This window comes from Salvelinus alpinus, chromosome 17, assembly GCF_045679555.1.
Source record: "Salvelinus alpinus chromosome 17, SLU_Salpinus.1, whole genome shotgun sequence".
In the NCBI taxonomy this organism is placed as follows: domain Eukaryota; kingdom Metazoa; phylum Chordata; class Actinopteri; order Salmoniformes; family Salmonidae; genus Salvelinus; species Salvelinus alpinus.
The window spans coordinates 24,413,501-24,701,858 of NC_092102.1; the positions used below are offsets into that span (position 1 = coordinate 24,413,501).

At 42.6% G+C, this 288,358-nt stretch overlaps 2 protein-coding genes across 14 annotated transcripts; both read left to right on the forward strand.

Annotated features, from left to right (window-relative positions):
• Positions 1-64,309: 64,309 nt before the first annotated feature.
• LOC139542576 (vitamin D3 receptor A-like) lies at positions 64,310-189,471 on the forward strand. Of its 7 annotated transcripts, none has more exons than XM_071348173.1 (11): positions 64,310-64,605; positions 64,920-65,046; positions 112,330-112,358; positions 157,665-157,812; positions 162,672-162,802; positions 168,172-168,356; positions 168,582-168,681; positions 170,701-170,884; positions 176,921-177,075; positions 181,629-181,745; positions 182,653-189,471. In XM_071348173.1, exons 3-11 carry the CDS (start codon positions 112,352-112,354, stop codon positions 182,904-182,906), a joined length of 1,281 nt encoding a protein of 426 aa, XP_071204274.1. In that variant the 5' UTR covers positions 64,310-64,605; positions 64,920-65,046; positions 112,330-112,351; the 3' UTR covers positions 182,907-189,471. The 7 variants fall into 7 exon arrangements, with proteins under 7 accessions (XP_071204274.1, XP_071204273.1, XP_071204277.1 ...); XM_071348172.1 differs by having other exon boundaries at positions 64,310-64,507; XM_071348174.1 differs by lacking the exon at positions 64,310-64,605 and adding an exon at positions 64,640-64,807.
• A 23,739-nt stretch (positions 189,472-213,210) lies between these two features.
• Positions 213,211-284,735, forward strand: LOC139542578 (histone deacetylase 7-like). 7 transcript variants are annotated; one of them, XM_071348179.1, is made up of 26 exons: positions 213,211-213,366; positions 228,945-229,013; positions 259,631-259,812; positions 260,094-260,187; positions 263,355-263,475; positions 266,609-266,709; positions 267,369-267,491; positions 267,721-267,845; positions 269,538-269,639; positions 269,799-269,970; positions 270,314-270,513; positions 270,722-270,922; positions 272,399-272,609; positions 272,873-273,006; positions 273,275-273,395; positions 274,114-274,163; positions 275,265-275,372; positions 275,490-275,545; positions 275,883-275,970; positions 276,271-276,390; positions 276,634-276,731; positions 278,047-278,165; positions 280,146-280,279; positions 281,512-281,593; positions 284,126-284,264; positions 284,399-284,735. In XM_071348179.1, the coding sequence occupies exons 1-26, from the start codon at positions 213,348-213,350 to the stop codon at positions 284,439-284,441; spliced, it is 3,012 nt and encodes a 1,003-aa protein (XP_071204280.1). In that variant the 5' UTR covers positions 213,211-213,347; the 3' UTR covers positions 284,442-284,735. The 7 variants fall into 7 exon arrangements, with proteins under 7 accessions (XP_071204280.1, XP_071204282.1, XP_071204281.1 ...); XM_071348181.1 differs by having other exon boundaries at positions 269,826-269,970; XM_071348180.1 differs by having other exon boundaries at positions 267,721-267,830.
• Positions 284,736-288,358: the final 3,623 nt, after the last annotated feature.

Consider the following 288,358-nt stretch of genomic DNA (forward strand, 5'->3'; position numbering starts at 1 on the left):
CACATACAGTACATTCTCACATCATACACATTTAAACCAGTCAGTCCATCATGTTGCATACACTAACAACATAGAGGACATTAATACATTCACTCACAACTGATCACTGTCTCAACTGCACTAGATAGTACATATAACGCTACAATTTACTTTGCATTTAGTAGGCCAACAGCACAAGGAACGAATGAATGTTTTAACACGTTATTCTTGGCCATGAGCATTCTGAAGCGCCGGCCAGAGGGAAGCCTCTCGAACTGAGGGTGTAGACTCTGTAGAGGGTGGGAGGGGTCGCCAATGAAAGCCAGTGCCTTCTTTATGGTTGACTTGTGGAACAGAATGCTCAAATGTGCCTGTGGTCGACCAATTACTTTGCTGGCTGTGTTAACCTCACGCTCAGATTACCATACCAGACTGTCATATTGAACGTGAGGATGCTCTCCACCAAGCTGCTGTACACCCTCTCCAGAACATCCTGGCTGACCCCAAACCCCTTTAATTTCCTGATTAAGAACAGGCTTTGGCTTGCTTTAAAAAAAATACTGTCTGCATTCTCTGTAAAACTCAGCTTGTTATCAATTTGTGGCCCTAGGTATTTAAAACACTCAACCACCTCCACTGGTTGGTCATTCAGAGACAGTGGTTGGGACATTGGTAAGTTGTTGCTGTTGATGATCAGCTCATTTGTCTTTTCCACATTGATGTGGAAGGCACTTGACCGACACCATTCTTGAAGGTTGTTGGTCTGTTTAAAATAGCTGTCCCCATCTGACGTAGCATCTTTAAAAAAGTGTCCTACCAGAGCCATGTCATCCACGAACTTGAAAAGGCTCACATTGTTTCCTCGGATCTTCATCTTTTTAGTGTAGATAGAGAACAACAACAGTGAAAGGACACACCCCTGGGGCGCCCCTGTGTTCAGGGTCAGTTCATCAGAGAGGGCCCCATTCATGAGGACCCTCTGTGGGCGTTCAGTTAAAAAGTCCTTGATCCAACCTGTGAGACCTCTGTTGACATTCAGGTCCAGTAGTCGTTTCAGCAGTATGTGTATTTGCATTGTTTGAAAGCTGAACTAAAGTAAATAAATAAAATGTGTGCATATGATTTTGCATGTTGAAGGTGACTAGCAACCATGTTCACCAAGGTCAGGGTAGCATCCTCAGTCCCCCTCTGTGCCTTATAGGCAAACTGTAACGGGTCCAGTTGATCTGCTATGGAAAGGGTAAGGTGCTTACTAACAACCCTTTCCATGCATTTGGCCAAAAGGGGCGTGAGGGCCACAGGTTGAAAGTCATTTGGGGATTTCTTAGGCACCGGTACAATGGCCGACACCTTCCAAGATTTTGGCACTGTACAGGTGCTCAGCAGGAGTTGAGACAGTCGTGTGAGAACTCCCTTGAGCTGGTCGGCGCAAACCTTCAGTACTTTGCCCCGTAGTCCGTCTGGGCCCGGTGCTTTGTGTGGCTTAATATTTGACAAGCACGAGTCCACCTCGTTCTCTGTTATCTGGACAGGAGAGGATTTGGGGATACTCTCACATATTGGTTTACATTCGTCTTTAAATCAACAGTATCAAATCTTCCATAAAACAGTTTAGGTCGTTTACAAAGGATGAACAGTCTGCCATATTATTGTTCTCTCTTTTCCTTTCTCTTCCCATCATTGCAATAAGCCTTTCCCATGCTTGTCTTGGATTTTCTGTACAGAACCTCTGCTCCACTTTATCCTTGAAGTCCTTTTTTGAATTCCATATTTTTGACCTGAATTCATTTTCATTCATTAATTCATTCATTCATTCATTCATTCCTTTACAGCATCATCATCTCCTTTCAGGAACGCAAACTTCCTTTCATTGAGGCACATTTTCAAGTCTTGAGACACCCAGGGCTTGTTGTTGGGAAATACTCTGACAGTTTTTGTATTAATGACAGTATCCTCACAGAACTGGATGTATGATGCAATGCTGTCTGTCAACTCGTGGGGATCTCTGCATGAGTCAAAGAACACCTCGCAGTCTGTGACATCAAAGCAATCCTTGAGCTCCTCCCTACTCTCCTCTGTCCAAACCTGAATGGATTTCTCTACAGGTTTTTTTGCGTTTCACCTGCTGCCTGTATCTCGGGAGGAGATGGATAACATTATGGTCTGATTTCCCAATGGGTGCTCTGCACTGCCTTATATGCGTCCTCTACGTTCCCATAACACTGATCCAGGATGCGAGTTGGACAGGTGACGTACTGTTGCAGAGTGGGGAGGTGTGCGGAGAGGGAGAGCGTATTAAAATCCCCAAGCACAAATACTGGCTGGTCAGTTGATCGTGAAAGCGCAGCATTGAAACAGTCTGTGATCCTGTCAGCAGCTTCCTTATTGCACATAGACCAGAATAATGGTAATTTGTCCAAACTCGAGTGGTAGATAGTGCTGGTTCCGTTTTTCTGTGCTCCGTTTTATTTACTTAACAAATAAGGAACACTCAAAATGTGCACTTATAAATCATCATTTTTTAAAATCAAAAGACAGCTGTAGACAGAAGTCAAATATCAAACATCACACATACAACTGATGTTTATCCTGAGTTCTGCAAAATAGGAAAAGTCCCAAGATATTTTATTTAGCCCGTAGTCCAGCTCTAGTGATGTCACTGCATACGTCATTACCTTCTACTCATCAGACCAAGCCCATGCATACACAGCTATACAAACTTGCAAGAGAGATACAATAGTTCCAGTGTTTTATAAGGGCTCAGCAGTAAATATCCACTCCCCAAGTTGATTTACAGAGGTATGTCTGAATAGTCTCTTATCTCTTTCCCCTGCAGGGTTCTGTGTTTATCTTTGAGGTGCTTTTCTCACAGACTGTTTCTTTATAAGAGGCAGAGACTAGAAAAAAACTGTGAAACAATTTTAAACCTTAAAAGATTATTCCTTAGTTGTTGATTTTCTCAAAATCTAAAGGCACAACCTAGATTCGATTCAACCTGGAACTGAGTGAGGCATGTTTAGTCTGAATCTACTTTTAAAGCAAAGAAGAAAAATACATTACAATGATATATTTTATAAGGACTGAATGCTAAGTTAAGGCTACCAAGCTTGCTTGGACAGAACATATCTGACTGCAGCTTCAATTAGCACTGAGGTGTGAATTGAAAGGTGTCAAAGCCCTTGAGCCCAACAATGGCAGAAGAGATTCACAGCCTACCCCACCCAAATGCAGAGGCCTTTGAAAAAAGCTATATTAACACACTACCCCTCTGTTAAGAGGGTGTTAGCGATGGGTGGAAACTCAGGATATTATTAGACAATGAGGACTCTGAGTCAGCCCATGTCAACCTGTACAAGTCTGGAAGAGTAATGGTACAGGGCAACCCCAAACAGTTTCAGCTGGACTTTCACATAATCAAAGAGATAGCTCAGCAGGATAAGCTCTCCTTTGAAAAACATACTCCCACCCCGAGCGTGTCAGACCAGACCTCTTCAATATCCAACGCCACAGACGAGCAACCCCAAGCAGAAGGTCAACCTCCCAGCACAGGGTACTACTCCCTCCTTGAAATGAAGGATAAATTAACCCAGCTGGAGGTACGGCAGGTGGAGCTGGATCAGCATGTGAACACACTCCAGTCAGCACAAAAAATAGTCCAGCTCAACAACACCCTCTCAACCAGACCCGGAGAGCTGGAGGTGGAGAGAGACATATCTTCACTGGACTGTGGTGAGACAACATGAAGAGCAGGAGCAGTAGAAGAACAAAGCACTAGAGGAGAAGGTGAAAGTGCTTGAGTAGAAGGTGAGAACGATGATGTGTGACAGAGGACAACCAATTAGAGAGCTGGCCACCCTCGCAGAGAAGCCAGTAGAACAGCTCACCTCAGACCCTGACCAAAGTCTCGACACCACAGCAGAACAGTCTACCCCAGACCATGACCATAGCCTCGACATCACAGCAGGACAGACAAATGAAGAACCCCAAGCCTTGGGGATCCCACCCCCTCTGAGCAGCCCCCCTGTCAGCCATCCTGATAGCGCTCCTGATAACCCCCCCCCCCCACACCCACTGAGGACATACACAAGCCACAGATTGTAATACTTATGGACTCAAATGGGAAATATATACAAGAAAATACACTTTTTCCCCAAACACACAGTGTCTAAACTCTGGTGTCCAAAAACCTAGCGCACCCTAGATCTTCTGTCTCAGGACAGAAGGTCGAGGGTCACCCAGAACCAACTAGGGTCACCCAGCCACATAATAATACACACAGGCACAATGACCTGAGAACACAGGAAAGGCTGGCCACAGCACTCAAGGGAGTGATTGAAAAAGCTTCTTCTACTTTCCCCAATGCACAAGTGGTTATCTCAAAATCACAGTCTACTTGAACAGAGCAATACTCAATCATGACGCATCAAAGCCAAAGGAACTAAATAATAATAAGAAATGCTATAGATGGAAGGAAAGTAGTTTGGAAACCTACAAAAAAACAATTAGGCAACAACAAATTGAATCCCTTTGAGACAAGTTCCTGGACAAAACGTTGCACTGTAATAGTGAAGGTGTAAACTTAGCAGTAGAAAAGCTAAACAGTATATTTGACCTCTCAGCTTCCCTATCAAATCTAAAAATGTCAAACAGAAAACCAAAGAAAATTAACACCAATGACAAATGGTTTGATGAAGAATGCAAAAACCTTAGAAAGAAATTGAGAAACTTATCCAACCAAAAACAAAGGGACCCAGAAAACCAGAGCCTACGCCTTCACTATTATTATTTGACCTTACTGGTCATCTATGAACATTTGAACATCTTGGCCATGTTCTGTTATAATCTCCACCCCGCACAGCCAGAAGAGGACTGGCCACCCCTCATAGCTTGGTTCCTCTCCAGGTTTCTTCCTAGGTTCTGGCCTTTCTAGGGAGTTTTTCCTAGCCACCGTGCTTCTACACCTACATTGCTTGCTGTTTGGGGTATTAGGCTGGGTTTCTGTACAGCACTTTGTGACATCAGCTGATGTAAGAAGGGCTTTATAAATACATTTGATTGATTGATTGACTATGGTGAAACAAAGAATACAGAAATACACTACGGAAAAAGAAGGAACAGCACATCAGAAATCAGCTCAATGTCATTGAGAATCCATAGACTCTAACGACTTCTGGGAAAATTGGAAAACACCAAACAAACAACAATACGAATAGTTATCAATCCATAATGGAGATGCATGGGTAAACCACTTATCCAATCTTTTTGGCCCTATAACAAAGAACAAACAGCAAAGACATATACATGATCAAATACAAATCTTAGAATCAACTATTAAAGACTACCAGAACCCACTGGATTCTACAATGACATTGAATGAACTACAGGACAAAATACAAACCCTCCAACCCAAAAAGACCTGTGGTGTTGATAGTATCCTCAATGAAATTATCAAATTTTCAAAGAAAATAGATTAAAAGCGAAATGAGTAGCTCTCGTCGTTGATAAACTATATATTGATAACCAGTTGTTCAGAGACACAAAGACTACTCCATGGTTATTTTAAAAATTACAAAGTTCTCATAGATGAGGAAAATAAACAATTCTAGCCTGGTTATGGATTGTAACAATACAATAGAAAAATAGAGCTTTTCTATATATCTTCACATATAACTAATTGAACACACAAGCACTAATTCACAGTGAAGATACAAACTAAGTAAACAGGAGGCACAGTATGTGTGGATGGTGTGGTGTGTGTTTATTTTTATTTGTTATGTTTGGAAAGTTGAGTGAGTGAGTAATGAAATGGTTGCATAGCCCAGAGCCAATGTATTGTTGTGAGCCAGGGTATGAGAGGGCTTTCAATGTTGTTCAGATGATGGATATACTTTTATAATGAATTATACGTCTTATTTATTTATTGTCCTATCATGGTGGAACAGTTTTAAAATAAATGATACATTTGATTTGTTATTGTCCTATCATGGGGAACTACATTTTTTAAATAAATTATATCTAATTATTTATTTATGATCCTATTTTAATGGTACGGTCCATGACCCTATACCCTAGACACCCACCTGAATGACTCAGATACTAAGGAGAAGTCCCGAACTGTTTTATGTGCATGCTGTAAGCGGTCTGTATGCAGCCAAAATGAGGTCAGAGACCAAGAGCAGCACTGCCCCCTCAAGATTCTGAGCCTGCTTGGCAGGATTGGTCCTGCAAAGCCAAAGCTCCCTAAAGGGAGAGCATACTACACAAGGAAATTCTCAAAGCTGCTAATGAGAACCTTGACGACCTTGTACCTAGCCGGTGGGGATCCCGGTGGGGTGCCCCCACACAGGCAGTGGCAGTGCTGGCAACACTAGCTGCAGTAACCCATGGGGAGGGGGTAACACTCTGACATTCAGAGAGGTGGTATATTATTGTGACCCTGGTGGCACAAAATCAAAGTCGGACTGCATGGAATATTGGGAATATGGTCAATACGGGTGACCGCATTGTGGGTGTTTCAGGAAGAAGGTGTACATTTGACCTCCATCATCTAGGATGTGACAATGGTAAATAAAATCTCTCAATTTTTGCCTATTTTTTGCGCGGTCTTGCAGGCCTTCTCATGCAGTTGCAACTGCAAGTGCATTTGTAAATCAAGACCTATCTTGAGTTGGGCTCTGGGTTGGTGCAATTGTTGAGTAAGTGAGCTTATGGTTGTGTGGGGGTATGGGTTGAGTGTGTGTGGGTGTATGTGTGTACACCCACACAAGAGCAAAAGATGTTAGGGACAATAGAGGATGATCCACAGCTATATATAATACAAATCGAGGGGAGGGCGATGGAAATGCATTTGGCAGTTAATCTACTTCAATTCGGTAAATGGCACTGTGTGCTCTTTTCAAAGGATGGATCCCAGTCGGTTCAGGGCAATGGGATGCAGGGGGTCGAGGGTGGTCTGCCGGGCATTGGGATGACAACCCAACTCGGGATGAGGAGGGCTTTTAGCGGGTGGAATAGTAGGGACCAATTGGAGGTTTACTTAGTAGAAATGCAAATATCATGGTACAGCTATATAGACACTCAATCATCATGTTACTTTTTAATGGTACGTTTACAAACATATATTTTGATAAAAATAATTGAAAGTTGTGTCTCATTATGGTAAGTGGTGAAATAAGTATAGCCAGTTACAATTGTAATGGCCTAGCAGATAATAAGAAAAGACAATCAGTATTTACCTGGCTAAAAGAGAAGGAATATAATATCTATTGTTTACAGGAAACCCATTCAACAGTTTTAGATGAAGTTTTGTTGAAAAAGAACTGGGGGGGCGAAATATACTTCTCCCATGGGCAAAGAAATTCAAAAGGGGTGATGGATCAAAATTATTGTTAATTAAAACCAAATGCGCAAATTGTCCAAACAGATCCTCAAGGTAGATGGATTATTTTAAATATGTTATTGGACAATAAACAGATATGGCTTATTAACCTATACGGTCCAAATAATGATGATCCAAGCTTCTTTGAAAATATATATAAGAATTTATCAACTCTACAAGCAACACTAGACTCTTATTATGGTGGGAGATTTTAATACGGTCTTAAATACCTCTATGGACCGGAAAGGAAATCACACTACAAACTATCACCCTCAGGCACTTAAGGAAATCATGAATATTATGGATATATTGGAATTAGTGGATATATGGAGACTTAAATACCCTGACCTAGTGAGATATACATGGCGGAGGGTTAATCAAGCTAGTCGTCTTGACTACTTTCTTATACCATTCTCTCTGGCACCAAAAGTTTAAAAAGTGTTGATAGGGGACAGAATGCGGTCGGATCATCACATAATTGGCATATATATTACTCTTACAGAATTTCCACGTGGGCGAGGATATTGGAAATTTAATCAAAGTCTACTAGATGATAAATTGTTTAGAACTAGGACAGAAGAATTTATAACTGACTTTTTCAGACATAACATAGGTACAGCAGATCCCCTTATTGTATGGGCCACTTTTAAATGTGCCTTTAGAGGCAATGCAATTCAGTACTCATCTATAAAACAAAAGCAATTTAGATCAAAAGAGTCCATATTAACAAAGGAAATTGAAGGACTAACAGTACAGTTAGATAGCAATAAAAACGGTACTATAGAGGCACAGAATAAGTTAGAGGAAAAACAAAAAGAAATGGAGGAACTTATTCAAGAAAGATCCAGTGTAATATATTATAAAAATAAAGCGAACTGGATGGAATATGGGGAAAAATGCACCAAATTATTTTTCAATCTTCAATATAGAAATGCTACCAATTTTTTTTAATTAAAACTTGTTACAAATGATGGAGTCACGCATGATTCACCAAATTATATTTTGAAAGAGGAAGTAAAGTACTTGTATATGTTTTCGTTTCAGGCTCCTCCATCTCCACTAACTGAAACTAATTGTATGGATTTTTTCCCTAATAATAATGTAAAATTAACATCTGTACAGAAAGACTCATGCGAAGGCCAAATTACAGAGGAGGAACTGCTTGATGCAATTGGGGCCTTTAAGGATGGGAAAACTCCAGGGCTGGATGGCATACATTTACATTTAAGTCATTTAGCAGACGCTCTTATCCAGAGCGACTTACAAATTGGAAAGTTCATACATATTCATCCTGGTCCCCCCGTGGGGAATGAACCCACAACCCTGGCGTTGCAAGCGCCATGCTCTACCAACTGAGCCACACGGGACCACATACCAGTGGAAGTATACAAAACCTTTTTTGATATACTCAAAGGACCATTATTAGCTTGTTTTAACCACTCCTATATAAATGGTAGATTATCAGACACCCGACAAGAAGGTCTGATATCATTATTACTGAAACAGGACCCAAGTGGTATATATAAAGATCCAGTCCATTTAAAAAATTGGAGACCTCTTCCACTTCAGTGTTGTGATGCAAAAATCCTAGCAAAATGCTTGGCGCATAGAATTAAAAAAGTATTGTCAGATATTATTCATCCTAATCAGACAGGTTTTTTACATGGACGATACATAAGACAAGTACTGGAAACAATAGAACACTATGAAATATCGGGGACACCAGGCCTGGTTTTCATACAGTAGTTGATTTTGAAAAGGCTTTTGTTAAAGTACGACTGGAGTTTATATATAAATGCCTAGAACATTTCAATTTTGGGGAATCTCTTATATGTATAGTATGTATAGGTTATGTATAGTAACCCTAGGTGTAAAATAGTAAATAATGGCTACATCTCAGAAAGTTTAAAACTATCTAGAGGAGTAAAACAAGGTTGTCCACTATCGGCATATCTATTTATTATTGCCATCGAAATGTTAGCTGCTAAGATTAGATCAAACAATAATATTAAGGGATTAGAAATACGTGGCTTAAAAACTAAGGTGTCATTGTACGCTGACGATTCACGTTTTCTTTTAAAACCACAATTAGAGTCTCTCCACGGCCTCTTAGAGGATCTAGATACGTTTGCTATCCTCTCTGGATTAAACCAAATTATGACAAATGTACCATATTACGTATTGGATCATTAAAAAATGCATATTTTACATTACCATGTAGTTTACCAATTAAATGGTCTGACGGAGATGTGGACATACTCGGTATACAAATCCCAAAAGAAAGAAATGATCTCACTCCAATACATTTTTATAGAAAGTTAGCAAAAATAGATAAGATCTTGCTACCATGGAAAGGAAAATACCTGTCTATTTGTGGAAAAATCACCCTGATTAACGCTTTAGTTATATCACAGTTTACCTATTTGCTTATGGTTTTGCCTACACCTAGTGACCTGTTTTTTAAATTATATGAACTAAAAATATTCAATTTTATTTGGAACGGCAAGCCAGATAAAATTAAAAGGGCCTATTTATATAACGAATATGAATTCGGTGGGCAGAAATTATTAAATATTAAAGCATTAGACCTCTCACTAAAGGCATCAGTCATAGAAAAGTTATACTTAAATCCAAACTGGTTCTCTAGTCAATTGGTACAAATGTCTCATCCTATATTCAGGAAGGGCCTTTTCCCCTTTATTCAGATTACACCTGCTCACTTTCGGTTGTTTGAAAGGGAAATAATCTCCAAAATATCTAAATTTTTTAAACAAGCTTTAGAAAGTTGGTTGCAATTTCAGTTTAATCCACCTGAAAGGACGGAACAAATAGTACAACAAATATTGTGGTTAAATTCAAATATACTAATTGATAAAAAAAAACTGTATTTATCGAAGACATTTTTAAAAAAGGTATAATTTTAGTGAATGATATCATAAATAGGACTGGTGGAGTTATGTCACACATGCAGCTAACACAGACATATGGAAATGTCTGCTCTACCCAAAATTACAACCAATTAATTGCAGCATTACCATAAAAATGGAAGAGGCAAGTAGAAGGGGAAAAAAGTAAGGAACTTGTATGTCGGCCCTGTATTAAAGAACATAAATGGTTAAAGAAAAGTGTGATAAATAAAAACATATACCAATTTCATTTAAGGACCAAAAAACTGACAGCTCTGCCATATAAATTGCAAAATAGTTGGGAAGAGATTTTCGATGTACCCATTCCATGGCACATGGTTTATGAATTGATACGCAAAACAACGTCGTATTCAAAACTTCGAATTTTTCAATTTAAATTACTAAACAAAATTCTTCCAACTAATAGAATGTTATATATATGGGGGATACAATCTTCCCAGCTCTGCAGATTCTGCTGTGAGGAGGCAGAGTCATTAGATCATTTATTTTGGTATTGTCCATATGTAGCTCGTTTTTGGTCACAGGTCCAGGAATGGCTGAAGAATTGCAACATTTGCCTAGAACTAACGCTACAGATAACAATACTGGGGAATTTGAAAAGCCATAGTCAATCAATCAATAATATAATAATTATTTTAGCAAAAATGTTTATTTTTAATTTACAATCTGTAGAAGCTATGAGAATAGGAAGGTTCAATTATTTTGTGAAGCATCACAGCACAGTTGAAAAATATATGGCAAATAGAAATCCGAAATGGATGATGTTGAGAGATAGATGGGAGGGGTTGAATGGGCTTGAAGGGTGGGACTAATAACAAGATAAACAATGTAAAGCATACGGGATCTGTAAAATGTATATAGGTTCGGAACTTTTGTCAAATAGCATAGTTACAAATAGAAATCAAACTGGATGGACATCAGAAATAGAGGCAGGACTAAGAACAAACAAGAGAGAACTATTGTAAAGTAGACTGTGTCTGTAAAATGTGTATAAGATGTATAAATTGAAGGTAAAAGCAGAAGTGTTTATTAGTTTACTCCAATTGGGGGATTGGCGGTAGGGTTTGCGGGGAATAATAATAAAGGTATATTCTTTTTAAAAAGTATGTATGTCTATATAGGTATGTGTATGTATATATGTGTATATGTATGCATGCGTGTATGGATATATATATTTACCCCAAAAATATGGGGGATTGGAAATGATGCAGACAATTACATTGGAAGCAACATTCTTTCCGCAATATTAAGCTGATCCACCCCTTAAAAACAATTTTTTTTTGAAAACAAACCCAATTTTGATAAACTCCCATATCTATTGGGTGAAATACCACAGTGTGCCATCACAGTAGCAATATTTGTGACTTGTGGCCACAAGAAAAGGGCAAGCAGAGAAGAACAAATACCATTGTAAATACAACCCATACTTAGGTTTATTTATCTTCCTTTTTGTACTTTAACTATTTGCACATAGTATGACATTTGAAATGTCTTTATTCTTTTGGAACTTTTGTTGAGTGCAATGTTTACTGTTCATTTGTATAGTTTATTTAACTTTTGTTAATTATCTACTTCACTTGCTTTGGCAATGTTAACATATGTTTCTCATGCCAATACAAGCCCTTAAATTGAATTGAAATTGATATTAGAGGAGGAAATAAGAATCCCAGCGGGAACTGAATACTCATAGTCGATATAGACCCCTTTCTCTGTTTACAAACATTGCCGCACGAGGGTGATGAGCGCAAGTTGGTGGTAGAACAAAGGGGGGTTAGAGAGGCAAAAAAGGCAAAAAAGCCTCTATTGTACAACTGAATGCCTTCAACTGAAATGTGTCTTCTGCATTGAACCCAACCCCTCTAAATCAGAGAGGTGTGGGGGGCTGGCTTAATCGACGTCTTCGGCGCCCAGTGAACAGTGGGTTAACTGGCTTGCTCAGGGGCAGAACAACAGATTTTTACCTTGTCAGCTCGGGGATTCGATCCAGCAACCTTTCGGTTACAGGCCCAACGCTCTAACCACTATTACATGTTGCTTATGAGTACATTTCACACTACTTTTGGATTATAAATAGATTTTAAGGCTCGTATGAATGGCCTGCTTGTCCTGCTTAATATAATGTTTGTGTCATCATCACAAATAAACTGTATTATACTTAAAAACACTTCAACTGCAAACAGTTAAATGTCTCTTTAGCAAGATTTTGCTATAGCCTATATCAATGTGTTAGCATTCTAGCTAACAACTGCTGCATCCAAAATAGTTCATTTGCAAAGATCACAACCAAATATAATCTTAGAGACTGATCAAGCAAGAATAAAAACATAATTGTAAGTGTATGACAACCTAAAAAAGTTATTTTGTTTAGAAGTAATACAAAATTCAAAAGGCACTCGCACATCTGCGTAGACACCGGTCCTGGACAAGACAGATGTTTTTATTTTGTTTTTATTTCCTGCAGTGTCTATTAATTGCCCAAACGCTGTTTTCCCACTCTACAGTATATTGCTATAGAATTTTCCCAAATACCTTTGTATACGTCATTCCCAAACATTCTATGAATCTATAAAATGTCTAAAATGTTTTTTTTTTAAACAGTCATTTTCTTGTTACTAAAATGCTGTCAGTGCCACTTCAATGTTCCTTCACATGACTGCTAGCACCATCATAAACAGGGGCATAAAGAAAGCCCTACAATATTATGTTTTTCTAAGTAGTGAGAACGTTCAGGAGCAGGCAATGTTGAAAAGTCATCTTTAGACATGTACTTTTCTGAAATCTAGTTTTGTAATTGACAAAAAAACTAAATTGCAAATGTGTGGGGCGGTAAGACACAAATGAACAAACTTAAGTCTATTGTGTGCACTTGCAATGCGAGCAGTACATCATGCACAGCGGAGGTGGATGATAAAGGACACTGGACAGTTCTGCAGGCTGCCCCTCAGGTAATTCAACTGGGGCTTTTAAATGCAAGATCCATGAACAACAAAGGCTTACTACTGAATGACATCATCAGTGATACAAGTCTAGACTTTCTCTGCCTCACTAAGCCTTGGCATCAGCCCAATGAGTATATATCAAATAAAATGTTATTGGTCACGGACACATATTTTGCAAATTTTATCGTGGGTAAGTCGAAATAGTTATGTTCCTAGCTCCAACAGTGTAGTAATATCTAACAAAACAACACACGCAAATACAAAAAAGAAATATAGAAGTATTAGAACAAGTAATGTCAGTCTGGAATTTACATTTATATGTATATGATGGTGTGTATAGAAATGATTGACAGTATATGAGTAGAAAATATGTGTACAGCAGTAGTTATATAGGATGAGCATTGAATAGAATACAGTATACATATTTGAAGTTGGTAAAACAGTATGTAAACATTAAAGTGACCAGTGTTCAATGAGTATGTACAGTACCGTCTTGACAGAGATGGCCAGTTTACAGAGGAGTATAGAGTGCAGTGATGTGTCCAATAAGGAGCTTTGGTGTCGAATCTGATGGCTGAATGGTAAAGAACATTTAGCCACCCGAGAGCACCCTTACCTGCCAATCGATAAATTACGTCTCCGTAATCTAGCATGGGTAGGATGGTCATCTGAATCAAGGTTAATTTGGCAGCTTGGGTGAGAGAGGAATGATTACGATAGAGGAAATCAAGTCTCTGGGGAGGAGCCAGCTGAGTATAAGACTATCATCCGCATATAAATGGATGAGAGAGCTTCCTACTGCCTGAGCTATGTTGTTGACGTAATTTGAGAAGAACGTAGGACCTAGGATCGATCCTTAGAGTACTCCCTTGGTGACAGGCATTGGCTTTACAAAGTGCTCTCTTTGAGAGACGTAGTCAGCAAACCAGGCCAAAGACCCCTCAGAGACACCAATGCTCCTCAGCCGACCCACAAAAGCTTTGGCCAAGTCAATAGAAATAGCAGCACAACATTGCTCAGAATCAAGGGCAGTGGTGACATCATTTAGAACCTTTAAGGTTGTAGTGACACATCCATAACCTGAGCGGAAACCAGATTGCATACCAGAGAAAATACTATAGACATCAAGAAATCCTGTCAGTTGATTATTGACAAGATTTTCCAACACTTTTAATAAACAGGGCAAGATAGAAATTGGCCTGTAACAGTTAGGATTAGCTTGATCTCCCCCTTTAAATAAAATATGCACTGTGGCTGCCTTCCAAGCACTGGGAACCTTCCCAGAGAGGATAGACAGGCTCGGCGATGATAGGTGCTGGGAAGGATCTAAACCATCTGACCCAGATGTTTTTTTTGGGTTAAGTTTAAGGAGCTCTTTTAGCACCTCAGACTCAGTGACTGCCTGCAGGGAGAAGCTGTGTAGCGGGGCAGGGGGAAAAGAGGCAGGCGCATCAGGGCTAGTTGCATTAGAAGGGCTGGGATAGGGGAAGTATTGGACAGGCAAGGAGGCATGGCTGAGTAAAATAGGAATTCTGACTTAGTGAAGTGGTAATTAAAGAGCTCAGCTATACACTCCTTGTCAGTAACAACCACATCATCAACATTAAGGGACATGGGTAGCTGTGAGGAGGATTGTTTATTCTTGTCACGTTCCTGACCTTATTTCCTTTGTTTAGTCTTGTTTAGTTGGTCAGGACGTGAGCTGGGTGGGCATTCTATGTTAAGTGTTTCTATGTTTGGTTTAGGGTTGTCAACTAGCCTGATATGGTTCTCAATCAGGGGCAGGTGTTTTACGTTTCCTCTGATTGGGAACCATATTTAGGTAGGCTGTTCTCACTGTTTGTTTGTGGGTGATTGTTCCTGTTCATTGCGTTCTTCGTTGTCTGTATGTTCACATGTTCAGGTCTGTAGCGTCGTTAGTTTCATTTTCTGTTTATTGTTTTGTTCGTGTTGTTAAGTGTTTCCAATAAATATGGAAACATACCACGCTGCGCTTTGGTCCTCCTCTCTTCCACCTAACGACGAGCGTTACAATTCTCCAGGTCTTTCACTGTTTTCCAGAACTTCTTGGGGTTAGATCCAAAGAGAGAGAACTGCTCCTTAAAGTAAAAAAATGTGGCCTTCCGTAGAGCCTGAGTGTGCTTATTTCTAATTTACCTGAACGACAGCCAGTCAGCCTAAGTATTTATGTGCCAAGTCTTTCGGAAAAACAAAGTAATATATGTGCCAAGCCTTTCGGAAAAACTAAGTAATATACACAAATGAAATATTTTATTATTTCATAGTCATTTCCTATTCTTCTATTGAGGTCTACTCAATGTGGACCTGACAGAGACAATAGAATGTTTTTCTATGTTCACTATTTTTGGCTTAGGAATTCCCATTAAAAAGCTCTAAAATCATTGTAACGTCATCCATACACTGGACATGGTCTGTACCACAGGTGTGGATCTCGCCAAATTGAAAATAAATGTGTCAGGGCTGTCCGACCATAAACTCATCACCCTTACCTACCCACTCAGCCCAAGAAACGCTCCATTCAGTTTAGGAGTCTGAAAACAATAAACACTGCCCAGCTTACTGAATACACCTCCTACCTGCCAGCAACTGGGTGTCGTCTAGAACGACATTATAGGGAAACTGGGATAACTGTACATGCACAGATGTATGAGCAACGTCAGCAAGAATACAAACAGGCCATAAAACCAGCTCGTACATTCTACTACTCCCAACTGATCAGCAAGGGCAGTGGTAACTACCTGTGAGCAAGCTCCTCCAACCTGTGAACAATTCTGCTATCTCAGCCTCTCCAGAACGGTTCAAACCCGGTGGTGGAGCTACCCAGTCCTACGCTCCCTGAGTCAAGGTTCTCCACCTTCACCACAGTCACTGCAGCTGAAGTAACCAAGCTGGTTAGGACAATGAGCCTCACGACTTGCTCACTTGATCCCATCACCAACTCCCTTGTCAAGACTTGCTTACCTGCTCTGGAGCCTTTCTTCACAGAAATGATCAAGAAGTCCCTCATCACTGGATCTGTCTCTTCTCAGCTCAAACTGGCTGCAGTCACACCAGTACTTACAAAGCCTGGATCTGACTCTGACAACCTCCAGAACTATAGGCCTATCTCCAACCTGCTCTTCCTGAGTAAGCTCCTCGTACGTGCGGTTTCTAGCCAACACCAAAACCATCTGGCCACTTACAACCTACTTGAGCCTTTCCAGTCGGGTTTCAGAACTAGACACAGCACTGAGACTGCCCTGGTGAGGGTCACCAATGACCTCCACATAAATGCTGACTCTGGGGCTGCCAGCATCCTCATACTGCTGGACCACAGTGCTGCATTCGACACGGTCAGCCATGCCATACTGAAATTTGGGTCACTCCAATAGAAATCCCTGATCACACTTGTAACTCCACAAACTGCTGTGAAGAACTAGGATACCTCCTGCGCTCGACTTGTTGTTTCGGCCTGTTGTTTCCAAAGTTGTATTTTGTTTTATTTTTTATTTTGTTCATAAATGTTTGTGTCAACACCTGCTACCAACTAGCCAGCTAGCTAGGTTGCAATGGAGCCTGCTTAGCCTGGAATAGCTAATGAAAGTTTCCAACACTGTAGAAGCTGTGTTTATTACGCTCTTGTCCGGGTCAATATTGACAATCCAGAGTTCCAATGGGGCAATTGTTTGCTTGTGGAGGATTACAGGAATGTGCGAACTTATGGGGAAAACGCAAATGGGAACTTTGTCGTTCTCAACTCCTGTACCTGGACGCCGCTCGTGCCTGATACATGTATCCCCCGCCTTGTCATTTGTTCCCATCCGAATGCCCTGTGCTACCTGGAACTTGCATTCCAAGAAAGTAATCTCTATCTGCTTCTCCTCCATCTTGTAGTGGAGTAGACTGAGAACAGCAAGAGGATTGTTCCAATCAGCTCTGGTCCCATGTCACAAGTTGTGGAAACCGAAGGCAGCAGCATGCTGCTAAGTAGACTGGAGTGTCTGCGAGAGGTTTGGAGCAGATTGACATAAGGAATAGCTTTGTTGCACTGGTACCTGATCTACCTGAGTCTTCATCGCTGGGACTGCTTTTGTCTAAAGAGACAGAAATGTCAAAGGTGGGGGTGTTGCCGTTTATATTCAAAACCACATTCCTGTAAAGCTTAGAGATGATCTAATGTTAAATACTGTTGAAGTAATATGGCAACAGGCTCATCTGCCTCACCAAAAGCCCATGCTGGTGGGAAACTGCTATAGACCACCAACTGCTAACAGTCAGTATCTGGAGATTGTGTGAAATGCTTGATAATGTATGTGATATCAACAGAGATATATTTTCTGGGTTATTTAAATATTAACTGGCTTTCATCAAGAAAACGCTTCAAACTGTAACTAGTGCCTGCAACCTGGTTCAGGTTATCAGTCAACCTACCTGGGTAGTTACAAACAGCACAGGAATTAAATCATCAACATGTATTGATCACATCTTTACTAATTCTGCAGATATTTGATTTAAAGCAGTATCCAAATCCATCGGATGTAGTGATCACAATATAGCCATATCTAGGAAAACCAAAGTTCCAAAGGCTGGGCCTAATATAGTGTATACATTTTGTAGTGATGTCACGTTCTGACCTTTTATTTTCCTTTGTTTTGTCTTTATTTAGTATGGTCAGGGCGTGAGTTGGGGTGGGCAGTCTATGTTATTTGTTTCTATGTTTAGGTTTGTTCATTTAGCCTGATATGGTTCTCAATCAGAGGCAGGTGTTTTGCATTGTCTCTGATTGGGAGCCATATTTAGGTTGCCTGTTTTCACTGTTGGTTTGTGGGTGTTTGTCTTCCGTGTCAGTGTTTGTCGCCACACGGGACTGTTTCGGTTAGTTCTTTTGTTATTTTGTATTGTGTCTTGTTTTCGTGGATTATATTATTATATTATATTAAAACATGGAAACTTACCACTCTGCGTATTGGTCCTCCAATCCTTCTCGCCTCTCCTCGTCAGACGAGGAGGAGGAGATAGACAGTCGTTACAAGTGATTCCTATGTTGTTGATGTAAAGAGTATTTGTCTGTTGTGTGTAATGAGGCGCAACCAGACGCTGCACTTGACACATTTACTGAAATTGCTTATTCCAGTTACTAATAAGCATGCACCCATTAGGAAATGACTGTAAAAACTTAAATCCCTGTGGATTTATGAGGAATTAAACAATTGTATGGTTGAGAGGGATGAGGCAAAAGGAATGGCAAATAAGTCTGGCTGCACAACTGATTGGCAAACGTACTGCAAATTGAGAAATCATGTGACTAAATTTAATAAAAAGAAGAACAAACTATACTATGAAACAAAGATATATGAGAATGAAAAAGTCTTTGGAGCTCCTTAGATGAAATTTGCGGCAAAAAGGCAAACTCAGCTCCATCATTCATTGAATCAGATGGCTCATTCATCACAAAACCCATGGATATTGCCAATTACTTTAAAAACCTGTTATGGCTGCAAGGGAAATTATTGAGTAGCCAGAAAAAAGGTGCCCATTTCAAACGGCCTCGTACTCAATTCTTGCTCGTACAATATGCATATTATTTATTACCTTTGGATATAAAACACCTTCTAGTTTCTAAAACAGGTTTAATTATTTCTCTAAGTGAAACATAACTCTTTTTACAGCCCATTTTCTGGAAAAAGTGAATTTTCCAAGAAGCTATGTCTCTCTTCAAGATACTCTCTATAAAAGGCCTTGGCACTTGGGACTGTACAAACACGTCACACATCTTCCCCTGGTTGTCATGCGGAAGTGAGAGAAAAAAGGACTTGATTATCTCTGTCAGGGACTGAAAGGAACCTCTTTGAGTGATAAGTGCGCACTTTATAATTTTTTCTGGGCGCGAAGTAGGAACTGGACCGCGCTCCTGGAAAACACTCGTTATAGGTGAATATGACCTCCAGCTTCGATTTTCTTTGATACATGTCACAAAATCATCCTAAAGTATGTTTTTTCAATATACTTTAATTATATTATTGAAATTTATTCTGGACTTTAGACGTGATGCGACGCAAGAATTTTGTCAAGACGGAGAGGTTAGCATGGCATGGCCAGTGTGTCATGCTAATTCAACAGGGACATCGTTCGTTCTAGGTCCAAATGAACACGGTTCTGAACAAAGGACCCTTTGGAGAACATTCTGATGGAAAATCAACAAAGATAAGGACCCAATTTGGGATGCTTTTTCATATATCTGTCGAACTGTGCTATCGCTAGCGTTTGACTAGAATCAATGCTGCTGTGTGCTAGCTATTGTAGTAAGCTAATATAACGATATATTGTGTTTTCGCTGTAAAACACTTCAGAAATCGGAAATATTGTCTGTATTCACAAGATCTTTCTCTTTCATTAGCTATCCACCATATATTTCTCTGAAATGTTTTCTGAAGTGTAATAAGGTAGTTGACGTTGGTGTCTGTATTTTCTCTGGCTACTCCCGTGCGATTTCTTACTGTAGCTATGATGGTAGCAGTAATGTAAAACTGATTTATAGCTAAAATATGCATTTTTTTTGAACAAAACATAGATTTATTGTGTAACATGTTATAGGACTGTCATCTGAGGTAGTTTTTTCTAGGTTATTTAGGTTGGTTCTAGGTTAGTTAGGTTGGCTTGTGCATGCTAAATGCAGCCTACTTGTGCTGTGAAAAATGTCTTTCTGTCTTTTTTTATTTGGTGGTGACCTAACATAAATATATGTGGTGTTTTCTCTGTAAAACATTTAAAAAATCGGACATGTTGGCTGGATTGACAAGATGTTTATCTTTCAAATGCTGTATTGGACTTGTTAATGTGTGAAAGTTAAATATTTTACAAAAATAGATTTTGAATTTCGCGCTCTGCACTTGGACAGGCTGTTGTCATATTGATCCCGATGTCGGGCTTGCAGCCTGAAGAAGTTTAATGATTTTTTCATTGGCAAGATTAGATCATTTAGGCATGACATGCCAGCAACAAACTCTGACACAACACATTCAAGTATAACTGATCAAATTCTGAAAGACAAGCATTGTAATTTTGAATTCTGTAAAGTGAATGTGGAAGAAGTGAAAATATTATTGTTGTTTTTCAACAATGACAGGCTACGAGGGTCTGACATCCTGGGTGGAAAATTACTGAGGATAATAGTGGACGATACAATGCTATTTTACTGTAAACAAATTGACAGACTTTCAGCAGGTTTACAGGGAAGGACATTCAACAAGCTCAGCACTGAAATGACTAATGATTGGCTGAGAGAAATTGATGATAAAAAGATTGTGGGAGCTGTCTTGTTAGACTTCAGTGTGGCTTTTGACATTATCGATCATAGTCTGCTGATGGAAAAACATATGTGTAATGGCTTTACACCCCCTGCTATATTGGGGATAAAAAGGTACCTGTCTAACAGAACACAGAGGATGTTCTTTAATGGAAGTTTCTCCAATATAATCCAGGTAGAATCAGGAATTCCCCAGGGTAGCTGTCTAGGCCCCTTACTTTTTTCAATTTTTACTAATGACATGCCACTGGCCTTGAGTAAAGTCAGTGTGTCTATGTACAGTGGGGCAAAAAAGTATTTAGTCAGCCACCAATTGTGCAAGTTCTCCCACTTAAAAAGACGAGAGAGGCCTGTAATTTTCATCATAGGTACACTTCAACTATGACAGACAAAATGAGAAAAGAAAATCCAGAAAATCACATTGTAGGATTTTTAATGAATTTATTTGCAAATTATGGTGGAAAATAAGTATTTGGTCAATAACAAAAGTTTATCTCAATACTTTGTTATATACCCTTTGTTGGCAATGACAGAGGTCAAACGTTTTCTGTAAGTCTTCACAAGGTTTTCACACACTGTTGCTGGTATTTTGGCCCATTCCTCCATGCAGATCTCCTCTAGAGCAGTGATGTTTTGGGGCTGTTGCTGGGCAACGCGGACTTTCAACTCCCTCCAAAGATTTTCTATGGGGTTGAGATCTGGAGACTGGCTAGGCCACTCCAGGACCTTGAAATGCTTCTTACGAAGCCACTCCTTCGTTGCCCGGGCGGTGTGTTTGGGATCATTGTCATGCTGAAAGACCCAGCCACGTTTCATCTTCAATGCCCTTGCTGATGGAAGGAGGTTTTCACTCAAAATCTCATGATACATGGCCCCATTCATTCTTTCCTTTACACGGATCAGTCGTCCTGGTCCCTTTGCAGAAAAACAGCCCCAAAGCATGATGTTTCCACCCCCATGCTTCACAGTAGGTATGGTGTTCTTTGGATGCAACTCAGCATTCTTTGTCCTCCAAACACGACGAGTTGAGTTTTTACCAAAAAGTTCTATTTTGGTTTCATCTGACCATATGACATTCTCCCAATCTTCTTCTGGATCATCCAAATGCTCTCTAGCAAACTTCAGACGGGCCTGGACATGTACTGGCTTAAGCAGGGGGACACGTCTGTCACTGCAGGATTTGCGTCCCTGGCGGCGTAGTGTGTTACTGATGGTAGGCTTTGTTACTTTGGTCCCAGCTCTCTGCAGGTCATTCACTAGGTCCCCCCGTGTGGTTCTGGGATTTTTGCTCACCGTTCTTGTGATCATTTTGACCCCACGGGGTGAGATCTTGCGTGGAGCCCCAGATCGAGGGAGATTATCAGTGGTCTTGTATGTCTTCCATTTCCTAATAATTGCTCCCACAGTTGATTTCTTCAAACCAAGCTGCTTACCTATTGCAGATTCAGTCTTCCCAGCCTGGTGCAGGTCTACAATTTTGTTTCTGGTGTCCTTTGACAGCTCTTTGGTCTTGGCCATAGTGGAGTTTGGAGTGTGACTGTTTGAGGTTGTGGACAGGTGTCTTTTATACTGATAACAAGTTCAAACAGGTGCCATTAATACAGGTAACGAGTGGAGGACAGAGGAGCCTCTTAAAGAAGAAGTTACAGGTCTGTGAGAGCCAGAAATCTTGCTTGTTTGTTATTGACCAAATACTTATTTTCCACCATAATTTGCAAATAAATTCATTAAAAATCCTACAATGTGATTTTCTGGAGTTTTTTCTCTCATTTTGTCTGTCATAGTTAAAGTGTACCTATGATGAAAATTACAGGCCTCTCTCATCTTTTTAAGTGGGAGAACTTGCACAATTGGTGGCTGACTAAATACTTTTTTGCCCCACTGTATGCTGATGACCCAACACTATACACGTCAGCACTACAGCGAGTGAAATCACTGCAACACTCATCAAAGAGCTGGAGTTAGTTTCAGAATGGGTGACAAGGAATAAGTTAGTCCTAAATATTTGATTTTTTTTTAAGACAAATCATTAACTAAGCCCTAAACCTCAACTAAATCTTGTAATAAATAATGTGGAAATTGAGGAAGTTGAGATGACTAAACTGTTTGGAGTAACCCTGGATTGTAACCTTAAAACATGTTGATACAATAGTAGCTAAGATAGGGAGAAGTCTGTCTATAACAAAGTGTTGCTCTGCCTTTTTTACAACACTATCAACAAGGCAGGTCCTACAGGCCCTAGTTTTGTCGCACCTGGACTACTGTTCAGTCGTGTGGTCAGGTGCCACAAAGAGGGACCTCAGAAAATTGCATTTGGCTCAGAACAGGGCAGCACGGCTGGCCATTACATGTACACAGAGAGCTAACATTAATAACATGCATGTAAATCTCTCATGGCTCAAAGTAAAGGAGAGATTGACTTCATCAGTACTTGCTTTTGTAAGAAGTGTTGACATGCTGAATGCACCAAGGTGTCTGTTTAAACTACTAGCATACAGCTCGGACACCCACGCATACCCCACAAGACATGCCACCAGAGGTCTCTTCACAGTCCCCAAGTCCAGAACAGACTATGGGAGGCACACAGTACTACATAGAGCCATGACTACATATAACTATTCCACATCAGGTAACTGATGCAAGCAGTAGAATCAGATTTAAAAAACAGATAAAAATACACCTTATGGAACAGCGGGGTCCGTGAAGAGACACACAGGTACAGACACAAATACACATGATAAGACACGCACTCTACACACACGTACACATGGATGTTGTATTATTAATATGTGATAGTGGAGTAGTGGCCTGAGGGAACACACTAAAATGTATTGGATAAAGTGTTATGAAATGTAATGTCATGTAATATTTTAAATTGTATATAACTGCCTTAATATTGCTGGACCCCAGGAAGAGTAGCTGCTGCCTTGGGGATCCTTAATCAATCCAAATCCAAATCCTGCTGCATCACATGGAGAAGCTCCTGGGCCTGTCAGACCCTGTCCAGGACAGTTTCAGGTCCTATTTCACTGATCGCTACTAGTTTGGAGCCATCGGTCCTAGTAGGTCAGACACACTTGTGGACCAACAGGAGATCACTCAAGGCTCGGTCCTGGGGCCACTACTCTTTTGTATCTACATGCTGCCACTGGGTAACATCTTGAGGAAATACAGACTGGGCTTTCACTTTTATGCTGATGACACTCAGGTGTATGTCTCCACAAACACTGACACAGCCAATGTCACTGCACTCCTGGTCACCTGCCTGCAGGACATCAAAGCGTGGATGCAGTTGTGTTTCCTGCAGTTAGACTGCAAAAAGACAGAGGTCGTCCTGATTGGCACTAGCACCATCATAAACAACGTCAGCAGCTACAACCTCAATATTAATGGTGTCAAGGTCCTCCCCTCCAGTGAGGTTCGCAACCTGGGTGTGATATTTGACAGTCAGCTCTCATTTGATGTCCACGTCAAGAGTGTGACCAAAGTCACGTTTTCTACGGAACATTGTCAGGTTTCGACCTATGCTATCACAACCTGCAGCTGTCCGACTGATCCACACCTTTATTTCATCCCGTCCAGACTATTCTAACTCCCTTTTTGTTGGCGCATCTGCCAAGTGGCTAAACAGGCTACAATATGTCCGTAACTTTGCTGCACGTGTTCTCATCCAGACCTCCCCCCGTGAGCACATCACTCCAGTGCTGTTCAACCTCCACTGGCTCCCCATATGCTCACGCATTGACTACAACTCTGGACCCAACAAAAAGGCAGAAACTGCTAATTTGGTCGAAAATGAGTTAATGTCATTTTTGCAACATTAGATAGATGCTTAATCATGTGGACAAGTATCCTGCCTCCATTGTATTGTGTTTTTGAGAAAATAGGGGTCATGTTAGCAGTAACTGCATAAAGTTACTGTGAAACCAAGGTAAATAAAAGCAAATTTTCTCAGTTCCACACTATGAGCAATTACTGCCTTTTTGCTTGGTAGGGCAGTGTACCTGTCTGACCTCTGTCTACCCCCCCTGCCCCACACACACCCTTTGCTCCTCTAGGTCTGTCTCCCTTCAGCAGCCCCGCAGCAGACTAAAAACTATGGGTGACAGGGCTTTCAGTTGCGCTGCTTCGCCGCTGTGGAACACACTTCCAGACACTATTAGGGCTGCAGAGTCTCTGTCCTCGTTGAAGGCACAGCTCAAGACCGTGCTATTCAGAAAAGCTTTCAAGGACCTCTGCCAATTCTGTTCTCCTGTCCTGGCGATACCTGTATATAGCTTTAATTGTTGTCTGTGTTCTGTGTTTTGGATTGTTTTTATTATTTTATATATTTTTGGGGCGCCTTGGGTGTGAGAAAAGCTCTTTATAAATTAAATGAATTATTATTTATTTAAATAGGCCTACCTGTTTCTATAATAAATAAAAATAATCCTGCCATGAGGCCAGTGCAATGGATGCATGCCATTCATCATGGATAATTAACATTGGTTTCTGCATGCGTATTTTAACCAGTACAATGGCATAAATACTGTAAACCCAAAGCTTCATGTTTGAAGTGAGGTGTGAAAGTGATTGAATCCATTATTCATCATCCCTATTCCCTCTCAAGGAAATGTGTGCACACATAAGTGCCATTGCTCCTTTATTTGGCAAGCATTGCCGTAGACAATGTAAATATTATATCAGCTTTGAAGCAAACGTTAGCAATGGGAGAGAACAGAACTCAAACAGAAAACATCTTGTGTTTCCCTTATGGATTCATCTTAAGAAATAATGTCCCCTTACATAAGGGAATTGTTTAAGGGTGTTGCATAGAGCCCCACAAATGTTTTAAGTAAGGGTATACTTTAGGGTTTTTATGGTAGTTTGAAGGCATGTGTGCAGGCAGAAAGAGTCTCTGGTTACCATGGAGACCTGATTCACTGACTGAACAGCTCATCAAAGAGATTGCATTTATTTTGTGAGATTGCAAAATATTTATTCTACATTCAAGACAGGAGAAACACTTTTATTTTAGTTACTTGTTTTTTATTATAGCATGTCAAGTTAACTTACAGAGAAGGTAGCTAGCTAGCTTTGTAGCCATGGATTGTGCACAATTATGTATATATTGATTTTGCACCTTCTATTGTTTAGACAGTTAGCTAGCTGGTTGATGTTTTCCTTTTGCAAAAAGGACAGAAGAAAGCATCATTCACCTCCACAAATGCTGTTTACATTGATATCCATACTGAATGAAGCACATAAGGGACCTCATGGACACCCTTAACTTTTTCACTTCATTTAAGTGGGAAATTCGCCTTAAAATATTTAGTGTAACTGACTTTAAGTTAAGGAAACTTGAAGGAAAATGATAAGGGGAAAATGTACTTAAGTTGTTTTATGGAACCAGGCCCTGGGCATTATGAATGTATGTATACTTCTCTCCATAATGAGGCTTGCGTTATATGTAGTAAGTAGCTTGTTTGAAAATAATATCCATCAGTTTTCATGTTTTGCTTTACTCAATCGTACAGCCTAAACTGTAGAACAGTTACTGCCACCAGAGAGTGCTAGAGCATTACAGATCTGCTCTCAGCTTCCATACATAGCATGCTCTTGTCATCATGACAGGAATGATTGTCCACCTCCCCATACGGTACTACTTTGGGGCTTCTGCTGCATCAGTATGAAGATGTACCAGCTGATGGTACCTATGACATGTGTGATAGTAGAAACCAGACAGTTTTGTCCATTTAGAGGTATATAATAGCATCATTTTGTCACTATATCCACATAAATTAGAAGAGGAACATGTTTTTCTAAAATTGTGACACAGACTGCCGGATGAGCACGGCTCTAAAGTGGACTAAGGATACAAATGACCTTGATGGATGAGGGCTTACCACCAGAGCCTTACTAGGTACCCCGTCATGAAAATCCTCTTATAGGAACAGCACCCGATGGTATGCAACTACGCGTGTCCATACCACCCAAACACATATGACATCTTCCATCATCCAGGTCAACCACATGGATGTAGCAACATGTGACAATTACTACAGTCTTCATAACTTTTTGGTCTTCACTATCTCCTGTGCATCAGGAATATAACTTTTTAGATGGAACATATTAACATGTAAAATGCATCAAAACTGAGGAGGTCAATTTAAGGAATGACGCCGTTTACCTGGGACAATCCTTAATCCAGACTACCCCGTTTCAACTAAAACACTGATGTGTTAATCTCTTATTTTTTTAATATTTTTTGGGAGGGGGGTGGGGGCACCTACTAATAGACCCTTTGTAGTCTAGATTTCCAACCACAGTCACCAGGATGCTGGACATGTAGCTTGCTAAGTGTGTATTGGTACTGATTAACCGGAACAGAGCTGTCCTGATCTGCCCCACAGCCGACCTCTCGGAATCCCAGGGCTGTCCCTTACAAATCCCTCAGCCTCACAATAAGACAATCATACAAGGGCAAACCAATTCCACAATGGACCATAAGCAGACGACATAGAAAGACAGTTTTAGCATGTGCAGGATGAATGGCTTTCTGTCAGAAAACTTCAGGTCTAAGGTATACATTTATTTGTAGTGAAGAGTTGTATATCTGTTGAATGTACTTAGACAAACACTTACTGTACATTAATCACATCAGTAAACTTCCAGTGATTAACAATGTCCTTAGACATGGCAATGAGGCCTCACGAGTGGCACAGTGTTCTAAGGCACTGCATCTGCCACTAGAGTTTCTGGGTTCGAGTCCAGGCTCTGTCGCAGCCGGCCGCGACCGGGAGACCCATGGGGCGGCGCACAATTGGCCCAGATGTCCTTGTCCCATTGCGCACTAGTGCCTCCTGTGGCAGGCCGGGCACAGTGCACACTCACACAGTTGCCAGGTGTACGATGTTTCCTCCAAAACATTAGAGCGGTTGGCTTCCGGGTTAAGTGGGCATAGTGTCAAGAAGCAGTGTGGCTTGGTTGGGTTGTTTCGGAGACGCACGGCTCTCGACCTTTGCCTCTCCCGAGTCCGTACGGGAGATGCAGTGATGAGACAAGACTGTAACTACCAATTGGATACCACGAAATTAGGGACAAAAAGGGTATAAAAAAAATGCAATAATAAAAAATACAATAAAAAGACATGGCAATGGAATTGTAGTTGCTGTCAGGAGAGCTACATAAAGATTTAATATTAAAAATGTGGAAATTAATCTCGCTCTCTCTAAATTAAGTAATTTCTTCAATTTAAGTAATTTCTCCCAAAAAGGGAGACAAAAAGACTTGGCTACCCAAAGAGGAACATGCAAACATGCATGTGGTCAGTGCATGACAGAAATGCACTTCCTCCACCATTTCAAAAAATATTCTTCAGAAAGTCATTCTTTGAAGAAATTACTTAATTTAGAGAGAGCGAGATTAATTTCCACATTTTTAATATTAAATCTTTATGTAGCTCTCCTGACAGCAACTACAATTCCATTGCCATGTCTTTTTATTGTATTTTTTATTATTGCATTTTTTTTATACAGAAACTCTAGTGGCAGATGCAGTGCCTTAGAACACTGTGCCACTCGTGAGGCCTCATTGCCATGTCTAAGGACATTGTTAATCACTGGAAGTTTACTGATGTGATTAATGTACAGTAAGTGTTTGTCTAAGTACGTTCAATAGATATACAACTCTTCAGGTTCTGTCAGGTTCTGTCTCTGTTTTGTATCTTTGACAGAGTAGAGATATTCTGCCAATTGGTAATCTCTATTTAAGGCCAAATGGCAATTTAGTTTATCTTTGATTTTGTTTTCCCAATATGTCAATTAGGTTTTAATTTCTGTAACAATCTGATTGATTTCCCTGTGTTCTGTAGCCAATTGGTGTTAACTGAGCCTGCATTTGGTCAGGTTCTGTCTCTGTTTTGTATCTTTGACAGAGTAGAGATATTCTGCCAATTGGTAATCTCTATTTAAGGCCAAATGGCAATTTAGTTTATCTTTGATTTTGTTTTCCCAATATGTCAATTAGGTTTTAATTTCTGTAACAATCTGATTGATTTCCCTGTGTGTTTGATTTCCCTCAGTTCACAAGTCTACAAACTATATCAAGTCAGGTCAAGAGCAAACCCAACAGCTTTACAGATTTAGTGCAAGCCCGGGCTTCATGAATGATTATTGGTCTCAATAGTGCTCTTGTCTAATGTATCAAGCCTATGTGGCCAGCAGGGACTACATACAGTATGAACCATTTCTAGCTTCTGTGGATAAGGGTGGTATGGTATCAGATTCAGCTGGATTGTTTGTTTGTTGTTGACACTGTTATCTGATCCTTTGCGTAAGTGGCCATTGTGCATTTGGCTCTTGTTTCATCTAGTCTGTTGTAAATAGTGATCTGCAACAAGAGAGAGACTAGAGAATCAAAGGCATAGAACAAGAAAGAAAGAGAACCATTTCACACGCAAGTTAAAAAAAAGTTGTTTTATGTACAGGATACACATGGTATACACAGTCCAAATAAATGCTTACTTGCAGGTTTCTCCTCAACAATGCAACAACAATACAAAATAATACAAGATATGGCTCAGTAGAATAGATTAAACATTTTAGCATAAGTATAATACAGGAAGGTACAATTTATAGTACAATATTTACACATGTATCAGGGAAGGGGGAATTGGGGGACAAGTGCTTAAATTGTGCAGTATTTGCAATAGTAAATAAGGGCACTGTAAATTATGCCAGAACTCTGGTAGATAGCAGTCATAAGGCGGCCACATCCAAAGGTCCCCCTGTGACACAATTAGCAATGAGCAACACACAATTAGTCAAACATTTACTCATCTCGGGCAAGAAGATAATAGCGTTGCCTGGAGAGTTTCACACAATGATTTATATTTACGCACTAGATGACAGCACGTGGCTGTTGAAGCCACCGTCCCTCCATCTTGGCGCTCCCCCACCATTGTAATTTTTGGGGGGAAGCTATAGAAATGCATTTCTTAATGTCTATATTCATTTTCCCCACATTTTATTCTATTAGACACTTTATTGCATACTTTTAAATTATATTATGTGAGCCAAACATGAAAATAAATAAATATATAAAAACATTTTCCTTGAAGTATCATTTTTAGAGATGACTAATGTTACTGTCCCCACTCCAACAACAAAAATACATGTAATTTTGTCCTTGAAACATTTCATTGAAATACTGTAGAATTCCATTCATTCCCATGGAGGACTGGAGTGCCAATATGGCCGACTGGCAGCTTCAAAGCCTCTCAATGGCCAAAACATAGCATAACCACCCCAGGGTTTATATACATCATTGGTTTCACAAGGCCTGTTCGCTCATTTTACAAACCGCAATTTAAAGACTGAATGAGCCGACATTGCATCACTGGTTTGGCAAAGAGGCCATCTCTCTCTACTGCACTGTAAACAACAGGGTAAAGTAAATAAGACAGCAGAGTGCCTATCATGTCGGTCTTGTGTTTGATCAAAGTGTGATGGGAGCCCTCTCGTTTTGCCTCGCCGTCACATCTTTCCCTGGTACTTTTAAAAGGGCAGTGTCAGAGGGGTTTGGCAGGGAAGTGTGCAATTTTCTAAGTATAACCCTGGCTAAGGTGGTAGATGGACATGGGTTGCCGGTTAATGTTTGCTTTTTTAAATTGGATCCAAACACTCAAATGGATAACCCAAAGTCCTCCTGTAGCAGCTCAACTCTTCCTTCCCACCTCTGTCTATTCTCTCTCTTTCTCTGTAGGAATGAAGTCTCAGGAGAAAACAAGACATTTGAAGCTGACCTCAGTGTTGGGAGGTGTAGGTGATCTCTGAGGGTCCAGCAGGGTGACATGCTGTGATGCCTCATCATTAGTCAACCCTGAGGAGAACATGGCTCACTATATCATATAATCTCATGTGCATAAATCAGGCAGTTCAAAGAGCCGGCCATCTACAATAACAAACATAATGTCCTGCATCTAACTGTGATACCATCTATGTGTTATTTCACCTGAAGTCTGGCTAACTACTGTTTAAACAAATGTTCTGTTCAACTGAGCCATATCAAACCATCCATTCAGGACATATTCAGATGTTCCATGATCACAGTTATGAGAGGGTATGTTGCTATGGTAACCAGAAACCATTTTTCTCAGTAGTTGGAGTATTTCTGAAAGTGCAACTGACAGGATGAGGATAACCCACTCTGTTTCTGTTTCACAAATAAAGTTAGAGGTGTTTGATTTACTAAACATTTGAACATGTACAGAGTTTGCACCTGTTGTTTTGAGAAATAAATAAAATTCATAAATGCGGATTGAGTTACTGGGGTTCCGGGCGGGCAGGGCAATCCCATAACAAAATCAGGACACCCCCATGAGATATGCCCATTTCTTTCCACACTCCCATTACTCTCGGTGGCATAGGCCAAACGAAATACTGGCAGCTTCATTAACTAGTACCCACAAAACACCAGTCTCAACGTCAACAGTGAAGAGGCCACTCCGCGATAATGGCCTTCTTGGCAGAGGTCCCCTGTCCAGAGTCTGTGTTTTTTTGCCCACCTAAGTATTTTATTTTTATTGGCCAGTCTGAGATATGGATTTTTCTTCGCAACTCTGCCTAGAAGGCCAACATCGCCTCTTCACTGTTGACATTGAGACTGGTGTTTTGTGTGTACTATTTAATGAAGCTGCGAGTTGAGGACTTATGAGGCGTCTGTTTCTTAAACTAGACACTCTAATGTACTTGTCCTCTTGATCAGTTGTGCACCGGGGCCTCCCACTCCTCTTTTTATTCTGGTTAGAGACAGTTTGCTCTGTTCTGTGAAGAGAGTAGTACACAGCGTTGTTCGAGATCTTCAGTTTCTTGGCAATTTCTCGCATGGAATAGCCTTCATTTCTCAGAACAAGAATAGACTGATGAGTTTCAGAAGAAAGGCTTTTGTTTCTAGCCATTTTGAGCCTGTAATCAAACCCACAAATGCTGATGCTCCAGATACTCAACTAGTCTAAAGAAGGCCAGTTTAATTGATGATTTAATCAGGACAACAGTTTCCAGCTGTGTTAACATAATTGCAAAAGGTTTTTCTAATGCTCAATTAGCCTTTTAATATAATAAACTTGGATTAGCTAACACAACGTGCCATTGGAACACATGATTGATGGTTGCTGATAATGGGCCTCTGTACACCTATGTAGATATTCCATAAACAATCTGCTGTTTCCAGCTACAATAGTCATTTACAACATTTACAATGTCTACACTGTATTTCTGATCAATTTGATGTTATTTTAATGGACAAAAAAATTGCTTTTCTTTCAAAAACAAGGACATTTTGAAGTGACCCCAAACTTTTGAACTAGTGTATGTTTTTCCTTATAGAAAACAGCTAGTGCAAATGTACTTTCAACGTGCTTCCAACGTAAGAACATATGCAAACATACAGTAAATCAACATTTTCAAACATATATCAATATAAACATGTGCAAACATACAGTACATCAACCTCTACACCCAAGTGACAAGTAATCATGACGATCACATAAAGTAACATTTTTCATCAATTCAAAACAGCAGAGTACATTGTAAACAGTAGAGTCCAGTGGTGTAAAGTACTCAAGTAGTACTTTAAAGTAGTTTTACTTAAGTCGTTTTTTGGGGTATCTGTACATTACCATTGATATTTTTGACAACTTTTACTCCACTACATTCCTATAGAAAATAATGTACTTTTTACTGCATACACTTGCCCTGACAAGAAGATACTCTACAGGAATGACGGAGTCCATCCAAATCATCTTGGCTCCTGGACTCTGTCCACGCATTTCAAGGCTGCGTTGAAACAATGACTGGAAAATGTTCCAAGACCAGCTCAGTTAATCCCTACCATTGTGACAATGAGTCATCATAATGCTGCATCAAATGTACATGATTTTAGGGGCATTGGCAAACACAATGTAAGTAATTTAAGTACCTCTAATTGCACCGAACACATCTGTTTATCCTCCAGCTATTGTAAGCAGTAATCATGAGCCTATAAACCAGAGTTGCACTGTTAGCACTGAGGCAGTGTGCAATAGTAGGAAGACCACTTTATGCTGCTCACCCTGCACTATCAGCTCCAATATAAATAACTTGAGTAAGTCTACCTCTGATAAGCTTCCCAGTAAAGCATTAAAAACAATCAAGCAACCCAGAAAAGTGCTAAAAATAGCCCATATTAACATATGTAGCCTAAGAAACAAGGTCCATGAAGTCAATAACTTGCTTGTAACAGATGACATTCATATTCTGACTATCTCTGAAACTCACTTAGATAATACCTTTGATGATACAGTGGTAGCAATACATGGTTATAACATGTACCGAAAAGACAGACATGCCAACGGAGGCGGTGTTGCGGTCTATATTCAGAACCACATTCCTGTAAAGCTTAGAGACGATCTAATGTTAAATACTGTTGAAGTAATATGGCTACAGGTTCATCTGCCTCACCTAAAGCCCATTCTTGTGGGAAGCTGCTATAGACCACCAAGTGCTAACAGTCGGTATCTGGATAATATGTGTGAAATGCTTGATAATGTATGTGATATCAACAGAAAAGTATATTTTCTGGGTAATTTAAATATTGACTGGCTATCATCAAGCTGCCCACTCAGGAAAAAACGTAAAACTGTAACCAGTGCCTGCAACCTGGATCAGGTTTTCAGTCAACCTAACAGGGTAGTTACAAACAGCACAGGAATTAAATCAACAACATGTATTGATCACATCTTTACTAATGATGCAGATATTTGATTCATATCAGTTTCCAAATCCATAGGATGTAGTGATCACAATATAATAGCCATATCTAGGAAAACCAAAGTTCCAAAGGCTGGGCCTAATATAGTATATATGAGGTCATACAATAAGTTTTGTAGTGATTCATATGTTGATGATGTAAAGAATAGTTGCGGGTCTGTGGTGTGTAATGAGGAGCAACCAGACGCTGCACTTGACGCATTTATGAATATACTTATTGCAGTTACTAATGAGCATGCACCCGTTAAGAAAATGACTGTAAAAACTGTTAAATCCCCTTGGATTGATGAGGAATTGAAAAATGGTATGGTTGAGAGGGATGAGGCAAAAAGTATGGCAATTAAGTCTGGCAGCCTAACTGATTAGCAAACGTACTGCACATTAAGAATCATGTGACTAAACTAAAGAAAAAGAAACTACACAATGAAACAAAGATACATTATATAAAGAATGATAGTAAAAAGCTTTGGGGAACCTTAAATTACATTTTGGGGAAAAAAGCCAACTCGGCTCCTTCATTTATTGAATCAGATGGCTCATTCATCACAAAGCCCACTGATATCGCAAACTACTTTAATGACTTTTTCATTGGCAAGATAAGCTAACTTAGGGATGACATGCCAGCAACAAACACTGACAATACACATCCAAGTATATCGGACCAAATTATGAAAGACAATAATTGTACTTTTGAATTCCGTAAAGTCAGGTGAAAAAATTATTGTTGTCTATCAAGCCACTGGGGTCTGACAATGGAAAATTACTGAGGATAATAGCAGATGATATTGCCACTCCTATTTGCCACATCTTCAATTTAAACCTACTAGAGAGCGTGTGCCCTCAGGCCTGGAGGGAAGCTAAAGTCATTCCGCTACCCAAGAATAGTAAAGCCCCCTTTACTGGCTCAAATAGCCGACCAATCAGCCTGTTACCAACCCTTAGTAAACTTCTGGAAAAAATGGTGTTTGACCAGATACAATGCTATTTCACAGAAAACAAATTCACAACAGAATTTCAGCATGCTTACAGGGAAGGACACTCAACAAGCATAGCACTTAGACAAATGACTGATGATTGGCTGAGAGAAATTGATGATAAAATGATTGTAGGGGCTGTCTTGTTAGACTTCAGTGCAGATTTTGAAATTATCGATCATAGTCTGCTGCTGGAAAAACGTATGTGTTATGGCTGTACTGTTATAATGTGGATAAAGAGTTACTTGTCTAACAGAACACAGAGGGTGTTCTTCAATGGAAGCCTCTCAAATATAATCCAGTTAGAATCAGGAATTCCCCAGGGTAGCTGTTTAAGCCCTTGCATTTTTCAATTTGTACTAATGACATGCCACTGACGTTGAGTAAAGGCAGAGTTTCTATTTATGCGGATGAGTCAAAGCTATACACGTCAGCTACTACAGCGACTGAAATGACTGCAATACTCAACAAAGATCTGCAGTTAGTTTCAGAGTGGGTGGCAAGCAATAAGTCAGCCCTAAATATTTCTAAAACTAAAAGCATTGTATTTGGAACAACACACTCATTAAACCCTAAACCGCAACTACATTTTGTGATAAATAATGTGGAAATTGAGGAAGTTGAGATGACTAAACTGCTTGGAGTAACCCTAGATTGTAAACTGTCATGGTCAAAACATATTGATGCAGTAGTAGCTAAGATGGGGAGAAGTCTGTCTATAATAAAGCAATGTTCTTCCTTCTTAACAACACTATCAACAAGGCAGGTCCTACAGGCCCTAGTTTTGTCGCAGCTTGACTACTGTTCAGTCGTGTGGTCAAGTGCCACAAAAAAAGATCAGGGCAGCACGGCTGGCCCTTGGGTGTATACAGAGAGCTAATATTAATAATATGCATGTCAATCTCTCCTGGCTGAAAGTGGAGGAGAGATTGACTTCATCCCAACTTTTATTTATGAGAGGTATTGACATGTTGAATGCACCAAGCTGTCTGTCTAAACTACTGGCACACAGCTTGGACACCCATGCATACCCCACAAGACATGCCACAAGAGGTCTTTTCACAGTCTCCAAGTCCAGTGCAGACTATGGGAGGCACACAGTACTACATATAGCCATGACTACACGGAACTCTATTCCACATCAAGTAACTGACGCAAGCAGTAAAATTAGATTTAAAACAGATTAAAAAACATCTTATGGAATATTCGGGGACTGTGAAGCAACACAAACGTTGGCACAGACACACACACACACACACACACACACACACACACACGGATTTAGTACTGTAGATATGTGGTAGTGGTGGAGTAGGGGTCTGAGGGCACACAGTGTGTTGTGAAATCTGTGAATATATTGTAATGTTTATAAAATTGTATAAAATGCCTTAATTTTGCTGGACCCCAGGAAGAGTAGCAGCTGCTTTGGCAGCAGCTAATGGGGATCCATAATAACTACAAATACTAAAGTATAAACCCTTTTCCAATCCGCGACACACTGACGTCACGCACGGATGCGCGCGACTCTTGGTGGCAGAAAGCCATCGCCATCTGTGCCCATTCAACATCGCCTAGATTTACGTTATTACTTCGAAACAAAATTACTTTAAGGGATTCTCATATACTTACAATGATGTTTTGATTCTTACTTGAACAGTTGCTGATATTATATTTGGTTGTGATCTTTGCAAAATAACTATTTTGGTTGCAGCAGTTGTTAGCTAGAATGCTAACGTTCATTGATTGGCCAGCTTTTGCTACAGCCTAAGAGCCATTTACTGGTTGAAGTTGAAGTGTTTAAGTAGAATGCAGTTGATTATGATGACACAAACATTATATTAAATCCGGGCCTTAAAATCCATTTATAATCCAAAAGTGGTATGAAATGCACTCATAAGCAACATGTAAATCGAGGCATTTTTTGCTGGCGTTCTGCAAGAACTCCCCCATGTCCTGCCACCAACTTGCGCAGATCGCCCTTGAAAAGCAATGTTTGCAAACACAGAAAGGGGTCTATTGGATTCTTCACACACCATAGTAAGACATTATCCTGTCACACTAACTTTTCATGCTTTTTTTTATCCAATGAAAGAAAGCTTTGCTTTTACACTTACAAGACCATCATGCTTGATTGAGCTGTTTTGTCTTTTAGTAATGTGGTGCATGCCTGTATTTCCTTAAACCTTTATTTTAGCAATACGTCATAAAATAATAATAATAACATTTTTGTCAGTAGGTACCTAACATAACAACAGGTGGTGGTTTGTTGGAGACAGTAGCTCAGATAGAGCCTGTATGTAACTGTTAGCTTACCTGTTTAATGTTTTCAAACATGGTCCTGTTTTATCATTTTCTGTGCTGATCAACGGACAGTTCATTAACTCTGTCAAAATATTGTGTAGCTTAGCCTCCCGAGTGGCGCAGCAGTCTAAAGCACTGCATCGCAGTGCTAGGGGCGTCACTACAGATCTGGGTTCGAACCCAGGCTGTGTTGCAGCCGGCCGTGACCGGGTGACCCGTGAGGCAGCACACAATTGGCCCAGCGTCGTCAGGGTCAGTGGAGGGTTTGGCTGGCTGGGATGTCCTTGTCCCATTGTGCGCTTGTGACTCCTTGTGGCGGCCGGGCGCCTCAATGCTGACTTCGGTCGCCAGCTCTACAGTGTTTCCTCTGACACATTGGTGTGTCTGGCTTCCGGGTTAAGCAAGCAGTGTCAAGAAGCAGTGCGGCTTGGCGGGGTCGTGTTTCGGAGGACGCATGTCTTTCGACCCAAGTCCGTACGGGAGTTGAAGCGATGAGACAAGACTAACTAACAATTGAAAAAGTGTCAGGACCCGGTGCGAGAAACAGTCACTAATAATCGTCAGAACCCAGAAGATGAGGCAGACACAGCAGTACTAGAGATGGTGGTTTAATTAAAGAACAAAATCTTCAGGCAAAGAAACTAAATCCACAATGTCCAAAAATAAAGCCAAAAGGCACAAAATGGAAATCCTCCAAAATACAAAAGAAACGCCACAAAGTGGTAAAAAACAGCAGGGAAAAACAAACCTCAAAAGACTACTCAAATAATACACAAGAACTAAACCAGAGAACCTCTGGAAAATCCAACAAGAGAAATATCAGAATAAAACAAGGCTTGGGCTGGGGCTGGGTGCTAACTTACAAACACTGAGCAAGGAACTGAGGAACACACAGGGTTTAAATACTAACAAGGGAATGACCTACAGGTGCAAACAATAATTAGAGCAAGAAAAACAAAAGGTACAATGGGGACATCTAGTGACCAAAACCCGAACAGTCTTGGCCAAAACCTGACAAAAAGGGGTAAAAAGTATGATGAATAATATACACTCCTGTTCAGAAGTTTGGGTTCACTTAGAAATGTCCTTGTTTTTGAAAAAAAAGCACATTTTTGTTGATTAAAATAACATTAAATTGATCAGAAATACAGTGTCGACATTGTTAATGTTGTTAATGACTATTGTAGCTGGAAATGGCAGATTCTTTATGGAATATCTACATCGGCGTACAGAGGCCCATTATCAGCAACCATCACGCCTGTGTTCCAATGGCACGTTGTGTTAGCTAATCCAAGTTTATCATTTTAAAAGGCTAATTGATCATTAGAAAACCCTTTTGCAATTATGTTAGCACAGCTGGAAACTGTTGTTCTGATTAAAGAAGCAAAAAAACTGTCCTTCTTAAGACTAGTTGAGTATCTGGAGCATCGATTACAGATTCTAAATAGACAGAAACAAAGGCCTTTCTTCTGAAACTCATCAGTCTATTCTTGTTCTGAGAAATGAAGGCTATTCCATGCGAGAAATTGCCAAGAAACTGAAGATCTCGAACAACGCTGTGTACTACTCTCTTCACAGAACAGCGCAAATTGGCTCTAACCAGAATAGAAAGAGGAGTGGGAGGCCCCGGTGCACAACTGACACAAGAGTACAAGTACATTAGAGTGTCTAGTTTTAGAAACAGACGCCTCACAAGTCCTCAACTGGCAGCTTCATTAAATAGTACCCTGCAAAACACCAGTCGCAACGTCAACAGTGAAGAGGCGACTCCGGGAAGCTGGCCTTCTTGGTAGAGTTGCAAAGAAAAAGCCATATCTCAGACTGGCCAATAAAAAGAAAAGATTAAGATGGGCAAAAGAACACAGACACTGGACAGAGGAACTCTGCCTAGAAGGCCAGCATCCCAGAGTCACCTCTTTACTGTTGATGTTGAGACTGGTTGAGACTATTTTCCCTCATCAAGATGCACACAATACCAATACCCGATAATGAAAAAGAACATTTTAGAAATGTTTGAAAATGTATATATAAAAAAACTATCGCATTTACAAGTATTCAGATCCTTTACTCAGTACTTTGTTGAAGCACCTTTGGCAGCGATTACAGCCTTGAGTCTATGACGCTACAAGCTTGGCACACCTGTATTTGGGGAGTTTCCCCCGTTCTCTGCAGATCCTGTCAAGTTCTGTCAGGTTGGATGGGGAGCATCACTGCTCAGCTATTTTCAGGTCTCTCCAGAGATGTTCGATCGGGTTCAAGTCCGGACTCTGGCTGGGCCACTCAAGCACATTGAGAGACTTGTCGCTGTGTGCTTAGGGTTGTTGTCTCCCGGGTGGCGCAGTGGTCTAGGGCACTGCAGTGCAGTGCTAGCTGCGCCACCAGAGTCTCTGGGTTCGCGCCCAGGCTGGGCTGGGTTCGCGCCCAGGCTCTGTCGCAGCCGGCCGCAACCGGGAGATCCGTGGGGCGACGCACAATTGGCATAGCGTCGTCCGGGTTAGGGAGGGTTTGGCCGGTAGGGAGGGTTTGGCCGGTAGGGATATCCTTGTCTCAGTATGTAAAAAAAATGTAATAAAATGTATGCACTCTACTGTAAGTCGCTCTGGATAAGAGCGTCTGCTCTTGGCCGGTAGGGATATCCTTGTCTCAGTATGTAAAAAAAAATGTAATAAAATGTATGCACTCTACTGTAAGTCGCTCTGGATAAGAGCGTCTGCTAAATGACTAAAATGTAAATGTAAAATGTTGTCCTATTGGAAGGTGAACCTTCACCCCTGTCTGAGATCCTGAGTGCTCTGGAGTGGGTTTTTATGAAGGACCTCTCTGTACTTTGCTCGGTTCAGCTTTCCCTCGGTCCTGACTAGTCTCCCAATCCCTGCTGCTGAAAAACATCCCCACAGCAAGATGCTGCCACCACCATGCTTCACCATAGGGATGGTGCCAGATATTCTCCAGACGTGACGTTTGGCATTTGCGCCAAAGAGCTCAATCTTGGTTTCATCAGACCAGAGAATCTCATGGTCTGAGAGTCCTTTAGGTGCCTTTTGGCAAATTCCAAGCAGGCTGTCATGTGCCTTTTACTGAGGAGTGGCTTCCATCTGGCCACTCTACCATAAAGGCCTGATTGGTGGAGTGCTGCAGCGATTGTTGTCCTTCTGGAAGGTTCTCCCATCTCAACAGAGTTGAGTCACTTGGTCACCTCTTGACCAAGGCCCTTCTCCCCCGATTGCTCAGGTTTGGCCGGGCGGCCAGCTCTAGGAAGAGTCTTGGTGGTTCCAAACTTCTTCTATTTAAGAATGATGGGGGCCACTGTATTCTTGGGGACCCTATGTGAAAATGTACCTGACAGTAGTTTACTGAAGAAAGGCCTAGTACTACCTTACCTGTAAGCAAAAGTGAGTTATCACTAAATATACAATTTACAACCAAATGTACATTCAGATCTAGTCAACTTTGTAAATGCAGTTCAAGGATGGTCACAATTGCTCTTGATAAGCTACAGGTTTATGTAGGCTTTTTTGTTTAAGCCCAGTTCACCAACACCTGATTCTGCTATTCATGGTCTCGATGAATGAACAGAAAAGAATGCATAACACTGTGGATCATCAATGGCAATTTTGGTAACTCCTGATACAAGCACTGCAACAAATAACAAACTGTTGAGAAACACCTGTAATATAGTCATTAGACAAGTACAGAACTTTTTTACACATCTGAAGTTGGATAGGTGCTCTAAATCCTTGAATATTAAACTTCAGCTACAAATGTCCTAAGTAATGGTGTACACAGCTGTCCTACTCCAGTAAAAGAGCACAAGTCCTCATTTAGAAATACCAGTATAAATATGAAAACAGATGGGAGTACTCAGATTTGGAACAGAACATACATTTTAAGTATTGATAGTGTGCAAAGTACCATGTGTACTGCGTGCATTTGAATTGGTGTAAGTCGTTTGTCAGTTCCACATGGGCCAGCTTGCATTTCTCAGTGACATGCGCATGCCCACGATCTGCCACTCTGCCATAAAGCACTGTGTCCCTGGGCAGTACTGTTCGGATGGTGTGCATCTCACGGATGAGGGCAACGACCTCTTTCTTCCTTGAGAGTCTGAGAGCTGGTCTCTCCTCTGTTCTAGCAAGACTCAGGCAGTTGTACACACCACCATTGTCGCTTGCCTGCCATTCCACAAACCCAAAGGCTATTTTAAGAGCCACCTAAGCAATGCAAATAAGCACTGTATGTCAAAACTATACACTAAAGTGAGTGGTGAAAATGTATCCTCAGACAGGGAAACCCAGGACCTTCAGTTCCAAAGGCAGTGACACTAACTGTTACGCTACAAACCTTATATAAACACAGCAACTTCACACTATTTTAATGGGCAGTATGGTGATGACAGGAAGCTTTAGTTGCAAAATTATTTTGTTCCTTCACTCAATAGTGACTACACATTTTATCTTGTTATCTTAAAAAAATGTCTAAAACAGTTAATTTGTTGAAAACAGACTAATTTCATTATTTTTTCATTGATTTTTTTTTTACTGCATGCTGCTGCAACCTGATCTCATAGCATTTCGTATTGTTCTGTAAGTAAATTCAAGACACCCCTGTTAGTATAATATGTTATATTTCGTATGGTATGTATTAATTTGTGGATGTCCAGCATCCATTTCACATAATATGTTACAAATTACAATTCGTATGATATGTTGCAAATTTCAATTCGTAAAATATGTTATGAATTTTCATTACGTATGATATCTTATGAATTCCAATTCGTTGTGGCTAATGCTAACTCTAATGATAGCTAGGTGGCTAAGGTTAGTTAGTCTAGGCCCGGGGTTAGGGTTAAGTAATTGACCATGATGAGATTGGAACACTCAACCTTTAGGTTGCTAGACATTCACATTATACACCCATCCTTCCACCCTGACCAAGCACCCTTGTTTTTGCCGTAAGTAACCTTCTGTCTTATGTAACCTTACCAAACGTACATACTGTATCATACTAATTTCAGTGTCCTGGATTTACATTTACTATGTTACATCTAGTGTATGAGACCAGGCTGGAACATGTGATCATCCTGGAAAAAAATCTAAGGGAAGAGAACAAAAGAGAGCAAGGAAAGGAAAGAGATGATACAAATGAAAACATGTCAATCAAAGACAGTGGTGGAAAAAGTACCTAATTGTCAAACTTGACTAAAAGTAAAGATACCTTAATGGAAAATGACTAAAATAAAAGTGAGTCACCCAGTAAAATACTACTTGATTAAAAGTCTAAAAGTATTTGGTTTAAAATATACTTAAGTATCAAATTAAAAGTATAAGCAAACAAGACGGAACGATTTTCTTGTTTTTATTTTATTTAAGGCTAGCCAGGGGCACACTCAGACATCATTTACAAACAAAGCATTTGTGTTTAGTGAGTCTGCCAGATCAGAGGTAGTAGGGATGACCAGGGATGTTCTCTTGATAAGTGTGTGAATTGGAACATTTGCCTGTCGTGCTAAGAATTGAAAATGTACTTTTGTATTTGTATTTATTATGGATCCCCATTAGCTGCTACCCAAGCAGCAGCTACTCTTCCTGGGGTCCAGCAAAATTAAGGCAGTTTATACCATTTTAAAGGCTTTACAATACATTCACAGATTTCACAGCATACTGTGTGCCCTCAGGCCCCTACTCCACCACCAACACATACCTACAGTACTAAATTCATGTGTGTGTGTGTGTGTGTGTGTGTGTGTGTGTGTGTGTGTGTGTGTGTGTGTGTGTGTGTGTGTGTGTGTGTGTGTGTGTGTGTGTGTGTGTGTGTGTGTGTGTGTGTGTGTGTGTGTGTGTGTGTGTGTGTGTGTGTGTGTGTGTGTGTGTGTGCGTGCGCGCGCGCGTGTGTCTGTGCCAATGTTTGTGTTGCTTCACAGTCCCCGCTGTTCCAAGGTGTTTTTTTAATCTGTTTTTTTAAATCTAATTTTACTGCTTTCATCAGTTACTTGATGTGGAATAGAGTTCCATGTAGTCATGGCTCTATGTAGTACTGTGCGCCTCCCATAGTCTTTTCTGGACTTGGGGACTGTGAAGAGACCTCTTGCGGCATGTCTTGTAGGGTATGCATGGGTGTTTCCGACATGGTCTACGACAGTGTCAGCTATACTTTACTTTGTATGCGGTACAAATCACATTATTGTGGAAGCACCTTCTTTGAGTATGATTTAGGCTGTTTGAGAAGGTTGGAGTCCTAAGCAACCTGCCTACACATACTTTGAAGTATAATACCAACATAGCTAATGTAGTAGGTCCAAGCTGTGTGCTGGAAAACCTTGGTAGAGCATGGTTGGAATAGGCACTGTTGTGCTCATGTGAATTTCCTTTCTTTTTCACCTTCAGACCAATGCCTATTCTCTCTTAAAATGTATGCAGTGGCTGGCTGGATATATAGCCTTAAATGTCAACTATGTCCGACTCCCAACCTATGTATTTACATTGCTGTGAATGTGTTTATTACCAGGATGATTTGGGTTGTATTATTTTTCTGTATACTTAATCTCAAAGGAAGTGTCTTATGTAGGTGTGCATCCTTTTCAGACAAAGCTGCTGCTTGTTAATGTTTCCTCAGGAGCTCAAGTAAGTGGAAATTGTCCATCAAACATATTCCCTTGTATTATGTCGGCTGGGAACCCTCCCAACTCGCCTACGGGCCTGTATAAAGTGAATTCAGAGGTTGGAAATAAGGCATAATGCAGCATGAGGTTAGAATAAGTGTTATGATTTATGAATAGGTCATTTATAATGAGTATACAAAACCTTAAGGACACCTTCTCTTTCCATGACATAGATTGACCAGGTGAATCCAGGTGAAAGCTATGATCCGTTAAAGATCTCACTTGTTAAATCCACTTCAAATCAGTGTAGATGAAGGGGAGGAAACAGGTTAAAGAAGGATTTTTAGCCTTGAAACATGGATTGTGTATGTGTGCCATTCGGAGGGAGAATAGGCAAGACAAAATATTTAAGTGCCTTTGAATGAAGTATGGTAGTAGGTGCCAGGCACACCTGTTTGTGTCAAGAACTGCAACGCTGCGGGGGTTTTCACGCTGAACAGTTTTACGTGTGTATTAAGAATAGTCCACCACCCAAAGACCATCCAGCCAACTTGACATAACAGTGGGAAGCATTGGAGTCAACATGGGCCATCATCCCTGTGGAATGCTTTTGACACCTTGTAGAGTCCATGTCCCGGTAAATTGAGGATGTTCTGAGGGCAAAGAGGGGTGCAATTCAATATTAAGAAGGTGTTGCTAATGTTTGGTATACTCAGTGTAGTTGATGATGATTGTGGTAAATTATCACTTCTATAACGAATAGAGCCTTGATTCTACTTCATTTAAAGCTTACTACATTCACTCAAGTTCAAGACTGCATTCACAGGCCTGGTCAGTGGCCTTTTATTTGCTTTTCCAGCTAGACTCACGGTGACTTTGGGGCTTTAAATAGGACAGTCTGGGATATGTGCCCCTGTGGTGATCACAGTAAAAGTAGAACAGTAATCATGGTGGACTGAAAATTGCCAAATTCCATTGTGGATCATCCTTTAAAGCTTTAATATGTAACTTTTTGGGCTACCTGACCAAATTCACATAGAAATGTTACACATGAGTTATAGATCTGTCATTCTCATTGAAAGCAAGTCTCAGAAGCGGTACATCTGTCCTACTGTATGCGTGCTATTTCTATGCTTCCCGTTGTTAAGGTTAGTTTTTGCATCTTTTACTTTCAGTTTTGTACACCATCTTCCAACATCTGAAAAAACAATATTGGGTTATTAAAAATATATTTCACAGCGGTTTAGATGGTACAATGACTTGCAACACTGCTTGTTTTGTCACAAACTGAAATTAGACAAACTATTAGAATTTTAGCAACCAGGAAATGGCGGAGCAATTTATGCATATTGCACCTTTAATACAAATTTCACTTGCCGTCAAGAGCACTGGGCAAATGGGAATTTCCACCGATGGAGATGAATCCAGAGGAAATGTGACTCCAGTGGAGTCTGCATTCGGGAGAGAGGGATGCCTTGTGTATGGAGGGGGTGTGAGCATGGGGTGTCTCCTGTTCCTCAGTTGCACTGTGTTTACACAGCGGACACACCTCTGACCCAGGCACCAAGGCACACTCCCACATACATTGATACACCCATCAAACACAAACCCACAGTGATGGCCTAGATTCAGGCACGTGCAGGAGCATGCACATAAAGGCACAGGGAAAATATTACACATGCCACATATCCAGACAGATGTTCACATAGACATTCACACATAGCAAAATGGCGTTCATGCCAGATTCTCACACACGCACACACACGTCATCGGCAAAAGTGCTTTGTGAGAATGAGAGTTCTGGTAGGTTATTTGAGAGACACACCCAGGTCACAGAAAACTGCCCGAGTAGGTCCCATGTGGCCATACAACAACACTCCTTTCCAATGAGTGAGCTACTGTTCACAATATGACTTTGAGGAAACACTTCCATTCTGACAAAAATAAATAATTGGTCTACTACTGGTCAAAAATGTGGGTCTGGTTTCAAGGTCTGACATGTCCCAGCTCAGCTCACAGCCTCACACATGATCACTGACAGACAAAGAGGCCAGACTGTCCAGACTGTCTCCCAAGTTAAGCTCTAACTCAACAACACCGGGCTGCGTACAGAATCAGTTCCCCTATAACCCGAGAGAGAGACAGAGAGATGCTTTGATTATATATAATTCATAACTAGACACATTTTTGTATCCCAATTGTGAATGTCTCAATAGAATCATAGCTCGCTGTAGAAATTCAACAACATTCTCTACGTCCCTTTTCAGTCATCATAGACACATAATTCCAAAACTTCACAAATGCCGAATTGTTTACCTCATCTTAGCTGGTTGACTCTGACGTCAGGACACACCCCTATGGCGCAGAGGCAGTTTTAACATGTGAATCTTGGTGGGGCAAACTTAACCTTTTTGCTTTTTAGATGCATGTCAGCAAAACCACTACACAACATTTAACAATACATTAGTTGCACTATAACGGTGACAAACTGTTCCCACAAACTATTAGGGCCTACCTAAAGATGGCCCAACAGCAGAGCTTTCTTTTCAGCACCAGTGAATCCTTACCACTGCTACAACTGGCTATCGGCAGAGCCTTGTCTGGCAGTGAAACAGTTCATTCAGCCTCATTTACTGCCTTTTTAAAAACTATAGCTGATATGACTCACTTGCTTAAACAAATGTGGTTACTGCTGACTCCTTGTGGATTTGTTTAAGTCGATAAGAACCGCATTCTCCTTCAATAATAACGTATGCCAAAATGAGTTTTGAACCTTACACAAACATTACATTTATGTTCAGTAAATTCATAATGTTTATTCTTATATCATTAACACTTAGCTGTAAGTATAAGCAAGTGCAAGCAAACAAGCTGCAACAAGGTAGGCCTTTTTGTTCAGCACTTTCAAAATGGACACCCACAGAAATTCAGATAGATGTTAGTTCAGATAAATTTAGAGAGAGAGAGAGAGAGAGAGACAGACACTCGGTTAGCCTACCATTTGAATAATTTTATTAGGCCTATTTGGTCTAAAAAAATAAGGAAAATGCAAACATGAGGATCCACTTTTATATACAATATACCGATGTACAGACAGCACATAACGCAAACAAAACAACCCTCGCAATATCAACTGGAAATAAATGGATCTATTACTGAACTTTTTGAGATTGTCACTGGCAAACATGGTTACAGACCCAACAACATTATATAGTATCTCCTCCTCATCAAGAAAAGCACGAGCTAATTATAATACACAAAGTAAGCAAAACAATGAAATCATTCCAACATTGCCTAAAATGATTAATAAGATATTAATTAGATAGACCTCTATAAGCAATAGGCCTCTAACAATTGAGAGGTACTATCTGTTGCATAAGGGAATAAGAGGCAATCCGAAACTTTGATTAAGACATTAATGAGTGAGCTAAGATAGATGTAGTCAATATAACTATTTGTTCAGTACTTTTGAAAATGTACAGCGACAGAATTCAGAACATGGGTCGTTCTTACAGTATTCTCCCTGTACACCAAGTCAGAATTGTAGGATAAATAAAGGGGGAATATAAGCAGACAAAGAAAGCTCTTACAATATTAGATTATTACATTTCTCTAAAACAAGCTATAGTCTACATGTGCGCCACCAAGTCAGAACAGTAGGTTAAGTTATGAGGGGGAAAGGGACCAAATTATTAGGGTGAGGCACATGGGCTACTAACAGCTTGTTACACAACATACACGTAGTATTACTTTCTTAGCTACCGTATACATATCTCCCTGGCATATTACGTCATTTATGCAGCAGGATACAATACATTTTTGGACTTACCGTTGTTGTGCTGTGTTAATTTGAACAGGAAGGTGGCGCGGCGGTACTTGTCATCAAACTTTGTCATCAGTCTGGCATTATCTGGATTTATGGTGCTTTCAAGACAACTGGGAACTCTGAAAAAACAAGGTTGGTGATCTTCAGGTTGGAGCTCTAGAAAGAGGCCAGAGTTCCCAACTTGGAATTCCAAGTTGGATGAACGTTCAAAACATATTTTCCCAGTCAGAGCTTGTTTTTTTCCCAAGTTCCCAGTTGTCTTGAATTCACTGAAGTCTGAGATTTCCCAGTCCCTAGTTGTTTTGAACACAGCAGAAGTCATGATGGATTGATGGATTTTCTGGAGCCCTGGTGTTGCGTGTGAAGGCTTATCTTTTTAAGCTTGGAAAAGAGATCCTTTCAGGCAGATGTTTTAAATCCTTAAACCCAGACTTGGACCACACATCCTCTCCACCGAATAGCAGGCATGGGAAGAAAAATAGTGATTGCTTTGCAATGCTTGCAGTTAGCCACTGATTCCTTCCAAACCTCTCACTGTTGAATTTGCGATTTCCGACTTGTTGTGTAATGTTTATGTCCAATGGCCAATGAGCACCAATATGTTTTATCTATAATTTCTCTTCATATGACAAGGATTTGCCAGTAGATTGTCGACGTGATTCATGATGATTGCTTGTCTAGCTTGCTAGCTAAGATTTTGAAAGTATGACATTAACATGATCAGTCCAATCAAAGCTACCGGTGAAAAGTGTAAGAACACCTACTTATTCAATGGTTTTTCTTTATTTTTTACTATTTTCTACATTGTAGAATAATAGTGAAGACATCAAACTATGAAATAACACATATGGAATCATGTAGTTACCAAAAACGTGTTAAACAAATCAAAATATATTTTATATTTGAGATTCTTCAAAGTAGCCACCCTTTGCCTTCATGACAGCTTTGCACACTATTGGCATTCTCTCAACCAGCTTCACCTGGAATGCTTTTCCAACAATCTTAAAGGAGTTCCCACATATGCTGAGCACTTGTTGGCTGTTTTTCCTTCACTCTGCGGTCCGACTCATTCCAATCCATCTCAATTTGGTTGAGATTGGGGGATTGTGGAGGCCAGGTCATCTGAGGCAGCAATCCATCACTCTCATTCTTGGTAAAATAGCCCTTACACAGCCTGGTGGTGTGTTGGGTCATTGTCATGTTGAACACAAATGATAGTCCCACTAAGCCCAAACAAGACGGGATGGCGTATCGCTGCAGAATGCTGTGGTAGCCATGCTCGTTAAGTGTGCCTTGAATTCTAAATAAATAATAGACAGTGTCACCAACAAAGCACACCCACACGATTTATATTATTTTATTTAGCCTTTATTTAAACTAGGCAACTCAGTTAAGAAGAAATTCTTCTTTACATGGATGGCCTACCCAAAACCTAACCCGGACGTTCCTGGGCCAGTTTTGCGCTGCCCTATGGGAATCCCAATGACGGCCGGTTGTGTTACAGCCTGGAATCGAACCAGGGTCTGCAGTGACCCCTCTAGCACTGAGATGCAGTGCCTTAGACCGCTGCGCCACTTGGGAGTCTGAGTGGCGCATAACACCTCCACCTCCTCCATGCTTTATGGTGGGAAATACACTTCATCCATTCACCCACACCGCATCTCACAAAGACATGGCGTTTGGAACCAAAAATGTCCAATTTGGACTCCAGACCAAAGGACACATTTCCACCGGTTTAATGTCCATTGCTAGAATTTCTTGGCCCAAGCAAGTCTCTTCTTCTTATTGGTGTCCTTTTAGTAGTGGTTTCTTTGCAGCAATTCGACTATGAAGTACTGATTCACACAGTCTCCTCAGAACAGTTGATGTTGAGATGTGTCTGTTATTTGAACTCTGTGAAACATTTATTTGGGCTGCAATTTCTGAGGCTGGTAACTAGGGTTGCAAAGGGTCGGAAACTTTCTGGGAAATTTCTGGAATTAATTAGGAGATTTTCCATGGGAAGTTAAGCCCGGCAATTTTGGGAATTTTGAATGAAGGAGAGGACCAATACGCAGCGCGGCTAGTGTTCAACATGATTTAATAAAGATAATAACGTGAACACTACAAGCAACAAAACAATAAATGTGAAAACCGAAAACAGTCCTATCTGGTGCAGAACACAAAGACAGGAAACAATCACCCACAAACCAACAGTGCAAACAGGCTACCTTAATATGGTTCCCAATCAGAGACAATGACAAACACCTGCCTCTGATTGAGAACCATATTAGGCCAAACAACAAACCCAACATAGAAACACAAAACATAGAATGCCCACCCAGCTCACGTCCTGACCAACTAAACAAAGACTAAACAAAGGAAATAAGGTCAGGAACGTGACATAGCTTATAAAAGTGAACCTTTTTTTGTGGGATACACATAAGGCAATTCTAGGTCTTGTGGCATATTTTGGTTAAACTATCCCCAATTCAATGGAATTGCAACCCTCTATATCCATCACATGTGCAGTGCACTCTTCCATCACATGTACAGCTGATTCTCAAGATCTTGCACACTAATGAGATGCTATTGAGCCCACACTACTACACTGTCTGAGCTAAGGACTACATGCTTTCTGGTAAGTTTTGATTACGATACTGGGTGGGGTGAATATATGTTTCATGACATACATGATTTTTTGTTAACTAGTAAATAGTTGCCTACATCAAAGTGTGTTTAAATCATTTATTACTTGTTAACAATTTCTGCTACTTAGTTTTTGCTACCATGTGGGTTTTTGCTTGCTTGAGCCTGCTAACTGAGTGTTAATTCACCTGTTCCCATACATGTTTCATTTTAAAACATTTATCTTAGTTGTTTAATCTAACTTTTCTTATCTTTACAGGAAAACGCCACAGGCACTATCTGATGTGTGGAGACATTTCACTGCAGCTAATGTGGAAGGAAAAGCTGTGTACATTTGCAAATACTGTGCCAAATCTATTGTGAAGAATGCAACAAAGATGCAGAATCATCTGGCCACGTGCAAAAGTTCCCTCCACGCTCACAAGAAGCAACCTCTGACAAAAGTCCCTCTACTTCTATTCGCGGTGAAAATGATGAATCAGACACCTTATAGATAGCAACAGCTCATGGTCCTCCTGGAATCAGAAGTGTTTTTGACTCAATGGAGGAACATAGTCAGAGAAATGCTGATGAATGTCTTCCTCGAGCTGTGTATGCAACTGGTTCACCTCTGATGTTCACAGGCATTGGAAGACATTTCTGAATGTTCTTCGCCCAGCATACACCCCTCCAACCAGACATGCTTTATCTACTCATTTGCTGGATGCAGAGTTCAACAGAGTTCAAGTGAAGGTCAAGCAAATCATAGAGAAAGCAGACTGTATTGCAATCATCTCTGATGGGTGGTTGAAGGTTCGTGGGCAAGGAATAATTAACTACATCATCTCCACCCCTCAACCAGTATTCTACAAGAGCACAGACACAAGGGACAGACACACCGGTCTCTACATTACAGATGAGTTTGAAGGCAGTCCTCAATGACCTTGGACCACAGAAGGTACTTGCACTGGTGACAGACAATGCTGCAAACATGAAGGCTGCTTGGTCTAAAGTGGAGGAGTCCTACCCTCACATCACACCCATTAGCTGTGCTGCTCATGCATTGAATCTGCTCCTCAAGGACATCATGGCACTGAAAACAATGGATACACTCTACAAGAGAGCCAAGGAAATGGTTAGGTATGTGAAGGGTCATCAAGTTATAGCAGCAATCTACTTCACCAAGCAAAGTATGCCAGCAGCATACCACCCTGCATACCACTGCTGGCTTGCTTCTGAAGCTAAGCAGGGTTGGTCCTGGTCAGGCCCTGGATGGGAGACCAGATGCTGCTGGAAGTGGTGTTGGAGGGCCAGTAGGAGGCACTCTTTCCTCTGGTCTAAACAAAGATCCCAATGCCCCAGGGCAGTGATTGGGGACACTGCTCTGTGTAGGGTGCTGTCTTTCGGATGGGACGTTAAACGGGTGTTCTGACTCTCTGAGGTCATTAAAAATCCCATGGCACTTATCGTAAGAGTAGGGGTGTTAACCCCGGTGTCCTGGCTAAATTCCCAATCTGGCCCTCAACCATCACGGTCACCTAATAATCCCCAGTTTACAATTGGCTCATTCATCCCCCTCCTCTCCCCTGTAACTATTCCCCAGGTCGTTGCTGCAAATGAGAACGTGTTCTCAGTCAACTTACCTGGTAAAATAACGGATAAATAAAAAAATAAAAAAAGTGAGACGAATAAGAGCACCACATTGAAACTACCATGCAACAACGTTTGGGGTGGTGTTGTCATCCTGTTTGACAGTCTCCTGGAGGGGAAGGAGTCACTCCAAGACTCCAATATGGACAGCCCCATCAAGACGATCCTCCTGGATGATGTATTTTGGGAGAGAGTGGTAAGCAGTCTGAAACCTATAGCAGTAGCCATTGCACGGATTGAGGGAGACAATGCAATCCTGTCTGATGTTCAGACTCTGCTTGCAGATGTAAGAGATGAAATCTGTACTGCCCTGCCCACTTAACTGTTGCGCCAAGCGGAGAAAACTGCAGTTCTGAAATACATCAAAAAGCGTGAAGACTTCTGCCTGAAGCCCATACACACCACAGCATACATGTTGTACCCCAAGTATGCTGGCAAGAGCATCCTGTCTGGTGTAGAGATCAACAAAGCCTATGGTGTCATCACTACCGTGTCTCGCCTCCTTGGCCCGGATGAGGGCAAGGTTCTTGCCAGTCTGACAAAGTACACTTCCAAGCAAGGGCTTTGGGATGGAGATGCAGTATGGCAGTCGTGCCAATATGCTGTATCTCATCAGCCACCTGGTGGAAGGGACTTTGTGGATCTGAGGCTCTTTCCCCTGTTGCCTCCATCATCCTCCAAATCCCACCAACATCAGCCGCCTCAGAGCACAACTGGTCCTTGTTTGGGAACACACACACCAAAGCATGCAACAGGCTGACCAATACAAGTGTTTGTTGAAAAGTTGGTGGCCATTCGGGCAAATTTGAGGCTTTTTGAGCCTGACAACGAGCCATCCTCAACAAGGTTGGAAAGTGACAGTGAAGATGAGGCTTCAGAGTCTGATGTTCAAGAGGTGAACATTGAGGAGGTCCAGGGAGAAGACATGGAAGCCTGAGAGGAAGACAACCAAAGCTTTAGTTTCTAGTCTTTCATTTTACAGATATGTTGAAAATGTTTTTAGGAGATGCGATGGATCATTGGGGATCATTCAATATTCCTTTTTATTTGTTGTTGTCACGGCTGTTGGAAGGAGAGGACCAAGGTGCAGCGTGGTACGTGTCCATATTTATTAAATGAACACTGAAATAACAAAAATAACAACGATAACGACCGAAACAGTTCTGGCTAGTGCAGACACACAAAACAGAAAACAACTACCCACAAACACAGGTGGGAACAGGATACCTAAGTATGGTTCTCAATCAGAGACAACGATAGACAGCTGCCTCTGATTGAGAACCACACACGGCCAAACACAAAGAAATAGACAACATAGAACACCAGACATAGAATGCCCACCCCAACTCACGCCCTGACCAAACCAAAATAGAGACATAAAAAAGGAACTAAGGTCAGGGCGTGACAGTTGTTCAGTGAAATTATCCCATGTGAAGAGTCAACTCGTTTAATTAAAATTAAATTCGTAAAAAAAAAAAAATCTATTGGAAGGATTTTATCATTTGCAATTATGTCTACTTATGATAAGGTAAAAGGTGGATGTTTAATATTCATATTAATATTCATTTGCATATATTCCCATTAATTCCTATATATTCCTAAATATTATTAAATAATTCCCACAGAAAGTTTCCACCTCTGAATTTTCCCCAAAATGTGCAACCCTGCTGGTAACTCTAATAAACTTATCCTCTGCAGCAGAGGTAACTCTGGGTCTTCCTTTCCTGTGGTGGTCCTCACTAGAGCCAGTTTCATCATAGCGCTTGATGGTTTTAGCGACTGCACTTCAAGAAACGTTCAAAGTTCTTGAAATGTTCCGTATTGACTGACCTTCATGTCTTAAAGTAATGATGGAATGTCGTCTCTCTTTGCTTATTTGAGCTGTTCGTTGCCATAATATGGACTTGGTCTATTACCAAATATGTCTATGTTCTGTATACCACCCCTACCTTGTCACAACAGAACTGATTGTCTCAAACACATTAAGAAGAAAATAAATTCCACAAATGAACTTTTAACAAGGCACACCTGTTAATTGAAATGCATTCCAGGTAACTACCTCATGAAGCTGGTTGAGAGAAAGCCAAGAGTGTGCAAAGCTGTCATCAAGGCAAAGGGTGGCTATTTGAAGAATCTCAAATATAAAATACATTTTGATTTGTTTAACACTTTTTTGGTTACTACATGATTCCATGTGTTATTTCATAGTTTTGATGTCTTCACTATTATTCTACAATGTAGAAAATAGTAAAAATAAAGAAAAACCCTTGAATGAGTAGGTGTTCTAAAACTTTTGACCAGTGTAAGAAATTGTAATAGATACTGGAAACTTGTTATAACAACTTCTCAACATAAGCTATCCTTTGTACAAAATGCACCCACCCTCTCTTTCTCTTTAGACACATGCTGGTCTCATTAGATACTAACCACAGACACACACACACCCCACTCAGAACAGGCCCCTGAAACAACATTAGGCATACACATTCTTTCTAAGGTTGTGACTCAAGACAAAGAACTATGTTAAGAGCCAATGGAACGTCGACATCAGGCCCGAACAGGACTACCCACGACCCAGATCGACCAATCAGAAGGCCAGACTACCAGATTCAACCTACGTCATTTACTGCATATATAATCTGCACAATATGTTTAGGCCCTCTTTTCCGACGATTCCATACGAGTCAGACAGAACGGGGCCGTGCAGCACGCTTTGCTCAGATATCTTTACATTGAATAAACTGTCTTACTAAATACCGATCCACCCTGTGGTCTTGACTTGGTCTCATTTCTCTAGTAACGAATCATCAACACCAGTAGTGTATAACGTGATTTGACATCATTTTACTTGTGGCCAATGACCTTGAGCCTTCTTGGATGGGCACTTCTAATGTTAATCTATGGCAGCACCCAAGGGGGCTTGAACTGCCTAGCTCTCCCTGTAGATTCTGCAGTGACCATGATTGACAGAACACTGAGCCAATCACAGCGCAACTAGTGAAGACTGTCAATGCCTATGCTCTGTATTTTCCGCTGGCTGCCCCTCCACCACAGAAAGCACTGAGCTAGGCTGAAACACCTGCATTTTGAAGCTGCCTTACTCAAGGAAGCAAGAAAGAGACCATGTTTGTATGCGACTTTATTCCATCAATAAATTAGTTGTTTGAAAACTGATATGTGACACGAATTAATGCCAAAATAACATGCAAAAAAGCCCCACCTGCCCTGAATGACGAGTCACCACTGCTATGGCGTCATCTTCAATGAATTCAGATGAGTTCTATCAGAGATACTTTTGAGGAGAAACTCCATTGGAATAGTATTAATGCTCATTGTGTACGTTGCCCATAGTGCTGAGTGATTAGTACTTTTGATGTCTGTTCGGATTCAGTTCGATTATAAAAAAATGATCACGTTTTTCAATGTATTATTTTTAGAACATTAAATACATTATGAAATATAGCTTTTTAATGGAAATTCCAAAGCCAAAAATAGTGAGTGTCCAATTGCCAAAACATTGAAAATATTCCATTGTCTCTGTCAGGTCCACATTAGGTAGACATCAATACAAAAATAAGAAATTACTATGAAATAATCAAATATTTCAGTTGTGTATATTACTTTGTTTTTATGTAATGACTTAACGGATTTTCATTTTTCACTTTTCTTTTTATTGGCCAGTCTGAGATATGGCTTTTTCTTTGCAACTCTGCTAAGAAGGCCAGCATCCTGGAGTCGCCTCTTCACTGTTGACATTGAGACGAGTTTTACGAGTACTATTTAATAAAGCTGCCAGTTGAGGACTTGTGAGGCATCTGTTTCTCAAACTAGACACTCTAATGTACTTGTCCTCTTGCTCACCTGTGCACAAGGGCCTCTCACTCCTCTTTCTATTCTGGTTAGAGACAGTTTGCTCTGTTCTGTGAAGGGAGTAGTACACAGCATTGTACGAGATCTTCAGCTTCTTGGCTATTTCTCAGATGGAATAGTCTTCATTTCTCAGAACAAGAATAGACTGACAAGTTTCAGAAGAAAGTTCTTTGTTTCTGGACATTTTGAGCCTGTAATCGAACCCACAAATGCTGATACTCAACTAGTCTAAAGAAGGCCAGTTTTATTGCTTCTGTAATCAGAACAACAGTTTTCAGCTGTGCTAACATAATTGCAAAAGGGTTTTCTAATGATCAATTAGCCTTTTAAAATGATAAACTTGGATTAGCTAACACAACGTGCCATTGGAACACAGGAGTGATGGTTGCTGATAATTGGCATCTGTACGCCGATGTAGATATTCCATAAAAATCTGCTGTTTCTAGCTACAATAGTAATTTACAACATTAACAATGTCTGCACTGTATTTCTGATCAATTTTATGTTATTTTACTGGACATTGCTTTTCTTTCAAAAACAAGGACATTTCTAAGTGACCCCAAACTTTTGAAACGGTAGTGTATGTCTCAAGTTTTGAGGGAACGTGCAATTGGCATGCTGACTACAGAAATGTCCACCAGAACTGTTGCCAGAGAATTTAATGTTAATTTCTCTACCATAAGCCGCCTCCAACTTTGTTTTAGAGAGTTTGGCAGTATGTCCAACCGGCCTCACAACCACAGACCACGTGTAATCACGCCAGCCCAGGGGCTCCACATCCGGCTTCTTTACCTGTGGGATCATCTGAGACCAGCCACCTGGATAGCTGATGAAATTGATAAGTATTTCTTTCTGTAATAAAAAATATTCTGATTGGCTTGGCCTGGCTCCTCAGTAGGTGGGCCTATGCCCTCCGATGGCTGCTCCCCTGCCCAGTCATGTGAAATCCTTAGATTAGGGCCTAATGAATGTATTTCAATTGATTTTTTTCCTTTTATGAACTGTAACTCAGTAAAATCGTTGAACTTGTTGGATGATGCGTTTATATTTTTGTTCAGTATCGGTTCATAATTGCTTAATGAAAATTGATCAGACTTCGGTCAATCAGCTGTCCATGCGCTGTCAACAGGGTTGCCAGGTCTAGCAAAAATTTGGAGCTCAATTACCTGGAAAACCCGCCCACAAGGTCTGAAAACTAGAGAGGAGTTGCCACATTTATCAATTAAACCCTTTTTCCATAAGTTATTGAGCGAATTAAGAGGAACATCAACATCATTTTTAGCATAGGCAAAGAAGCAAACTTCAGGTTTCCATCAAAATAACAATTATTGCAATTTTAAGAATATGGTGCAAGAGAAAAGATAAATCACCATTATTTTCCATTAATGGATGTCGATTTAACTTGTTTTGACTCCTATGATTAAGCAATTTTGCCTGAGGAGGTGAGGTATATGGCCAATATACCAGGGCTAAGGGCTGTTCTTAGGACATAGCCCTTAGCCGTGGCTAATAACAGCCCTAAGCCGTGGTAAATTGGCCATATACAGTTGAAGTCGGAAGTTTACATACACCTTAGCCAAATACATTTAAACTCAGTGTTTCACAATTCTTGACATTTAATCCTAGTAAAAATTCCCTGTCTTAGGTCAGTTAGGATCACCACTTTATTTTAAGAATGTGAAATGTCAGAATAATAGTAGAGAGAATGATTTATTTCAGCTTTTATTTCTTTCATCACATTTCCAGTGGGTCAGAAGTTTACATACACTAAATTCTTATTTGGTAGCATTGCCTTTAAATTGTTTAACTTGGGTCAAACGTTTTAGGTAGCCTTCCACAAGCTTCCCACAATAAGTTGGGTGAATTTTGGCCCATTCCTCCTGACAGAGCTGGTGTAACTAAATCAGGTTTCTAGGCCTCCTTGCTCGCACACACTTTTTCAGTTCTGCCCACACATTTTCGATAGGATGGAGGTCAGGGCTTTGTGTCGGCCACTCCAATACCTTGACTTTGTTGTCCATAAGCCATTTTACCACAACTTTGGAAGTATGCTTGGGGTCATTGTCCATTTGGAAGACCCATTTGCGACCAAGCTTTAACTTCCTGACTAATGTCTTGAGATGTTGCTTCAATATATCCACATAATTTTACTCCTCATGATGCCATCTATTTTGTGAAGTGGACCAGTCCCTCCTGCAGCAAAGCACCCCCACAACATGACGCTGCCACCCCCATGCTTCACGGTTGGGATGGTGTTCTTCGGCTTGCAAGCATCCCCCTTTATCGCTCCAAACATAACGATGGTCATTATGGCCAAACAGTTCTATTTTTGTTTCATCAGACCAGAGGACATTTCTCCAAAAAGTATGATCTTTGTCCCCATGTGCAGTTGCAATCCGTAGTCTGGCTTTTTATGGCAGTTTTGGAGCAGTGGCGTCTTCCTTGCTGAGCGGCCTTTCAGGTTATGTCGATATTGGACTCGTTTTACTGTGGATATAGATTTTTTTGTACTCATTTCCTCCAGCATCTTCACATGGTCCTTTGCTGTTGTTCTGGGATTGATTTGCACTTTTTGCAACAAAGTACGTTCATCTCTAGGAGACAGAACGCGTCTCCTTCCTGAGCGGTGTGACGGCTGCGTGGTCCCATGGTGTTTATACTTGGTACTATTGTTTGTACAGATGAACGTGGTACCTTCAGGCGTTTGGAAATTGCTCCCAAGGATGAACCAGACCTGTGGGGGTCTACAATTTTTTTTCTGAGGTCTTGGCTGATTTCTTTTGATTTTCCCATGATGTCAAGCAAAGACTCACCGAGTTTGAAGGTAGGTCTTGAAATACATCCACAGGTACACCTCCAATTGACTCAAATTATGTCAATTAGCCTATCAGAAGCTTCTAAAGACATTACATAATTATCTGGAATTTTCCAAGCTGTTTAAAGGCTAAAGGCACAGTCAACTTAGTGTATGCAAACTTCTGACCCACTGGAATTGTGATACAGTGAATTATAAGTGAAATAATCTAAACAATTGTTGGAAAAATGACTTGTGTCTTGCACAAAGTAGATGTCCTAACTGACTTGCCAAAACTATAGTTTGTTAACCAGAAATGTGTGGAGTGGTTGAAAAACAAGTTTTAATGACTCCAACCTAAGTGTATGTAAACTTCTGACTTCAACTGTACCACAAACCCCTGAGGTGCCTTAATTCTATTATAAACTGGTTTACAACTTAATTAGAATAGTAAAAAGTAATGTGTCATTCCCGTGGTACACAGTCTGATATACCATGGCTTTCAACCAATTTAGGGCACAAACAACAGTTTATAATTGTAAATAAATCCTGTTTGCGCATGTGCACAACTATATTTAAATCTGACAGGAGAGTTTGAGTGATGAAAGTTGGACAGAGAATCTCAATCTCTGTGCAAGAAACACTTGGATGAACTTCAAAAACTGAATGTTAGTCTATTTTCTGGCAATCGTGCCATTAATATGTGCCAGATGTTAAGACTACGAACAGTTATAATGGCCAATTTGCAAGATTTACTTGTTATTTGAATAGGCATATGCTACTGACTAAAATCTGGGTTTATAATTGCAATTTAACTTTGCCATGGTTTTCTGAGCTAGATGCAGGCTGCCTATAACCCCTGATAAAGCCAACATCTCATTTCAAGGAAAGGTCCACAATGAAATTGACATTAAATGTGGAGAATTATATATTTGCGATAGAGCTGTAACCATGATCACAATTGATTACTTCCAATTTAATTAACTAAACATGGCCATTAATAATTGCATAATTACACAAGGCTACAACAACAAACAGTTATATGCTGTTTATTAAATCATTGGCCAGCTCCAGGTAGGCAACACAAGTGGCACAAATTGATTTGCAATGACTCCAGTGATATCTTCATTTCAACATATTTATTGCATCAAATGGTAGGCTACAGTAGCCTACAATAGCATAGAAATTAATAACCTACTTGATGGCCAACTGATACAAATGTAGCCTATCATTTTCCACATTTAATGTAATTTTCATTGTGAACTTTTTCCCATAACAGAAGCACACGAGGGTGTTCCATAACTTCCATTCCAAATTCTCCATGCGCATCGCTCCAGACACTAGAACTGACCATGAGTAAAACACTAAGCTTGATACGATTATCCATTAGAATTTATGTTATTTTTATTTCACCTTTATTTAACCAGGTAGGCTAGTTGAGAACAAGTTCTCATTTGCAACTGCGACCTGGCCAAGATAAAGCAAAGCAGTTCGACACATACAACAACACAGAGTTACACATGGAATAAACAAACATACAATCAATAACACAGTAGAAAAATCTATATACAACATGTGCAAATGAGGTAGAATAAGAGAGGTAAGGCAATACATAGGCCATGGTGGCAAAGTAATTACAATATAGCAATTAAACATTGGAATGGTAGGATGTGCAGAAGATGAATGTGCAAGTTGAGATACTGGGGTGCAAAGGAGCAAGATAAATAAATACAGTATGGGGATGAGGAAGATTGGATGGGCTATTTACAGATGAGATATGTACAGGTGCAGTGATCTGTGAGCTGCTCTAACAGCTGGTGCTTAAAGCTAGTGAGGGAGGTAAGCGTCTCCAGCTTCAGAGATTTTGCAGTTTGTTCCAGTCATTGGCAACAGAGAACTGGAAGGAGGGGCGGCCAAAGGAAGAATTGGCTTTGGGGGTGACCAGTGAGATATACCTGCTGGAGCGCGTGCTACGGGTGGGTGCTGCTATGGTGACCAGTGAGCTGAGATAAGGTGAGGCTTTACCTAGCAGAGACTTGTAGATGACCTGGAGCCAGTGGGTTTGGCGATGAGTATGAAGCGAGAGCCAGCCAACGAGATCATACAGGTCGCAGTGGTGGGTAGTATATGGGGCTTTGGTGACTAAACGGATGGCACTGTGATAGACTGCATCCAATTTGTTGAGTAGAGTGTTGGAGGCTATTTTGTAAATGACATCGCCGAAGTCGAGGATCGGTAGGATGGTCAGTTTTACGAGTGTATGTTTGGCAGCATGAGTGAAGGATGCTTTGTTGCGAAATAGGAAGCCGATTCTAGATTTAATTTTGGATTGGAGATGTTTAATGTGAGTCTGGAAGGAGAGTTTATAGTCTAACCAGACACCTAGGTATTGTAGTTGTCCACATATTCTAAGTCAGAACCGTCCAGAGTAGTGATGCTGGACGGGCGGGCAGGTGCGGGCAGCGATCGGTTGAAAAGCATGCATTTAGTTCTACTTGCATTTAAGAGCATTTGGAGGCCACGGAAGGAGAGTTGTATGGCATTGAAGCTCATCTGGAGGTTAGTTAACACAGTGTCCAACGAAGGGCCAGAGGTATACAGAATGGTGTCGTCTGCGTAGAGGTGGATCAAAAAATCACCAGCAGCCTGTGGCACCCCCATAGAGACTGCCAGAGGCCCGGACAACAGGCCCTCCGATTTGACATACTGAACCCTATCGGAGAAGTAGTTGGTGAACCAAGCGAGGCAATCATTTGAGAAACCAAGGCTGTTGAGTCTGCCAATAAGAATGTTGTGATTGACAGAGTCGAAAGCCTTAGGCAGGTCAATGAATAGTAATGTCTCTTATCGATGACGGTTATGATATCGTTTAGTACCTTGAGCCTGGCTGAGGTGCACCCATGACCAGCTCTGAAACCAGATTGCATAGCGGAGAAGGTACGGTGAGATTCGAAATGGTCGGTAATCTGTTTGTTAACTTGGCTTTCAAAGACCTTATAAAAGGTAGGGTAGAATAGATATAGGTCTGTAGCAGTTTGGGTCTAGAGTGTCTCCCCCTCCGCGGAAGCTTTCCAATCTATGGGAATCTCAGACAATACGAAAGAGAGGTTGAACAGGCTAGTAATAGGGGTTGCAATAATTTCGGCAGATAATTTTAGAAAGAGAGGGTCCAGATTGTCTAGCCCGGCTGATTTGTAGGGGACCAGATTTTGCAGCTCTTTCAGAACATCAGCTATCTGGATTTGGGTGAAGGAGAAGTGGGGGAGGTTTGGGCGAGTTGCTGTGGGGAGCGCAGGGCTGTTGAACGGGGTAGGGGTACCAGGTGGAAAGCATGGCCAGCCGTAGAAAAGTGCTTATTGAAATTCTAAATTATTGTGGATTTATCGGTGGTGACAGTGTTTCCTAGCCGTAGTGCAGTGGGCAGCTGGGAGGAGGTGCTCTTATTGACCATGGACTTAACAGTATCCCAGAACTTTTTTGAGTTTGTACTACAGGATGCAAATTTCTGTTTGAAAAAGCTAGCCTTAGCTTTCCTAACTGCTTTTGTATATTGGTTCCTAACTTCCCTAAAAAGTTGCATATCACGGGGCTATTCGATGCTAATGCAGAATGCCACAGGATGTTTTTGTGCTGGTCAAGGGCAGACAGGTCTGGAGTGAACCAAGGGCTATATCTATTCCTAGTTCTAAATGTTTTGAATGGAGCATGCTTATTTAAGATGGTGAGGAAGGCACTTTTAAAGAATAACCAGGCATCCTCTATTGACGGGATGAGGTCAATGTCATTCCAGGATACCCCGGCCAGGTCAATTAGAAAGGCCTGTTCGCAGAAGTGTTTTAGGGAGCGTTTGACAGTGATGAGGGGTGGTCGTTTGACCGCAGACCCATTACGGATGCAGGCAATGAGGCAGTGATCGCTGAGATCTTGGTTGAAAACAGCAGAGGTGTATTTGGAGTGCGAGTTAGTTAGGATGATATCTATGAGGGTGCCCGTGTTTACGGATTTGGGGTTGTACCTGGTAGGTTCATTGATAACTTGTGTGAGATTGAGGGCATCAAGTTTAGATTGTAGGATGGCCGGGGTGTTAAGCATGTCCCAGTTTAGGTCACCTAGCAGCACAAGCTCAGAAGATAGATGGGGGGCAATCAAATCACACATGGTGTCCAGGGCACAGCTGGGGGCAGAGGGTGGTCTATAGCAAGCGGCAACGGTGAGAGACTTGTTTTTGGAAAGGTGAATTTTTAGAAGTAGAAGCTTGAATTGTTTTGGTACAGACCTGGATAGTAAGATAGAACTCTGCAGGCTATCTCTGCAGTAGATTGCAACACCGCCCCCTTTGGCAGTTCTATCTTGGCGGAAAATGTTTATAGTTAGGGATGGAAATTTCAGGGTTTTTGGTGGTTTTCCTAAGCCAGGATTCAGACACGGCTAAGACATCCGGGTTGGCAGAATGTGCTAAAGCAGTGAATAAAGCAAACTTAGGGAGTAGGCTTCTAATGTTAAAATGCATGAAACCAAGGCTTTTACGGTTACAGAAGTCAACAAATGAGAGCACCTGGGGAGTAGGAGTGGAGCTGGGCACTGCAGGTCCTGGATTAACCTCTACATCACCAGAGAAACAGAGGAGAAGTAGGATAAGGGTATGGCTAAAGGCTATAAGAACTAGCCGTCTAGCACGTTCGGAACAGAGGGTAAAGGGAGCAGGTTTCTGGGCACGATAGCATAGATTCAAGGCATAATGTACAGACAAAGGTATGGTAGGAAGAGAGTACATTGGAGGTAAACCTAGGCATTGAGTGATGAAGAGAGAGATATAGTCTCTAGAGACGTTTAAACCAGGTGATGTCATCGCATATGTGGGAGGTGGAACAACATGGTTGGTTAAGGCATATTGAGCAGGGCTAGAGGCTCTACAGTGAAATAAGACAGTACTCACTACTAGGACAGTAATGGACAAGGCATATTGATATTAGGGAGAGGCATGCGTAGCCAAGTGATCGTATGGATCCAGTGAGTGGTTGGGCTGGCTGGGGACACGGCGATTCAGACAGTTAGCAGGCCAGTGCTAGCAAGCTAGCAGTTAGCAGGCCGGGGCTAGCAAGCTAGCATAAGGGCCTTAGAGGGACGTCGCGATGGGGGAAAAGTCTGTTTTTGCCTCCTTGTGCGGTGACGTCGATAGACCAGTTGTGGAATTAGTAGGGTTCCAAGTAGCAGAGGGGTCCAAGTCCAATTGGCAAAATGGGTATAGTGGTCCAAGAAACTGGCCGGTGGATCAGCTAACAGTCCAATATGCTATAGATAGCTAGCAGGCCGCGGTTAGCAGAAGTCGACATTAGAATGCAGTTTACTTTAAACCACATCTGAGCGAATTTACATATAGCTCTAGTGCACCTAAAGTCCTTTTCCAATGCTTTGCCGACTTAATATCAGTTCTAGCGCGTTAATATATATTTTATGGAAAAGGGGTGTCTCCTTAACTTAACGATCAAACTAAATAGCCTACCTACAAATGGTAAAAGTTTGTCACTAACAAATGTATTTATAAAGCCTTTTTACATCAGTAGATGTCACAAAGTGCTATACTGAAAACCAGCCTAAAATCCCAAACAGCAAAGCAATGTACTGCGTGTGCTGCTGTCTCAGTAACTCAGCTGCCTCTCAACCAGTGCTCTCAACGTGCGCACACACCCCTCCCACTCCCTCCCCGTCCCAAGCATTCAGTCACCTACTCACTGCCTGATAGTAAGCATCAGCAGGTCACAGTGAATATGTTTTTATTTATTTTTTAAAGAGAAATGACAAGGCGGCCGTAGTGCAATTTAGTAGCCCAAAAACCCGCTACCAAAACATTTTCACCCGCGACACCGTTTTCAAAGTACCCCAAGTCATAAAACCGTCAACATGGCAACCCTGGTCGTCAATGGGACGCGCGGTGCATTCTGGACAACATTAGCATGAATTTCGTGAACAAGAAGTACAACATCACACATATTTTTACTGTAATATCCTATCGTTTTGGAATCGTGACATTACGTACTTAAGAGGAAAATAAGCAGATGTCTCGACTCATAACTCGTTCAGATGGTAGTCGAAACCAATTAGCAAGTCAGAAATTTCCGAGTTTCTTTGGTCCGACTAGCACGTTAACGCAGCATCATACACTGACTTTGGGAAGGTGTTGCGTGACGATGGTTTAGCAACCTTGTGACGCACCATGACAACCGGAACGCGATTGGTCGACAGTCTGCAGGGTGGAGCGTTATACGCATTGAATTAGGATGGGAATTAAAATACTAGAATAAGTTATACGTTCCTCCATTCATTGCCCAATGGGATTCCCTTCTCCTCCTTCTCTAATATCGCTGGTTCTATTCGACCAGAAAAGTGAGCTTGTCATGCTCCTGTCCAATTAAAATAAGACACTATTCTTACACGTTAGTTATGATTGGTTGCTCGCGGTGATATATGTATAGATGTGCATTTTCTGCAAATCTATGGGGCGGGACAAAGCAGAATGGTGTTTATTCAGGGTTAGACTAAAGACGTGCCTCTTCGTACTGATTGATTACCGTGAGTTGTTTTGCGAATGAGTTTACCATTTGGTCTTCATAACATGCACGTTTCAAATACATTCGAGAACGAGGCGCTGGCTGAGCAATGTGTATTTGGTGCGTTTGAGACTGAAGTTATTGGCTCGCGTAACGCTGTACGCTTGAACAGCGCGGCTAGCTCTCGCTAATTTTGACAGAACAATGTAGCTAACTATGTCATTTTAGTGCGATCAATTTGGTAATGTTAAATGGTGTATTCTAGCATTGTAATATAGCTACTTAGCAAATATGGTTCTTGATGGAATATCAGTAACGTTAGGTAACTTTTGTTATTATGCATATAAATATATGTTGCTTTGATTTATCGTATCCTAATCATAGCTAGCCGATTGACGTTAGCTTTGTGTAACGCATTGTCATTTCTTTCACAGTTAAACACCCGAAAAGTTTCAATTGAACGAAGAATACGGTTACCAAACCTTTAGAGAATTCTTGAACTGGCTTCAAGTTTCAGTCCCGATACCCAGCAAAGTAAAGAAGGGTGATATGCCACATCAGGTAAGAAAATTGCTTATAAGTTAGCTAGCCAGCTTACATAAGGCTAGCTAACGTTAGTTACTCAACTCGATTATTTCACAGCAGAGACTGCAAGCCAGCCACAGCTAGCTTTGAAGCTAGGACCCTTGGTAGCGCTTGAAAACCCTTGTGTATGTAGGATTTTCAGTTGTTAGCTTCGCCCACGGTTGGCTGCGTGTGAACAACTTCTTCGTGTGGCTTTCTGACAGACTAGACGCTAATTCTTCTTCTGTGGGTTTTTTGGCAGACTACACCCCCCAAAAGTGTATTACCTCCACCAACTGGACGGGGTTAACAAACCAAGGTAAAAAGAAAAACCATATGTGATAAGGAACCTAATTTAATCCACCCAAAATAAAGCAATAAAAATATACTCCCTTCCTTCAAATCTCTATCTCCCTTCTCAGGCTCTATGACTTAATTGAGGGTGGTACTGCTTGTGACAATACTCCATGCAACTCCTCTGCCGAGAAGTCTTTCAGTCCTAGGAACCGTTCTGCTGCATCCACAATTATATATATTTTCCTGGATTTTCTCTCCACCTTGGCAGTGCCATTAATCACCATAGCTATAAAGGCCACAAAGTCCACCTTCTTAACCTTGAACATATCTGGGTCCTGCTGTTGGAAGGGCAACCAGTGAACGTTTTTCTTTGGACTCTTCAGGCGCACCAACCATTTTAGATGCATATGAAATGCTCTGGACAGACTTTGGCCACCTCTTCTCTTTCACCCTTGTTTCACCCTTGTTGGGCATTCCAAAGCCATGGCTTCATGGTTCCCACCAGAATTGCAACATGTCACATATATCACTTTTAAAATGCATGACATGATCTTTTCCACAACTTGGACATCTCGGCTTCTCCCTTCTGCAAACACTTGAAACATGTCCAAAAGCGTTACAATGATCACACTACGTTGGTATTGGAACAAGTGCTCCGACTCTGTAGTTCATATAACCCAACTGCACTTGAGTAGGGAGAGACTCCATATCAAAAAACAAAAGAACAGATACTCTTAACTTTTTCTTCATTCACCACACAATTCATCTGACTAACATAAATCACTCCAGGAATATTTTTCTTGTCTGCAACATCAAATTCCCACGAAACGCCAGATATTACCCCCCTGAGGGGTGCCCTGTTCCGAAGAGACACACAGAACACATCAAACTTCTCAAATCGGGTGAGACGTAACACACTTATGATACTCAGAAGATTATTCATACCTCTTGACTTATTCCACATTTTGTTATAGCCTGATTTCAACTTGGGTGAGAAATATTTTCATGCAATACCATATCATGACAAAGTGAAAACATTTTTTTTGACATTTTTGCACATTTATTGAAAACGAAATACAGAAATGTCTCATTTACATACTGTAAGTATTCACACCCTGAGTAAATGCATGGTAGAATTTCCTTTGGGAGAGATTACAGCTATGTGTCTTTCTGGGTAAGTCTAAGAGCTTTGCAGACCTGGATTGTACAATATTTGCCCATTTATTATTTTCAAAACTCTGGCACTCAGGAATGTGCATTGTCTTCTTGGTAAGCAACTCCAGTGTAGATTTGGCCTTGTGTTTTTAGGTTCTTGTCCTGCTGAAAGGTGAAATCATCTCCCAGTCTCTGGTGGAACACCGACTAAACCGGGTTTTCCTCAAGGATTTAGCCTGTGCTTAGCTCCATTCCGTTAATTGTATGGCCTGTAAAACTCCCTAGTCCTTAACAATTACAAGCATACCCATGGCATGACGCAGACACCCACAACTATGCTTGAAAATATGGAGAGTGGTAGTCAGTAATGTGTTGGATTTGCCACAAACATAACACTGTTCAGAACAAAAAGTGAATTACTTTGCCATATTTCTTGCAGTATTACTTTAGTGCCTTGTTGCAAACATTATGCATGTTTTGGAATATGTTTTATTCTGTACAGGCTTGCTTTTTTTTCACTCTGTCTATTACATTAGTATTGTGGAGTTACTACAATGTTGTTTTCTCCTATCACAGTTATTAAACTCTTAACTGTTTCAAAGTCACTATTTGCCTCATAGTGAAATCCCTAAGTGTTTTCTTTCCTCTCCGGTAACTGAGTTAGGAAGGATGCCTGTATCTTTGTAGTGATAGGGTGTATTGATACACCATCCAAACTGTAATTAATAACTTCACCACGCTCAAAGGGATATTCAATCTTTGTCTTTTTTCTTTTCTTTTTTTACTCATCTACCAATAGGTGCCCTTTACAAGGCATTGAAAATCATCCCTGGGCTTTGTTTGAATCTGTTTGAAATTCACTGTTTGACTGAGGAACCTTACACATAATTGCATGTGTAGGTTACAGAGATGAGGCAGTCATAAAAAAAAAGTTAAATACTTATTGCAAACAGTGAGCCCATGCAACTTCTTACTCCTGAACTTATTTAGGCTTGCCATAACAAAGGTTTTGAATACTTATTGACTCAACACATTTCAGCTTTACATCTTTATTTAATTTGTCAATTTCAAAAAACATAATTTCACTTTGATAGAATGGGGTATGGTATTGTGTGATCACCCTTGAGATGTTTCTACAACTTGATTGGAGTCCACCTGTGGTAAATTCAATTGATTGTACATAATTTGGAAAGGCACACACCTGTCTATATATAAGGTTCCACAGTGTACAGTGCATGTCAGAGCAAAAACCGAGCAATGAGGTCGTAGGAATTGTCCATAGAGCTCTGAGACAGGATTGTGTCGAGGCACATATCTGGGGAAGGGTACCAAAACATTTCTGCAGCATTGAAGGTCCCCAAGAACGCAGTGGCCTCCATCATTCTTAAATTGAATAAGTTTGGAACCTCCAAGACACTTCCTAGAGCTGACCGATGAGCCAAACTGAGTAATCAGGGAGAAGGGCCTTGGTCAGGGAGGTGACCTAGAACAAGATGTTCACTCTGACCGAGCTCTAGAGTTCTTCTGTGGAGATGGTTGTCCTTCTGAAAGGTTCTCCCATCACTACAGCATGCCACCAATCAGGCCTTTATGGTAGTGGCCAGGAAGCCACTCCTCAGAAAAACGCACATGACAGCCCACTTGGAGTTTGCTAAAAGCGGAGCAAAGTACAGAGATCCTTGATGATAAACCTGCTCCAGAGCGCCCAGAGACCTCAGACGGGTGAAGGTTCACCTTCCAACAGAACAACAACCCTAAGCACACAGCCAAGACAACTCAGGAGTGGCTTTGGCACAAGTCTCAATGTCCTTGAGTGGCCCAGCCAGAGCCTGGACTTGAACCCAAACGAAGATCTCTGGAGAGACCTGAAAAAAACAAACTCCCCAAATACAGGTGTGCAAAGCTTGTAGCGTCATACTCAAGGCTGTAATCGCTACCAAAGGCGCTTCAACAAAGTACTGAGTAAAGGTTCTGAATACCTTTTGTAATATTTATGTTCAAATGTTTTTGTTATAAGTTTGCAAAAATATCTAAACCTGTTTTTTGCATTGTCATTAAGGGGTGTTGTGTGTGTTGCTGAGGAATTTGTTTTAATTAATCAATTTTAGGATAAGGCCTGTAATGTAACAAAATGTGGAGAAAGTCGAGGGGTCTGAATACTTTCCGAAAGCACTGTACCTCTGCCAGGTAATCCTTCTTTGTAGTTAACATTTAATTGAGAAAGTTGAGGGAAGTATTTCCAGCAGCCCACGAAGCTTATCAAATCAACTGGCTACTAGTGACGGGCATTCCGTGTCTTTCTGTGAGCTGGATCATTTGGCTCCCAAACTTCTCTTTGCTAAGTTAATGCTTTGAAATTGACCTAAAGTCATGAAAAAATACTCACTCTAAATTTTAAAGCCTAAAACGTTGCCTGCTATTATGTCAGATCGTGAAATGTGAGTTCAAATACATTTTTACATTACTAAATTATTAGATGGCATGCCAAAGAAAAAAATGAAGATAGCCTTATTATCTTCTCACTATATTGTTCCTGCGCTGAGGAATTACCATCTTCAGAGACTGTTTTTATAATTTATCTGCAGATGTCTGGAGCTCAAACAGCAGTAGTAAAAGTATGCATATCAGGGAGCCAAATGAAGGGGTATTTTTACTATGTGATTTGGTTCCCGGCTTTCACCAAAAAGTTGTTCGTTCGAACGACCCATCATTACTGGCTAAATACAGTCATAGACAAACGTCTGCAACACACAGACCAAAAGGGGCAATATTGCTGGAAATGATTTGCCAGATATTGTGTTAGGTTTGGCTGTGTAAGGCAATAGTGGCTAACCAGGGGTGGGACAATGTACATTTTTGCATTGGTTAGATAGTAGCTGGGAGCTTACGGTGTCTGATCCTTGAGAGATTTGTTTATGACTATTTGTTGGAACACATGAAAATTGCATGTACTTTCAGACTAGTTTGGTGGGCTACTCTTAGGTGGTCTGTGAGCTACTGGTAGCTCGTGATTGACCTGTTTGAGACCCCTGTTCTAGTGTGTTGGGGGTCAAAATTAAACTTTGGTTCTGGTGTTATACTTTGTATTCCATGTTTTTTTCGAGAAGCTTCTCAGGAACACATAACACTATTCCATGAGGATGGGACTTTATTTTGTGGGGTAAAATGACTACGGTACCTGTAGTTAAAATAATTATGCATATTCCTAATTTACTCTTTTTTTTCCTTTTTTTTTTCTCAAGTGCTGGATTTTCACGCACACTGGCCAATCCACCATTCATTCTGATCTATACTCCAACCCTCCAATGTCCACAGAGTAACCTGTCTTTCCCAGTATAAGGCCATTTTGCCATTTCTACAGTTCATCCCTCCATTTTAGTATGATATCTTACGAGGGTCCTGAACCTCCCTAATTTGTAGCACTTCTACCAATATTGCTCTACAAATTAATACTTTACTCAAGTGTATAAAGATATTATGCCCTAACAACCATTCCTTGACCTGACTCCAAATGTGAGCCACTGATGGACAATACCAGTAAAGATGTTCTATTGGGACTCCCGAGTGGGGTGTACTCCCTTGGTGACAGGCAGTGGCTGAGACAGCAGATGTTCTGATTTTATACATTGCACTCCTTGAGAGTAGTTAGCAAACCAGGCCAGAGACCTGGTTTGAGACACCAATACTCCTTAGCCGGCCCACAAGAAGGGAATGGTTTACCGTATCAAAAGCTTTAGCCAAGTCAATAAAAATAGCAGCACAACATTGCAATGGTGACATCGTTTAGGACCTTTTTAAGGTTGCAGTGACACATCCATAACCTGAGCGGAAACCAGATTGCATACCAGAGAGAATACTATAGACATCAAGGAAGTCATAACGTGGCTAATAGGCTAGCGTATCTATGTAGCAAGCTGAGAACACAGAGCCTAACGTTAGCTAGTAAGGTGTTAGGAGGATGTCATGCCATTGGAGGAGTGGGTGAGTGACTTTTTCCACTCATTGTTTTTTCGGTGGCTACAGCTAGAGATGCCAGTTTAATTTGGTTAGCAAGAACTTGAATGACTCTTACAGTTAGCATATCTTTTGCGTTTGCAAATTCACTCTGGCTATGTACTCCGATTTCAGAGAACTCTGGTCTGAATGTGCCAAACCGCAGAACTGATGCATTTTACGACCTGCTGAATATGACCGGTGTCAGTAAACGTAGGCAAAAAAAAGTTGTAGTTAGTCAAGAATGCTCTAGATAACATGTAACCAGCTCTGCTACAGCAAGTAAAATTGCCAGAGTGAGGTGTTCTCTCATTTGTGACTGGAAGTAGCTTGCTAGCTAGCCAGTTTGCTTGGTTGGGACAAGCATGCAGAAGGACGAGGAGGCTACAATTCCCCATCGTTTATCAGTGCAATTTTAACGGCCAATTAGCTGAAAAAGTTTGGTTTGTCTAATGTTCCTATTTTTATTTTTTTTACCCCCTTTTTCTCTCCAATTTCATGGTATCCAATTGGTAGTGGTTAGTCTTGTCTCCTCGCTGCAACTCCCGTACGGACTCGGTAGAGGCGAAGGTCGAGAGCCATGCGTCTACCAAAACACAACCCAACCAAGCCGCACTGCTTTTTGACAGCGCGCATCCAACCCGGAAGCCAGCCGCACCAATGTGTCGGAGGAAATACTGTACACCTAGCGACCTGGTCAGCGTGCACTGTGCCCGGCCCGCCACAGGAGTCGCTAGTGCGCGATGAGACAAGGATTTCCCTGCCGGCCAAACCCTCCTTAACCCGGACAACGCTGGGCCAATTGTGCGCCGCCCCATGGGCCTCCCGGTCACGGCCGGCTGCAACAGAACCCAGAATCTCTGGTGGCACAGCTAGCACTGCGATGCAGTGCCTTAGACCACTGCACCACCCGGGAGGCCTTGTCTAATGTTCCTTAATGAGAATTTAGCTCATCTTGCTCTAACATTAGTTGTTAATCTTGTTGATATGCATAATCAATCAATCAATCAAATGTATTTTATATAGCCCTTCGTACATCAGCTAATATCTTGAAGTGCTGTACAGAAACCCAGCCTAAAACCCCAAACAGCAAGCAATGCAGGTGTAGAAGCACGGTGGCTAGGAAAAACTCCCTGGAAAGGCCAAAACCTAGGAAAAAACCTAGAGAGGAACCAGGCTATGAGGGGTGGCCAGTCCTCTTCTGGCGAATGCGTTCTAATGATCTAAAGTCGCGCTGTTACAACTGCCTGTAAACACACAGTCCAGTTCAAAGTGAATGATGGCTGGCCCGTGTGGCAAATGGCTTGTTGGTGTAAAGGTTTACTGTAGCTCTGATTGGCCATGTGGACTCCTGTCCTGGACAAGACGGATGTTTTATTTACTGCAGTGCCTAATTGTCCAAACGCACGGCCGCTTTCCCACTATTGCATTCACAAATGCCTTAGTATACGTAATTCCCAAACATTCTAAGAATTTGTGAAAATTACAATGTCTGGTCTCTTGTCTGATTTGTTTGTTTCATCCTGGGGCTGTATATGAATATTTGATTAAGATTTAATGTTGCTAAAATGCTGTCAGTTGCACTTTAAATGCAATTTTTTTTCACACGTTATTTTAAGAGATGGCTAACCGCAAGCGTACTGCAATAAACACATTTCTACTAACCAGCTGATGATCATTTGAAACTGAACTTATTATTGAAAGTTATTCTTGAAAAGGGAGAAGCTAACAAATTAGGAACAGCATCCTCTTTGATAACACCTGCTGCAGCCGCTGCAAACTAGCCGACAACAAAAGCTAGCTAGCAAGACCGTGGGAAAACTACTGCTCGCTATTGCGCAATGACCTGTTGGCCTTCAAGAAGGCAGAAGTTTCCATACGTTTTTGTAAAAATGGTCCTATTCATTAAGTCAACCTGATTGGTTGATTCCACTGTCCCTCCAAAATGTTGCCCTAATAAAGTTGAATGGCAGATGCCTTTTTATCTAGCTTCTGATGTTCTATCCAATGGCTGACTTAGCTAGCTTGTATCGCCCCAGAGACGGCAAAGAAAAATCCTGATTGAAGGGAAAAAAATATCTAATCTTCAGTTTCTGTTGGAAAGTAAAGGGTTAAGTCAGATCATCGTTGAAAATAATATAAAAAAATATATATAAATCCTTAGCCCTTCTCTGACGGCGTAGAAGGCCCTTTGTTCCCCACTGTTAGGGTTAGTGGCTCTTTGTTTTCACTAGTCTGAATGTCTAAAGAATCGATATGTTCTGAATTATGAACACAGAAATACTGGACATTTTGTACTGTTATTATGGTGGTGGTTTGACAATTACAATCATGGTCTTGAATTTGATTTTTCTGGTCTTGACTCTGTCTAGGACCCCTTGTCCCCCTCCGGTATTGGTCTTGACTCGGCTTCTCTTTTCTCCGATCTTGAATTGGTTTAACTTTAGGTGGTCTCGAACACAACACTGCAATGTAATGTTATTTTTGGTGTTGATGATATACTCTAGTGATGGGAGGATAAACTATACTGCTTCCTGCAAATAATTAGCCTAGGCTTAGAAGCGTGACTGACCTGCTAGCCAGCTGCACGGCAAGATGGTTAAGACACATTTTCAATTCAATAGTATTTAGCTATGCTTTTATCTATTGTAGTGCTGTAGCCACTGAATTCTGGTTTTATTCTTCCAAGTGAAAACTTCCAATTACCAAATTTGACGCTGGCACAATACAGCCAATGCAGGGCAGCCTCTCACCGCAGTACCACACAGCTAGCAAGCTAGCACTTGTCATTGAATGGGGCTGGCGGCACATGAATTTGGACCAATCACCGATACATCAGAACGTAGCTAGGAAAGCTTTACTTTATAACCTGCTGGGTTCTGTTTGTGTCTCAAACCACATTTATATCCAGAGTTTGTGAATGAAGTCATAATGTATATTAAAAACAAAATCTCAACAGCTGTGATGAAAACAAAGTTTCGGTACAATTTTACAAATGCCGACAATTTGTTTGACATGGTGGGATCTTTGTCTGTAAAATTTATAATGTGAGAAATGGTGGAAACTTTTTATTTTTTTATTTTAAATGCGCAAATATTTTATATAATTACCATCATATCGAAGTAAACTTGGAGTCATGTGATATGGTGTGTGGTCCTCCCACTACGACTTGGGAAACCAGGCAGTTTTTTAGGCTACAGGGTGGCGAAATGCATAGTGATCTTGATGCTCCTTTCCAATATGTATCGAGGGTCCTATTCTGGTGACATGATGATCAATGCTTGACTGCAGTGGAGAAAAATAAAGTTTTACCCCCTTTTTTTTCTCTCTCCAATTTCGTGAAATCCAATTGGCAGTTAGTCTTGTCCCATCTCTGCAACTCCTGTATGGATTCTACATTTGAGGAAATTCAGTTTTCAGCAGTTTTGAAACATTTGTAAAATATAAGTGCTAAGAAAATGTTTTTAATGAAGTGCACTGAGCCCATCAGTAGTAAAAAAAAAAAAAAATTGTGCAGGACATGGATTTTATTTTTCAGACTATTCTGACACTGACCAGACCATCCTTGAATGTACTATTTCTTTGTTTACAGCTTGTCTACAGACTGAAGTCTAGGGGTTACCAGTATAGGGTTTAATAGTCCCAGTCCAGGAGCATCAGAAGCGCTGTCCCCTGTGAGCCTGCTTCTTTTCTTCTCGTAAATGGCGCCAACCTCTCTAAAGACCCGTTAATTTGGAACGGAGGATGTTGGGGGACAGAGGAATTTTCTTGCAGGAGTGCGTAGGCTGAAGCTTGCCACATTGTATTTCCACCACTAAAGTGGATTATCCTTCCTTAGGTCTATCACTGGCTCTTTGAGATAATTTTCACCTCAAGGCTGGCCACAACTCCTCATTGCTGACAAGGTGTGGTGTCCAAGTAGAGTCTGTTACATTCTGTCAATGAGACCCCGACTAGACTGACCCTGTAATACTGTAAGATCTTATGTTTTACCGAGATGTGGCTAAACGACGTCACGGATAATGTAGAGTTGGCTGTCTTCTCCGTGCATCGGCAGGACAGAGCAGCTACATCTGGTAAGATGAGGGCGGGGGTGTGTCTATTTGTCAACTGCTGGTGTGCGACGTCTAATATTAAAGGTAGAATACCTCATGATAAGCTGTACCTCATGATAAAAGTTCTCATTTATTTTATTCATAGCCGTCTATTTACCACCACAAACCGATGCCACCACAAAGACTGCAATCAACGAGCTGTATAAGGCCGTAAGCAAACAAGAAAATGCTCATCCAGAAGTGGCGCTCCTAGTGGCCGGGGACTTTGCCTACATTAAACTTATCTGTTTTACCTCATTTCTACCAGCATGTCACATGTGCAACCAGAGGGGAAAAAAACTGTAGACCACCTTTACTCCACACACAGAGATGCATACAAAGCTCTCCCTCTATTTGGCAAATCTGTCCATAATTCTATCCTCCTGATTCCTGCCAACAAGCAGAAATTACAGAAGGAAGTACCAATGACTTGCTCAGTACGGAAGTGGTCAGATGACGCGGATGCTACAGGACTGTTTTGCTAGCACAGACTGGAATATGTTCCGGGATTCATCCAATGGCATTGAGGAGTTTACCACCTCAGTCACAGGCTACATCAATAAGTGCATCGATGACGTCGTCCCCACAGTGAACGTATGTACATTTCCCAACTAGAAGCCATGGATTACAGGCAACATCCGCACCAAGCTAAAGGCTAGAGCTGCTGCTTTCAAGGAGTGGGACACTAATCCGGATGCTTATAAGAAATCCCGCTATGCTCTCAGACTAACCATCAAACAGGCCAAGCGTCAATACAGGACAAAGATTGAATCCTACTACACCGGCTCTGACACTTCTCTGATGTTGTCAAGGCTTGCAAACCTATTACGGACTACAAAGGAAAACCCAGCCGCGTGCTGCCCAGTGACGCGAGCCTACCAGACGAGCTAAAAGCCTTTTTTTATGCTCTCTGAGGCAAGCAACATTGACGCATGCATGAGAGCACCAGATATTCTGGACGACTGTGATCACGCTCTCCGTAGCCGATGTGAGCAAGACCTTTACAGGTCAGCATTCACAGTGCTGCGGCTCTAGACAGATTACCAGGACGTGTACTCGGAGCATGCTCGGACCAACTGGCAAGTGTCTTCTGACATTTTCAACCTCTCCCTGACCGACTCTGTGTAATACCTACATGTTTCAAACAGACCACCATGGTCCCTGTGCCCAAGAAAGCGAAGGTAACCTGCCTAAATGATTACCACCATGTAGCACTCACATCGGTTGCCATGAAGTGCTTTGAAAGGCTGTTCATGGCTCACATCAACAGCGTCATGCCGGAAACCCTAGACCCACTTCAATTTGCATACCGCCCCAACAGATCCATAGACGCCATCTCAATCGCACTTCACGCAGCCCTTTCCCACCTGGACAAAAGAAACCCCTATGACTACAGCTCAGCGTTCAACAACAGTGTACACACACACACACAACTCATCACTAAGCTAAGGACCCTGGGACAAAACACCTCCCTCTGCAACTGGATCCTGGACTTCCTGACGGGCCATCCCCAAACTTCCCCTTCCCCAGGTGGTAAGGGTAGGCAACAACATCTGCCACACTGGGGCCCCTCAGGGGTGTGTGCTTAGTCCCCTTCTGTACTCCCTGTTCACCCACGACTACGTGGCCAGGTACGACTACAACTCCAACACCATTTAAGTTTTATGACATCAGTGATCATGCCCATCACTGTTGTCAACTATGAGACAGCCTATTGGGAGCAACAACCTCTCTCTCAATGTGAGCAAGACAAAGGAGTTGATTGTGGACTATAGGAAAAGGAGGGCCAAACAAGCCCCCAATAACATCCACAGGGCTGAAGTAGAGCAGGTCGAGAGTTTCAAGTTCCTTTGTGTCCTCATCACCAACCAACTATCATGGTTCAAACACACTAAGACAATTGTGAAGAGGGCACGACAAAACCTATTCCCCTTCAGGAGACTGAAAAGATTTGCAATGGGTCCTCAGATCCTCAAAAGGTTCTACAGCTGCACTATCGAGAGCATCCTGACCGGTTGCTTTACCGTCTGGTATGGCAACTGCTCGGCATCTGACTGTAAGGCATTACAGAGGGTTGTGCATACAGCCCAGTACATCACTGGGGCCAAGCTTCCTGCCATCCAGGACCTCTACCAGGGGGTCAGAGAAGGCCCAAAAAGTTGTCAGACTCCAGTCACCTAAGTCATAGACTATTCTCTCTGCTTCTGCATGGCAAGCGGTACTGGAGCGCCAAGTCTAGGACCAAAAGCCTCCTTAACGGCTTCTACCCCCAAGCCATAAGACTGCTGAACAATTAATCAAATGGCCACCCGGACTATTTAAATTACACTGCTACTCGCTGTTTATTATCTATGCATATTCACTTTACAAATGATCTCGACTAACCTGTACCCCCGCACATTGACTTGGTACCGGTACCCCCTGTATATAGTGTCATTATTGTTTTGTAATTTCCGTGTTTAAAAAAAAAAGTGTTTATTTAGTCAATATTTTCATAACCTGCAATGCAGTTCACGAAATCGAGTTAAGGGCTTGTAAGTAAGCTTTTCACAGGAAGGTCTACACCTGTTGTATTCAACCCATGTGACAAATGAAATGAGATTTTCTTCTCTGTGGATTTTTTGGGTTCCTCCTGTGTCTCCGTGCCCTCTAGTGTCTCCTCCGAGACGTTTTACCCTTCTTCCCATGTGGCAGCCGGCTCTTCTTGGTCAACTTCTTCTTTTAGCCAATCCTTGGTTAGAGTATTTGCAGAGGAGGAAGAGTGGCTCTTTTAGAGCAAGGAGCTAAGAGACAAGCAGGCTCTCCATCTCCTGCCTTATTGTCCTTCATCTTGGAAGAGAGCGTCTTTAACACTTGGAGGCTTGGAATGATACAGAAGACGGAGGACTTGTAGTGGCTCATCTCCTGTCTAACCTTCTATTGGTGTCAGTGTTTCAACTCATTTTGTGTTGATCAGCTTTCAGAACCCTCCATTCTCCCCCGTGTAGAGGTTAAGAGCCCTCTTCTTTTCCAGTGATCTCTCCAGCATATGGAGGGTAGAGTTCCACTGAGTGGAGCAGTCTTGAATGATCCTATGTTCAAGGAGGCCAAGGTCCTTTTGGATATCAGAGGCACTTTTTGGCCAAAATGGGTTGCACAGGATTTCAGCATTTCAATGATTTTCATCACTGCCCTCTGGCTGAGTGTATGGTCACTGCAGCTAAAGTCTGGTATCTCAGTGATTCTCATCCCTTTGACCATGTTGTCCCCCCTGTTTCTGAGGACAAGAATCATGCCGTCCTTGGCTATGCCCCATTTCATCCAGCATGCCCAGGAACATCTGACTGATGTATTGCTTTGGTATTTAGGACCGCTTGCTGGCGTATTCAATTTCAAACTCATCAGTGACTCAGTCGTTCCTGACCAGCAGTCAGTGGTGAAGTACAGGCATTTCTGTGCTGTAGAATTTCACTTTTCAGGGTGTATCTAGGTTCGGCAGTGGCCATTACATGCTTGAAGCGTACACCTGAAACAACGCTAAAGGGCAAGCGATCATCTCTGTTAACACTTTTTCAATGTTTTTGGACCTGTTGTCCGTGTTCTGCTACTTGGCCTGTCTCTCAAACATCTATGGAAGAGTGGATTGAGCTGGAGTTTTGTTTTTATTGTTCTCTTTTCTTGTCTGCTGCATTAGATAGTTCCAGGTATGGTATTTGTGATGTTTTTACCTTTCGCTGTGTCCGATCCCATGCTGACTCATTACATGAATTACACAGTGCCACTCCTTGTGTTGGTTGTGTGAAATGGTCCCACACCACACTTATAATTTTCAGCCATCTGCAATGGGAAAAAAACATGCTTTTCATGCATACTGGTGTTGACTCCAATCAGAATCTCCAGTTAGAACTAGTGCAGGCTTAGTCTTCCCATAGACAGACGTGCGCATTCATTTGTTATGTTGTCAATATTCCTACAACGTTAACTGCAATAACAGCAATGATTTGTAATAGTATAGCCAAAAGTCAACTCATGACACTAGAACCAAATTCTGCTCATCAGTTCAGCTTATTTATTTAATGCTCATTTGTTAAATTGGGTAAATAAAAAGGGCAACGATTCCATTTTTCCTCTGGAAAAATGTGGGTGGGGGGGATAGGTCACAGGAGGTTGAAGGGGGGGGGTCTCCCATAATTTTTATGTAGGACTGAGAAGCTCAGCTCTAGTGACTTTTTAAAAGGACATTCTACTCCAAAATGAACACAAATAAAAGTATGGTGACACCATGAGCCCAATAACACATTAGAAAAATTATTTGTTGAAATAATGGGGTTCCCTATCTGCATTTACCTCATAGGGCTAATCATTAGCCAGATTCCAAATGTGATCTTTTAACTAGTTATTATGCTATTGATTATTTTGGTCCCAAAAAACTTGCATAAACACAGTGAATATAATGTAGGCCTATCTGTTAAAGTAACTTTGACTAAATCGCCACCCGGGGTAAGACGCCACTTGCTTGTACTAATTCATGTCACTATCCCCCCCGACACTTCCCCTGGTTGCCGTTACTCTTTCTCAACTAAAAAATGTATCACAATTTTAAGTCACTCCAAAAAAAATGTTTTTGAGGTAGATGGCGTTTTAACCTACAATTGACCGGTGTTACATTTAGCCCCACTCTCCCTTATGCACTCATTGCGGAGCGGTAATATGCTTAACCATGCAGATGCTAAGACTATGTTTTTAAAATGGTGCAGTTAACACGTATTTAGCAGACTTTTGTTTTAAGAGTAAGTATTTCTAATTTTATAAGTATTTCACTGTTGTTCAATCACTACACCCCAGTAGCCTTGCAGCCTTAGTGGATACCATTTCTTTAAAGGCGCTAATGGTTTCCACGAGTGTAATTGCAATGGAACAACGTAAGTGTAGGTATAATTCAGGCATTTAGGAAAAAGCGCTGACATTATGGTTTTGTGATTAGGCCTAAGGGGTTTTGTAAGGAGTTGCCGTGTTTGTAACAGGCAGGCCACGTGGCTTGCTGTGGCAGATCTGGACACCTTGACACTGTCTGTCTCCAAGCACATTGACAGAAGCCACATGGCTGGTTAATCATGTGCTAGCATTCAATGCTGACAAAAAAAGTTGAAGTACTCCACTGAGAACAATTGAGCCTTCACTTTGTCCAGCTTGGCTTAGTGCTAGTTGACTTGACATCTTTAGTCTTTTTTTCTTCTTCTCTCACTATATATCTAAATTCAGCAAAAAAATAAATATCCTCTCACTGTCAACTGCGTTTATTTTCAGCAAACTTAACATGTGTAAATATTTGTATGAACATAACAAGATTCAACAACTGAAACATCATAAACTGAACAAGTTCCACAGACATGTGACTAACAGAAATGGAATAATTTGTCCCTGAACAAAGGGGGGCTCAAAAGTAACAGTCAGTATCTGGTGTGGCCACCAGCTGCATTAAGTACTGCAGTGCATCTCCTCCTCATGGACTGCACCAGATTTGCCAGTTCTTGCTGTAAGATGTTACCCCACTCTTCCACCAAGGCACCTGCAAGTTCCCGGACATTTCTTGGGGGAATGGCCCTAGCCCTCACCCTCCGATCCAACAGGTCCCAGACGTGCTCAATGGGTTTGAGATCCGGGCTCTTCACTGGCCATGGCAGAACACTGACATTCCTGTCTTGTAGGAAATCACGCACAGAACGAGCAGTATGGCTGGTGGCATTGTCATGCTGGAGGGTCATGTCAGGATGAGCCTGCAGGAAGGGTACCACATGAGGGAGGAGGATGTCTTCCCTGTAACGCACAGCGTTGAGATTGCCTGCAATGACAACAAGCTCAGTCCGGTGATGCTGTGACACACCGCCCCAGACCATGACGAACCCTCCACCTCCAAATCGATCCCGCTCCAGAGTACAGGCCTCGGTGTAACGCTCATTCCTTCGACGATAAACGTGAATCCGACCATTACCCTTGGTGAGACAAAAACCACGACTCATCAGTGAAGAGCACTTTTTGCCAGTCCTGTCTGGTCCAGCGATGGTGGGTTTGTGCCAATAGGCGATGTTGTTGCCGGTGAGGACCTGCCTTCCAACAGGCCTACAAGCCCTCAGTCCAGCCTCTCTCAGCCTATTGAAGACAGTCTGAGCACTGATGGAGGGATTGTGCGTTCCTGGTGTAACTCGGGCAGTTGTTGCCATCCTGTACCTGTCCCGCAGGTGTGATGTTCGGATGTACCGATCCTGTGCAGGTGTTACACGTGGTCTTCCACTGCGAGGACGATCGGCTGTCCGTCCTGTCTCCCTGTAGCGCTGTCTTAAGCATCTCACAGTACGGACATTGCAATTTATTTCCCTGGCCACATCTGCAGTCCTCATGCCTCCTTGAAGCATGTCTAAGGCACGTTCACGCAGATGACCAGGGACCCTGGGCATCTTTCTTTTGGTGTTTTTCCAGAGTCAGTAGAAAGGCCTCTTTGTTGTCCTAAGTTTTCATAACTGTGGCCTTAAATGCCTACCGTCTGTAAGCTGTTAGTGTTTTTACGACTGTTCCACAGGTGCATGTTCATTAATTGTTTATGGTTCATTGAGCAAGCATGGGAAACAATGTTTACACCCTTTACAATGATCTGTGATGTATTTTTTTTTTTTTTTTTACGAATTAACTTTGAAAGACAGGGTCCTGGAAAAAGGGATGTTTTCTTTTTTTGCTGAGTTTATTAGATTTCACTCACTCACTCGCCCTCGGCCTGGTGACACTCCTGTCTTCCCCTCATTTTTGTAGCTAAATCAGCCTGCTCTCTTGTACCATCGGATGTGCCCCAGCCTTCAATCTGTAAGTCTCTGCTCTTTGCCTTTTGATCTGCGGTTATGTTGTTGGATGACCAGGCTAAAAGCTAGTTTGCACAATAGCTAACGTTAGCTGCCTGGCTCGCTGGCTTGGTAAGATAACTGCATATAGCGAACATTCTTTGGTAATTAGTTAGATGGCGTTATGTATTTCCAAAACATTGATTTACTTTAATGCAGCTCTAGCTAGGTATTGATGGCAACTGGCTGACTCCTGCAGTGCTAACGTAACGTTAGCAGGCTGGTAGTGCTGACGTTAGAAGGCTAGATGGCCACCTTGCATGTTGATTTGTTATAATAAATTTGAAGTAAGTTGGAAATGGAAGGGATTTGGTTTAATTAGAAGTTATACATTTGAAGTTATTTCAGTTTATAGTATAGGGAATAGGCTGGCTTGTCGGGCCCTCCATGTTACATCGCACCCGTAAAAACCTTTTCTAACATGATTTCGGCTTTCTTTTTAATTCTGAGGTTTTATGTAGTGGCTCAAATATTTGGTGTAATTTTGCAAGGGGGACTTGATGCGTGTAATGGAAATCCATATGTTGCATGCGGGTACGTTTATGCTACCTACCCTTTTTAATATTTTTACTGCAGCAAAAACAATTTCTGGCCGTAATGGGCAGTGCTGATGTGTAAAGTGTGTCCTTGGGGTCTGCAGTGCAGGTGTTCACATGCGTTTCCCCTGCGCAATGCTTTTGAAAAGGACTCTGTGTTTAGCTCTCTCTGACCGGTTGTCATCTCACTCAGAGGCCCAGCGCTTGGGGGCTATCCACTCCTCCTCCCTCCGCTTCCTCTCTCTCCCTTCTCTCTCCTCAGCTACTACTGCAGCTCATGGATCGAGTGGATCAGGGAGGGACTGGGTGTAAACCGAGCCCAATGGATGGGATTGGTTGAGAGACCACAAGCCCCCCATTGTAGCCCCCTCCCCTTCCTGTTAGTGTCCTATTCATCTGCTGTCATGCGCACCCCAGCCCCCTCCCCACTGCTGCACAGAAGAGCTGCAGACTCCTGTGGATCCTATAGAACACAGGGGTAAGCCCATGGGACAGGACCGAGCACGTTTGGCGTTTCCTTCCTCCCCGGTCTCCTCCCTCCTTTTTTGAATGGTTCTGTTTTTCATTTTGTCGTCTGTCTCAAATGGAGGTGTGCAATATATGAGGTAGCTTGTGAAAACATTCTTGCTCTGTGTCTTTCTCTCCTCTAATTCACTTTGACATGGCAAGTTCCTTACTTACATTGTCAAAGTGTGTGTATGATATATATACATACATACATACATACATACATACATACATGCATGCATGCATGGTGGGACCAACGGCAATAGTAGTAGTGGAAATGGGATTACCATTAACCGCAACTATCAAAGCAATAGTAGTAGACCGGTCTCAACATGACTGAGAAGATGCACGACATGGTATGAACATGTTCAATTTGGTTGAAATAATGCAAACAAACTGTTGGAGAAGAAAGTAAAAGTGCAATATGTGCCATGTAATAAAAGCTAATGTTTAAGTTCCTTGCTCAGAACATGAGAACATATGAAAGCTGGTGGTTCCTTTTAACATGAGTCTTCAATATTCCCAGGTATGAAGTTTTAGGTTGTAGTTATTATAGTACTATTTCTCTCTACCATTTGTATTTCATATACCTTTGATTATTGGATGTTCTAATAAGTACTTTAGTATTGCCAGTCAAATCTCGAGAGTTGATAGGCTTCAAGTCATAAACAACGCAATGCTTGAAGCACAGTGAAGAGCTGCTGGCAAATGCAGTAAAGTGCTGTTAAATCTCTATTAAATCATAGACTTAATTATAACAATAACACACTGAAATACGAGCCTTAGGTCATTAATATGGTCAAATCCGGAAACTATAATTTCGAAAACAAAATGTTTATTCTTTCAGTGAAATACAGAACCGTTTCGTATTTTATCTAATGGGTGGCATCCATCAGTCTAAATATTCCTGTTACATTGCACAACCTTCAATGTTACGTCATGAAATCTGGGAAATTAGTTCAACGAGGTTGGCGGCCCAAACTGCTCCATATACCCTGACTCTGTTGCAAGAGAAGTGACACAATTTTCCTAGTGAAAAGAAATTCATGTTAGCAGGCAATATTAACTAAATATGCAGGTTTAAAAAAATATAATTGTGTATTGATTTTAAGAAAGGCTTTGATGTTGATGGTTAGGTACAAATAGGTGCAACGATAGTGCTTTTTTTCGTGAATGCGCTTGTTAAATCACCTGTTTGGCGAAGTAGGCTGTGATTCAATGATAAATTAACAGGCACTGCATTGATTATATGCAACGCAGGACAAGCTAGATAAACTAGTAATATCATCAACCATGTGTAGTTAACTATTGATTGTTAAGATTGATTGTTTTTTATAAGAGACGTTTAATGCTAGCTAGCACCTTACCTTGGCTCCTTGCTGCACTCGCATAACAGGTAGTCAGCCTGCCATGCAGTCTCCTCGTGGAGTGCAATGTAATCGGCCATGATCGGTGTCCAAAAATGCCAATTACCGATTGTTATGAAAACTTTAAATCGGCCATTCCGATTTTAATCGGTCGACCTCTAATTTAGTCCTAGATACGTGTAGTTTTTGGTGTGTTCTAATAAAACTGTGTCCAAATAGAATTTTATGTTTGTCATCCTGATTTCCCGACCCTTTTTGGAATATCATTTTATTTATATATATTTTTTTTAGATTAACGGTCAGAGCCCAGGTCTGACATAACCTGTGCAGATGATCTAGGTGCTGCTGTAACTCCTCCTTAGTGGGAGACAGTAGCACCAGGTCATCTGAATACAGCAGACACTTGATTTCAGTGTTGAGTAGGGTGAGACCAGGTGCTGCCCATTCATTAATGTAGCTGTTGGGCTTATTGGGCAGCCATGTTTCACTACATGTCCCTGAAGATCGCTTGTTACCAATTTTAACCGCACATTTTGTTTTTAATGTACACTGATTTAATAACATATGTTTTCCCTCCAATACCACGTTCTATTAGTTTATAAAAAATACCTTTGTGCCAAATTGAATCAAATGCTTTCTTGAAATCTACAAAACACGAGTAGATTTTGCCTTTGTTTTGGCTTACCTTTTTGTCAATTAGTGTGGAGGGTGTAAAAGTGGTCTGTTGTACGATAATGTTTTTGAATTCCAAATTATGTAGTCTGCTATTTATAATACTGCAGGGATTTTTCCCCAAGTTGCTGTTAATGCAAATTCCTCTCCATTTTTATAGATTGGTGTGATCAAACCTTGGTTCCAAATATCGGGGAGTGTGCATTGTTTTTCCAATAATTCTTCTGTAATTGTGGTATTCACAGATTCTGATAGTCTTTGACTGCTGATTCAGGGATTTGTCATTTTTCTTGAATATCTTTTTGTTCTGGGCTCTTTGTTATATTGCTGTAGAGGTTTGCAAAGTGATTTCTCCACATATAGCCAATTCCTCCTGATTAGGTTTGTTTAATTTATTCCAATTCTCCCAGAAGTGGTTTGATTCTATGGATTCCTCAATTCCATCCATCTGATTTCTAATGTGGTGTTCCTTTTTTGTTCTTAGGGTGTGTTTGTATTGTTTGTGTTTCCCCATATTGAAGGTGTAGATTTTTGTTGTCTGATTCTGTGTTTTTGATTAGATATATTTCTCAATGACTTAGATTTTTGCAATCATTATCGAACCATTTTTCATTATCTATCCTTTTGGGTTTGCTCTTATGCTTCTTTAGATTAGCCAATGAGGCTAATTTGTCAAATATAAAGTTTGTTCCAAATGGCTACACCTTCATTGCTGTAGGAGAATGTTAAGGCTAAAAAGTTGTCCAGGAGAGAATGTGTTTTTTGGCTAATTGCTTTTTGGTAGATTTCTGTGCTGTTTGCACTCCATCTATAGGCCTGTTTTTAGTACCATGTAATTTATTGGGCCGTGATGCTTCATGGTTGGGTTCCGCTCTTCTCAGATTTACTGTGGTCTGAGAGAGGTGTTAGTGGGCTGACTGAAGGCTCTGAGAGACTCTGGGTTTAGGTCGTTGAGGAAGTAGTCTACAGTGCTGCTGCCAATGGATGAGCTGTAGGTGTACCTACCAAAAAGAGTCCCCTCTCAGCCTACCATTGACTACGTACAGACCCAGTGTTTGACAGAGCTTCACGAGCTGTACTCCATTTTTGTTTTTCATTTTGTCATAGTTGTTTCTGGGGTGGTATGTGGGGAGGGAAAGGTTGTTGCTTTCCTGTAGGTTTATCCCCGTGACTGTTAGTGTCCGGTTCTTCTGCTGTTCTAGCATTCAGGTCTCCACAGACTAGTACGTTGTCTTGGGCCTGAAAGTGGCTAATCTCCCCCTCTAGAATGGAGAAACTCTCTTCATTGAAGTAGGTTGACTCTGAGGGGGAAATGTATGTGGCACAGAGGAAGATGGCCTCCTTGTTGATTTTTAACCAGATAAAGAATTCCCCTGTTTTGATCAATTGAATGAATTAGTTCAGATTTATACCATATTAGCATTCCCCCTGAGTCTCTGCCCTGTGATTCCTTTTAATTTGGTGGATGGTACCATTATCTCCCTATAACCTAGTGGACAGCCAGTGTAAACCACCTCTGCACCATGTTTCCTATAGTACTACAATATCAACATCATCAATTTATTTCAGGAACTCTGGGTTTATGCTCTAGCCCAAAAGCAGAGGACTTCAAGCCTTGTAAATTCCAACATGCAAGGTAAAAATATTTCTTTTTTTTCTTCTTTACCTCCAAAATGAGACAAACACTCACAATCAAACAATTAACATGAACTCTTGTTATGCAAATGTGATTTGTTTATCATTTAAGATAGCATTTGTGTCATGCCACTTGGGTGGATGTAGTGAGGATGGTGGAGCTCATCTTACCATGACCCTCGGCCTATCACGTGAGCATAGTAGACTCGGCATTTGTTTGTCACTCATTTCGTTGTTGGGGGCTGGGCCAGTTGCTCCTCTCACAGCCTGTGTAGCTCTGCCTGCTGGGCTGTGGCTCCTCCAGGTGTGTGTCTGGGGTGGGGAGGAGGGGGGTGGTAGGCCTCGTCTGGGTGGGTCTGAAGCTGGGCTGGGGTGGTCTGTGCTGTGGTGGGCATTGAGGTTGGTGGTGCTGTGGTCGTGGGTGGGGGGTCCAGGGTGCTGGTCCAGGGTGTTGTCTCTGTGATCTCGGAGGGGTGGAGAATGCTCTGCTGTTCCTGGGTGAAGAGGTCGGGCTGCAGTTTAAAGCAACTTCCTTGAGTCTTGGCAAGGATGGGGACGGTCTCCCTGTACAGGTGAACATGGTCATAGAGACTGTTCAGATCAAGGGTGGGATGGTGGGACAGGTGTACATTGGGTCACAGGGCACAGTCCCGGGAGAGGCTGGCATTTTCTCTTTGGATTGTGGAAGTCCTTCCTCTGTAGAAGGGTTGACACCACGATCCTTGAGTTGGGGAAGATTGCGGAGGCCTTCTCAATCACTCCCCGTAGTGAAGTCACCACCCTCTCCTGCTGAGCACGCAGGTCGTTGCTTCCGATGCGAATGATTGTGGCTTGGCAACCCGAGCTGGGCCTTATCAAGCAGCTCCATGGCACTCTGCATTGTTGTGCACCACACCTTTCTTGTTTTGTGTCGAGGGAAAAATGTATTCTCCTGAACAAACTTCCCATTTGTGTCCATCAACAGGACGATGTCAGCCAGTGTTTCTTCTGGACTGGAGGGGGTAGAGGGGGGGGGCTGGTTGGTGTTGGAGCTGGGCGGTGGCTGGTCTGTACTGGTGCCGCTGTCAGTGGAAGGCTGTTCTGTGGGCTGTGGGGGAGGCATGCGGCAGGCAGGGTTGGGGAGGTCTGGCTGGTTGAGGTGGGCTCCTCTGCTGTGTGAGGGCTGGTCATGGAGTGGTGATCCAGCTGCTCCTGCAGCCTGTTCTCTTTCTCTCCTGCAGCCTGTCTTTTTGGAGCTCTCGCGAGTCGGTCTCTCTCTTGCTGAATCTCTTTCAGCTGTGTTGCAAGGCTGCTGTCCTGCTCTGTTCGCAGCTTGGTTAGGAGCTCCTCTAAGGTGTGGTTGTCTGGTTGCTGTTTGCTCACGCTCTCCCTGAGCAGGACCATCTCCCCCTCCAGTTTGGTTAACTCATGGCAGCCATGGTGGTGAGGATGGCCTGAGCCTGCTCTGCACTGAGGGGGTTACGCTCCTCCTGGGGCGTGGCCTCCACTATGGTGGGAAGAGAGGTGCTGGATGTGCCTTTTTGGGTGGGGTGAGGGTGGTGCTGGTGGAGTTTGTCTTGTGGGAGGGCATGTCACTGGTGTCCTTCCCTCTCTCTCCTTAATGGTCTGAAAGTCTGTTTCAAACAGCCTAATATTACCTTACGCACCATGACAGTCCCAGTCTTGTAGAGGTTGATTGTTATCATGGTGCTGTCAGGGTTGTCTCTCTTTGACTTTCAGCTTCCACCCATTACAGATTCCCTTTTTCTTTATGGATGGGTAGTGAGAGCACATTGCTGAGCGCCATGCATTTGGCTGGTAAGTGAGAAGGATGAAATTACTCGAATCACTGTTGTAGAGGTCTGCGAAAATAGTTTTTGGCCTCCCCTTTAGTAGTTTCTGTTTTAAAGCTTTCCTCGTTGTCATTTTTGGCCTCTGGAGGGTAGAGAATGGACTCTGAGGGGGAGTGGGGACGTGGTGTCTGTGGGCTCTTCTGCTGCCGCTGCTGCTCTGTTCTGCTGCCCCGTTGCAATGGCAACCAGTTTGTCTGCTGCTGTTGCTAGCTAGCTCTGATTTATTTCAAAAAACAACAAAAAGTGACAAATCGTTACACAAAAAAACAGAAGATATGTTTAAAGTTAGTCCGTGCTGCTTTTTGGTTTACTCGATCAGTTTGGTTGTTTGTTGTTGTATTAACTCCCCTTGCTAGGTTTGTTCTAGCTATTTTTTTCTGGCTAGCTTGTTAGTCTGCTTGCTAGGTTTTTTTGTGTAGCTAGCTAGAGTCAAAACTATTTAACTTGATGCGCAAAGTTACTTTTTTCTATTCTGATTGAAAAGAGTTGTTCATCACTTGTCTGGAATTCTTTTTCGAATCGAGTGTTTATCTCATTCTAAAAACAAAAAAATGAAATGTATCAGGAGCTCATGTTGAGCTTCTCTCTCTCTCTCTGTCTGTTTTCCTGGTGTTCTTGTCCTTGGAAACCACTGTTTGGTTCGGGAGTGTGATTTAGGCAACCCTGAGGTCTTCTCTGGTCAGATTTGTTTTGAGTGTGCTTGTAGCGCGCCAGCCAAAGTATGCAGTAAAACACACTGCGTCCCCCCTCCCTCTCTCTCTTAGTCAGAGTGGGAAGTGACGCAGACTGTATTACAGTGAATGAATGTGCTAGTTAGATCTAATTTTTGTGTTTGGTTTCCCCTTGACATGATGCATTTGTCTGATGGCTGTATGTGAGGTTCCCTGTATTACAGGTTACATTTACACGCTCCCTGCTGTGTTCCTGTGTTCACCTTTCATCCCAGCACATCCATAGGGGAAACTTAAGAACAAATACAATGTGTGTTTGCTCATATTGTGAGAACTAAGAACATCTCAGAAATGTATGCTTCTACTTTGGTGCCGCACGTTAGGCACAATAGAAACAAGGACACATCAGCTCTGTGGGTGGATATTGTCTATCACATTTGTCTACTGTCTCATTAATCATAAATGAAGGCATGTTATTTAATGCTCAGTTGTAGTCAAGTCATACTGATGAGTGGTAGGCATGCACGCTATAGAAGACACCATGTGAGCAGGGAGGCAGTAAGGCCCCAGGATGGCCCTGACTGATGCCACAGGGAAGTGAGGTATTTTTAATTCCCCTTAGCCACAAAATGAAAGCATGCAATGGACCCGCGCTCATAAGTCTGTCCTGCGTGCCAGCTGGGCCTGCTCAGCTTCAGGAGATACAGGCTGCAGCAGCAGTAGTCCAGTAGTAGTGGGGGACGTGATAGCAGCACACTCCCGAATAACATGACCTGTGTCCCATAATGTGTATTTCATACAGAACCAGGCTAATAATGACTAATCATCTATCAAATTAGCATGCCCTTTTATTCTTTCATTGTTTTGGATAGATTTACTGTTAAAATAAAGTGCAACACTTATTTATTGCAGATTTCATGTGTGTTATTTCCTACAAAATCCTCTGGAGGGCAGAATTTGAAAATATGATAAAACTATACCACAACAAAAAGAACGTACTTTTTTTCAATTTTTTTTCTCCAAAAATGTTCACGTTTTCGCTCTCAAATCACCTTTTTTATTTTTAGAGAATAACTAAATTGGATGTTCTGTCGCCTTTCACCGCAGATGTGGAAGTGCGACATCGGCGGATTTGGCATCCAATGAAAAAAAAACATCCTATTAGATGTTACTTAAATTGACCAGTGCATCTGAATCTAGGGGGTTAAACCACACCAGGGGACCATTTTTATTTTATTTATTTATTTTTATTTTTTTGTGGGGTGGTTGCCCTTTAATTCAGGTGCACAACTGCCAGACTGTTGTGTTTAGCTAGCTGTGTTGTAGCACACTTGTGATGGAGTTTTCAAAATAAATGGTCACTGGATTGACAAATCATGATTCCGCCAGGTATAGGTTGCTTTGTAGATACCTTTTTTAATTGACTGAGCCTAACTATTTTCGGGTAGATGCAATCATTAGCAACGCTAACGGTTTCCCAAAGTGTTATGTCTCGACATTCAGATACATTTGCCAGTGGCACACTGGGCCACGAAAGCTACTGGCCTGAATGGGGGTGGGGGGAGGGGGTATAAATGCTGTCTTGCTCATAATAACCACACGCAGTTTTACCGCAACACTCTTCAATTGAAATGGTGGGAAAACAAATGAAAGTGCCTACATCTCTCCATAAAACTGATCAGAAATGATTTAACCAAGATGGCGTAGCAGTCGGACGTGTCTGTCTTATCCCGTGTGAATTGTCGTTTCCCCCCCCCCGCTGTATATATTTTAATTCCACTTTCTATCTACGAACTAAATATAATTTCCTGAAACCCGCCTCACCCAATGTGGGACGGACCTGCACATTTTTATTCCTTATAACTGGAACCTCCATCAGGAGCTAGCCAGCTAACTAGCTACTAGCTATCAGTCTTTGTTAACCACGGCTAGCGGTCTTCACATTAAGCTCGGACACCAGCCAGCTTTAGCTCGGCAATACCTGCCAGTCTGCACAGCGCGATATCAACCCAGAGCAAATTGGACTGCTTCTCTTTACCACATCACCGGATTCCTGCTTCAAGCTCTGAACCATTACACCGGATCATCTCAGCTAGCTAGCTGTAATCGAGTGGCTACTGTTAGCTAATGCCTCTGTCCTGAAGAAAGCACCAATTAGCCTTGAGCTAGCCTCGACCTAGGCCCATTTACCAGCTAGCTTCTTGGCCTACAATGCCTCTTTTGCCAATTGTCCTGGACCCTTTATTGTTTCAACAGGCTTTTCTGTTGCGATGTCCCCGAAGAACCGGCCCACTAGCTTTCTGAACACCGTGTCTCCCGCTCGCCTAGCATAGTAGTGACTACCGAATTTCTCCCTGACTCACCCATTGCTACTCATTGGACCCTATGATCAGTCGGCTACACAGCTGATGCCTGCTGGTCTGTTCATTAACACTGTACCTCATTTGGTCTATCTGTTGGCCCCATCCTCAAACTCAGGTCCTGTATGTACCTAACTGACCCTCTCAGCCCATTCATCGCCATTTACCTGTTGTTTTAGCTCTCCTGACCAACACCTGTGATTGCTTTCTGCCTATTTCTAATGTCAATATGCCTTGTCTACTGCTGTTTCGGTTAGTTATTGTTTTATTTCAGCCCCCAGTCCTGCTCAACATGCCTTAGAAAGCTCTTTTGTCCCACCCCCCACGCGGAGACCTCACCTGGCTTAACTGGTGCCCCCAGAGACGCAACCTCTCATCGTCAATCAATGCCTAGGTTTACTTCCACTGTACTCACATCCTACCATACCCTTGTCTGTACATTATGCCATGAATCTATTCTACCACACCCAGAAATCTGCTCCTTTTATTCTCTGTCCCAACGCACTAGATGACCAGTTCTTATAGCCTTTAGCCATACCCTAATCCTCTTTTCCTCTGGTGATGTAGAGGTTAACCCAGGCCCTGTAGCCCCCAGTCCTACACCTATTCCCCAGGTGCTCTCATTTGACTTCTGTAACCGTAAAAGCCTTGGTTTCATGCATGTTAACATCAGAAGCCTCCTACCTAAGTTAGTTTTATTCTCTGCTTTAGCACATTCCGCCAACCCTGATGTCCTAGCCTTGTCTGAATCCTGGCTTAGAAAGGCCACCAAAAATTCTGAATTCTCCATCCCCAACTACAACATTGTCTGTTAAGATAGAACTGCCAAAGGGGGTGGAGTTAGTAAGACAGAGCTCTGCAGGCTATCCAGGTCTGTGCCCAAACAGTTCGAGCTTCTACTTTTAAAAATCCACCTTTCCATAATAAATAAGTCTCTCACTGTTGCCGTTTGTTATAGACCCCCTTCAGCCCCTAGCTGTGCCCTGGACACCATCTAGCTTCAGAGTTCGTACTGTTAGGTGACCTAAACTGGGATATGCTTAACACCCCGGCCGTCCTAGCTAGATGCCCTCAATCTCACACAAATTATCAAGGAACCTACCAGGTACAACCCCAACTCCGTAAACATGGGCACCCTCATAGATATCATCCTGACCAACTTGCCCTCCAAATACACCTCTTCTGTCTTCAGCCAGGATCTCAGCGATCACTGCCTCATTTCCTGCGTCCGTAATGGGTCTGTGGTCAAACGACCACCCTTCATCACTGTCACACGCTCCCAAAACACTTCTGCGAGCAGGACTTTCTAATCGACCTGGCCCGGGTATCCTGGAAGGATATTGACCTCATCCCGTCAGTCGAGGATGCCTGGTTGTTCTTTAAAAGTCCTCACCATCTTAAATAAGCATGCCCCTTTCAAAAAATGTAGAACTAAGAACAGATATAGCCCCTGGTTCACTCCAGACCTGACTGCCCTCGACTAGCACAAACACATCCTGTGGCGTACTGCATTAGCATCGAATAGCCCCCGCGATATGCAACTTTTCAGGGAAGTCAGGAACCAGTATACACAGTCAGTTAGGAAAGCAAAGGCTAGCTTTATCAAACAGAAATTTGCATCCTGTAGCACAAATTCCCTAAAGTTTTGGGACACTGTAAAGTCCATGGAGAATAAGATCACCTCCTCCCAGCTGCCCACTGCACTGAGGCTAGGAAACACTGTCACCACCAATAAATCCACGATAATCAAGAATTTCAAAAAGCACATTTCTACCCCCGGCCATGCTTTCCTCCTGGCTACCTCTACCCCGGCCAACAGCTCTGCAGCAACCTGCCCAAGCCCCCCCCCCCCCCCCCCCGCTTCTCCTTCACCCAAATCCAAATAGCTGATGTTCTCAAAGAGCTGCAAAATCTGGACCCCTACAAATCAGCTGGGTTAGAAAATCTGGACCCTCTCTTTCAAAAATTATCCGCTGCAATTGTTGCAACCCCTATTACTAACCTGTTTAACCTCTTTCGTATTGTCTGAGATCCCTAAAGACTAGAAAGCTGCTGCGGTCATCCCCTTCTTCAAAGGGGGAGACACGATAGACCCAAACTGTTAACCTATCTATCCTGCCCTGCCTTTTCTAAAGCCTTCGAAAGCCAAGTTAACAGATCACTGACCATTTTGAATCCCACCGTACCTTATCTGTTATGCAATCTGGTTTCCGAGCTGGTCATGGGTGCACCTCAGCCACGCTCAAGGTCCTAAACGAAATCATAACCGCCATCGATAAAAGACATTACTGTGCAGCTGTCTTCATCGACCTGGCCAAGGCTTTTGACTCTGTCAATCACCGTATTCTTATCGACAGACTCAATAGCCTTTGTTTCTCAAATGATTGCCTCGCCTGGTTCACCAACTACTTCTCAGAGAGTTCAGTGTGTCAAATCGTAGGGCCTGTTTTCCGGACCTCTGGCAGTCTCTATTGGGGTGCCAAAGGGTTCAATTCTCGGGCAGACTCCATTCTCTGTATATATTAATGATGTCGCTCTTGCTGCTGGTGATTCTTGATCCACCTCTACACAGACGACACCATTCTGTATACATCTGGCCCTTCTTTGGACACTGCGTTAACAAACCTCCAGATGAGCTTCAATGCCATACAACACTCCTTCCATGGCCTCCAACTGCTTTTAAATGCTAGTAAAATTAAATGCATGCTCTTCAAATCAAAATTATTTATATAGACCTTCGTACATCAGCTGATATCTCAAAGTGCTGTACAGAAACCCAGCCTAAAACCCCAAACAGCAAGCAATGCAGGTATAGAAGCACGGTGGCTAGGAAAAACTCCCTAGAAAGGCCAAAACCTTTGAAGAAACCTAGAGAGGAACCAGGCTATGAGGGGTGGCCAGTCCTCTTCTGGCAGTGCCGGATGGAGATTATAACAGAACATGGCCAAGATGTTCAAATGTTCATAAATGACCAGCATGGTCAAATAATAATAATAATCACAGTAGTTGTCGAGGGTGCATCAAGTCAGCACCTCAGGAGTAAATGTCAGTTGGCTTTTCATAGCCGATCATTAAGAGTATCTCTACCGCTCCTGCGGTCTCTAGAGAGTTGAAAACAGCAGGTCTGGGACAGGTAGCACGTCCGGTGAACAGGTCAGGGTTCCATAGCCGCAGGCAAAACAGTTGAAACTGGAGCAGCAACACGGCCAGGTGGACTGGGGACAGCAAGGAGTCATCATGCCAGGTCGTCCTGAGGCATGGTCCTAGGGCTCAGGTCCTCCGAGAGAGAGAAGGAAAGAATTAGAGAGAGCATACTTAAATTCACACAGGACACCGGATAAGACAGGAGAAGTACTCCAGATATAACAAACTGACCCTAGCCCCCCGACACATGAACTACTGCAGCATAAATACTGGAGGCTGAGACGGGAGGGGTCAGGAGACACTGTGGCCCCATCCGATGATACCCCCGGACAGGGCCAAACAGAAAGGATATAACCCCACCCACTTTGCCAAAGCACAGCCCCCACACCACTAGAGGGATATCTTCAACCACCAACTTACCATCCTGAGACAAGGCCGAGTATAGCCCACAAAGATTTCCGCCACGGCACAACCCAAGCGGGGGCGCCAACCCAGACAGGAAGATCACGTCAGTGACGCACCCCTCCTAGGGACGGCATGAAAGAGCACCAGTAAGCCAGTGACTCAGCCCCTGTAATAGGGTTAGAGGCAGATAATCCCAGTGGAGAGAGGGGAACCGGCCAGGTAGAGACAGCAAGGGCGGTTCGTTGCTCCAGAGCCTTTCCGTTCACCTTCACACTCCTGGGCCAGACTACACTCAATCATAGGACCTACTAAAGAGATGAGTCTTCAGTAAAGACTTAAAGGTTGAGACCGAGTCTGCGTCTCACATGGGTAGGCAGACCATTTACCACCTCCACAAGTGCAGTCTCAGTGCTATGATGGGGTCTAAAACCAGACTGAAGCATTTCGTATACATTGTCTTCAGGAAGGCAGTGAGTTGCCGCGCAACAGCTTTTTCTAAAAATTGAGAGGAATGGAAGATTCGATATAGGCCGATAGTTTTTTATATTTTCTGGGTCAAGGTTTGGCTTTTTCAAGAGAGGCTTTATTACTGCCACTTTTAGTGAGTTTGGTACACATCCTGTGGATAGAGAGCCGTTTATTATGTTCAACATAGGAGGGCCGAGCACAGGAAGCAGGTCTTTCAGTAGTTTAGTTGGAATGGGGTCCAGTATGCAGCTTGAAGGTTTAGAGGCCATAATTATTTTCATCATTGTGTCAAGAGATATAGTACTAAAACAATTAAGTGTCTCTCTTGATCCTAGGTCCTGGCAGAGTTGTGCAGACTCAGGACAGCTGAGCTTTGGAGGAATACGCAGATTTAAAGAGGAGTCTAATTTGCTTTCTAATGATCATGATCTTTTTCTCAAAGAAGTTCATGAATTTATTACTGCTGAAGTGAAAGCCATCCTCACTTGGGGAATGCTGCTTTTTAGTTAGCTTTGCGGCAGTATCAAAAATAAATGTAGGATTGTTCTTATTCTCCTCAATTAAGTTGGAAAAATAGGATCGAGCAGCAGTGAGGGCTCTTCGATACTGCACGGTACTGTCTTTCCAAGCTAGTCGGAAGACTTCCAGTTTGGTGTGGCGCCATTTTCGTTCCAATTTTCTGGAAGCTTGCTTCAGAGCTCGGGTATTTTCTGTATACCAGGGAGCTAGTTTCTTATGACAAATGTTTTTAGGGGTGCAACTGCATCTAGGGTATTGCGCAAGGTTAAATTGAGTTCCTCAGTTAGGTGGTTAACTGATTTTTGTCCTCTGACGTCCTTGGGTAGGTGGAGGGAGTCTGGAAAGGCATCTAGGAATCTTTGTGTTGTCTGAGAATTTATAGCACGACTTTTGATGCTCCTTGGTTGGGGTCTGAGCAGATTATTTGTTGCGATTGCAAACGTAATAAAATGGTGGTCCGATAGTCCAGCATTATGAGAAAAAAAACATTAAGATCCACAACATTTATTCCATGGGACAAAACTAGGTCCAGAGTATGACTGTGGCAGTGAGTAGGTCCAGAGACATGTTAGACAAAACCCACTGAGTCGATGATGGCTCCGAAAGCCTTTTGGAGTGGGTCTGTGGACTTTTCCATGTGAATATTAAAATCACCAAAAATTTGAATATTTTCTGCTATGACTACAAGGTCCGATAGGAATTCAGGGAACTCAGTGAGGAATGCTGTATATGGCCCAGGAGGCCTGTAAACAGTAGCTATAAAAAGTGATTGAGTAGGCTGCATAGATTTCATGACTAGAAGCTCAAAAGATGAAAACGTCTTTTTTTTGTTTTTGTAAATTGACATTTGCTATTGTAAATGTTAGCAACACCTCCGCCTTTGCGGGATGCACGGGGGATATGGTCACTAGTGTAACCAGAAGGAGAGGCCTCATTTAACACGGTAAATTCATCAGGCTTAAGCCATGTTTCAGTCAGGCCAATCACATCAAGATTATGATCAGTGATTAGTTCATTGACTATAACTGCCTTGGAAGTGAGGGATCTAACATTAAGTAGCCCTATTTTGAGATGTGAGATATCACAATCTCTTTCAATAATGACAGGAATGGGCGAGGTCTTTATTCCAGTGAGATTGCTAAGGCGAACACCTCCATGTTTAGTTTTGCCCAATCTAGTTCGAGGCACAGACACAGTCTCAATGGGGATAGCTGAGCTGACTACACTGACTGTGCTAGTGGCAGACTCCACTAGGCTGGCTAACAGCCTGCTGCCTGGCCTGCACCCTATTTCATTGTGGAGCTAGAGGAGTTAGAGCCCTGTCTATGTTAGTAGATAAGATGAGAGCACCCCTCCAGCTAGGATGGAGTCCGTCACTCCTCAGCAGGCCAGGCTTGGGTCCTAGAAAGAGGGACAATTATCTACAAATTCTATCTTTTGGGAGGGGCAGAAAACAGTTTTCAACCAGCGATTGAGTTGTGAGACTCTGCTGTAGAGCTCATCACTCCCCCTAAATGGGAGGGGGCCAGAGATAATTACTCGATGCCGACATCTTTCTAGCTGATTTACACGCTGAAGCTATGTTGCGCTTGGTGACCTCTGACTGTTTCATCCTAACATCGTTGGTGCCGACGTGGATAACAATATCTCTATACTCTCTACACTCGCCAGTTTTAGCTTTAGCCAGCACCATCTTCAGATTAGCCTTAACGTCGGTAGCCCTGTCCCCTGGTAAACAGTGTATGATCGCTGGGTGATTCGTTTTAAGTCTAATACTGCTGGTAATGGAGTCGCCAATGACTAGGGTTTTCAATTTGTCAGAGCTAATGGTGGGAAGCTTCGGCGTCTCAGACCCCGAAACGGGAGGAGTAGAGACAAGAGAAGGCTCGGCCTCAGACTCCGACTCGCTGCTTAATGGGGAAAACCGGTTGAAAGTTTCTGTCGGCTGAATGAGGTTGAGCATTCCGACAGCGTTTCCCTCCAGAAGCCATGAGAAAGTTGTCCGGCTGTGGGGACTGTGCGAGGGGATTTATACTTCTATCTGTACTTACTGGTGGCACAGACGCTGTTTCATCCTTTCCTACACTGAAATTACCCTTAACTAACGATTGCGTCTGAAGCTGGGCTTGCAGCACAGCTATCCTCGCCGTAAGGCGATCGTTCTCCTGTATATTATGAGTACAGCACTGCAATTAGAAGGCATCATGTTAATGTTACTACTTAGCTTCGGCTGTTGAAGGTGCTGACGAACCATGTCCAGATAAAGCGTCCGGAGTGAAAAAGTTGAATGGGGGAAAAAAAATATAGAAACGGTAATTAAAAAGTGAAAAAACGTAAAGTTGTCAGGTAGCAACGTAAGGTTGGCAACAAAATGCACGGCAACATGTCTGCAAGTTGCAAGTTCAAGAGGGAGGGAGAGGTGAATGCTCTTCAACTGATCGCTGCCCGCACCCGCCCGCCCTACTAGCATCACTACTCTGGACGGTTCTGACTTAGATTATGTGGACAACTACAAGTACCTAGGTGTCTGGTTAGACTAAACTCTTCTTTCGGACTCACATTAAGCATCTCAATCCAAAATTAAATCTAGAATCGGCTTCCTATTTCGCAACAAAGCCTCCTTCACTCATGCTGCCTAACATACCCTCGTAAAACTGACCATCCTACCGATCCTTGACTTCGGCGATGTCATTTACAAAATAGCCTCCAACAATCTACTCAGCAAATTGGATGCTGTCTATCACAGTGCCATCCGTTTTGTCACAAAGCCCCATATACTACTCACCACTGCGACCTGTATGCTCTAGTTGGCTGGCCCTCGCAACATATCAGTCGCCGAACCCACTGGCTTCAGGTCATCTGTAAGTCTGTGCTAGGTAAGCCTCACCTTATCTTAGCCAATTATATTGGAGCAGTAGAACTTCTAAATTGGCTACCATAACTTCAATGACTAAGGGCCGAATGGTCTATAGGAAGTATCTGATTTTCCAAGACTTAAATACCTGGTTTGCATACCCATTCTTGCCTTAGCATTTACTGGTAGATATCATAAATTAGTACTTCTCTCCTACCCCTTCTGCTGTCGGTCTTCGCTCCACGCAAGAACCAGCTGCTTGAGAGCTGAGCGTGCTCTCTGCCCGACAGATTATCTATAGGTTAAATGTGTGCAGCGCACGTGTGATAAATAATTAACATAACGAATAGCTTCAGTAATCCGTCTTTTCTTTTTTATGCATTATTACAAACGGGCCATTGGTGTGGATGAGCCCTGACACACACAGACCGGGCATTCCCATGCCGTTGTTGCCTATTCAGAAAGTTGGCTGATTTTGTAAGTTGCTGTTTTGAATAAATCATGATAAAAAAATGATTAAAAAATGATGATAAACCAAAATATAACGTGACCAGAAAAATCGCTGGCACCCTTGCGACCAATTACAAATGTGTGCCGCACTGCCAAGTCAAGCGGTTGCAAATGCGACTATTTTGGTTGCAGTATCGAACCCTGTGTGGCTTTTGTGTTAACAGACCATCAGGTAGTAGTAAAGAGACGCTTTGTTTCTGAGGGTGTCCTTTTACTGAAGGAGGGAGCAACACTAGGCCAATACCAAATAAAAGTGAGGTAATGATTTTCGGAACTGCCCCTCCCTCTCGTTCTTTTCCCCATATGGACTTGGTTGTTGTATTTCCTCCCTCAGTCAGTAACATGTGGGAGCGACTTCCTGGCTGAGGAATACAGAGTGAGAAACATCCAGCTCCACCCTGGACTGGAGGGACAATGTAGCTGTGTGTGCTTTGCCAATATCTCCATAAGGCCTTGTTTACACTTCCGTTCAATAGAGGTGGTGAATGAGGATGAATATGTATGAACTTTCCAATTTGTAAGTCGCTCTGGATAAGAGCGTCTGCTAAATGACTTAAATGTAAATGTGTACCAGATTTTGAGATTCGATAATTCAGCTTGACTGTTTAAATATATTTTGTACTGTGACGTTAAGATTTTAAATATGATGGATACATCTGATTGAATGCTTCTGTTATAATTCTCAGTGATGGAGAACTCTTTGGCTCAGTGGCAGGCAGCAGTGTTAGCCCACAGGCCCTGTGGTCAGATCCAACTGTGTGTAGTTTGGGGCCTGGATTTGTAGAGCAGATGGCAGCCTTCCCTGCAGGTACCACCCACACTGTACACTACTGTTGGCTCTGGCTGTGTGGGAGGTATTTTTCTGCTATACTAATCAAGTGTGGTAAGTGCAGTGAGTGGGTCTTGAATTAGTGGCGTTAATGTGCTCCCTCCACTTTTCCTCTTCCCAGTTCTACTATAAATCTGCATGTGAGCGTCTCGACTCGCACTTGCTGTTAGTTCCTAGAACAGGCTCTAGATTTCTGTGGATTTTTTATTTAACAGATGTAAGGAGCGATGGATGAGTCATTTCCTCCGTTACACGTGAGCCTGTTTTCTGCTTCTTTTTTGTCATTAATTGACACCAGGGTTGTGTGGAAGGGGGATTATTTTGTATTGGTGAAGCTGAGTGGAGGGAGTTTTAGGGCATGTTGAATCCCTGAGTGGAGGGAGTTTTAGGGCATGTTGAATCCCTGAGTGGAGGGAGTTTTAGGGCATGTTGAATCCCTGAGTGGAGGGCGTGGCGGTGGTGTGTCTGTCCATACTGGACGTGTGGGATTGGACACGTGACTCCAGGAAAGTTTAATATCAGGTGAACTCTGCAAACTGAGTGGAAAGCAAAGGGGATTAAGCTTTTTTCCCCCCAACAAGCTCTATTTTGGTGGCCTCTGGTACATTCTAATGCTAGATTGTATTTTCAACCAGGAACTACAGTGCCTTCAAACTATTCACATCCCTTGACTTGTTCCACATTTTGTTACAGCCTGAATTTTAAAATCGTTTTTTGTCACCGGCCGACACACAATACCCCATAATGCCAAAGTGGAACTATGGTTTTTGACATTTTTACTAATTTATGAAAAATAAAAAACTGATGTCTTTCGTATTCAACCCATTTTGTTATGGCAAGTATAAATAAGTTCAGGAGTAAACAAAGTACAGAATAAAAAATATTCCAAAACATGCATCCTGTTTGCAATAATACAAAAAATGTGACAAAGCAATTCACTTTCTGTCCTGAATACAAAGTGTTATATTGTATTTGCTCCAAACATATTACTGAGTACCACTCTCCATATTTTCAAGCATAGTGGTGGCGGCATCATGTTATAAGTATGCTTGTAATCGTTGAAGACTGGGGAGTTTTTCAGGAGAGAAAATGTATTGAATGGAGCTAAGTACAAGCGAAATCCTAGAGGAAAACCTGGTCTGCTTTCCACCAGACACTGGGAGATGAATTCACCTTTCAGCAGGACAATAACCTAAAACACAAGGCCAAATCTACACTGGAGTTGCTTACTGAGTAGATAGTGAATATTTCTGAGTGGCAGTTAGTTTTGACTTCAATCTACTTTAAAATCTATAGCAAGACCTGAAAAATGGTTGTCAAGCAACAACAATTTTGCTAGACCTTGAATAAGTTTGAAAATAATAATGGGAAAATATTGCACAATCCAGGTGTGAAAAGCTCTTAGATACTTACCCAGAAAGACTCACCGCTGTAATCGCTGTCAAAGGTGCTTCTACAAAGTATTGACTCTGGTGTGGATACTTACACTACCGTTCAAACGTTTGGGGTCACTTAGAAATGTCCTTGTTTTTGAAAGAAAAGCAAACTTTTTTTTTTTTGTCCATTTTAAAATAACATCAAATTAATCAGAAATACAGTGTAGACATTGACTGTTGTATATAACTATTGTAGCTGTAAACGGCTGATTACATTTTTTTCTTGGAATATCTACGTAGGCGTACAGAGGCCCATTATCAGCAACCATCTCTCCTGTGTTCCAATGGCACGTTGTTAGAGAATCCAAGTTCATCATTTTAAAAGGCTAATTGATCATTTGAAAACCCTTTTGCAATTATGTTAGCACAGCTGAAAACTGTTGTTCTGATTAAAGAAGCAATAAAACTGGCCGCCTTTAGACTAGTTGAGTATCTGGAGCATCAGCATTTATGGGTTCGATTACAGGCTCAAAATGGCCAGAAACAAATAACTTTCTTCTGAAACTCATCAGTCTATTATTGTTCTGAGAAATTAAGGCTATTCCATGCGAGAAATTGCCAAGAAACTGAAGATCTCGTACTACTCCTGTCACAGAACAGCGCAAACTGGCTCTAACCAGAATGGGAGTGGGAGGCAACTGAGCAAGAGGACAAATACATTAGTGTCTAGTTTGAGAAAGAGACACCTCACAAGTCCTCAACTGGCAGCTTCTTTAAATAGTACCCGCAAAACACCAGTCTCAATGTCAACAGTGAAGAGGCGACTCCAGGATGCTGGCCTTCTTGGCAGAGTTGCAAAGAAAAAGCCATATCTCAGACTGGTCAATAAAAATAAAAGATTAAGATGGGCAAAAGAACACAGACACTGGAAAGATGACAATTGGAACATGTTATGGACAGACAAATCTAAGTTTGAGGTGTTCGAATCACGAAGAACGTAATTTGTGAGACGCAGGAAAAATGAAAAGATGCCGGAGGAGTGCTTGAAGCCATCTGTCAAGCATGGAGGCATGCGATGGTCTGGGGGTGCTTTGGTGGTGTTGAAGTGGGCGATCTGTACAGGGTAAAAGGGATCTTGAAGAATGAAGGCTGTCACTCCATTTTGCAACGCCATGCCGTAACAGGTGGACAGCGCTTAATTGGAGCCAAGTTCCTCCTACAACAGGACAATGACCCAAAGCACAGTTCCAAACTACACAATAACTATTTAGGGAAGAAGCAGTCAGCTGGTATTCTGTCTATAATGGAGTGGCCAGCACAGTCACCGGATCTCAACCCTATTGAGCTGTTGTGGGAGCAGCATGACCGTATGGTACGTAAGAAAGACGTGCCAATCCAACTTGTGGGAGGTGCTTCAGGAAGCATGGGGTGAGATCTCTTCAGATTAGCATTCTTGTTGTCAATTTGTTGAGGTAAAGGTCTGCAAGGCTGTAATTGCTGCAAATGGGGGATTCTTTGACGAAAGTTAGTTTGAAGGACATTTCAATTAAAAATCATTATTTATAACCTTGTCAACGTCTTTACTATATTTCCTATTCATTTTGCAATTCATTTCATGTATTTTTTCATGGGAAAAAGTTTTTTAGGTTGACATTTCTAAGTGACCCAAGCTTTTGAAAGGCAGTGTATGTACTAGAGGTCGACTGATTAATTGGAGGACCGAAAAAAGCCGATGCCAATTCATATTTCTAATACTGACAATTACAACAATACTCAATGAACACTTTTATTTTAATCTAAAATAATACATATTAATACATTATTTTAGTCAGGTAAATAATGAAACCTGCTCAATTTGGTTTAAATAATGCAAAAACACTGTTGGAGAAGAAAGTAAAAGTGCAATATGTGCCATGTAAAAAAAGCTAACGTTTAAGTTCCTTGCTCAGAACATATGAAAGCTGGTGGTTCAATATTCCCAGTTAACTTCTACTTCATCGCCATCCCTGATCCGGGAGCATCCTCAGCAGTAAAAAAGCTGCCTAGCATAGCGCCACAAGTAAATACTAGCATATAAATATCATGAAATCACAAGTCCAATACAGCAAATGAAAGATACACATCTTGTGAATCCAGCCATCATTTCCGATTTTTAAAATGTTTTACAGCGAAAACACTATGTATTTCTATTAGCTAACCACAATAGCAAAAGACTCAACCACATATTTTCACCATTTTTTTTACTGCATAGGTAGCTATCACAAAACCGACCAAATAGATATAATTAGTCACTAACCAAGAAACAACTTCATCAGATGACAGTCTTATAACATGTTATACAATAAATCTATGTTTTGTTGGAAAATGTGCATATTTGAGGTATAAATCATAGTTTTACATTGCAGCTACAATCACAAATAGCACCGAAGCAGCAAGAATAATTACAGAGAGCAACGTGAAATACCTAAATACTCATCATAAAACATTTATGAAAAATACATGGTGTACAGCAAATTAAAGATAAACATCTTGTGAATCATGACAAGATTTCAGATTTTAAGTGTTTTACAGCGAAAACACAATATAGCATTATATTAGCTTACCACAATAGCCAACCACACAACCGCATTCATTCACCGCAAAGGTAGCGACAGCGAAAAAACCAGCAAAAGATATACATTTATTCACTAACCTTCACAATCTTCATCAGATGACAGTCCTATAACATCAGGTTATACAATACACTTATGTTTTGTTCGAAAATGTGCATATTTAGAGCTGAAATCCGTGGTTATACATTGTGAAAACGTAGCAACTTTTTTCCAGAATCTCCAGATATATTTCTGACACTCACCTAATCTGACCAAATAACTCATCATAAACTTTACTAAAAAATACATGTTGGACAGCAAATGAAAGATACACTAGTTCTTAATGCAATCGCCGTGTTAGATTTAAAAAAATAACTTTACCATAACAAACAGCTTACGTTATAGCGAGACAGCGCCCGCAAAAAGGAAGGAAAATACGACTAAACATTTTCCCCAGAAATACGAAATAACATCATAAATGGTTCTTACTTTTGCTGAGCTTCCATCAGAATCTTGTACAAGGAGTCCTTTGTCCAGAATAAATCGTTGTTTGGTTTTAGAATGTCCTCTTCTCCTGTCGAATTAGCAACCTTAGCTAGCCAAGTGGCGCGAAGATGTCCATCTTCAACTAACGCAGAGAACGGAAAACTCAAACTCCCGATAAACGGTGAATAATCTGATAAAACAATATTGAAAAAACATACTTTACGATGATATTATCACATGTATCAAATAAAATCAAAGCCGGAGATATTAGCCGGAGATATTAGCCATCTATACCGAACGCTTTTCAGAAGCCAATGCTGAAGTCCTTCCCGCGCCTTGGTAGACAAAGGAAATAGTGGTCACGTCATTCCAAGAGCTCTTGTTTGACCTCAGATCAAGCTAGACACCCCATTCCACCTCCCACTGCCTGTTGACATCTAGTGGAAGGCGTATGAAGTGCATGTATATCCATAGATTTCAAGCAAATTAATAGGAAGGCCCTGGAACAGAGCCTCGATTTTCAGATTTTTCACTTCCTGTCAGGAAGTTTGCTGCAAAATTAGTTCTGTTTTACTCACAGATATAGTTCAAACGGTTTTAGAAACTTGAGAGTGTTTTCTATCCAATAGTAATAATAATATGCATATTGTACGATCTAGAATAGAGTACGAGGCAGTTTAATTTGGGCACGATTTTTTACAAAGTGAAAACAGTGCCCCCATATTGACAAGAAGTTATTAAGAAGTTTTAGGTTGTAATTATTATAGGAATTATGACGCTTCGACTATTTCTCTCTACCGTTTTTATTTCATATACCTTTGACTATTGGATGTTCTAATAGGCACTTTAGTATTGCCAGCCTAATCTCAGGAGTTGATAGGCTTGAAGTCATAAACAGCGCCGTGAAGCAAGCATTGCTAAGAGCTGCTGGCAAACGCAGTAAAGTTTGAATGAATGCTTACGAGCCAGCTGCTGCCTACCACCGCTCAGTCAGACTGCTATATCAAATCATAGACTTCATTATAATAAACACAGAAATACGAGCCGTTGGTCATTAATATGGTAAATTCCGGAAACTATCATTTCAAAAACAAAACGTTTATTCTTTCAGTGAAATACAGAACCGTTCCGTATTTTATCGAACGGGTGGCAACAATAAGTCTAAATATTGCTGTTACATTGCACAACCTTCAATGTTATGTCATAATTATGTAAAATTCTGTCAAATTAGTTTGCAACGAGCCAGGCGGCCCAAACTGTTTTATATACCCTGACTCTGCATGCAATGAATGCAAGAGAAGTGACAATTTCCCTAGTTAATATTGCCTGCTAACATGAATTTCTTTTAACTAAATATGCAGGTTTAAAAATATAGTTCTGTGTATTGATTTTAAGAAAGGCATTGATGTTTATGGTTAGGTACATTCGTGCAACGATTGTGCTTTTTTGTTAAATTATTCGTGCAACGATTGTGCTTTTTTGTTAAATCATCCCCCGTTTTGCGAAGTAGGCTGTGATTCGATGATAAATTAGCAGGCACCACATTGATTATATGCAATGCAGGACAAGCTAGTTAAGCTAGTTAAACTAGTTATATCATCAACTATGTGTAGTTAACTAGTGATTATGTGAAGATTTTTTAAAAATAAGATTAGTTTAATGCTAGCTAGCAACTTACGCGAGTGCAGCAAGAAGCCAACGTAACAGGTGGTCAGCCTGCTACGCAGTTAGTCCAAATTGTTGTTACAGTCTGAATTAACTATGACAAGTGGTATGAATATTTTCTGAAGGCACTGTATCTGGAAATAACAACCCAAAGTCACTCAGTGTAGTTTCATCAGCTGTTGTACAATATGATATAAAACGCAGGAAAAACATACTTTTGGTTGCACTGGGCCTTTTTTAAAAATCCTGTAAGAGTCTGCTGACTGCCACAGGCTTCAAGCTTCCTTTTTAAGAGGCATTTTCTCAGATGTCTGCAATACAGGTATGATTGAAGAATGAAGCAGGTGTTAAACATGGCCGTTGCTACACAAAGCAGCAGTTGACTGCTCCATTGTCCACATCGATTAAATCAGTACATCTAGATCAATATCTTTTTTTGTTTTTAAAGTAAGTCATATTAAAGATTTGGCCCTTGAAGACCAATGTTCCCAAAGAGATGTTGACATGGCTACAGTAGGCCAGTCAAGACTAATGCTAGGTTTCTTGTGTAGCTTTCTTTCTGCACACTTTCAGCAGTAGCCAATATATTGCTAGTATGTTCCATAAACATTAAAACCAGTAGATAGTGATAGCGCTGACGTCATCTACAGTTCAAGGCGGGAGTTTACATACACCTTAGCCAAATACATTTAAACTCAGTTTTTCATAATTCCTGACATTTATCTTAGTAAAAATTCCCTGTCTTGGGTCAGTTAGGATAAGCACTTTATTTTAAGAATGTGAAATGTCAGAATAATAGTAGAGAGGATGATTTATTTCAGCTTTTATTTCTTTCATCACATTCCTCCTGACAGAGCTGGTGTAACTTTTTATTTATTTTTTATTTCACCTTTATTTAACCAGGTAGGCTAGTTGAGAACAAGTTCTCATTTACAACTGCGACCTGGGCAAGATAAAGCAAAGCAGTTCGACACATACAACAACAGTTACACATGGAATAAACAAACATACAGTCCTTCCTGAGCGGTATGATGGCTGCGTGGGCCCATGGTGTTTATACTTGCGCACAATTTTTTGTACACATCACTATACACACAAATATTCACATCAATATACGAAAGCAAAACACAATAGTAGAAAACAAACACATTATTCACTAAACGTCCTCAATCAGCCTTTTTGAAATGCCCTAGAGGCACTAACTCATCCAATTTGACAGAGCCATGGACATTTTTCCACAAGGTGCAACAAAACGAAAAGCAGATTTACCTAACTCAGTGGAGATCGAAGGGCTCCCTGAGACTGAGTCTGGTATCTTGTACGTACGTCAAAGTTAACAATGAAGTTACTGTGAAAGTTTGCAGGAGGGCAGCCTACTTTCTAATACAGTGATGTGTACTGAACCTATCGCCCGTAATAAAGCGTAGTGCGCTATGATAAACCTCATCCAATGGCTTCACTACAGTGACAGCTGCATTCATATAGACACTATTGCCAAAGTCCATTTCTGCTATTTAATGAAAGGCATGACCTATTCCTATAAAAGAAACCTGTTTTGAATTCTAAATGTCTTAACTAGCTCATCAGCATGCTTTCTGAAAAAGCCCTGATATTCATAAGTGGGGACAAGATCAATGAGGGCACCATTCAATGTACTTATGCATACAGCAAATAATGATATCATTTAGATGAGAGAAGATTCGTATCAATCTTTTTTTAGTTTGATTGAATCGTTTAGCTAAGCTGTGTGATAACAAAAGATCCTCTAGACTACCACTCCTTCAGTAAACCAGGCAGAGAGAACCGTTTTTTCTGGTTGATTGTCACCGCTGGTGGGGCTCCTGCTCAGCCCAAGCCGTGTTACAGCTACATACTTAGCTGTCTAGATGGAGGGTGTCATCATAGTTCTCCCACAATCATTACAGTGGTAATACTTAAGGTGATGTTGGGGCGGCAGGTAGCCTAGTGGTTAGAGCGTTGGGCCAGTAACTGAAAGGTTGCTAGATTAAATCCCCGAGCTGGCAAGGTAAAAATCTGTCCTTCTGCCCCTGAACAAGGCAGCTAACCCACTGTTTCTAGCCCGTCATTGTAAATAAGAATGTGTTCTTAACTGACTTGCCTAGTTAAATAAAGGTAAAACATGTTTTGCCATTACTCTCAGCAACAGCATTGGCAGCAATTGATGGGATTAATTATCCCGGCCTTCACACGGTGTCTGAGTCACGTGAATGAATCAGGAAGCAGGAATCTGCAAGAGCAGCTTGCTAGCTATACAATAAACATAAGTATGGCGCAAACATGGACGGATGGGTACACACCACAGTGCTGCTCTTCTGTCCTCAATGTCCTTACCAGTGTCTGTTCATTCAGATAAGTGGACAAAATGGAGGAAAAACCTAAACCTTCTGACTGTTCCTGGGCGTTGCATAGCTACCCGTTGGGCTTAGTGGCACTAAAAAGTATGTGAACCCTTTGGAATTACCTGAATTTCTGCATAAATTGGTCATAAAATTTGATATGATCTTCATCTAAGCCATTAAGCCATTAGTCTGCTTAAACTAATAAGACACAAACAATTAAATGTTTTCATGTCTTTATTGAACACACCATGTAAACATTCAGTGTCGGGGAGAAAAAGTGTGACTTGCATTTAATAACTGGTTGACCCTCCTTTTGGCAGAAATAAACTCAACCCAATGTTTTCTGTAGTTGTGGATCAGACCTGCACAACGGTCAGGAGGAATTTTGGACCATTCATCTTTACAAAACTGTTTCAGTTCAGCAATATTCTTAGGATGTCTGGTGTGAACCACTAAATCGGGTTGAGGTCAGGACTCTGACTGGGCCACTCCAGAATGCGTATTTTCTTCTGCTGAAGCCGTTCTGTTTTACTACTGTGTTTTGGGTTGTTGTCCTGTTGCATCACCCAACTTCTGTTGAGCTTCAATTGGTGGACAGATAGCCTAACATTCTCCTGCAAAATGAGTAAATAAAGCCTCAAATGATGCTTCCTCCACCATACTTTACAGTTGGAATGAGGTTTTGATGTTGGGGTGCTGTGCATTTTTTTTCTCCACACATGGTGTTGGGTATTCCTTCCAAACAACTCAACTGTAGTTTCATCTGTCCACAGAATATTTTGCCAGAAGTGCTGTGTAACATCCAGGTGCTCTTTTGTGAACTTCAGACGTGGAGCAATGTTTGTTTTTTTGGACAGCAGTGGCTTCTTCCGTGGTGTCCTCCCATGAACACCATTCTTGTTTAACGTATCGTAGACTCGTCAGCAGTGATGTTGGAATGTTCCAGAGATTTCTGTGTCTTTAGCTGACACTCTAGGATTCTTCTTAACCTCATTGAGCATTCTGCGCTGTGCTCTTGCAGTCATCTTTGCAGGACGGCCACTCCTAGGGAGAGTAGCAACAGTGCTGAACTTTCTCCATTTATAGACAATTTGTCTTACCGTGGACTGATGAACATCAAGGCTTTTAGAGATAATTTTGTAACCCTTTCCAGCTTTATGCAAGTCAACAATTCTTAATCTTAGGTCTTTTGAGATCTCTTTTGTTCGATGCATGGTTCACATCAGGCAATGCTTCTTGTGAACAGCAAACTCCAATTTTCTGAGTAATTTTTTTATAGGGCAAGGCAGCTTGAACCAACATCTCCAATCTCGTCTCATTGATTGGACTCCAGGTTAGCTGACTCGACTCCAATTAGCTTTTGGAGAAGTCATTAGCCTAGGGGTTCACATGCTTTTTCCAACCTACACTGTGAATGTTTAAATGATGTATTCAATATAGACAAGAAAAATATAATTTGTTATTAGTTTAGGCACACCGTGTTCGTCTATTGTTGTGACTAAGATGAAGATCAGATCAAATTTTCTTGACTAATTTATGCAGAAATCCAGGTAATTCCAAAGGGTTCACATTTTCTTGCCACTGTTTCCTGTACTGTTGGCCTCCCCTCCACACAAGATGACCAACTCACCATAGCTCACCTGAGGTTATCTAAGTAGGTCATGTTTTCCCCAATACACAGTAGTGTGAAGTGGACTGATATATGGGTCTTGTTAACCAGGGTTATGCGTTTTTCACGGAGAAAAGGAAAGATAAAACACTGAAATATCTTGCTGCGTTTTATACAGTTGAAGTCGAAGTTTACACACACCTTAGACAAATACATTTAAACTCAGTTTTCCAAAATTCCTGACGTTTAATCCTAGTAAAAATTCCCATGTCTTAGGTCAGTTAGAATCACCACTTTTTTTTTTTTTTTAAGAATGTGAAATGTCAGAATAATAGTAGTGATTTTATTTCAGCTTTTTTTTTCTCTTCATCACATTCCCAGTGGGTCAGAAGTTTACATACACTCAATTAGTATTTGGCAGCATTGCCTTTAAATTGTTTAACTTGGGTCAAATGTTTTGGGTAGCCTTCCACAAGATTCCCACAATAACTAACATCAAGGCGGTGACCCGTTCCTGTAGGTTCATGCTCTACAACATTCGCAGAGTACGACCCTGCCTCACACAGGAAGCGGCGCAGGTCCTAATCCAGGCACTTGTCATCTCCCGTCTGGATTACTGCAACTCGCTGTTGGCTGGGCTCCCTGCCTGTGCCATTAAACCCCTACAACTCATCCAGAACGCCGCAGCCCGTCTGGTGTTCAACCTTCCCAAGTTCTCTCACGTCACCCCGCTCCTCCGCTCTCTCCACTGGCTTCCAGTTGAAGCTCGCATCCGCTACAAGACCATGGTGCTTGCCTACGGAGCTGTGAGGGTAACGGCACCTCCGTACCTTCAGGCTCTGATCAGGCCCTACACCCAAACAAGGGCACTGCGTTCATCCACCTCTGGCCTGCTCGCCTCCCTACCTCTGAGGAAGTACAGTTCCCGCTCAGCCCAGTCAAAACTGTTCGCTGCTCTGGCACCCCAATGGTGGAACAAACTCCCTCACGACGCCAGGTCAGCGGAGTCAATCACCACCTTCCGGAGACACCTGAAACCCCACCTCTTTAAGGAATACCTAGGATAGGATAAAGTAATCCTTCTAACCCCCCCCCCCCCCCCTCCCCCTTAAAAGAGTTAGATGCACTATTGTAAAGTGGTTGTTCCACTGGATATCATAAGGTGAATGCACCAATTTGTAAGTCGCTCTGGATAAGAGCGTCTGCTAAATGACTTAAATGTAAATGTAAATGTCAATAAGTTGGGTGAATTTTGGCCCATTCCTCCTGACAGAGCTGGTGTAACTGAGTCAGGTTTGTAGGCCTCCTTGCTCACACGCTTTTTCAGTTCTGCCCACATTTTCGATAGGTTTGAGGTCAGGGCTTTGTGATGGCCACTCCAATACCTTGACTTTGTTGTCCTTAAGCCATTTTGCCACAACTTTGGAAGTATGCTTGGGGTCATTGTCCATTTGGAAGACCGAATTGCGAACAAGCTTTAACTTCCTGACTGATGTCTTGATGTTGCTTCAATATATCCACAATTTTACTCATGATGCCATCTATTTTGTGAAGTGGACCAGTCCCTCCTGCAGCAAAGCACCCCAACATGACGTTGCCACCCCCGTGCTTCACGGTTGGGATGGTGCTCTTCGGCTTGCAAGCCTCCCCCTTTTTCCTCCAAACATAACGATGGTCATTATGGCCAAACGGTTCTATTTTTATTTCATCAGACCATAGGACATTTCTCCAAAAAGTACGATCTTTGTCCCCAGTGCAGTTGCAACCCATAGTCTGGCTTTTTTATGGCGGTTTTGGAGCAATGGCTTCTTCCTTGCTGAGCGGCCTTTCAGGTTATGTCACCAAAGTACGTTCATCTCTAGGAGACAGAACGCGTCTCCTTCCTGAGCGGTTTGACGGCTGCGTGGTCCCATGGTGTTTATACTTGCGTACTATTGCTTGTACAGATGAACGTTGTACCTTCAGGTGTTTGGAAATTGCTCCCAAGGATGAACCAGACTTGTGGAGGTGTACAATTCTTTTTCTGAGGTCTTGGCTGATTTCTTTTCATTTCCCCATGATGTCAAGCAAAGAGGCACTGAGTTTGAAGGTAGGCCTTGAAATACATCCACAGGTACACTTCCAATTGACTCAAATGATGTCAATTAGCCTATTAGAAGCATCTGAAGCCATGACATTTTCTGGAATTTTCCAAGCTGTTTAAAGGCACAGTCAACTTAGTGTATGTAAACTTCTGACCCACTGGAATTGTCATACAGTGAAATAATCTGTCTGTAAACAATTGTTGGAAAAATTACTTGTCATGCACAAAGTAGATGACCTAACCGACTTGCCAAAACTATAGTTAACAAGACATTTGTGGAGTGGTTGAAAAACGAGTTTTAATGAGTGCATGTAAACTTCCGACTTCAACTCTGTGTAATGTCAGAAATTAGCACTGAATGTTGCTGATTCCTTCCTGCCTCTTCTCTTTCAGGAAGCTTTTTAGAAGTGAAGTGATGGAATGTAAGTTCTTTGCATCTTTAGTCTTCTCTCCATTGATAGAAGCTCTGCAGATTTAGTATTTTACTAATTTTGACAGTTACATTTTAAGCTTTTCCTCTCCCCACCTCTCCCTTTGCACAGTTTCACTGCATTTGTGAGATTCATCTATTTTTATTCAGTTTATCAATACATAATCAAAACACTGCACCTCTGCATGCAAACCTCCCTATTCCTCCCCATCTGAAATGGGCTCCGCAGCAATTCTCCTGGAAAGAGTAACCTTGTGTCAGTGTCACCCCACCACTCCAGCTCCAAACCGCTATTCGAGAAAATATGGTTGATAGAAAAATTATTTATGACGAAGCCAAAGTGTCAAATGCCAAGGTCTCCAGAAGACCACTGTGGACATGATGGACATGTAGGACCGCTCAGTTCTCTGGGTCCTCATGCTAACCCAAATGCAGCCTACAGGATACAATGTAAATCTTATGTCAATGACATAACTACACATTACCTTTTCTGTTTTATACCATATTTTCATTTGAATAAGACCTACAGTGCCTTAAAAGTATTCATACCTCTTGACTTTTTGTTTGTTTTACAGCCTGAATTTAAAACGGATTAATGTGTTGTGTTTGTCATTGGCCTTCACACTACCCCATAATGTAAAAGTGGAATTATGAATTATTATTATTTATTTTTTTACAAATGAGTTGAAAATGAAAGGCTGAAATATATCTTGAGTCAATAAGCATTCAACCCCTTTGTTATGGCAAGCCTAAATAAGTTCAGGTGTAAAAATGTGCTTTGTTATGCCAAGTAGGTCACAAGATGCATGTATTTACTCTGTGTGCAGCAGTGTTTTAACATGATTTTTGTATGACTACCTCATCTCTGTACACCACACATAGTTTAGTTATTTGTAAGGTTCTTCAGTCGAGCAGTGAATTTCAAACACCGATTCAACCACAAAGACCAGGGAGGTTTTCCAAGGCCTTGCAAAGAAGGGTGCCTATTGGTAGATGGGTAGGAAAAAAAAGCAGACATTGAATATCTCTTTGAGCATGGTAAAGTTATTAATTACACTTTGGATGGTGTGTCAATACAAAGATATATATATATATATATATATATATATATATATATATATATATAGGCATCCTTTCTAACTAATTTGCCGGTAAGGGATTTCACTGAGGCCAATGGTGACTTTAAAACAGTTTGAGTTTAATGGCAGTGATAGGACTGAGGATGGATCAACATTGTAGTTACTCCACAATACTAACCTAACTGAGAGTGAAAAGAAGGAATCCTGTACAGCAGGTATTCCCAAACTGGGGTAGGGGGTACGCTTGTGTTCTTGGCATTTCTTCACATTTTCAAACAGTACATTTTATATTTTCCAACGGGGGCTATACATTTGGGTGAGTTTTTCTTCTCTTGCCGGAGTAGCTTCTGTTCACTGCCAAAAATAAAATGAAACCAAAAGCAACAGATACCATTAATAAGAAGGGGGTAGAAGAATCTTACTGTATATGGTGAGCTACCGAGTGGCTAGGACAGGAAATCTCCATACTATTGTGGAGGGCTTAATTCTTCCTGCTGCTGCGGATATGGCTGGGACAATGCTAGGGGAAAGGCCAAAAAAACTACAGACAATTCACGTATCAGTGACATGGCAGGAGATGTTTTGAAACAATTACTGCTTCGCATATAAGCCAGTGAATTATGTGTTACAGCTGGATGAGTCAACAGACATGGCGGGCCTGGCACAGCTTCTGGTATATGTCCGTTACGTTTTTTTGGGGGGTCAATTAACCTCTAACGAACCTCTAACGAGTCACCCGGATCCGGGATCCCCCCCCCATCAAAAAAGCTGACTAGCATAGCCTAGCCTAAATAAAATGTTCATGAAATCACAAGTCCAAGACACCAAATGAAAGATACACATCTTGTGAATCCAGCCATCATTACAGGGAAGACACAATATGTATTTCTATTAGCTAACCACCATAGCAAAAGACAACTGTTTTTTTCTCCACCATTTTTTTCCTGCATAGGTAGCTATCACAAATTCGACCAAATAAAGATATAAATAGTCACTAACCAAGAAACAACTTCATCAGATGACAGTCTGATAACATTTATTGTATAGCATATGTTTTGTTAGAAAAATGTGCATATTTCAGGTATAAATCACAGTTCTACATTGCAGCTGCAATCTGAAATAGCGCCGAAGCAGCCAGAATAATTACAGAGACCAACGTCAAATACCTAAATACTCATCATAAAACATTTCTGAAAAATATATGGTGTACAGCAAATGAAAGACAAACGTCTTGTGAATCCAGCCAATATGTCAGATTTTTTAAGTGTTTTACAGTGAAAACACAATATAGCATTATATTAGCTTACCACAATAGCCAGAAACACAAGCCATTTACCAGCAGCAAAGGTTAGCGATCGTAACAAACCAGCAAAAGATATATAATTTTTGACTAACCTTCATAAACTTCATCAGATGACAGTCCTGTAACATCATATTACACAATGCATATAGGGTTTGTTCGAAAATGTGCATATGTAGCGGCACAAATCGTGGTTATACAATGTGATTAGTAGCCAAACTTCAAGCAATCTGTCCGGCGCCATCTTGGAGAGGCACCTAATCTAATCAATAACTAATTATAAACTTGACAAAAAAATACAGGTTGGACAGCAAATGAAAGATACATTAGTTCTTAATGCAACCGCTGTGTTAGATTTTTTAAATTAACGTTACTACGACATACAGCGTGCGTTAAAGCGAGACCGCACCGAAATTAATGGCGGAATAGTCGTTTTACATTTTTCAACAGAACAACGAATTAACATCATAAATAGTTCTTACTTTTTGATGAGCTTCCATCAGAATCTTGGGCAAGTTGTCCTTTGTCCATAATAATCGTTGCTCGGCTGTAGAATGTTGTCTTCAACCGTGTAATTAGAAGCAAACATTAGCTATGTGGCCCAGACATGCCCAACTCTTCAAAACGCAGGACAAAGAAAATTCCAAAAATCGTAATATACTCATATAAACTGATATAACTCGGTTTAAAATAACTACGTTATGATGTTTCTAACACCTATATCGAATAAAATCAGAGCCGGATATATCTAACGCCGATAACGTGAGCTTCTCAGAATGCCATCCTGAGGTCTGTCTTGCGTCATGGCGAACGATGAAAAGGGTGCACCCCTCGTGCCAAGCTTATTTATACTGCCTCAGATCTACCTAGCAACACAATTCAAATTCTCAACGCTTGCTGACATCTAGGGGAAATCGCATGCAGTGCTTGTCGACCCAATAGAATAATTGCAAATTATTTAACTGACCCAGGAACAGAGTTCCCAATTTCAGATTTCTCACTTCCTGACAGGAAGATTGCTCCAACTCGAGTTCTGTTTTACTCACAGATATAATTCAAACGGTTTTAGAAACTAGAGTGTTTTCTATCCAATAGTACTAATAATATGCATATTGTACGAGCAAGAATTGAGTACGAGGCAGTTTAATTTGCGAACGAATTTTTTACAATGTCGAAATGGCCCCCCCTATTGACAAGAAGTTAATGAAGACATCCTCTTCTGCAAACCATTGGAAACCAGGACAACATGAGAGGATATTTTTAAAGTACTGGACAGCTTTGTGACATCAAAATGACTTTGGTGGTCAAGATATGGTATCTGTACTGATGGCGCAAAAGCCATGACCGGGAGACACAGTGGAGTGGTAGCGCGCATTCAAGCAGTTGCTCCCGACGCCTCTTGGGTACACTGCAGCATCCACTGAGAGGCTCTTGCTGCCAAGGGAATGCCTGCCAGCTTGAAAGACGTTTTGGACACTACAGTGAAAATGGTTAACGTTGTTAAAGCAAGACCCCTGAACTCTCGTATTTTCTGCATTATGCAATGACATGGGCAGCGACCCATGTAACGCTTTTACAACATACAGAAGTGCGCTGGTTATCAAGGGGCAAAGTATTGACACGTTTTTTAAAAATTGAGAGACGAGCTTAAAGTTTTATTTTCTGACCATAATTTTCACTTGTCTGACCACTTGCATGATGACGAGTTTCTCACACGACTGGCCTATCTGGGTGATGTTTTTTCTCGCCTGAATGATCTGAATCTAGGATTACAGGGACTCTCCGCAACTATATTCAATGTGCGGGATAAAATTGAGGCTATGATTAAGACGTTGGAGCTCTTTTCTGTCTGCATTAACAAGGACAACACACAGGTCTTTACATCATTGTATGATTTTTTGTGTGCAAATGAACTCAAGCTTACGGATAATGCCAAATGTGATATAACGAAACACCTGAGTGAGCTGTGTGCGCAATTACGCAGGCACTTTCCCGAAACGGATGACACATACAACTGGATTCGTTATCCCTTTCTTGCCCTGCCTCCAGTCCACTTACCGATATCTGAACAAGAGAGCCTCATTGAAATTGCAACAAGCGGTTCTGTGAAAATTGTATTTAATCAGAAGCCACTGCCAGATTTCTGGATTGGGCTGCGCTCCGAGTATCCTGCCTCGGCAAATCGCGCTGTTAAGACACTGATGCCCTTTGCAACCACGTACCTATGTGAGAGTGGATTCTTGGCCCTCACTAGCATAACTAAATACAGGCACAGACTGTGTGGAAAATACAGAGTAATGTGCATCCTTTAAAGCACACCCTTCTCATTAACCTGTGGTTATTTGTTCATCAAAAAAATTGTGAATAACTCAAGTTTTATACGTAAGATGGCTAAATAAAGAGCGAAATTATTGATTATTATTATTTGCCCTGTTCCAATAAGAGCTCTTTGTCACTTCCCACGAGCTGCGTTGTGACGACAACTCACACTCATTCTCATGCTTAATGAATGTTTAGTGTGTGTGGAAGGCTTACAATGATGGCAAACATTTGAGAGTGCACTGACCCTGGTGCTAGGGGAATTACACAACTGGAGGTTGAACGTTTGAAGGGGTACGGGACTATAAAAAGTTTGAACCACTGCTATTCAGAATCAAAATATTCCAAAACATGCATCCTGTTTGCAACACGGAACTGAAGTAATAATGCAAAAAAATGTGGCAAAGCAAGTAACTTTTTGTCCCGAATATCTAGTGTTTGTGGCAAATACAACACATTACTGAGTACTACTCTCCATATTTTCAAGAAGACTTTCGACTTCACAATAACAGCACTTACAGTGAAACCGGGGAAGCCCTAGCAGGGCAGAAATCTTACCCCATTTAAGTTGACATTTTTAAATGTTTAGGGTAGGGTTTAAGTGTAGGGATGTCCCAAGGTTCCCAGATAGCACTAACCCTCGGTGAACAGTGTCAAGTACTCATACCGCTATTTAGCTGGCTAGCAAGCACTTGTCATGGAAATGGCGGTGGTGAAACGTGAATTTGGACCAGTCCCTGACAAGTGACCATCCATACACAAATGTTGCTTCAAAGTGCTATTTTGTAACCTGCTATGTTTTTTTGTGTCTCTGAAAATATTTGAATGACAGAGCTTGAGGAATACCCTACGCAAAGATCAAATAACGCACCAGATTTTGCGGCCTTCAATAAAGGGCTGTAGTCAACGTTACCACAGAGATGAAAGTTTAGCACGGCACTTGCTTTACATTTGGGCATAGCATCCATGGTTTGCTACGATACCCTACCATGACACTTCACGTAACTGTATATAGCAAGTGCACATTTTTGGCACTTTGTTGAGCTGTCAAACTTCTATCTACTCGGCACTCACTGTAGAAGCACCAACAGTTCGTTTGCAGTAGTTCACTCCTCTTCGACTGTGGTGATGTGCAGTTCGAACGATTCGTTCTTTTTGAACGACTCTCTTTACTGACTCGAGAATCCTAATTCGTTTTTCTGAGTGACTTGTTCATTTTAGTCGTTTGTCTGACCTGCTGGCGAGCAATGCATTCCGCCAAAAGTCGTTCACAATCCAGTCCAGTTGCGGCCACTACTAGACCTAGTAATCAACAAATGTACATTGTTTTTAAGTACACTTTTACAAGTGTCAGTCACATGACAGCTCCAATAAGCCCTTTATGGCAGAGATATGTATATAATGATGAGATGGTCATGTCTCCACCCTAACAATGGGAGTCGTTGGCGGGAAGACAGGCGACAAGTTGATGTCCAAAATAATCCCATAGAAACGTATTGAGTTTATTTTGGGCAGATTTTAGCGAGAATGAAAGCACTAGCTTCTCCTATTCCTCTCCTGCTTATGGTGAACGAGACTCTTGTAGAATCATGACTCATTCGAGTTTTCAGTTCATTGTTCGCTGGTAAGGGGTCCTCCATGCTATCGGCATTACTAACTCAAATTAACAAAATGAGTCGAAAGATATGTAATTTTGACTGAAGGAGTCTCAGATCAGTCAGTGAAAAGAGCCAAACTTCCCATCACTATCTGACTGGTGTAGTTGTGTTCAAATGTAGTGTCCAGTCTTACTGTAGCGTGCCAAGGCAAGATGGGTTTATAGCCATGTAAAGAGCGCGCTCTTCAGGACAAATTAAATGCAGTTTCTTTTCAATTCTATTCAAGACAGCGTTTTCTACATCTTTATGTAGGTTATTTTTGGTGGATTAAACGCTGACACAAATACATCCATAAAAGGCTAATATCAGCCTATTTTGTGTTTATTATGTTAGTCTACTGATAAATCGGTCGGGCTATAGTTGAGATGAGCAGGATGCAAGTCTGCACTCACACAGTCACACACACAATCTGCGCATGGGTTTGCTTCACGCTCTTCAGTGTGGTAGCCACAGGACCAAAACAGTGGAGAAGTTGAGCCTCACTCTTCAACGCTCTTAGTTGTTGCAGAAATTGACCCACTATGCTGTTTACTTTCTGCATCTACATCATATCACTGAGTGTACCTTTTTTAAATGTGTTTTTTTGAGTGGCTGAAGTGAAGATGAATGTGTTGTTAATCATACATCTCATCAAGTTGCCTGTAGGGCTATTACTGCCATATTCAGCATCTTTTATTTCAGCAGACTGCTATGTTTGTTTGGCTTGGTGCCTTTTTTCGCTTAACGTGAAGTTTTGGGAGAGTGCAAACCTCAGATCTAAATCTGTTCCCCTTTTAAACCAAGTAAACCTCAATGTTCTTGTTGGGTCCACCCCATTAGACAAAGTTGAGGTCTTTGTGCTGTACAGAGAATGTGACGTTGGGGAGTTTCCCAAGTATGTTTATAGAGACTCATCACCTGATTGTATCTTTTGAAGTGCTCATCCTCTGCCCTGTCTCGTCTTGTGATGATGTGCACTCCCCTACACTTTCCATCATCCGTTTTGTTTTTCTAGTACAGTACTGTAATAAAATATAAACCATCCTTTTGAGTGAAGTCAAGTACCTCATCTTGATTTAACGGCTTGTCACTTAACTGTTGCGGTTTCACTACCTAGCCTTCCTTTGCCAATGGCCATTTATTTAGATTAATGGAATTACATGGCAGAGTTTTATGAGCATATATTTGTACAGTCTCCCTATGTTATTAGCACATTTGTCGTCCTAGTCTCCTATGTTGGGGTGAAAGTGGGCCGCTCTCTTTATTCCATGCCAGTTCTGGAGTTTGCCCTGCTGACCACATGAGTATGTTAAACATTAGCTGTCACCACTCACCTCTCTGGCTTCACTATTGAACCGGTATAGACCGAGACATTACTGCAGCTAGGGGGAAAGAATGAGAGAGGGAAGAGGGTGAATAAGAAAGCCACTAAAAGGAGAACGAGGAGGAGACAGGGATTTTCTCTGACCTTGGGGTATTTTGTCTGGAGCCTGTCTGTATTTTCTAATTCAGAGGAAATGGATCCACAGACCCCTCCCTCTCTGAGTCGCTCAGGTCAGTGCTGCTTTATCTTATCCCGTTTGACGAAGTCTGACTGGCTTATCAATACTATGTTTATAGTATACGGAACAAAAATATAAACATGCAACAATTTCAAAGATTTTACTGAGTGAGTTACAGTTCATATAAGGAAATGTCAATTCAAATGAATTCATTAGGCCCTAATCTAATTAATTTAACTGGTAATACACACATGCAACAGTTTGTCACAGATACCTTAACAAAAAAAGGTAGGGCCGTGGATCAGAACCAGTTAGTATCTGGTCTGACCACCATTTGCCTCATGCAGTGCGACATCTCCTTCGCATAGAGTTGATCAGGCTGTTGATTGTGGCCTGTGGAATGTTCCACTCTTCATTGGCTGTGCGAAGTTGCTGGATATTGGCGGGAACTGGAACACCCTGTTGTACACGTCAATCCAGAGGATCCCAAACATGCTCAATGGGTGACATGTCTAGTGAGTATGCAGACCATGGAAGAACAGGGACATTTTCAGCTTCCAGTAATTGTGTACAGATCCTTGCGACATGAGGCCGTGCATTATCATGCTGAAACATGAGGTGATGGCAGCGGATGAATGGCACGACAATGGGCCTCAGGATCTCGTCATGGTATCTCTGTGCATTCAAATTGCCATCGACAAAATGCAATTGGGTTTGTTGTACATTGCTTATGGCTGCCCATACCATAACCCCACCGCCACAATGGGGCACTCTGTTCACAACGTTGATTTAAGCAAACCGCTCGCCCACACGACGCCATACGCATGGTCTGCGGTTGTGAGGCCGGTTGGACGTACTGCCAAATTCTCAAACTATTTTGTAGGCGGCTTATGGTAGAGAAATGAACATTTAAATGATCTGGCAACAGCTCTGGTGGACATTCCTGCAGTCAGCATGCCAATTGCACTCTACCTCAATTTCAGACATCTTGGGCATTGTGTTGTGACAAAACTGCACATTTTAGTGTGCATTTATTGCCCCCAGCACAAGGTGCACCTGTGTAACGACACGCTAATTAATATGCCACACCTGTTGGATGGATTATCTTGGCAAATGAGAAATGCTCACTGACGAGGATGTATGCACATTTGTGCACAGAATTTAAGAGAAATAAGCTGTTTGTGTGTGTGGATAATCTCTGGGATCTTTTATTTCAGCTCATGAAACATGGGACTAACACACTTCACATGTTGCGTTTATATTTTTGTTCAGTATAGTTTTTCTTGTGGTTTCTGGCTAATAGTGCCTGTGAGGTGCTCTACCTTTTATTTCAGCAGATTTATTTTTACGCTTTGTCTCTTGAGCAGTTTCTTTGGGAGCTTATCTTGTGTTTGTGCATTGGGCTATTAAACAAGCCTGTTTTAGATGCCCAGCCAATGAATGTGTGAACACAAGCTGTCGCCCAACAAAGACCACCCAGTGAGCTATGAGTGGTGAGTGCGGTGAGCGTACTGAGCGCTCATTGACAGCTCCACTCAGTGAATGCTTATTGAGCCCTTCTAGTGCTTGAATGTAAGTGCCTAGCCTCTTGGGGTTTAATGGGCATGTTAAATGTGACTCTTCAAGGAAAAGTGATGGTGGCCAAAATTTAAATCTAGCGTATTTTTATCATTGCCGGACTTTGCTGCTCAACATTAGCTGTCAGTTCAGTTGATTTGTTTATGGACTGTGGCTGCCTGCTGGGTGTTTCATTGTTTGGCTCTATACTGCAATTCCATAATTGACAGAATTCTATGGATCCTTGCTGGATCTCCACTCATGAGTTTTCTCACTTGGGTTGAAATCTGATATGAAGAGACCCCACATGACGTTCCAGTTTAGGTGGCATTGTTGTTCCCCACAGGAGGATCACTTTACTACGACATAGGCCTACTTTTGTATTTTGGCAAATCCCTGTCAGGTGTTTTGTATAACATACAGTGCCTAGTGTAAGTCTACACACCCCTTGCACAGTCTTCACATTTTGCAGTTTTAAATTAGGATTAATTGGGATTTTGTGGTTCATTTTCATTTTTTCCTACCGATCTACACAACCTACTCCACATTTAACAATTTTTTTATAGAAAAAATACCCCCAGCAATAAAAGATTGTGTACAGTACCAGTCAAAAGTTTGGACACATCTACTAATTCAAGGTTTTCCTTTATTTTTACTATTTTCTACATTGTAGAATAATAGTGAAGACATGAACCCTATGAAATAACACATCATGTAGTAACCAAAAAAGTGTCAAACAAATCTAAATATATTTGAGATTCTTCAAAGTAGCCACCCTTTGCATTGATGACAGCTTTGCACACTTTTGGCATTCTCTCAACCAGCTTCATAAGGTAGTCACCTGGAATGCATTTCAAAAAGTACATTTGTGGAATTACTTTCCTTAATGCGTTTGAGCCAATCAGCTGTGTTGTGACAAGGTAGGGGTGGTATACAGAAGATTAACCTATTTGGTAAAAGACCAAGTCCATATTATGGCAAGAACAGCTCAAATAAGCAAAGAGAAACGACAGTCCGTCATTACTTTAAGACATGGTCAGTCAATACAGAAAATGTCAGGAACTTTGAACGCTTCAAGTGCATTCGCAAAAACCGTCAAGCACTATGAAACTGGCTCTCATGAGGACCACCACAGGAAAGGAAGACCCAGAGTTACTCTCTGCTGCAGACCAAATAAATGCTTCAAAGAGTTTAAGTAACTGACACTTCAACATCAACTTTTCAGAGGAGATTGCGTGAATTGTACTTCAGGGTTGAATTGCTGCAAAGAAACCACTACATAAGGACACCAATAAGACGAAGAGACTTGCTTGTCTAGGAACACAAGCAATAGACATTAGACCAGTGGAAATCTGTCCTTTGGTCTGATGAGTCCAAATGTGAGATTTTTGGTTCCAACTGCTGTGTCTGTGATACGCAGAGTAGGTGAACGGATGATCTCCGCATGTGTGGTTCCCACCGTGAAGCAGGGAGGAGGATGTGTGATGGTGTGGGGGTGCTTTGCTGGTGACACTGATTTATTTAGAATTCAAGGCATTCTTAACCAGCATGGCTACCACAGCATTCTGCAGCGGTACGCCATCCTGCCTGTCCTTCAACCCAAATATCGCCAAGCCTTATAAGCTCTTTTCTATGCTATATAAACAAATATTTGGGTTGAAGGACAGGTGGGAACACGTGAGGTTTGCCAGACTTTTACAGGATTGCACGGGCGTTTATAACAGCAAAAACAAGTTTGTTTTAATTTTGTCCTGGATGACTGTTAAGATTGGTGTACATTATTAGTCCGAATCTTGTTATACTATGGCTACCCTCCTGGCAGATGTGAATCAGGAACGAATAGAATTTAAATCAATAATATGAACACATTTAGTATGGGGCTATGAGAAGATAAAGATGTATACAGTAGAAATGTTCAATAAGTTCTCCTAGGGTCCACACTACAGTATACGATCCTATTTAAAAACCTCAGTCTTTTTGGGGGGTACTAAGCTAACATACAGTATGGAATTGTTTTAAGATCGTCATACCATGGATCATTTAGGTATTTGATTTTGAATTTTAGGACGTATCATTTACGTATCATTTTTCTTATGTATGTATTATTTTATAAAACATTTAATTTGGCCTTTAGTACTATAGCCCATAGAAACGCATTGAATTACACGTTCATAAATGGCTAAAAAGACAGTCAAAAAATAAATAATAAGGAATATGTTTTTGAAGTGTCTGTCCTATATCTAGGGGATATAAGAAAGCTCAGGTTTTTTTTTTTTGGTTGTTGACACATTTAACCCCTTTTTTTGGGGGCACACAAACCCTAACCCAATGGGTTACCTTGATGACTCCCGTGACACTTGTGGGGGTCGTAGAGCACAACGGCAAACACTGTGTCCGTGAGTCTTCCCTTTCTATGGTGAGGTCATATTAGTTTGTAGCTCAAATGGTTCAGACGCTACAGACCGAAGTTGGCACAGCATTACCAATTTCAGACGAGTCCTGTGACACTTGTGGTGATCGTAAAGCAAAATGTAGAACACCACCGTGTGGTCATATTAGTTTGTAGACCAAACCGTTCAGACGCTACAGAAGTTTTGGTGAGAAGACCGATTTTTGGGATGTCTCATGGTCTGACAAACGCTGCAGCTCGGCCACATTCCACTGCAGATGCTGATGGCAGACAAAGAACCTGATATCTGTAGTTTAAACTGACAGATTTGTATTATACTGTTTAGATTGACTCATGGGTGTGTCAATGGATTTTAAAGGATTCAAATTGCTGTCACTATTTTAACTTTATAAATGTAGTTTAGGAATGTAAAGGATTTCATATTGTTCCGACACGCACCGGCAGTGGGTGAGGTGTATGTCACCTGGATCCGTTGACTGCGCCCGCTCGCTGCTGATACCCTGGGTTAAACTAATGGTAGACAAAATATATCAGTAGAGCCAATATAATAACTGGCTTATGAAAACACTTCTCTCAGGAAGCAAAGTTAAAAAATATATTTTTTGTGATCTTGAAGATCTGTGCTCCCCCAATCTTTCTACCCCAGGTCCTCATTTAAAAAACCGCCTGAGCTATAGGTTGGCGACCTGGGTGATTTTAAAAGGAATGTCCTAGAAATATTTATTTTGGTAAATTTGCAGTTGGCCTGAATATGTGTGGTTATATATGTGCATGCATATTCACTTCAGTGTACAAAACATTAGGAGCACCTGCTCTTTCCATGATAGACTGACCAGGTGAATCCAGGTGAAAGCTATTATCCCTTATTGATGTCACCTGTTAAATCCACTTCAATCAGTGTAGATGAAGGGGGAGAGATAGGTTAAAGAAGGATTTTTAAGCCCTGCGACGTGGACTGTGTGCCATTCAGAGGGTGAATGGGCAAGACAACAGATTTTTGTGCCTTGAAAGGACTGGACTGATATGCCAACCCTTAGGGGTGATTATCAGAATGGGACTAAGTGAACCAAAAATGTTGTCAGTCAAACCTGCCTGAGTAAGATGACTGACATATATCAGTCTTACTAGGAGTAACGAAATGGCTTGCTGCTCTAAAGGGGAGTTAATCTCCCTCCAACTCATCACACGCTATGATAACCTGTCAGCCCAATGGGCTATACCGTTGGACATGTCTCACGCTAGTTTTAATCCTAAAGGTTAGGTGCCAGTCCATTTTAGTTAACTGTGTTCTGTGCTTATCTGGGATATCAGAGTTCAGTCAATAACTCTATATTTTACTGTGTGCTAATCTGATTTGCATTTCTGTGTGTGGATCCTTTGACTGCTGTTCTCCTCTGAACTTTGAACTATAGCCCTTTCTCAGTTGAGGGAAGGCAAATAGAGGATGGGCTGAATGCACATTTTTGAAAGCTCAGTTTGGAGATGGGACAGGATGGGAGATTAGATTTTGTGTGGTCCCATCTGTCATCTAGTTAGTGGTAACAGATGATGCACCTTGACCCCAGTCTGAACAGAGGTACCATACTTCATCCTGTGTAGTTTTGGAGACCATGAAGACTACTGTTCTCTTTTTTAGTTTGCTCTTAAATGTATTATCTGCTCATGTAATGGTAGTCATAAAAGCTTGATCAAAAGGACAGATCCTAATTAATGTATATATGTATATGTGTATACAGTGGGGCAAAAAAGTATTTAGTCAGCCACCAATTGTGCAAGTTCTCCCACTTAAAAAGATGAGAGGCCTGTAATTTTCATCATAGGTACATTTCAACTATGACAGACAAAATGAGAAAAAAAAATCCAGAAAATCCCATTGTAGGATTTTTTATGAATTTATTTGCAAATTATGGTGGAAAATAAGTATTTGGTCAATAACAAAAGTTTCTCAATACTTTGTTATATACCCTTTGTTGGCAATGACAGAGGTCAAACGTTTTCTGTAAGTCTTCACAAGGTTTTCACACACTGTTGCTGGTATTTTGGCCCATTCCTCCATGCAGATCTCCTGTAGAGCAGTGATGTTTTGGGGCTGTTGCTGGGCAACACGGACTTTCAACTCCCTCCAAAGATTTTCTATTGGGTTGAGATCTGGAGACTGGCTAGGCCACTCCAGGACCTTGAAATGCTTCTTACGAAGCCACTCCTTCGTTGCCCGGTCGGTGTGTTTGGGATCATTGTCATGCTGAAAGACCCAGCCACGTTTCATCTTCAATGCCCTTGCTGATGGAAGGAGGTTTTCACTCAAAATCTCACGATACATGGCCCCATTCATTCTTTCCTTTACACGGATCAGTCGTCCTGGTCCCTTTGCAGAAAAACAGCCCCAAAGCATGATGTTTCCACCCCCATGCTTCACAGTAGGTATGGTGTTCTTTGGATGCAACTCAGCATTCTTTGTCCTCCAAACACGACAAATTGAGTTTTTACCAAAAAGTTCTATTTTGGTTTCATCTGACCATATGACATTCTCCCAATCTTCTTCTGGATCATCCAAATGCTCTCTAGCAAACTTCAGACGGGCCTGGACATGTACTGGCTTAAGCAGGGGGACACGTCTGCCACTGCAGGATTTGAGTCCCTGGCGGCGTAGTGTGTTACTGATGGTAGGCTTTGTTACTTTGGTCCCAGCTCTCTGCAGGTCATTCACTAGGTCCCCCCGTGTGGTTCTGGGATTTTTGCTCACCGTTCTTGTGATCATTTTGACCCCACGGGGTGAGATCTTGCGTGGAGCCCCAGATCGAGGGAGATTATCAGTGGTCTTGTATGTCTTCCATTTCCTAATAATTGCTCCCACAGTTGATTTCTTCAAACCAAGCTGCTTACCTATTGCAGATTCAGTCTTCCCAGCCTGGTGCAGGTCTACAATTTTGTTTCTGGTGTCCTTTGACAGCTCTTTGGTCTTGGCCATAGTGGAGTTTGGAGTGTGACTGTTTGAGGTTGTGGACAGGTGTCTTTTATAATGATAACAAGTTCAAACAGGTGCCATTAATACAGGTAACGAATGGAGGACAGAGGAGCCTCTTAAAGAAGAAGTTACAGGTCTGTGAGAGCCAGAAATCTTGCTTGTTTGTAGTTGACCAAATACTTATTTTCCACCATAATTTGCAAATAAATTCATTAAAAATCCTACAATGTGATTTTCTGGAATTTTCTTTCTCATTTTTTCTGTCATAGTTGAAGTGTACCTATGATGAAAATTACAGGCCTCTCTCATCTTTTTAAGTGGGAGAACTTGCACAATTGGTGGCTGACTAAATACTTTTTTGCCCCACTGTATATACATGCATACAAGCATGCATACATACACTACCGTTCAAACTTTTGACATTGACGAATCCAAGATGGCGTAGAAGTCGGACGTGTGTTTTTGTCTTGTCCCGTGTAAATAATCGTTTTCCTCGTTTTTTCCGTTTATATTTTAATCTCACTTTCCATCTACGGACTGAATATACTCTCCTGCAACCCCCAACACCCAATGTGGTACGGATCTGCTATTTTTATACTTTAGAACCGGAACCCCCATCAGAAGCTAGCCAGCTAACTAACTACTAGCTAGTTATCAGTTAGTCACTGCTAGTGGTCTTTACCGTTAACTCGGACACCAGCCAGCCTCAGCTTGGTCAATACATGCCAGTCTGCACAGCGCGATATCAACCCAGAGAATATCGGACTGCTTTTTCTCTACCAAATCTCCAGATTACTACCGCAAGCTCTGGACCTTTACAACGGATCAGATAGCTAGCTGCAATCTGAGTGGCTACTCCTGGCTAACGTCTCTGTCCCGAAGCAAGCAACAGTTAGCCTTGAGCTAGCCTCGAGCTAGGCCAATCTCCCGGCTAGCCGAAGAGGTCCTCCGGCTAATTCTTGTGCTACAATACATATTTTGCCAATTGGCCTGGACCTTTTTTTGCCGACACAGAGCCCTGCCAATCCATCACAACTGGTCTAAATCAGCTACAAGCTAATTTAGCCACCTTCTGCACAGACACCAGCCCTGTTATTAGCCTGGATATTACTCACCAATTTACCAGCATCGGACTGTCTCGACAACAACGCCGGATTCCTGCCGTAATCCCTGAGCCACTACTTCTGATCCTCACAGCTAGCTTGCAGCTAGCGCAGCTAGCGCCACTGCCACGAAGCTAGCACCAGTTAGCGAACACAATTCTACAATTCACAACCTCTCTTTCGCCATCGCCATCCGGCTTGGATTCTCTGTCGACACGACCACGTCTGGTCTGCAGACGTATACCCCACCCGCTGTGCCCTCAACCGGCCTCCGTCTGAGCAGACCCCCTCCGTCTGAGCAGACCACCCCCCGGGCTACTAACTTTAAACGCCGCGTGCTAGCTTAGTGGAGGCCTCCCTGCTCCATCTACGGCTGCCCCCTGGACACTATGATCACTTGGCTACATAGCTGATGCCTGATTGACTGTCCATTAATTCACGGTACTCCATTCTGTTTATTTGTGTTTTATCTGTCGGCTCTGTGCTTTAACTCAGGATCTGTGTGTAGTTAATCCGACCCTCTCTGCCTAGTCGTCGCCATTTTTACCTGTTGTTGCTGTGTTAGACTAGCACCCTTGTTATTGTGATTTTCTTTGACACTCCGTTAAAGCTGCAATATGTAACGTTTTGGGCAACATGAACAAATTTACATAGAAATATGCGTTATAGGTCTGTCATTCTCATTGAAAGCAAGTATAAGAATCTGTTCTTACTGCGTTATTTCTATGCTTCCCGTTCTTTAGTTTTTGCATTTTTTACTTTGGGTTTTGTACACCAGCTTCAATCAGTGGAAACTACAATATTTTGGGTTATGGGCTCGGTATTTCACAGCGGTTTAGATGGTACAATGATTCTATACACTATACCTGCTTGTTTTGTCTCACAAACTAAAATAAAGCTAACTTTTACAATTTTAGCAACCAGGAAATGGCAGAGCGATTTCTGCGTAGTGCGTCTTTTAATATATCAAAAACTATACTATGGTAACTCCTCCAATGAGATGCGCTATTAGACTCTGTTCATTCACTCTCTACATGCACAGAGGATGCTGACCAATCACAAGCGGGCTCCCTCACTCTGCATGGCATGCACATGCTGGCCAATCACAAGTGTCCCCGCATGCTGGTGAGAGAGAAAGGGCATTGGTCGTGTTGGAAACATGAGTGCTGCTAGTGCCGAGAAGTCGGTTTGGTGCCAATGAAGGGCGCATCTTCATTGGAATGGCAGTATTTTGGCTACAGGCCGATGTCAACCAAATGCAAGTGTTGTGCTTGATTAATTGCCGATACATTTTCAGGTTCAAGAAAAAGGGTCTGCAAAAAATATTTTTCCCGCGCTATAGACTGATATATCGGGCCGCTAATACAGGACTAGTAACGGCCCAGTGCACGACTTTAGTGAAGAAGAAATTCAGGGGGTGCTGCAGCACCCTCAGCAACCCTACTTCCTGCAGTCCGCAGTGCGGCTTGGCCGGGTTGTGTTTTTAACCGTGTCTGATGGTATTATTAAGTGTTTGAAAATCGACCTTTGCCTCTCCCGAGTCCGTATGGGAGTTGCAGTGATGGGACAAGGCTAACTACCAGTTGGATACCATGAAATTGGGGCGAAAAAGTGTTTGTTAATATGTAGGTGTAGTAATAATATACAGCCGATAACAATGTTAGAAAATATTTGTTTCATTTGGTTCTGTGTTCATTTAGCACAGTATCTATTAATTTGTTGATCTCATTTTAGAAGTGATGTTCTCTACCCTGACACTTGTTTTAACCATGTCTGATGGAATTACTAAGTGTTTGAAACTTGCAATTCACAATATCTGGCCCCCAAAAAATCGCAATTAGATATTTTGTCCAAATCATGCAGCCCTACCGTATGCCGCCATGTGTTTTTTACCTGACGTGTCACGTGTGTGCATCTCACCCTGTCTTACCCTTGCCTGCTCTTACCTCAGTAAGAATAGGATGCTGCACACCTGCTTTTTTTGTTGGGGCCCTTCAGCTCACTTTCGCCCCTCTGATTGTTGCTTTGATAACATGCAAAACAAGGAGGCACAAAATGGTGCATTGACCTGATCTTTTTTGGAGAGTAACTAGTGTGCAGTTTCCCAGACCAATCGGAGCAATGTATCTCGCATTAGTCAATCCTAACAATGCGTGTGTCTTCAAAAGTCCTGGGAAAGCCTTTGGACGTGCTGTTGCATTTTGTCAGTGACTGTTAAGATAGAGGACTCAGCAGCCTGTTTAGTTGGTATGGAGCAGCAACTGTTGAGACTTAGTCATAGGTTTCGGGTGCAAAATAAGTGGAATTTATTTGACAGTGCAGGTGATGAAGACTGGCTCCAGAGTTGAGTCTTTAACACATTTAGAGATGTAAAAAATAGGTGACAAAAATATTGAGCTCGGAAAAACAAACTTATTATTTTTTTTATTTTTTTTATTTAAAAATAATAATAATTTAAGGGGTGGATCAGCTTAATATTGCGGAAAGAATGTTGCTTCCAATGTAATTGTCTGCATCATTTCCAATCCCCCATATTTTTTGGGGTAAATGTATATATCCATACACGCATGCATACATATACACATATATACATACACATACCTATATAGACATACATACTTTTTAAAAAGAATATACCTTTATTATTATTATTCCCCGCAAACCCTACCGCCGATCCCCCAATTGGAGTAAACTAATAAACACTTTATACATCTTATACACATTTTACAGACAGTCTACTTTACAATAGTTCTCTCTTGTTTGTTCTTAGTCCTTCCTCTATTTCTGATGTCCATCCAGTTTGATTTGTATTTGTAACTATGCTATTTCACAAAAGTTCCCAACCTATATACATTTTACAGATCCCGTATGCTTTACATTGTTTATCTTGTTATTAGTCCCACCCTTCAAGCCCATTCAACCCCTCCCATCTATCTCTCAACATCATCCATTTCGGATTTCTATTTGCCATATATTTTTCAACTGTGCTGTGATGCTTCACAAAATAATTGAACCTTCCTATTCTCATAGCTTCTACAGATTGTAAATTAAAAATAAACATTTTTGCTAAAATAATTCTTATATTATTGATTGATTGACTATGGCTTTTCAAATCCCCCAGTATTGCTATCTGTAGCGTTAGTTCTAGGCAAATGTTGCAATTCTAAAGCCATTCCTGGACCTGTGACCAAAAACGAGCTACATATGGACAATACCAAAATAAATGATCTAATGACTCTGCCTCCTCACAGCAGAATCTGCAGAGCTGGGAAGATTGTATCCCCATATATAGTGGGGCAAAAAAGTATTTAGTCAGCCACCAATTGTGCAAGTTCTCCCACTTAAAAAGATGAGAGGCCTGTAATTTTCATCATAGGTACACTTCAACTATGACAGACAAAATGAGAAAAAAAATCCAGAAAATCACATTGTAGGATTTTTTATGAATTTATTTGCAAATTATGGTGGAAAATAAGTATTTGGTCACCTACAAACAAGCAAGATTTCTGGCTCTCACAGACCTCTAATTTAAGAGGCTCCTCTGTCCTCCACTCGTTACCTGTATTAATGGCACCTGTTTGAACTTGTTATCAGTATAAAAGACACCTGTCCACAACCTCAAACAGTCACACTCCAAACTCCACTATGGCCAAGACCAAAGAGCTGTCAAAGGACACCAGAAACAAAATTGTAGACCTGCACCAGGCTGGGAAGACTGAATCTGCAATAGGTAAGCAGCTTGGTTTGAAGAAATCAACTGTGGGAGCAATTATTAGGAAATGGAAGACATACAAGACCACTGATAATCTCCCTCGATCTGGGGCTCCACGCAAGATCTCACCCCGTGGGGTCAAAATGATCACAAGAACGGTGAGCAAAAATCCCAGAACCACACGGGGGGACCTAGTGAATGACCTGCAGAGAGCTGGGACCAAAGTAACAAAGCCTACCATCAGTAACACACTACGCCGCCAGGGACGCAAATCCTGCAGTGACAGACGTGTCCCCCTGCTTAAGCCAGTACATGTCCAGGCCCGTCTGAAGTTTGCTAGAGAGCATTTGGATGATCCAGAAGAAGATTGGGAGAATGTCATATGGTCAGATGAAACCAAAATAGAACTTTTTGGTAAAAACTCAACTCGTCGTGTTTGGAGGACAAAGAATGCTGAGTTGCATCCAAAGAACACCATACCTACTGTGAAGCATGGGGGTGGAAACATCATGCTTTGGGGCTGTTTTTCTGCAAAGGGACCAGGACGACTGATCCGTGTAAAGGAAAGAATGAATGGGGCCATGTATCATGAGATTTTGAGTGAAAACCTCCTTCCATCAGCAAGGGCATTGAAGATGAAACGTGGCTGGGTCTTTCAGCATGACAATGATCCCAAACACACCGCCCGGGCAACGAAGGAGTGGCTTCGTAAGAAGCATTTCAAGGTCCTGGAGTGGCCTAGCCAGTCTCCAGATCTCAACCCCATAGAAAATCTTTGGAGGGAGTTGAAAGTCCGCGTTGCCCAGCAACAGCCCCAAAACATCACTGCTCTAGAGGAGATCTGCATGGAGGAATGGGCCAAAATACCAGCAACAGTGTGTGAAAACCTTGTGAAGACTTACAGAAAACGTTTGACCTCTGTCATTGCCAACAAAGGGTATATAACAAAGTATTGAGATAAACTTTTGTTATTGACCAAATACTTATTTTCCACCATAATTTGCAAATAAATTCATTAAAAATCCTACAATGTGATTTTCTGGATTTTCTTTTCTCATTTTGTCTGTCATAGTTGAAGTGTACCTATGATGAAAATTACAGGCCTCTCTCATCTTTTTAAGTGGGAGAACTTGCACAATTGGTGGCTGACTAAATACTTTTTTGCCCCACTGTACATAGACACACTGACTTTACTCAAGGCCAGTGGCATGTCATTAGTAAAAATTGAAAAAAGTAAGGGGCCTAGACAGCTACCCTGGGGAATTCCTGATTCTACCTGGATTATATTGGAGAAACTTCCATTAAAGAACATCCTCTGTGTTCTGTTAGACAGGTACCTTTTTATCCCCAATATAGCAGGGGGTGTAAAGCCATTACACATATGTTTTTCCATCAGCAGACTATGATCGATAATGTCAAAAGCCACACTGAAGTCTAACAAGACAGCTCCCACAATCTTTTTATCATCAATTTCTCTCAGCCAATCATTAGTCATTTCAGTGCTGAGCTTGTTGAATGTCCTTCCCTGTAAACCTGCTGAAAGTCTGTCAATTTGTTTACAGTAAAATAGCATTGTATCGTCCACTATTATCCTCAGTAATTTTCCACCCAGGATGTCAGACCCTCGTAGCCTGTCATTGTTGAAAAACAACAATAATATTTTCACTTCTTCCACATTCACTTTACAGAATTCAAAATTACAATGCTTGTCTTTCAGAATTTGATCAGTTATACTTGAATGTGTTGTGTCAGAGTTTGTTGCTGGCATGTCATGCCTAAATGATCTAATCTTGCCAATGAAAAAATCATTAAAGTAATTGGCAATATCCATGGGTTTTGTGATGAATGAGCCATCTGATTCAATGAATGATGGAGCTGAGTTTGCCTTTTTGCCGCAAATTTCATCTAAGGAGCTCCAAAGACTTTTTCATTCTCATATATCTTTGTTTCATAGTATAGTTTGTTCTTCTTTTTATTAAATTTAGTCACATGATTTCTCAATTTGCAGTACGTTTGCCAATCAGTTGTGCAGCCAGACTTATTTGCCATTCCTTTTGCCTCATCCCTCTCAACCATACAATTGTTTAATTCCTCATAAATCCACAGGGATTTAAGTTTTTACAGTCATTTCCTAATGGGTGCATGCTTATTAGTAACTGGAATAAGCAATTTCAGTAAATGTGTCAAGTGCAGCGTCTGGTTGCGCCTCATTACACACAACAGACAAATACTCTTTACATCAACAACATAGGAATCACTTGTAACGACTGTCTATCTCCTCCTCCTCGTCTGACGAGGAGAGGCGAGAAGGATTGGAGGACCAATACGCAGAGTGGTAAGTTTCCATGTTTTAATATAATATAATAATATAATCCACGAAAACAAGACACAATACAAAATAACAAAAGAACTAACCGAAACAGTCCCGTGTGGCGACAAACACTGACACGGAAGACAAACACCCACAAACCAACAGTGAAAACAGGCAACCTAAATATGGCTCCCAATCAGAGACAATGCAAAACACCTGCCTCTGATTGAGAACCATATCAGGCTAAATGAACAAACCTAAACATAGAAACAAATAACATAGACTGCCCACCCCAACTCACGCCCTGACCATACTAAATAAAGACAAAACAAAGGAAAATAAAAGGTCAGAACGTGACATCACTACAAAATGTATACACTATATTAGGCCCAGCCTTTGGAACTTTGGTTTTCCTAGATATGGCTATATTGTGATCACTACATCCGATGGATTTGGATACTGCTTTAAATCAAATATCTGCAGAATTAGTAAAGATGTGATCAATACATGTTGATGATTTAATTCCTGTGCTGTTTGTAACTACCCAGGTAGGTTGACTGATAACCTGAACCAGGTTGCAGGCACTAGTTACAGTTTGAAGCGTTTTCTTGATGAAAGCCAGTTAATATTTAAATAACCCAGAAAATATATCTCTGTTGATATCACATACATTATCAAGCATTTCACACAATCTCCAGATACTGACTGTTAGCAGTTGGTGGTCTATAGCAGTTTCCCACCAGCATGGGCTTTTGGTGAGGCAGATGAGCCTGTTGCCATATTACTTCAACAGTATTTAACATTAGATCATCTCTAAGCTTTACAGGAATGTGGTTTTGAATATAAACGGCAACACCCCCACCTTTGACATTTCTGTCTCTTTAGACAAAAGCAGTCCCAGCGATGAAGACTCAGGTAGATCAGGTACCAGTGCAACAAAGCTATTCCTTATGTCAATCTGCTCCAAACCTCTCGCAGACACTCCAGTCTACTTAGCAGCATGCTGCTGCCTTCGGTTTCCACAACTTGTGACATGGGACCAGAGCTGATTGGAACAATCCTCTTGCTGTTCTCAGTCTACTCCACTACAAGATGGAGGAGAAGCAGATAGAGATTACTTTCTTGGAATGCAAGTTCCAGGTAGCACAGGGCATTCGGATGGGAACAAATGACAAGGCGGGGGATACATGTATCAGGCACGAGCGGCGTCCAGGTACAGGAGTTGAGAACGACAAAGTTCCCATTTGCGTTTTCCCCATAAGTTCGCACATTCCTGTAATCCTCCACAAGCAAACAATTGCCCCATTGGAACTCTGGATTGTCAATATTGACCCGGACAAGAGCGTAATAAACACAGCTTCTACAGTGTTGGAAACTTTCATTAGCTATTCCAGGCTAAGCAGGCTCCATTGCAACCTAGCTAGCTGGCTAGTTGGTAGCAGGTGTTGACACAAACATTTATGAACAAAATAAAAAATAAAACAAAATACAACTTTGGAAACAACAGGCCGAAACAACAAGTCGAGCGCAGGAGGTATCCTAGTTCTTCACAGCAGTTTGTGGAGTTACAAGTGTGATCAGGGATTTCTATTGGAGTGACCCAAATTTCAGTATGGCATGGCTGACCGTGTCGAATGCAGCACTGTGGTCCAGCAGTATGAGGATGCTGGCAGCCCCAGAGTCAGCATTTATGTGGAGGTCATTGGTGACCCTCACCAGGGCAGTCTCAGTGCTGTGTCTAGTTCTGAAACCCGACTGGAAAGGCTCAAGTAGGTTGTAAGTGGCCAGATGGTTTTGGTGTTGGCTAGAAACCGCACGTACGAGGAGCTTACTCAGGAAGAGCAGGTTGGAGATAGGCCTATAGTTCTGGAGGTTGTCAGAGTCAGATCCAGGCTTTGTAAGTACTGGTGTGACTGCAGCCAGTTTGAGCTGAGAAGAGACAGATCCAGTGATGAGGGACTTCTTGATCATTTCTGTGAAGAAAGGCTCCAGAGCAGGTAAGCAAGTCTTGACAAGGGAGTTGGTGATGGGATCAAGTGAGCAAGTCGTGAGGCTCATTGTCCTAACCAGCTTGGTTACTTCAGCTGCAGTGACTGTGGTGAAGGTGGAGAACCTTGACTCAGGGAGCGTAGGACTGGGTAGCTCCACCACCGGGTTTGAACCGTTCTGGAGAGGCTGAGATAGCAGAATTGTTCACAGGTTGGAGGAGCTTGCTCACAGGTAGTTACCACTGCCCTTGCTGATCAGTTGGGAGTAGTAGAATGTACGAGCTGGTTTTATGGCCTGTTTGTATTCTTGCTGACGTTGCTCATACATCTGTGCATGTACAGTTATCCCAGTTTCCCTATAATGTCGTTCTAGACGACACCCAGTTGCTGGCAGGTAGGAGGTGTATTCAGTAAGCTGGGCAGTGTTTATTGTTTTCAGACTCCTAAACTGAATGGAGCGTTTCTTGGGCTGAGTGGGTAGGTAAGGGTGATGAGTTTATGGTCGGACAGCCCTGACACATTTATTTTCAATTTGGCGAGATCCACACCTGTGGTACAGACCATGTCCAGTGTATGGATGACGTTACAATGATTTTAGAGCTTTTTAATGGGAATTCCTAAGCCAAAAATAGTGAACATAGAAAAACATTCTATTGTCTCTGTCAGGTCCACATTGAGTAGACCTCAATAGAAGAATAGGAAATGACTATGAAATAATAAAATATTTCATTTGTGTATATTACTTAGTTTTTCCGAAAGGCTTGGCACATATATTACTTTGTTTTTCCGAAAGACTTGGCACATAAATACTTAGGCTGACTGGCTGTCGTTCAGGTAAATTAGAAATAAGCACACTCAGGCTCTACGGAAGGCCACATTTTTTTACTTTAAGGAGCAGTTCTCTCTCTTTGGATCTAACCCCAAGAAGTTCTGGAAAACAGTGAAAGACCTGGAGAATTGTAACGCTCGTCGTTAGGTGGAAGAGAGGAGGACCAAAGCGCAGCGTGGTATGTTTCCATATTTATTGGAAACACTTAACAACACGAACAAAACAATAAACAGAAAATGAAACTAACGACGCTACAGACCTGAACATGTGAACATACAGACAACGAAGAACGCAATGAACAGGAACAATCACCCACAAACAAACAGTGAGAACAGCCTACCTAAATATGGTTCCCAATCAGAGGAAACGTAAAACACCTGCCCCTGATTGAGAACCATATCAGGCTAGTTGACAACCCTAAACCAAACATAGAAACACTTAACATAGAATGCCCACCCAGCTCACGTCCTGACCAACTAAACAAGACTAAACAAAGGAAATAAGGTCAGGAACGTGACAAGAATAAACAATCCTCCTCACAGCTACCCATGTCCCTTAATGTTGATGATGTGGTTGTTACTGACAAGGAGTGTATAGCTGAGCTCTTTAATTACCACTTCACTAAGTCAGAATTCCTATTTTACTCAGCCATGCCTCCTTGCCTGTCCAATACTTCCCCTATCCCAGCCCTTCTAATGCAACTAGCCCTGATGCGCCTGCCTCTTTTCCCCCTGCCCCGCTACACAGCTTCTCCCTGCAGGCAGTCACTGAGTCTGAGGTGCTAAAAGAGCTCCTTAAACTTAACCCAAAAAAAACATCTGGGTCAGATGGTTTAGATCCTTCCCAGCACCTATCATCGCCGAGCCTGTCTATCCTCTCTGGGAAGGTTCCCAGTGCTTGGAAGGCAGCCACAGTGCATATTTTATTTAAAGGGGGAGATCAAGCTAATCCTAACTGTTACAGGCCAATTTCTATCTTGCCCTGTTTATTAAAAGTGTTGGAAAATCTTGTCAATAATCAACTGACAGGATTTCTTGATGTCTATAGTATTTTCTCTGGTATGCAATCTGGTTTCCGCTCAGGTTATGGATGTGTCACTACAACCTTAAAGGTTCTAAATGATGTCACCACTGCCCTTGATTCTGAGCAATGTTGTGCTGCTATTTCTATTGACTTGGCCAAAGCTTTTGTGGGTCGGCTGAGGAGCATTGGTGTCTCTGAGGGGTCTTTGGCCTGGTTTGCTGACTACGTCTCTCAAAGAGAGCACTTTGTAAAGCCAATGCCTGTCACCAAGGGAGTACTCTAAGGATCGATCCTAGGTCCTACGTTCTTCTCAAATTACGTCAACAACATAGCTCAGGCAGTAGGAAGCTCTCTCATCCATTTATATGCGGATGATAGTCTTATACTCAGCTGGCTCCTCCCCAGAGACTTGATTTCCTCTATCGTAATCATTCCTCTCTCACCCAAGCTGCCAAATTAACCTTGATTCAGATGACCATCCTACCCATGCTAGATTACGGAGACGTAATTTATCGATTGGCAGGTAAGGGTGCTCTCGGGTGGCTAAATGTTCTTTACCATTCAGCCATCAGATTCGACACCAAAGCTCCTTATTGGACACATCACTGCACTCTATACTCCTCTGTAAACTGGCCATCTCTGTCAAGACGGTACTGTACATACTCATTGAACACTGGTCACTTTAATGTTTACATACTGTTTTACCAACTTCAAATATGTATACTGTATTCTATTCAATGCTCATCCTATATAACTACTGCTGTACACATATTTTCTACTCATATACTGTCAATCATTTCTATACACACCATCATATACATATAAATGTAAATTCCAGACTGACATTACTTGTTCTAATACTTCTATATTTCTTTTTTGTATTTGCGTGTGTTGTTTTGTTAGATATTACTACACTGTTGGAGCTAGGAACATAACTATTTCGACTTACCCACGATAAAATTTGCAAAATATGTGTCCGTGACCAATAACATTTTATTTGATATATACTCATTGGGCTGATGCCAAGGCTTAGTGAGGCAGAGAAAGTCTAGACTTGTATCACTGATGATGTCATTCAGTAGTAAGCCTTTGTTGTTCATGGATCTTGCATTTAAAAGCCCCAGTTGAATTACCTGAGGGGCAGCCTGCAGAACTGTCCAGTGTCCTTTATCATCCACCTCCGCTGTGCATGATGTACTGCTCGCATTGCAAGTGCACACAATAGACTTAAGTTTGTTCATTTGTGTCTTACCGCCCCACACATTTGCAATTTAGTTTTTTTGTCAATTACAAAACTAGATTTCAGAAAAGTACATGTCTAAAGATGACTTTTCAACATTGCCTGCTCCTGAACGTTCTCACTACTTAGAAAAACATAATATTGTAGGGCTTTCTTTATGCCCCTGTTTATGATGGTGCTAGCAGTCATGTGAAGGAACATTGAAGTGGCACTGACAGCATTTTAGTAACAAGAAAATGACTGTTTAAAAAAAAAACATTTTAGACATTTTATAGATTCATAGAATGTTTGGGAATGACGTATACAAAGGTATTTGGGAAAATTCTATAGCAATATACTGTAGAGTGGGAAAACAGCGTTTGGGCAATTAATAGACACTGCAGGAAATAAAAACAAAATAAAAACATCTGTCTTGTCCAGGACCGGTGTCTACGCAGATGTGCGAGTGCCTTTTGAATTTTGTATTACTTCTAAACAAAATAACTTTTTTAGGTTGTCATACACTTACAATTATGTTTTTATTCTTGCTTGATCAGTCTCTAAGATTATATTTGGTTGTGATCTTTGCAAATGAACTATTTTGGATGCAGCAGTTGTTAGCTAGAATGCTAACACATTGATATAGGCTATAGCAAAATCTTGCTAAAGAGACATTTAACTGTTTGCAGTTGAAGTGTTTTTAAGTATAATACAGTTTATTTGTGATGATGACACAAACATTATATTAAGCAGGACAAGCAGGCCATTCATACGAGCCTTAAAATCTATTTATAATCCAAAAGTAGTGTGAAATGTACTCATAAGCAACATGTAATAGTGGTTAGAGCGTTGGGCCTGTAACCGAAAGGTTGCTGGATCGAATCCCCGAGCTGACAAGGTAAAAATCTGTTGTTCTGCCCCTGAGCAAGCCAGTTAACCCACTGTTCACTGGGCGCCGAAGACGTCGATTAAGCCAGCCCCCCACACCTCTCTGATTTAGAGGGGTTGGGTTCAATGCAGAAGACACATTTCAGTTGAAGGCATTCAGTTGTACAATAGAGGCTTTTTTGCCTTTTTTGCCTCTCTAACCCCCCTTTGTTCTACCACCAACTTGCGCTCATCACCCTCGTGCGGCAATGTTTGTAAACAGAGAAAGGGGTCTATATCGACTATGAGTATTCAGTTCCCGCTGGGATTCTTATTTCCTCCTCTAATATCAATTTCAATTCAATTTAAGGGCTTGTATTGGCATGAGAAACATATGTTAACATTGCCAAAGCAAGTGAAGTAGATAATTAACAAAAGTTAAATAAACTATACAAATGAACAGTAAACATTGCACTCAACAAAAGTTCCAAAAGAATAAAGACATTTCAAATGTCATACTATGTGCAAATAGTTAAAGTACAAAAAGGAAGATAAATAAACCTAAGTATGGGTTGTATTTACAATGGTATTTGTTCTTCTCTGCTTGCCCTTTTCTTGTGGCCACAAGTCACAAATATTGCTACTGTGATGGCACACTGTGGTATTTCACCCAATAGATATGGGAGTTTATCAAAATTGGGTTTGTTTTCAAATTTTTTTTTTTTTTAAGGGGTGGATCAGCTTAATATTGCGGAAAGAATGTTGCTTCCAATGTAATTGTCTGCATCATTTCCAATCCCCCATATTTTTGGGGTAAATATATATATCCATACACGCATGCATACATATACACATATATACATACACATACCTATATAGACATACATACTTTTTAAAAAGAATATACCTTTATTATTATTCCCCGCAAACCCTACCGCCAATCCCCCAATTGGAGTAAACTAATAAACACTTCTGCTTTTACCTTCAATTTATACATCTTATACACATTTTACAGACACAGTCTACTTTACAATAGTTCTCTCTTGTTTGTTCTTAGTCCTGCCTCTATTTCTGATGTCCATCCAGTTTGATTTCTATTTGTAACTATGCTATTTGACAAAAGTTCCGAACCTATATACATTTTACAGATCCCGTATGCTTTACATTGTTTATCTTGTTATTAGTCCCACCCTTCAAGCCCATTCAACCCCTCCCATCTATCTCTCAACATCATCCATTTCGGATTTCTATTTGCCATATATTTTTCAACTGTGCTGTGATGCTTCACAAAATAATTGAACCTTCCTATTCTCATAGCTTCTACAGATTGTAAATTAAAAATAAACATTTTTGCTAAAATAATTATTATATTATTGATTGATTGACTATGGCTTTTCAAATTCCCCAGTATTGTTATCTGTAGCGTTAGTTCTAGGCAAATGTTGCAATTCTTCAGCCATTCCTGGACCTGTGACCAAAAACGAGCTACATATGGACAATACCAAAATAAATGATCTAATGACTCTGCCTCCTCACAGCAGAATCTGCAGAGCTGGGAAGATTGTATCCCCCATATATATAACATTCTATTAGTTGGAAGAATTTTGTTTAGTAATTTAAATTGAAAAATTCGAAGTTTTGAATACGACGTTGTTTTGCGTATCAATTCATAAACCATGTGCCATGGAATGGGTACATCGAAAATCTCTTCCCAACTATTTTGCAATTTATATGGCAGAGCTGTCAGTTTTTTGGTCCTTAAATGAAATTGGTATATGTTTTTATTTATCACACTTTTCTTTAACCATTTATGTTCTTTAATACAGGGCCGACATACAAGTTCCTTACTTTTTTCCCCTTCTACTTGCCTCTTCCATTTTTATGGTAATGCTGCAATTAATTGGTTGTAATTTTGGGTAGAGCAGACATTTCCATATGTCTGTGTTAGCTGCATGTGTGACATAACTCCACCAGTCCTATTTATGATATCATTCACTAAAATTATACCTTTTTTAAAAATGTCTTCGATAAATACAGTTTTTTTTAATCAATTAGTATATTTGAATTTAACCACAATATTTGTTGTACTATTTGTTCCGTCCTTTCAGGTGGATTAAACTGAAATTGCAACCAACTTTCTAAAGCTTGTTTAAATTTTTTTGATATTTTGGAGATTATTTCCCTTTCAAACAACCGAAAGTGAGCAGGTGTAATCTGAATAAAGGGGAAAAGGCCCTTCCTGAATATAGGATGAGACATTTGTACCAATTGACTAGAGAACCAGTTTGGATTTAAGTATAACTTTTCTATGACTGATGCCTTTAGTGAGAGGTCTAATGCTTTAATATTTAATAATTTCTGCCCACCGAATTCATATTCGTTATATAAATAGGCCCTTTTAATTTTATCTGGCTTGCCGTTCCAAATAAAATTGAATATTTTTAGTTCATATAATTTAAAAAACAGGTCACTAGGTGTAGGCAAAACCATAAGCAAATAGGTAAACTGTGATATAACTAAAGCGTTAATCAGGGTGATTTTTCCACAAATAGACAGGTATTTTCCTTTCCATGGTAGCAAGATCTTATCTATTTTTGCTAACTTTCTATAAAAATGTATTGGAGTGAGATCATTTCTTTCTTTTGGGATTTGTATACCGAGTATGTCCACATCTCTGCCAGACCATTTAATTGGTAAACTACATGGTAATGTAAAATGTGAATTTTTTTTGTGATCCAATACGTGATATGGTACATTTATCATAATTTGGTTTAATCCAGAGAGGATAGCAAAAGTATCTAGATCCTCTAAGAGGCCGTGGAGAGACTCTAATTGTGGTTTTAAAAGAAAACATGAATCGTCAGCGTACAATGACACCTTCGTTTTTAATGCACGGATTTCTAATCCCTTAATATTATTGTTTGATCTAATCTTAGCAGCTAACATTTCGATGGCAATAATAAATAGATATGCCGATAGTGGACAACCTTGTTTTACTCCTCTAGATAGTTTAAAACTTTATGAGATGTAGCCATTATTTACTATTTTACACCTAGGGTTACTATACATAACTTTAACCCAGTTTATAAGAGATTCCCCAAAATTGAAATGTTCTAGGCATTTATATATAAACTCCAGTTGTACTTTATCAAAAGCCTTTTCAAAATCAGCTATGAAAACCAGGCCTGGTGTCCCCGATATTTCATAGTGTTCTATTGTTTCCAGTACTTGTCTTATATTATCTCCAATGTATCGTCCATGTAAAAAACCTGTGATTAGGATGAGTAATATCTGACAATACTTTTTAAATTCTATGCGCCAAGCGTTTTGCTAGGATTATTGCATCACAACACTGAAGTGTAAGAGGTCTCCAATTTTTTAAATGGACTGCATCTTCATATATACCACTTGGGTCCTGTTTCAGTAATAATGATATCAGACCTTCTTGTTGAGTGTCCGATAATCTACCATTTATATAGGAGTGGTTAAAACAAGCTAATGGTCCTTTGAGTATATCAAAAAAGGTTTTGTATACTTCCACTGGTATGCCATCCAGCCCTGGAGTTTTCCCATCCTTAAAGGCCCCAATTGCATCAAGCAGTTCCTCCTCTGTAATTTGGCCTTCACATGAGTCTTTCTGTACAGATGTTAATTTTACATTATTATTAGGAAAAAAATCCATACAATTAGTTTCAGTTAGTGGAGATGGAGGAGCCTGAAACGAAAACATATACAAGTACTTTACTTCCTCTTTCAAAATATCATTTGGTGAATCATGCGTGACTCCATCATTTGTAACAAGTTTTAATACATTTTTTTTGGTAGCATTTCTATATTGAAGATTGAAAAAGAATTTGGTGCATTTTTCCCCATATTCCATCCAGTTCGCTTTATTTGTATAATATATTACACTGGATCTTTCTTGAATAAGTTCCTCCATTTCTTATTTATCCAACTTATTCTGTGCCTCTATAGTACCGTTTTTATTGCTATCTAACTGTACTGTTAGTCCTTCAATTTCCTTTGTTAATATGGACTCTTTTGATCTAAATTGCTTTTGTTTTATAGATGAGTACTGAATTGCATTGCCTCAAGGCACATTTAAAAGTGGCCGATACAATAAGGGGATCTGCTGTACCTATGTTATGTCTGAAAAAGTCAGTTAGAAATTCTTCTGTCCTAGTTCTAAACAATTTATCATCTAGTAGGCTTTGATTAAATTTCCAATATCCTCGCCCACGTGGAAATTCTGTAGGAGTAATATACAGTGGGGAGAACAAGTATTTGATACACTGCCGATTTTGCAGGTTTTCCTACTTACAAAGCATGTAGAGGTCTGTAATTTTTATCATAGGTACACTTCAACTGTGAGAGACGGAATCTAAAACACAAATCCAGAAAATCACATTGTATGATTTTTAAGTAATTCATTTGCATTTTATTGCATGACATAAGTATTTGATCACCTACCAACCAGTAAGAATTCCGGCTCTCACAGACCTGTTAGTTTTTCTTTAAGAAGCCCTCCTGTTCTCCACTCATTACCTGTATTAACTGCACCTGTTTGAACTCGTTACCTGTATAAAAGACATCTGTCCACACAATCAATCAAACAGACTCCAACCTCTCCACAATGGCCAAGACCAGAGAGCTGTGTAAGGACATCAGGGATAAAATTGTAGACCTGCACAAGGCTGGGATGGGCTACAGGACAATAGGCAAGCAGCTTGGTGAGAAGGCAACAACTGTTGGCGCAATTATTAGAAAATAGAAGAAAATAGAAGAAGTTCAAGATGATGGTCAATCACCCTCGGTCTGGGGCTCCATGCAAGATCTCACCTCGTGGGGCATCAATGATCATGAGGAAGGTGAGGGATCAGCCCAGAACTACACGGCAGGACCTGGTCAATGACCTGAAGAGAGCTGGGACCACAGTCTCAAAGAAAACCATTAGTAACACACTACGCCGTCATGGATTAAAATCCTGCAGCGCACACAAGGTCCCCCTGCTCAAGCAGGCGCATGTCCAGGCCCGTCTGAAGTTTGCCAATGACCATCTGGATGATCCAGAGGAGGAATGGGAGAAGGTCATGTGGTCTGATGATTCAAAAATAGAGCTTTTTGGTCTAAACTCCACTCGCCGTGTTTGGAGGAAGAAGAAGGATGAGTACAACCCTAAGAACACCATCCCAACCGTGAAGCATGGAGGTGGAAACATCATTCTTTGGGGATGCTTTTCTGCAAAGGGGACAGGACGACTGCACCGTATTGAGGGGAGGATGGATGGGGCCATGTATTGCGAGATCTTAGCCAACAACCTCCTTCCCTCAGTAAGAGCATTGATGATGGGTCGTGGCTGGGTCTTCCAGCATGACAACGACCCGAAACACACAGCCAGGGCAACTAAGGAGTGGCTCCGTAAGAAGTATCTCAAGGTCCTGGAGTGGCCTAGCCAGTCTCCAGACCTGAACCCAATAGAAAATCTTTGGAGGGAGCTGAAAGTCCGTATTGCCCAGCGACAGCCCCGAAACCTGAAGGATCTGGAGAAGGTCTGTATGGAGGAGTGGGCCAAAATCCCTGCTGCAGTGTGTGCAAACCTGGTCAAGAACTACAGGAAACGTATGATCTCTGTAATTGCAAACAAAGGATTCTGTACCAAATATTAAGTTCTGCTTTTCTGATGTATCAAATACTTATGTCATGCAATAAAATGCGAATTAATTACTTAAAAATCATACAATGTGATTTTCGGGATTTTTGTTTTAGATTCCGTCTCTCACAGTTGAAGTGTACCTATGATAAAAATTACAGACCTCTACATGCTTTGTAAGTAGGAAAATCCGCAAAATCGGCAGTGTATCAAATACTTGTTCTCCCCACTGTATATGCCAATTATGTGATGATCCGACCGCATTCTGTCCCCTATCAACACTTTTTTAACTTTTGGTGCCAGAGAGAATGGTATAAGAAAGTAGTCAAGACGACTAGCTTGATTAAGCCTCCGCCATGTATATCTCACTAGGTCAGGGTATTTAAGTTTCCATATATCCACTAATTCCAATATATCCATGACATTCATGATTTCCTTAAGTGCCTGAGGGTGATAGTTTGTAGTGTGATTTCCTTTCCGGTCCATAGAGGTATTTAAGACCGTATTAAAATCTCCCACCATAATAATAGAGTCTAGTGTTGCTTGTAGAGTTGATAAATTCTTATATATATATTTTCAAAGAAGCTTGGATCATCATTATTCGGACCGTATAGGTTAATAAGCCATATCTGTTTATTGTCCAATAACATATTTTAAATAATCCATCTACCTTGAGGATCTGTTTGGACAATTTGCACATTTGGATCAAAATTATTGTTAATTAAAACCATCACCCCTTTTGAATTTCTTTGCCCATGGGAGAAGTATATTTCGCCCCCCCCAGTTCTTTTTCCACAAAACTTCATCTAAAACTGTTGAATGGGTTTCCTGTAAACAATAGATATTATATTCCTTCTCTTTTAGCCAGGTAAATACTGATTGTCTTTTCTTATTATCTGCTAGGCCATTACAATTGTAACTGGCTATACTTATTTCACCACTTACCATAATGAGACACAACTTTCAATTATTTTTATCAAAATATGTTTGTAAACGTACCATTAAAAAGTAACATGATGATTGAGTGTCTATATAGTTGTACCATGATATTTGCATTTCTACTAAGTAAACCTCCAATTGGTCCCTACTATTCCACCTGCTAAAAGCCCTCATCCCAAGTTGGGTTGTCATCTAAATGCCCGGCAGACCACCCCCGATCCCATAGCCCTGATCCGACTGGGATCCATCCTTTGAAAAGAGCACACAGTGCCATTTACCGAATTGAAGTAGATTAACTGCCAAATGCATTTCCATCGCCCTCCCCTCGATTTGTATTATATATAGCTGTGGATCATCCTCTAACATATTTTGCTCCTTCGCAACAGTTGTGGGATACACACATACACCCACACACACTCAACCCATACCCCCACACAACCATAAGCTCACTTACTCAACAATTGCACCAACCCAGAGCCCAACTCAAGATAGGTCTTGATTTACAAATGCACTTGCAGCTGCATGAGAAGGCCTGCAAGACCGCGCAAAAAATAGGCAAAAATTGAGAGATTTTATTTACCATTGTCACATCCTAGATGATGGAGGTCAAATGTACACCTTCTTCCTGAAACACCCACAATGCGGTCACCCGTATTGACCATATTCCCAATATTCCATGCAGTCCGACTTTGATTTTGTGCCACCAGGGTCACAATAATATACCATCTCTCTGAATGTCAGAGTGTTACCCCCTCCCCATGGGTTACTGCAGCTAGTGTTGCCAGCACTGCCACTGCCTGGGTGGGGGCACCCCACCGGAATCCCCACCGGCTAGGTACAAGGTCGTCAAGGTTCTCATTAGCAGCTTTGAGAATTTCCTTGTGTAGTATGCTCTCCCTTTAGGGGGCTTTGGCTTTGCAGGACCAACCCTGCCAAGCAGGCTCAGAATCTTGAGGGGGCAGTGCTGCTCTTGGTCTCTGACCTCATTTTGGCTGCATACAGACCGCTTACAGCAGGCACATAAAACAGTTAGGGACTTCTCCTTAGTATCTGGGTCATTCAGGTGGGTGTCTAGGGTATAGGGTCATGGACCGTACCATTAAAATAGGATCATAAATAAATAATTAGATATAATTTATTTAAAAAATGTAGTTCCCCATGATAGGACAATAACAAATCAAATGTATCATTTATTTTAAAACTGTTCCACCATGATAGGACAATACATAAATAAGACGTATAATTCATTATAAAAGTATTTCCATCATCTGAACAACATTGAAAGCCCTCTCATACCCCGGCTCACAGCAATACATTGGCTCTGGGATATGCAACCATATCATTACTCACTCACTCAACTTTCCAAACATAACAAATAAAAATAAACACACACCACACCATCCACACATACTGTACCTTCTGTTTTTCTTAGTTTTTACCTTCACTATGTTGAATTAGTGCTTGTGTGTTCAATTAGTTATATGTGAAGATATATAGAAAAACTATATTTTTTATTGTATTGTTACAATCCATAACCGGGATAGAATTGTGTTTATTTTCCTCATCTATGATAACCATGGAGTAGTCTTTGTGTCTCTGAACAACTGGTTATCAATATATCGTTTATCAACGACGAGAGCTACTCATTTCGCTTTTAATCTATTTTCTTTGAAAATTGGATACAGAACTTTGCGCCGTTCTGCAATTTCCTTCGGAAACTGATCATTCATGCTAATTCTGGTCCCAGCAAGTCTTTTAACCAGGCTTTTAACCATTATTTTATCTTTAAATGAAGCAAATTTGGCAACGATTGGGCGTTCATACCTTTGGCCTCTCTGTCCGAAGCGGTGTACACGTTAAAGTTGGATTTTGTCGATAACTTCGCGTGGGATCTGAAGCGCTGTAAGGAGGAACTCTCTAACTACAGATTCAGGAACTTCCCCTTCTTTCTCCTGGATACCTGTAAGTACCAGATTCTCTCTCATTGATCTAGTTTGTATGTCCAGTAAGGCTTCCCTCAGAACGGTGTTCTTTCTCCTTTCTAATTTCATTCATTTCGGTTTCAATCTTATTGACTGTCCCTTTTAGCTTGTGTGTTTCCTTCTCCAATGTCGCAGCTTTTTCATCACTCATCTCTAGGCTTGCCTTACAACTTTTTTATATCCTTACTAACTAATTCAAGTATACCCAGTTTGTCATTTATTGATTTTAACAGATCGGTTTCGACCTTTACCATTCCCGGTGGTGAAAATATTAAATCGTCTGTGTCTGTAGAAGAGTCACGTTTCCGTTTTGAAATCGGTTCCCCTGTCTTACTCTCCGTCATGTTTGGGTGTTGCTTGTTTTCGTAATATTTATCGATAAATGTCTCTAGTCTTAAGATTTGTTTTGTGTTATTATCCAGATTGAAGGTTATCACCCACCAGATTATGTAGTGCTAATATTTTAATCTAACTTGCCGATATTGAATATTACGTTTTATCTTGAGGTGCTCTACATAACTTCGTTCAGTCCGCCATTACCTTTATGTCCGCTAGGGTCACATTGTTGCATGGCGCCCGAAAAGCGTCAAGCATGAGTTCGGACCACAAATTGGCTGACTGGCACGGTCCCTCCGGGTCACCCCCTTAGAAATCTATTTGGCGCTGTGAGTATTGTATGCCTGGAGCTTTTTAAAGGTCTTTGTGAAACTTCCGGAAATCCTGTACTTTCTATTGGGTGGCCTATTGGGTGGCCGGAAAAACACACTTACTTGTTTTACAGCAAGATGACCTTGACACAAGGAATAAGGCAAAACGTCACAATGGCAGAGCTATAGTAGTTAACAGCCTGTTACCTGAATGGGGAGACCGAGGATCCTGTAAGGACCTGCCCCACCCTGGCAGAAACCATGCACATTCTCATTGACAATGATGGCACACTTGAATGGTGACGTGATTGAACAATTGAAATGCGTTAACGGTGCAGTCAATCTACACAGGACCTTCTAATAAGCCTGTTTGCATGGGAAGGAGTTTCGGCTTGGCTGGTGACATCACCAGGTGGTAAATTGGTTTATAGACCAATAACAGACATCCAAACCTCTCTGCCAATAACAGCTAGTTTTCCCCTCCCCACTCAGACCACTCCCAGACAGTCATAGCAAAATTCTTACTTGAGTTTTTTGCTAAAAATCTATTTTTGTCCATTTTAATGGACAGCTATTACAGTAAGATACTTAATTGTTACCAATAAATTATTTGATATTGATATAAAAATGGCTGCATTGGCCATTTAATGCAAACAAAGACATTAGCATGAACATTAGCCTAACGTTATAGATAAACAATGAAACACCCCTTAACCGGGATAAACCAATTACATAAAGGCGCGTAACCTGTATCTAAATCTGTGGAATTGTTCGCGGCCAGTAACCGAAAGGTTTCTGGTTTGTATCTCCGAACTGACTAGATGATAAAAAAAATGTATGTACCCTTGAGCAAGGCACTTAACGCTAATTGCTCCAGTAAGTTAAATACGAAGGCTTTTTCTAAATTTTTTCTAAATAAATTATTACTAGACTCTGGCGTTTGTTCTTTACATGATACAAAGCATAGTATTAGAAGGGGTTAGCGATTTTAATCTAGCAAGCAAATGTTTGTACCAAACAATCAGTCCTTTTTGTGTGGAAAGAAATGGAGGGGAATGTTCCCGACTTAGCGATGGCTCACAGGCACATCGTCAGTAACTTAACGCGGCTCACATTGCCCCCTCTCCTACGGCTCAACCATCTTAATGGTTTCTGGGTCGTTTGCTCTGTGTGAGTGTCCGGTTCGATAACGTCAGCACTTTCTTCCCTTTCGTTTGATGTCCTGTAGCTGTGCTGTTCTGTGGAGGCTACTGTGGTTGGTTGATGTTTCTCAGGTCTGGAGGGACAGACAATGGGAACAACCTGCACTTTCAGTGTAGTGACTGGTGGCAAAATGAATAATTCTGATTATTAGTTATGCCTGAGGCACTGAGTAGCAAGGTCTATTGCACAGCAACGTAACATGCAACCAGCCTTTTCATTCTCTGAGTGAGACTCCAGGCACGCAGTTTACTGTCATATGTCTGTGTTGGAACATCAGATTTGTAATGGCAGGAACTCACAAAGACAAGACGGTCACAGCACTTTAGTGTAGGGGGTGTGTCTGACAAGACGAGGACATGGATGCAGTCAAAGCAAGGGTGGCGGATCCTTGTTTCACACAATCTCCTGACCTGGGTAGATCATATGAAACTCCTGTAGCTTAATACTGTAGCTTTAGTGTACTTGTTCCATTGTTTTACATAGGCGCTTCCATCCAGTGAAACTTGCACAGCATGCATTGTTGCTTCACGTGTTGATAAAGCTGTCTATTTATTGGGTCTTGTTAGCATCTGCTCAATGCCTAAATGGTATTGACCGGTCTGAGATTTGTGTTCAATGCACAGCATTGTTGGTGGGTGGATCATGTTTAGAAAGAAAGCGATTAGCCCCATGTTGTGGAGAGTTCAAAGAGAATTGTTTTATGGGAAAACTGGTTCTATCCTTGTCAAAATTAACATTAGACCAAGCTACAAGGCAAACAAAAATACAACAGATGTTGAAAGTGCACGCTCACTACTGCACAATTAGGAATGTTAGTCCTAGTTTCCATTTAGGTCTCTGTTTGGGGTGTGATGGTGATCAGAAGCCCATGTTTCAGTGATTGGCACAATGACGTGAGACTGGCAATGTGCAACTAGTCTAGCGTTGGAGCAGCCTGGCCTTTTATTAGGCATGGGTCTTTATGCAACTCTTTGCCAGTCAAGCAACAACCTGATGTTTGCTTCCAGAAATGGAGGCTCCCTTGTCTGTATACATTGTTTTCAGCTTCTTGCTAAGCGTGCAATCATCACTATTAATGGAAAAACAACTTGTTTTCTGTTTTTCTGCTCTTGCCCTGTCGTGAACCATGGACGAACACACTGAATGCTCCAACCAACCAGTGCCTTTGTCAGCAGAAATGGATAACAGCTGTTCAATTATTCAAATCTTGGCTAAACCTTGTTGGTTTCTCTAGTACAATGATGAATAATGTTATGGCCTGTGGTAGTTCTGATTTGGATTTAGCTATGTCTATCAATCAACACCCCACATCGGTATTATTGAATCCCCTAAAATGTATATATACACACAGTACCAGCCAAAAGTTTGGACCGTGTCTCCTGACCCCTCCTGTCTAAGCCTCCAGTATTTATGCTGCAGTAGTTTGTGTTGGGGGGCTAGGGTCAGTTTGTTATATCTGGAGTATTTCTCCTGTGTCCTGTGTGAATTTAAGTACGCTCCCTTAATTCTCTCTGTCCCTCACCCTCCCCTCCCGGAGGACCTGAGCCCTGGGACCATGCCTCAGGACTATCTGGCCTGATTACTCCTTGCTGTCCCCAGTCCACTTGGTCGTGCTGCTGCTCCAGTTTCAACTGTTCTGCCTGCAGCTATGGAACCCTGACCTGTTCACCGGACATGCTGTTTTCAACTCTCTCTCTCTACCGCACCTGCTGTCTCAAACTCTGAATGCTCGGCTATGAAAAGCCAAGTGACATTTACTCCTGAGGTGCTGACCTGTTGCACCCTCTACAACCACCGTGATGATTATTATTATTTGACCCTGCTGGTCATCTATGCACGTTTGAACATCTTGGCAATGTACTGTTCTCAACCCGGCACAGCCAGAAGAGGACTGGCCACCCCTCATTGCCTGGTTCCTCTCTAGGTTTCTTCCTAGGTCTGGCCTTTCTAGACAGTTTCTCCTAGCCACCGTTCTTCTTCATCTGCATTGCTTGCTGTTTGGGGTTTTAGGCTAGGTTACTGTATAGCACTTTGACATCGGCTGATGTAAAAAGGGCTTTATAAATACATTTGATTGACCTACTCATTCAAGGGTTTTTATTTTAACTTTTCTACATTGTAGAATAATAATGAATACATAAACTAGAAAATAACACATGGAATCATGTAGTAGACAAAGTGTTAAACAAATCAAAATATATTTGAGATTCTTCAAAGTAGCCACCATTTGCCTTGATAACAGCTTTGCACATTCTTGGCGTTCTCAACCGGCTTCCCCTGGAATGCTTTTACAACAGTCTTGAAAGAGTTCCCACATACTGTATGCTGAACTCTTGTTGGCTGCTTTTCCTTCACTCTGCAGTCCAACTCATCCAAAACCATCTCAATTGGTTTGAGGTCGGGGGATTGTGGAGCCCAGGTCATCTGATGCAGCATTCCATCACTCTCCTTCTTGGTCAAATAGCCTATACACACAGCCTGGAGGTGTGTTGGGTCATTGTTCTGTTGAAAAATAAATGATAGTCCCACTATGTGCAAACCAGATGGGATGGTGTATCGCTGCAGAATGCTGTGTTAGCCATGCTGGTTAACCTTTCTAGCGCAGGTGTTCCGCTAGCGATCCACCTCGACAACATCTGGTGAAATTGCAGAGCGCGAAATTCAAACTACAGAAATATATATATTTAACATTCATGAAAATACATGTGTAATACATCAAAATGAAGCTTAACTTCTTGTTAACTTCTCTAGGGTAGGGGGCAGCATTCGGAATTTTGGATGAGAAGCATGCCCAAATTAAACTGCCTGCTTCTCGGGCCCAGAAGATATGATATGCATATAACTGGTAGATTTGGATAGAAAACACTAGCGTTTCCAAAACTGTTAAAATAGTGTCTGTGAGTATAACAGAACTGATTTGGCAGGCGAAAACCTGAGAAAAATCCATTCAGGAAGTAGGATTTTCTTTGGTTTTGTAGTTTTCTATTCAATGCCATTGCAGTATCCATTGACTTAGACTCAAATTTCAGTTCCTTTGCCTTCCACTAGATGTCAACAGTCTTTTGGAAATTGTTTCAGGCTTGTATTCTGAAAAATGAGGGAGTAAGAGCAGTCAATGAGTGGACCCTGACGTGTCATAGAGATTTTTCATGCGCGCGACCGAGAGTGCCTTTCATGTTTACCTTTTATATTGACGACGTTATTGTCCGGTTAAAATATTATCGATTATTTAGGCTAAAAACAACCTGAGGATTGAATATAAACATCGTTTGACATGTTTCTATGAACTTTCCGGATACAATTAGGATTTTTTGTCTGCCTGTTGTGCCTGCGTTTGAGCCTGTAGATTACTGAAGAAAACGCGCGAACAAAACTAAGGTTTTTGGATATAAAGAGACTTTATCGAACAAAAGGAACATTTATTGAGTAAATGAATGTCTGCTGAGTGCAACCATATGAAGATCATCAAAGGTAAGGGATTCAATTTATCTCTTTCTGACTTGTGTAACTCTTCTACTTGGCTGGTTACTGTTTGCAATGATTTGTCTGCTGGGCTGTTCTCAAATAATCGTAAGGTATGCTTTCGCCGTAAAGCATTTTTTAAATCTGACACCGTGGTTGGATTCACAAGAAGTTAATCTTTAAACCTATGTAAAATTGTTTTGTTTTCTGAATTTTTATAATGAGTATTTCTGTATTTGAATTTGGCGCCCTGCAGTTTCACTGGCTGTTGAAGAGGTGGGACGCTACCGTCTCACGTACCCTAGAGGTTAATCCAGCCGCTGTGTCAGATTTCAAAAAGGTTTTACGGCGAAAGCATTTATCTGAGGACAGCGCCCCGCATACAAAACCATGATTTTTTTTTTGTTGAACCAGGCAGGTGTGACACGAAAGTCAGAAATAGTGATATCATAAATGCCTTACCTTTGAAGATTTTCTTCTGTTGGCACTCCAAAAGGTCCCAGTTACATCACAAATGGTCCTTTTGTTCGATAAAGTCCTTTATATCCATAAAAACTCTGTTTAGCTGGCGCTGCATGCAAAATTAATCCCAAACGTTACCAATAAACTTATCCAAACAAGTCAAACAACGTTTATAATCAAACCTTAGGTACCCTAATACGTAAATAAATGATGCAAATTAAGTCGGCGAACAGTATGTTCATGACCGGAGATAAATATCAAAGAATGCGCTTTCCTTCACGTGCATGGAAACTCTACAGCCAAAATGGGCTCAACTTAGAAAAACCAACTTCTGGCTCATTTTCCCAAAAACCAGCCTGAAACTCTTTCTATTATATGCATTTCCTAGCTTCTGGGCCTGAGTAACAGGCAGACTACTTTGGGCACGCTTTTCATCCGGATGTCAAAATACTGCCCCCCTAGCCCAAAGAGGTTAAGTGTGCCTTGAAATCTAAATAAATCAGACCGTGTCACCAGCAAAAGAGCCCCACATCATCACACCACCAACTCCATGCTTCACGGTGGGAACTACACATGCGGAGATCATCCGTTCACCTACTCTGCGTTTCACAAAGACACGGCGGTTGGAACCAAAAATCTCAAATTTGGACAGATTTCCACCGGTCTAATGTCCATTGCTTGTGTTTCTTGGCCCAAGCAAGAAACACTTGGGGTCCTTTAGTAGTGGTGTCTTTGAAGCAATTTGACCATGAAGGCCATGCATTTATTTGGACTGCTATTTCTGAGGCTGGTAACTCTAATGAACTTATCCTCTGCAGCAGAGGTAACTCTGGGTCTTACTTTCCTGTGGCGGTCCTCATGAGAGCCAGTTTCATCATAGCGCTTGATGGTTTTTGCCACTGCACTTGAAGAAAATGTAAAAGTTCTTGAGATTGTCTGTATTGACTGACCTTCACGTCTTAGTAATGATGGACTGTCATTTCTCTTTGCTTATTTGAGCTGTTCTTGCCATAATATGGACTTGGTCTTTTACCAAATAAGGCTATCTTCTGTATACTACCCCTACCTTGTCACAACACAACTGATTGGCTCAAACTCATTAACCTCTCTGGGATATGTGGGACGGTAGCGTCCCACCTGGCCAACATCCAGTGAAAATGCAGAGCGCCAAATTCAAATAAATGACTATAAAAATTCAACTTTCATGAAATCACACATTCAATATACCAAATTAAAGCTACACTTGTTGTGAATCCAGCCAACGTGTCAGATTTCAAAAATGCTTTACGGCGAATGCAAACAATGCTATTATCTGAGGATAGCAAACAAACACAGACCATCATATTTCAACCCTCCCGGCGCGACACAAAATGCAGAAATAAAGATATAATTCATGCCTTACCTTTTGACGGGCTTCTTCTGTTGGCACTCCAATATGTCCCATAAACATCACAAATGGTCCTTTTTGTAAGATTAATTCCGTCTATATATATCCAGAATGTCCAATTATTTGGCGTATTTGATCCAGAAAAACACCGGTTCCAACTTGCACAAAGTGACTACAAAATATCTCAAAAGTTACCTGTAAGCTTTGTCCAAACATTTCAAACTACTTTGTAATACAACTTTAGGTATTTTTTTAACATAAATAATCGATACATTTGAAGACGGGATGATCTTTGTTCAATACCGGAGGAAAACAATGTGTAGCATGCTTTCTGGTCACGCGCCTCTAACAAACAGTACACTTCACTAGAGCCTCATTCTGAACATGGCTACTTCTTCATTTCTCAAAGGAAAAACCTCAACCAATTTGTAAAGACTGTTGACATCCAGTGGAAGCGATAGGAACTGCAGGAAGGTCCCTTAGAAATCTGGATTCCCAATGAAAACCCATTGAAAAGAGTGACCTCAAAAAAAAAAAAAAAAAAATCTGAACGGTTTGTCCTCTGGGTTTTGCCTGCCAAATAAGTTCTGTTATAGTCAGACATGATTCAAACAGTTTTAGAAACTTCAGAGTGTTTTCTATCCAAATCTAATAATATGCATATATTAGCATCTGGGCATGAGTAGGAGGGAGTTTACTCTGGGCACGCTTTTCATCCAAACGTGTAAATACTGCCCCCTATCCTAGAGAAGTTAAGGAAAGAAATTCCACAAATTAACTTTTAACCAGGCACACCTGTTTAATTGAAATGCATTCCAGGTGACTACCTCATGAAGATGGTTGAGAACGCGGGAGTGGCTTCGTGACACGTCTCAATGCCCTTGAGTGGCTCAGCCAGAGCCCGATCAAACATCTCTGGAGAGTCCTGAAAATAGCTGTGCAGCAATGCTCCCCATCCAATCTGACAGAGCTTGAGAGGATCTGCAGAAAAAAATGGGAGAAACTCCCCAAATACAGGTGTGCCAAGTCATACCCAAGAAGACTCAAGGCTGTAATCACTTCCAAGGTGCTTCAACAAAGTACTGAGTGTTAAGGGTCTGAATACTTATGTAAATGTGATATTTCAGTTTTTTTAATATATAAAAAATCTGTTTTTGCTTTGTCATTATGGGGTATTGTGTGCAGATTGGTGAAGGGGAAAAAATGATGTAATCCATTTTAGAATAAGGCTGTAACATAACAAAATGTGTGGAAAGTCAAGGTGTCTGAATGCACTGTACGTGTAGGTGAAAGGCAGTAATAGAACATTTTTGGGCAAGTGATCATAATCTTTGGGCAACCCAAAAATACTCCTGACTTCAGTACTTAATTTCAATTGCTGCTACTAGGATATCATTTATTCTGCTCTGGTCTGTCCAGATAATGCCAGAGGGTCTTTAGCTGTCAAATGAAATGAGAGGCAGAGTGAGATTGAAAAGGCTTTAGGCGTGTTACCTCTGGTGTGCATTACTTCACTGTTGTTTTTTTCATTGACAGGGCCAGATGGTGTGTTCGTGTTGACTCATTACATAGCCAATAACAGGCAGAATCATGGGGGTGTTCTTTTTGTCTTATGCTAATTTCCCCAACACCTGTCCCTATAAAATTAGATGCAAGAAATGCAACCTGTCTGCTACACATGGGAAGGACAAAGACCTGCGCCAGACCACTGATCACCAACTACTCTCTCTCCTCTCTCGTTGCAGTGATGGAGCCCATGGCAGTGAGCACCTCAGTGGTCGGGCCGGATGAGTTCAACCGCAACATGCCGCGCATCTGCGGCGTCTGCGGCGACAAGGCCACCGGCTTCCACTTCAACGCCATGACCTGCGAGGGCTGCAAGGGTTTCTTCAGGTGGGTACTGACCAGGACAGGGCATACTAGGAATGGTGGAACAGGAAGGGTGGTCTAGGGTTGTGTTCATTATGCACCAAACAGATGAACACGGGGAGGGACTACCTGGACTTGTCTAATAAGAAATGCAAATTGTCCACTGTTTTGGCCTGATGAACATGATGTAGTGAAGAAGCTTGTCGGGCTCCAGGGCTTATACAGTTGAAACAATTCACACCGTTTTGATAATTAGCTGAGGGATGTGGCTGGAGAAATGTAACCACTTTCAAATTTCCATAGGCCGAGCTATCGATGCAAGTTCTGACCTTTCATTATATCAACATTATAGTTTTAACCATGTTTTGAGGCCGTACAGTGTTTGTTTACAATTGCATCGTTTACAAACAAAACCCCAAAAATAGCTATACTTTGGGTTGTTATTGTGTGCAAAATTTGAAGCAAGCTCATGAGGCATTTATAAGTTATGTTCGTCAAGAATCAGTGGGTGTATGTATGTCTATCTATGATTGATTCATTTATATGCCGAAAGTGAATGTAGCAATCATGCCCCTTTTTAAGGCTCTATACTTCCCACGCGTAGGAGGACAGACCACATTATCCAGAGATTAAAAAGGTAGCCTATTAGCCAGTTTTGAAAACGGCACACAAATAATTGACAAGTGATTGATACTCTGACAGCCTGAGAGCCAACTCAAAACAACTCCACTAATGCTGCTTGTCCACATGGAAGCCTATTATCTGAAATCCTTTATCTTTTTAAAGATTGTGTAAGCTGGTGTTTTTGAGCAGGAACAAGATCATGTATTTTTGTTTAACACTAGAACCGCTAAAGCAGTCATTTTCACTGCTCATGATTTTGAAGAAAAGTCTGCCATTTAAGTCATGCCCCCCTCCATTCTTGACGTTTCCTGAATACGTGTATTTAACACTGTCGGTGTTGATCTTAATATCACAAGCAGAACTGGAGTTATAACCAGTTTTAGGTGGGCATATAACAGATTAAATAAATGAAGTGAAGTATCAAATCATTAATTGTGAATGAAGAACAGGAAGGGCCATGGCTCCCGAGTGGCACAGTGGTCTGAGGCGTCACTACAGACCCTGGTTCGATCCCGGGCTGTATCACAACCGGCCGTGATCGGGATTTCCATAGGGCGGCGCACAATTGGCCCAGCGTCGTCCAGGTTAGGGGAGGGTTTGGCCGGGTTAGGCTGTCATTGTAAGTAATAATTTGTTCTTAACTGACTTGCCTAGTTAAAGGTTAAATCATTTTTTAAAATGATATTGTATTGATCCATTCTAATTGTAATCTTAAAATGATATGTACCCTAAATCAGTCCATCAAAGCAGTTTTATCAATCTACTCTGGCCTACTTAGAGTAGGATACAAGTAACATTTTATGTGTCACATGCACCAAATACAACCTTACCGTGAAATGCTTGCTTAACCAACAATGCAGTTAAAAAAAAAGTAAGAAAAATGTGCTAAATAAACTAAAGGGAAAAATGGTCACATAATACAATAAGGCTATATACAAGAGGTAACGGTACATAGTCAAAGTGCAAGGGTACGGGTTAGTCGATGTAATTGAGGCAATATGTAGGGGTAAAGTGACTATATGCAGAGATGATTAACAAACAGCGTGTGTGGGGGAGTGTATCGTGTGTGGTTAGAGTTCAGTGAGTGTACATCGAGCCTGTGCAAGAGAGTCGGTGCAAAAACATAATAAAAGGGGTCAATGCAAAAAGGGGTCAATGCAAATATTCTGAGTAGCCATTTGATTAACTGTTCAGCAGTCTTATGACTTGGGGTAGAAGCTCTTAAGGAGCCTTTTGTTCCCAGACTTTGTGCTCCGGTACTGCTTGCAGAGAGAACAGTCTATAACTTGAGTGGCTGGAGTCTTTGACAATTTGTAGGGCCTTCCTCTGACACCGCCTGGTACGGCAGCATTTTACCAAAGGCCGGTATTGATGCACGGACGGGTTCGGTTTTTACTTTACCTTTATAACTGTATTTGAATGTTTGGTTTGTTAATATGTGATACGCCGTCCATTTTCATAGTTTACTTTGCTACTTTCTCTCTCTGCGTCTCTCTCTCTCTCGGTCTCTCGCTGTGTGTCTCTGCCACTTTTCACACAGACCCCGCCCCCTGTCACTCAAGGAGCACAATTGTTGTCAGTGCAGCACATGCAACAATGTTGTTGACAACTATGCTGTTTTCACTTTGCTTCTTAATATAACTCCCCTAGTGTTCTATAATTACACTGTGTTTCTTAAATCTGCAAACTGCTGGTTTATACTGTATTTTCTAAGCAAGTTGGGCATAAATCTTGTTAGCCGCTAATAGCTAGCTAATAAATGTACTGAGTCAGCGCAAACATAATTAGCTATACAGCCGGATAATACCAGACCTACTTCCTATAGGCTGTCTCGTCGTCGGTGATCCAGCGTCGCGTCATCTGCAAACTTAATGATGGTCTTGGAATCGTGTAGTCGTGGGTGAACAGGAATACAGGAGGGGACTAAGCACGCAACCTTGAGGGGCCCCAGTGTTGAGGGTCAGTGTGACAGATGTGTTGTTGCCTACCCTCTCCATCTGGGGGGCGTCCTTCAGGAAGTCCAGGATCTAGTTGCAGAGGGGGGTGTTCAGTTCCAGGGTCCTTAGCCTAGTGATGAGCTTTGTGTATACTATGGTGTTGAACGCTGTGCTGTTGTCACGAGTGGGCAGTGTGGAGTACAATAGAGATTGTGTGATCTGTTGGTGCGGTATGCAAATTGAAGTGGGTCCAATATTTCTGGCATGATGGTGTTGTGAGCCATCACCAGCCTTTCAAAGCATTTCCTGGCTACAAATGTGAATGCTACGAGGCAGTAGTCATTTAGGCAGGTAACCTTGCCGTTCTTGGCCACATGGACTATGGTAATCTGCTTGAAACATGTAGTTATTACAGACTGAGTAAGTGAGAGATTGAAAATGTCAGTGTAGACTTTTGCCAGTACGCGTCCTGGTAATCCATCTGGCCTTGTGAATGTTAACCTGTTTTAAAGGTCTTACATTGGCTACGGAGAGCGTGATCACACAGTCGTCCGGTACAGCTGGTGCTCTCATGAATGGTTCTGGTTCAGTGTTGCTTGCTACAAAGGCAGTACAGAAGGCATTTAGCTCGTCTGGTAGGGTCGCTTCACTGGGCAGCTCACGGCTGGGTTTCCCTTTATAATCCGGGATATTTTGCAAGCCCTGCCTCATCCGACGAGCGTCAGAGCTGGTGTAGTTGGATTCAATCTTAATCCTGTATTGACACTTAGCCAGTTTGATGGTTTGTCTGAGTGCGTAGCAGGATTTCTTATAAGTGTCTGGATTAGTGTCTCACTCCTTGAAAGCAGTAGCTCTAGCCTTTAGCTCAGTGCTGCCTGTACTCCATGGCTTCTGGTTGGGATATGTACATACAGTCACTGTGAAGCCTGTGACTGATGAGGTAAACTCCTCAATGCCATCGGCTGAATCCCGGAACATATTCCAATCACATATTATCCTGAGAAAGCGTGCGTAATTGTACATGCTGAACACCTTTTAAAATCTGGGAAAATATCCACCATGGGCAGCAGGTGAGCGAGTGTCGGAGAATGTGGTGATGAGGCTTGTGGAACTTTACGTTGGCAAGGGGAGAAGGGTCACCATGGACAATAGAGAACCTGAGACTATTATGCTGTACTGACAAAGGTATGTCAGTGTTTCAAGCAAGTGAAAGTTACGAAAATTGTGTCAACTGTTAGGACAAGGAATAACCGCTAAATGAAATCAAACTGATGCCATTGCATGAAGATGCACACAAGCACGACCTGACAATTGACTATTTTTGACTGCTGTCATATCGACACTTACAGTGCATTCGGAAAGTATTCATATCCTCTTCCCTTTTTCAACATCTTGTTACATTTCAGCCTCATTCTGAAATTGATTTTTAAAATAAGGCTGTAACATAACAATGTGAAGGGGTCTGAATACTTTCCAAATACACTATGTGCTTCCAACACCTGTATATCTTACAAGTAAAGGGAAAATTGTTTGCCATAGACAAATTCCCGCTGAATTTAAAGCTGAGCTGTTTCCCTTCGATTCTCTTCGTTCCCTTTTCTTTTTTTTTAACATCAAGAAAACATCTTAACATCTAAAAACCAATGGGGGTTGTATCTACAGAGTTCATAGTGATTGAAGTAGTTATACTGCAGGGCAGAAAGCACCCCAAATAGTTTCATTATCATAATACCGTCAAGACTACTTGATGCAGCTTGGGAAAATGTAAACGATGTATGTGGATTACAGAAAGTGCCGACAGGAAAGAAGGAGAAAATGCCAGAGTGTGTCTTTCTCAGACATCATGTTCTCATGAAACACAACTCTTAGTCAGTGGTCCTCATGTCTGCCATGCTTAATCTGTTAACTATTTGGGAGAAAGGGCAACAGACACCAGTTGAAACCCCTGTGTGTGTGTGGGGGGGGGGAACAAGAGGGACTCTAGTACTCTACTGATCTGTGTGTTAATCTTTTACTAAACTATGTGCGTGCGCCTCAGGTGCTTGCTGCAATTGAGAGGCTGTATGTCAAGGTTGTATATCTGTTTTTCTGTTTGAATGGCACGCTATGTGACTGCTCATGAAATGTTTGTTTTTACTGTCAGGGGGGGTAGTGTTGCTTTCTAATACAGTGTGTTTCTGTGTCTGAATGTAATCCTGTTGAGTAATAATCCCGTCTGCCTTCCATTTCCTGTAAAATAGCAATATTAGCAGCACGGTTTTAATGCATCTTCCTCTTTTAATGTGCTAGTGAGCCAGCTCTGTCTCTATCTGCCCCCACCAGACGCAGCATGAAGCGTAAGGCCAGTTTCACCTGCCCTTTCAACGGCAGCTGCTCCATCACCAAGGACAACCGGCGCCACTGCCAGGCCTGCCGGCTCAAACGCTGCGTGGACATGGGCATGATGAAGGAGTGTGAGTACTCAGAGACACCTGATTTCTAACTGGTCATAAATACAGTAACTTCAGCCCTTTAAGTGCTTGGCTCATTCTGGCTGAAGACTGTTTACATCATGTGAAAGAGCAATACAGACGTACAGTACACTCTCTACTGTACAGTATGTTACTACTGTCTGTTTTACATAATCATCTTTGCCTGGACATGCTCTTTCTTTTTTAGAGGTCTGTATTTGTGTTGCTTTCAGCCAGAAAAATTGAGCAGGGTTGTACTGTATTTTATGTTCTGTACCGACTTGTTTCAAAAATATTCCCCAAAATTAGCTGGCTAAGGTCATAGAATCCTTCTTTATAAAATGCCCTCCAGTTTACCATGCTTCAACACCAAGTCAGCAGGGTTATGAAAATAAACAAGCTGCATTTTGAGGTGACAGAGAGGGGTGAAGGAGGGGAGAGCGAAATAAAGACCAGTCCAACAATTTTTTTAAATGTATTATTTATTTCACCTTTATTTAACCAGGTAGGCAAGTTGAGAACAAGTTCTCATTTACAATTGCGGCCTGGCCAAGATAAAGCAAAGCAGTTTGACACATACAACAACACAGTTACACATGGAGTAAAACAAACATACAGTCAATAATACAGTAGAAAAATAAGTCTATTTACAATGTGAGCAAGTACAATGCTCCGGCTGCTTCTGTGGAGCCTAGCCCGCAAACAGTCACAAGCCTAAATGAGGCCCCTGGAAAAGGATCCAAACAGCTAAAATGGCCTCTTTGTCTGCACCAGCGCTAAAGCTCCAGGCCACAGTGCTGCCTGGCACAGCATGCCCCAGTCATGTGGGTACTGACTCATGTGAAACAATAACATGTGTCTTGCCCTGAAATATTTCAGACGGGTGTGGCATGGAGTGAGACTTGCGATTGGATGAGAGCGACGACTCTGCAACCAATTGTCGAGCTAGGTTCAGCTTGATGTGGACACAAGTGCAGGCTGTTATGTAAAGTAGAATGTTGATGTTAAATGCTCTTTGAAGTTTGCCTGTTGGTTCTCTTTTTTTTGGAGTGATACAGTTACCGTATGTGGCTGATATAGCACTATGTTGACATGAATAAATCATGTTGAATGCTACACAGATGTTTTGCACAGCTGTGTGTTAATGAGAGTTGAACGTCATAACCAGTGGGTGTTGTCGTAACGCATTAATTGGTCAATCCAAGGCCTCGCCCTTATAGTTTGTTGCTTTTTCAAAGCATCGCTGCCTTGCAGAGGATCCAGCCACATTGTCCGCAGTTGATAGTGTGTGCCAAGACAACAGACCAGGCCTGCCCACTCTGCCGCCTGCCAAATCAGTGGAGAGTACACAATTATCCACACTCCCTTATCCTACAGGGTTAACAGGAGGGCAGCCAGAAATAGCCCCCTCTGTGCTCATTCTGCTAAGAGGTGAAATTAAATTACTACTATTGAAATTAAATTACTACAAGACAAAACGGCTCACTCAATCAAGCCTGATAGTCTTGGAAGTTTAAAATCAAAGCTTGCTTTCATATAATTGAAAAGAAAGCTTGAAAAGGTAGTGAAATGGGATAATGTCTTAGTGTGGGTAGTGCCTAAAGAATCCAATACTTTACCTTGTATGCAGTACAAATCACATTTATTGTGGGAGCATCTTTGAGTATTAATTAGGCTGTTTTGAGAAGGTTTGAATCCTAAGCAACCTGCCTACACATTGTTTGATATACAATAGACTAACATACCTACTGTAGTAGGTCAAAGCTGTGTGCTGGAAAACCTTGGTAGAGCATGGGTGAAGTATGTATGGTGGTGCTTGTGAATTTCTTTTCCTTTTTGGCTTCAGATCAATACCTACTTCTCACTTAAAACAGTTTTTTGTTTCTAGTTAATAATAGCTGGGGATGGTTATTGTGATATTGATGATATTCTGACCCAGAGTATTACGATACCAAATACTACATTCAGTAGTGACAGTCAAGGCAAATCAAGTGGCCCTTAATTATGATCCTTTTAAAATATTTTCTGTGGACTTGATCTTTTATGCTTAATCTTTAAATTCCAATCGAGGATTGCTCTCCCTGCATCTCAGTCCTCCGCCGCGGCGAACCAGGCACTAGACTAATTACTAAATGTGGACACATTCTGTGGTAAACAGCTCGATTTTTCTGTCCTCAGCCGGCTGTCTGTCACCTCAGTGCTGTGCCAGCAATACAGAAGGCACTGTGAAATACTATCTAGACAACGCAGCAGACGATAGCTGGCAAATTCTGGGAAATCACCACTGTTGGCAGCTTGGGTGCGTCGGCAGTCCTTTTGACTATGCCATGCTAGATGGGCTACGGAGTGTCCCATTCTGGTTTGATGTCAACCAGCCAGTAACAGTAAGACAGTCTATGATGTAGTAAGGGTGGTCCACCTCTAGTTCTGAACATATCTCCATTGTGGATAATCCTTAAATATGGGAATAGATTAAATCAAATGTTGGTGACAGCACCATTGTTAAATAGGTAGCTACTAGCTAGCATACAGTGCATTTGGAAAGTGTTCAGACCCCTTCACTTTTTCCACATTTTCTTACGTTACAGCCTTATTCTAAAATTGGTTAAATAAAATGTTTTCCTCATCAATCTACACACAATACCCAATGATAACAAAGCAAAAACAGGTTTTTAGACATTTTTACTAATTTATATATAAAAAATAAAAAACGGAATTACCTTATTTACATAAGTATTAAGACCCTTTGCTATGAGACTAGAAATTGAGCTCAGGTGCATCGTGTTTCCAATGATCATCCTTAAGATGTTTCTACAAGTTGATTGGAGTTACTCTGTGGAGATGGGAGAACCATCCATAAGGACACCCATCTCTGAAGCGATCCACCAATCAGGCCTTCATGGTTGAGTGGCCAGACAGAAGCCACTCCTCAGTAAAAGGCACAAGACAGCCCGCTTGAAGTTTGCCAAAAGGCACCTAATGGACTCTCAGACCATGAGAAACAACATTCTCTGGTCTGATGAAACCAAGACTGAACTCTTTGGCCTGAATGCCAAGTGTCACGTATGGAGGAAACCAGGCACCGCTCATCACCTATAGCATCCCTACGGTGAAGCATGGTGGTGGCAGCATCATGCTGTGGGTATGTTGTTCTGTGGCAGGGACTGGGCGACTAGTCAGGATTAAGGGAAAGATGAACAGAGCAAAGTACTGAGATCCTTGATGAAGCCCTGCTCCAGAACGCTCAGGACCTCCAGTCTGGGGTGAAGGTTCACCTTCCAACAGGACAATAACCCTAAGCACACAGCCAAGATAACACAGGAGTGGCTTAGGGACAAGTCTCTGAATGTCCTTGACTGGGCCAGCCAGAGCCTGAACATAAACCCGATCTAACATCTTTGGAGAGACCTGAAAATAGCTGTGCATCAACGCTCCCCATCCAACCTGACGGAGCTTGAGAGAATCTTCAGAGAAGAATGGGAGAAACTCTCCAAATACAGGTGTGCCAAGCTTGTAGCATGATACCCAAGAAGACTTGAGGCTGTAATCGTTGCCAAAGGTGCTTCAACAAAGTACTTAAATAAAATTCAGAATCTTTATTATTTAAAAAAATATATATATTTCACCTTTATTTAACCAGGTAGGCTAGTTGAGAACAAGTTCTCATTTACAACTGCGACCTGGCCAAGATGAAGCAAAACAGTGCGACACAAACAACACAGTTACACATGGAATAAACAAACATAGTCAATAATACAATAGAACATTTCTATCTATATACAGTGTGTGCAAATGAGGTAGGATAAGGGAGGTAAGGCAATAAATAGGCCATAGTGGCAAAATAATTACAATATAGCAATTAAACACTGGTGATAGATGTGCAGAAGTTGAATGTGCAAGTAGATACTGGGGTGCAAAGGAGCAAGATAAATAAATAAATACAGTATGGTGATGAGGTAGTTGGATGGGATATTTACAGATCGGCTATGTGCAGTGATCTGTGAGCTGCTCTGACAGCTGGTGCTTAAAGTTAGTGAGGGAGATATGAGTCTCCAGCTTCAGTGATTTTTGCAGTTTGTTCCAGTCATTGGCAGCAGAGAACTGGAAGGAAAGGCGGCCAAAGGAGGAATTGGCTTTGGGGGTGACCAGTGAAATATACCTGCTGGAGCGCTTTGGCTTTGGGCTTTGGGGGTGACCAGTGAGCTGAGATGAGGCGGGGCTTTACCTAGCAGAGACTTGTAGATGACCTGGAGCCAGTGGGTTTGGCGACGTATATGAAGCGAGGGCCAGCCAACGAGAGTGTACAGGTCGCAGTGGTGGGTAGTATATGGGGCTTTTGTGACAAAACGGATGGCACTGTAATAGACTGCATCCAATTTATTGAGTAGGGTGTTGGAGGCTTTTTTGTAAATGACATCACCGAAGTCGAGGATTGGTAGGATGGTCAGTTTTACAAGGGTATGTTTGGCAGCATGAGTGAAGGATGCTTTGTTGCGGAATAGGAAGCCAATTCTAGATTTAATTGTGGATTGGAGAAGCTTAATGTGAGTCTGGAAGGAGAGTTTACAGTCTAACCAGACACCTAGGTATTTGTAGTTGTCCACATATTCTAAGTCAGAGCCGTCCAGAGTAGTGATGTTGGACAGGCGGGCAGGTGCAGGCAGCGATCGGTTGAAGAGCATGCATTTCGTTTTACTAGCATTTAAGAGCAGTCGGAGGCCACAGAAGGAGAGTTGTATGCCTTTGAAGCTCGTCTGGAGGTTTGTTAAGTGTCCAAAGAAGGGCCAGAAGTATACAGAATGGTGTCGTCTGCGTAGAGGTGGATCAGAGACTCACCAGCAGCAAGGGCGACATCATTGATGTATACAATGTTAGCCTCTGTCTGGTACATTTGATATGATTATTTGTTTCATCTGTTGAAACTAAAATGAACTTCTAGTTTAGTTTCCATGTATTTACTAATGTGTAGTTAATAGCCTCTGTCGGGTACATTTCTATATTTCTACATTGCTTTGTGTATCATCTTGTAGTGGTTTACCGCAGTATGGAAAATTGGCATTATGTATGTTTGTTTGAGAAACGGAACAGCTCAGATGACACTTGTTGGTGCTAATGGTGGTTCTCCTGGGAAGAAAATAAGCCTACACGCGTTCTACTGAGTCTTGTTTCAACCCTCTCTCATAGCTGCTGTTTGTGTGAAGAAAACTAGCAGCTAGTGATAGAAACTCACTTAATCGACCACTGTTGTCAGGAGATCTGAGAGAGGCTCCTGTGAAAGGCAATCAGGCTAGCTAGCTGTGTTTCTACTTTCCCACCACTCCTCTTCTCACCTGTCTCCCCTTCGCCTCCCCCTTCGCCTCCCTCTCCCCCAGTCATCCTGACAGATGAGGAGGTGCAAAGGAAGAAGGATCTGATCCAGAAGAGGAAGGAGGAGGAGGCGGTGCGGGAGGCCCTGAGACCAAGGCTGAATGACGAGCAGAGCCAGGTCATCGCATCATTGGTGGAGGCACACCACAAGACCTACGACGACTCCTACTCCGACTTCTCACACTTCAGGGTCTGTACTGATCGAAATATGCTTAGCCACTCCCGTTCTCACTTTTTTTGCTATATATATTTTATTGCGATATGAAATCACAGCTATTGCATGACATGCATTTAATGTTTTACCATTTTCACTTCAAGTGATTCTGTGTCTGTTGTTTTTTCAATCACTCCCATGTGCACTTTACAAGATAGACAAAATGTATTCTTGTTAAATGCATGTGTTGTGTGTTTGCAGCCCCCGGTGCGAGAGGGCCCAGTAACACGCAGTGCCAGTCGTGCAGCCTCCTTTCACTCGCTGTCAGATGCCTCCTCAGACTCCTTCAACCACTCACCAGGTGAGGGACATATGCTCACGCGCAGACACACAGTATACATGCACCACAATCACATGTTCCATTAACATGATGAGCAAGACTACCCTTGTCGTCATTGACAAGTCTCTCCAAATGTCTTGAGTCAATCAGTATTCAACCCCTTTGTTGAGGCAAGCCTAAATAAGTTCAGGAGTAAAACTGTGCTTAATAAGTTCCATGGACTCTGTGTGCAATAATAGTGTTTTTATAACTACCTATTCTCTGTACCCCACACATACATTTATCTGTAAGGTCCCTCAGTCGAGAAATTAATTTCAAACACAGATTCAACCACAAAGACCAGCGAAAGAAGGGCACCTATTGGTAGAAGGGTAAAATAAAAAATCAGACATTGAATATCTCTTTGAGCATGGTGAAGTTATTACTTATACTTTGGATGTATCAATACACCCAGTCACTACAAAGATACAGGTGTCCTTCCTAACTGAGTTGCCGCAGTGGAAGGAAACCTCTCAGGGATTTCACCATGAGGTCAATGGTGACTTTAAAACAGAGTTTAATGGGTGTGATAGGAGAAAACTGAGGATGGATAGTTACTTCCACAATACTAACCTAAATGACAGAGTGAAAAGAAGGAAGCCTGTACAGAATACAAATATTCCAGAACTTGCATTCTGTTTGCAATAAGGCACTAAATGTGGCAAAGAAATTCACTTTATGTTCTGAATACAATTTTTTTAGGGCAAATCCAACACAACACATTCTTGAGTACCATTCTTAATATTTTCAAGCATGGTGGTGGCTGCATCATGTTATGGGTGTTCTTGTCATCGGGAAGGACTAAGAAGTTTTTACTTTAAATAAAAATAAACTGAATAGAGCTAAGCACAGGAAAAATCCTAAAGGGAAAACCTGGTTGTCTGCTTTCCAAACAGACACTGGGAGACACAACCTTTCAGCAAGACAATAACCTAAAACACAAGGCGAAGTCTACACTGGAGTTGCTTACCAAGATGACGTTGAATGTTCCTGAGTGGCCTAGTTAGTTTTGACATAAATCGGCTTGAAGATCAATGCGTAGACTTGAAAATAGCAATGATCAATAACCTTCTTGAGGGAGCTTGAAGAATTTTAAAGATAATGTGCAAATATTGCACAATCCAGGTGTACAAAGGTCTAAGAGACTTACCCAGAATGACTCACAGCTGTAATTGCTGCCAAAGGTGATTGTACCATGTATTGACTCAGGGTGGTGAATACTTATGTAAATTAGATTTCTGTATATACTTTTCATAACATTTGGTAAAATGTATATTTAAAAAGAATCCAGCTGTAACGCAACAAAATTGGTATCAGTCTGGGGGAATGATTACTGTTACTGCACTAGGCTATAGGCCTATTTCAATCATATTTAAATACATTTAATGTTCAATAAATTTCAGTTCTGTTTTGCTACTTGTATGCTACTGTCTGAATATATTTCATAATGTATAGCCTTTAATGTGCGGTAAGCATTAACATTTTATTGGATAACCATTAGAGTAAGCTACCTCAATATTTGCAGCCGTAGGTGGTAATATCTCTCTGGGAGCTGATCTGTTGTAGGTCATGTGAATAATACTTATGTTAAGATGAGATTTGAATTGAGAAAGATGATCTGAGAGAAGCACTGCCTTTCTTTCGATCCAATCAGTATCGACACATGCTCCAACAACGTACTTTTACTGTCTGTTCTCTTTGCGTGGTGTTTTGGGAAACGCATGTTATATCTTCGGCTGTTGTAGGAAAGATGCGTCGTTAAAGCACTCATAAGCCTAAGTTACATCACTTTCGGGAAACTGGGCCCTGGAAGAGTTGAATGGCCTTTTGTACCATTTCATTGTAAACCTTTTGCTTCCTTTAGCAACCATTTATTGCCACTGACATCTCTCCCTCGTTCACATTCCCCATGAACTCTTACATTTATCCTTTCTCTTTATTATTGAACACCTCTCTTTCTACCATCTCCATTAAACACCTTTATTCTCTCTCCCTGTGTAGAGTCGGTGGACACCAAGCTGATGAAATTCAGCAGTCTATTGATGATGTACCAGGACAGTGCAGGCAGCCCGGACTCCAGTGAGGACGATGGCTCCAAGTTCTCCATGTTACCCCACCTGGCTGACCTGGTCAGTTACAGCATCCAGAAGGTCATCGGCTTCGCTAAGATGATCCCTGGCTTCAGGTGGGACTCTTTGCATATCATGTGCCTTCTGGTCTGGGGTCAGTTCTACATTTTGCCCACTAATGGTTAAGGTTAGGATTGTACGTAGACGAAAATTCACCCCGGAGCCCTACAATAGTACATTAAAGGGATTGTGTAGGACCTACACAAATGATTGCTCCACCATATTCTGTATCTTTAATTAGGCAATTACACAACAACATGTTGATCTGTCAGGCTCCTTCTGTCCATTAAGCCTTTAGTAGTTATTTCTGTGGGTGGACGACTTCATTAATTGCATAGCTACAAGCTTTGGTACCGTGTGTTATTGTGTGTGTGTGTGTGTGGCATTTGATAAACACTTAGGACCTCCGGCGGGTACTGCGCAGTGCTCTTCCTGGAATACGCTGGAACAGAGTGATTGCATCACATGACGTGTTCAGTTAAGGTTCCCGATCCATCCCCAGATGTATGCAGTCAGTGAACATGTTGTACAGAACATGCCGTGAATACATATTCACAACAAGTTGTTTCATGTTTAACATGTGGTTCCGACAAAGCCGTAATGATGTCCTCGGCATGGGGAAGGGTGTGCCAGACAAATTTAACATTCATAGACTCACTAGAGAGTTGATTTACTGCGGGAATGAATCCTCATTCTCAAAATGATTAAATGCGTTAAGGCCAAAGTCAAATATGCATAGGGAAGTGGTAAACTCTCATACTGTGTAAAATTGTACATTTTACTGACCTGCGTTTGAGTCATTCCTGCACCCTCTCCCCAATAGTTGATCTCCATGAACTATCAAAGCCTATGCGCTGTGCTTACAGTACTTATTTGAACTTCGGTCTCAGAAAGCATTCAGGTAAATGGCTGAAACCTGTATTTGTGATGAAGGGTTAGATCACAGGTGTAAACGGATCTCTCACCAGCCATATCAGTCGGTGTTGCATTTATTCAGGATTCACATTCAGTTACAGGATCTGTTTAGAATGACCTGGCTGGCTGGCTGGCTGTGTTAGTGTGGCTCATGACTCAGTCATTGGCAGGGAGACTGCCTGTTCCCCAGCAGTCAGAGGTGCTGTACGGGCACAGCGGATCAAGATTCCCAGTAATTAGGTGTGCGTGCTGAAAGCAAAACAACTTAATAAATCGGACATACTTTTTCTTATTATTTACCTTCTGCTGGCACCTGTAGCACCAAAACAACTGTAAAAGCTACCCGTCTTCAGTTTGCTAGGGGAAAACAGTTTTGTTACAACTTATACTTTTCGCACAACAACGTGTGCACATATCCCAATGTATTTAAATGGCTATAGGTTTGAATGGGAAAATTTCTGCTCGCTTCTAGTGACTTGTCTTGTCAAACATTTAAGCTAGAAACGCCTTTCAAATGTGCGAAACGTTCTGGAATAATGTGCTTGTATACAGATTTTTGTAACCATGTAACCATTTGTTTGACATGTACAGACTGACTCAATTTAGATTGTGAAAAGATTGACACTTTTTGAACTATAACCATTTTAAATTTGCATAAGCCCCATATACTTTAAAGGCAAAATTTGGATTCGCCACCGATCTGTCCTCTTTAAAGTGAACTCTGGGAGAGGGGAAAAAATAATAATAACTCAGTTCTTTGTATTCACACTGCTCTTGCTTTTGAATGAGGACTCAACTCTTTTGCCACTTAATTTAACCTATTTTGTGGTCCGAATCCTCTTTGCATTCTCATTGCTGTGTTTAGAAAGGGACCAATGTCTTAAACATTTTGTCAATGCACTGGGTCTTTACAAAGTGCAGGACAAGCCATTCCATCAGAACGTGTTATCGGGCAGCTACATATACCTACTTGCATTTTGGAATCTAATAGATTGCATTATTTTAAAAGTTAAGACATAATAGTTGTAATTGGAAGATATTATTATAATGTAAATATTATTCTTAACAGAATACATAGCAGAAGAATAACTGCAGATTAAATAATGCTGTAATTGAAAAATGTAAACCCAATGTAGGCTACTACCACTTTAAATGCTAGAATAGGTTTTGTAAAAACACACATGGCTTATGATGCTAATAGTATTCACTCAAGCTTACTAAAATATCCCGCTATAATATCTCCACACCTACAAACCACCTCAAAATAGCTCACTGTAACCAGAGAAGAAGAGGCAAAGTGACAATCTGTCTGTGTGAAAATACAAGGTTAACCATTTTTTGTATGGAGGTTAATGGGCAACATAAAATTCAATTGCTAATTTGCTACGAAAGGTTTATTTGATCGAATAGAAATTTTGGTTTCTGTGAATGTGCGCACGTGGCATTACATTTACATTACATTTAAGTCATTTAGCAGACGCTCTTATCCAGAGCGACTTACAAATTGGTGCATTCACCTTATGATATCCAGTGGAACAACCACTTTACAATAGTGCATCTAACTCTTTTAAGGGGGGGGGGGGTTAGAAGGATTACTTTATCCTATCCTAGGTATTCCTTAAAGAGGTGGGGTTTCAGGTGTCTCCGGAAGGTGGTGATTGACTCCGCTGACCTGGCGTCGTGAGGGAGTTTGTTCCACCATTGGGGTGCCAGAGCAGCGAACAGTTTTGACTGGGCTGAGCGGGAACTGTACTTCCTCAGAGGTAGGGAGGCGAGCAGGCCAGAGGTGGATGAACGCAGTGCCCTTGTTTGGGTGTAGGGCCTGATCAGAGCCTGAAGGTACGGAGGTGCCGTTCCCCTCACAGCTCCGTAGGCAAGCACCATGGTCTTGTAGCGGATGCGAGCTTCAACTGGAAGCCAGTGGAGAGAGCGGAGGAGCGGGGTGACGTGAGAGAACTTGGGAAAGTTGAACACCAGACGGGCTGCGGCGTTCTGGATGAGTTGTAGGGGTTTAATGGCACAGGCAGGGAGCCCAGCCAACAGCGAGTTGCAGTAATCCAGACGGGAGATGACAAGTGCCTGGATTAGGACCTGCGCCGCTTCCTGCGTGAGGCAGGGTCGTACTCTGCGAATGTTGTAGAGCATGAACCTACAGGAACGGGTCACCGCCTTGATGTTAGTTGAGAACGACAGGGTGTTGTCCAGGATCACGCCAAGGTTCTTAGCACTCTGGGAGGAGGACACAATGGAGTTGTCAACCGTGATGGCGAGATCATGGAACGGGCAGTCCTTCCCCGGGAGGAAGAGCAGCTCCGTCTTGCCGAGGTTCAGCTTGAGGTGGTGATCCGTCATCCACACTGATATGTCTGCCAGACATGCAGAGATGCGATTCACCACCTGGTTATCAGAGGGGGGAAAGGAGAAGATTAATTGTGTGTCGTCTGCATAGCAATGATAGGAGAGACCATGTGAGGATATGACAGAGCCAAGTGACTTGGTGTATAGCGAGAATAGGAGAGGGCCTAGAACAGAGCCCTGGGGGACACCAGTGGTGAGAGCACGTGGTGCGGAGACAGATTCTCGCCACGCCACCTGGTAGGAGCGACCTGTCAGGTAGGACGCAATCCAAGCGTGGGCCGCGCCGGAGATGCCCAGCTCGGAGAGGGTGGAGAGGAGGATATGATGGTTCACAGTATCAAAGGCAGCCGATAGGTCTAGAAGGATGAGAGCAGAGGAGAGAGAGTTAGCTTTAGCAGTGCGGAGCGCCTCCGTGACACAGAGAAGAGCAGTCTCAGTTGAATGACTAGTCTTGAAACCTGACTGATTTGGATCAAGAAGGTCATTCTGAGAGAGATAGCAGGAGAGCTGGCCAAGGACGGCACGTTCAAGAGTTTTGGAGAGAAAAGAAAGAAGGGATACTGGTCTGTAGTTGTTGACATCGGAGGGATCGAGTGTAGGTTTTTTCAGAAGGGGTGCAACTCTCGCTCTCTTGAAGACGGAAGGGACGTAGCCAGCGGTCAAGGATGAGTTGATGAGCGAGGTGAGGTAAGGGAGAAGGTCTCCGGAAATGGTCTGGAGAAGAGAGGAGGGGATAGGGTCAAGCGGGCAGGTTGTTGGGCGGCCGGCCGTCACAAGACGCGAGATTTCATCTGGAGAGAGAGGGGAGAAAGAGGTCAAAGCACAGGGTAGGGCAGTGTGAGCAGAACCAGCGGTGTCGTTTGACTTAGCAAACGAGGATCGGATGTCGTCGACCTTCTTTTCAAAATGGTTGACGAAGTCATCAGCAGAGGGGGAGGAGGGGGAGGAGGATTCAGGAGGGAGGAGAAGGTGGCAAAGAGCTTCCTAGGGTTAGAGGCAGATGCTTGGAATTTAGAGTGGTAGAAATTGGCTTTAGCAGCAGAGACAGAAGAGGAGAATGTAGAGAGGAGGGAGTGAAAGGATGCCAGGTCCGCAGGGAGGCGAGTTTTCCTCCATTTCCGCTCGGCTGCCCGGAGCCCTGTTCTGTGAGCTCGCAATGAGTCGTCGAGCCACGGAGCAGGAGGGGAGGACCGAGCCGGCCTGGAGGATAGGGGACATAGAGAGTCAAAGGATGCAGAAAGGGAGGAGAGGAGGGTTGAGGAGGCAGAATCAGGAGATAGGTTGGAGAAGGTTTGAGCAGAGGGAAGAGATGATAGGATGGAAGAGGAGAGAGTAGCGGGGGAGAGAGAGCGAAGGTTGGGACGGCGCGATACCATCCGAGTAGGGGCAGTGTGGGAAGTGTTGGATGAGAGCGAGAGGGAAAAGGATACAAGGTAGTGGTCGGAGACTTGGAGGGGAGTTGCAATGAGATTAGTGGAAGAACAGCATCTAGTAAAGATGAGGTCAAGCGTATTGCCTGCCTTGTGAGTAGGGGGGGAAGGTGAGAGGGTGAGGTCAAAAGAGGAGAGGAGTGGAAAGAAGGAGGCAGAGAGGAATGAGTCAAAGGTAGACGTGGGGAGGTTAAAGTCACCCAGAACTGTGAGAGGTGAGCCATCCTCAGGAAAGGAACTTATCAGGGCGTCAAGCTCATTGATGAACTCTCCAAGGGAACCTGGAGGGCGATAAATGATTATGATTACGGCAACTTTGAGACAAACTACTTTATATCGGAGTTGTTCACGCGTGTATCTGCCCTCTCATTGGCTAGAATGTTCCCGGCTAATCCTACCGTCTCCCACCTGACTTCCGCCTTTGCAGACGTATTCCCATAGTTAGAGCAGTCAGTTCAGTATCCTGTTAGTATATAGATAATCTTTGCCAATACTAACCAGTTGGCCTATGAAAACTATATTACTACTGCAGTCACAACCACTACAGTGCAACCATTTTACTTGCATATGTGCCTAAATATTTTGGTGTTAGACCTGGTATTAAAATTTTGGAGCACCAGTGTGACGAAAAAAATGAAGGATTCTAGCTTTATTACCTCAAATAATTTCATTGTGCCCCTAAATTTCTTGGTGTGTGCCTCCATTTTCCTACTACCACTACTCTTTCACAACCATATACTTCAAGACTAGCAAGTACACACATTTACCTCAGGTAATGTCATTTTCTAGTTTGGTGTTAACCTTGGTACAGGTATGTGAATATGGATGGGGAGAGGGAGAGATGTGGGTGGAGGGGTAGAACAGCATGCCCCTGTGTGCTCCTGCTCAAAAGAAAACAGTGGAATGCCGTCGTCCTGGTAACCATATAATGCATTGTACATCTTGTCCTTCCTGTTTCTCTCCTCCCCTAGAACATTCTAGAGAACAGTGCTGATTCACTCATCCTGTCAGAAGACACGCTGTGGGTACAAAAAATAAAAATGAGTGAGATGGAAATAGATTTGTTTTCTTCAGACAATCCTTCAATTCCAGTTTCAAGGATAAGAACTACTTTGTTTTGTTAGGAAGTAAAAGAAAGGCATTGTCCAATGGGCTCAAATTCCAGCCTGGGTATGGTGTTATGCTGATTTCCCCCATCTTTTGGTACCAATGGAACCCAATCTTTAAATCTGGACTGAATCGCACAATGGGAGAAACGGGTTCCTATTGCCTCAATTCTTCAGCTGGTATAATAGAAGCCGATAAGAGGCCATCTGTGTGATGTGATGATGGGTAAGGGCACCCTGTCACACTGCATGTTTGGCTCAGTACATGTTATTGTGTTTCCAGAGGGCTGACTGCTGAGGACCAGATCGCCCTGCTCAAGTCAAGTGCCATCGAGATCATTATGCTACGCTCCAACCAGTCTTTCAACCTAGAGGATATGTCCTGGAGCTGTGGTGGTAGCCCTGACTTCAAGTACTGCATCAACGACGTCACCAAGGGTGAGACACAGAGGCACACACACTCACACACACACTCACACACACACACACACATATGTAGAGTGCTGTAAAAAAGTATTTGCCCCCTTCCTGATTTTCTTATTTTTTTGCACATTTGTCACACTTAAATGTTTCAGATCATCAAACACATTTTAATATTACACAAAGATAACCCAAGTAAACACTAATTGCAGTTTAAGTGATGATTTTATTTATTAAGGGGAAAATGCTATCTGAACCTTCATGGCCCTATGTGACAAAGTAATTGCCCCCTAAACCTAATAACTGGTTGTGCCACCCTCAGCAGCAACAACTGCAGTCAAGCATTTGCGGTAACTGACAATGAGTCTTTCACATCGCTGTGGAGGAATTTTGGCCCACTCTTTGCAGAATTGTTTTAATTCAGCCACAGCACCACAGCATTCAGCCACAGTTAGGATCACCACTTTATTTTAAGAATGTGAAATATCAGAATAGTAGTAGAGAATTATTTAATTCAGCCTTTTTAAGGTCACGCCACAGCATCTCAATCGGATTCAAGTCCGGACTTTGACTAGGTCACTCCAGAACATTTTTTTTTTTTTTTTTTAAGCCATTCAGAGGTGGACTTGCTGGTGTGTTTTGGATCATTGTCCTGCTGCAGAACCCAAGTGCGCTTCAGCTTGAGGTCACAAACTGATGGCCGCACATTCTCCTTCAGGATTCTTTGGTAGAGAGCAGAATTCATGGTTCCATCAATCACAGCAAGTCGTCCAGGTCCTGAAGCAGCAAAGCAGCCCCAGACCATCATACTACCACCACCATTTTTGACTGTTGGTATGATGTTCTTTTTCTGAAATGCTGTGTTACTTTTATGCCAGATGTAACGGGACGCACACCTTCCAAAAAGTTATACTTTTGTCTCGTCAGTCCACAGAATATTTCCCAAAAGTCTTGGGGATCATCAAGATGTTTTTTTTGCCAAAAGTGAGACGAGCCTTTATGTTCTTTTTGGTCAGCAGGGGTTTTCGCCTTGGAACTCTGCCATGGATGCCATTTTTGCCCAGTCTCTTTCTTATGGTTGAGTCATGAACACTGACCTTAACTGAGGCAAGTGAGGCCTGCAGTTCTTTAGATGTTGTTGTGGGTTCTTTTGTGACCTCTTGGATGAGTCGTCGCTGCGCTCTTGGGGTAATTTTGGTAGGCTGGCCACTCCTGGGAAGGTTCACCACTGTTCCAAATTTTCTCTATTTGTGGATTATGGCTCTCACGTGGTTCGCTGGAGTCCCAAAGCTTTAGAAATGGCTTTGTAACCCTTTCCAGACTGAAAGATGTCAATTACATTGTTTCTCATCTGTTCCTGAATTTCTTTGGATCGCGGCATGATATCTTGCTGTTTGAGATCTTTTGGCCTACTTCACTTTGTCAGACAGGTTCTATTTAAGTGATTTCTTGATTCAACTGGTCTGGCAGTAATCAGGCCTGGGTGTGGCTAGTGAAATTGAACTCAGCTTTCAAAAAATGTGATTAACCACAGTAAATTCATGATTTAACAAGGGGGGAATTACTTTGTCACATAGGGCCATGAAGGTTCGGATAGCTTTTTTCCCTTAATAAATCAAATGATCACTTAACTGCATTTTGTGTTTACTTGGGTTATTTTTGTGTAATATAAAAATTTGTTTGATCTGAAACATCGAAGTGTGACATGTGCAAAAACATAAGAAATCAGGAAGGGGGCAAATACTTTTTCACAGCACTGTATATACAGTTGAAGTCTTTGACATCAGCTGATGTAAGAAGGGCTTTATAAATAAATGTGATTGAAGTCGGAAGTTTACATACACCTTAGCCAAATACATTTAAACTCAGTTTTTCACAATTCCTGACATTTAATCCTAGTAAAAATTCCCTGTCTTAGGTCAGTTAGGATCACCACTTTATTTTAAGAATGTGAAATATCAGAATAGTAGTAGAGAATGATTTATTTCAGCTTTTATTTCTTTCATCACATTCCCAGTGGGTCAGAAGTTTACATACACTCAATTAGTATTTGGTAGCATTGCCTTGAAATTGTTTAACTTGGGTCAAACGTTTTGGGTAGCCTTCCACAAGCTTCCCACAATAAGTTGGGTGAATTTTGGCCCATTCCTCCTGACAGAGCTGGTGTAACGGAGTCAGGTTTGTAGGCCTCCTTGCTCGCACACGCTTTTTCAGTTCTGCCCACAAATTTTCTATAAGATTGAGGTCAGGGCTTTGTGATGGCCACTGCAATACCTTGACTTTGTTGTTCTTAAGCCATTTTGCCACAACTTTGGAGTATGCTTGGAGTCATTGTCCATTTGGAAGACCCATTTGCGACCAAGCTTCCTGACTGATGTCTTGAGATGTTGCTTCAATATATCCACATAATTTTCCTACCTCATGATGCCATTTATTTTGTAAAGTGCACCAGTCCCTCCTGTAGCAAAGCACCCCCACAACATGATGCTACCACCCCCTTGCTTCACGGTTGGGATGGTGTACTTCGGCTTGCAAGCCTCCTCCAAAACATATTATGCCAAACAGTTCTATTTTTGTTTCATCAGACCAGAGGACATTTCTCCAAAAAGTACTATCTTTGTCCCCATGTGCAGTTGCAACCCATAGTCTGGCTTTTTTATGGCGGTTTTGGAGCAATGGCTTCTTCCTTGCTGAGCGGCCTTTCAGGTTATATTGAAAGATAGTACTCGTTTTACTGTGGATATAAATACTTTTGTACCTGTTTCCTCCCGCATCTTCACAAGGTCATTTGCTGCTGTTCTGGGATTGATTTGCACTTTTCGCACCAAAGTACGTTCATCCCTGAGCGGTATGCCGGCTACGTGGTCCCATGGTGTTTATACTTGCGTACTATTGTTTGTACAGATGAACGTGGTACCTTCAGGCGTTTGGAAATTGTTCCCAAGGATGAACCAGATTTTTCTGAGGTCTTTGCTTGACATCATGGGAAAAATAAATCAGCCAAGAGGCACTGAGTTTGAAGGTAGGCCTTGAAATACATCCACAGGTACACCTCCAATTGACTCAAATGATATCAAATAGCATATCAGAGGCTTCTAAAGCTATGACATCATTCTCTGGAATTTTCCAAGCTGTTTAAAGGCACAGTCAACTTCGTTTATGGAAACGTCTTACCCACTGGAATTGGGATACAGTAAATTGTAAGTGAAATTATCTGTCTGTAAACAATTGTTGTACAAAATCCTTGTCTTGCACAAAGTAGATGTCCTAACCGACTTGCCAAAACTATAGTTTGTTAACAAGAAATTTGTGGAGTGGTTGAAAAACTAGATTTAATGACTGCAACCTAAGTGCATGTAAACTTCCGACTTCAACTGTATATATGCATGTATATGTGTATATATATACACACACTCTTCACACTACATAATGTGCCTTCAGAAAGTATTCATACACCTTGACTTATTCCACATTTTGTTAGTCGGAATTCAAATTTGATTAAATTGATTTTGTTACTGACCCATCTACACACAATGCCCAATAATGACAAAGTGCAAACATGTTTTTAGACATATTTGCACATTTATTTTAAATAAAATACAGAAATCTCTTTTTTTATTTAACTAGGCAAGTCCGTTAAGAACAAATTCTTATTTACATTGATGGCCTACTAAAAGGCAAAAGGCCTCCTGTTTGGCTGGGATTATAAAATAAATACAATATTAATATAGGACAAAACCCACATCACAACAAGTGAGACAATACAACACTACATGGAGACCTAAGACAACAACACAGCATGGTAGCAACATAACAACAACAACATGATAGAAACACAAATCGGTAGCTGCATAAAACATGGTACAAAGATTATTGGGCACAGACAACAGCACAAAGGGCAAGAAGGTAGAGACAACAATACATCACACAGTACCAGTCAAGTTTGGACACCTACTTATTCAAGGTTTTTCATTATTGTAGAAAACAAATCAAAATATATTTGAGATTCTTCAAAGTTGCCACCCTTTGCCTTGATGAGAGCTTTGCACACGCGTACAGCCAAAACAACTGTGGAATGGCTTCAAAACAAGAATATGAAAGTCCTTGAGTGGCCCAGCCAAAGCCGAGACTTGAATCCCATTTGAAAATCTATGGAAAGACTTGGAGATTGCTGTTCACCGCCGCTCCCCATTTAACTTAACGGAGCTTGAGAAAATCTGCAAGGAAGAATAGGAGAAAATCCCAAAGCTGGTGAATACATACCCAAGGCGACTCAAAGCGGTAATAGCTGCCCAAGATGCTTTTACACAGTATTGACACACGGTATGAGTAGGCCTACTTATCTAAATTAGATTCCTGCGTTCATTTTTCTAAAAACATGTTTTCACTGTCGTTATGTGGTATTGTGTGTAGATGGTTGAAAAAATGAGATATATATTTAATAGTTTTTTTTATTCCGGCTGTAACACAACATGTGTTGAGGTATGAATACTTTCTGAAGGCGCTGTAGTTCAATCACTATGTCAAACCACATGAACACACACTTACCCCCTGTCTGCCGCTTCCTGTAGCGGGTCACACTCTGGACCTGTTGGAGCCGCTAGTGAAGTTCCAGGTGGGCCTGAAAAAACTCAGCCTCCATGAGGAGGAACACGTGCTGCTCATGGCCATCTGCCTGCTGTCTCCAGGTATCTACCTGACCGCTGCCATCTGTGCTTGTTCGTATATGCACGCAAGTTCAGCATGTGCTTGGTTATACTGAGTGTACAAAACATTAGGAACACCTGCTGACCAGACAGAATGACCAGGTGAATCCAGGTGAAAGCTATGATCCCTTATTGATGTCAATTGTTAAATCCACTTCAATCAGTGTAGATGAAGGGGAGGAAACAGGTTAAAGGAGGATTTTTGAGACAATTGAGACATGGATTGTGTATGTGTGCCATTTACATGGTGAATGGGTAAGACAAAATATTTAAGTGACTTTGAAAGGGGTATTTTTATTTAACCTTTATGTAACTAGGCAAGATCAAATTATTATTTACAATGACGACCTACCCCGGGCAAACCCAGACGATGCTTGGCCAATTGTGCGCCGCCCTATGGGACTTCCAATCACGGCCGGTTGTGATACTGCCTGGAATCGAACCAGGGGCTGTGGTGACGCCACTAGCACTGAGATGCAGTGCCTTAGACCACTGTGGCACTCGGGAGCCCCAATGGTAGTAGGTGTCAGGTGCACCGGTTTGAGTGTGTCAAGAACTGCAATGCTGCTGGGGTTTTCACATTCCACAGTGTCCCGTGTGTATCAAGAATGGTCCACCACCCAAAGGACATCCAGCCAACTTGACACAACTGTTGGAAGCATTGGAGTCATCCAGCATGGGCCAGCATCCCTGTGGAACGCTTTCGACACCTTGTATAGTCCATGCCCCGATAAATTGAGGCTGTCCTGAGTGCAAAAGGGTGTGCAACTAAATTTTAGGAAGGTGTTCCTAATGTTTTGTATACTGTATGTTTGTATGGTGTGTTTGTGTGCATTCCCATCTCTTCTTCACTCCTTTTGACAGCCTCTCCCTCCTCCCCTCGATGTAGATCGTCCAGGGGTGCAGGACCACGCTAAGATCGAGGTTCTCCAGGACAGTCTGTCGGAGGTGCTCCAGGCCTACATCAGGGTGAACCACCCGGGAGGACGGCTGCTCTATGCCAGGATGATCCAGAAGCTGGCCGACCTGCGCAGCCTCAACGAGGAGCACTCCAAACAGTACCGCTCGCTGTCCTTCCAGCCCGAGCACAGCATGCAGCTCACCCCGCTGGTGCTGGAGGTGTTTGGAAGCGAGGTGTCCTAGCAGCCACGCCGACCCCCACCACCACACCTCTGGTTGGAAGAGATGGATAGACGATCCCTCCCGTGAGGACCCCCGGGAGTTAATTTGTTGAGTTGCTGGATAGAGGGCTCAGTGATGGAAGGGTCTCTGAGGGGGAATAGCGGAATGGACCGGAAAGTCACACTGTCACAGAAACGGTTTTGGTGGTTTAATCAGGGTATTAAGGGTAAATAGAGGAGGAAGGGGTTTCGATATGGTTGTAACAGAATGTATTTATAATTAAACTATAAATATACAGTACCAGTCAAAAGTTTGGATACACCTACTCATTCGAGGGTTTTTCTTTATTTTTACTATTTTCTACATTGTAGAACAATAGTGAATACATCAAAACTATGAAATAACACATATGGAATCATGTACTAACCAAAAAAATAAAAAATAAATATTTTATTCTTTAGATTCTTCCAAGTAGTCGGGTGACCCTTTGCCTTGACAGCTTTGCACGCTCTTGGCATTCTCTCAACCAGCGTCACCTGGAATGCTTTTCCAGCAGTCTTGAAAGAGTTCCCACATATGCTGAGCACTTGTTGGCTGCTTTTACTTCACTCTGCGGTTCAACTCATCCCTAACCATCTCAATTGGGTTGAGGTCGGGTGATTGGGGAGGCCAGGTCATCTGATCCAGCATTCATCATTCTCCTTCTTGGTCAAATAGCCCTTACACAAATGATAGTCCTATTAAGTGCAAACCAGATGGGATGGTGTATCGCTGCAGAATGCTGTGGTAGCCATGCTGGTTAAGTGTGCCTTGAGTTCTAAATAAATCATGACAGTGTCACCAGCAAAAGACCCCCACTCTATCACACCTCCTCCTCCATGCTTCACGGTGGGAACTACACATGCGGAGATCATCCGTTCACCTGCTCTGCGTTTCACAAAGACACGGCGGTTGGAACCAAAAATCTCAAATTTGGACTCATCAGACCAAAGTCTCTTCTTATTACTGGTGTCCTTTAGTTGTGGTTTCTTTGCAGCAATTTGACCATGAAGGCCTGATTCAGGCAGTCTGCTCTGAACAGTTGAAGTCTTTTACTTGAACTCTGTGAAGCATTTATTTGGGATGCAAATTAAGGTACAGTTAACTCTAATGAACTTATCCTCTGCAGCAGAGGTAACTCGGTCTTCCTTTCTTGTGGCGGTTCTCATGAGAGCCAGTTTCATCATAGCGCTTGAAGAAACTTTAAACGTTTTTAATGTTTTGGATTGACTAACCTTCATGTCTTAAAGTAATGATGGACTATCGTTTCTCTTTGCTTATTTGAGCTTTTCTAGCCATAATATGGACTTAGCCTTATTTGGTAAAATACCATCTTCTGTGTACCACCCCTACCTTGTCACAACACAGCTGATTGGCTCAAACGCATTAAGAAGGAAAGGAATTTCACAAATGTACTTTTAACAAGGCACACCTGTTAATTGAAATGCATTTCAGGTGACTAACTCATGAACATGGTTGAGAAAATGCCAAGAGTGTGCAAAGCTGTCATCAAGGCAAAGGTGTGCCACTTTGAAGAATCTCAAATACAAAATAATTTTTTTTGGTTACTACATGACTCCATATGTGTTATTTCATAGTTTTGATGTCTTCACTATTATTCTACAATGTAGAAAATAGTAAAACAAAGAAACACATTTTAATGAGTAGGTGTGTTCAAACTTTTGACTGGTACTGTATATACATACATGTAAGCTAATATCTATATTTAAGGTTGTTTCTACTAAAACAAATGGATGAGTAGTCCTCTGTATATTATAAGATATGTAGGACCCAATTTGTGTGCATATGAATGTGTGTATGTATTGACGTAGGGTGTGTCAATTGCACACACACACAAATGCACTGAGTAGAGTGCAAGGGGCCTTTTTTTTTATTTTTGATGTTTCTGTATGAGAATACTGAATGACCACAAAAGGGTGTTGAGTACAGGCTCTGATGAAGTGTTTAGTAGTGGGACTGACATCTGTGTTTACGGTACCATTAATGTATTGTGGAAAGTGTCGGCTACACACAGGATATATTTGGTAACAATTTGGTTCTGTTGCCCCCTTTCAGACGTCAAAATATACACATTTAGCATTTAAAAATCTCTTTCCTTCATAAGAGGAAAGAGAAACATGTTTTATTATTATTGGTTAACTAGCTAAAATAAGATGGCTAAACTAACCTGGTAAGGTGACAAACTGCCCTGCATCAGGGAGAAGTTAGCCTTATATTGTACAATATACATTTTGAGTAATATGTACGCAAGCTTACAATCAAGAGCAGGAGTCATCGCCGGTCAAACCTGTTTGTAATGATGTAATTACTACAACCTTTTAATCAAATCTGCAGATGTTCTTCATGCCTGATCAAATTCTATTCATGGTACAATACAATTACAATGTCACTCCCACCAGTTTCTGTTTGAGAGCCATGTTATGGCCTTAGTAGGTGGAAGGTTCAGCACATCACGAGTGTTTCCTCCCACGCCGTCTGCAGGTCTTGGTCACCCTCTTGTGGTCATTGTCTGTAAATACCACTTATTTCTGTACATAATAAGGGACAAATAGGCAAATACTAAGATAATTCAATTGTTGGGAAGAATGCTCTGGAGATATATGCAAGTATGAGATGTGCTATTTTCTTATGTTGTTCCTCTCTTTTGAGGTCTTGATAAGCTTTGACCGCTATATACTTTTTTTGGGGGGTGCAAACTCATTGGTTTTATTCGATTTGAGATTGTGTTTCCTGACATCAGCATTCATTCCGCTGCACCAAAATCTTTTCACTGAGGAGACATTCTGACTCAACCTGCTGCTCTGTAAAGCTGCTCTGTAAAGCTACCATACCGTTAGAACCAGGAAAAAGACAACACAATCTTGTTCATGCTCTTTACTACTAACACTGCCTCAACTCAAACAGACAAGGATAAAGGCCAATCAGTCGCCATCGTGGCAGACATGCCTCTCTCCAACACGCCAGCCAGCCTGGCAGAACTCTTCATAGCTTTAATGCGACGGCATCCATTCAGGCCCAACTCAACAGCTGTAGTGCACCAAGAGCTGATGGGACTGAGTTTGTGAGCAGTGGCTTTGGATATGTCACACCGATGGAAAGTGTGACGTCTCTTACCTGGGAAGTGATTAACACTGAACTGATCCAGTGATGAGAGTTTGGGGAGGTGGGCTCAGGTGTGAATAAAGGAGTGACCGTATAGAAGTGTATAGAATGTAAGAATCACAGAAGTGCAGTGTACAGAGCTCCCGATCCAAAGTCTGATATTTTCTCCCATTGCAGCAGATGTCCAGACCCCACTGTGCGTAGACCAGGTATTGTGGAGAAAGCATACTTTTTTGTTGTTGCATATACATAAATCCATGTAAAGGAATGCAGGAAAGATCGGGTCAGAGGTTCTGATGGGAGGAACTCCTCCAAGAGCTCTCTCTGCCTGCTGCCAAGCTGGCTCAGAAAGACCGGCCCATAAACTGCACCCCTCTCCCAACGCAGGTCAGCAACTCCACCTCAGTAGCCTTACAAAACCCTGTTAAACATTTAACAGATACCTCAATGAAACTGAACACTTTCATAATAGCATAGAAGGGAACCAAACATGTGACACACACACCATGACGTTTCTTCAGCAAATTCTGCAGTGTTCTGTTTTTTATCAAGCAAAAAGTCGCCATGTTCTTTTGAAGATAAACTGCCTATAGGGCTGTGTTGCAGGCCCTGTATAGGGATCCATTGTTTTCTCACAGGACGTCTGTTTTTCTAATCACAGCACGATAATCATGTGTAAAAGAGGCAGGCAATATAAACAACGGTCCACAATGTAAACAAAGCGTCAGTGAATCTAAATCCATGGTCAAAAGTCCAGTCCTAATCCGTATTTCTATTTTTGAGGAATGACTCCGTAATATGTATATCATGCGGTCACCATGGCGGAGTTCAGGCAGGGCTTCTGTGATCAGAACCTTTTTAGGTTTACTATGGCGTCACCTGGATTGGCTAAAATAATACATAAAGGTAATACATTTCTTCTTTCAATGTATTGTTAAGATCACTCTATTGCAGACAGTTTCCTGATAAGGCACTGATCACAGCGGCCCTGCCTATATTTTGGCCTGTATGGTTGCTGCTGTTGGTGGCTTTGTTGTATTGCTCTGGTGATGTGGGAAGCAAGCTGAATCCTGAATCCCTGAGTTTATTGTATAGAGCCCTGCCGCCAGGCACTGTTTTAACCAAAACAAACTACCTCTCCCATCGCACATGTATTTTTGGCATGATTGTGTTTCAACTTTTCATATTTTAATACTAATTCATTGTATTTATTCATTTTACTTCTCAAATGCTGGATGATTTATCTCAACACACCTCAAAATAAGCCTACAGATCAAGAGGAAACGGTCGTTACTCCACGTCTGTCTGCGGGGGGGGGGCCTGAAACGGCTCATCTTTGTATTAAGTGTTCAACCCATTTATGCTACCTGGGATTGGACAGCTTGTAAACTGGGATATTATGACATCACTTCCACGCGTGTATGATGTAGTAGTGTCAAGATTGATGGATTTTATTATGAACCGCTTATCATGTTTATTTCCTGTCTTGATGGTTTAGATGTCTGCTTTGCAGCCAGCTGCTCAGTCACCTGCTCAGTCTGCCCTCAGCTCAGTGTTCTACTGCCCCTCTTAGCTCATGGCTCTGGAATCCAGGGCTTTATTGTATCACGTGGATGTACAGGACACAGCCCCATGGTAGCACAGTGCTTTACCAACTAAGTATACCGTTTTAAATGGGTTTCTGTAAAGGATTCAATGAAAACGTGTGTGTGTGTAATCAGTTTTTTTGTAGTGATGGTTGAGGCTGGGCAGTTATCTACCTACGTTCTTGAGAAGCGTGGAAGTTTTTCTTTGGATAGAGCGAGATGAGGAAAGATTGAGTAATCGAATGAATGTTGCTCACTGTTTTGGAATCTTTTTCTTTTTGCTCTGATTGTCCTCTGCTACCTCTTTTTAATATGCGCTTGCTCACATGCACACGCACGCATACAGTACTACAGTACGCACGCATACAGTACTACAAACCCATACAGTACTACAGTACGCACGCATACAGTACTATAAACGCATACAGTACTACAGTATGTGCACAGACTAAATATGCACTTCTATTTCACCAGCAGTTTTTGCCAGTGATGCACTTGTTTGTCTCTATGCTCTGGCTTTTGTCTGAAATCTATTACTGATGATCACTATAGCAAATCACCAATGGTTTCAGTCGTTTAACATTGAATGCACATTATAGCTCAGTTACCTTGGTGTGCCTAGAAACCGGAGCCTTATTTTGGGACAATATCAGGGGTTTAACGAAACACATTTTTAAAATTCTTATTTAAGACCATGTTCAAATGGCTTTTCACAACTCAGTTTATTTTATTATCAATCTTTATGGGTTAGGAGAACATGCCATCAGCTCACCCCTACTGGGAAGCACATTTTAAATGATGATCCACCGGATGCAAATATGCTTCACATCTTTGAAGCTGAGGTGACGCTTGATGTTTCAGGGGTGGGAATGTACAGAAGGCCAACATAACACATCTATATACACTATGTCTCACCTGACAGGTTTTAGTCCATTCATGTAGACTGTGCATTGCTCTGCGGAGAGGATTTGGTTAAGCATATTTGTGTGAAATATAACAATGGCCTTTTTTCCTCTTATTATATTCTATGCTAATGTAGTTGTTATTAGGGCCTATGTTTTCTCCTGCCTAACGGATGTAGCCTATCGGTTAAGAGCGTTGGGACCGTAACTGAAAGGTCACTGGTTCGAAACCCTGAGCTGACTAGGTGAAAAATCTGTCTGTGCCCTTGAGCAACACACTTAACCCTAATTGCTCCTGTAAGTCGCTCTAGATAAGAGCGTCTGCTAAATGACTAAAATGTACATGTCGGGAAGTATTACTGGAATGGAAGGAGGTGTGAACTGTTATGAATCTGGACTGCTTTATTCCTGTTGGAGGACAGTACATAGTTGTTAGCAAGGACTGTTGGTCTTTGAGGTCTCTATATGTTAGTTTTTAATCCCCACTGCTCTCCTTGATACATTCTCTAAGGTCAATATTATTGTATTTAGTTGATGATGAAGCATCAGTTGATCTTGTGAATGGTCCAAAAACACAACATACACTGGTGTACTTTGTTGACTGACTTCTGGTAGCCAGACCATTTCTCATTTAGTAATCAATCATTGTAATTCATCTCAAAGTCCCAAGATAAGTCATTTTTTATACATGCACACCATGTAATTCTCATGATTCGATGCTTCACACGGATTTTCAACGATCTTTGCGTTGTTTGTTAATGGTATCAATGCTCTAGTTGATAGTAAAACCGGTGTCTTTGTTCAATCACCGGCTGTTTTTGTGTTTCTCTTATTCTTCTGAAGTTGATCCATTGTACATTGATTTATGTGCATTGTATGTAGTATATAATGTTTTGAAAAATCGCAAATAAACCTCTGTACATATTGATGAAAAAATCCATGTCTTCATATATCCTCGAAAGGAAACCATACTAGATTTGCTACCCTCAAGATGGGTCTGTAAAAGTCATGAACATGGAAATGATTTGTATACATGCAAACAGCTCTTGCTGTTAGTTTATAATTTGCGTACCGTCCCAACAGATCTACAGATGACACAATTTCTCTCACTCCACACTGCCCTTTCCCACTTGGACAAAAGGAACACCTATGTGAGAATGCTGTAAATTGATGACAGCTCAGCGTTCAACACCATGGTACCCTTGAAGCTCATCACTAAGCTAATGACCCTGGGACTGAACACCTTCCTCTGCAACTGGATCCTGCACTTCCTGATGGGCCGCTCCAAGGTGGTGAGGGTAGGCAACACCATTAAGTATGCCGATGACACAGCGGTGGTAGGCTTGATCACTGACGACATTGAGACAGCCTAGGGAGGTCAGAGACCTGGCAGTGTGGTGCCAGGGCAACAACCTCTCCCTCAACGTCAGCAAGACAAAGGAGCTGATTGTGGACTACTGGACAAGGAGGGCCGAGCACGCTCCCATTCACATCGTTGGGGCTGTAGTGGAGCGAGTCAAGAGTTCAAGTTCCTCTGTGTCCACGTCACTAAGGATCGATCATGGTCCAAATACACCAACACAGTCGTGAAGAGGGCACAATGCTTCTTTCCCCTCAGGAGGCTGAAAAGATTTGGCATGGGCCTTCGGTTCCTCAAAAGGTTCTACAGCTGCACCATCGAGAGCATCTTGACTGGCTGCATCACTGCTTGGTATGGAAACTGCTTGGCATCCGACCGCAAGGCGCTACAGAGGGTATTGCGTACAGCCCAGCATCCTGCCATCCAGGACCTCTGTAACAAGCGATGTCAGAGGAAGGCCCTAAAAAATGTCAGACTCCAGCCATCCAAGTCATAGACTCACCATATATGCTGCTGCTGCTACTGTCTCATCTATCCTGTTAAAGTGACTTGCCTAGTCACTTTACCACTACATATATACAGTACATGGCTACCTCATACCCATGCGCATCGACTCGGTACTGGTACTCCCTATCGTGTGTGTGTGTGTGTGTGTGTATGTATATATATATATGTGTGTATGTATATATAATATATATATATAATATACACACACACACACACACACACATATATATACACATATATATATATATATATATATACTGCTCAAAAAAATAAAGGGAACACTTAAACAACACAATGTAATTCCAAGTCAATCACACTTCTGTGAAATCAAACTGTCCCCTTAGGAAGCAACACTGATTGACAATACATTTCACATGCTGTTGTGCAAATGGAATAGACAAAAGGTGGAAATTATAGGCAATTAGCAAGACACCCCCAATAAAGGAGTGATTCTGCAGGTGGTGACCACAGACCACTTCTCAGTTCCTATGCTTCCTGGCTGATGTTTTGGTCACTTTTGAATGCTGGCGGTGCTCTCACTCTAGTGGTAGCATGAGACGGAGTCTACAACCCACACAAGTGGCTCAGGTAGTGCAGCTCATCCAGGATGGCACATCAATGCGAACTGTGGCAAGAAGGTTTGCTGTGTCTGTCAGCGTAGTGTCCAGAGCATGGAGGCGCTACCAGGAGACAGGCCAGTACAGCAGGAGACGTGGAGGAGGCCGTAGGAGGGCAACAACCCAGCAGCAGGACCGCTACCTCCACCTTTGTGCAAGGCGGAGCACTGCCAGAGCCCTGCAAAATGACCTCCAGCAGGTCACAAATGTGCATGTGTCTGCTCAAACGGTCAGAAACAGACTCCATGAGGGTGGTATGAGGGCCCGACGTCCACAGGTGGGGGTTGTGCTTACAGCCCAACACCTTGCAGGACGTTTGGCATTTGCCAGAGAACACCAAGATTGGCAAATTCGCCACTGGCGCCCTGTGCTCTTCACAGATGAAAGCAGGTTCACACTGAGCACATGTGACAGAGTCTGGAGACGCCGTGGAGAACGTTCTGCTGCCTGCAACATCCTCCAGCATGACCGGTTTGGCGCTGGGTCAGTCATGGTGTGGGGTGGCATTTCTTTGGGGGGCCGCACAGCCCTCCATGTGCTCGCCAGAGGTAGCCTGACTGCCATTAGGTACCGAGATGAGATCCTCAGACCCCTTGTGAGACCCATATGCTGGTGCGGTTGGCCCTGGGTTCCTCCTAATGCAAGACAATGCTAGACCTCATGTGGCTGGAGTGTGTCAGCAGTTCCTGCAAGAGGAAAGCATTGATGCTATGGACTGGCCCGCCCGTTCCCCAGACCTGAATCCAATTGAGCACATCTGGGACATCTTGTCTCGCTCCATCCACCAACGCCACGTTGCACCACAGGCTGTCCAGGAGTTGGCGGATGCTTTAGTCCAGGTCTGGGAGGAGATGCCTCAGGAGACCATCCGCCACCTCATCAGGAGCATGCCCAGGCGTTGTAGGGAGGTCATACAGGCACGTGTAGGCCACACACACTACTGAGCCTCATTTTGACTTGTTTTAAGGACATTACATCAAAGTTGGATCAGCCTGTAGTGTGGTTTTCCACTTTAATTTTGAGTGTGACTCCAAATCCAGACCTCCATGGGTTGATAAATTTGATTTCCATTAATTTTTGTGTGATTTTTTTTTTGTCTGCACATTCAACTATGTAAAGAAAAAAGTATTTAATAAGAATATTTCATTCATTCAGATCTAGGATGTGTTATTTTAGTGTTCCCTTTATTTTTTTGAGCAGTGTGTATATATATATATATATAGCCATGTTTTTTTACTATTTATTTTCATTCGTTATTCACTGTACATTTATTCCTCGTGTCACTATTTTTTTCAAATTTTATTTATGTTTAACTTTGCGTTGTTGGAAAAGGACTCGTAAGTAAACATTTCACTGTTCGTCTAATACCTGCTATCTACGAAGCATGTGACCAATACAATTTAATTTGATTTATGCCTTCCTCGCATAAATAATTGCCGCAGTAGAGGGAGCTAGTCCCCTGCTCAGTCAACTTCCCTTTAAACTGTCCTGCCTCCCCAGTCATGGGACTAATGTGAATCGTCCATATATGAATTGGTTATAGTGATCAGCAAGAGACTGAGTGGGGTACACCAATTAGGATTTTGTTAGCGAGTTCACAAGCGTAGTTTGGTGGTGGTGATCATATGACTTGGCTTGTGAATGTTTAACGTGAGACTGTTTTCTGTGCAATTAAGTGAGTTTTCTTATTCTCTTCATACTTTACACTTAAATTGGGACCCATTATAGCTGAGCAGATGCTCTCACGGAGGAGGAGAGCGGCTGTGTGGTAAATCTCTGATGAAAAGTCATCCAAACATAATTAGGCCAAGCTCCTCTCTCTGGCATGTGACTCACTAGAATGCATTCCATGTACTTGTACTGGAGTCTGCACATCCTGGAAGAGACTGAAATACAGTTGGAAAGGAGATGAGACCGTTCTGGGGTTTTTCTTCTGAGGTATGACAGAATCATTTCTTGCCCTTATCTTGGGTTCCCTGAAAGTGTTGGATTTAAGTTGAAGTAGTAGATGCAGTGAGTTTTAGTATTGATGGCTATTGTAATCGTTGTGTTGGCAAGAACTTCCTTTCGAAGTACCACTTGCCATATGCTATAATGCACAATGTGTAGATTGCTAATTATCTCAGTGTGCGTCATGATTGCCTCAATGTTTCTTAAGCAACATGCAGGAATGTGATTCAGCAAAAGTCTCATAGTCAAGTTAATGATTCAGCCCCCTTCTGAGATTATTAGTCATGTTCCTTCCTGGAATAACGCTAAGTATAACAGCATAAATATGTCCAGCATACCTTCACTGGGCTAGGCTACAATGTGAAAGTAATTTTGCAGTGAGAGCCAAAATACACTATATATACAAAAGTATGTGGACACCCCTTCAAATGAGTGGATTCAGCTATTTGAGCCACACTCGTTGCTGACAGGTGAATAAAATTGAGCACACAGCCATGCAATCTCCGTAGACAAACATTGAAAGTAGAATGGTAGAATGGCCTTGAAAGCTCTGACTTTCAACGTGGCACCGTCATAGGATGCCACCTTTCCAACAAGTCTGTTCGTCAAATTTCTGACCTGCTAGAGCTGCTCCGGTAAACTGTAAGTGCTATTATTGTGAAGTGGGAACGTCTAGGAGCAACAACTGCTCAGCCCTGAAGTGGTAGGCCACACAAGCTCATAGAACGGGACCACCGAGTGCTGAAGCGGCAGCGTGTACAAATCGTTTGTCCTCAGTTGCAATACTCACTACCGAGTTCCAAACTGGCTCTGGCTTTACCATCTGGAGAATGCTACCTGCCTGAATGCATCGTGCCAACTAAAGTTTGGTAGAGGAAGAATAATGGTCTGGGGCTGTTTCTCATGGTTCGGGCCCTTTAGTTTCAGTGAAGGGAGATCTTAATGCTACAGCATACAGTGACATTCTAGACGACTCTATGCTTCGAACTTTGTGGCAACAGTTTCAGCATGACAATGCCCCCGTGCACAAAGTGAAGTCCATACAGAAATGGTTTGTCGATCGGTGTGGAAGAACTTGACTGGCCTGCACAGAGCCCTGACCTCAAACTCATCGAACGCTTTTGGGATGAATTAGAGCGCCAACAGCGAGCCAGGCCTAATCGCCCAACATCAGTGCCCGACCTCAGTAATGTGGCTCTTGTGGCTGAATGGAAGCAAGTCCCCACAGTGATGTTGCAACATCTAGTGGAAAGCCTTCCCAGAAGAGTGGAGGCTATTGTAGCAGCAATGGGGGGACCAACTCCATATTAATGCCCATGATTTTGTAATGAGATGTTCGACGAGCACATGTCCACATACTTTTGGTCATGTAGTGTACTTCTGAGGAGAATGGGGCCGAAAGGGGTTAAAGGCTGTGGCTCCCCCTCCTGATCCCTAATCTTGGTGTGGCCCAGATGGGCTAGTTTTAGTTTAAGAGAACTTGGCAGGTCTGAGCAGAGATGAGGGAGGTTCTCCTTGGCCCTGAGCTGTGGAGAGGTTAGGGAGAGGGGTGATGGGGGTTTGGTTCAGCTGAGAGGGGAGGCCTTGACAGTTTGGGCTAGACATATGAGAGAATGAGGAGGTTAACAGAGAAAAAGGCCTGTGGTAACAGTGCTGACGCACGAGGGAAACATTAGGGGAGGGCAAATGGAATCCCTTGCAGGAGTCTCTAATCCCAGTGTTGACGGGGTCATGGAGCCGCTGGCGACAGCATGAATGTACTTTGCAACCCGCTGAAGGGGGAGAGAAACTAGCACTCTGATTGACGTAGGTAAGTAATTCATAGGTAACTGATAGTTATCAGCTAAGTGCCGGCCTCTACCCAAACAAAGTGTTCCTTGGACCAGGGAAAGGGATAGACTCTAGCTCTTTTTAAAGGTCTGATAACTATCAATGTCTTATGAATGATTTACCTCTGCATATGTGCTAGTGACCCTCGACCCAGAAGAGCGTTCCATGGAGGGTTTATTAAGCTGTAGCTCCAGGAAGTATGATAGGTGGCCAAGCAGCAGGAGCTAAGGAGACAGACTCAGCAGTGGAAAGCAATGGAACTTTGATTTCCTACCCCACAGCACAGCAGCCCCCCGTCCGCCTTTCCCCTCTGTAGCTTGGTGTGGCAGGACGCTGCTTGGTGGAAGAGTCTCCGAGAAATTGTTCCTTTAGAGGGAAATGCTATCAGTCACACTATCGACTGTGCTCAACACTTCCTTGCTTTACTATTGTGTGTGTGGGATCACATATGGGTAGATCAATTTGAATTCAATCACTTTTTTACAGCATTCCTTTTGACAAGAATGAAACCTTCAATACTTATTTGCCCATTGTAAAAGTGATCAGCAAGTGACTTTTTGGACCTGAAGGCCAAAACATACAGTACCAGTCAAGTTTGGACACACCTACTCATTCAAGGGATTTTCTTAATTTTTTACTACTTTCTACGTTGTAGAATAATAGTGAAGACATCAAAACTATGAAATGGCACATATGGAATCATGTAGTAACCAAAAAAGTTTTAAACAAATACATTTCAGATTCTTCAAAGTAGGCACCCTTTGCCGTGATGACAGCTTTGCACACTCTTGGCATTCTCTCAACCAGCTTCACCTGGGATGCTTTTCCAACAGTCTTGAAGGAGTTCCCACATACGCTGAGCACTTGTTGGCTGCTTTTCCTTCACTCTGTGGTTCAACTCGTCCCAAACCATCTCAATTGGGTTGAGGTCAGGTGATTGTGGAGGCCAGGTCATCTGATGCAGCACTCCATCACTCTCCTTCTTGGTCAAAAAGCCCTTACACAGCCTGGGTGTGTTTTGGGTCATTGTCCTGTTGAAAAACAAATGATAGTCCCACTAAGCCCAAACCAGATGGGATGGTGTATTGCTGCAGAATGCTGTGGTGGCCATGCTGGTTGTGTGCCTTGAATTCTAAATAAATCACTGACAGTGTCACCAGCAAAGCACCCCCACGCCATCACACCACCTCCTCCATGCTTCACGGTGGGAACCACACATGCAGAGATCACCTACTCTGCGTCTCACAAAGACACAGCGTTTGAAATCAAAAATCTTTCATTTGGACTCATCAGACCAAAGGACAGATTTCTACTGGTCTAATGTCCATTTCTTGTGTTTCTTGGCCCAGGCAAGTCTCTGCTTATTTTTGCTGTCCTTTTAGTAGTGGTTTCTTTGCATGAATCAAGCCTTCATGGTCGAATTGTTGCAGTCTCCTCTGAACAGTTTGATGTTGATGTGTCTGTTACTTTAACTCTGAAGCATTTATTTGGGCTGCAATTTCTGAGTCTGGTAACTCTAATGAACTTATCCTCTGCAGCAGAGGTAACTCTGGGTCTTCTTTTCCTGTGGCGGTCCTCATGAGAACCCATTTCATCATAGCGCTTGATGGTTTTTGCGACTACACTTGAAGAAACGTTCAAAGTTCTTGAAATGTTCCGGATTGACTGACCTTCATGTCTTAATAAAGTAATAATGAACTGTCGTTTCTCTTTGCTTATTTGAGCTGTTCTTGCCATAATATGGACTTGGCGTTTACCAAATAGGGCTATATACCACCCCTATCTTGTCACAACACAACTGATTGGCTCAAATTCATTAAGAAGGGAAGAAGGCACACATGTTAATTGAAATGCATTCCAGGTGACTACCTCATGAAGCTGGTTGAGAGAATGCCATGAGTGTGCAAAGCTGTCATCAAGGCAAAGGGTGGCTACTTTGAAGAATCTAAAATTTCAAATATATTCTGATTTGTTTAACACTATTTTGGCTACTACATGATTCCATATGTGTTATTTCATAATTTTGATGTCTTCACTATTATTCTACAATTTAGAAAATAGTAAAAATAAAGAAAAACCCTTGAATGACTGGTACTGTACAAAACATAAAGGTTTTCAAAGTTGAGCCATTTTGCATACCATACCTTGAGACATCCATGTCTTTGTCACTGGAAAAGATAAACAGTTGAGATTGATAGCATTTAAAAGCTTACAAACAGGGTTGTCAAAGTATTTTATAATTTCTACTATATATATATACACACAAAAAGTTTTTAACCTTTTTAAAGTCACTTATCTAAAAATGTGTAAACTCAATGTTTTTCTTATTCGCATACTGTATGTTGTATTTTAGATTTTTTTTTTTTTTTACATCTAAAGTTTTTGTGCTCTGCCCGCCATCGGTTGAGACACAACATGCTCTTGAATACAGGGTGGGTGTCATGTTTTGGCGGATAAATGTACCAAAGTGGGAATAACATTTGAAATGGTTCCTTGAAGGTGGTTGGAGGTCCACACATCTGAGAATGTTGACTTGAATAGGAATATCAAGTTTTAATTGACACTATCAGTCCTCCCTAGTAAACCTATTGAAATCATAGAAATATAGATAATAGAATAGACATGACCATTTAAGTTGACATTCAACGATGTGTGGACCGGTGGTCATCTTTGTGGTAGTAATTAGAAGTAAAAATGTCAATCCAATGTAATTTTCAATGGTGTACGAGCTAAATTGCAGTAGTCTCAAGAAATGGGTCCATTCTATGAATTATATTTCTATGATTGAAATGACACACACCCTGTATTCAAAACCATGTGTCTCGACCAATGAGGGGGACAACACAAAACCTCAGATGTGAAATTGGGTTTAAGCTACAACATATGCGAATATGAAAAAAATCTGAGTTTGTTTTTAGATAATCCCCCCCCCCAAAAAAACAACACTTTAAGCTTTTAAATTATCTCAAACTCAACCGTTTATCTTTTCCAAATGATGAAGACATGGATGTCTTATGGTGGAGTATGCAAAATGAGTAAACTTTGAGCACCTTCATCACCTGAATGTTATGGCATTTAGGTCCAAAAAGTCCCTTTCTGACCACTTCTTTCATGGGCAAACATGGCATGTTTTGTTGCTGTCAAAGTGATTCAATTCAAATGGATTTCCCCATATGTTATTGGTTTATGTTGTGCTCATGGTTTTTCTTGCTCTTTACAGCGTTTGTGTATTCATGTGTTTGTATTGTGGAACTGATCAGTCTGTATATAGTGTTTAAGTGTGCTGGTTTACGTTGTATGTTTGTGACTGTCTGACAATGTTTGTGCGCGTACGTGCCCACTCTGGAGCGGGTCCAGTGGCTGTTATTTATAACCCTGCTGTCAGGGACTGGCTACAGTCAGACCGTGGGAATGTGGTAAAGGATTTCTGTGGTATTTTTAATGTTTGTTATTAAATATCCCCACACGGGACCATGACCAAACCCTCTGCCCCCTTCTATCTCTCCTCCTTTGCCGCCTCCTCCCCTACACATTTTTGCGTCCCGGAGAGAAAAAGCATCCTGGATCCGATAACAGCGTGGCTCACATTACCGTGGAGATCTGGGAAGAGCAGCAGGCAACTGTTGCTTCAGCTGGAGAAGTGAAGCGGCCATTGTTACTGCCAAGAGGCAGACTGACTGTACTGTATACCGACCCCACCCTAAACACAAGCTACAATATAGCTGCTATATCACTGGCTTGCAGTGGGGCGGAATATGTCTGAAAATGAACGCCCAAAAGACACCCTCTGTCTGTGTTTGATACCACAGTTTGTCTGTGTTTGTGATACCACAGTTTGTCTGTGTTTGTGATACCACAGTCTGTCTGTGTTTGTGATACCACAGTCTGTCTGTGTTTGATACCACAGTCTGTCTGTTTGTGATACCACAGTTTGTCTGTGTTTGTGATACCACCCTCTGTCTGTGTTTGTGATACCACAGTCTGTCTGTGTTTGTGATACCACAGTCTGTCTGTGTTTGTGATACCACAGTTTGTCTGTGTTTGTGATACCACAGTTTGTCTGTGTTTGTGATACCACAGTCTGTCTGTGTTTGTGATACCACAGTCTGTCTGTGTTTGTGATACCACAGTTTGTCTGTGTTTGTGATACCACCCTCTGTCTGTGTTTGTGATACCACAGTCTGTCTGTGTTTGTGATACCACAGTCTGTCTGTGTTTGTAATAGCACAGTCTGTCTGTTTGTAATACCACAGTCTGTCTGTGTTTCTGATACCATAGTTTGTCTGTGTTTCTGATACCACAGTCTGTCTGTTTGTGATACCACAGTCTGTCTGTGTTTGTGATACCATAGTTTGTCTGTGTTTCTGATACCACAGTCTGTCTGTGTTTGTGATACCACAGTCTGTCTGTGTTTGTGATACCACAGTCTGTCTGTGTTTGTGATACCACAGTTTGTCTGTGTATGTGATACCACAGTTTGTCTCTGTTTGTGATACCACAGTCTGTCTGTGTTTGTGATACCACAGTCTGTCTGTGTTTGATACCACAGTCTGTGTTTGTGATACCACAGTTTGTCTGTGTTTGTGATACCACAGTCTGTCTGTGTTTGTGATACCACAGTCTGTCTGTGTTTGTGATACCACAGTCTGTCTGTGTTTGTGATACCACAGTTTGTCTGTGTTTGTGATACCACAGTCTGTCTGTGTTTGTGATACCACAGTCTGTCTGTGTTTGATACCACAGTCTGTCTGTGTTTGTGATACCACAGTTTGTCTGTGTTTGTGATACCACAGTCTGTCTGTGTTTGTGATACCACAGTCTGTCTGTGTTTGTGATACCACAGTCTGTCTGTGTTTGTGATACCACAGTTTGTTATTTCAGAGATGTTTCCCAGATTACCCAGTGGCATTCTCAGTTAGATATGGAGCGACAGGTGATACTGTGTCCGTTAGCCAAAACTGAGAGAACATCATTTAACACACATCAGCAGATTAGCAAGTGAGAGCAAAACCTCCTCTGACTCTTTCTGATGGTCACAGCCAGCATATGGATTTTGTCTTTTTTTTTAGGGCTGTCACACGATAAAGGTGTTAATTGCAGGATTTGCTGTGATTAATCACAAATTCAGAATTTGATCAAATTAAACTGCATTTTAAGAATTTTTTTTCCGTACATAAAACCTTACAACAATATTGACGTCATTTTGTCTGAAGTAATGGTTAGCACAATTTGTTAAATTGAGAAAGCACACTAACTTCAATGTCAACTTGGTTTTACATTGCATTGTTGTTTTTGGCTGTATAGTTTATGTATTTGAATGCCTTCAGACAATGCGATTAATCACGATTAAAAGAAGTGTGCACTAAAATTCCAATAAGTTGACTAGTTAATTAAGTCTGACTGCCCTACGTTTCTTGCATGTGTATATTAATGACTTCTGTTTCTATCGTTTGCATCACACTTTATGATTTATGATCTTCATATGGTGGAACTTGTTACTTGGCCTTTGAGTTTTTGATTTCATTATATTATAGATTTCCTTCTGGGTGATCTATGCTTTTGCAGTATTCATCCTTCCTTGCATGTTTACAATCTAAATTCCAACTCATTGTTTTCTCTGCTGACACTCAATGCCAGGAAGTCATTTACTTCATCATCCACTAACTTGTTTCTTTTCTTTCCATCGTTTCCCGTGACTGCCCCTCAACTACCAATTTGTTTAGGAAGCACAATCACAGAGACAGAAGAAAAGCTTTTCCACACAAGCTGCCAAATGTATCCTTGTGGTTTTCTGTGTGTTTATGTTAATTTCTGGAGGGACAACATATCTGTGGAAAACCAAAAGCTCAGGGCTGGTGCTTTCCCTCTAGGGAGTGTAATGGTGGTAAAAATAGGAAATCTGTTTTTGGGACTGGAATTGCGATTGAAGTGTGTATCCCAGGGGTTTATTCTTATTGCATGATGGGGAATCAATCATTCTCCTCTCACTCCACATAAAAAAAGCCCACAACAATTTCCCCCTCTCTTAAGAAAATAGGAACTGACACATTGTAATTGCCCATTTGATATACCGTGTAACTGTCACATACTGTATATAACTTCAATATGGAAGTTGTGGCTCTTTTTCTCAGTTCCACACTTGCACTGCTCTCCATACCTCCAGCTGAAGACATGTTGATGGCTGTAACTGTAGGAAGTGTGTGTGGGTGGAGGAGAATTCTGTCATTGGAAAATCCTCCTCTGCTCTGACTTTTGGTTTGAACTATGTTAAACACAATCTGCTACATAGATCCACATGTTACTACTGCATGAAAATGATTCATTTTAGCTCCTACTGCCTGTCATAAAATAAATCCTCTACCTCCGTACCGCCGGGAGTAGTCTTCATTCATTCTTTCATTAATTCAGTCTTCCATGGCCAATGCCACTAGGGACACAGCGGCACAACAAATACCAATTTACCCTGGCTAACTGGAAGTCTGGGACTGGCCTACTGTACCATGTGAACCTGAGTTAACAAAGGTGAATTCTATAGGAATCAGAGGCCCATTCTACTACAAGGTATTCCTAATTACAATGTCTGTAGTCAGTGTCTGTCAGTCTCGGTCACCCTGTCCACTCTCTGTCTAGGTCCAGATTGCAGACCTGGCCCAGCCTCCACAGCCTATCATCATTTCACTGCAGCAGCCTGAGGGAGTGGAGAGAGATGGCTGTCACTGCTGGACCAGTGACTGAATGTTCTGTTGAAGTCTCTCTGCTGCTCCTGGATGTGAGGAAGACCTGGCTATGGATAAAAGGTTTGTATTTGCTCAGTGTAACATGTAAAGGGTTGTCTCCGTTAGTGACAGTAGTTCCCTCAATGACTTTTCATCTTCCTCAAAGACAGTAGTTTTCGGCAGCAGTCCGTTGTCCGTCAGGGTGCGGTTGGTCGGTCCTCTGCAGGGGCCGGCCAGATAGTGTAACTGTGACTAATAGAAAACAGGGAATCATACAGCGTGCACAAACCGAGATGTGCCTGTATGTCGCCAGTGCTGGGAATGGCCCAGATGATTAGCTACAGGAAGAAATAATTGCCACATTTGCTGCTCCATTTCATATAGAAAGGGTTTGTATGTGTGTATGTTTGTTCTGCATGCCCTTATTTTCTCCAGTTGTAGGCCTATACTGCCTATACTGCCCTAGCAAAAAGGCAGTAACTGCTCATTTGGTTGAAAATTAGTTATGTATTTAATGTAGCAAAAATGACTGTTTAATCATGTGGACAAGTATCCTGCCTCTATTGTGTTTTAGAGAAAATTGGGGTCATGTTAGCAGTAACTGCATAAAGTTACTGTGAAACCAAGGTAAATAAAAGCCATTTTTCTCAGTTCCATGCTATGAGCAGTTACTGCCTTTTTGCTTGGTAGGGCAGTACATGTCTTTCCATTAGGTCAATTGGAGAACATTAAAAGGAAGGGGGGGGGGGGGGGGTGCTACAGTATGGAGTACTGCAGTCATGACTGGAACCAGGCAGCAGGCTGCCACAGAGTCAGGGCTGTGCTGTGTGTCTTAGAGGAAATGACTTCACGAGCCGCTGGGGCCTCCACACTGCCCCAGGGTTGGTCTCTCCGGGCGCCGGCCAACTCCCTCAGCCAGCCTAAGTGTGTTATTTATTTTAGTTCGCCTGTGAGAGTTAAAAATGGAATGTTTCAGCAACATAAAACGTTTCCTGTTTTGACGACTCCCCCTCGGAAAGCATTCCCTCTGCAGAAAGTTTCCTCAAAAGGGAGCGGTGATAGTCTGCGAGAAAACGTATGCACGTGTACTGTGTATTTTTGCCCATATCTTTGCGTGTGACAGGGTAGATTAGATTGCTTCATCAGTAGTGTCTCTATGCAGTTGCAGAATTCCTCTGACTCCAAAGAACCCACTATAATTCATTTTCTCAGAATGAGAGAGTAAAAGAGAGGTGTGAGAGAAGGAAAAAATACAGAATGCTAGAGAGGCACAGATCTAGAAGATAGTGGGAGTGAAGAGATGAGAGTTACAGCATGCACTAGAGTGACGAGAAGAGGATGGGGGTCTATGTTGACAACGTGTTGGCTTCCGGCTGTGTGCAGGTGCATTCTACCAGAACTCTAAGCCCCACCACCCCCTGCCGTCCGCCTCCGCTCACCTGACCACACACCACAAAGATCCTTAGATATGCATCCACCGCTCAATCTGAAGGTTGTTACTTTGTGATGCTCCTACCCTCTGTTTCTTTGTTATAGAGTTGTCATAATTCTGCACACATGCAACTGCGCTTAGAAATTGTGTTCATGCGGGTGGGGGTGGTGGGAAGAGAAAGGTATTAGGGTAAATGAGACAGAGGGAAGATCTCAATTGCATACTACTCACGTCCTATCTCCTCGTCTCTCAAAACCCGTTGGATGAGAAAGCCAGAGGTCCCGCTCCTCTGAACTTCTCCTCCAATGGGTTTTGAGAAGGAGATGATGCGAGAGGACGCAAGGAGTATGCAATGGAGATCTTCCCAGTGTGTAAGGCCTCATTCTACAGGCGTAATGTGCTACCTTTGTCACTCAAGGGACAGAAGCACAATATTGTCAGTGATGACTCATGGATGCACCCCCCCACTCCAAGTTTCCCCCAGTGTAACACTGTAACTCACCTCCAACACCATCACCTCTACCACCACTCATTCCTCAGCTCTGACCCCTCCACACCCTTTTTCCACTCTGTGATGAGTTGTTCCTCACCCCACTCAGCATATCTGTCTGCACACCCCCGGCCAGGCCCTCTGGGAGCCTGCTGCTGCTTACCTAGTGAATGGGGGACTGACTGTGTCTGGACTGAGCCTTGGTCCCTGTCTCCCTGTTCTGGGTGTGTCCCTCCACCCTCCCTCCTCCCTGAGCTGTGCAGCTGCTCTTATTCATGCTGCTGCATACTACAGACATCCAGATCTACGCCAGGACTCTTCATCTGTGTGTGTGTGTGTGTGCGCATATGAGAGAGCGAGCGAGACAGGGAATATAATATAATTTGGGGGGATTGGATGGAGGTTGTTATATATGCTTAGTTTGTTGGTGGTACTGTACATTATCTTTTGTGTGTTTTCATATGGCATTTACCAACTGTGCTAATCTGCCAAATCTCTTAAATATCCATGTTTGCTTGATGTTTTGATCATTATTTTTGAAAAATCAATGTTTACTTGGCTGAGGCCCTGAAATGGCTGTGTCTCTGACAGACAGGCCACAGCTGACTGGAACAGCAAATCTCCCATCAACCCCCAAAGCCACGTACACTCACAAATGTCTTACTGTGTCTAAAGCACATTTCGTCTCCAATCCAAAGCCTATTCTGATGCCTTCCTAAAACCCTTCCTTTTTCCTCTATATTTAGTCATGGCTCGACCGGACGATGGGGAGAACCCTTCCCAATCAGCCACCACATTCCCTGAGACAACTGGCCTTACTGGCCCGTTGGCCTCTGTAAAAACCCATCCTCTGGTTCCTGGCTGCCATGTTCCTTCCTCTATAATCCCCTGTTTCTCCCACATTCCCTCTCTCCATGGGAATTCCCAGTCACAGGGAAAAGGGAATGTCTTCCTGACCAGAAGTAGCCTACAGCAATGTCTACTGGTATAAAATAATGAAAGCTGATGTGCACAGACCTAAGCAGATGATCACAATCAAGGTGAATTAATAGCGTGTTGATACATCAACGTTAGGAGGAGGATCAGAGAAGAGAATGGTGTGTTTCTGCTCTCCAGAGGGTGGTGCCCCCACCCCAACGCATCCCCGGGGGCACACTGCCTGCCCTCCAGTACCCCTACAGCACCCGATATCACAGGAAGGTCTAAAATATCATTGACATCAACCACCCTAGCCACGGCCTGTTCACCCCGCTTTCATCCAGAAGGAGAGGTCAGGTGCATCAAAGCTGCGACCGAGAGACTGAAAAACAGCTGCTATCTCAAGGCCATCAGACTGCTAAATAGCCATCACTAGCCAGCCTCCACCCAGTAACCTGCCCTGAACTTAGTCACTGTCACTAGCCGACAACCACCCGGTTACTCAACCCTGCACCTTAGAGAATGTTGCCCTATGTACATAGACATGGAACACCGGTCACTTTAATAATGTTTACATACTGTTTTACCCACTTCATATGTATATACTGTATCCTATATCCTATTCAACTATTGCTATATATATATATATATATATATATACTATTCTATCCTATGTATTCTAGATATTCTATCCCCCTACTGTCCATAATGTCTATACTTCCCATCACACATATATGCTCCGGACTCTGACATTGCTCATCCTAATATTTATACATTTCTTAATTCTGTTCATTTACTTTCAGGTTTGTGTGTATTGTTGTGAATTGTTAGATATTACTGCACTGTTGGAGCTAGGAACACAAGCAATTCACTATAACCAGCAATATCTGCTTAATGTGTATGCCTCCAATAAAATGTGATTTGTACTGTGTGTGTGTGCTAGTGAGAGTATATGTGTAGACAACCATACGCTCTAGTTGAGCTCTACCCTGTAGGGGAGAGAAAAACATGACCTTTGTGGCGCACTACTCCCTGAGAGGCCAGAGTCAGTACTTAACCCCTGGGACCGACCAGTCAACATGGAGTCATTCATCACATAACGCAAGACCCAAACACTCCTCCTCCTGGTCTGTCTGAGAGCTCACTCCCCCACAACCCCTAGTCCCAACCCCTTCACATACATTATGTGCGTCATACAAATATTTTCATAGCTTCTTACATAATAATTTTGACCTTCATCAAGTGGTTATTCTAGTCTGCTCGTCCACAATTGGTCTCTTATTTATTACTGGAAACCAAGGTAACCTCGCTCATAAGACAACCTATTCGTCATTGATACAGTGACAAATGTTGAGAAACCAGAGAATTGCGCACATTCACAATCTAAAAGTAGGTCAATATTAAGTGTTTCTTAAGTCTTTTCCATAAACCTGCTGATGTAATGGTGACCTACAAAAGCAGATGGGGTTGGGGGCCCTCTGCGGTCGCCTGGCTGCTCCAGCCCAAACGCCTGGTGGCTCTACAGGAGGAAAGGAGCACCGGCCCTTTAAGAGCACCTTCTCAACACAGCTTTATGTTTTATTAAAGTTTTTTTCTTTTCTTTTTCTTCTGCTTGAGTTCCAGTTCCGGATGTGCCAAAATAAAAAGTGGACGAAAAGTATTTCACAGCAAATTCCTCCTGCTCCGTGAAACAAAGCCATAATAGAATAAAATGTGTATCCAATTGTTGTTCTTTTTTCCAACAGCAGGCAGATGTGTTCCATTTGATGTAACAGGGTAGCCTCTCCTCTGAGTGAGCAGCAGCATTGTTACATTACTAAGTTCAGAGGGTAATGTTTGCTCTTACATCATGACCACGACCAGCGCTATCCGGCGTTGTCCACCATGACCTCTCAACTCGACTTTCTAAACTCTCAGGACCAGACCAGGTCGATCAGACCTGTGGTCAACCATGGTTTGACCATGTGATCCAGTTTATGACATCAGAGGCGACATTATGTACCAGATTTTAACTCAAGAAACAGTCCTGTGGAGATACATCCTCTTGTGTGGCTCATCTATTGGGGTCTCTAATACAAGGTGCAGAACCGTCCAAGCATGCTGTTAAACCCACCACTATGTCCTTGAGCTAAGAGCTCTGTCTGATACAATCATTGGATATGGCCTCAAAGAGAGAGATTTGAACCCAGGCCCAGGCAAGCATCTGCAGCCTGGGCAAAAGGCAGGGGTGGATGGAGAGTGGGAGGTGAATTGGACATGGAGGAGGAGAGCTTGCATTCTTGCTCTGTTCTGGTTGCATGTGAAGCTGAAAGCTACATAGCATTACTGTGGGTCTGCGTGCTGTGGTGAGTTAGGCCTGTTTCCCAACAGCACCACATACAAAGCCGGACCAGACCAGACCACACAGACACCAGGACCCAGCTGGGGCCCTCAGCCCTCCTCTCACAGAACTTCACTCTCACTCCACTGCTCTATCCCTGACTCGCTTTCTCCCCCGTCTCTTCTCCCTTATATACCGGACTCTGTGTCTCTCCCTCACTCTTCTGCTCTATCCCTGCTTCCTCTCTCTCTTGCTCTCTCTCTCCTCTGTCTCCATGTACTTCTCTGTCTCTCCTCTGTCTCCATGTACTTCTCTGGCTCCTCTCTGTCTCCATGTACTTCTCTGCCTCCTCTCTGTCTCCATGTACTTATCTGCCTCCTCTCTCTCCTCTGTCTCCATGTACTTATCTGCCTCCTCTCTCTCTCCTCTGTCTCCATGTACTTATCTGCCTCCTCTCTCTCTCCTCTGTCTCCATGTACTTCTCTGTCTCCTCTCTCTCTCCATGTACTTCTGTCTCCACTCGCTCTCCATGTACTTCTCTGTCTCCTCTCTCTCTCCATGTATTTCTCTGCCTCCTCTGTCTCCATGTACTTCTCTGTCTCCATGTACTTCTCTGCCTCCTCTCTGTCTCCATGTACTTCTCTGCCTCTCTGTCTCCGTGTACTTCTATGTCTCCTCTCCGTCTCCATGTACTTCTCTGTCTCCTCTCTCTCTCTCCATGTACTTCTCTGTCTCCTCTCTGCCTCCTCTGTCTCCATGTACTTCTATGTCTCTCCTCTGTCTCCATGTACTTCTCTCTCTCTCCTCTGTCTCCATGTACTTCTCTCTCTCTCCTCTGTCTCCATGTACTTCTCTCTCTCTCCTCTGTCTCCATGTACTTCTCTCTCTCTCCTCTGTCTCCATGTACTTCTCTGGCTCCTCTGTTTATTACTCCCACTGGACTGTTACTTCTGTCATTCTGTATCATCCTTCCCCACTCTATACAACGCTTTCAATGTTTTTCTTTCCCCGGTGTTTTTATCTAAATGTTAAGTATTCTTTGGCAGTATGTGGAAGAGGAAGCAAATATTATACTAAAACTAAATAGGAGTCTGAGGCTGAATGCAGAGCGATCCAAAAACAATCCAAGTATTGTTAACAATGGGGTAGAGTTATTTGACTGGTTGTTAGGGTTGTGTACAGGCCAATATTAAACATGATGGAAGCCTTATTGAAGCAGGAGAAAGGGCGGTTGAGTTGGTTCCATCCCAGAGAATGAATTCCTCCTTCCCAATGGGGAATCATCGCATGTTGATTTTTTTTTAATTATGCATTTTACGAGCAGATCATAACAGAGCTCAGTGAAGGGAATGCAAAATAAGACATCAGTGTGCTTCTTCCCCACTAGCCACTGTCATACAGATGTAGTTTTATAAATCCGTGAAGATAATAGACAATAACATCTACAGCAACAATCCAACAGTAGTTCCAGTTAAGCATCATTCCATTGCCATGGGTTCCACTGCAGACTTCCCAGTCTGACTGATCTGTATCCATCCTGTCAGGGCCGGATTACCAAACGGGCATGTGCCCCGGGGGTCGGGGGCACCCTAAATAGTATATGAACAGCTTTAAAAAGATTACATTTTCTCTCATCCTCATTGCAAAATGTGAAGAATAGCATGAAATGAGCTAGCAAACATCAGGTTGGCATTTATTGTCATGAATGTTACCCTGGAGGTAGCTCTGCAGACTAGTCACTAGCTGGCACGGCCACTAAGTCATCAAATCTGACATCGATTTTTTTCAAGGGAAAAACTGTCTTGCTAAATAAAGGAAAACAGAGGTAGGTGCTCCAGCACCCAAAATGCGTCCGGCCCTGATCCTCTAGTGGCTTTCCCTACTACACTCATATAACTATGACCTATGACCTAGCTCAGCATCCAGCTAGAAAGTATTCATACTCATTGGCTTATTCCACATTTAGTTGTGTTACAGCCTGAAGTTGAACAGTTGATCTCACCCATCTACCTACAATACCCCATAATGACAAAGTGAAAACATGTTTTTAGATTTTTTGTTTTTGAAAATATCTAATTTACACAAGTATTCACACCCAATTTCCTTTGAGCATCCTTGATATGTCCTTACAACTTTATTGGAGTCCATCTGTGGCCAATTCAATTGTTTGAACGTGATTTAGAAAGAAACACACCTGTCTATATAAGGTCCTGTAACAGGTACCACAGCCAATAGTGCACGTCAGAGCAGAAACTATAAGTCCAAGGAACTGTCTGTAGATCTCTGAGATACAATTGTGATGAGACATATATCTGGGTAAGAGTATAAAACTATTTCTAGAGTGTTGAACGTTTCCAAGAGCACAGTGGTCTCCATCATTGGGAAATTGAAAAAAATATGGAACTACCCAGACTGCCTAGAGCTGGCCGTCCAACCAAACTGAGAAACCGGGCAAGAAAGACGTGGTTAGGGAGGTGACCAAGAACCCAATGACCACTCTGACAGAACTACAGAGTTCTTTGGCTGAGATGGGAGAATCTGCCAGAAGGACAACAACCTGTACAACACTTTACCAATCTGGGCTTTATGGGAGAGTGGCCAGACGGAAGACACTCCTGAGAAAAAGACACATGACAGCAAACCTGGAGTTTGCAAAAAGCCATGTGAAAGACTCTGAAAGCATTTTCATTTTATTTATTTTAATTTAACCTTTTTTTAACTAGGAAAGTCAGTTAAAAACAAATTCTTATTTACGACGGCGGCCTACCCCGGCCAAACTCTAACCCGGACGACGCTGGGCCAATAGTGAATCGCCCTATGGGACTCCCAATCACAGCCGTTTGTGATACAGCCTGGAATCGAACCAGGGTCTATAGTGAAGCCTCTAGCACTGAGATGCAGTGCCTTAGATCGCTGTGCCACTTGGGAGCATAAGGCAAAAGATTCTGTGGTTTGAGGAAACAAATATTTTACTCTTTGGCCTGAATGCAAAGCACTATGCCTAGAGAAAACCAGGCACAGCCCATCACCCATCTAACACCATCCTTACCGTGGAGCATGGTGGTTGCAGCATCACGCTATGGGGATGGTTTTCAGCAGCAGGAACTGGGAGACTAGTAAGAATAGAGGGAACAATGAATAGAGCCAAATACAGGCAAATCCTTGATGAGAACCTGCTTCAGAGTACAAATGACCTCAGACTGGGGTGAAGATTTACGTTCCAACAGGATAATAACCCCAAGCATACAGCCAAAGCAACACTGAAATGGCTTCTAAACAAGAATGTGAAAGTCCTTGAGTGGCCCAGCCAAAGCCCAGACTTGAATCGCATTAATAATCTGTGGAAAGACTTGAAGATTGCTGTTTATCTCTGCTCCCCATCTAACTTAAAAGAGCTTAAGAAAATCCCCAAATCCAGATGTGCAAAGCTGATACAGATTTACCTAAGACAACTCAAAGCTGTAATCGCCACCAAAGGTGCTTCTACAAAGTATTGACTCAGGGATGTGAATACTTATGTAAATGAGATATTGCTGTATTTCATTTTCAATCAATTTGCAAAAGAAATTAGGAAAACACTCATTATGGGGTATTGAGTGTAAATGGATGAGAAAAAACAATATTTAAGCCATTTTCAATTCAACACAACTAAATGTGGATTAAGTCAAAAGGTATGACTACTTGCTGAAGGCACTGTACATTCCACACCATGTACTCTAACAGCAAGAACAGATAGATATGTCATGAAATCTGGATTCAGAAAATTATATTTTCTAATTACATCCCAACACTCAGATTCAGAGATGGATTTAGAAATTTTGCAAATACTGTACCTTCTCCATCAACCACACGCCTGCATGGTTTCATTTTATGGTCGTAAATATGTCACAAAAAAGAGACACTCACTGTGTAAGAAGGACATGCATGAAATGTACATTCTTTCCACATCTCTTTCAAAGCTCTGTACATTGTTAGCAGGGCAACAGGGAGGCTAGTTATAGGCACTTAGCGCCTCCTCTCCTGACAGTTGGATAGCAGCGTTGGATTTTAGGCTTAGCAGAGGGGTTGGTAACCAAAACAGAGGAGGGGAGAGGACACAGAACAATCACTGCATACGTCACACACCCACATCTGGAGGTGTGTGTGTGTGTGTGTGTGTGTGTGTGTGTGTGTTACATACTCACCCTTCTGGTGGGACCTCGCCCATGTGTTTAGTCATTTAATGACAAAAACATTCACTGTGTATGCATGCCACGCTGCTCTGCCGACAGTGACACACAGCCTTGTTTTATTATTTATTCATACATAATGAAAAGCCTTCAGAATTAACCTGCAGCCAATTTCTCAACTCATATTACAGTTATGAATGTGAAGGGCTCCGACTATTGTTATTGATGTAACTACTCTCTAGTTTGACCCACAAGACCGCAGGCAAATTAGTCAATCTGACCAAGTCATCAGTTTACTAACAATCATCCATCTACTATCAGCTCTCCACAGTGTGAGGCAAGCAGCTCCACAAGGGGCCGGTTCATCCATGTCCTCCTGGTTCACCTTTTCCCCTAGAGAGGAAATTGAATTAGCATGGTGAAATCCATCCCCTTGTGTGTGCAATCAGACTGGGGACAGAATACTGTCTGTTGTGGCCCAGCAGCTGAGGCTAAACAGGGAGTACTGGGGACGCTTTTCTTATCACAAGGTATGATTACAGTGTGTGTGTGTGTGTGTGTGTGTGTGTGTGTGTGTGTGTGTGTGTGTGTGTGTGTGTGTGTGTGTGTGTGTGTGTGTGTGTGTGTGTGTGTGTGTGTGTGTGTGTGTGCACTTCTGCGTGTGTAGGAAAGTCACGGCCGGCCCGCTCATTAGGCAGGATTAGGCGGCCGCCTATGGCGGCAGATTGACAAGGGCAGCATTTTCTGAGATAAACTTCACTTAATTCTCCCCAAAAACAATAACATTTTCTCTCAACCAGTGGCATATGGGCTTTTTAGGTAAGTGTTGATGCCGCCATGTGATAAGCCGTGACCACTTTGCCTCTTCAGGCTGCTGTTGGACAATATGGAATGGACAATCACAACTGTTGTCCAGGAGTTTCACCCCATTGTCATGATCAGTGGTTTCAAGTTTGTATCCGTCAATTTGACAAGCTGATCAAAGCGGGGGAAAAAATATTTCTGCATTTCCCGCTGTGCAAACAAATTGCAATTAGGCTCACGATAACTCCTGATAAAGTTGGGTAGCTGATATTCAGAGCATAAATAGCTACATTGATGAGTCACAGGAATCAGGACTAATAAAGACAATACAACGGCCTGTTTTACAAACGGTGGGCCTAGCACATGGATGGCCATTCATAAAATTCCATTGCAGACATGGTAAGCTACACCCCATTAAGCACGAACCAAAGTCTTTTGGACATCTTTTTTTGGTCCTGTCCGGACTTTGTTTTTTGGTGTTTCACAAACGGTAGGCTGACCACATAGCTGGGCATTCATAAAATGATATTTCAGGAAACACTGTAGGGTGCACCTCAGTAAGCATGGACCGACACGACGCCTTTTGGACGTCTTTTGGTGCAGTTCCGGACCGGCCTTGATTTCCACATCCACGGACATTGGTTTTTGGTCCTGTCTGGACCAAATATGAACCAATCATAGATGTCTATGTTTGGTTCAGATGTTGTCCTGTCTGGACAAGTCTTGATATGGCACAAACATTGACGTCTATAAATGGCTTATTTTCAACTTTCATTCAGAACCAAAAATGAGCCTGATCTCAACATCTGAAAATACATGCAATGTCTGTAAAATATGCCTTTTCAACGTCCTGAAAAAATATGCATTTTAAACATACGGAAAATACCTTTTCACCTCTTATTCAGAACCTAAATTCAATGTCTGGAAAATATGTATTTTAGATATATTTTCAACGTAATTTTACTTACTGGGACTATTCTAGTTTTTGCTGGGGGTGGCAGTTTTTGGTCTCGTCTATGGCGGCAGAACAGCAAGGACCGGCCCTGAGGAAAGCTTGCAGTGAAACTAGGACTTTGATATGGGCCTACAGTAGGACTCAAACAGCAGGGCTAAAAATGTCTTATCTTTATCATTGTTGTTTTGTATGTCATTGTTTGCAGTCGAAGCACAGTGCATCATTTGTTTTCCATGTGGATGTCATTGTTTTTGCGCTTTAAAATGATTTTTGCAATGGTTTTTTCCCCTCCTGATAGTGTTTCCTGCCATTGTCTTTAGTAGTCTGCCTCCGGCCTCCAAGCTGTGCCTGTCCCTCCTACCTTAACCCCCCTCTCCCCAGCTCCTCTCTCTCACACACTCTCACTCTCACACACACACACACCACTGCACACACATTCTAATCCTCTTTCTTTTCCTCCACTCGCCGCTTCAGCTTCTGAGGCAACTCTGACATAAGTTACCCAAAAGTCAGTGATAGGGGGGACCAACTGTGAACAGGTTATGCGTACATGTGACTGTGTGTGTTAGAGAGAGAGAGTCCACCAGTTAGCTCAGAGTGGTTAATCTGTTTCTCCCTCCCTCTATGCCTTTTGTTGCGGCCCCTCACTTTTCCCCTGCTAGCCTGGATAGAGGGAGCTGACACTGTGCCTGCCTGCTCTGGACTGGATATGGCGTAGAGACACCCTGACGCTATCCTGACTGGATGTTCACCCTACCAGCTGGTAAGACCCTGCTTCAGCGCTACTCTAACTTTACAGCAGTTACGCTTTCATTAAGTGTGTTTTTATGTCTGTTATAGTATGGAAGGAGAATGTGTCTATGTGGAAATGCAACCATGTCTCAGTCCTCTTTTGTGTGTGAGCTGGCTTAAAAATCACTTGTGGATTAAGTTAATGTTCAATATACATTTTGTTTCAAAGTCAGCGCTTCAGAGATTAACATCGTACCCAGTCAAAGTGCTCTCTCACTCTTTTTCTTGCCCTTTCCCCGGTTCCTCTCCCTCTTTTCTCTTCTCCCCCGGCTCATTCTGCAGCCCCCTGCTCATGTTTCCAGCTTCCTCCTGTTGTTTTCTGCACAGGTTTTCTTCTCCTCTCCGAGCGTGCTCCCACGCTCTCTCAAAGAAAGGAAGGAAAACAGTGATAACCATTTGCGGAGCAGCAAGATGGAGCTGCTTTAGTTTTCCCTGTGTCTTTAATAGTGTGGAACATTTAAGTGTGGCTTTTTGTCTTGCTTGTTTTGTTGTTTTTGGAACAAAGTTTTATTTTTGGGGCGGAGGGGTGAGAAAATTGGAAACAGACCCACCCACACTGGAAGTGAATTAGCCCGCATTTGTGATGTGTTGACTGCCAGAGGACAGACAAATTGTCAGAGAGGACTTTGCTAAAGGCAGAGGGAATATGTTTGGCGTATTCTGTTGTTGTCACTAAATCCCCATAGTTTACATGTGCTTAGGAACCGGAGAGGAGAGGACAGGAGAGGAGAGGTCTGGCCTCTGTCATGGGCTGTTTTGAAAGGGAGGGAGTGGCTTGTGTCCATCTGGGACAATCCCAAGTGCTGAGTGCTGAAAGCTTCCCCACCCTGCTCCCAAACCCTGTTTCCCTCTGCATACACAACTGGTAGGGTTGTAGAAATGTTAACTTGACTCTGAGTGTGGGCTGGGGGAGTCTGTGCATAGTCTCTGACAGTGTTGTGCATGTTATCATCGTAGCTAGGTCACCAGAGATGTTGGTGATACATCGGCTGTGTTTACACAGGCAGCCCAATTCTGATATTTTTTCCCAATAATTGAGAGTTTGACCAATTACATCAGATCTTTCCACATCAGATCTTTTCGGTCAAAATACCAATTAGTGAAAAAAAGATCAGAATTGGGCTGCCATATTTAACCACCGTGTGATTGTTATGCATGCAGACTCCATCAATCACTTAGCCTGTTATAACAACATACTGATGCTTTCTTCACTTTTATATACTTCAAATATGTCCACCTTACAGAACAAACTTACAACTACAAGGATGCTCTCAATCTAATCTTCGCTGTGTTTGTCACAGACAGATAGCAGATACTATAATGCATTCCACTTGCCTCACTCCTCATCTACAGTAGCCTATCTTGTATCTCTCTACACCCTTTACATTCCACTCTTTCATTTGCCTCTTTATCAAATACCCTCTCACTTTCTGTCAATGTATCCCTCCTTCTTTTTCTATCTGACTGTCACTGTCTGTTACTCCATCCAGTTCTCTCTCCCCAGCCCTCTTCCTCCCAGCCTGTGTAGTCAGTGATAAGGGGCAGCAGCAGTAGCCCTTCCTGTCCTGACTGGAAGTGTTGATTTCCACTCCAGTCTCTGGACAACCCTGCCCCTGTCCTGTGTCCACTGGGAACCTCCTTCCACTCTGTGTGTGAACAGCTCTCTCTCTACACACACACACACACACACACACACACACACACACACACACACACACACACACACACACACACACACACACACACACACACACACAAAACAGCCACACGCACGCACAAACAGCACCACGTACACACAAAATAATTTTGATCAAAGTGGCTGTGTGATTTGAAGCCTCACTGAGTATCACCACATTCAGACTGGAGGCAGAGCAGTATTTTTCCTAGCCCATTGAGCCTGACTGAACAGATGGGTGAGAAAGGACTCAGTTACTGACCTTGGGTGTGGGAGAGGCCACGGGATGATTGGCTAATTACCTCCAGTGTTGTGGTATACCCACTTCGTTCATATGGGACACCAGGGGTGCCGTTGAGCTTAAATCAACACCAACGACACTCATTCATCACCTAATGGCTTCCATTTACTGTGAGTGGCCCGGGGCGGTGGGGAGGGAGGTGTTGGAGGGTGCACAGTGGCTGTAATGCTGTGGCTGTGGCTGTGGCTGGAGGTCAGGAAGGGTTAAGAGGTCACATGGAGCCTAGGAGCAGGACTTCAGGGCAGGATATCCTGTCAGGAAGAGCCATGGTTTTCTCTCCCCTTTATTCCCAGGCATGGAGGGCTAGTGGAGTCAGAGGACACAGTGAATGTGGGGGCAGGGTGGGTACTGGTCTGGTGTAACATTTCACTCACATCTCAAAACAAATGGAGTGACAGATCTTCCACGTTGCCCTCCAAGGGTTGTGTATCTATGGCAAACTTGTTTGGTGTATCTAATGTTGGACAATAGACAACGGTAGGCCTGACTGTGCCTATTGAATTGTTTTGTTGTGTTTGGTATTCCAGAGATGTTCTTACCCCTGTTGAGTCCAGATGAAGTCTTTAAGTGAAGAGGTGCTCCAGATGAAGTGGCTGAGAGACCAGGGTTGAGATTAATGAGGCGGAGTTAGAGGGGTCATGGAGAAGATGATGCTAAGGGGCAACAGATGGTTCAGAGGCAGTGGAAGCTGCTGAGGGGAGGACGTCTCATAATAATGTCTGAAAAGGAGCGAATAGAATGCCATGAAACACATGGAAACCATGTGTTTGATATATATGATACCATTCCGCTCCAGCCGTTACCACGAGTACGTCCTCCCCAATTATGTTGCCACCAACTGTTCAGAGGAGAGATGCAGAGAAAGCACGAGTGGTTTACTACCTTACTGACCGCCCTCCTCTGGTGATACAATGTAACTACAGATGCTGCCGCTTTGCTTACAAACTTCAGGCCTGATAACATGTCATAAAATGATTTAAACAATGTTGATTGTTACAATCAGAAAGTGTTTTATTTAACCTTTATTTTAACCGGGAAAACATATGGAGACCTAGGTGTCTTTTACCAATGGGCCCTGTATATACAACATAAATATACACATTATACTCAAACATATACACATTAAAATACAAAAACACAGTCATGGGAAGCATCACAAATCACCCAGAAAAACAGTTACATTCCTCCACAAAATGAGTCCCCAATCAATACTCTAAATTGCCCAAACGGAACCAGAACATCAAGATGAAATGTATTTAGAATTTTGTTCCAGGAATACGGTGGATTAAAACTAAAAGCAGATCTACCTAGCTCGGTGGAGACCCAAGGAACCTCGAGTTATCCAATCCTGTGAACTGGTTACGCAACTCTGGTGTCTATACTTCAACAGCAAAGTTAGATAAGACAGAATTTATGAAGTAGGGCCTAGTAAACAAAAATGGAGTAATGTAGAGATCTATGGGTCTTTAGCGAAGTCCAGACAACCTTTTGATACAGGATGCAGTGATGAGGTTCAAAACTGTCACCTGTCAACAAAACCAAGGGCACTATGGTAGATGGCATCCAAAGGTTTAAGCAGCTGCCCTTTTAATAAATAATATCACCATAATCAAGAACAGATAAAAAGGTTGACTGAATAATCTGCTTCCTACTGCTTAGAGAAAGGCACAATCTGTTTCTGTAGAAAAATACAACTTCTTAGCTTCTTAACCAGCTCCTCTATATGTTGTTTAAACATCAAATCCTTATCAATCCAAATGCCTAAGCATTAATATGCGGGAACACGTTCGATTGGAAAACCACCTAATCAGTGAACATGTAGTTCATCTGAAACATTCTTACGAGAGTTTGAAAACAACATGTAATTGTTTAAATCAGGAAGGGATTCTAAAATAGCTATATAATCTGACTGGTTTTGACACATCCAGATCAACAGTCAGGGCAATTGCATACATAATAGTATCATCTGTATATAGATGAAGTAAAAAAAAAAAAATTGGATTGACCAATGGGGTTTATATGAGTAGTGAAGAGAAGAGGTCTCAAAATCAACCCCTGTGGTACACCTTTATGTACTTCAAGAAATTCAGACTTAACCCCATCAATCATGATGGCCTGAGTTCTGTCACTAAGATAATCATGAAACCATGAACAGGCGTCCGAACTCAGGCCGATCAAGGAAAACGTATTCAATAAAATAGCATGATCAACAGTATCAAAAGCTTTTGACAGTTCCACAAACAAAGCATTACATTTAATTTTAGTGTCTAAATCATTGACAAGATCATTAAAAACTACAGTGGTTTCTGTAATAGTGCTATGCCCAGGCCTTAACTTAGTACTTGTGTAACATTTTATATACATCTAGGTACATAGAATTTCTCACATTCAAGGACCAGATAGGCAGATAAGTAACTGATACTGTGTGTGCGTAAGATAGAGATGGAAAGGCAGAAAGAGATATAGAGAATGTGACAGGCTATTTTGGGCTTCTCTCCATGTCCTACGCCCACCTCGTTTGTCTTGTTGTTAGTGAGAATAGTGGGAGTTGAGATGTGAGATCTCATTCTGATCGCCGATACCGATATTGAGGTGCCCTCTGGGATTCCCCCTGGGCTGTCTTGCTCTCTTGAACCATCTACAAAAAATGCATGAAATCAGTTTCAAGTTTAATTTGAGAAGGAGATTTAGTTTCCATTGAGCTTTGACTGAAAATTGCCACATGTGGTATCTGTATGAATCAATATTAAAAATAGCAAACATAAGGTATACCATAGTTATTTCCTATAGTATTACTTTATATGAGGTATGTGCTCATGTGAAACTCATCAGACATACCACCTACTACCTAATGTTGGATTGAATAGATTATCATTCTCCATTAAATATATATATATGAACACAGTAGAGCTTGATGACTGTTCAAGAGAGAACCTAGTGTGAGCTGTTTTCCTTTGTTTTGGAAAGTGACTGTTTGAACCTGGTGGTGTACTGAACAGAGACACTGATGATGTACAGGATAGAGAGCTCTAACCAACACTTTCCAGTTAGGCCTCTGACACAGCCAGCTGTATGTTTCAGACTCTCGCTCACACAACCACCCACCATGTTAGTGAACGAATGGACACTAAAAACCCATGGAAAATGTGCTATGAGTGTCCCTGTGTATATGTGCGTATTTTTTTGTATGACTGTGTGTGAATTGGATTCTGTACGTGCAGTTCAGGGGGTGTACGACTGATAAGCGAGGGCCAACAGACATTATGCTGGGTCGCAGATAGCCTAGTGGTTAAGAGCATTGGGCCAGTAAATGTTGTTGGTTCGAATCCCCGTGCCGACTGGGTGAAGAATCTGTCGGTGTGCCCTTGAGCAAGGCACTCAACCCTAATCGCTCTGGATAAGAGCGTCTGCTAAATGACCAAAATGATCCTGTACTGTAAACCCTGTCCACGCCATCCTTCACTGCTGCTCCTTGCTTATATACAGCACTGCACACTGTTATCCCATTTCTGTCAACCTCTTTCAAACACACACACACATACACTTGCATGTGTGCACAAATACACACACGACTCCACTATTAAACATCTAAACATCCACTGATCCCATTGTAGTATTCACTCTCCAACAAACTGTCCTGTACTCAAGTCCATTCTCCATATGTCTTTCTCTATGCTCTCTCTCTCTCTGCCATACTGTGAGTGTTATAACGATATGACTGCTCTCTCTCTGCCATACTGTGAGTGTTATAACTATATGACTGCTCTCTCTCTGCCATACTGTGAGTGTTATAACTATATGACTGCTCTCTCTCTCTGCCATACTGTGAGTGTTATAACGATATGACTGCTCTCTCTCCGCCATACTGTGAGTGTTATAACTATATGACTGCTCTCTCTCTCTCTGCCATACTGTGAGTGTTATAACGATATGACTGCTCTCTCTCCGCCATACTGTGAGTGTTATAACTATATGACTGCTCTCTCTCCGCCATACTGTGAGTGTTATAACTATATGACTGCTCTCTCTCTCTGCCATACTGTGAGTGTTATAACTATATGACTGCTCTCTCTCTCTCCGCCATACTGTGAGTGTTATAACTATATGACTGCTCTCTCTCCGCCATACTGTGAGTGTTATAACTATATGACTGCTCTCTCTCTCTGCCATACTGTGAGTGTTATAACGATATGACTGCTCTCTCTCCGCCATACTGTGAGTGTTATAACTATATGACTGCTCTCTCTCCGCCATACTGTGAGTGTTATAACTATATGACTGCTCTCTCTCTCTCCGCCATACTGTGAGTGTTATAACTATATGACTGCTCTCTCTCCGCCATACTGTGAGTGTTATAACTATATGACTGCTGCTCTCTCTCTCCGCCATACTGTGAGTGTTATAACTATATGACTGCTGCTCTCTCTCTCCGCCATACTGTGAGTGTTATAACTATATGACTGCTCTCTCTCTCCGCCATACTGTGAGTGTTATAACTATATGACTGCTGCTCTCTCCGCCATACTGTGAGTGTTATAACTATATGACTGCTGCTCTCTCTCTCCGCCATACTGTGAGTGTTATAACTATATGACTGCTCTCTCTCCGCCATACTGTGAGTGTTATAACTATATGACTGCTGCTCTCTCTCTCTCTCCGCCATACTGTGAGTGTTATAACTATATGACTGCTCTCTCTCTCTCCGCCATACTGTGAGTGTTATAACTATATGACTGCTCTCTCTCTCCGCCATACTGTGAGTGTTATAACTATATGACTGCTGCTGCTCTCTCTCTCTCTCTCTCTCTCTCTCTCTCTCTCTCTCTCTCTCTCTCTCTCTCTCTCTCTCTCTCTCTGCCATACTGTGAGTGTTGTAACTACATGACTGCAGCTCTCTCTCTCTCTCTCTCTTCGCCATACTGTGAGTGTTATAACTATGACTGCTGCTTCCATACCTCCTTATCCAGCATTTTTCACATTCCTTTTGGCTTCTTAAAGGGAAGGACCCTGTTGGCAAGCTGTGACCATCCTCACATCAGACACATTGCTCACTCCTCCATTCTCTCTCCTTCACTCCCTCTTCTTTCTTTTCTCACACTGCAGTAATAAAGTATAGGCCTATCAGTTCACATATATGTAACTGTTTCACTCTCCCACAGCCTGGTGTTTTTGTGCCAGGACATTTACCAGGAGGCATTCTGCTTATATTCACTACACTGCTGGTACTGGTCACTTAGACCATTGTACATTGTGTTTCATAATTGGTGAAATATGAGTCTCCAGAGATTTAAAATGATCTCATTTATATACACACAAGTAAATGCCCAGTACTGATTTTTACAACTGCATACTGTCCACACATGTAGCTAACATAAAGGCCAACAGCGTCTTGATATTAACAGCCTCATGAGGTTTGATTCAGTGGAAAGGTTCTCAACAGCTGGCACAATAACTGTAATCTAGTTATATCTATATTGAATTCAAATGCTCGTATTTACCAACTTTCTGCTTTAGGATGACTTAGTGCTTTGGTTTTCTTTTAATCACAAAATGGAAGTGATTCATGGCAGGAAAACATATTTCACACAAATATGCGGTTTTTAAACATAGATTAAAATGCTCAAATTGAATTTCTAAAAAGCTTTATTCTATATTTTGATACTGTCACGTCCTGACCTTAGAGATCCTTTTTATGTCTCTGTTTTGGTTGGTCAGGGCGTGAGTTTGAATGGGCATTCTTTGTCTGGTGTTCTATGTTGTCCTTGTGTTGTATTTCTGTGTGTTTGGCCTGATATGGTTCTCAATCAGAGGCAGCTGTCTATCATTGTCTCTGATTGAGAATCATATTTAGGTAGCCTGTTCCCACCTGTGTTTGTGGGTGGTTGTTTCCTGTGTTAGTGTTTGCACCATACGGGACTGTTTCGGTTGTTTGTTTGTACTTTTGTTATTTTGTTCAGTGTTCTATTGAGTTATTAAATATCTCATTATGGACACTTACCACGCTGCACATTGGTCCGATCCTTGCTACTCCTCCTCAGACGAAGAGGAAATCCGTTACAGATACAGCAAGAATACAAAATGTGTATTATTTCTTAAACCATAGATGCTGAATTATTGTGGATATTTCAGAAATTGTATCTTGATCATTTGTTGGGTGATGATGGAGTAGGCCACCAGGGTGGTACCATGCACTGTGGTGACCTGCAGGCTGTCTGCCTGATATTTTACACTCAACAACCACCACCACTGTTGGCAACTTCTGGTCTCCCGGTTAGCCCTTTCCCTTGTCATCTTGATCAGACATTATACTAGACATCGGAAAAATAAAAAGTCCCTATTTGTGAGTGTGTGTTGTAGAGTAGATGCATTGAGGTCAGGGCAGGCAGAGAGAGACAGTTGTTTCATATGACTGGATTGGCTGGCTGGCAGGCATTCTGGGGCCAAGGGGTTTCAATAACAGGGACAATGACAAAGACACACTTTGTTTGTGTTGTGTGTTGTGTGCCTGATGGAACACTAGTGTACGTTTCTGTACAGTATGTTTGTGTATGACGGTATACTACAGTATATGTGCTTGAAGCTGTATGACCAGTGCTGGGGAAGCTACACTGAAAATCTAGAAGTGAGAATTAGGCAGGTCTGATGCTGAAAAATAAAGAATATTCTTGCCTACTTCACCCATATTTTATTTTGTTTTTGCCAAAAAACTAGTGTGTAGTTCCAGTAATTAGCTACACCACTACATGGTGTGTTTGCGTGTATGTTTGCGTGTGTGTGTGTGTGTGTGCATGCAAGCGTGCGCGTCTGACTGCCTGCTCTGAGATAATAGCCAGTACTGAGGGTTTAGGCTAGAGGCTGGGCACAGTGTTTACTCTAGCCTGTGTGCCACATGGTGTCCCAGTGTGCCGCATGGTGTGCAGCATGGTGTCCCAGTGTGCTGCATGGTGCCCCAGTGTGCCGCATGGTGTCCCAGTGTGCCGCATGGTGTGCAGCATGGTGCCCCAGTGTGCCGCATGGTGCCCCAGTGTGCCGCATGGTGTCCCAGTGTGCCGCATGGTTTGCAGCATGGTGCCCCAGTGTGCCGCATGGTGTGCAGCATGGTGTCCCAGTGTGCTGCATGGTGCCCCAGTGTGCCGCATGGTGTCCCAGTGTGCCGCATGGTGTGCAGCATGGTGCCCCAGTGTGCTGCATGGTGCCCCAGTGTGCTGCATGGTGCCCCAGTGTGCAGCATGGTGTCCCAGTGTGCAGCATGGTGTCCCAGTGTGCAGCATGGTGTCCCAGTGTGCAGCATGGTGTCCCAGTGTGCAGCATGGTGTCCCAGTGTGCCACATGGTGTGCAGCATGGTGTCCCAGTGTGCAGCATGGTGTCCCAGTGTGCAGCATGGTGTCCCAGTGTGCAGCATGGTGTCCCAGTGTGCAGCATGGTGTCCCAGTGTGCAGCATGGTGTCCCAGTGTGCTGCATGGTGCCCCAGTGTGCAGCATGGTGTCCCAGTGTGCCGCATGGTGTCCCAGTGTGCCGCATGGTGTGCAGCATGGTGCCCCAGTGTGCAGCATGGTGTCCCAGTGTGCAGCATGGTGTCCCAGTGTGCAGCATGGTGTCCCAGTGTGCAGCATGGTGTCCCAGTGTGCCGCATGGTGCCCCAGTGTGCCACATGGTGTGCAGCATGGTGTCCCAGTGTGCAGCATGGTGTCCCAGTGTGCAGCATGGTGTCCCAGTGTGCAGCATGGTGTCCCAGTGTGCAGCATGGTGTCCCAGTGTGCAGCATGGTGTCCCAGTGTGCAGCATGGTGTCCCAGTGTGCAGCATGGTGTCCCAGTGTGCAGCATGGTGTCCCAGTGTGCAGCATGGTGTCCCAGTGTGCTGCATGGTGCCCCAGTGTGCAGCATGGTGTCCCAGTGTGCCGCATGGTGTGCAGCATGGTGTCCCAGTGTGCAGCATGGTGTCCCAGTGTGCCGCATGGTGTGCAGCATGGTGTCCCAGTGTGCAGCATAGTGTCCCAGTGTGCTGCATGGTGCCCCAGTGTGCAGCATGGTGTCCCAGTGTGCAGCATGGTGTCCCAGTGTGCAGCATGGTGTCCCAGTGTGCTGCATGGTGTCCCAGTGTGCAGCATGGTGTCCCAGTGTGCTGCATGGTGTGCAGCATGGTGTCCCAGTGTGCTGCATGGTGTCCCAGTGTGCCGCATGGTGTGCAGCATGGTGTCCCAGTGTGCTGCATGGTGTCCCAGTGTGCCGCATGGTGCCCCAGTGTGCCGCATGGTGTGCAGCATGGTGTCCCAGTGTGCAGCATGGTGTCCCAGTGTGCCGCATGGTGTGCAGCATGGTGTTCCAGTGTGCAGCATGGTGTCCCAGTGTGCAGCATGGTGTCCCAGTGTGCCGCATGGTGTGCAGCATGGTGTCCCAGTGTGCTGCATGGTGTCCCAGTGTGCCGCATGGTGTCCCAGTGTGCTGCATGGTGTCCCAGTGTGCCGCATGGTGCCCCAGTGTACCGCATGGTGTCCCAGTGTGCAGCATGGTGTCCCAGTGTGCAGCATGGTGCCCCAGTGTGCCGCATGGTGCCCCAGTGTGCCGCATGGTGTCCCAGTGTGCAGCATGGTGTCCCAGTGTGCAGCATGGTGTGCAGCATGGTGTCCCAGTGTGCCGCATGGTGTGCAGCATGGTGTCCCAGTGTGCAGCATGGTGTCCCAGTGTGCAGCATGGTGTGCAGCATGGTGTCCCAGTGTGCCGCATGGTGTGCAGCATGGTGTCCCAGTGTGCCGCATGGTGTCCCAGTGTGCAGCATGGTGTCCCAGTGTGCAGCATGGTGTGCAGCATGGTGTCCCAGTGTGCTGCATGGTGCCCCAGCGGGCCAGCTGAGCCCCGTTTAGAACCCAAACAATGGCTGTCTTCATCCTGCCCTCCTCCTCCCTCCGTCCCTGTCACCGTCTGTCTGATGCCCTCCTCCCTCCATCCCTGTCCCCGTCTGTCTGATGCCCTCTCTCTCTGGACCACATTGTGATCTTGGGCAGAGGTTACCAGGTCTTGTCCTGAAAGGCCTAAAATAATATCTGTATCTATCTATGTCTTATTGACTTGAGTTGGAATGTACAGCAAAGTTGCAAAAATTCTGTGTATTTGAATGTAATTAAGAGGCATCCCAGGATCTTGCCGTGGAACATGGTTTAGGTTTTGACAGTACTCATCTTGCACTTTTTGGAAGCGTTGTCTTATTTTGTGTATTGATCCTGATTATAATATGTGTGTGAAACTGAGAGTCCTTGTCAGTGTAATTGTGCAGGTGGGAGTCGGAAGTTGGAAGTTTACATACACCTCAGCCAAATACATTTAAACTTAGTTTTTCACAATTCCTGACATTTAATCCTGGTAAAAATTCCCTGTCGTAGGTCAGTTAGGATCACCACTTTATTTTAAGAATGTGAAATGTCAGAATAATAGTAGAGAGAATTATTTATTTCCGCTTTAATTTCTTTCATCACATTCCCAGTGGATCAGAAGTTTACATACACTAAATTAGTGTTTGGTAGCATTGCCTTTAAATTGTTTAACTTGGGTCAAACCTTTCGGATAGCCTTCCACAAGCTTCCCACAATAAGTTGGGTGAATTTTGGCCCATTCCTCCTGACAGAGCTGGTGTAACGGAGTCAGGTTTGTAGGCCTCCTTGCTCGCACACGCTTTTTCAGTTCTGCCCACAAATTTTCTATGGGATTGAGGTCAAGGCTTTGTGATGGCCACTCCAATGCCTTGACTTTGTTGTCCTTAAGCCATTTTGCCACAACTTTGGAAGTATGCTTGGGGTTAATGTCCATTTGGAAGACCCATTTGCGACCAAGCTTTAACTTCCTGACTAACGTCTTGAGATGTTGCTTCAATATATCCACATAATTTTAGTCCTCATGATGCCATCTATTTTGCAAAGTGCACCAGTCCCTCCTGCAGCAAAGCATCCCCACAACATGATGCTGCCACCCCCGTGCTTCAAGGTTGGGATGGTGTTCTTCGGCTTGCAAGCTTCCCCCTTTTTCCTCCAAACATAATGATGGTCATTATGGCCAAACAGTTATATTTTTGTTTCATCAGACCAGAGGACATTTCTCCAAAAAGTATGATCTTTGTCCCCATGTGCAGTTGCAAACCGAAGTCTGGATTTTTTATGCCGGTTTTGGAGCAGTGGCTTCTCCCTTGCTGAGCGGCCTTTCAGGTTATGTCGATATAGGACTCGTTTTACTGTGGATATAAATACTTTGTACCTGTTTCCTCCATCTTCACAAGGTCCTTTGCTGTTGATCTGGGATTGATTTGCACTTTTCGCACCAAAGTACGTTCATCTCTAGGAAACAGAACGCGTCTCCTTCCTGAGCGGTATGATGGCTGCGTGGTCCCATGGTGTTTATACTTGCGTACTATTGTTTGTACAGATGAACGTGGTACCTTCAGGCGTTTGGAAATTGCTCCCAAGGATGAACCAGACTTCTGGAGGTCTACAATTTTTTTCTGAGGTCTTGGCTGATTTCTTTTGATTTTCCCATGATGTCAAGCAAAGAGGCACCGAGTTTGAAGGTAGGCCTTGAAATACATCCACAGGTACACCTCCAATTGACTCAAATTATGTCAATTAGCCTATCAGAAGCTTCTAAAGCCATGACATAATTTTCTGGAATTTTCCAAGCTTTTTAAAGGCACAGTCAACTTAGTGTATGTAAACTTCTGACCCACTGGAATTGTGATACAGTGAATTATAAGTGAAATAATCTGTCTGTAAACAATTGTTGGAAAAATGACTTGTGTCATGCACAAAGTAGATGTCCTAACCGACTTACCAAAATATAGTTTGTTAACAAGAAATGTGTGGAGTGGTTGAAAAATGAGTTTTAATGACTCCAACGTAAGTGTATGTAAACTTCCGACTTCAACTGTACATACATGTAGTACACAGCTGACCACATCCTGTACATACAGAACTGACATAGAGGCCTCTTCCCTCACATTAACTGACATCTGAACGTGGTAAATATTCTATAAAAATAAATTTCAACATGTTTTAACTGGGCCCTCTGTATGCCCAACCTCTGTTTAAACATTTTGGATACATTTGATTGAATTATATTCTTAGAAATTCTTAGTGTCTTACAGTCACTCTAAAAGAGTGTTTGTATGCATCAAGCCTCTGACACAGCATAATATGGGTAAAATAAAACAGTTTAACATCAGTCTAAACCAGAGCAACAGATTGGTCACTGCTGCCTGTCTTTTACATTTGGGTGTTACAGTGCAGGGTGGCTCACATAGGCCAGCAACTCGCCAATGCGCCTAAATTTCTGCCTGTGTTTGTGATCATGTGTGTGTGCCTAACTGTGGGCTGCTAGCCTGCTGTGCCGTTTCACTGTCACACACACTGTGGTCTTGTTATTTTCAGCTCATACCGGACGTGATTCAGACTGGGGGATTGTGTAATTGACAAGACAAACCACACACACATGCACACACTCATAAACACCCACACCTTGGGAGGATTTCTGGTAAGGGTGCTGGGCTCCCCCTGTGCATACGCATGTGAAGGCGAGTATAACCCACAGCCTGCATTAGGTTTCGTTCTTGGTGTGCATGAACAGTTTGTTTTACTGTTGAGCTTGAAAACTGCATCACAGAGGTTGAGTGGAAATAAAAGCAGTGCTCAAGTCGGGGAAAACAGCCTTTGAAAGATGGACTAAACTCTTTATCATAGATCACTTTCTGTCATTTCCTGTCCTCAAAACACGCACAGCACACGCAGGTGATGCTCGACTCCTACCTCAAACCCTCATATTGTGTTATTTGCTCCTCTGCAAAAGATGTACACATGTAGGATCTGATTTTGAGTCCGTTTGCTACAGCAGGAAATGTGCATTATTATGTGGATTATAATTAATAGACATTTTTGTTGGGGTTGATAAAGTTTTCGTCAGGAAAAATCAAGTCTGAAATTTCAACGTGGATATGACAAACTTCAGAATCCTTTTTAAACCTCAAATACACGACAAGTAAAACATGTCCTGCATTGCAAGAAAGTTTTCCTGCAACAGGGTGATCAAATTAAGATCCTACATCTGTAGACAACTGTGTCATTCGGATGTTTTAATCCAAACATCACTATTTATATACTGTTAAACAAAGCATCAGGGTCACAGGAAGAGTTAGTGGGAGGTGACAGATAAAGTTATGTGCATGGGTTACCTTGTCCAACAGATAGACAGGAAGCCCTTAGTGACTATTTAGATCGCACCATTTCCTAGGAGCTACTGTACGCATTCATAGACATTTCATAGAATTTGTCTGTGAAATTTAAGATGCCCAGATAAAGCTGACAAATTACATTTTAACTTTCATCTTTTCTCAGAGTTCCATATTTCTCTGCTGTAACCATACATGCTGCTAATTGAGAAATTGAGACAATAACTACTAGCACTTGTAAACTCTATATCATACTGTTAGGTTTACTTGATTGATGTCATAAGTTTACATGAAAATGCTACATTGAGAAACATATTGGAACAGAGAATATTTATTATTACACAAGTTATTACATTTTTATAATAGCGTTGTCCAAAAAGTACGAGTAGAGGACTCTAACATAGTTATTCTATTGCAATAAACAGTGGTTGCCATGTCAGCAGGTGGAGCTGTAGAAGCCATCTGACAAAAACTGTGAAAAGTATTGTGTTCGGATTGGCTACAGAGTGTACCAATAGGAAGCTCCTATACTGAAACAATGGCAGAGAGAAGTAGTGTGATGTCAACGCTATTTTTGGTGGTACCCGCCTAGATTTCTATTTTCGTCTTCTTCAGGGGCTGGACTTACCAAGTTGCTTGCGACAACTCTTTCTTTCTCACTCTCTTGTACTACTAACGAATCTCATCCTTTGACCCTGGTCCCGTTCCCTGTAAGTCCTTTCACAAATAGCCTAGGCTTCACAGGACGAATCATATCATAGGCTTTTTTTTGTGGAGGAGTAGCCTGTTTAGAATGTGGAGTTATTTTGTGACTTATCCTTACAAGGTAACACCTTTTCATTCATGCCCATAACTTGCGAGATCTCAGATAATTGTTCGGTGTTATATTGCAGCAGTAGAGTACCCTATATACCTGGGAATGTATCATATTGGTGATGTTTCTGTGCACTGCAGTCAGGTCTGTCATTCTAGAAATAGGTTGGCAACATTTTTTAAACAAGTCGATTTAATTGGGGCTACAATCAACCTCTCCTCGCGGGGCCGTCTTGTAAATGTAGGCATATTATTTCTCTCCTTTCTCGTTTCCATGGCATCCCCTCAGAGCAGATGTTCAGGCCAGGGCAACAGGTTTTCTCGGAGTGAGAAAATGAATTCCACTTTTGAATTGTTACAATAAAGTTCGTGATCGTGAAGCGATACTTTTGTCGGAAACAAAGTGTTTCTTACTTTTTCTGAAAGCTGTGTAAGCTCCTTTGTTTTAGACAGCCTACACTTTTCATATATATGTTTGAAGTTATCACGAAGATAACATTGATAATTCATTGCTCTGATGATTGTGAATAATACACTTTCTCTCCCGGTCTGCAGATGCAATCACGGCGTCGGGACCTACCCTAGACAAAGACCAACGGGACAGCGTTTTTTCAAGAGTGGCAGGTAGGCCCCCTAAATGTGTCACTTGAGCCGTGAAATAACAATGTAACAACTTATTGCTGCATATCACCTCACGGTCTTCAGAATAGGCCTGCCTAGGCCTGGCCTACATATATATATCTTTTTCAGAATGAGACCATTTTTAGATGGGCTACATCTGTTTGCATGTCACCAACCAACCCACCCACTATTCACGTTTCTTTGAACAGGTCAGAACAGTTATGCAGTTGTCAGAAACGTTCAGATCTAGCCTATTCTGTATGTCTATAACAATCTATGCACTGACAAATATGGAAATTTCCTGGAGAAAACATTGTTCTGGGTTGAGCGCTGCTAATGATGACGAGCATGTCATATTTCATGATTTGTCAGAGGAAGTAAAGTATTTTCACTTTAAGCACGTGATTCTCTAGATATATTAACTTTTAGAGCATCACACGCACACACGTACGCACACCACAACACTACAGTAGGGTAGGGGATCCTATGTTGAATAGGGGATCCTATATTCTTATGTTCTCACACCACAAAGTACTCCCAGAATGACAAACACAGTACATATGAATAAGTAAAACATGTACTGTGTATGTTGTTGTTTTGAATCTGATGGGGATGAATCCTGTTTGAACTATCAATCAGTGTTTATTGTAAAGGCTGACATGCTTATTACGTGTGTGGAATAGTTGGCACTGACGGTCAGTCTGAGTGTATATATTAGCTCTGACTGCTAGCTCTTGCTGTGCCAGGCTTATGTTCCATCCTTTCAAACGAGTCCGATTTCCTTAGAAAAACAGAGTGAGGTCATGGCCGAGGCTGCAGTGTCCAGTTTCATGTGTGTCCATCCAGGCCAACTGACAGGACCCTTCTCCTCTGTGTCCCTCTACTCTGTCGCTATTCATCAGAGGGCTGTGCGTCTCATTCTCCGCTAGCTGCTGCTGTTGCTCTGATGAGACACACAAGCCCCCTTAATTGAAGTTAAACCAATGAGGTAATTAAAACTAGGCTGTGGTCCATCAGCGCTGTGCTGTGGTTGTTCCTCAGATCCTCCTGTTGTGATTCTACTGCCACATGCCAGAGGAAAGATACTGTGTCTGTGATGTGTTATGTGCCCAGACGGTAGTGTATCATTCCATAGCAAGAAGCTCAATATCAGTCAAAGATATTTTCTAGCAGTTTGGATTTGGGTCATGACAGCCTATTCAGAGTCTGGAACCGAGTACGTGTCTGGTTTTCTTTTTGTCAGGACGAGGTATTTGTTGCTTGTGAAACCACATAGTGAAGGGTTGTGATACGGAGAGGGAAGAGGATGAGAACTCACCAACCCTAAAAAAATATAGTCTTACATTTCCCTTAACATACCAGGAAAGGAGGAAAATAGAGATAACAATAGCAAGATTGTTTTGCAAGGAGCTGCAGTAAAGATCACGTTTCCTGTTTCTGGCTGAAACCCGGGTCAGCTGACTCCCTCTTCCCTCCCGTTGCTGTCTTGAGAGAAAAAGCCCAGAGGGTTGAATTGAACTTTTAGTCAGGGAGGCAGAGACTTTTAGTCCTGTATTAGTCCTATATACAACTCGACTGAAGTTGGATAGATTGATCGTTTGCTGTCCTTTAGATCCATGAAATCATTTGATACAGGTAGAGTTTCATACTCCTGGTGGGGACAGACCTTGTTATCTGTGGAACCAAACATTGTTGAATGTGAAATGTGAGTCTGGATCCCTGAGGCAGGCCTGTACATTGTGTCCCTAGTCATGCTGTCCAGGAATTGGTTTAATAACGGCAGCATATACATATAGCATTTACCTCTCAGGCCAGTTGGACATGTTAAAAAGTTACCAAGTCACCTTAAGCAAACTCCCAGATCTAGTCAGTTAATGGCCTGATGCTCTGCTAATGGTCTCATGCTCTACCTGTGTTAACTTTAAATGCCAGGAACCAAGAAAATAAATCTACTTATAGCTCTGAGGTTTGCTTACTGGATTTGGCCTTTCTAGGGAGTTTTTCCTAGCCACCGTGCTTCTACACCTGCATTGCTTGCTGTTTGGGGTTTTAGGCTGGGTTTCTGTACAGCACTTTGAGATATCAGCTGATGTACGAAGGGCTATATAAATAAATGTGATTTGATTTTTGAGATGGATACGTTTCTGGTCTCCGATAACGACTGTGGGTTTTGCAGTTATGTATTCAGTGTGTGTGCGTGCGTTTGTGTGTGTGTGTGTACATGTACATGCGTGTGTGTGTTACCAAGAATTTTAATGTCCTCTTCTGTTGTTGTTCATCCAGTCAGAAAAGTGTGACTCTGCATATTCATGGTTTTCCCAGAACAGTTGTTAAAGTTTAAAAGTCTCAGAGAGTTTGCGATAGGGAGAGAGATAGAAAGAAAACATGATAACTGCAGAGGGACACAGGGACTTAAACTTGGCGAGAGAAAAACAGAGATGTACGGATGTCAGAAAGATGTCATTATCTGCATTTTTGTGTGCACTCATATGTCGTTTACCTTAACCACTGAATTATACTGTAGCCTCTCCTCTTCTCTCAGAGAGCAGTAAACGTAGCAGAAACTCTCCTCTTTCCTTTCTGTGTCTCTGCCAAGCTGGGCTGCCCATGAATGTTCTGTTTTCATAGTACCTTAGGGTTAGCAATCCAGGGGCCTTTCTTCTCTCCTCTCGTCCCTCTCTCCCCACCCAGGAGCCCGACCAGGGTTCACTACACAACGTCCCCATACTGCTGACCTCTGGGTCAAGTGGCGGAACTTTCGTGTACCTGTCTGTTCTGCTCTCAGGGTGATGCAGGAAATTGTGTTTGACTTCGTAGTCATGGTTATACAGTACAGGTTGCTCCTCCACGGTTCAGTGCAACAGGCTTGTTGAGATGCGCTATGTAGTCCTTTACTGGGTGCATCCTCTTCTTAAATAACATGACAGAGAATGAAACCGCAGTAATTGATGCATGCAAGACAAGTGCAACCTTTCATATCACACCATGTAGCCAGCAACACTTAACGCGACTCGACTGGCTGTCCGTAACAATGTTTGTTTTAGTTTCTTGCTAAGAGATGGTGTGGTGATACGGTGGTGGCATGGCTGAGACAGGTGTGTGTTGTTGTGAGGGTTGTTGATGTGGGTGTGTTGACGTATGTTAGGCCTGGGTGATGAGAGGGCCATGCAGAGTCTCTTTGAGAGAGTTGCTGTGTTGAGTGTCTTATCTCACTGGGGCTGTGGGGAATGTGTTTGATGTTGGAGGTGGATGGAGGGGTGGAAACACACACACACACACTGGCTTTAAGGGAGTGACTAATCAAATAACCTCACCACCCAGCAAACAGGGGGTGTCACGAGGACATTCAGAGATGTTCCCTTTAGGTCCCACAATTCTATCCTCCTGATTCCTGCTTACAAGCAAAAATTACAGCAGGAAGTACCAGTGACTCGGTTTATAAAAAAGTGGTCAGGTGAAGCAGATGCTAAACTACAGGACCGTTTTGCAAGCACAGACTGGAACATGTTCCGGCATTCTTTCGATGGCATTGAGGAGTACACCACATCAGTCACTGGCTTTATCAATAAGTGCATCGAGGACGTCGTCCCCACAGTGACTGTACGTACATACCCCAACCAGAAGCCATGGATTACAGGCAACATTCGCACTGAGCTAAAGGGTAAGAGCTGCCGCTTTCAAGGTGCGTGACTCTAACCTGGAAGCTTATAAGAAATCCTGCTATGCCCTGCGACGAACCATCAAACAGGCCAAGCGTCAATACAGCGCTAAGATTGAATCGTACTACACCGGCTCCAACACTCGTCTTATGTGACAGGGCTTTTACAGACTACAAAGGGAAGCACAGCTGCGAGCTGCCCAGTGACACGAGCCTACCAGACGAGCTACATTATTCTATGCTCGCTTCGAGGCAAACAACACTGAGGCATGCATGAGCGCATCAGCTGTTCAAGACGACAGTGTGATCACGCTCTCCGTAGCCGACGTGAGTAAGACCTTTGAACAGGTCAACATTCACAAGGCTGCGGGGCCAGACGGATTACCAGGACGTGTGCTCCAGGCATGTGCTGACCAACTGGCAGGTGTCTTCACTGACATTTTCAACATGTCCCTGATTGAGTCTGTAATACCAACATGTTTCAATCAGACCACCATAGTCCCTGTGCCCAAGAACACGAAGGCAACCTGCCTAAATGACTACAGACCCGTAGCACTCACGTCCGTAGCAATGAAGTTCTTTGAAAAGCTGGTAATGGCTCACATCAACACCATTATCCCAGAAACCCTAGACCCACTTCAATTTGCATACCGCCCAAACAGATCCACAGATGATGCGATCTCTATTGCACTCCACACTGCCCTTTCCCACCTGGACAAAAGGAACACCTACGTGAGAATGCTATTTATTGACTACAGCTCAGCGTTCAACACCATAGTACCCTCAAAGCTCATCACTAAGTTAAGGATCCTGGGACTAAACACCTCCCTCTGCAACTGGATCCTGGACTTCCTGACGGGCCGCCTCCAGGTGGTGAGGGTAGGTAGCAACACATCTGCCACACTGATCCTCAACACTGGAGCCCCTCGGGGGTGCGTGCTCAGTCCCCTCCTGTACTCCCTGTTCACCCACGACTGCATGGCCAGGCACGACTCAACACCATCATTAAGTTTGCAGACGATACAACAGTGTGATCAACATGCCTGGTCACCGACAACGATGAGACAGCCTATAGGGAGGAGGTCAGAGACCAGGCCGGGGGGTGCCAGAATAACAACCTATTTCTCAAAGTAACCAAGACTTAAGGAGATGATTGTGGACTACAGGAAAAGGAGGACCGAGCACGCCCCCATTCTCATCGATGGGGCTGTAGTGGAGCAGGTTGAGAGCTTCAAGTTCATTGGTGTCCACATCACCAACAAACTAGAATGGGCCAAACGGCAATTGCTCGGCCTCCGATCACAAGGCACTACAGAGGGGAGTGCGTACGGCCCAGTACATCACTGGGGCTAAGCTGCCTGCCATCCAGGACCTCTACACCAGGCAGTGTCAGAGGAAGGCCCTAAAAATTGTCTGACCCCAGCCAACCCAGTCATAGACTGTTCTCTCTACTACCGTATGGCAAGCAGAGTGCCAAGTCTAGGACAAAAAGGCTTCTCAACAGTTTTTACCCCCAAGCCGTAAGACTCCTGAAAAGGTAATCAAATAGCTACCCGGACTATTTGCATTGTGTGCCCCCCCAACTCCTCTTTTACACTGCTGCTACTCTCTGTTTATCATATATGCATAGTCACTTTAACTATACATTCATGTACATACTACCTCAATTGGCCCGACCAACCAGTGCACCGTACATTGGCTAACCGGGCTATCTGCATTGTGTCCTGCCACCCACCACCCGCCAACCCCTCTTACACTACTGCTACTCTCTGTTTATCATATATTTATAGTCACTTTAACCATATCTACATGTACATACTACCTCAATCAGCCTGACTAACCGGTGCCTGTATTTAGCCTCGCTACTGTATTTAGCCTCGCTACTGTCATTTTCACTGGCTTTTTTACTGTTGTTTTTATTTCTTTACTTACCTATTGTTCACCTAATACCTTTTTTGCACTGTTGGTTAGAGCCTATAAGTAAGCTTTTCACTGTAAGGTCTACACCCGTTGTATTCTGCGCACGTGACAAATACACTTTGATTTGATTTGTTTCGGCGTGACGTTATCCCTCTGACGTTCTGAGAACGTTCTAAGAATGTTGCGTGATGGTCCCAAAGGAACGTTCTCTAGTTGAGTGTCATCCGAATAGCAATGATAGGAGAGATCATGTGAGGATATGACAGAGCCAAGTAACTTGGTGTATAGAGAGAAGAGGGCGTAAAACTGAGCCCTGGGGGACACCAGTAGTAAGAGTATGTGGTGCAGACACAGATCCTCTCCACGTCACCTGCTAGGAGCGGCCTGCCAGGTAGGATGCAATCCAAGATTGTGCAGATCCTGAGACGCTGAGATGATCTCAGCATTCTTGACCGCTGATCAGCAGTTCCAAACGCTGCCAGAGAAGCGGAATTCCACATGGGTTGTGTGCGCAGGGTACACTAAATTAGATTGCAGCCAAGTGGTGGGGAGCGTCTGTAAAGCCTACAGGGAGAGGTGCAAACGGGTGTAGAAAACACACACATAGTTAACAGAGCTACAAAAGAGCAAAATGAGATCTGTAATAACCAGATACTCAGGGGAAAGAGTAGTGTGGAGCCTTCCTCTCTTTCCTTCCTCAAACAACTCCACAGAACAATTCGGCAGAACCGTCTTTGTTTCGGCGACGGTCTTAGTTTTACGACACGACCGCCACTGACACGACCATGGCCACCATAAAGGCCTGAATAACTAACACTAATTGCTAATTGCCTAGGAGAGGTGAAACATCTCCCCTCCCCCAATATAGCCACTGATTACCAAAATAAGTCACAAATTGATCCTAGTTGATGTGTCAACAACTATCTGCAAATTATGAGCAGTCAGCAGTTCACACTCCAAGTAGGCTACTGGGAAAACAGGCAGCAGTTCACACTCCAAGTAGGCTGCTGGGAAAACAGGCAGCAGTTCACACTCCAAGTAGGCTGCTGGGAAAACAGGCAGCAGTTCACACTCCAAGTAGGCTGCTGGGAAAACAGGCAGCAGTTCACACTCCAAGTAGGCTGCTGGGAAAACAGGCAACAGTTCACACTCCAAGTAGGCTGCTGGGAAAACAGGCAGCAGTTCACACTCCAAGTAGGCTGCTGGGAAAACAGGCAACAGTTCACACTCCAAGTAGGCTGCTGGGAAAACAGGCAGCAGTTCACACTCCAAGTAGGCTGCTGGGAAAACAGGCAACAGTTCACACTCCAAGTAGGCTGCTGGGAAAACAGGCAGCAGTTCACACTCCAAGTAGGCCGCTGGGAAAACAGGCAGCAGTTCACACTCCAAGTAGGCCGCTGGGAAAACAGGCAGCAGTTCACACTCCAAGTAGGCGCTGGGAAAACAGGCAGCAGTTCACACTCCAAGTAGGCCGCTGGGAAAACAGGCAGCAGTTCACACACCAAGTAGGCCGCTGGGAAAACAGGCAGCAGTTCACACACCAAGTAGGCCGCTGGGAAAACAGGCAGCAGTTCACACACCAAGTAGGCCGCTGGGAAAACAGGCAGCAGTTCACACACCAAGTAGGCCGCTGGGAAAACAGGCAGCAGTTCACACACCAAGTAGGCCGCTGGGAAAACAGGCAGCACTTAAAGTATATGGCCCTAGTTAGACAACAACAGATTATCACTCCTGGAGATAGCAGGAGTCCTCTAGCTATAGCATGAAGCAAAGTAATGAAATGGTATCGGAGTTTTAAGGCAAGTGGTACACTGTTCAGCTAAATTAGTGTAAAAGTCTTTAAACAATGACACTATTATTACATTTGACATAATCACTTAGTACTGACTTTTCAATATGACCCCGCCTGGGATTTGAACTCACAACCTATGGATTTGAGGTATCCTAATCTTCCTGTTGCGCTACTAAATCTGTAGAATTTCAGAAGTCTCCTACACATTCATGACCTATAATACATCTCTGTACTTAACAGAAGAGTGCCATCTGCACTGATATTTAAAACCTCTTAAGGATCGGACCCTTTTTTTAAATTTTCGCCTAAAATTACATACCCAAATCTAACTGCCTGTAGCTCAGGACCTGAAGCAAGGTTATGCATATTCTTGATACCATTTGCAAGGAAACACTTTGAAGTTTGTAGAAATGTGAAATTAATGTAGGAGATTATAACACATTAGATCTGGTAAAAGATAATACAAAGAAAAAAAACATGTATTTTTTATTTATTTGTTTGTTCCATCATCTTTGAAATGCAAGAGAAAGGCCGTAATGTACTATTCCAGGTTAGACGCAATTTAGATTTTGGCCACTAGCAGTGTATGTGCAAAGTGTTAGACTGATTCAATGAACCATTGCATTTCTGTTCGAAATGTTATATCAAGACTGCCCAAATGTGCCTAATCGGTTTATTAACCTCTAAAGGATCGGTGTATCCCCCGCGGGACTGCTGAGCTAACGTAGGCTAATGTGATTAGCATGAGGTTGTAAGTAACAAGAACATTTCCCAGGACATAGACATATCTGATATGGGCAAGCTTAAATTCTTGTTAATCTAACTGCACTTTCCAATTTACAGTAGCTATTACAGTGAAATAATACCATGCTATTGCTTGAGGAGAGTGCACTCTTATTAACTTGAAAATGTATTAAATGATCAGTTAATCTGACTATTCTCTCATTTATTTCATTTACTAATTTCAGCATTTTGAGCTTAGTTGTCTAATGTTGGTGGGGCATATTATAAATATAATACTTTTTCTTCAGTGTATTTTTAACAGTGCTGAGATTTACTTTAAAGTGCAAAGTGTAGGAATAGGCCTACACGTGAAATCAGTAATTGATAGACATGGTGGAATAGCAGGGAAATCGGAATGCTGTGAACCAAGAGGTTGTGAGTTCAAATCCCAGGTGAAGACATGTTCAATTATAATTACTGTATGACTAAGCATATGTAATGTGTGTCAAATATGTAAGTTGAAAACACTATGTTAAAAGCACTGTCTGTGTGTGGATGTCCCTAGCATTGCCAAAAGACAAAGTGTTGTGAGTATATCAGAGCCTTGTGGAACTCATGCCCTATGTAGAGGGGGAAAATGTTTATTTGAGCTCATCAGGTGACGTCCCCGGGACAAACAGGGAACAAGACAAAAACCAACAGAGGACCATGACACAATGTCCCAAGAACGTCCTACAAATGTCCTTGGGACAAACCGGGAACTAGACAAAACCTCCAGAGGACCATGGCACAACATCCTAAAAATGTCCTCGGGGATGTCCCTGGGACAAACGGGGAACTAGACAAAACCTCCAGGGGGACCAAGGCACAACATCCTAAAAATGTCCTCGGGATGTCCCTGGGACAAACGGGGAACTAGACAAAACCTCCAGGGGGACCAAGGCACAACATCCCAAGAAAGTCCTAAAAATGTCCTCGGGACCAACCGGGAACTAGAAAAAACCTCCAGTGGACCATGACACAATGTCCTGATGACTTTAGGCGACCATTTCTTGACGTCCTAACGACTCATTACTGTTTGCAGGGCAGCTGCTTTTGAAGCAGAGGGTCTGAAAGGCGCTGACAGCTGTGGAGTCCTTCAGACCCTCAAAAAGAAGGGGAAAAAGAGGGGTTGAGTAAAACAGAGGGAGAGAGAGAAAAAGAGAGCGAGAGAGATGGAACTGAGAGAAAGACAGAGAGAGAAGGGGATGTAGAAGTACTGACAGATCAGGGTATATGGGATTGCGGTCGACAGGCACTATAATTAGAGATCCTGGGTTGCACAAGGTTGATTTAGCAACGGTTAAGAGAAAAACACTATCATTGTTTAAAGGCCCAGTGCAAGCAAAAACATGATTTGCCTATGTTTTCAACACTGAGGTTGAACATTGAGGTTGAACATTATGACAATGCCTTTTTAGTTAAAACTGTTTGAAAAGTAGTGCTGATTAGTGCGTTTTGATGTCGGTTCAGTTTCGGGTTCAATTATTAAAAAATTATTAAAAAATAATCACGGTTTTCGATTTTGGTTTTGATTATTTGGTTTAAATGCTGAAACAACACAGAATAAAACAATTAATTGTCACTACTTCCGCCGAAGTTGATTCCTCTCCTTGTTCGGTCGGCGTCGCCGGTCTTCTAGCCATCATCGATCCACTTTTAATTTTCCATTTGTTTTGTCTTGTCTTCCCACACACCTGGTTTCAATTCCATCATTACATGTTGTGTATTTAACCCTCTGTTCCCCCCATGTCCTTGTCCGGAATTGTTTATTGTAAGTGCATGTGCACGTTTTTGTACCCATTGATTGTTTGTTCTGATTCCGGTGGTTTCTATTATTAAACTGCTCCGTTGTAAACACAGTTTTTGCTCTCCTGCGCCTGACTTCTCTGCCGCCAGTACGCACCCCTTACATTAATAAAAGTCCTGTGATGGTAGTGACTGTCCATTAATGATTATCACTTATTAACCATTATTTATTCACATTACTTTACTTTAATAAAATATTTCAGTTGTTGTATATATTACATTTGTTTTATTTGATGAATGTATTATTTCATTTCAAGTCATCTCATCACTATAGACCTGCTGCCTATGCTGTTTGACAAAATCACTATTTTGTAATTCTTCAAAGTAGGTAAGGCAGGTGACTGCTGAATACTAACTATCAATTACTTACAGCCTGTATTTTCAGGTGGAGATACCTCACGACGCAACAGCTGCTCTCTACAGTGCATTCGGAAATTATTCAGACCCCTTCCACTTTTCCACATTTTGTTACGTTACTGCCTTGTTCTAAAATGGATACAATCGTTTTTCCCCCTCATCAATCCACACATAATACCACAGAATGACAAAGCAAAAACAGCTTTTTAGACATTTTTGCACATTTATAAAAAATAATAATTGAAATATCGCATTAAAAAAATTATTCAAACCCTTTACGCAGTACTTTGTTGAAGCACCTTTGGCAGCGATTACAGCCTTGAGTCTTCTTGGGTATGACGCTACAAGCTTGGCACACCTGTACCTGGGGAGTTTCTCCTATTCTTCTCTGCAGATCCTCTCAAGCGTTGTCAGGTTGGATGGGGAGCGTCGCTGCACAGCTATTTTCAGGTCTCTCCAGAGATGTTCAACTCTGACTGGGCCACTCAAGGACATTTTCATCAAGGATCTATCTGTACTTTGCTCCGTTCATCTTTCCCTCGATCCTGACTAGTCTCCCAGTCCCTGCCTCTGAAAAACATCCCCACAGCATGATGCTGCCACCACCCAACTTCACTGTAGTGATGGTGCTAGGATTCCTCCAGTTGTGACGCTTTGCATTTAGGCAATATAGTTATATCTTGGTTTCATCAGACCAGAGAATCTTGTTTTTTCATGGTCAGAGTCCTTTAGGTGTCTTTTGGCAAACTCCAAGCAGGCGGTCATGTGCCTTTTACTGAGGAGTGGCTTCTGCCTGGCCACTCTACCATAAAGGCCTGATTGGTGGAGTTCTGCAAATGGTTGTCCTTCTGAAAGGTTCTCCCATCTCCACAGAGGAACTATGGAGCTCTGTCAGAGTGACCATCGGGTTCTTGTTCACCTCCCCGACCAAGGCCCTTCTCACCCAATTGCTCAGTTTGGCTGGGCGACCAGCTCTGAAGAGTCTTGGTGGTTCCAAACTTCTTCCATTTAAGAATGATGGAGGCCACTGTGTTCTTGGACCTTCAATGCTGCAGACATTTGTTGGTACCCTTCCCAGATCTGTGCCTCGACACAATCCTGTCTCTGAGCTCTACGGGAAATTCCTTCAACCTCATGGCTTGGTTTTTGCTCTGACATTCACTGTCAACTGTGGGACCTTATATAGACAGTTGTGTGCCTTTCCAAATCATGTCCAATCAATTGAATTTACCACAGGTGGACTCCGATCAAGTTGTAGAAACATCTCAAAGATGATCAATGTAAACAGGATGCACCTGAGCTCAAGTTCTAGTCTCATAGCAAAGGCTCTGAATACTTATGTAAATAAGGTATTTTCTTAACATTTATACATTTGCAGAAATGTGTAAAAACCTGTTTTCGCTTTGTCATTATGGGGTATTGTGTGTACATTAAGTAAAACATTTTTTAAAATCCATTTTAGAATAAGGCTGTAACGTAACAAAATGTGGGAAAAGGGAAGGGGTCTGAATACTTTCCGAATGCACTGTATATCAATCAATCAAACACATGTATTTATAAAGCCCTTTTTACATCAGCAGATGTCACAAAGTGCTTTACAGAAACCCAGCCTAAAACCCCAAACAGCAAGCAATGCAGATGTAGAGGCACGTTGGCTCGGAAAAACTCCATAGAAAGACAGGAACTTAGGAAGAAACCTAGAGAGAAACCAGGCTCTGAGGGGTGGCCAATCCTCTTCTGTCTGTACCGGGTGGAGATTATAAGAGTACATGGCCATTTAATGCCAGATTGTTCTTCAAGATGTTCAAACGTTCATAGATGACCAGCAGGGTCAAATTATAATCAGTGGTTGTAGAGGGTGCAACAGGTCAGTGCCTGAGGAGTAAATGTCAGTTGGCTTTTCCTAGCCGATCATTCAGAGGTCGAGAAAGCAGGTGCGGTAGACAGAGAAAGTCGAAAACAGCAGGTCCGGGACAAGGTAGCACGTCTGGTGAACAGGTCAGGGTTCCCTAGCCGCAGACAGAACAGTTGAAACTGGAGCAGCAGCACGACCAGGTGGACTGGGGACAGCCAAGAGTCATCAGGCTAAGTAGTCTTGAGGCATGATCCTATGGCTCAGGTCCTCCGGGAGGGGGGCGAGAGAGAGAATTAGACGGATCATACTCAAATTCATACAGGACACCAGATAAGACAGTAGAATTACACCAGATATAACAGACTGACCCTAGCCCCCCCCAGCACATAGACTATTGCAGCATAGATACTGGAGACTGAGACAGGGGTGGGTCGAGGGACACTGTGGCCCTGCACAATGATACCCCCGGACAGGGCCAACCAGGCAGGTTATAACCCCACCCACTTTGCCAAAGCACAGCCCCCACACCACTAGAGGGATATCAACAGACCACTAACTTACTACCCTGAGACGAGGCTGAGTATAGCCCATGAAGATCTCCTCCACGGCACGAGCCCGATCATGCATTCTTTGTCTCTTCCGTAGCAGGCGTAAAAGAAACACAGACCGTACAAGTAGATGCGCAATGGATTATGGTCATTGTAGTTAATTACCACTTTTTATGCGCTAAACTATGTAGAATATCGGCCTGTTGGAAACTACAACTCCTTACTACATTGCACAGTTCAGGCTGGATCTGATTTATCTCCAAAGAAGCTGTGCATTGAGCACAAAAGAAAAAATGAAATTCAAATAATTGAACCGATGTCAGTCAATTAGTTGTTTAAAAACTGAAAAATAACAGACATTTCGGTTAATCACTCAGCACTATTGAAAAGACAGCCTGAAATGTCAGCCTGCTTTGGTGGGATGGAGTTTTGGCCTGACTGATGACATCACCGGGCGGTAAATTAGTTAATAGACCAATAAGAAGGAGTTCCAAACCTCTCTGCCAATAACAGCTAGTTTTCTGTTTTCCCCTTCCAACTCAGACCACTCCCAGACAGTCTGAGCAAAATTCTTGCTTGAGAAATTGCTCTTTGCTAAAAACCTATTTTTGTTTCTTTTTGACCATGTTAATTGAAAACGTAAATCTTGCCCAGATATTATTTGATATTGAGATCAAAATGGCTGCATTGGTAACAACAAAATACTAGCCCCATTCAGTTTTCTAGGAGTCAATGACCTGGTTTTTACTTTCAATCCCTTACTAACCTTTCCATCTCTCCTCTCTCTGTTGCTGTTGGTTAATTAGTTTGATGTCCTCAGGGCCTATGGAGTGAGAGTTAGACATTTATCAACTCAGTTGAATGGGTAGCAGCTCCCCTTCAGCCATTTACTGGCTGGGCTATGGGCTGGAGAGGGGAGAGGGGAGAGGGGAGAGGGGAGAGGGGAGAGGGGGAGAGGGGGAGAGGGGACTCCTGCTGGCCCCTGGTCTTTCAGCTCAAATGTAATGTGAGGAAGAAAATATAGCTTGGTCTTGAATAGCTTGGTCTTTAAAATACTGAGCTAGCAGCACATGCATTTGACTGAGCCTGTCTGAATAGTTGTAGAGCTATAGCTTTACACTCATGGTTTATTAGTAGAGACATCTGGTGTACATTCTGTTTACTACTGTTCATCTAAGAACAGTAGTAAAGTGTACATTTAGCATATGTTCTATATTTGATCTGGCGTGTGTATTTGTGTTAATTTGGCCACCGTGAGCTTCGCTTTGGTTATAGCTTTACGGTTCATAAATACCATTCTCAACAGAAGTGACTGGCTCGGAAGAAGCTAAACTCTGCAAACAGGAAGTGTCTCTTTCTCTCTCATTGTTGTGTTTTTATCAACTGTGCTTCCTTTTGCCTGCCGTGGTTACCATGGTTACACCAGCCCCCTGATCTCTAGCGGTGTTATGGGATGGCCCAGGGCAAAGCAGAGCTAGGCCATGTCTGTCTGTGAGAGCTGAGACTGAATACGGCCAGTAAGAGCGAGAGAAGAAGAAGGAGTTAAAAGAGGATGTGGTCTGTTCAAAGATGAGTAAAGAGGGGGGTAGCACTTCTGACTAATTATAGCTCACAGAGAGAAGAAGCACTGCTGTGTGTGTTTTCATATCTTTCAGATAGTTTTTGAAGCGTGGTTGGCTTGTTGTTTTGGGCCTGTCTCTGTCCGTGTCTCTTTCTGTCCCTGTCTCTCTGTCCGTGCCCATGTCCATGTCTCTCTGTCCCTGTCTCTCTGTTCCTGTCTCTGTCCCTGCCCATGTCCATGTCTCTCTGTCCCTGTCTCTCTGTTCCTGTCTCTGTCCCTGCCCATGTCCATGTCTCTCTGTCCCTGTCTCTCTGTTCCTGTCTCTGTCCCTGCCCATGTCCATGTCTCTCTGTCCCTGTCTCTCTGTCCCTGTCTCTGTCCCTGCCCATGTCTCTCTGTCCCTGTCTCTCTGTTCCTGTCTCTGTCCCTGCCCATGTCCATGTCTCTCTGTCCCTGTCTCTCTGTTCCTGTCTCTGTCCTTGCCCATGTCCATGTCTCTCTGTCCCTGTCTCTCTGTTCCTGTCTCTGTCCCTGCCCATGTCCATGTCTCTCTGTCCCTGTCTCTCTGTTCCTGTCTCTGTCCCTGCCCATGTCCCTGTCTCTCTGTCCCTGTCTCTGTCCCTGCCCATGTCCATGTCTCTCTGTCCCTGTCTCTCTGTTCCTGTCTCTGTCCCTGCCCATGTCCATGTCTCTCTGTCCCTGTCTCTCTGTTCCTGTCTCTGTCCCTGCCCATGTCCATGTCTCTCTGTCCATGTCTCTCTGTTCCTGTCTCTGTCCCTGCCCATGTCCATGTCTCTCTGTCCCTGTCTCTGTCCCTGCCCATGTCCATGTCTCTCTGTCCCTGTCTCTGCCCATGTCCATGTCTCTCTGTCCCTGTCTCTCTGTTCCTGTCTCTGTCCCTGCCCATGTCCATGTCTCTCTGTCCCTGTCTCTCTGTCCCTGTCTCTCTGTCCCTGCCTATGTCTCTGTCCCTGTCTCTTAGTCCCTGTCTCCCTGTCCATGGCTGGAACCTGAGTTCTAATCACTAGGGCTTCCTTGCCTGAGCAGGAAACCAAACAATAGACTACTTTAAAAAATGATCTCAGGAGGGCAGCTGGTGGGGAAAGCTGTGTGTGTGTGTGTGTGTGTGTGTGTGTGTGTGTGTGTGTGTGTGTGTGTGTGTGTGTGTGTGTGTGTGTGTGTGTGTGTGTGTGTGTGTGTGTGTGTGTGTGTGTGTGTGTGTGTGTGTGTGTGTGTGTGTGTGTGTGTGTGTGTGTGTGTGTGTGTGTGTGTGTGATTAATTAAAATGTCTGAGAGCTCTTCTGGTGTTGATTAAAGCTCTCTGCATTCTCCCTGCTCTCTGGGGCTCGTATTTGCGCTGCTCCTTCCCCAAAACAGAAAGAGAGAGAGAGACAGGCAGAGAGAGAGAAATTGAGGGAACAGAGGAACTGGAGAACTGCAGAGGGACTCAAACAGTTAGTCGGGCCACTTTAAGATTGTAGAAGGAGATTTGAGAAGGACCCAGTTCTTAGAGCTTTTGCTCACTTTTTTTATGCTAACCAATCTCACCCAATTTATTCCAGTAGTATTCCAATCACCCATGTTACGTTAATGGAATCTTTCTAATGTTCCGTAGTAACATATACCATATGGAGAGACGTCACAGTGAGGCCTTGGTAATAAATCTCACATTGTGTTGTTTTATCTCTGCACCCCCTGACCCCACTAAAGGAAACCTGAGGTGTTTTGGAAACCCAGGTAAGGACAGTGGAAACTTTAGCCTGGACAGAATGTATAATACATAAACCTCTGCTCCACTGTCAATCCACTGGCCCACAAAGAACGAGGTAGTCACACACACAAATGCCAAGTTATCTTTACTCATTGTGTATTTATTCCTCGTTAATATTTGTATATTCTTATTTTTTTAAATCATAAAAAGTCTACACCTGTTTATGAAACATGTGACAAATAACGTTTGTCACACCGTCTACGAATAGCAAGATGTACTTGGCTTAGCTGAGGAGTTACAGAGAAAGTCTCTGTTTTTATTCCGTATTTAAACGGGTCCCTGTATTTCCTTGGAGCAGTCAGCCACTGTGGACAGGTCTACTTCACTTCACTGTGTATGCTGAGCATGTTATACAAGCTGTCATGTGGGCACAATTTTCCATGCTGATTCTCTCTCTCTCTCTCTCTCTCTCTCTCTCTCTCTCTCTCTCTCTCTCTGTCTCTCTGTCTCTCTGTCTCTCTGTCTCTCTGTCTCTCTGTCTCTGTCTCTGTCTCTGTCTCTCTCTCTCTCTCTGTCTCTCTCTGTCTCTCTCTGTCTCTCTCTGTCTCTCTGTCTCTCTCTGTCTCTCTCTGTCTCTCTCTGTCTCTCTGTCTCTCTCTGTCTCTCTCTCTGTCTCTCTCTGTCTCTCTCTGTCTCTCTCTGTCTCTCTGTCTCTCTCTGTCTCTCTCTGTCTCTCTCTGTCTCTCTCTCTGTCTCTCTCTGTCTCTCTCTGTCTCTCTCTGTCTCTCTCTGTCTCTCTCTGTCTCTCTATGTCTCTCTCTGTCTCTCTCTGTCTCTCTCTCTGTCTCTCTCTCTGTCTCTCTCTCTGTCTCTCTCTCTCTCTCTGTCTCTGTCTCTCTCTCTCTCTCTGTCTCTCTGTCTAGCAGTCTATCTACTCTCCTATACTAATTCATCAACTGTATAAGTTATTATACATGAACCTTGGACCTCTTTCAGTAACTCTAGGCTTGATGACGTGAAGCTCTATTTGGAATGCTATAAGTAGTTACTTCCACTTGAGAGGACTAGGCCCTGGGAAAGCAGGTCTGACTGACTGAGGAATTGAAGACTAGTGAAGGAGGTAAGGAAGCACATGATATTGAACCAGCACCATGGAAGGAGGAAGATCTCAGTCCACAGGCACGTCATTATGGTCGGCTTCAATTAGGCAACACACACGCGCATACACACTGAGGCACACACATGCAGGCACACACACACACACACACACACACACACACACACACACACACACACACACACACACACACACACACACACACACACACACACACACACACACACACACACACAGACAGAGGGAGAGGTAGGTCTCAGGTGATTTCCATAACGATGAGGGCTGGAAGCACACCTTCCATTGGTAGTCCATAGATAGCTCTCTGGCACATCTGTCCTCCCACACAAACAAATGAGCTGGCCGGATAGGATCACATCACACTATACCAGTCACACGCCACACACACACACACACACACACAAACAAACGTGTGCGCACACATGCCAGCCTGAGATAAACCATTCACAGAGAGGGCCACATACAATGTCTCTGTTATTCCACAGCTGGTTATTTTGGGCTTGTTTATATTGTTTTTCTATGGGAAAATGTTATTTCACAGTACATACAGTACTTATCTCTGGTGCTTTATCAATCTGGAATTGTTTCTCTTGATTCTGCCTCGAACCATATCACAAAAGTCAACTTTTCATTTTGACCCCAGATTCGAATTCCATGAAAACACAACTCATATCTTTATATTAGCAACACTCTATTTTCCAAGCTCCCTATGTGCTCACATTGTTTTGGAGGTATGTTCTACACATTTTTATTAGTGACAGGTTGATAGATACGCTGGGCCATGATTAACATTCCTGCTGTAATTCCAGACATATTTACCCAGCAGAGGAAGTCTACATACTGCTACTCTGCTCTGCTGTTCTGCTCTCTGTCAACCTTTGTCTTATCTTACCTGTCTGTCTGTTTCTGTCTGTCTGTCCTACTGCTACAGCTCATAGAGATGGGAGGGGAGGAGAGGAGAGGTGAAGAGATAAAGGAAGAGAATGGAGGAGAGGGGAAGAGAATGGAGGAGAGGGGAAGAGAATGGAGGAGAGGGGAAGAGAATGGAGGAGAGGGGAAGAGAATGGAGGAGAGGGGAAGAGAATGGAGGAGAGGACTGACAGGACATGGAGGAGACTAGTGACTAGTCTGGAACCAACAGGACCCTGAACAGCTTCTACCCCCAAGCCATAAGACTGTTAAATAGTTAGTCCGGGTAGCTATTGGTTAACTATTTAACGATCTGCTTGACCCTTTTTGCACCTTTTTTTTTTACTCATCACATACGCTGCTACTGTTTATTATCTGTCACTTTATTCCTAGTTATATGTACATATCTACCTCAATTACCTTGTACCCTGTGTATATAGCCAAGTTAATCTTTACTCATTGTGTATTTATAATAACTTTTTACTTTTTAGATTATTTCTCTATTTTCTTTCTCTCTGCAATGTTGGGAAAGGCCCATCAGCAAGCATTTCACTATTAGTCTAAACCTGTTGTTAATGAAGCATGTGACAAATATTATTTTATTTGACTTTATTTGACTACCTACCCTGACTGACCTATCCACCTCATTTTTGAACGTTGCTATGGGCACAGCCAAACAACGGAAGTGATCGATTCGACTTCCGCTTTACTTTCCCACTGCAGCACGCTGGTGGCAAACTTGCCAGTGTAAATTATTTGAAAGAGTACATTTACAGAGTATAAAAGTCAAGTAAACATGTATACTGTAAGTGTATAAGTCTAATTTTATATTTATTTAATTCAAGTTAGTTGGGTTGTGTCAGTGTTAAGGCCCGGGTCTTCAACCAAGCCAATAACTATAACGATGATGATAAACAATAGGCTACATAACTATAAAACGTTGGTGAGCATCCACACTAGAAGAAAGTTAATAGTATATCGTTATACAGTCCTACACCTGTTACTGATCAACGCATCGTACATGCTGCTATTAGGTAACACAAGACCATTCATGAGGTCTCTAACGCACAGATAGTGGTTCAGACCGTTCAGTGCTTTCAAGGTGTGTTCATTGTCATAGTGACAACTGCAAATAATACTTCAATGTACATGTAGGCATAATGAAAATAATATAGTAACTCGTTTTTAAATGTAGCAATTCGACAACAAACACTGTTTACTCTGCGCATCTTTTAGGCCTACATAATGCCATTGCCTCATTGCTCAAGTGGTTTGCAAGTGATTTCCATTTTTCTAATGGTTGTCAATTTCTTTGGGTCTTCTTTTTTTACAGTGCTCACCTCTGTCTGTCCTGTGCAACTATTTGCAATGCATCAGTGCAACAATGTTATCATAACGGGCCAAAAGGGATCACACCAATGCACTTTCTCTCCTTAACTTTCCCCGACATGCATTTCCTATGCTGTAGGCCTGTTTTACATTCAGCAATTAGCAAGAGCAAGCCTTCTCATTTCCCCGAATAGGCTATTAGGTCTAGAATAAAACACGATCAAAATAAATGTCCTTTAGCTTTTGTAGTCTATATCTTTCCCTGGGATTTTATGAGAAGAGGAATGGCCGGCCTATTGCGGAGTGGCTTGCGCACGGGAACAGCTGGAAGAGAGAGGCTAGTGATGTGTAGCCGAAGTAAGAAGCTAAATATTAGCTAGATATTAGGCCATTCAGTAGCTAAATATTACAGCTATAGGCAAAATATTTGCCTGTCAAAGGGCAAGAAAAATAAGTAACCAGATTATGAAATGGCAGATCCCAAATCAAATTTTAATTGTCACATGTTTCGTAAAACAGGTGTAGACTAACAGTGAAATTCTTTCTTACGAGCCCTTCTCAACAATGAAGAATACAATAAATAAAAAATCATATTTAAAAAAAATAGTAACACGAGCAATGATAGCTTGACTATATACATTGGGTACTAGTACCGAGTCGATGTGCAGGGGTATTAGGAAATTGAGGTAGATATGTACAGTACATATAGGTATTAGGTAGGGGTAAAGTGACTAGGCAACAGGATAGGCCTAGGCCAAGGTTTGTAGACAAAATTATTATTCATGTGCTACAACAACACAGTTCAACGAGGAATGTATTATTGTTATCACGTGAATACACAATTATTGTCCATAGACAGTAAACTTCAGTGATGTGGGCTAATTGGAATAACTGCTCATAAATAAATGTTTCATGCCGAAATAACTGCATAGGCCAATAGACTAGACCTGATCATGCAACCATTTGGTTCAGTTTGGGTCTATTCTCAACAGTTCAGAGGGTCCAGAAAGGTGCATTAGTAGGCCACTCACATGGTGTATGTCTATTTTGTCAGGATGTAGCCCCGTGTTAAGATAGGCCTAATATAGGAACATATGGGCTTCTCCTTTCCAACTCCCCCTGCCTGTTAATGCTGTAGCCTATTTTACATTCAGCAAACAAGCATTCATCTCTCGTCCAATAGGCTGTTAGTAGGCTAAAGAAAATACGTCAAAATAAGTGTCAAACAAGCTTTTGTTGTCTGGCTTTTCATGCCCCTCGACAAGATTTAAAAGGAATAGCTGTGGCAGCGGAGAGGACAGGTGCGTAAATGCACAACAGAACAATTAAGACACACAGGCTCGAAATGTAGCCTATAGCCTAAGTTCGAAGCGTATGCATGTTAGCCCATAATTCATAAGCTCAATGTTAGGCTTAATATTGCAGTGAAAATATCCAGTCAATTTACACCGCGAGAGAAAAAAAGGTTTAGGCTGTCAGATCATAGTTAGCCTACACTATGTGCGCTCCTGAAGCTGTGCTCCTTCCTAGTCCCAGTCCCCGCGGGTACGCAGCACGAAAAGCTACCCTATTGTTTTTGTTTTTTAGGGACAAGAAATGTATCCTACCTAGACTACAATAACAACACAATGTAATGAAGAATGTTATTATTGTTTTTAAGTGAGTACAAAACACTAGTCTAGCCTGTAAACTGCAGTGAATAGGCTATGACATTTGAATAACCGTTCAAAAGCCTGGCATTTTGAATGCATATTCATTTCAAAATAACTGCATCTAGCCTTCCTGATTGGGCAACCATTTGAATCAATTATGGTTTTTTTCTCGGATGTTTAGCCTACAAGGTCCAGGCACATTAGCAGGACAGTAATATGGTGTATTTTGTCATGGTGTATCAGTTAACAGAAACATGCTAATGCAGGGATTTCTGGTGGCGCGCATATGAAGTATGATAATGCGCAAGCATGGAGGAACATAGTTATCCATAGTTTCCACGTTTGGCTTCCGTGTTTTAAAAGCGTTCGAAAATGAGGTGGATAGGCCTGACTAATGAGGCCTGATACAGGCTTCTGTTATCAACAACTGCATTTCATTACAATTATAAAGAATGCCGCTATTTTGTATGAATATTTCGTATGCGTTAAGTCCTCAAGCATTTCTGCAGAGCTATGTTACCTGATGTACCAACATGTGATGTGGTATCCTAGAAATTGAATAGAGGTGACCTTTGTATATGGCTGGAACAACTCCGTTATGTATCCACATGTTGGAAACGGGCAGCTCCTAGAAGTACATAGAGCACAGCTAACTGCAGGCAATCCTATACTGCAGACAGGAATGGCAAGCCATGCTGCGCAGCAGGGTTGACCTCGCGCACTAAACACACACACGCTCAGCGACAGGAGGGCCTGCAGGAAGAGGGAAGGAGGTGTTGAGTTGCACTTGTACTGAGAGATGGTGAAAGACTCCTCCTCAGGAGTGGAACACACACACATATAGAGGTTGGGATCATAATAACACTGTGGCATGTCGCCTTTTAGGAGGGAGGGAGGGAGTTTGAGATGCCTCAGTGGAGGCTCAGAGAGGGGGGGCTCCCCGGTGACTTTCTCAGGGGTGTCAGGTTGTCATAACAATCCCCCTGCTCTGACCTCTTTCCCCTTTCCTCTCCTCTCATTTCTTCTCTGTTTAATTATGTCTCAGGAAGTTCAAAGGGAATACTTTAAGCTCCTGGCAGTCTTGCAGAGACTGGTTGTGTCCGAAATCTGTCTTGTCTACTACTTACTGAAACTGCATACATACTTTGTACTAATCGTACTACATACTATTTAAAACGTACTGTTTAGTAAAACCGAATGCAGTAAGCACCAAATATCAACATACTAGGCTACTGAGAATGCATCATCTAATGCGTAATTGCGTTTATTCCCGCCATTGGTTAATTTTTCTACAGCCCGTCACCATATCTGATTATCAGCTGTTGTCAAACACGTGAGTCTGAAAAACAATTATCTTCCTCAGTTGGGTGCAGCGAATTCTACTAGATGAAAAGCCGAAATGAGTAGGCATTTAAAGCATACTCAAGTTTTGACATTTTCATGTAGTATAAAACTTTCTTTTCGCATACCCAAAATGCCTTCTATTTATAATGCAAGTATTCAGACACGGTCACAGAATGTAAAGGAACTGAACCTGCATGACTAGGAAATTGCTCATAATGTAGGTGAACCTTTCCACTAAGTAACTTGACTTGTGTTTTAAGCTTGGCCAAGTGTGGGGCTTTTTGTAGTGCCTTCATGGAATAAATTCTTTATTAAAAAAAAATTATATTTTTGGAAAAGAGACGGTTGGAGAATTGATGCAGACTGAATGTAGACCAGAGGATACAGTGGTGATAGATAGTGTGTTGTAGATAGGGTTGCACATTTTGGGGAATATTCAGAGGTGGGAACTTTTCGTGGGAATTAAAGGAATATATGGGAATTAACGGAAATATATGCAAATTAATATTAATACCATTTAAATGTAGATATGTTTTGCATTGGATATATTTACCATATCATATGGAGACTGAAATATAAACATTTTTACCTTATCATAAGTAGACATAATTGCAAATGATTAAATCCTTCCAATGGAAATTAAAAAAAATATTTAGTTACAAATTTAACTTTAATTCAATTAGTTGACTCTTCACATGGGATGATTTCACTGAACAACAAAAGAAAGGAAATATTGAATGATCCCCAATGATCCATCGCATCTCCCAAAAATGTTTTCAACATAAATCTGTAAAATGATAGTCTAGAAACTAAAGCTTTGGTTGTCTTCCTCTCAGGCTTACATGTCTTCTCCCTGGACCTCCTCAATGTCCACCTCTTGAACATCAGACTCTGAAGCCTCATCTTCACTGTCACTTTCCAACCTTGTTGAGGATGGCTCGTTGTCAGGCTCAAAAAGACTCAAATTTGCCCGGATGGCCACCAATTTTTCAACCCTTGTATTGGTCAGCCTGTTGTGTGCTTTGGTGTGTGTGTGTGTTCCCAAACAAAGACCAGGTGCGCTCTGAGGCAGCTGATGTTGGTGGGATTTGGAGGATGATGGAGGCAACAGCGGAAAGAGCCTCAGATCCACAAAGTCCCACCAGGTGGCTGATTAGATATGTTGGCACAACTGCCATATTGCATCCATCCCAAAGCCCTTGCTTGGAAGTGTACTTCGCCAGACTGCCAAGAACCTTGCCCTCATCCAGGCCAAGGTGGCGAGACACAGTAGTGATGACCCCATAGGCCCTGTTGATCTCTGCACCAGACAGGATGCTCTTGCCAGCATTCTTGGGGTCCAACATGTACACTGCGGTGTGTATGGGCTTCAAGCTCTCTCCCAAAATACATCATCCAGGAGGATCCTCTTGATGGGACTGTCCATATCGGCAGACTGTGATATGGCTATTTCTTGGAGAGACTCCTTCCCCTCCAGGAGACTGTCAAACATGATGACAACACCACCCCAACGTGTGCTGCTGGGCAGCTTCAATGTGGTGCTCTTATTCTTCTCACTTTGCTTGGTGAGGTAGATTGCTGCTATAACTTGATGACCCTTCACATATCTAACCATTTCCTTGGCTCTCTTGTAGAGTCTATCCATTGTTTTCAGTGCCATGATGTCCTTGAGGAGCAGTTTCAATGCATGAGCAGCACAGCCAATGGGTGTGATGTGAGGGTAGAACTCCTCCACTTTAGACCAAGCAGCCTTCATGTTCACAGCATTTTCTGTCACCAGTGCAAATAGCTTCTGTGGTCTAAGGTCATTGATGACTGCCTTCAGCTCATCTGCAATGTAGAGACTGGTGTGTCTTTGTCACTTGTGGATGCTGGATGAGGGGTGGAGATGATGTAGTTAATTATTCCTTGCCCACAAACATTCGACCACCAACCAGAGACGATTGCAATACAGTCTGCTTTCTCTATGATTTGCTTGACCTTCACTTGAACTCTATTGAACTCTGCATCCAGCAAATGAGTAGATAAAGCATGTCTGGTTGGAGAGGTGTATGCTGGGCAAAGAACATTCAGAAATCTCTTCCAATACACATTGCATGTGAGCATCAGAGGTGAACCAGTTGCATACACAGCTCGAGGAAGACATTCATCAGCATTTCTCTGACTACGTTCCTCCATTGAGTCAAAAAAAACATCTGATTCCAGGAGGACCATGAGCTGTCGCTATCTTTAAGGTGTCTGATTCCTCATTTTCACCTCGAATAGAAGTAGAGGGACTTTTGTCAGAGGTTGCTTGTTGTGAGCACTGAGGGAACTTTATGCACTTGGCCAGATGATTCTGCATCTTTGTTGCATTCTTCACATGTGATTTGGCACAGTATTTGCAAATGTACACAGCTTTTCCTTCTACATTAGCTGCAGTGAAATGTCTCCACACATCAGATCGTGCCCGTGGCATTTTCCTGTAAAGATTAGAGAGAAAAAAGACTAAAAATACAAATAAATACAGATAAATAGTTAAGCAGTTAGATTAAACAACTCATTTTTAAGACAAATGTTTTAAAATGAAACATGTATGGAAACAGGTGAATTAACACTCCTCAGTTAGCAGGCTCAAGCAAGCTAAAACCCACATGGTAGCAAAAACTAACTAGCAGAAAGTGTTAACAAGTTATAAATGATTTAAACACACTTTGCTGTAGGCTACTTTTTACTAATTAACAAAAAATCATGCATGTCATATAAAATATATTCACCCCACCCAGTATTGTAATCAAAACTAATCAGAAAGCATGTAGTCCTTGGCTCAGACAGTGTAGTGGTGTGGGCTCAATAGTGTGCAAGATCTTGAGAATCAGCTGTACATGTGATGGAGGAATGCACTGTGCATGGGATAGTTTATCCAAAATATGCTACAAGACCTAGAATTGCCATATGTATATCCCACAAAAAAAGGTTAATTGTTATAAGCTAACTTTTTTAGATGAATTTAAGCAAAATTCCCCAAATTCCTGGGACATTAACCGGAAACTTTCCGACCCTTTGCAACCCTAGTTGCAGACAGTTGTTGTATTCCTGGGTGTCACCACTGGCACCATTCTGTGGACTGTCATCAATCTTTTAGTGTATGCAGAGTGACAAGGCTTATCTACAGGCCCTAAAGGACTGTTTGCACACTCAGACACACACACACACACACACACACATACACACCTTTGCATTAACAAATACATTTATATTTTCAGAATGGTTCCTTTTTTAAAAACTTTATACACATTATGCGCATACATATTCAATACATTTTCCCTGGAGGATGTTGTTTGTGCTACATATCCTCTGGGCTGATGGACAGGACCTCTGATGAGGAGGAAAAACAAAAGTCACCATAGAAATTAGCAGCAGAGCCTGAAAAAAAACATTCCTCCCACCCCAAAATAGATGTAGACATGCCAATTAGAGCCTCCAGTCCAGTCAGCATAAACAAAAGGAGGTAGGGGAGGGAGGGAGGGAGTGAGGGAGGGGGAGGCGTCTGACCCAATTGGAGCAGATGTCACTTGGTCAATACTTCCTGTTTTGTTGGCCTTTTTATTTTGAGACGCCTAATTTAGAGGCCCAGCCGGTCTGCCCCTCTCTCTCTGTGGAGCTGGGCCTGAGATTTACTCTGACACTTTGGCTCCCATTGTTCCAGTTTCCTTTCTCTCCTAGCAGACCTGACCACAGAGGACGTCACTCAGCTCCAACTCAGCCTCCATCAACACAGACTATAGTGTTGATAGTGTCACCACTGTCTGTTCCCCACGCCTTTTCCCCTTTTTCTAACCTTATTCAGAGGATACAAATGTCAGCAGTTGACATGTTTTTTTTGGGGGGGATGTGTGTACTTACTCCAACTTCATACTACAGTTATGGTACTGTACACATAAGTTATCCGTGCAGAATGTTCATGTCAACTGATGAGTGGCGTGGTAGAGGTTATAAGAGGTAAAGTGTGTCTAGTTACAGAAAGGCTTGGTTTCATACTTACTCAATCAGTCATTCTGTGTTCTGCCTAATCTGGAGGAGGGACCAGAGGGAGAGAGGTTCCCGTACACACTGGCCATACTGGTATAACCGGTCCAGAGCGGAGAACAATATTCTGGGGAAGGCGAGAGGAGGAGGAGAGACTCATTGTCTTCTGTCTGTTCATTGTTCAGTTGGACTCATTATCCCTCAGGCCAGCATGGAACCAGGCTTCAATAACCACATCTCATCATCATCACATCACAGCCAATCAGAGCACAGAGACCATGACTTCATCATCACATCACAGCCTATCAGAGCACAGAGACCATGATTTCATCATCACATCACAGCCTATCAGAGCACAGAGAAGATGACTTCATCATCACATCACAGCCTATCAGAGCACAGAGACCATGATTTCATCATCACATCACAGCCTATCAGAGCACAGAGAAGATGACTTCATCATCTCATCACAGTCTATCAGATCACAGAGACCACGACTTCACAGCCTATCAGATCACAGAAAGCATGACTTAGGCTGTAATGTGATGATATAGTGCACTACTTTTGAGCCAGGGATTTGGGTGCCATTCAGGACACTGCCTCTGTCTGTTGTACTGTAATGGTTATTGTATTGTTCTTCCACTGAGTGTTCCTCAGACAGACAAAAAAACAGACCATCAGGCAGACAGTGCATTTCTATGTGCAGTCCTGCTCACATTTGCTTGACATTTTTATGAGTTTGTCCATCAGCCAGTTTCATATTTCAGACATTCTCAGATGCATAGTTTACCTTTGAGAGGGTCAGACAAACAGGGTATCTTTCTCACAACACAGACAGGCAAACACACACACAGACACACACACACAGGCAAACACACACACACACACAGGCAAACACTCTCACTCACATACTCATCCCCTTTCCCAGTGGGTTCCATTACTGTGGAAACTAAAGGTGAGGGAGAGTCTGGTGAAAAACAAAAGGCTTGTATAGGTAAATGTTGTCTCTAAATATAGCTGGCGGTGGGAGAGGGATGCAAACAGAAAAGGCACTTGTGTTTTCTGCTGATGAGTGGCCCCCTTTGTTTCCTTTTATGAGTCGCTGATGTTACGTTCCTGGAATAATCCACTTGTTCCTCCTTATTTGTCAGACTCTAGTCAGTGTCTCCTAAATAGTACACTAGTCCCTATATTATGCACAAAAGTAGTGCACTATATAGGGAGTAGGGTGTCATTTGGGATGCACACAGAGAGCCTGTTGACTCCTCGTCAAGAAGGATTTTAATAATTCCAAACATTGATGGCATTCATGCAGCCTCTGTCAAGCTTTTCGCCGTTCTCCTCTCCAGCCTCCTAATATGGAGGCCTTAAGCAGAGGGCTGTGTCAGTACATGTTATGGCCCGGTTGTTACAGCTGCATTTATACACAAACACCAACTGGACTTTAAAAGACAAAAATGTCCGTCAGAAGGGTTCACCCCCATCGCGTCTGCAATGCATGCATTCATTTTTACACAGAAAAACACACTGCAGCATGCATGCACACACACACACACACACACACACCTCATCAGCCCGTTTTTAGTCCTACAATAGGATTGTGAAAAGCTCATCTTTCATTCCTAGATAAACACACTTTTGTTGGTTCTCTCTCATTAGCAGTAGGGAGTGATTGATTTAGTTAAACAGTAATAATGCTAGTCGGGTGAACAATGAAGTGTTTGTGTAATGATACAGTATATGTTGACACTGTCCCCAGCTGGCTGTGCACTGTGAGGGCCTGCAAACAGCCCTTGGATTTCCATGGGCGTCCAAACTAAAGCATGAATCACATCATCTGTTGTTCCCATTCGGGATGTGAGAGTACACAGCTGGCTATATCAGTGTGTATGAAGGAGGCTTTTCTCCTCACACACAGGCACTGCACACTACACACCACAGCAGTGTTGTAGGCTATAGAATATATCTATCTTACCCTCAGTCACTCCACATGCTCCTCAACCCAGCTGTGAGATACAGTTCTACTGCCTGCGGGTCCTGACACAAGACAGAAACATTCTCGCTGGTGCTGCTTGGAATTTGGAAGCAGGCCAAGTCAAACTTCATGAAATGTACAGTACATCATTTCACTTTACAAAGCCTCAGACAATTGAGACTTTGTGTGTGTAGTTATAAACTCAACCAAAGACTTGGCAATTATGTCAATAATTGTTTTGAGTCTGTGTCCGTATCCGTGTGTGAGAGTGTGAATGCATGTGTGTGTGTCAGTACTGTGCAGTAAAACCCACAGCTCTTTCCCAACCCCGTCCTGGATCCTGTTGTAGAGCGCGGCAAGGCAATCTTTCCCACTGACTCACCCATGCAATGCAAATGTCCTGGATTATCATGCAAATCAGACATTTATGTCAGTGAATAATCTATAGTGAGGAAAGACAGTGGAGGGGAGAGGGAAAGGCTGTGAGACAGTGGAGGGGAGAGGGAAAGGCTGTGAGACAGTGGAGGGGAGAGAAAGGCTGTGAGACAGTGGAGGGGAGAGGGAAAGGCTGTGAGACAGTGGAGGGGAGAGGGAAAGGCTGTGAGACAGTGGAGGGGAGAGGGAAAGGCTGTGAGACAGTGGAGGGGAGAGGGAAAGGCTGTGAGACAGTGGAGGGGAGAGGGAAAGGCTGTGAGACAGTGGAGGGGAGAGGGAAAGGCTGTGAGACAGTGGAGGGGAGAGGGAAAGGCTGTGAGACAGTGGAGGGGAGAGGGAAAGGCTGTGAGACAGTGGAGGGGAGAGGGAAAGGCTGTGAGACAGTGGAGGGGAGAGGGAAAGGCTGTGAGACATTGGAGGGGAGAGGGAAAGGCTGTGAGACAGTGGAGGGGAGAGGGAAAGGCTGTGAGACAGTGGAGGGGAGAGGGAAAGGCTGTGAGACAGTGGAGGGGAGAGGGAAAGGCTGTGAGACAGTGGAGGGGAGAGGGAAAGGCTGTGAGACAGTGGAGGGGAGAGGGAAAGGCTGTGAGACAGTGGAGGGGAGAGAAAGGCTGTGAGACAGTGGAGGGGAGAGGGAAAGGCTGTGAGACAGTGGAGGGGAGAGGGAAAGGCTGTGAGACAGTGGAGGGGAGAGGGAAAGGCTGTGAGACAGTGGAGGGGAGAGGGAAAGGCTGTGAGACAGTGGAGGGGAGAGGGAAAGGCTGTGAGACAGTGGAGGGGAGAGGGAAAGGCTGTGAGACAGTGGAGGGGAGAGGGAAAGGCTGTGAGACAGTGGAGGGGAGAGGGAAAGGCTGTGAGACATTGGAGGGGAGAGGGAAAGGCTGTGAGACAGTGGAGGGGAGAGGGAAAGGCTGTGAGACAGTGGAGGGGAGAGGGAAAGGCTGTGAGACAGTGGAGGGGAGAGGGAAAGGCTGTGAGACAGTGGAGGGGAGAGGGAAAGGCTGTGAGACAGTGGAGGGGAGAGGGAAAGGCTGTGAGACAGTGGAGGGGAGAGAAAGGCTGTGAGACAGTGGAGGGGAGAGGGAAAGGCTGTGAGACAGTGGAGGGGAGAGGGAAAGGCTGTGAGACAGTGGAGGGGAGAGGGAAAGGCTGTGAGACAGTGGAGGGGAGAGGGAAAGGCTGTGAGACAGTAGAGGGGAGAGGGAAAGGCTGTGAGACAGTGGAGGGGAGAGGGAAAGGCTGTGAGACAGTGGAGGGGAGAGGGAAAGGCTGTGAGACAGTGGAGGGGAGAGGGAAAGGCTGTGAGACAGTGGAGGGGAGAGGGAAAGGCTGTGAGACAGTGGAGGGGAGAGGGAAAGGCTGTGAGACAGTGGAGGGGAGAGAAAGGCTGTGAGACAGTGGAGGGGAGAGGGAAAGGCTGTGAGACAGTGGAGGGGAGAGGGAAAGGCTGTGAGACAGTGGAGGGGAGAGGGAAAGGCTGTGAGACAGTGGAGGGGAGAGGGAAAGGCTGTGAGACAGTGGAGGGGAGAGGGAAAGGCTGTGAGACAGTGTTGTATATGTACAGCAGACATTCTTTTTGTATGTGTCGTGTCCAGTGTAGGATCGCCGCTCACATTCATCTAGCCCACATCTATACACTGAGTGGGCTGTGCCTCTGGTCTATTTATCTCCCTCTCTGTCACATCTCTCTTTCTCTCTCTCTTCTCTTTACTCAACAGTACCTCTCTCTCCTATACGGTTAGTTTCTGGGAGTTAAGTGTTACTGCCGTACAGTAATTAAACACTTGATCTGAAGTCAAGAGGTTGGAAGTAAGAAATGGATTTTCTGAGAAACTCAATTCTCTCCCCTCCCTCCACTAGAGCCCTCAGTGTCGGCGCCCCTGGGGTCAGTCCCAATGGACCTGCGTGTGACGGAGCGTGTGATGCGGCCGGGTTCGGACACGGCCCTGCTGACGCCCCTGCACCCTCCTCTGCTCCACAGCCCCTTCTCCCACCAGCCCTGCACTACCTTCTCACAGCACCAGCTGCACCAGCACATACGGGTACGTACTGCATTGTTAGGCCTGCTCTCAGCACACATTGTTGCCAAACACCGACACACACACTGATGTGAAAGGAACCCATAAATTGCATTACATGTCTGTAATGTTTAATGTGTAATGTTTCTTATACATTTTAGCTCGTATTAATAATGACTTTCATGCCCCATTTACACTCATTAGCCCAAGTCTTTCTGTCACCCATATGTCACACATTCCCAGATCAGAGCGGCACTTTTCCCTGTTTCCACACATACTTTAATGAGTGTCTCGTCGGGTTTCAGTTCAACATGGAACAACGGAGACGTGAGCAGGAGCAGGAGCAGGAGAAACAACAAGAGCTGCAGCAGCTGTGGCACAAGGACAAGAGCCAACAGAGTGAGTTTTACTGTGTGTGTGCTTGCGTAGGTATGCCTGTATGCTTGTACACTGTAGTAGGAGAGAGGGTTAAGTTGAGCCAGTGGGTCAAGTTGAGCCAATGGTTAGTTGAGCCACCCCTTGTTTCTAGGAAACCATACACACAATGAATCATGTGACCAAATAGTTTGGAATAGGTCATGGTTTCATGGAGTCTGTGAAGCATGGAAAAAGTGGTAAGCAAGTTAGGTACATTTACTTATATTTTTACCAAGTCAAATAAATGTATTGTGTTAAAGGTTTCATGATGCTTGTATCTAAACCAAAGTAGATCGTTTTAAGATTGTTCTGTACATCAGTTGGGGTCTCTATCAGCTTCAATAGGAGGTCCTAAATCTAGCATGAAAGTTCATCCTTGTAGCTGTGTGGGCTAATAGAGTCAAACTGTAAGTTGAGCCAATGGCCAGCGTATCCCATACAAATGATGATGACATTTTCTCAGTTTTATTCATAATATGCATTGTATTTTTGCATATGAACTCAAGATCAACGTTAAACAAGCAGAGGTCTAGCCCCCCTTGAAGTTCTTGAGGGAGCAGCCAAGTTAGTGAAAAAAATACTGAAGAGGTACAACAACGAAACGAACGTGTACCTGTGCAGGAGAGAGGCTATGATAGAGTAGCAGAGGCACACAAGGTCTTATCTGATGACTTGGAGTCTGAGCTTGCTAAACATATCAAGAATATTGTAGACCACTTTCATAAGCTTTAGTAGCCTCAAGTGCAGAGAACTTGCCTACGAATTGGCACAGCGAAACAACATCTCTGTCCCAGACAACTGGTCAAGACATGGAAGGGTCATATTGAGCAGAGAGATCTATATCTGAATGTACATTTAAGATATAAAATATACCACTCCCATTCCATCAATTAAACTTTGACATACAGGTAACTGCCAAAATAAAGGAAACACCAACATAGAGAGTCTTAATAGGGCGTTGGGCACCACGAGCCAGAACAGCTTCAGTGTACCTCAACATAGATTCTACAAGTGTCTGGAACTCTATTGGAGGGATGAAATACCATTCTTCCACACAAAAAATCCAGAATTTGGTGTTTTGTTGATGGTGGTGGAAAACGCTGTCTCAGGCACCACTCCAGAATCTCCCATAAGTGTTCAATTGGGTTGAGATCTGGTGACTGAGACGGCCATAGCATATGGTTTACATCGTTTTCATGCCCATCAAACCATTCAGTGACCACTCGTGCCCTGTGGATGTCATCCTATGGGGACATAGACATGGTAGCCAAAATAATGGCCTGCCCAGTGTTTTCATACATGACCCTAAGCATGATGGGATGTTCTTTGTTATAATGAATACTATATTTCCCGTTGATATAGTGCTGATTTTCAAAAAATTGCTCAACATACCCCACTCTCCCCTATCGTTATCCTCATTGGTTGGTGTTCTGCACAATGTTGTGTAAAGTGAAACAGATCCATCAATGTCAAGACAAACATCCTACACACACACACACACACACACACACACACACACACACACACACACACACACACACACACACACACACACACACACACACACACACACACACACACACACACACACATAAATGTACATACACTCTACAAATGTAAATATTCTCACCAAACAGCCAAAGAATGCCTTGGGCAAAAACCGACAGGGACACCGATTTGAGAGGCATTTCTTTTTGTCTATTCCCAACAGACTGAGTCATCATAAATAGCACCTAGACACAAATAACACCAAATATCTTGTCTCTTACAACAAGCAGAGGAAAACAGTAATTTAGTGCTCTGTCTTTGCATGTCCATAAATACATCTGTGAGGTCTCTGAGCATTCCTCCAGTCAGACAGTATCTGGTAGGGCCCTGGAGAGAAGGGGAGAGGACAAGAGAAGAGAGGACAAGAGAAGAGAGGAGAGGAGAAGAGAGGAGAGGAGAGGAGAGAAGGGGAGAGGACGAGAAGAGAGGAGAGGAGAAGAGAGGAGAGGAGAAGAGAGGAGAGGAGAAGAGAGGAGAGGAGAGGAGAGGAGAGGAGAGGAGAGGAGAGGAGAGGAGAGGAGAGGAGAGGAGAGGAGAGAAGGGGAGAGGACGAGAAGAGAGGACAAGAGAAGAGAGGACAAGAGAAGAGAGGACAAGAGAAGAGAGGAGAGGAGAGGAGAGGAGAGAAGGGGAGAGGATGAGAAGAGAGGACAAGAGAAGAGAGGACAAGAGAAGAGAGGACAAGAGAAGAGAGGACAAGAGAGGAGAAGAGAAGAGAGGAAGGATGAGCTGTAGAGTGCTGTTGTTTTGACCCCTGCCGTGTGGGTCCCAAACCCGGTTCTCTGTGAGTGGCTGTCAATGGACCATTGTGGCTCTGCTCAGAGCAGCTCATCTCTGTGTGTTGTGGGCTGAGGCATGCTGGGAGGGCTGTGGTAGTAGACATCCCGTGTTGCTTCCTCCTCACACAGAGCCCACTGTTCCTGTTGCCTTTCACACACACACACACACACACACACACACACACACACACACACACACACACACACACACACACACACACACACACACACACACACCAGCAGATTATATATAGATCCTCATCCTACTACCATCCAAGACAATATGGGGTTTCACTGTCAGTCATGAACACTGGATACTACTGAATACTATCATGCTACTGTAGGAGGGAGTTTCTGGGCCGGTATTGACTTTTAGAGCAGAACAGACAGAGCTGAGCCGCTCATTTTGGAGAGAGAGAAAGAAGCTCCTCTAAAACAGTGGTTAAAAAATAGCCGAGCTGTGCAAACAGCACCGGTGTCAATATTGACCGTATCAATAGTGACACCTCCTGCCACCTCCCCCTGTCCCCCACGCCCTCCCTAGTCCCCTCCACACACACACACACACACACACACACACACACACTGGGACGGCATGGTCACAGCTTCCTAGCATGGGAGCACAGAGGGAGACTGAAATAGAAAGGGATTTTCCCAAATGTTGCCATCTCATCTTGATTCTCTGGCTACAATGTCATGCTCTGGGCATAAAAGGAGTCGTTCTTTCACTTTAGTTACAATGATGCAGTTGATAGGTGGAACACTCTACTAAGCAGTTGTAGGGATTGGTCTGATGGTCTCCATATCTGTGTTGATTGACAGGTGCTGTGGCCAGTTCCCTGGTGAAGCAGAAGCTCCAGGAGGTGATTCTGAAGAAGCAGAAACAACAAGCCCTGGGAAGAACCAGCTCCAACCCTCTCAGTGGTCCCCCTGTGGGCTACAGGTGAGAACTCTTTACACCTTCAGTAGCATGTGGGCTACAGGTGAGAACTCTTTACACCTTCAGTAGCATGTGGGCTACAGGTGAGAACTCTTTACACCTTCAGTAGCATGTGGGCTACAGGTGAGAACTCTTTACATCTTCAGTAGCATGTGGGCTACAGGTGAGAACTCTTTACACCTTCAGTAGCATGTGGGCTACAGGTGAGAACTCTTTACACCTTCAGTAGCATGTGGGCTACAGGTGAGAACTCTTTACACCTTCAGTAGCATGTGGGCTACAGGTGAGAACTCTTTACACCTTCAGTAGCATGTGGGCTACAGGTGAGAACTCTTTACACCTTCAGTAGCATGTGGGCTACAGGTGAGAACTCTTTACACCTTCAGTAGCATGTGGGCTACAGGTGAGAACTCTTTACACCTTCAGTAGCATGTGGGCTACAGGTGAGAACTCTTTACACCTTCAGTAGCATGTGGGCTACAGGTGAGAACTCTTTACACCTTCAGTAGCATGTGGGCTACAGGTGAGAACTCTTTACACCTTCAGTAGCATGTGGGCTACAGGTGAGAACTCTTTACACCTTCAGTAGCATGTGGGCTACAGGTGAGAACTCTTTACACCTTCAGTAGCATGTGGGCTACAGGTGAGAACTCTTTACACCTTCAGTAGCATGTGGGCTACAGGTGAGAACTCTTTACACCTTCAGTAGCATGTGGGCTACAGGTAGGAACTCTTTACACCTTCAGTAGCATGTGGGCTACAGGTGAGAACTCTTTACACCTTCATTAGCATGTGGGCTACATGGGGGAAATCTTTACACCTTCAGTAGGATGTGGGCTACAGGTGAGAACTCTTTACACCTTCAGTAGCATGTGGGCTACAGGTGAGAACTCTTTACACCTTCAGTAGCATGTGGGCTACAGGTGAGAACTCTTTACACCTTCAGTAGCATGTGGGCTACAGGTGAGAACTCTTTACACCTTCAGTAGCATGTGGGCTACAGGTAGGAACTCTTTACACCTTCAGTAGCATGTGGGCTACAGGTGAGAACTCTTTACACCTTCATTAGCATGTGGGCTACAGGTAGGAACTCTTTACACCTTCGTTAGCATGTGGGCTACAGGTGAGAACTCTTTACACCTTCAGTAGCATGTGGGCTACAGGTAGGAACTCTTTACACCTTCAGTAGCATGTGGGCTACAGGTGAGAACTCTTTACACCTTCAGTAGCATGTGGGCTACAGGTGAGAACTCTTTACACCTTCAGTAGCATGTGGGCTACAGGTAGGAACTCTTTACACCTTCAGTAGCATGTGGGCTACATGTGAGAACTCTTTACACCTTCAGTAGCATGTGGGCTACAGGTAGGAACTCTTTACACCTTCAGTAGCATGTGGGCTACATGTGAGAACTCTTTACACCTTCAGTAGCATGTGGGCTACATGTGAGAACTCTTTACACTTTCAGTAGCATGTGGGCTACATGGGGGAAATCTTTACACCTTCAGTAGCATGTGGGCTACATGTGAGAACTCTTTACACATTCAGTAGCATGTGGGCTACATGGGGGAAATCTTTACACCTTCAGTAGCATGTGGGCTACATGTGAGAACTCTTTACACATTCAGTAGCATGTGGGCTACATGGGGGAAATCTTTACACCTTCAGTAGCATGTGGGCTACAGGTGAGAACTCTTTACACCTTCGTTAGCATGTGGGCTACAGGTGAGAACTCTTTACACCTTCAGTAGCATGTGGGCTACAGGTGAGACCTCTTTACACCTTCAGTAGCATGTGGGCTACAGGTAGGAACTCTTTACACCTTCAGTAGCATGTGGGCTACAGGTGAGAACTCTTTACACCTTCAGTAGCATGTGGGCTACAGGTGAGAACTCTTTACACCTTCAGTAGCATGTGGGCTACAGGTAGGAACTCTTTACACCTTCAGTAGCATGTGGGCTACATGTGAGAACTCTTTACACCTTCAGTAGCATGTGGGCTACAGGTAGGAACTCTTTACACCTTCAGTAGCATGTGGGCTACATGTGAGAACTCTTTACACCTTCAGTAGCATGTGGGCTACATGTGAGAACTCTTTACACTTTCAGTAGCATGTGGGCTACATGGGGGAAATCTTTACACCTTCAGTAGCATGTGGGCTACATGTGAGAACTCTTTACACATTCAGTAGCATGTGGGCTACATGGGGGAAATCTTTACACCTTCAGTAGCATGTGGGCTACAGGTGAGAACTCTTTACACCTTCAGTAGCATGTGGGCTACAGGTGAGAACTCTTTACATCTTCAGTAGCATGTGGGCTACAGGTAGGAACTTTTTACACCTTCAGTAGCATGTGGGCTACATGTGAGAACTCTTTACACCTTCAGTAGCATGTGGGCTACATGGGGGAAATCTTTACACCTTCAGTAGCATGTGGGCTACATGTGAGAACTCTTTACACATTCAGTAGCATGTGGGCTACATGGGGGAAATCTTTACACCTTCAGTAGGATGTGGGCTACAGGTGAGAACTCTTTACACCTTCAGTAGCATGTGGGCTACAGGTGAGAACTCTTTACATCTTCAGTAGCATGTGGGCTACAGGTAGGAACTCTTTACACCTTCAGTAGCATGTGGGCTACATGGGGGAAATCTTTACACCTTCAGTAGCATGTGGGCTACATGTGAGAACTCTTTACACATTCAGTAGCATGTGGGCTACATGGGGGAAATCTTTACACCTTCAGTAGGATGTGGGCTACAGGTGAGAACTCTTTACACCTTCAGTAGCATGTGGGCTACATGTGAGAACTCTTTACACCTTCAGTAGCATGTGGGCTACAGGTGAGAACTCTTTACACCTTCAGTAGCATGTGGGCTACAGGTGAGAACTCTTTACACCTTCAGTAGCATGTGGGCTACAGGTGAGAACTCTTTACACCTTCAGTAGCATGTGGGCTACAGGTGAGAACTCTTTACACCTTCAGTAGCATGTGGGCTACAGGTGAGAACTCTTTACACCTTTTGTTGCATTATATCATGTTTCAGTATGTGTGCTGTGCTCAGTCATTTCACCTTGATATCTGTATAGAATTAATTTTCCAACTCTGACTGTGTTGTGTGTTTTGTTTCTGTAGGGAGCTGGCTCCAGACCCTAGTGGGACACCCCAGCCTCTGGTGTCCCCCCCCCCACAGGGTTCCAGAGAGGGCTCAGATGACACCCCTCTACGCAGGGCAGGTGAGACACACAAACGCACAAAGACACAGATAGACAGACAGACACACTAATCCAGGTATTTGCCATGCAAAGTGTATAGTTCTCAGCGCCACGCCTTGTGCCTCTGTGCCTGAAGCTATGAGGATACCATCTACAATTAGCCCATTACATAAGATCCTTGTTTCAGAGTGGTAGAGCTGTCAGCTGTGGTGCGGTTCCCAGCCCACGCACACACACATATGCACGCACACACACACACACACACACACACACACACACACACAGCAAAGAAAGGTGACTGACTGACAGAGTACTGCTTTTAACACAGTTTTGACAAACTGTTATTGTAATTAGCCATGTGGCAGCACACTACTTCATCACTGTCAGCTTGTTCATTATACCTGTTTGAAATCGGATCTTGGCTTCACAGTGCCTGTAGAATCTGTTTTAAAGAGGCTAACAGTAAATCCAAACGTGTTCTAGTACATGATGTACTTCAGCAGAATATACACCTGCTGAAAATGTATGAATGGAGAGGAAGATGTATCTTATAAAGGTGCTGATTCTGATTTCACTTGCCTGGATTTAACATTGTACTCTACTACTAACTTTATTTTGGTTTGGATAGTTTTCTTAGACTGTGAATTTATACTGATGATACTTTCTCTGTCGCTGATCAGCCTCAGAGCCCAACCTGAAGGTGAAACACAAGCTGAAGAAACACCTGAACACTCGTAAGAGTCCTCTGACCCGCAAGGAGAGTGCCCCGTCCCCCATCAAACACCGGGTGCCCGACACTCTGGGTAAGTCCCTCACTTCCCCGAACAGAACACTGCTGCCCACTAGGCTCTGTGGTGCCAGGGCTAATAGAAAATACAAAGGTTGTTATGGAATCATTCTCTCTCTCTCTCTCTCTCTCTCTCTCTCTCTCTCTCTCTCTCTCTCTCTCTCTCTCTCTCTCTCTCTCTCTCTCTCTCTCTCTCTCTCTCTCATTCTCTCTCTCCCATCCTCCCTCTCTCTCTCTCTCTGCAGACTCATCTCCCAGCAGCAGTAGCACCCCAGTGTCTGGCTGCAGCTCCCCCAATGACAGTCTACCCAATGAGAATGGAGTCCTGCCCTCTGTTGACGGGCTGTCCCATGAGGTTATTATCCGATTGGTATTTACCCACCCTCCCTTACCCCTCCACACACATACACTTATACATTACAAATGCATGAGATAAGGACAGAGGCTTCTTTGTCCTCTCTGGTGGGTTTGTGTGGAAATGGGAGCCGTAAAGCCCTAGTTTCTAGACAGTTCATTTGGTGTGTTTCTCTCAGTTGTTCCTGTCTGGGTAATGAAATGTTTAAAGCAGTGATATTGGAGAAGGACATCTGGCTATAGCCCTGTAGCCGAACGCAGCACCAGATCTGATCATCAAATTCAACTCTCTCCACCTCGTCGTCTTGTCTTGGCTAATCAGCAGAATAAAAAGGCTTTTGAAAGACTCAAACACTACACAAACATGCAGACACGCAAACAACGCACACTCACTATTTATTTATGCACTTACAAAAAATGACTTAAACACATACACTACATGACCAAAAGTATGTGGACACCTGCTTGTTGAACATCTCATTCCAAAATCATGAGCATTAATATGGAGTTGGTCCCCCATTTGCTGCTATAACAGCCTCCTCTCTTCTGGGAAGGCTTTCCACTAGAAGATGTTGGAACATTTCTACTGGGACTACAAGAGCATTAGTGAGGTCGGGCACTGATGTTGGGCGATTAGGCCTGGCTCGCTGTCAGCCTTCCAATTCATCCCAAAGGTGATCGATGAGGTTAAGGGAAGGGGCTCTGTGCAGGCCAGTCAAGTTCTTCCACACAAACCATTTCTGTATGGACCTTGCTTTGTGCATGGGGGCATTAACATGCTGAAACAGGAAAGTGCCTTTTCCAAACTGTTGCCACAAAGTTGTAAGCACAGAATCATCTAGAATGTCATTGTATGCTGTAGCGTTAAGATTTCCCTTCACTAGAACTAAGGGGCCTAGCCCGAAACATGAAAAACAGCCCCAAACCATTATTTATCCTCCACCAAACTTTACAGTTAGCAAAATGCATTCAGGCAGGTAGCGTTCTCCTGGCATCCGCCAAACCCAGATTCATCCATTGGACTGCCAGACGGTGAAACATGATTCATCACTCCAGAGAATGTGTTTCCACTGCTCCAGAGTCCAATGGGGGTGAGCTTTACACCACTCCAGCCGATGCTTGGCATTGCGCATGGTGATCTTAGGCTTGTGTGTGGCTGTTCGGCCATGTAAACCCATTTCATGAAGCTCCCGATGAACAGTTATTGTGCTGACTTTGCTTCCAGAGGCAGTTTGGAACTCGGTAGTGAGTGTTGCAACCGAGGACAGATCATTTTTATGTGCTATGCGCTTCAGCACTCGGCGTTCCCGTTCTGTGAGTTCGTGTGGCCTGTCACTTCGCAGCTGAGCCATTGTGCCTCTTAGACGTTTCCACTTTACAATAACGGCACTTACAGTTGACAAACTGACTTGTTGGAAAGGTTCACATGACGGTGCCACATTGAAAGTCACTGAGCTCTTCCTTCAGTAAGGCCATTCTATTGCCAATGTTTGTCTATGGAGATTGCATAGCTGTGTGCTCGATTTTATACGGCTGTGGCTGAAATAGCCGAATCCCAAAATTGAAAGGGGATGTCCACATACTTTAGTATATATAGTGTACATATATATACAGTACACACAAGGCCTGTGCCTGCTGAGGTACCTATCAGCTTTGAGATTAAACAGTCTAGTCAATGTAGTTGAATTCATGTTGTGTGTGTCCTCAGGCCCAGAGACTACTGCTCCAGGATGGGTCTCTAGCGCACTTCACCATCCAGAGTTCCTCTGCTCTACCCACCATCACCCTGGGCCTGCCAGCCAATGCCAGGGTAAGCATATCACACAACTTTATGAAAATGACTATGTTATGAATTCAAGGTATTGTTATTATTATTATATTGCGACAGAGACATGGAAAAAACACTAAGACTCGTCTTTGATAGCAACAAGATCATTTATCGCCACTTTATATGTGTGTATGTGTGCAGAGTGATGGAGACTTGTCCCCTCTGAAGGTGGGCCGGGTGCCTATGGTGGCGGGTGGCCAGTCTGTCTACCTTCCTCTGGGGATGGAGGAGCAGAGTAGGTCGCTGTCGCCCCACCTCCAGCCTGTCCTCATCCTAGAGCCCTCCAGACTGGTCCATACCCCCATGCTCACTGGTGAGACACACCATCGCATTCACATACAATGCTGGCTGGCTTGCAATATGTTTGACTTCCAATAAACATTTGCCTTTGTATACAGCAGTTAAAATTCATTTTGCATGTAATTTGACATAGAACAGGAGAAGTTCTTGCCAGGAATGTGTTCCTTATAAATGTATTACACAATACACAATTGCTAAGCTGGATTCTGTAGGCATTATCACTTTTCTCTTGCCTCATGTGAAAGAGCTAAGAAAAGGTTTATTCTGACACCAGAGGAAATGTGGTACCGCCACCTAGTGGCCTTGACAAATAGTCAGATTTACAGCCATACTCTCCCTGTCTCCTCCTGTCTCAGTTCCAGGCCTGGGCACCGTGCCACTACAGTTTGCCCCCCAGATGGATCGTCTGGCCCCGGGTGGGGGCCCTCACAAGCCCCTGAGCCGAACCCGCTCAGAGCCGCTGCCCCAGAGCCTCAGATCCCTACACCCCCTGCTGCAACAGCACCACAACAGCCAACTACTGGAGAGACTTAAACAGCAGACACACCTGGGCAAGGTGAGTGACTTACACACCTTCACAAATCCCGCATTTTCTCACACATACTCTCATACTCACTCATACTCTGTTGTAATGGATTATTGATTTTTGTACAATCCAAGGATGGTTTCCTCTGTCAGCAGCTGTCTTTTTCGAAAATAATTCATTGATTTGTATGGAGTTGGATGAATCTAAATTGATCAATAATTTTGTGTGTGTGTTCCAGCTGATGTCTAAATCCAGTGAGAAGCCTCGGCTCAGACAGATCCCCTCAGAAGACATGGACTCTGAGGAGGTGGGGCCAACGCCCAGCGACACCTATCACGGCCGAGCACGGGTGGAGTCACTGAGGGAAGCGGAGCCTGTGTCTGATTTGGACAGCCAGGGAGAACAGATCAATCTGCAACACACACTCATACTCAACCAGGTAAGATAAAGACACAGATGATAGAGGACCACTAATAGAATATGCCTTCCTTGAACTTCCAGCAGAGGGCAGCAACGTTTTTTTTTTTTTTCGTGCTGCATGCAAGATTGACTTTACTTTACTTTCTGCGTGTATAGATTCCTGTGGGTTGAAAATCACGACAGCACTAAACATATCTCTCTCTCTCTCTCTCTCTCTCTCTCTCTCTCTCTCTGGCTCTCTCTCTCTCTCTCTCTCTCTCTCTCTCTCTCAATTCAATTCAATTCAATTCAAGGGGCTTTATTGGCATGGGAAACATGTGTTAACATTGCCAAAGCAAGTGAGGTAGATATTATACAAAAGTGAAATAAACAATACAAATTAACAGTAAACATTACACATACAGAAGTTTCAAAACAATAAAGACATTACAAATGTTATATTATATATATACAGTGTTGTAACAATGTACAAATGGTTAAAGCACACAAGTTAAAATAAATAAGCATAAATATGGGTTGTATTTACAATGGTGTTTGTTCTTCACTGGTTGCCCTTTTCTTGTGGCAACAGGTCACAAATCTTGCTGCTGTGATGGCACACTGTGGAATTTCTCCCAGTAGATATGGGAGTTTATCAAAATTGGATTTGTTTTCAAATTCTTTGTGGATCTGTGTAATCTGTGGGAAATATGTCTCTCTAATATGGTCATACATTGGGCAGGAGGTTAGGAAGTGCAGCTCAGTTTCCACCTCATTTTGTGGGCAGTGAGCACATAGCCTGTCTTCTCTTGAGAGCCATGTCTGCCTACGGCGGCCTTTCTCAATAGCAAGGCTATGCTCACTGAGTCTGTACATAGTCAAAGCTTTCCTTAAGTTTGGGTCAGTCACAGTGGTCAGGTATTCTGCCACTGTGTACTCTCTGTTTAGGGCCAAATAGCATTCTAGTTTGCTCTGTTTTTTTGTTAATTCTTTCCAATGTGTCAAGTAATTATCTTTTTGTTTTCTCATGATTTGGTTGGGTCTAATTGTGCTGTTGTCCTGGGGCTCTGTGGGGTGTGTTTGTGTTTGTTTCTCTCTCTGTCTCTGTCTCTCTCTATCTCTCTATCTCTCTATCTCTCTATCTCTCTATCTCTCTCTCTCTCTCTCTATCTCTCTCTCTCTCTGGCTCTCTCTCTGGCTCTTTCTCTGGCTCTCTCTCTGGCTCTTTCTCTGGCTCTCTCTCTGGCGCTCTCTCTCTCTCTCTCTGGCTCTCTGGCTCTCTCTCTCTCTCTCTCTCTCTCTCTCTCTCTCTCTCTCTCTCTCTCTCTCTCTCTCTCTCTCTCTCTCTCTCTCTCTGGCTCTCTCTCTCTCTCTCTCTCTCTCTCTCTCTCTCTCTCTCTCTCTCTCTCTCTCTCTCTCTCTCTCTGTCTCTCTCTGGCTCTCTCTCTCTCTCTCTCTCTCTCTCTCTCTCTCTCTGGCTCTCTCATTTTCTATCTTGCTCCCTCTCTCGCTCTAGTCATTGCTATGGGAGAAACAGAAACAGCTGCAGCAGTTGCGTCGGCAGACAGCCCACATGGAGACGCTGGCGGTACCCATGATGCTTGGCAGTGCCCACCGGCCCCTCTTCCGTACCCAGTCCTCACCAGCCTCCACCTCCCTCACGCTGCCAGACAAGCCCCTGCCAATACCCGCCCCAGAACCACATAGCAAACCACGCTTCACCACCGGTAAGAAATGAACCACACACACCCAGGCACACTGCCACAAGGTAATCTGTTTAGGTGTAGGTTATTATCCCTACTGTGGCTGTAATTCAATTGATCCAATCTGAGGCCTGGTCAAGGACTCTCTGATAAGATATGGGTAGTAAGCAGTTTATATGCTTATATTGCATTTGTTTCATTATCTCTCTTGTTGTGGTTAGATCTGTCTTACAGCTGTTGATTCACCGGAAATACTAACGTTAATGTGTGGCTCTGTTTGGTTGCAGGTCTGGTTTATGACTCTCAGATGCTGAAGCACCAGTGCACATGTGGTGACAACAGCAGCCACCCAGAGCATGCTGGGAGGATCCAGAGTATCTGGTCACGTCTCCAGGAGAGAGGTCTCAGGGGCCAGTGTGAGGTACATAGACCACCGTTTTTACCTCCTTTTTCTTTACCTACCCCCTCGGCACACTGGTTAAATCAACGTTATTTCCACGTCATTTCAATGAAATCATGTTGGACCAACATGGAATAGACGTTTAATTGACGTCTGTGCCCTGTGGGTAGACTCAAGGGACAAACATGACCTTTTCATGTGTAGCCATATTCAATATTGATGTGGGTAGTTGTATCTTACTAAATGGTCCAGTGTCTGCTCTAAGTCTGGTCCATTTTCCCCCATACAGACTATCCGGGGACGAAAGGCCACTCTGGAGGAGCTGCAGTCGGTCCATTCAGAGCGTCATGTCCTGCTGTACGGCACCAACCCTCTCAACCGCCTCAAACTGGACAACCGCAAGCTGGCCGGTACGTCCTCACTAAAGATTTGATGATGTTTTCATATAATCTGTCATGCCAATGACAGTTATGCCAGGGCCCCTTGCATAACTGGCAACAGTTTGGCAACAGTAAAGTAAAGCTACTCTCTCTGGTGTCTCTAATAAATAGAGATTTGCCTTTGGTTAATGAATCTAACGATACTGTATTGATAGCACTTTGGAATCTCTTACGTTTAGAAGATAACTCATTCGTGTATTTACAGTTTTTCTCAATCACATACAAGCATTTTTTGGAACAATTTTGTCGATTTTCAAAACAGAGTCCACAATACACAGAACTCTGTGGCCTTTTGCAAAGCAGTACATAACAATGAACACAGTTTCACACATTTCTCTTCTGATGAAAACCACGTGTTAATATTCTGTGAATAAAAATGTTGTATTCACTGATGACATTTGTATTTAAAGTTTTGCAAAAGCGGTTCTAAGATATGCAAGGCAGGTACGACGGCAATAAAAGGATCAGAAGTTCTGTATTTCAGAATTTGATCATTGCTATTCTGCTATAGATACAATTCAATACAGATCCAAAAATTGCTTCTATGCGATTGAGAAAAAGTGTGAGATGTAATTTCACTGATGGTACACAGACAAACGTAATGTCATATGCTAATAAAATGATATGAAAATAAGCTGTTAACACTGATTATTTGTGATGAATAATACCACTCATTGTTCTCCCTCAGGCATTCTCTCTCAAAGGATGTTTGTGATGCTCCCATGTGGAGGAGTGGGGGTAAGTGAGAGGCCCGACACACACACACATATGCATGCACGCACACATGCACATACACACATTTTTCCCCAGCTCTCTCTCTTGTTCATAACACACACCTCTCGATTTCAGTTGGAAATTCTTCCCTCCAAGTCCTTACCAACATGTATATGATATGGTCCATTCAGAGTGATTAGTGATGGGAGTTGTTGATGTTGTTTCACAGTGAGGACCATGAGAAGATGAGGAGGGGATATGAAAAAAGAAAGCATGAGTGGGTTGAGACAATAAATTGCCTGACGATCTCTGTTGGACCAGGAGATTTCAAACTAATAGAAACATGATGCTCATGACAGGGGATTAAAGAAATGCCTCCAATTTCATTGTCTGAGCCAGACAGCTAGAAATACAAGTTTGTGAACAAATGGGGAAAATGATGAAAGGAAGAAAGGATATGTAGAATGGAGTGGCCAGAAGCATGTTTAAGTCCCTGGGGGAATTCCCTCGTGTGCATGTATGCATTTTCCTCTCCCTGGAAATGTTTGTATTTTCCCCTTCCATTTATGCACCATGTATGCATTTTCACCACGTATGCATTTTCCTCTCCCTGGAAATGTTTGTATTTTCCTCTTCCATGTATGCACCATGTATGCATTTTCACCATGTATGCATTTTCAACATTTATGCATTTTCCTCTCCCTGGAAATGTTTGTATTTTCCTCTTCCATGTATGCACCATGTATGCATTTTCACCACGTATGCATTTTCAACATTTATGCATTTTCCTGTCCCTGGAAACAAGTCCTGTTTTTCCCTCTTGTATTTCTCTGTTGCTTGGGTAGCAAATCTCTATGGCACCGGGTGTGTCTGTGTACTGTAAGTATGGTAATATATCAGACAGCTGTTTTATAGTCCCATAAATGATTGAGGTGAGGTCTGTGTGCCTCCAAACTGGTGTCCCTGTAGTAATACTTAGTGCCATTGAAACCATGAAAAGAAAAACACTAGACCTGATCCATATAGCATGTTAGCAGATTCTCAACACATACTAATGACTGGTTCCTTCAAGCTTGGCAGTTGTGCTGTCCTGTCACTCACCCTTGTGTTGTTTTTGATTGGCAGGTGGACAATGACACAATCTGGAACGAGTCTCATACGTCCACGGCATCGCGCATGGCTGCAGGCAGTGTCACAGAGCTGGCCTTCAGAGTGGCCAAGGGAGAGCTCAAGGTAAGACACAGAGATCTGTAATCCCCATCAAATCACACTCCAGACTATCTCTCCAACTGCCTCAGGCAACTTGAGAAAGAATAGTGAATGATCATGTTTTGTTTTGTTTCTCTCCAGAATGGCTTTGCAGTGGTGAGGCCCCCAGGCCACCATGCTGACCCTTCCAACCCAATGTAAGTCTGTCTCATATCGAATGTGTGTGTGTGTGTGTTTTTGTTTGTGTGTAGTTTTTCATGTGTACTATACTCCTTGTGGTAGTGCGTGCCCAGGCTAACCACAGCGGCCTCTGCTGAGCGTTGCAGTGTCAGCACGCTGTCTGATGAAAGATATTTATGGGCTGATAGTGAAGCTGGGAAGGAAAAGAACAGAGAGAAGATTTATGCCTCTCCTATTGGTGTGCTGAATCGGCTTTTAGGAATTCCACCATTTTTCTTCGTATCCTAACCACTATCATCTTGTATTGCTAATGTCTGTTTCTCTACCTTTCTTTCACCCCCTCCCTCCCTCCAGGGGTTTCTGCTATTTCAACTCGGTGGCCATCGCAGCCAAGCAGCTCCAACAGAAACTGAGTGCCAACAAGATCCTCATCGTTGACTGGGTAAGGGACTACAGTTGCAGTGATTGTAGCAATAACAGTAGCAACACTATTTTTGTTGGTGGTATCCTCGTCTCAGTTGACCTACTGTTTTGACAATAACTACAGTATTTAGTATGACCCTTATGATATACTGTGTACACATGAAAACATGTATGTATACACAAGTAAACACATGTGAGTTCTGTCTCACATTGCTTTATTTGTTACTATTGGCCAGGTCTAGGATATGACTAAAATAAGCCAGCAGTTATGTGATTTAATGTAACCAAATCTTCTCTTCCATCTCTGTCCTGTTGCCAGGATGTTCACCATGGTAATGGAACCCAGGAAGTGTTTTACAATGATCCCAGTGTGCTGTATATCTCACTGCATCGCTATGACGACGGCAACTTCTTCCCTGGCAGCGGGGGGCCAGCTGAGGTAAGTGACATCATTGGGTCAGCTCTACACCGGGCATTCTGCCAGTAGGACAATGGGCATGACATCAAGAGAAGCTAGAGCAACTAGCTAGGTTCCAAAGTAACAGTGGACAGATGTTTGCTCAAGGGTCTTAGTGTGTTTAGGAGACATTCTATTACACGTGTTGTGCCTCTAGCACCTCTATGTTATTGACCGCATCTCCATGGAGAATGCATTGTCTCAATAGGGCTCTCTGTGTTGTAGGTGGGATCTGGTGCTGGAGAAGGCTTCAATGTCAACGTTGCCTGGACTGGAGGTCTGGACCCCCCTATGAGTGATGCTGAGTACATCGCTGCTTTTAGGTACGACAGCTCTGACCATGATCCTTTCTGGTTTAAACATGAATGTCCACCCGTCCCCATTTCTGTAACTATGCAAAAACGAAGGTCTTACCTTGTCACTTTCTAGAAAGGACCCCCTTCTCCCCTTATACGGTATTGACTGTAATTTGCAAAAGTGCAAAAACTCTTGACGCATTTCTGAATCGGAGTCATTTGAAGTGCATGTGTACGGTCCCAATTTTCAATGTTTTATGTGTGAGATTAAATTGTCTCCAGGTTTGGTGGTTGTTGTATTAAACAGACATTTCACTGCCACTTCCTCCATAGCACTTAATTGCCACCGGTGGGTGGTTCAGGTTCTAATGAAGTTTCTGTATTTTGGTTAGGTCGGCTGTCTGGTGGCAACCGTAGGAAACTGTGGCGACCACAGACAGTGGTGGGTGGGCCCCACCTCTAAGCCAGCGTAACAAAATGAGAATGACAACATAGTCCTGGAAAAGTTTCAACAAAAGTTTTTAACTTCAACGTAATAAGAAACCAGGGTTTAATATTCCTATTACACCTCTCTTTTCCACACAGTAGTACACCACCCTTGGAAATAATAATAAAGCCTCTGTTTTTGAATCTGAAAAGACACCACCATTTTGTTGCCACACATGTCTGTCCCACACAGATTTAAAATGTCTAACAAGTTTGTTGGTGAAATGTTCTCAGTCAGTTTCTCTAAACTCCAGGGGCAAGGAATGCACCCCCACCACCTCCTTGTCTCCTCCGTCTCATTCCTGTTCTCCTCTTCTCCCTACCTCTCTCCTTCCCTTGCTCTGATTGATCTTTAATGAGCCCTCTCCCTCTCTCTCTTGTTCTCCCTGTAGTCTGTCTATAGCTGGGCTCACAGGGGAGTAGGGGAGGTTTTATTGGTCTGCAGGGGAGGCAAGGTTGGTTAGTGTGGTGGGGAGTGGGGGGGGTCTGGGCTGGAGGAATCCAAACGCAGGATAATGAACCCAAATGGATCCCAGATGGCAGGCTGTCAGTGACGTGAGGAGAGTGACAAGCTCCAAATGGGAACCAGACGTGCTTATGGAGGCTTTGAACTCGGGCGGCAGCAGAGATGCCTGCGTTAGCTCCCTCGCTAGCTAGTGGCCCTGCTCAGTTCTGTGCTGTGCTGGTTGACTCTCTAACAGAGAGAGGTGGCTGACGCCAGTCCAGAAAACAACAGGAGGCCCCTGCAGCTCGACCTCAACCCTGCTCTCTTCACTGTCATTAACAGCCAGACAGGGCTGTTTGTGAAGTAAATATTGTTGAGGTGTTGTTGAAATGCTGTTGTTTCTCCCTGCAGGACGGTGGTGATGCCCATAGCTCAGGAGTTCTCCCCTGATGTGGTCCTGGTCTCCTCAGGGTTCGATGCAGCAGAGGGACACCCTGCACCTCTAGGGGGTTACAACGTCACCGCCAAATGTAAGCAAGGCTTTCCTCAAACAGTACACGTTAGACCATGAGCTAGCTTGTACAGTGGTTTCAGAGCTTTGCTAGTTAGTTCTTGATAAATAGAAGGTAAGACATTTATAAGCCTTGACTTCGTACACGCTGACCTGGTTGCATCACTGTTGTAAATGTGTGTCTTTATTGATTTATATGAATCTGTGCTGTAAATGTCATTAAGATTGGTACATGCACTGTAGTACAGTGCCTTCAGAAAGTATTCATACTCATTGGCTTATTCCACATTTAGTTGTGTTACAGCCTGAATTCAAAATGGATTACATAGATTTTTTTATCTCACCTATCTACACAACATACCCCATAATGACAAAGTGAAAACATGTTTTTAGACATTTTTGCAATTGTATTGAAAATGAAATACAGAAATATCTAATTTGCAAAAGTATTCACACCCCTGAGTCAATACAATGTTAGAATCACCTTTGGCAGCGATTACAGCTGTGAGTCTTTCTGGTTAAGTTTCTAAGAGCTTTGTACACCTGGATTGTACAGTATAAAAAATAAATCTTCAAGCTCTGTCAAGGTGGTTGTTTTTTCATGTCTTGTCATAGATTTTCAAGGCGATTTTAGTCTAAAATGTAACTAGACCACTCAGGAACATAACATATCCTCTTGGTAAGCAACTCCTTGTGTTTTAGGTTATTGTCCTGCTGAAAGGGGAATTTGTGTCCCAGTGTCTATTGGAAAACAGATTGAACCAGGTTTTCCTTTAGAATTGTGCCTGTGCTTAGCTCTATTCCGTTTCTTTTTATCCTGAAAAACTCCCTAGACCTTGCCGATGACAAACATACCTATAACATGATGCAGCCACCACCATTCTTGAAAATATGAAGAGTGGTACTTAGTGATGTGTTGTGTTGGATTTACCCCAAACATAACACTTCGTATTCAGGACATACAGTTAATTTCTTTGCCACAATTTGTGCAGTTTTACTTTAGTGCCTTATTGCAAACAGGATGCATGTTTTGGAATATTTGTATTCTATACAGGCTTCCTTATTTTCACTCTGTCATTTAGGTTAGTATTCTAGAGTAATTGAAATGTTGTTCTTCTCCTATCACAGCCATTAAACTCTGTAATTGTTTTAAAGTCACCATTGACATCATGGTGAAATCCCTGAGCGGTTTCCTTCCCCTCTTGAAATTGAGTTAGGAAGGATGCCTCATTATTGTTATTTTATTGTGTTACTTTTTAAATGTTTTACTTTAGTTTATTTAGTAAATATTTTCTGTTGTATTCGGCGCATGAGACAAATACATTTGATTTGATTCTATTGTTTTATTTGTATCTGTAGTAAATGGGTGTATTGATACACCATCTAACGTGTAATTAATAACTTCGCCATGCTCAAAGAGATATTCAATGTCTGCTTTTTGTATTTTTACCCATCTACCCATCTTTGCGAGGCATTGGAAAACCTCCCTGGTATTTGTGGTTGAATCTGTGTTTGAAATTCACCGCTCTTCTGAGGGACCTTACAAATAGTTGTATGTGTGGGGTACAGAGATGAGGTAGTCATTCAGAAAATCATGTTAAACACTATTATTGCACACAGTGAGTCCATTCAATTTATTATGTGGCTCGTTAAGCAAATATCTACCCCTGAACTTATTTAGGCTTGCCATAACAAAGGGGTTGAATACTTATTGACTCAATACTTATTGACTCTTCATTTTAATTTAATTAGTAAAAAAATCCACTTTGACATTATGGGGTAATGTGTGTAGGCCAGTGACACAAAATCTCAATTTAATCAATTTTAAATTCAGGCTGTAACACAACAAAATGTGGAAAAAGGTCAAGGGGTGTGAGTACATTCTGAAGGCCCTGTATATGGCCATGTTGTCAGTCTAGAAAAGGAGTTGGCACACATGCCTCATTGAACATGATTTAGGCTAGTTTATTGACTGTGTTGTTTTTGATGTGTCCATCAGGTTTTGGGTTCCTGACCCGGCAGCTGATGGGTCTGGCTGGAGGCCGGGTGATCATGGCCCTGGAGGGAGGTCACGACCTCACGGCCATCTGTGACGCCTCCGAGGCCTGCGTCAGCGCTCTCCTGGGCATTAAGGTGAGAGACTGGTTTAAGGTGCATTAAAGCAGTTTATGAACTACTTTTAAACCCCTTCATAAATCATGTTAAGTATACCACAAAGGAATGTGAAGTCTATAGGAATATTCAATCATATACAGTGCATCCGGAAAGTAATCAGACCCCTTGAATTTTTCCACATTTCGTTACATTACAGCCTTTTTTCTTATCTATCTACACACAATAGCCCATAATGACAAAGTGAAAACAGTTTTTTAGAAATACCTTATTTAAATAAGTATTCAGACCCTTTGCGATGAGACTCAAAAATGAGCTCAGGTGCATCCTGTTTCCATTGATCATCCTTGAGATGTTTCTACAACTTGATTGGAGTCCAACTGTGGTAAAATCAATTAATTGGCACATGACAGCCCGCTTGAAGTTTGCCAAAAGGCACATAAAGGACTCTGACCATGAGAAACAAGATTTTCTGGTCTGATGAAACCAAGATTGAACTCTTTGGCCTGAATGCCAAGCGTCACGTCTGGAGGAAACCTGGCACCATCCCTACGGTGAAGCATGGTGGTGGCAGCATCATGCTGTGGGGATGTTTTTCAGTGCAGGGACTGGGAGACAAGTCAGGATTCAGGGAAAGATGAACAGAGCAAAGTATAGAGAGATCCTTGATGAAAACCTGCTCCAGAGCGCTCAGGACCTCAGACTGGGGCAAAGTCTGTGAATGTACCTGAGTGGCCCAGCCAGAGCCCGGACGTGAACCCGATCAAATATCTCTGGAGAGACCTGATAATAGCTGTGCAGCGACGCTCCCCATCCTACCTGACAGAGCTTGAGAGGATCTGTAGAGAAGAATGGGAGAAACTCCCCAGATACAGGTGTGCCAAGCTTGTAGCGTCATACCCAAGAAGACTCGAGGCTGTAATCGCTGCCAAGGGTGCTTCAACAAAGTACTGAGTAAAGGGTCTGAATACTTATGTAAATATGACGTTTCAGTTATTTATTTATTTTTGTGCAAAAAAATTATGTTTTTTGCTTTGTCATTATTGTGTATTGTGTGTAGATTAATGAGGAAGAAAAACACTTTAATACATTTTAGAATTAGGCTGTAACATAACATAATGTGGAAAAAGTCAAGGGGTCTGAATACTTTCAAAATGCACTGTAAATAATAGGAACGATATTGAGGGCTGGAAAGGAGGATGTTGTTGATTAGTGGCCTGATGGTTTCCTCTCCCACTGCGTTGTCCATACAGGAGCCTCTGTCGGAGGAGGTGCTGCTGCAGAAGCCCAATGCTAACAGTGTTTGCTCGCTACAGAGAGTCATACAGATACATGGTGGGTAAACAGTCATTCTACTCCTTATGTCTCTTTCTCATACATTACACCACTGTCCCTATGTTCCCTCTGTCTCTCTATTCTATTTTTGTCTATCCCTTTATTCTGGTCTGATCCTAATTATTGTGAAATGCAGACTTCCTGAGTACACACAATGATTTAATACATTAGGCTACAAGGCTATTAACAATATTGATATTTCACCATATGGGCCCATACAGTATGAGGGACTGGCTTTTATATCAGTTGGACGATTAGACCTTCTGACTGCAGCAAAAGTGCTCACTGCTCATTCAAGTGTGTGTGCTTACTGGCTCTGGTTTAGGCAACAAAACACACAGAATAAACACACATAATGTAGGGCAGAGTGGGGTAAGTTGAGCCATGTTTTACATTCAGCTTCACTCCGTCAAGGGAAATATATTATTCTTTTAACAAAGGTATCTACATATATTTCAGGATGTTGTGTGTATATAGTGGCTTGCGAAAGTATTCACCCCCTTTGGCATTTTTCCTATTTTGTTGCCTTACAACCTGGGATTAAAATAGATTTTTGGGGTGTTTGTATCATTTGATTTACACAACATGCCTACCACGCAAATATTTTTTATTGTGAAACAAACAAGAAATAAGACAAAAAAACTGAAAACTTGAGCGTGCATAACTATTCACCCCCCAAAGTCAATACTTTGTAGCGCCACCTTTTGCAGCAATTACAGCTGCAAGTCTCTTGGAGTATGTTCCTATAAGCTTGGCACATCTAGCCACTGGGATTTTTGCCCATTCTTCAAGGCAAAACTGCTCCAGCTCCTTGAAGTTGGATGGGTTCCGCTTGTGTACAGCAATCTTTAAGTCATACCACAGATTCTCAATTGGATTGAGGTCTGGGCTTTGACTAGGCCATTCCAAGACATTTAGATGTTTCTCCTTAAACCACACGAGTGTTGCTTTAGCAGTATGCTTAGGGTCATTGTCCTGCTGGAAGGTGAACCTCCATCCCAGTCTCAAATCTCTGGAAGACTGAAACAGGTCTCCCTCAAGAATTTCCCTGTATTTAGCGCCATCCAACATTCCTTCAATTCTGACCAGTTTCCCAGTTCCTGCCGATGAAAAACATCCCCACAGCTTGATGCTGCCACCACCATGCTTCACTGTGGGGATGGTGTTCTCGGGGTGATGAGAGGTGTTGTGTTTGTGCCAGACATAGGGTTTTCCTTGATCGCCTTAAAAGCTCAATTTTAGTCTCATCTGACCAGAGTACCTTCTTCCATATGTTTGGGGAGTCTCCCACATGCCTTTTGGTGAACACCAAACGTGTTTGCTTATTTTTTTCTTTAAGCAATGGCTTTATCTTCTGTCCACTCTTCCGTAAAGCCCAGCTCTGTAGAGTGTACGGCTTTAAGTGGTCCTATGGACAGATACTCCAATCTCTGCTGTGGAGCTTTGCAGCTCCTTCAGGGTTATCTTTGGTCTCTTTGTTGCCTCTCTGATTAATGCCCTCCTTGCCTGGTCCGTGGGTTTTGGTGGGTGGCCCTCTCTTGGCAGGTTTGTTGTGGTGCCATATTCTTTCCATTTTTTAATAATGGATTTAATGGTGCTCCGTGGGATGTTCAAAGTTTGTATATTTTTTTATAAGCCAACCCTGATCTGTACTTCTCCACAACTTTGTCCCTGACCTGTTTGGAGAGCTCCTTGGTCATAATGGTGCCGCTTGCTTGGTGGTGTCCCTTGCTTAGTGGTGTTGCAGACTCTGGGGCCTTTCAGAACAGATGTGTATATATACTGAGATCATGTGACGGATCATGTGACACACAGGTTGACTTTATTTAACAAATTTTGTGACTTCTGAAGGTAATTGGTTGCACCAGATCTTATTTAGGGGCTTCATAGCAAAGGGGGTGAATACATATGCACACACCACTTTTCTGTTTTTTATTGTTGTTGTTGAATTGTTTTAAACAAGTGGTTTTTTTTTTCATTTCACTTCACCAATTTGGACTATTTTGTGTATGTCCATTACATGAAATCCAAATAAAAATCTATTTAAATTACAGGTTGTAATGCAACAAAATAGGAGAAACGCCAAGGGGGATGAATACTTTTGAAAGGCACTGTCTGAATATATGTAAAAATATAGTTTTGAAAACATAGCTTGCCCCAAAAAAGTGGTCTCTTGACATGTCTTACACTGGGTATGGGGTATGTTGAGCCACAGGATAGGGTAAGTTAAGCCCCTACTGAATGAAATATTACCGCTATCTTTTTAAAACCATGTCTATCTTTATTTCCCAAACACAGATCAATCACTTTTAATAAAAAAATAAAAGAAATTAAGCATGGCTTAACACCCAACAAACACTTTGTACCTTCTTTAACACTTTTAACATAGGCCCTGTTGTTACCTGATAAGCCAGCGATAATGCCTTGCATTAGAAACACTTCAATTTGCTCAACTTACTCCAATGGCCATTGGCTCAATTACCCCACTCTCTCCTACTGTATAGCCCAAAATATTCTCTGTCTGTTTTTCAGGTCAGTATTGGCAGTCCCTGAAGACGTTCAGTAGCTCCGTGGGACTGTCCTTCCTGGGTGCTCAGAGAAGAGACTGTGAGGAGACTGATGCTGTCAATGCTCTGGCCTCTCTCTCTGTGGGGGTCCTGACCAGCAAGAGGTACGACAGGAGCACATATACCCAAACACTCCTTAACACTCTCACAGTAAAGGGCAGGCTCCCCTGTACAGTACTGTACAAATATGATGCATGATGCTTTTCCTAACCATCTTCTCTATGTGTTTGCCCCCCAGCCTCCTCGACGAGCCTATGGAGCATGACGACGATTCCATGTAAAAGATGCTGACTTTTGACCTCAGAGACCTCTCCTTCAGGACGTCCCAATAGCCTTGGAGATCCTGCGCTGTCACACGACGAGGGGGAAGAGTGTAGATTGTGGAACTCTGCCTTAACCAATGAGACCTTAAAGCCACACAGTGCCTCAAAGACCACCGTTCATTCTCCTAAGACTGTATGCAGTGCAACTTAACACAGCGAAGAGTGAACTCAACACAGTGGAACTAATGTAGCCTGCTAAGCCACACCAAAGACCTGTCAGTGTATATGTGAGATAAAAGATGTTCTCTCAAACAACTGATTATTTTACTCTGTCCGTGGTCTAGCCCTAGCAAGACAGAGTCATTTATATTGTGTGTATTCAGAAGGACACGTCCATACCAGCCCTGTGCCGTCATATTGACCACTCTTTGGCCTTTAAAACAAGTACAGACATAAAGGTCTTATGGAGGCACTTACAGTAAAGAAATACTTCCCAGCCGTTGTCTTATTTCCCCAGTGTCTGTGAATAATACAGGCCATAGAGACGAAAGGAAGATGTGCCCTTGAAGGAGGGAATACTTAGCACCAGGTCTGTGGGTGTCTGTTGTTGTGTCAGTGAGCAGAGCAGACCCCAGTCAGTCTGAGGAAGGCCCTGGACAGACAGAGGTAGAGAGAGAGAGAGCCTAGAGGGGACCAGCCAGCACCTGGCAACTGTTGAATGGCTCAGTCGGTCCTCGATGATGTCATTAATAGTTTAACCACTAAAAAAATACAAAAAATAAGAAGAAAATGAAGATAAGGATGACTGTGGTTTTATCTGTTGTTTTTGTTTTTGCACTGTGCATTCCGTAATGTGAACCGTTGAAAATTCCAAACCTCGGGGAAACTCAAGTTCTAGATTATTTAATTATCTGTTAAACTTTGAAGATTGGAAGATATTGTTGTCCTCTAAAATCGACTCTCACATTCTAAAAAAAAGACTTATGCATTCTACATTTCTACCGGCATGTATACACATTGAGTATTTATACGAAGTGCATTTGCAAAAAAAATCCTGTTTGGCCAGATTGTATTACGAATACTTTCAACTGCTGTTCATAGACAAGTGTCTTTATATATTGTTGGCAGAGACACACAAACACACACACTCAGAAAGGCATTGTAGACATGCACGCTATTTCCCTTTATGTCTTACCACTGACATGATGAGGACCAAAATTTTACCTCCTGTCTCGAGGATATATAGTATACAAACTGTATGAACAGGAACAATTAAACCAATGAATCTTATGAAGAGCTGAAGACCTACCACTGTTTGGAAGGAAATACTAGTTCTATGTTCATTCCTATGCCATTGTATTGTTTATGATGCTAGTCAAAGGCTCTAATGCACTTCATGGAGATCTCCCAAAGAAATCGGTCTTCAATATGGCTGCAGTGGGACTGTATTACTGCAGATGGACCAGTGTGGTTACGGTGTTACTGTACGTTGATGTTTGTTTTTGCAGGACCAGAATTTTGACCTGTGGATAGACATTTATTGTGTACATTCATTTGACAGTTCAGTTCCCTTGATATTATCCACGGACAGTAATATCAAGCAGAGTTGAATACAGTTAAACTGAGCGTATTATTTTATGTGAAAACTTTCTTTATGGTGTTGCTCTGTACTATTACTGTTAGCGCTATGGAGGTCAGTGGCGGTCGGTGCCATTTAAAATGAGGGAGGACGATTTCTTTTTTTATGAGCATGGCCTTATTTCTATTACATCATATTGGATGACTGTCATTCATTTTCCATTCACACAGTTCACTGTAACAGCGATAGGTTTAGGCTACTACATGATACTCAAATGTTACCTATACCCATCATGTTGCTACAACCTAGCCTATGAATGAAAGTTTACAACGTAGGTGCACACAGGTCGAGAGAAACATTTGAGGTGACAGACCGTGACACATGGACACACAGTGACACATTCAATATCGCCTTGCACACTCTTGTCTGCATCTAGCTGATCTAGGGTGTAATCATTAGTCCAACAGTTGCAAACAAGTTTCTATTGGACAAATTCAGGTATGTTTATCCCCATTTCGTTCTGTTTGCTTCCGTTTAAGAAACGTTTTACAGCAGAATGAATACACCCCTGATCACGCGTAAATACAGTTCACTTTCATAGCAGCCACGTTGTATTCCTTCTCGCATCTATGCGCTCTCCTCCTCTCACCTTTTGCTTGTGGACTTCAATGCGCAACACATCAGCTGAATGTGACCAGGCAAAAAAGAAAAATCCAAGCCAAACTATCATAACCGCTACACACAGCCTACATCATTGTCACCATATTAGCTAAAGTAACGTCATAGTCAACATAGCTAATATAACTAATGCTTTAGTAAACCCGCTACAATCATGCAGTAATGTTACAGTGTACAGTCAGTAAGCAGTTTAGCACCTGCACCGGCGGGCCACGGAGGCAATACATTTGTAAAACCAAAATCTTACCTTACCTTGGAAGAGTTCCAGTGTTTTGTTGGATAGTCATAGCCAGCTAGCTAACATAGCATCCCTCTGTTCGAGAAGAGTATTTAAGCAGGCTAAACTAGCTAGCTGCATAGGCTAGCTAAGTAAGTGAAAGTGAAAAAAATGACGCTCTTGCTTCTCCTATATTTTGGAAGAAATTAATTTGTTCAAAACTGTTCAACTATTGTCTTTCTCTCTTTGAGTCAACTACTCACCACATGTTATGCACTGCAGTGCTAGCTAGCTGTAGCTTATGCGTTCAGTACTAAATTAATTCTCTGATCCTTTGATTGGGTGGCCAACATGTCAGTTCATGCTGCAAGAGCTCAGATAGGTTGGAGGACAAGTCAATGTACCCAGAGGAGGATGAACCATGGTGCTACCCTACAGAGTGCTGTTGAGCCTACTGTAGACTTTCATTGCAAAACAGTGTGTTTTAATTCATTATTTGGTGACGTGAATAGTATAGTTTTATCTAATTCATTCAATTTTATGAAATTCACTGAGGATGGTCCTCCCCTTCCTCCTCTGAGGAGCCTCCACTGATGGAGATGTGGCTTTACTATGATGGTGCATACTTCTCCCTTAGGCCTTGTGTAGGAAGTCTCTCTTGTACTCCAGTTGTATGTATGATGCAGTACTTGACATCATGCTGATTATAGATTTTCAGATATACTGTATCTGCACACATCCAAACTGAAACTAGTTTGTTAACATGTCCTGAGACCTTTTTTGTGTGTTCATGACGTCCAGTGTAGATTGTTGTTGTTGTGAATTGAAATGTGTAGCACATTCCACTGTTTCGTTTTCTATATTCATTCTGGGGTTATGTAGTTTGTCTTAATGAGCATTTAATCTAGATTGCACTCGTTTTTAGAGGTTCTTCAGTGGATGGGAAAAAACTGCCCACCATCAAATTGAGAAATTGACATTTGTTTTCAGATTCACAATATTATTTTGTATATGACCCCATACTTCTATGGAATGTGGCTAAATGTCTAAATGTATCATAAGCTCTCTATTAATGTGTATTACTGTGTTTTCTCTGTTGAAAATCGAAGAGGAGAGTGAGAGAGAGCATCCACTTCTGACTAACCACTGCAGAAAGAAAGCATTTACAAGGCATATTTTTCAGGAACATACTTTCTCTGCTGGTGCGCCAGTACAGTGGCATGTACGCTGGTGATGCACGTCAATCTTGTCTTAAATAAACATTCTTCTCTAACCTTCGCTTCATCCTCTGCCCTAGTTGTCGTTGAGAGAGAGATAACGATAACCATGCTAACAAGTCTTATAGTCTTTTCTTACTATACTCTGTACCAACCACTGTGAATGGCTACAGATGTAGGATTGTAATTTGATCACCCTGTTACCGGAGAACTTTCCTGAAATGCAGGAAATTTAAACCTTGTA

Excerpts from the sequence above, each read along its gene's own strand:
- LOC139542578 (XM_071348179.1), top strand. Across the intron at positions 269,640-269,798 it reads GCCTGCCAGCCAATGCCAGG|AGTGATGGAGACTTGTCCCC; the intron begins GTAAGCATATCA and ends GTATGTGTGCAG. Across the intron at positions 275,546-275,882 it reads GCTGACCCTTCCAACCCAAT|GGGTTTCTGCTATTTCAACT; the intron begins GTAAGTCTGTCT and ends CCCTCCCTCCAG.
- LOC139542576 (XM_071348170.1), top strand. The coding sequence starts at position 156,913 with ATGGGAGAAACTCCCCAAATACAGGTGTGCCAAGTCATACCCAAGAAG. Across the intron at positions 157,813-162,671 it reads GGCTGCAAGGGTTTCTTCAG|ACGCAGCATGAAGCGTAAGG; the intron begins GTGGGTACTGAC and ends TGCCCCCACCAG. Across the intron at positions 168,357-168,581 it reads CCGACTTCTCACACTTCAGG|CCCCCGGTGCGAGAGGGCCC; the intron begins GTCTGTACTGAT and ends GTGTGTTTGCAG.